The following is a 252,906-nucleotide window of genomic DNA, read 5'->3' as shown; positions in this document are numbered from 1 at the left end:
TATGTTACTTTATAATACATTTGAATTTCGTATTCACTTAGTTAGTAGCATAGTTTGCCGTTTATGTGTTCTGCATGTCAGTTTAGCTTAATGCTAGAATCCTATTTTGTTTTGCATAGAAAATTGCACAGCAAAACAGAAAACAATGTAACCAAAAGTTCAGTTGTCAGTAGTAATAAATAACTCACACACGCTCTCGTTTGCGCAGACATTTCAATATATTGTACAAGTATAAATTACGTACACAATTATTAGTTTAGCTAGACGCTGTTTATAAAAATATAACAAGTTTTAGGGGGTTCTGGTTTGCGGTTTTCGAATATCTGTTTTCAATTTATTCCTTCTGTGTCATCTTTTTAAGGAAAGTCATACAATAAATACTTACTATATATGCAACGTTTATATAGACATCTATTTATACACTCTTTATATAGTACATTATGAGCTTTGGCTCTTAATCTGTCTCCGCCACTCCTGACAATAGTTTTGGATTATAATTTAATTTTTGTTTTTTTCGGACTAGCATGGAAAATCGGCATTAAGTTCGCATGGAACAGTGGCTGCTATTTCATTTTAATTTTGTTCCAGGAATTAAACTCGCTCTTGTTGCTGGTTCTACTTGACAAATGTTCTTGAGTTTCTGGCTGCCTTTGCGAATTTGCGGGTAAATCATAAATTGGTTAGTTTCGCAAAACTGTTGCTATGTTGCTACCATTTCATGGAGTCCTTACTTATTTATACAAAGTACCTACACAAAATGCTTTGTGCGCATAATTTGCTTTATTTTCCCCATTTGCATTTCATAGTCGTGGAAGTTCTGGGGCGTTCCGGCTGGATTCTCATTGTCGTGGCATATTGAACACGGTTCACGGCTCTTTCTGCTGTACTTGGGCCGCAATTGCTGGAATCAAGTTGCTGACTTCTGAAGCAGTTCTCAAGCCTTGCCCTCACAGGCTACACAGTCAACTTAATTCCAGGAACTGCAACGCAATTGCCTTTTGTTGGTAGCACTGACACACCCATATCCACACCCACACACTTGAACACTTCGATTCGACACTAAACACGTTGGAACGGAAACGGATACGGAAATGGAAACGCACTACACATACTCGTAATTTGGTTACTCTGATATCGATGCACTTGAACTATATGCTGGTTAATTTAATTCGACTTTAGGTTTTAGACTCCGACTCCGACCGCCTCCAGAGACGTCTGGATCGTATATATATTGATTTGACTATATATTTCGCTATATACTTTGTTTAAATTTAATTTACGTTTTTGAGCATTTTTCATTTATGCGATTGTCGATCAAATAACAATTTTTTATATATTTTGGTTTTGGGTTAGCTTTGCTTTAGCATCCATGAATTGTTGTTGTATTCTTTTTGTTTCTAGGTTGCTCGGAATTTTTAATTGCCGTGTTGCAGTGTGTGCAATGCTTTTTTCGCGCTGGGAAAATCTCTATTTTTCGGGGGTATTTTCTGGTCTTCTCTCGGGGGCTTCTATAATTTGCGGTCACTTAATTGGCACAGTTTTAGCTTTAGCTCTTTTGGTTGGCTTTTCGTTTTCGTTTGTTTTGCGAATCCCTATTTACACGCATAGCTCAGTGAGTTGCAGTGATTGCCATTTTAATTATGTATATTTTTTGTTCATTTTTTTTTTCATTATTTTTTTGCTTTTTGCGATCAAAATGCTTTACAATTTTCCGCTTGGCATACATGTAGAAATGAGTTTACAACCTGTGCTTAATTTAGTCGTACAAAAATACTCAGTATTTACAACACGAAAGCATAAATAAATAATTACATTCTAGGGGCCTGTTCTTAGCTCGGCTCGAAAGCGTGAACTGAAATTAAAAACGTGAATAAAGCTTATAAAACAGAAAAACGGAAATAATAATGAAACAAAACAAGTGCAGCGGGGCACGCTCCAGCGATTGATTGATTAATGTCAACATTACGAGTAAATCAGCCGACGCATGAGCCGGCATATTAATTTTACAAATTAATGGAACATTTTAATTGCATTAAATTGATTCCCCTCCCGGCTCCCGGCTCCAGGCTCCCCGCCCACGGCTCCCTCATCCATTTACACATGACTCGAGGCCGTCGAGGCGGCGGCGTTGTTGTTCTTGTTCCATTTGTTGATGTACTCCATGGGTATTTCGATTTGTATCTCCTGCACATCGTCGCCATCGAGATTCGATTTATTGCTCTTGCCGGCTGCTGTCGTCGTTGTGGACGCCGACCCGCCTCCAGTGCCGCCTGCCTGGGAGCACCCGGTGACCCCCAGTCGGGCCGGGGTGTCTCCTCCGGCCGCCAGACGCTGCCTCTGCTGGGCAATCGGCGTCAGCAGCGCCTCGTCCCTGTATTATAAGTTGTCGACCATCTGCGACTGGCGGCGGTGCGAGGGGGTGGTCGAGTTCAGATAGCTCTCCGAGTAGACGCTCTTGGCCCGCTGGTCGTAGCGCAGGCTGGAGCGTCGGATGTCGATGTCCAGGGGCAGGTGGCGGTCCTTCCACCAGTTGCAGAACAGGCAGAGCAGCGTGTTGCGGAACGCCTCCCGGAAGTCCCTGTTGAAGTACGCGTAGATCAGGGGATTCAGCGTGGAGTTGAAGTAGCCGATCCAGAACAGGATCGAGACGACGATATCGGGCACCTGGCACACGGCGCATGTCATGGAGAGGGTGTACCTGTAAAATTTAAAAATATTATTAATATAATTAATATTAAAAAAATGCAATCTTTTATTTTAATTCTTTGTATTAGTTATGGATAATTATCGATTTAAGAAGTGATTTTTGCAATATCCTTCTTATGCATTTTATAATAGCGAATTAATTTTCATTTAAATCGGCTTACTATTTTTCTTATCTTTAAATTTTATTCATAGCTATAAGCTACCTAGAATATTTCAATTAATTTAGATTTAGAAGCAACAAAAGTGGTTCCTTAAAATCGATAACAAACTCATTTCTATTCTATCAATTAATTACTGCCTAACGCATTAAGACTCTTATCGTTGGAATCTGCCATCTCATTTTTTTTCGGTGTTGGCCAAGTTGAGAGATATCCATAAATTCTTGATGCATGAATGAGCCTGAGCCTTACATAAATGAGATTATGATCGCGGATGTGTGGAAAAACAACAACCGCCGAAACAATGCCAGGCCCGACCCGGTACCCGGTATCAGGGCCGACGGGGCCTACAGGGCGTATGAGTAATATTTAATTATGCATGCGTGACATTAGATAAATTATGCCTCAAATCCCATGTCAGCGGGACTCCGGCGATGCCAATGCCACGCCGCCAACACACTCACCAAAGAAAGAATGGCAGCCAGCAGAGGATGAAGGTGCCCATGATGATGCCCAGCGTGCGTGCGGCCTTGTGCTCCCGCTTCATTTTGATTAAGTGCTTGTCCTTAGTGGGGGTGTGCTCCTGCTCGACCTCGTGTAGTGTCAACGTTTTCGAGGACCCAGAGCCGCTCATCGCCTCGCCTGTTGGAGAGAAGATGTATATTTGATAAATGCCCAGGTTGCCAGCCCATTTTATCATTTAGAACTAAGAGAGACGTATAGTCGGTAGGTAGTTTTATAAGAACGGAAGCTACGAAGTGCATTGTCCTTGCATTGTATGGCATACTTTGGAAAAGGACTTCTTTAATGCTATAACCTAGTTGTGATGGAAGTTTTTGCTACAAGACGCAAATAATAGAAGTACTTTAATATGTACGATTTTCTGTATAATTTAAACACTTACTTTAGTTTAGAATATAGACTAGAAGCACTTTTTATTTACCATTTGTTTTAATAACATTTTACTTAAAAAGACCAGCTAATTAATTCAAGAAAGTATAGAAACTTATGCCTCATTTTTGGTTGAGATAATTTCAGAGCAATATGCAAATTTCTACACTTTGTCCTTTGTCTAAAAATTACCCAATGTTCACCCTGAGAACTGCAATTCAAGCAGAAACGCCCAATAAAATTTGAATATCAAGACATACCCGACGGCTGCATGGAAGGTCGGTGCATCAGCATGGCGTTTCCGTGGCGCATCATCAGCTGCTTCTCCTGGCGGTTGGCCTCCCGGAAGATGGCAAAGTATGTGAATATCATAATCGTGCAGGGGATCCAGAACGAAATCGAGCTCGAGATGATGGCGTAATATTGGTTGACCACGAACATGCACTGTTCCGGGTGCTGGATGACGAACACCTTGTGCTCCTCGGTGGTGTACCAGCCGATGAAGATGGGCAGGAACGAGAGCAGCGCGGGCGACACCCAGGTGTTCAGCAGCATAATGCCGACCACGCGTTTCGTCATGCTAATCGGATACTTGAGCGGCTTAACAATCGCATAGTATCTGGAATTAAAAAGCAGCGGCAAATTCCACGTTATTGGTGCTCCAAACATTGGGGTTTCGGTTTCAGGGGCATTACCTATCCACAGATATGCAGCATAAATGCAAAATGCTCGCTGTTGAGAAGTAGACGTCGAGACTGTTCCACAAATCGCACAGGAAGGGGCTGAAGTTCCAGCTGAAAGAGTCCAATGAATATAGGCATCAGCGTCGTAATATCGCAATAAGGAGGCAATCAAGTTTCGACTGCGACTATGTGAAGTCATTATATCTGATTATCGAATGCATGAATGGGCGGTTTTTATTTTGATGAATCATTTCTGGTGTGTTCTTCTTTCATTGGCTTATTTTACAATTGCCTTGCGGAAATGAGTTTTATAAAGTCATGGCGTTAAAACTTGTTTTCAGTTTTTCCTCGCAAATAAAGTGCCTTGTGAAAACGACCCATCATCGCTTTTCGCGCAAAATTCAATGGTAAGCGACAATAAAGGTCCCATACTTGTTCTAAGGATATGATAAAAATAACAGCCAGTCTTGTAAACTCATCTTTATTCGACAATTTAAGACATCTCTTCAATTTCCCCGCTGGCATTAAAAATTTCATAGCCCCGGTAAACAGCACAGGTATTTTACAACCGACCCTGAAATTTGGGCCACTTAAAACCCCACGTCTCCTATCTTGCCAAAAAAGAACCCCCTCTCCCCTCTGCTAGACTTTCTTATCAGCTTGTCTGATTTATGGGCTTATCGATTTCATCTTAGTTTCGGTTGCCAGGTGACATTGCCCCTGAACTGCCTCTGGTGAGGGCCAAATTAAAAGCTTAAATGCACTGCGAGACCAGAAAATAGGCCATCTGGCTGGTGGCTGGAAGGGCGAGGAGGCAGGACGGGCGACAGGACCAGGGGTGGGTGGGCTGCATGAAAAACTCATTAAAACTTGCGTCGCTGTTGCTGTTGCCTGTCGTCGTCGCCCTTGGTTGCCACTCCGACGAGGTGGCTCAGTGGCACGGTGGCACGCTGGCTCGGTGGTTCCCCGGCCAGGCTTTTTTGGCCAGGAGGCAGTGGAATTTATTATCGGGCGCCCCGTTTTGGCATCAGTTTCAGAAACTTTTTGACTATTCGAGTGGGCCCGAAAGCAGGCCACAAAAAAAGAGGTACTTTAAAAATATTTTAAATTAAAATATAATTTTTTTATGAACAATTGTTTGTTAGCTGTAGAACTTTCTAAAAAAAAAATATTAGGCAGAGTTTATTTTCAAAATAAATAGTAAACATATTCTAGATAATAGTATTTTCTCTCTGCGCCTTTTTTAGGCTTTCACTTTTTAAGGGGCGCCATTCTTCTTAGTGGCTGCCACGAATTGACGCTTGAGCCCTGAAACGAGTGGCAACTACTGCGACAGCGCAATTATGCAACAGCAACTGCAACTGCAACTAGTGCATCTGTAGAGGTAAAATCGCCAATGAATGCCAAGCAGCAGCGCCAATTTATATGCAACTCTTGCGCCAAGGGCCTCAATTCTGGAGTTTTATTTTTTGGCCTGGCTGTAAGTGACTGCCGCTGCTCCTGCCCTCTCATCATCGGCGTAATTGTCATTGTCAGCGTCGTTATTATGTGACATTGCCAACATTTGCTTTGGTCCCTCGGAGGGCTTAAAGCGCGGCCTTTAAATCAGCCTCCATGCATAATTAACTGGGCCGAGTCGCCAGTCTCCTGCACTTGGCACCTCACATCCTCCTACACAGCCACGTTCACATCCATATATTACATTACCCACAAAGGCGGAGTCGACCGGAGGAGGACATTCGGCGTGAAGGATGTGACCATGTCACACTCTGACGGTTTTTGTCCTTTAGAATAGCAATTCAAAGATGTCGTTTTCCCTCTCGTTATGCCTTCTAAAGGGTCTTTTCGACAATCGGGTGTTTTGGCTTTGAAGCAGACTTTAAATGACCAGTTTATGGCATTTTTGATCATGAAAAGTGGCTAATGGCATAAACTGAGTAAAGTTTGACTTTTAAACTTCAATTAAACTGATGAACAAAAGTATTTTTCAAATAAAAAATGGAAAAACTTTAAAGAGAAAATAGGAATGGAATTTAAAAGTGAAAAACAAAACCCTTTTATTTATTTCCTATAAAAAAAGTAATGAGTATCCTGTTGGCCTTTTTCCCCAAACACAACATTTTTGTTTGTCCTATTTTTACTATTTTTTACATTTTAATTCTTGAACACAAATGCACGCACACGGTCGGAGGGCGGGGGGATAACTCACACAACCGCACTGGCATCTGCATACAGAAATACATCCTTTATAGTAAGGATAGCACGCACACAGACGGGGCGACATTCACGGGAGCATAAATAAACGTTGCTTTCATTTTTCAGGGATTTTTGTTTTTGGTTGTTTGTTCTGCCACTGCCACGCCCATGCCCATGCCCACTCCCAAGCCCTGCCCAGTGCCAGTTCCAGTGCTAGGGCCAAAGTCGACCAACCGCCCTTCCACCTTGGACGTGCTGGCATTTTGTTTGGTCTTGCCTTTGGTTGCAGCTGCGATTTTTGCAACAGTTTTGCTTACTTTTGTTGCTCTGCTTAGGCCTTCGCAGGGTGTGTGGGAGGGGGGGCGTGTGCTTTGTTGCATGCATGTAGGTTTTAATAGTAGTTGTTGTTGTTGTACTTACCGCCCAGTTACTTGCACACTAAAGTTAAATGTCATGGCCATAATAGCGACCATTATATCAGCCATGGCTAAGGAAACTACAAAGTAATTCGTTATAACTCTGCAAAGAGAACGATGGGAAAACGAGATGTTAGCAATCAGAGAACAATATCCAACAATAACAGCTAAGGGATGGGCGGATGGTAGTTGGGGCTGCAAATGAAAATGGAAATGGGGATTGGGGATTGGGGAGCCCCCCGGGGTGGGCTAATCAGGATATCGTATGGGTGAATGCGTGAAAGAGCCGGCGAATTCAAGGATATGACTGCTCCATATGAGTTCTTATTGGACGTGGGAAAGGACTTCTTTTGTATGTGTGTGGGCTGACAGCCCCTCGGGTGACAATGTGGACTTTTACGTTGCACTCGCCTACCAGCGGGGGGATATAATTGAAAAGCCAGTCAAGAATCGAGAACGATGTCGAACCAGGTTCATTCCACTGGGTCTCGCACTGAAAGAGACAGAAGCCCGACACAGAGGGCGACTCTAACCGCAATCCTCTGGGTAAACGCTTCTCGGTTTATACCTATTTTGTTATTTAAATTGAATTTCAAGCCCAGTGCCAGCAAATGCGTTTGCCAATTAGAGTTTCACATTGGTTGCCGGCTAAGGACTTCCTAATCGTATGTTGGCAGCCAGCTTGTAGCTACTCCATTGAACTCCGAGCGGTGGCCCTTTCAATTGCCAATGGACCAGATGGGGAGAACTCATTTAATCGAAAGTGAGCATTAGGTGCACTTGGAAAACGAATGAGCTTCTAGGAGGTAAACACTGACATAATAAATCTCAATATTTAAGCAGAGTGGTGTTTAAATTCTGTATTTATTTAACATCTAAAAATATTGTCAAAGCCAAAAGCTATTTACGCTTTTCATCCACACCTTTTAAATGTTTTTGTGAAAATGATTTAAAACCGAACATAAAAGTTGAATCGAAAAGAGACAATTTTTCTCTCGTTTTTATGATTTTCTGTGGCGGGTTTGAATTAAATGTTTGGTATATAAATTGCCAAGATACATTGTATTCGATTTATTCTGCTCCCAAGTTTCTTTAATGGCTCTTTGGTAGTTCCTCTTGTAATTACAAAAACTGCTCCGTTTTAAAGGCTTTTCCTAACTGGAACTTCTCAGGCTATGTTGCTCGTAAGTTTCTGCCCTTGTCTTGTAATCTATTTGCCCCGGGGCCACTACTTAAATAACTTTCAACATCTTAGACGTTAATTGCAACAAATCGACGCCATTCTGCAAATGTTCGCCCATTACTCAGCTGCTCCTTCGGCCGCTCGAACATCCTTTAGCGATGAACTGCAAATAATTTGCCTGCCATTTAAATTTGAGGAAAAAATAGCAGAAAGTGCGGAAGCAGCAGCCGAGCAATAGCATCCTTCAAGTGAAGGCGCCGAGCGTTAATGAGCTTTAGCCTCCCCCGACCCAGGCCCCCTGCCGGTCCACTCTGATGGCAAACACATACAGTATCTGTATATATAGAATCTAGATGCTACGCGCTCTATAGGTATCTGCTGGGGGACTCTATCTAGCACACTCTGCGCTGCGGCTCATCTCTGCCAAATAATTTGGGCGGAGGGGCAGGAGCGGCATTTTATTGTTTGGCATAGAACATTTTAAATTTATGCTGTCATAAAAACCATAAGCTGCCTTAATTGCCAAAGTTGTTGCCACTGCTCTGGTTCTGGTTCTGGGGCTGGTGCTGGCTCCCCTTGCCGCCGCAGCTGAGATACTTTCGCTTCGGCCTGCACTTTGTTTTTGTTCCATTTCTTTTTGAGCTACACGCTCGCACTGTTTAATTGTCATTTCTTTCGCGGCTCCTCGCTCGTAGGAGTGTGTGTGTGTGGCGTGTGTAAGCGTTTTCATTTCATTCTTTTCTCGTTTTTTGTGCATTTTCTGTTTGTAAACTTTTTCCACAGTTTTATTCCCATCGCCTTGTTTCACGCTACGTATGCGTAATATTTTCCTGCACAGAACAATAGAATTTTGTGCCCGCCTGCAGCTGCATCTGACCGCGCAGATGAAGTTTTTACATTTACTTTTTGCGGAACGTTTTCCAAAATTAATTATTCCACTGTCTATTTTCGTAATATTCCCATTTTTCCGCTCTAATGATCATTAATCGGTCGCATCATTAGCGAGGCTACCTGAGAGCCCCCGACACGCAAGTCACTTAAAGCATAAAGCGGCTCTCATTAGTAGTCCGGGCAAAAAAAAGGGGGAATTAAGCCAAGTTGAACCTTAATTATGGCTCGTCCCCTCCGTTTTCTACTTTTTTGCATTGCAATATTTTTCCCGCCTCGCCGGGCGATCAAAGTTTGTTTGTTTCGCCTTTTGGCTTCATTGCCCTTTGCCAACTTCTGGCTAAGAGCATTTAAAGTTTTCCTCCTGCCGGTACAGGATAAAAAACTCCTCGGCGTTTGTCATCCCGGGAAAGGAACTTTTGATTGTGTTGGGAGGGTGAGGTGGGGCTTTATGAAGCGCCAAATTGATTTGCCTGCCAGTTATTAGGGCATAACTGAAAATATTAACGAACCAGAGCCAGCTGACGTCTCATCATTTATCACTACAAACTTTTTTTTATGATAATGTGATTTGGTCCGAAGGACACCGCCCCCAGATCCGCCCGAAGTACGGGAAGGTCGCCCCAGTGGAAAGTGGGAGGGTGTGGAAGTGCGGGGGTGTGTGTGAAAATAGACAAACAATTTAGAAAATGAGCGTTTATTTGCCCATTACTATTATTGGAGGACAGCCATCGCATTCCGAAATAAAACCAAAGCTCTGCAAAATATTTTGATTAGTTAAACAAATATTTGCTGCCACTGAATGCTCAGTTTGAAATGCCAGGCGCCCAGCAAATTGTAAAGTATTTGGCCGATGGAAAATGGATTTTCACAAATGAGTCCGTCCAATTAGGAACCTCTTAATATGCAAATTGGTTTCATGAATGAAGTCATGAAAGTTAATTTGTCATTAAAACAATGCAATTCGGATCCTTTGTTGTCGGGAATGGGCGCCCGGGAGGGAGAAGAATTGCAGTCTCATCTAGACTAAATGGAACCGGTCTGTGAAATGCTCAATTATGAGCTAAATAAATAAGGGAAAAGGACTCAGAGTCTGGCTAAGAGCGAGCATCGAACGAGGTCCTGGCACAGGACTCGCCGACTCTGGGAAAAGGCCAAAATAGGGACGTGCGGACGTGCATGAATTTTATGCAAAGTTGACGAAAATCGCGCATAGAAAGCAAAGCGCTTTGTAATTTTTTCCCTGCTCCCGGCTCCCAGCTGCCAACTCCAACTGGCTGGATGGGCGAGGAGCTCTGCAAATTGGTAATCAAGACAGCCGGAGGACAATGCCGTTTGCTGCCAGGAAACAGTTTTATGCAAATTTCGAGTGAAAAACGAAAAAAAAACGACAGAAATTACAAAGCACTAATTGCTTTTTCACTGATAATTAGAAAGAGCTGAGCCAGCGCAACATTACGTATACGCAGGGTGGGGTTCGAGTGTGAGTGGGGTGAGCTTAAATATTACGTATACGCACCTTAATTTTCTAACACGCATCACAGAAATAATAACAAGCAGATTGCCACAAATGGCTGCAATGATGATGAACAGCATGACGAAGGCCTTGAGCGCCCAAAAGATCTCGTCCAGCCAGTCCTGGCCAGCGTCCTGGCCGATGCCACCGGCGTCCAGGGAGTCGTTCGAAAGCAGTCCTGCCGCCGTCGTGCTGCTCAGCAGTGAGGCGTTTAGTTCGTGCGTAGCGGGCGTGGCGGTGGGCGTGGCAGTGCCGTGTAGAGGCAGTGCAGCGGTTGCCGAGGCTGAGGAGCCCAGGGAGCCGGTGGCCAGGGCGTTCGTTGTATGCAACATGGCCGCCGCTGTCAGGGCTGCCGCTGTGATCCGCGCCAGACTAAGACTTTGGCTTTGACTATGACTTTGGTTTTGGTTATGGTTATGGGTTTGGGTTTGGCTATGACTTTGGCTATAACTATGGCTGTGTTGTGGCTCCTCGAGGGCCACCTGCGGCCGCTTTTCGCAGCAGCATCCCTGTCTTCTGCGTATCCTTTTTGTGGCACAACGCCGTCGCGGCTCTGGGCCGAGTTCGGAGCACAACACCATGGGTCTTGAATGTCTTGGCTATTTTCTTGCTCTTATTTTTCTCTATTTTGTTCACACTCGTAACTGTGTTTCTTTTTTGTTTTGGGGCGCTCCTCTGGTTCAGAGGGAGAGCGTTAACACTCCGGACTCGCAACACTAACACCAATACCAACGACAACGACCAAGGCGACCGCCATTTGAAATTCACGACACGCGTAGCGCCGGCGACGTTGAAACCAAAACTGAAACGGCCACCGCAACGGAAATTGATTCGCGAAAGTGGCCCGTACCGTGTGGCTGCTGCTGCTGCTACTGCTGGTTCTGCTTCTGCTTCTGCCTCCGTCTCTGCCTCGGCCGACGTCAGCGTCCACGTCCACGTCCACGGCGCTGTCCTTGCCAGCGAAACGACGCCCACACTTTTCTGATGGCCTCGCCGCTGTCGCTGCTTGTCGCTGCCTCTTCTGGGGCTGTGTTGTTGTTGGTACTTCAGCGGATGGACTTTTGGCTATTTACTGGTGAGGCTTCTGTTATTTTTTGTATTTGTATCCGTAGTTCCTGTAGCTGTTCGTTGATTGGCTTTTTTTCTATTCCAGCTCCGAGCGGCTGCTTTTTAATTCTGTTCATATTTTTTACTGCGGCTGCTGCTGCTGTTGTTGCTGTTTGTGCTGCTGCGGTGGCCGCCTTGTGTTGCTGCCACCGAAAAATCGTTGATTTCTTTTGGTTTTATTTTTAACATTTCTTTGGCTTCAAATTATTTTTAGTTTTTTTTCGCTTTCGGCTCTGCGTCTCCACTAATTCATATATTGTTGTTCGATGTTATTCCTCCTGGAACTGTGCCATGAAAAAAATTCGGAAAAAAGCGAAAATTAGTTGGAGGAATGGAAAAACATGGTTCCGATTTGCTTATTGCTGCCCCGATCATAATCACTTTTGTATTTTTGTATTATCTATTGTTGCCTCCGGCGTTTATATCGATTCGAGTCAATATTTGTTTATTTACTGACGCAGAAAGTTGAGTTGTTGATGTTGTGCGTGTTTTGCGGGCTTTTATGCGAATTAAAATGGGTGTTTCTTTTTAGGATTTTTTATGCTCTAGTAGGGTGCAGGACTCAGATTAAATACATCCACAAAAAAAAATTAAATAAAATGTATTGAGATTTTTAAAAGGTGTTTTGATAGGATTAACATGACCATCCCTAAAAAGATTTTATAATTTTTCCTTAATTACAGATAAACAGATAATATATTTAAAAATTATTGAAATGTAAAACTTTCAATTAAAAACCATAACATTTATCCTTTGACACAAACACCCTGTAAGAACGCCATGATTTATATGACAACAGCTGGCCCAAAATATGTCACTCGCTTCAAATGACTTTTAGCATACAGCCGCCATATCCCCACCGAAATCAGTGTACGTGTGTGTGTTTTTCTCAGTGGTCGGTGTCTTCGGGCCCTCTCCCACAACCAACCACCCCCCAGTCGGCCAGCCCCCTCCGGTCAAGCGATGGGAAAATGTCCTATGCCATTTTTTCGGCCCGCCTCTTCAGTTCGATATAGACACATTTATTTAGAATATAGAATACGGCGATGGCTATATGTGCTAGTCCATATATTTATTCATTTCGATGTATATTTATATTTATATTTTTTCCGAATTTATTTCCTGATGATGATGTTTTATTTTGATGTTCGCACACGCTTTCAACGCTCGCTTTATGGCCGACTGTTTGATGTTGTTCTTGCTGCCGCTTCTGTTTTTGTACAACAAATTGGCCACTCGAGTTTGGTGGCCACTGGCCACGAGCTCTAAATTAGACGCTCTTCACTCGCGTAGGGGTTCTTATTTTGTTCGTTTATGTTTATTTATTGTGCACTTCCTACGACAAGTCTCCGAAGCGATATCTGCGATCTGGACCTCGGCGGTTCGACTTTCTCGGATTGCAAAACGGATAGACTGTTAATTAGAGGCCCGGAGGTGTCCACACGCTGTGGAAGTTGCCACCGCGAGTGGAACCATATGGCGAGGGGTGGCCTCTCCCCTTTTTTCCCCTTCTGGGCTGGCGGTCGTCCAAGTTGAGCAACTGCAAAGAGTCAGAGAAGAAACACACATTATAGATAAGATATTATTTAAGAAGGCATAAATATTAGAGGCAACAACAGCAAACATTGGAAAGCACATTCTGCCCGTATTTATTTTATAAATAAAATACATTTTCTTTTTATGAATGTTCTCATGAATGCTCATCAAAGTGCTGCCGCAGAGGCAGCGTTTCTCCCTTCCCGTTCTAATTTCTTTTCCATTTTTTTTCACTTTAAAATTTATATTATTTGGCCGGACTGAGGCAGCAGCACTCTGGCTTGAGGACGCGTTGGCGTATAATTAATTTTGTGGCAAAACGAATTTCGTTCAGTTTCGCGTATAAATAGATTAAAAGTTTGATTTTATTAATGAGTTCTCCAAGAGATGGGAAGGGTTCCGCACAAATAGACTGTGTGCTAGATTGAGATACATGGAAGCGAATTTCAGCAGCGAATTTGTCAGCCAAAGACGGAATTCGAAATGGCCACAAGCAGAAGGTTAACGGATGAGTGACAAGCGATGACAACGGCAACGGAAGCACCGGCTATGGAACCCCTGAACTGCGCCCGACGCAGCTGTCTTGTATCCCTGTACCCGCTGCTGTATCAGTATCTGTATCTGTATCTGGCTCTGTGTATCTGCATCTGTGCCTGTATATGTATCTTCATCCGCCTCCATCGTGCAGTAAACTCTCGAACATTAGCAGCCCCCGAATGCCAATGTTAATGTCATGAAAATCATTTTTTAAATTTGAATTCATCTCTGCGTAATATTCGAAAATTCGTACATTCTATGTAGTACGTATACCCAGTTGTATGTAGACGTTCTTGCTCTTGGCATTGGAAGGCCTCGCGAGTTTGGTTTCTGGTTGTTTGTTGCCAAATTGCTGGCAAATTACGTTGCACTACCGACGCGCCTCTTCCCAGCTGCCGCGCTGCAAGATGCTGCGGCACAAGTGCTTTGTGGGAAACATCAATAAAGTGAGTGCCCCAGTTCCCTTGGTTTCTGGGTTGTCCTGGCCCCCGGCTAATTAGCCCAAGGAATACTTTGCTTCACAAGTTTTCGGGCATGCTCTATCTTGTTTAAAGTTTTAATTAATTAACTTGCATTTATTTTTATTTAATAAACAGAACTTTTCGTTTAACACGCACTCACGAAATTCTCATTTCTGCCTGGTCCTCCCGCCCTCCCTCTTTGAGTGTGTCGCCCTCTTATTTGCTCTTGGCAATTTGCCACACCCTCTACCCCTCCACCTCCCCCACCCCAGCATCACCCTCACACCTGCCGCACCTGCCTCGACAGAAAGCACATACACCTGCGCTGCAACGAAAGGTTCCTCTCGTCTCCTTTAATTTCTTCTTTAATTTAACTTTCTTGAAATCATTTTGAAGGAAAATAAATAATTGTTGAGGGTTGTAATATCAAATATGATTTAAATTTCTAACTTAATTAAATTTTCGGCTTGTCTGAAGACATTTTTATTGATGGTTTAATATTCTTGGTAATTAAAACTAAATTAATAAAAGTTATAAGTTGAAAATAAGTCCAGAAATATCTGCTCTATAAAATATTAAATAAATAGCATTATGAGTTTTTTTTTGAAATCACAATATAATGATCATGTATTGATTTTTATTTGTAATTTGTATTTTTTTGCTCAAAAGTATCACTTATTAAACAGAAGATTGAATTAGTTTACTCAAAGAAACTTAAACTCTCACAATCAATTAAATTCTTCAATTATAGGCTATATTAAAGAAAGTTAATTGGCTTTTTTCATTTAAAATAAATATGCTTGAAATTTAACCAATAAATAATGAATAAAAGTCATACAAGTCCAATATAATTAATACTTTTAATTGGCTTTCTATAAAAACAGTGCATTGTGTTCATTTAAATAAATGAAGGACCTAAGCTTCTTAATTAGCCAGACACATTAGAAAACAATATTGTTCTGCAAAGGCTTTATTTAATTCGATGGCACTGGTAGAAGTGAATTGCTATTTAAAAAAAATATAGAATCCATTTGATTTAATTGCCCGGCCACTTTGCTGGACCACACAGCCAAATACATCGCATCCATCTATATAGAAGTGGAAATAAAAATACACCGAAGCACACATAACGATGAAATGCCCGCAATGATGCTTCTGCTTTTTCATCGGTAATGCGTAAACAATTTTAATTTCATTTAAAAATGTTATTTTGCCCTTTTTTCGGTTCGCTTTGGCTCGGCTCGGCTCAGCTTTTTTATTTCGTGAATTCATTTGTGTTGACAAGGTGCTTGACTGGCATAATAACCCGTCAAGTGTCGCCATAGACGGGAAGCATCGAAGTGCCGAAGTGCCAGAGGATTGTCCGCCGGCGGCACTTTAATGCATAAATTTTCAACCGATTAAAGGCGATTTATTTGATGGATACGTCATGATCAGCATTGTAGTCATCATGAGCACTGTAATCAGTGCAGTCGGTGACACACTCGACCTGCCAATGGAATCCCAGTCCAATTTTGTCACGAAGCCTGCAAATAAATCACACGAACAAAGCCCCACACAGTACTACGCTCCCCATGGTCCCCGGATCCGTGGCCCATTTCTCTCCGTTATGTGTGTGCACTTTTACATATTTAATTTTCGCTTTCTCCGCTGCAAATCTGCCTCACAAGCCCAGATCCGGAGAGGGGCTTTTCAATTTCGAGTTCCATAGATAAATATGCCAGCGTGTCGGCCTGGGAGGGGAGACTGTACCACCCGGCACAGATATTGTAAGCACATCGAGGGACGCCCAAGGCGTTGCGATTTTATTGGCCGTAAAGTAGGCAGCCGTGAAATGGGAGTCTCTGGGCCTGGGCCTGGGCCTGAGCAGGGCCCAAAGCGAAACACGAGCGGCCATTTAAAAGCCATTGTAGTCACATCCACAAAGTCCACACAATGAAAAACGAAACTTGGCTAAATAGACGGCAAAAAATACGCGCCGATTGATGTCCCATTGTGTTGGCTTAAAAAAGAGGAGCGAACGAGGGGACGGGACATGTGGCCTAGGCAGTGGCGGGCTGGTGGCCCGGAGGACTGTGCGAATCTGAAGGATAAGCCACACAAAACAAATGTCAAAGTCAACACCCAAACCAAGGCAAACACAAATAGAACGCCTCTTCCCTTTCTCCCAATTCTCTCCAAACCCTTCGCACACACTTAAGCTGCAGCATCGATACAATGAGCATGGGCGTCTGGACTGGGGGCTTCAGGATGGGGTGTATTCGGATCGATTGCCTTGATATTTCACGACCAGGCCACTTTAACTTTAACGTGCTCTATTCTCCTATTTCATCCAACACTCTAAGAAATACATCTATTTTTTCTTGTTACTGTGTTTGAAGTCTTTTTGATAATATTCTACGCTATTTTAGTTTTATAAACTGTCATAACGATTCTGTTTTTATCAATTGTTTTTATCAATAAAAAATTATACTCAAAATATTCATAATAATATTATATAATAATATTCACAAACAAGCCCTCCTTCAAATCAATGCCTATAGAGTACTCTAATTGAAATTCAAACCCAATTTGCTTTTATTATATTTACTTTTTTGCGTTTTGTTTGTATTACACATTGTAAATATTTTCTTAGTTACAAAAAATAACAATGTTAATAGAATTTTAGATTTTTCTGGGTGTAGGGCTACCCCTCCTGACAAGATTCCATTGTTTCTCCCCCAGCATGGAACCCCACTTGAGATTGTGGCGCCGAGCGCCTAGCGTCGAGTGGCGCAGCGATTAATGAAAATTGCTTAATAAGCATTATTGTCTTACTGGCATTAAATTATTTAGAGAAACATTCAGAGGGGATAATGGATAGACGACAGTGTCGCATTGTTTGGGAGAATAGAAAGAGTTGCCAGTCAGTGGGCATGGGCGCCCTCCTCCTCTGGGTAATCCGCCGCCCCTGACCAAGCACGGCTAATTGATTGGAGCAGATGGGGAGAAAAGCCAAGCAAAGCCAGTCAAAGGAAGGGTAACGGCTATAGTAAACGTCGAGAATCGTATCCTGGCCCGCTGGCAGCATCTTGACAATGGCGGAACGACGTTTTCCCGCCAGGACGTAGTGCTGCCTGCCTCGCTTCCGTTTGTCATTTCCAGTCTGCGCTGCCTCTGACAGCAAACTGTCAGAAGTTCGGCGAACATGGCGCTGATTGACGAACGCACGGATGTACCTCTTTTGCCAGGACCTTCCCCCAAGAACCCCCTCCACGACGGATGACGACTCAATGTGTCCGACTCCTTATCATTTCAATGCCACGGGTCAGAAGGCTTAATGAGCGCTTGTCTAACATTGACAGAACGGCTAAGTGCCGTTCAAGTGTGAGTCTTGGTCCTTGGACTCTTATCCTTGGCCGCCGTCTGGGCCGAATAGCGAGTCAGATTGTAACAGTAACTTGAGGCTGCCTCGCGGTTGTCAGTCAAGTGCCATGCAGTTGCAGGCAGCTGGCCTAAATCTGTCTATTGCCCCATCACTTGGGCCCGAAGCTATCAGTCTTTATTTGTATCTTACGGATTAATGCATTGCGAGGTATTTATGAAATACTATTTGGGTTGAGGAATATGACAGCCAGATAATCCAAAAAGTGAAACTTTTCTGGGACATGCTGCTCTATCTTTATCGAAAGAGAAACTCTCTTCCAACATCATTAGTGCTAATAAACTCAAAGTTCAGACCTCGCCCCATATATCAGGTCGTTAATTTGTCTTGGCCCAGTTCCAGTCATTTGTCAAGCCATCAGGTGAGCAAACAACGAAAAAAAAAAGCCAGAAATAGGGTGTTTACCTGCAGATATCTGCAAATTGATGATGCTGGCTTCCGGTGCAATCGAGGAGCCCCAAAAAACATTTATGTACTGCAAATTAATAGACCCTTTTGCGAGCAGAGCTTCAACTTCGCATTTTATTGGCTTGAAGGAGCAGTCCAGGGAAAAGCAAAGTATTTGGCCAGCTGTGCCTAATGGTATCTGCACCTGCAGGAGACAGCCATCGAATTTCTAAAAGGAATCCCTGCTCCTTCCGACCACAAGTACAGCCACCCATCCATGCCACCCAGCTCATGCATATTCATGCAGGCGAAACTTCCGCTTCCGTTCGCCCATCTCAACATCCTGGACGTAGCCACCAGCCACGCCCACAGTCGTGCCAGGAGCCTGGCTTTTATAAATGACTCATGGACCGCTTGGGTTCAACGCCATTTTACGAAAATTGAAACAATTTCAATTCGATTTTTGGGTGCCAGTCCGAGAATGGAATATTCTTGTTTCTGTCTGAGCAGGCAAAAAAACAGGAGCGATTTCTGTCATTTGAAGAATTGCATCTGATCTGAAGGTTATTCTATTAGTTTGATTTTAGAATGGAGGGAGCAAGTGGTTTGATTCGAAACCAATTTGCACTGATAGACCGAAACCAATAGCTGTTTCTCCCTGTGCAGACTACATATGCCTGCGAGCTCCCACTCACTTCTTGAGCTCGCACATGCGAATTGCAAAGTTTGGCTAGTTGGGCTAGATGCCAAGTAGTCGGCAAGTGAAAATGCACTTGACAAGCACCTGCACCTCTCCACACCGCACCTCCGGGGGCCAGATGGGAGGCCCAAAGCCCCGACTTACATGGGAAATTAAACCCCAAATATGAAACATCCTCCAGCTGGCTGACATTCCTGGGCCCCGACTTTGCAGCCGATGGCATCAAATTATGGGGGCCACAGCAGTTGAGGAAGGCAAATGAGGTTATCAAATGATTCGGGCCTCGCTCGACGCCAAGGAAATGCGAATTGCGGAATGGGGAATGCGAGGAATGCCGGAGATGAACAGGGAGACGTTTCGAATGTCGTGTACTTGATGGTGTATTGGGGTCGCCTGGAAGTATGCAAAGTATTTTTGGCAATGCCACCACTATGGCGGAATGGCGGTATCCAACTTTATGACTGCCACACAAAAAACAAATGCCAAAAAATGCCTAAACACAAAAAATTTCCATTGCGACGGCGACCATTACGAAGGGCCCAGAAATCCAAAGGCCCAGAAACAAACTAAACCAACTTTTGAGCCGACCATAATCCGGGCAATAAAAAACCGAAACGCAGAAATATAAAAAATGCTCCACATACATATGCTTACTTCGTGACTGTGTTGTTGTGGTGTGGGTGGTGTGGGTTTATGCTTCTCCTGATATGAAATAATCAAGAGCAATGAATTTATATTCTTTATATTATAATTTATGGCGCGTATTCCGTTAAATCTACGAGACAGCCGACGAAGGCCGCACAGCGTTCGACTGAGAATTTCCACTTGCCACTGGCTTTTCGCATTCCACGCGTGGCCGGCGATTTTCGCCGCTTTGCGTTTCTGATTATTAAAAAATTTGTGTGCGCTGGCATTTTCATTGCGTTCATTGGGTCGTGTTCTAGACGCCCACCCACTTCAATCCGATTTTCATTTAGTTTTGCGCTTTTCGGTCTGAAAACTGGTAAAAAGTACGAGTTTTTGCAGCCATCTGAGTGCTATCTGGACGGCCTTGTGTGCTCTCATCTGTGCTCTGCTGCCGTGTTGACAAATTCAAAATAAACCGCCAGCTGAGGACATTCCAGAGCTTTTATGGCAAGCGGAAGGATTTCATTTGAATGGATTAAAAAAAATGTAAAGTGACTAAGGCAAAAGCTTTAGAGAATAGGATAAAAATAAACCAAATTTACTCATCATATTTTTAGTTTCTGAATTAATTAAACAATTTTAAAAACATTACTTAAAAACAAGAAAGGAAAGCTAACTTCGGGCGGAGCCGAAGTTTATATACCCTTGCAGTTCAGTCGCAGTCCGATAGGTGGCGCCACGCATCTATATTATTAGATATACAGCGGATCGTATATAGTCGGCCGATCCTTATGAAATTTGGCATATCGAATTATTTTGACCAAAGAAGCATACATTGAAAATCCCATCCTTCTAACTTAAAAAACAACGAAGTTATGCCATTTCCGATCAATCAGTTATATGGCAGCTATAGGATATAGTCGACCGATCTTTATGAAATTTGGCAGATCGTATAAGTTGGACCAAATAAGAATCCATAGAAAGTCCCAACCTTCTAACTTGAAAAACAACGAAGTTATGCCATTTCCGATCAATCAGTTATATGGCAGCTATAGGATATAGTCGACCGATCCCGGCCGTTCCGACTTATGTACTACCTGCAAAGGAAAGAAGGGTGTGTGCAAAGTTTCAACTCGATAGCTTTAAAACTGAGAGACTAGTTTGCGTAGAAACAGACAGACAGACGGACAGACAGACAGACGGACAGACAGACAGACAGACAGACAGACAGACGGACAGACGGACAGACGGACAGACGGACATGCTTATATCGACTCAGGAGGTGATCCTGATCAAGAATATATATACTTTATAGGGTCGGAGATGTCTCCTTCACTGCGTTGCACACTTTTGACCAAAATTATAATACCCTCTGCAAGGGTATAAAGATACAATTTAAACATAATATAAATCTTCATTAGGGCTCCTTAATCTCTAAACTACAGTTTAAAAGCACCCACCGTGGACTTTATGGCGCGGTGTAATAAATTCAAGATTTAAACCGCCATTAACCGGGCTAAGATGGCTCCTCGACTGCTAATTTAACCGCACGGCCACCGCCACTGGCCGCGGAGGAGGACGAGTAGCCGGGGGTCGAAAGGGCAGGGGTCATAAAAACATTGGCACAATGGCGAGTTTACTTTCCTCTCCGCTGGCAGTTCGCGAATGAGTTTCGCAATTATGCATTGAAATGGGAATAAATATTTATGAAAGACTTGGACTCGCAGCCAATGTTGGCTGGGTGGCCGGACCTTAAAATGCATAACAATTAGATGCAAATGCCGGTTGAGGACGAATCGAAGCGCAGGAGGCCACCTTGAAGCTGTTTTTGAGAGCTGGCTACATCTTGCAGGTCGTCCTTCGGCAAAACAAATTCTTTGCTAATGGTCTGTGCTTGTCTCCCGATACGGTTGGGTGATCCCAATCGACGAAACTTTGAATTTTAAGCAGCTTATAGACAGTATTAGACTACACGGCGGAAAACTATTAGTTAAAAGCCACATTTTGTTAACAATTACGTCAATAAGCTCCTACAAAACAGCTCCAAGAATAGATCAGAGTGCTCTTAAATTTTCCCCATATCTGATTAGCACTTTGAGTTTTAAAAATAATCTTCCATCTGCAGATCCTTGGAGCGTTGGTCCTCTTCGCAAATGGGTTTGTGCATGTGTGCGTACTTAAGGCAGCTGTAGTTAAATAAAAGCGGATTTTCTGGAAACCACAAACTGGCATACAGGCATTCAGGACCAACCACAGCACACCACCCTCCACTACCCACATGTGGCGAACAAAGGCGAACACAAACAATTAGGAAAATCCTTTTTCTATGCTTGGCAAAATTTTAATTTCTGGCCATAAATACCATTATGGCTTTCGAGTTTGTGCAGCCGAATAGCCGAAAAAGCTGCCGGCCGAACTAGGCGGCCCCCATTCTATTACCCGTGGACGCACTTTGGAATCGGGTTAGCCGAGTTTTGATGGATATTAATTTGGGCACGCCAGCAGTGGCCTCCGGCGCTCGAGGCACGAGCGCCCACTTTGGAGCCAGCACATACGAGAATTAAAAGCTTAAACAATTACTTAAACAGACATGCCGCAAAATTAGTTTGGGTCCAATTTCGGAGCAAACACGTAAACCCAATAACCTGGCAGGATGTCCACCAGGCTGACACACAAAGGACAATGCAATTACAGAAAACCTACTCGCACCAACATGGCTGGCAAATTATTTTAAAAGCATTTCAGCAAATGCAGTGGAAATGGAGTTCCGAGGGAGGGCCAGGAAGGGCCTTTGTTTTGCTCGAAAAATACAAAACTCCATAGAGTGGAAAACTAACACAGCAGGTTGCTATTTGAAGATTGAATACCAGCCAGGGGCGTCCTGGGGCTTAAATTTATTAACTCGTAGCACACACACTTTGTCCGACATCAATGATTTCCATTTTCGAATGTACCACTTTATAGTTCCTGAAAGCCCAACGAGTCCTTTGTGTCCTGTTTTCGAGCAAATCCGGAAAAAGGTAACTATTCTTTAAACTGCAAGAAGAAATTCAAAAATTTAAATCTTGATTATGTTCCACTAGTTTCTACTAAGGCCTTAAGGACCTACATACCAAATCTTATAAACAAATATGATTAACTTTATTTTCTAATCATTTTCCAACTAGTTTTCAAAGCTTTTCTCTCGATGTACACGTGTTTGTTTGCAGTAATGTGTCCCTAAGCTCGCTTTGATCCAACAAACATTTACAAAAAGTGATTTCATGTATGTTGCATGAGGGGAGGGTCCTCCCCACAGGATGCCCAGCTCATCCCCAGCCAGTGATTTCCCTTTTTTGCATTTCCCTTTTAAACTCGGTCGCAATAATGAAATGAAAAGTTGGATGCAGCTGCAAACGAGCGCAACAAATTAAAGTGCATGGAAATCAAAAGGGCGACAGAATTTTGGACGAGTGCCAAACGGAAGTTACACAAGAGAATGCGATTTCCGGTGGGGGGAGCCGGTAAACACCATAAAAACCCCCATAAGCTGCGGACTCATGCTGCTGGTTTCGGGGCGGCTTACTTCGCTAATTGGCAGCAGAGTGGCGGAATCATCAAAGGAGGCACGGGCATAGAAACCAGAAAAGCAATCAGGACTCAAAGTTCGACCTGTTTGCTCGCCTAGTTGACATCAATTGCCAATTGGCAGTGACAAAGGCAGTGGGGCGGAAGCCGAGAGGCGGGCCCTGATTAGAGGCTCATTGAAAATCCATAAAAGTCATGGCTGGAGCCACTTGCATAATCAGCGTAATTTTTATGTGCCGGAACCGAGGCGGTCGGTCATAAAACCCAGCCAATCGCTGCCAGGCAGGCAGGTGCGGTGGGTGAGCTCACCAATCATCTCATGTGGGATGTGGGATGTTGGATGGGATGCTGGTGGAAATGCAATTTGGCCAAAAAGCGGGCTGACTGACTATGAATGTGGCCTGGGGGAGCAATCAGAAATGGAGCAGTTATATTGAAAAGTCGCTGCCGCAAATTGGGGCTGCCATATGCGTTGTCAGCACTTTGAAATTCATTTGGCGAAACGAGACTATCCCTGCCTTTTGCCTTTCCATGCGTCCATGTCTCGAAAATAAACAACGGAAACGCACAGCTAACAATGGATAAGCCACGCACATGAGCGCATGAGGAGCGGAAAGAGCTGTAGCATACTTACGAGCGCAATTTACCTTGTTGTTTGCCAAAAAATGTTTATTGCTCACACAGCAAAATAGAACAAAAAGCGGGCATGAACTCACCGAAAGAACTCTACTTATACCTCCCAACCACATCTAACATCCGACATACCACAGCCACCGCCACAGCAACATCCCCATCCACATACTCGTTCGTCCATATGGAATGAAGTTGCGGGGGCTACTGAATAACGAACTGAGGTCAGCGGGTCGACTTCTTTGGTCCTGTGTCTCTGTTTGCTCTTTGGCTAAAAGTTTTATTACCGTTTCGTTCCTGGCGAGAAGGACTCTTGTGTGCACCGGTCTCGTTATGTGTTTATTCAATTTGGCCGTCCGGGAAGTGGAAGCCTATGTGCCGGGTTTTATGGGAACATTGCGGCAAACTTTATCAGAATGGGCAGAGCAAAGTCATGACCCCATCCTGAACGGTGGATGATGGAAATAGTCCACAAAGAACATTATACCGAGAAGCGGTCCAAATACGAGAGTGGGCGGAGGTATTTGGCTAATACTTGCTCTCTTTTTAAGTCTATTATCACAAGTATAGATACATTTTCTTTAAAACATGTTCAAGCTTCTCGAAAATTGAATTCCACTGCCTTTCCAGGAAAATTAATCGCGAACAGACCCGTGCATTACACTGTTTCGATTCGTGGAAGCCCCTAATCCGCAGAATTCTGGCTTCCATCTTTAAGCCGCCTTTGTGGGCCACGTTCGAACCCAATCCGCCTGCTGGCCCGGCAATCGGAATGCCCGAAACCGAATCGGAATGCCCCAGCATAATGAAGGCATCGAATTAAGAGTGAGCGAGTGCCCGGGCATTACTCCGGGCCTTTATGTTTGTTAACATGGCTGGTACGCCGCTTTACGGCCAGCACAAATGTGTGCTAATAAACCGAAAGAGAAAGTGGTCGCCCCACGAAAGCTCGGGCAGATCATAAATGTTTATGCGACTACTTCATCAGAGTCCTGACACACTTGTCCGCCCACAGTTGCCAGTCACCCGTCTTCCGTCTCGCGTCACCCGTTGCCTGGAATTTTTCCCGACATCCTTTAAGCTTCAAACCCGTCTTTGTTGTGTTTTTTTTGTTGGCCCGGACTTTGCTTTTAGCGCTTTTACTCCCAACATTGCACTAGACCAGCCACGCGGTAGTGACGTGGCGACGGTGGCTTTCCATCTTCGTTGGCGAGATGACAAGGAGCCAGACAAATGTCCTGCAATGGCTCGAGGTCAGCGGCGAAGTCGTAAACCGACTTTCAATGAGCCACATTCAAGGGTGTATCTTTAAGCACAGGAAGCTGAGCTGCTGATAAAGCCAGGACTTGGGCAAGAAAGGACTGAAAATCCTCAAACATTTCAAGCTAAAAGGAATGCATTGTCAAGCTGTTTCACTTTTCATTTAATAAACGAATCGGGTTGCCTCTTGAAGTCATTAAATGGTTTTCCTGGAGTTGCCTGAAACTTCAGGGACAATGCGGGTTGACAAGTTGGAGAAGCCTTTGGAAAGCCAATTATGGAAATTTTTCCTTTGCCACAATCATGACTAAGCTGCTCCTGCCAGTCAGAAACCGAATTTCCATCCTAATCCACGCCAAGATGAGACCGAGGCCGAGTTTAAGCTCGAGTGCGAGAGGCAAGCTGGCACCTTAATTGCGCACTTTGAGCGCATTAGACGTCTTATAATCGATAAACCTCATGGCTGTCGGGTGCGGCCCAGGCCCAGGGCTTCGACTCGGGCCAAGTAGATGCCAGCCACACAGCCACTACGCTAGCCTGGCTGTGACCCAGCCAACCGAGGGGCGACACCTGCAGGCGAGCGGGCGGTGCGGCCGCAAGACACCTCTCGAACATGCAGAAAGCCACAGAATTCGGAGGCTCTGGAATGGCCAGGAGGTGTGGACTCGACGCTTACACATGTTGAGTACACACACTGCAGGGCGGTGCTGTGGGCTGCTGGGCTGGAGCATCGATGTGGCTGCAGCCCACTCGGGCATTGCGATAAACGCTCTGTTAATTATGAAAACTGCTTAGCTGTCTTGCCCGAGCCGAGCAGGCTGCCGTGTCTGTGGTTCTAATTAATGTTATTTAATTTCCAATTAAATATGTGCATACATTAAGTGACACCCACACGTGAGCTGCCACACCGGTTGAGGGCGATTTGCTTGTATTTGTGTTTAGTTCGACCAACCACAGGCCATGCCCCTGATAGACATGAGTAGTGCTGAACGCCTCGGGTTGTCTCCGAGGTATTTTTGCACCAGACGGAGTCTGACCCGGAGCTCTGAGCTGCAAACTAAGCAATTGAAAGATTCAGAAACTTTCGTTTCAAAAACTAATATTGAAGCATTCATAGTGGGCACTTCTTTAGGCTCCCTGTTCGAGAATGTTTTGTGGAATTTCCTATTTATGCCAACACCCTGCCTGGAATACCCTGCATTGGAACGTGCCACTTTAAGTGTCGGCACCTCGCACGGCACCTTCATGCTGGAGCAAACTTTTATGCTCCTGCATATGTATGAGTGTCTGTAGGACACGCACCGACACCTGCACGGAGGAGGGAAGGACCTGTGCCACGGCTATTACCATACATCATGCGTTACACGAGCCTATTCCACATGTCAGGACCCGTTCCCGATTGGCTGGCAGGCCCAAGTTGGCCGACGCCACTTGACGCAAAGTTGAATGTCTCACTCGCAAATGCACAGACACGGGACACAAAGGAGAAGACGGCCTAAAAGGTGTCCTGACAGCTGGACACGGCCGGAGCAGGCACTTTTCACTCAACCTGAAAGCGTGTTCATTTGGACGTTGATATTTTATTTGTTTCTGGCCCTGTTTTCCCCGGGCGGTGTTCGCAAGGGGAAGCGATCCCCAGCCGACTAATTCCATTTGCCGGCCCCGAAATCCCCAAAAGCTCGCATTGTTTAAGCCAACAATCAAATATGCAGCGGCATTCGTCCCGGCCAGAATTCAGTTTGCATAACATTAAGCCCTTAAAGGGGATTCAATTTTGTGAAATCCCATCCCCATCCCCGTCCCAGAGTCCTGGCTGACATGGAATATCAAATGTCGATGGCGGTTGAAAGCGAACATTTTTCGAGTATTTGAATGGGAAATTGCATTTAATATGCGATCGGAGATGGGGCCAACCTTCTGCCAATTTGAAAGCGTTTGTGTTTTTCGCAGATATTTTTCAGATCTCTCCCACCTCAATTACATTATCCGGGGACACCGAGTCCCTGGCTCTGCAGCAGCCCTTTCGCATCATTCTCCATCAGCTGCGGCCGCCCACCAGCAGGGATAGAGGGGCGGAACTACACACTTTCCTATGTACATAGTGGGGCCCACCCACTCCACTGTACATACTACACTTATATAGGCCGTGCCGACGACGGCCCATTTGACTGCTGGGTTGGAACGCCGACTGTCGGGCCCGTCGAGGAAAGCCAGAAAAGTGGATCAAGGCGAGCTACGGAAAAATGGCAAAAGCAAAAAGGCACAAAAGAGCAAGGAAGGGGAAAAGCGAAATAAAAAACAATCCGCACAACAGGCAACTGAAATCAGAGAGGCCCAACTCAAAACATTGCGAAACTTCAGCTTATGCTCATTGAACGGGCTGGGTCTGGGACTGGGGCTGGTCCTTGCCAGGAATGGCGAAGCCCTCGCATTTATTACACGAGCTGCAAAAAGTTTTCCACGTCCTGCCAAGGCAATCGGGGGCAATTTTGCAGGTTTTATGATCCGATCGCTAAAGGCCTCGATTCTCGGGGCGACTGGCCGCCCGACCTAATGGGTTAGTGGGCGGACGGGGTATCACTTCCGGTCTATCAGTGGCCAGAGCCAAGTTGACAAATATGCAAAGACTTGTGGGCCACTGGAATGCGGTCAGTGTAACGCTAACAAGACATTTAGCAATATACCCCGATGCCTGTTCTGCGGGCCTCCTTGGGCCCAACTTTGGCAATAAATTTTTGGTCTTGCCAAGGAAATACAAACTTTCTTCCGCCGGGGGAGGGCCTGGGCCTGGGCCTGGGCCGAAAGGACGCAGCCAGTCGGCTGGCATTAACAAAAGAAATTTAAAGTCGCCAACTTTAATTCGCCTGTCTGGCCTTTTTTGATTGTTTTTATGGCCCTTGGCTTGGCTCAGTATGTATTCCTGTATCCCTATCCGGCTTTGTATCTGCTGTCTATTCTATTTTTCGCCATTTATTGTCACGTTAACAGCAATTTTCGTGCATAAAGTTTTACTTTCGCTTTTGGTTCCAGTCCTGAGTCCTCAGTTCTCAGTCCTCAGTCCTCGGTTCTCAGTTTCAGTTTCAGTTTCAGTTTTGGTTTCTGTTTCAGTTTCGGTTTACATGTTTCATTGGCTCTGGCAGTTTGTTTGTTACTTTTTATTGTTCCATCAAAGTCCCGAATGGCGACTAGCGAGTGCGGCTTTACGAGCGTGTTCTGGTGTGTGCTTCTCTGTTCGTGTCACTTAACGGTAAATTCAAATTACCATTTAATTTATCGCTGTCACCGTTATGGCTGTCGCCTGTCAGTGTCCTTTCCTCCATCCTTGGTTTGGTGTTTTCGGGCTTGTGTTCTGAATTTATGGAGGAAACCCTTCCCGTTTGTCGTTTTCTGTTTGTCGTTTGCCGTTTACCGTTTACCGCTTACCATTCACCATTGCCCGTTATCCTTGCGCTCATATTTGGCCAAAAAGGACATGCTACAATGTTGACAATCGGCTAGAGCCACCTCCAGGACCTGGCGAATCTTAATTTAATTTCTGGCCCAAGCTCGGGCTCAGGAGGGAGGCAAACAGAAAATGTTGCCGCATTTTGACACGTAGACACGACAAAATGGTTACGCCGGAGTGCACGTAGCCGTAGCGGCAACGGTAACGGTAACGGTGATTTAATACCAGGCCAGATAATCTCGGCTCCGGGTGGAAAGTATTTGTTGCATCCGGACGTGCCAGGAGTCGGCAACTTTAAACTTTCCACTCACTGTTCCTGGTCTTCATTCAAAAAAGCTCTGCCCGCTCTACTTCGAAAAAACTCAACTGAATTTGAATGCATATACTCGAATGCGAATAGACTCGAATACGTATATCTGAATATTGGATCTATCGCTACGTGACGCGAATGGCTTGTTGCAGCTGCAGAGGCAATCACCGTCCATCTCCCCACAGACGCGGCGCGCCGCAGGTGTTGATCTCACGCGCCGGTGGCAACGTGACTTTGCCACTCCAGCCCTTAGCCCCTAGCCCCTAGCTCCTAGCTCCTACTGCTCGGGGGTGTGGCATGCCCCCTTTGACCGCCCGAGTGACTCTGTTTAATTTAACTGCCAACGGAGGCCTACTCGCAAAACTTTTTCATTAAAGCAGCGGAATTTTAATTTTAATTAGATCCTAACAAGGATGCGAGGCGCCTACAATGCCGGGAAGGCTCCACTGTACGCGTAGTTATGTTCTCGTCCTGCGCCTCTCTAGGCCCCGGGCCGAGTTGGTTGGTTTTTGATGGCCCTCGCCTCTACACTGGCCGAAATCGGAGGCAGAATGGGAGGCAGAAACTAATTAGTCGCAGTCGGCAAGGAATTTACGAAATTAATTCAAGCAGTCTACTAGGCGGGTGTTTAATTAGACAGTAGGAATGTCCAAGAATCGAGGAGCAAGTTAACAAATAAATAAATATTTAAAGTTAACTTTAAGATTATAATACCTATAATTTGGCTCAGTGCATGGCCGTGGGTGGATCAGGTGTTACAGGTGAGCCCGCAGCGCATAAAGCGCTGTCAAGCACGGGCGTGGCGTGTTGCATACACAGATACAGACACAGACACAGATACAGATACAGGTACAGGCCCCGCACACACCAACAAGGACAAATACAAAGGCACAAAATGGTGGCACGGGGCACAGAGTGCTCGGGCGCCACCAGCAGTGGCTACATTTCGAATTCAGCAACACCTAGCCAGCCGTTGAGATACAAACTGGGAGATTCGGAACGCAAAATGCAAAATGCGAGATGCGAGTAGCGACGAGATACATTCAGGTGCGTTCATATTTTACAGTTTTGCAGTTAGTCCTGCAATTTATACAGAACGAGGGGGCGATGCCACACAGAGAGACAGGACGAGACCATGGAGGGGAGAGGAGTGCGGGACATTCATTTTGCAGTGAAAAGCGTTGTACTTACATTGAATTGCGAGCCGGCCATTCAGGGCCGGGCCTTTAGAATGCTTTCGCCACCTGAGATTGCTGACGAATGCTTGCGGCTGGCCTCAGTTGAATTTGTTGGATTTTTTCAGCCTGGAACGGCTTTAAATTACTTTCGACGAGGACGACTCGTTCAGGGCGGATTAAAAGGGCCTTTAAGGAACAGACACTCGTGCAAATTAAATTACTGCGGCTTGCCAGACCGAACCGGGGGGCTGTGAGGGTCGGGAGGACTGCCTTTGAGGACTGCAAAAGAAATCAATTTTACGCAAAGCAAAAATTTGAAACAGTTTGCGGCCAGATCTAACAACAAATCAAAGTTTGTTCAATGGTCCAGCGACAGGACAGGCTCTCAGCTTAATTGCGCTCCTTTGTCATCATCGTTTTGGCCATATTTCTCGGTCAGTTTCACTTGGCGATTTGTGGTAACCATGACCAGGACCTGGACCAGGACCAGGACCAGAAACAGAACCATGGCCGCTGGCAACGCAATCAAATCATGAAGACGCTTGTCGAGAGTGTCATTTGCATGCAAATATAAAATTTATACACTTTCCCATTGCTTCCTCTCTGGCCTGTCGAAGCGAAGTCCGGAAGCTGCTGGATTCCCAAGCAAGCGGAAATATTTCCAGATGAGAGCATACGCGAGCTTTCAGTTGAAGTTGAAATAAAAAGCCCTTGAAGTGCTCTGCAGTCATCCCAGCGGGGAAAACGATCCGAAAATGGGGTGTACCTGGTCGGGGGGCAGCTGGATGGGTGGGTGGGGGCTGTGGGTGGCCGGAGAGTGACAGACGGGCCGACAGTTTGCTCCTGCCACGCCTGCTGCGGTGGTGTTAGTACGTGAAATTTAGTAAGTTGACGGCCCAGCAAGGACCCTCTAAGCTCGCACTCACTTTTGCGGTGTGCGTCGGTGTCGTCGCCATAAAAATAAACAAGCGCGGCAGCGTCCTCACATAATGCATACAAAAGAGCAGCCAGGACACTCACTCTGGTATTATCTCTTTGAATATGAATACCCTGGACAGGGGTATCCTTACTATAGTCGAATGTTCTATATAGAAACTATAGAAAAAAAACCCTAAGAGTACCAACTCTTTTTCTAACAAAATTTCTGCAAAAATATATGATTTATTTAGTCTAACCTTAATAGTGAGTATCTAACACTTTATAAATACTTCCATGGACCTCTTTTTACTCCCAGTTTTCTGTTCCAGCCACCACAAAATGCGGCTCATCCCAACTCACTTCAACTCAACCCGACACGTCTCGTCTCGGCTTATGACGTTAAGTGCGGCAGCGGCAGGTGATTACAACACTGCCAACCTGGCCCGACTCATATAGCTGCTAGAATAATGCTGAAAATTATTGCAAATAAACAGCTCCCGGCTGTAAAGGCAGAGCCAGCGCCAACAAACAATATATCAAGCTGATGAATGCTGACAGCGCGACACAATTTTCGCACGCAGTTGCGCCCGACGGGCAGCCGACCGACGAAAATGTCAGAAGCCATCGCTGATCGGAGACATCGTCTGGGCTGCCAAGTTACAACCGTCCAAAAAATGCTGGCACTAATTAAACGACACAAAGTCGCAAACATTGAATGATTGAATGTGGGAGCCGTGGGTGGGAATGGATGAGCGATGAAGGCGGAAATCGCTGGCGGTACAAAGTTTTCAATTTCGGATTAGGACATGGGCTCTAGGCAGCCTCTCCAGGTTTCATTTAGAATTTATTGAAAATAGATTTGAAATTTGAATGTTTTGCCAATTTATCGGCTTTGGTTGTCAGTGTTTCAGTGTCGGTGTATTTCTCATTTCACTTATCTCTGGCTGGCATGCACAATATTTTCAGCCTGTAATTGCAAAAATTAGTTGCCGCATTCGCATTTGTGTCGCACCCGCCGGCGGGGCATCGGCGGTCTGCCATCAGCGTTGCAATAAATTATGTGCGGTTTAATTTTAGCTATGTTTAAATAAAACTTTGGCTCATTTTGGCCATTCGGTTTATTTATTGATTTTGCAGCTTTGCGGTCGAAACCATGGACATGTGTTTCTCCCACAGACTGCCACCGGAGGACTCTGATTAGAGGGACTGTCAGTCCTGATTGTCGGTTGTGTGTATTTTGGCAGGAGTTTCCACAGACTAGGCAACTCCTTTGACGTTGTTGACATTGCGAATCGACAAATTCGGCATCTCCTGGCCTTTGACCCGGAATCGGAATGCAAACACCAGAGGTGTAGGACTTTTTTTGAAAATAATTTCCATTTGCCAGGCTCTGTGGCCTCGCTTGTTTGCACCAATTAACCGATTTGGGCGACAATGGTCTTTTTAATGAAATTTATTTAATGATCGACGGAATTCGCTCAACATCCAATTCCCCACAGAATCAAAATAATTAATGCCGGCTACTCGCTGCCATTCATTTAACTCATTTTTCGCATCAATTGCAGTACGAACATGGCATAATTCAATTCCACTTTCCCACTTGCCGATGCCGATGCCTTCTGCAATCTTTTCCCATAAAACTAATTGCAGCATCAGCGAGGGTCGGATGCGGTCACACGAAACTTTAATTTGATTACCGTGCCACACTCGCATAGCCACCAGCCACCAGGCACACAGTGTGGCAGTGTGGCGAGGCACCCGGGGCAAGGCCACCCACAAGTCGTCAGCTGGCGGGCCAAACATTTATTAGTTGTTACTTCTAGACAAATTTGAAAATTTACGTTCGCATTCGTCTCCTCGAGGGCAGGCGCGGCCCCAAGACATTCCGAAGCAGGCCCGAGAGTCCCAGTCCGGGCAAGTGACTCCCGACTCCGGCCCTGAGCCCGGCTCCTTAATGAGTTTTTCGTGTCGAGGGCTGCCGAGTGGATAAGGCAGCTCGTTAGACCCTGGGAATTAGTGTAAACCTTTTGCTAAACACCCGAGAAGTGCTTTCCGGAACACACACACTCGGCCCCTTCTCAATTAAGAGCCCTCAGTCTCGCCCCGACAATTGGCCAGATTCCACTTGCTTGTCGGCCAATACGGTTGCGAAGTCGTCTGAGGTGTTTTTGCATCTCCACTTAATGAAGGCAAGCTGCTGGCTGACTGCTGGAGATTGAAGCCACTTCGACACTTGCGCTGAAACTGCAGCATCAGCTTCTGGTTAATGGCCGGAGCACCATCAGCTGCTTCTAATTGCCCTCACTGCCGGCCGTAACATTAAAATTATTAATATGTATTTCATTGCACTCTGAAAGCGCTACGTGCTTTGTATGCTAATTGCACTCCCCGGCCCCAGATGACTTTTCCAACTGCCCTGCCGATCGACAGGGAAAACTGTTAGTCATCGGCCCGGGTGGGGTTGGGCTGGGCAATAGTGCCAAGCAAAAAAAAAACCTCCAAGGTCGCAGCACCCACCATGCCTAATGGCCTAAACTAAACCTTAAATCAAGGTCTGCTAGAGACAGAACTAACATCATCTTCTATCATGAATCAAAGGTTATTGGTTTTAAATTCCCATTCAGCGAGAAAAGAGTATAAATAACCAACTAACTCCATACTTTACTTTCAAACTATTCATAATTTTAAGAGCCATGAATAGAGAATTTATTGAACAACTATATTAAAATAAGTGGTTGCTTAGTATAAACTTTTATTGGTATGTTTATAATTTATATTCATTTTAATAAGATTGATATTAAATATGCATATAAGATTAATATATATCCATTAAAAAATACCTAAGCAAAGGTTTTTCGTTTCAGAATAAAAATATAATTTTCAACTTCAAGGATAAGTAAGAAGATAGCCTTTCTATTTTCCATTTATTTTGGTTATACTATCTATTGTACATACAGATACAATTTAATTATATTTTAGAATAGTAAGGAACAAACTATGAAATTTCCATAAATATTTTATTGCTTTTTCGGATGACCAATAAACAAAAAGAATGTTTGAAGTTCGACTATAGAAACGGAATAAATACGCTAGACTATTTTACTTTTACTTTTTGAATATATAGTATGGAAAATACCTTTAGTTTTCTTAGCAACTGCAAAATAATATTGAACTTCAAGCCAAACACATAAGGAAACATAGAAAAACAGAACACTTTATTTTACTTACTTTTTTTTTTAGAGATACCACCCACCTGGTGGGGTAAAAAGTGTAAGAAGCAAAGCCCATAATTTAGAACCAGCTCGACCGTCGATAGTCGGTGGAAATCCAAACAAAAACTGAGCGCTTTTCGTATAAATCAGCGCTCAATGCCAGAGTACCTGCTACCCAGTCTAATTAGAACCGGAGACATAAAAATCACTGCCTGGCTGGCCAGCTAACTGGATGGCTGACTAGCTGACTGGATGACTGGATGACTGGATGACTGGGTGGCTCAAAAGGTTTGCATGACGGCGACTGTGTAGCTCGGTTACAGAACCGTTCTGACAGATGCGAATGTTTGTTGCCGGGCTTGACTTGTTTGCAGCAGCTTAATTGATTGCTCAACTGATGGGGCCAGACAAAACGATGATTGCAGTCCATTCAGTCCCTGTCCGAGCTCATGCCCTCTACTGCCCTCCGCCCACTTTCGCCCAATTGCTTTTGACCGCCACCTCCCAGTCCCTGTCCTTATCTCCCCTCGTCGTCCTGCCCCAGTCCGCCCAGCGCTGTGTCAGTGAGCAGCTCTTTGAATTGGCACGTGGGCGTTGAATTGAGCCGGGTCCGGGTCTGAGACCCGGAGATCATTGCATCTGACCCACTCTGCCTGGGACTCGCATTAAATTTACATGAGCGGCGTTGTGTCAGCAGCAGAAGTGCACTTGAAAAAGTAATCCTCATCTTGATTTCATTCTTATTTAATTTTATACAAATTGGGTCTTAAAGAGTTTCTTAATATATCTTCCTTAAAGAAAGGAAGAGCTATATTAATAGAGACTATCAAACTATCTATAGTCTAACAATCAAAGATATATAAAATATGCCCTTTTATTTGTCACAGTGTAGAGGCAAACAGCATATAAGGTCCCTCAAATGATGCACAGTCGCCGGTCAAATGCACAGCCATAGTCATTACTGGGTCGCCATCAGTGTCAGAGACAAGGTGCAAGTAGGGGGATGCGAGGCTTCGGAAAATGTGGGAAATCACCTGAAATCGCCCCGAGGGCGGTGCTGATGCCTTTCATTGCTGTCTTGCTGCTTGGGGCCATCGATTCAGCATCGATTTGGAGCCCAATCGTGTCAGCCATCAGCCACCAGCCATAAGCCGTCGGCGGATGGGTTTATTAGCACTAAAAACTCAATGGATTTCGTCAAGAGCGGAATTAGTTTTTGGCAACCGAGAGCCGAGGCAGAAACAAAAATCGTTAATTGAAATACAACAACTGAGCTGCTGCCGTGATAATAGAATAATGCAGTCAGGGGACGGGACGGGAACAGAAGGAGGAAGCTGCTCTTTTTATTCCCAGCGTCTATGGGGTATGGGGCTATGGGGCCGTGAACTTGAACGAAACAAAATAAAACAATTTAACAAGAGCAGAGTGGCGCAGCCAGCAACAATTAAACGAATAAAAATAAAAATACCAAAATGTAGGTATATACTATAGAGATATATATATAGGCATGTGCAAGTATTTTTAAAATGAGCGTTGGCCGAAACGCCAGCGCCGAGAGGTTGCTTCTGGTTCTGGTGTTTTCAATTCGAAATTCGAACAAAAATAAATCATTGAAAATCCACCGATAAATGACATGGCCTTGTTGACTCACTTAATCGGCTGAAAAGAGTGGCGCGCAGCGGAGGGCCTCTGGAAAATCTTCAGATATCTGATGCTGATTGTGAGTTCATATTTTGATTGTGCTTTTGACAGAGTGTAGTGAGATTGTCAAAAATATTTGATCTGAAAACTGACTGACTTCCAGTCTCAACAAATCTTGAAACAATAATAATTATTTGCACTTTGATGATCAAAAATCTAAAGCTTTTTTCAAGGCCACAGTTGGGTCTATTGAACTATTACCTTCTCTTTAGATAAGACTTTGGGCTACTGTTTAGTCTAATTTTTTAGCTATTTGTTCAGCTTACGATTCTACAACTATTTGTCAGCTATAATGTCTGGTTGAAAGACAAGGAATATACCACCATATAAATGAATACTTATTGTGAAAATCATTTAGTTTAGGCATGACTTATTGCTTTTTTAAAGTTCATTTGGTGGAGACTTTTTTTGGGAACACCCCGTAATAAGAAGTTTGATCAGATTGACTTTCTTTTTTGAATCATTGCTGAATATTTTAGAATACTTTATTTAGTATACTTTACACTAGTTTTTAGCCATATTTTTTATATTAGTTTTACAATTATAACTTATTTTCACTTCCAAGAAAAAGATTCAACTAATTAGCTTTAAGCATTCCAGAAAACTCAATAGCTCAATATTTTTTTTTTTGAAAAGACCCGTAGTATTTTTATACACATTACGAGTATTTTAGCCGCAACCCCGAGGTAATACACCCTAAGGTGTATAAACATATGTTTCTGGGAATACCCCGGAATTAGAAGTAAAATGAGCTACTACAGTACCTTAGTTAGTATACTATACTATAGAATAGCGTACAGCACTTTTTTTTTACACACCGGAATAAGAAGTCACATCAGATTGAGCCTCCCATTTGTGAAAAGGTCTGTGAGTTACTAACTTTTTCGGCGCTTTTTCATATTTGTAATTCTCCATTTTAGTACACATATTTGGTGTAAAGTGTTTCTGAGAACACCCCGAAATAAGATGTCAAATCAGATTGACCCGCTTTTGATATCTGGTTCTTTCCCGTGTTCATCTCCAGCCGCCGAGCAGATCTCATTCACACTTTGGACGCCGCTGCCGGAACGCTACCGCCAGCGACTTAATGCATAATTGTTTATGGAGCGGGCACAAAAGAAATATTCTAAGTACACACTCGCACACATTGCGGCAATATAAGTGCACACACCAGTGCCAGTGGCTGTGACAGTGCCAGTGCCTGGCTAGAAACACTCGCAGTTGGAACTCGCAAACAGAGGCAGCTATGATATGAATTTCAATTTAGAGTACGTGCTCATGGAGCGCTCGCATTTGGCGTCGCTCACGTACCCGCCGTCGCCGTCGCTGTCTCAGTCGCAGTCGCAGTCTCTGCCGCAGTCGACAGCGACTGCAACTGCAACTGCAGCCATTACACATGCACTTATTAATAACGAAAATAGACGCCTCTGTCGTTAAGAGCTGACCCCAAAGTCCGCAAAGCTACCGCAACTTTTGTGAATGAACGACCGGAGAGATACTACGTACTACGGGTCACTGGGAGGCGGGATTAGTTCGGGATTCAGTGGGATCATGGGGCGGACAATCAAATCATTCACTTTCGCCGCTGGCTATGGCTGTTAATCCAATTCAATAAAAGGCCATAAATGCTGCACACTCTCGCCATATTTTTTACTGCTAATAAAAAATGGACGAGTTAACTTTAATGGCCAACTTTTGACAGCCTCCTAGTGAGTTCATTCGGGCTAAAATTAAATGGTTTTATGGAGCCGATGCGGACCGAGTCATGTGGCGAGTAAATAAAACGGAATTAATTGGCGATTGGCGAAATTCCATCATATCATAATTGCATTCGCATTCCATTTAAGAGACCGAATGGCGAAAAGGTAACATCACTCATACGCCGTGTGGTCCAGCGGAATTCGGCCTATCCCAACCATATCGAATGTCTTCGAACGCAATAGATTCCCACTATTATCTATTAGAGCGACCGTTTCCGTGTTAGCGATCGTGATATCATCAAATGAGATCAGAACACCGCCGAACAGCGTTTATCCGATACCGGAGACCCATAGAGGGCCGCCACAATGGAGTTCCCCCCATTAGCATATCGCTATTCCCAGAGTACATCGGATCCGATACGTGCGGATAAGGTAAATGCGCTGCATTAATATTTATGAAGCCGGTCAATCGAAAACAATTTTGCGGTTCGCACTTCGTAAATAAACATCCACCATCCTCAGTGTGTACGCATACAGGAATTAATAATTAATTTCGTGTTTATCGTCGCGGGTCGGCCGGAGCGAGTATTATTATCTCAGGATGGCAGCCGGAAAAAAGCTGAAAGCAAATACATTTTAGTGTCCCGGCTTTCGTTTTCACTTCGTCCCCCAGGTCCCAGGTCCGGCATTAGCATGGCCGCGACATCTGCCAATTAAATGTAATATGTTGTAGTCGTAAAGCGTCGCTCATCAAACCATAAAGAGCCCCAACAAGTGCAATCGCAATTACAAACGATAACTATTCGCATAAACACCGCATGAGTCGGGGCCGGGCATGAGGTGGGAGGCCCTCCCTCGTGGGCACACGGCACACGCCAAAAAGTATATAATAATAATAAATAAAACCCACTAAGCTGTCGTCGTGCCGTCGAATAATCTTCGCATTACAAAGCGCGGAGCCCAATTTTATTATAATCTGGCAAGCAAATCAAAACACTTCACACCCAGTAAATAAATGCCGCCCCGGCCCCCAATTCCCCTCCAGGGGGCAGCTCCACTCCCCCCTCTTAATTCGTTGAAAATTCGATTCGACCATTTGTGGGGGCCCATAGAATAGATAATTGGCCATAAAGCTCATCTGTGTCCGCCGCTGGTCAGGCATATTAAAATATTGTTTGGCAGCCAGGGACTGGGACTGGCCGGCTATTTTCGACTCTCTTGTCTAATGTACGAGACATTTGGCAGCGTCAAAGTTAATAAACACAAAAATTGATTTGTGTACAGACGTTTTGGCTTCAATTGCAGCTTAATGGAAACAAATAAAGACGATTAGACAGGCCTCTGAATGAATGAACGAGTGAATGGATGAGAGAAGCCAGCCAACTTCTAGGCTGAATAGTACGCACAAGAAATCGCCTTAACACTCAAGGTGTAGACAAAAGCCGACGTTGATTGGAAATTCAAATAATGAAATTTAATATCGCATTACTTGGCCAAGTGAGTCAGTTGGGGTTTGACTACAAAACATTCCACCAAATGCCAATATTCACTTCTTTTTTGGGAGAACTTATGCTGACCTTATTTTTATGAACATTTTTGGTTTGTTTTTAGAATCTGAAGGGGGGCAAGTACTTTATACTGTTTTATAGTGCTATATAATTCAGAGCCAGTGGAGAGGAAGGCACTTGCAACGAGTGCCTATATGGCACTCGGCTGGATGCAAATGGAAATTATAGCACTGCAAACATGGCGTATGCGTAATATTCAATTAATTTGATTTCGTTATTGCTGTTGCAGATGCCGACGCCGCTGCGCAAAGTCAATTAAGAATTTAGTGCAATTCAAATGTACATTTTGACCCTCAACCAGGACACCCCGCTCCGCAGCCTCCTGGAATAATTATTAGCGCTTTTCATTTGGCTTGTTGAACTTTGGCCAGAGAGTGTAACCAATGGCCGAGCACCCATCCACCAGCAAATAGCGAAAACTTAAATTATAAAAGGCACAGCCACGCCCCAGCTCCTTCGTCCTGGCTGCGGTTGCATGGCAAACTAATTAAAACTTGAAAGATTTCCTCAGCCCCAGACAGCTTTGCGAAAAGTTTTCGTTTCTCTATGTTTTCCCGGATATTTTTTCGTTTTAATTTCCCTCATTTGCATTTGTGACTTTGGCTGCAGCTCCGGCTTTAATTTTTAATCCATTTTCTTGCGCCAGTTCGGCCCGATCCCGATCCCGATTTGTTTTCTCTCGTTTTCATTAGCATAACACTCCATTGGAATCTGCAGGGAGTTGCTGCATAAATTATGAAATTAAGTCCGACCTTCGACACACTTGACCTGCTCTAATTGACTTCGCTCGGGGCACTGGTGAGGCGTGCTAAGCCGCTTTCTAGTTATCCCCTTTCTGTTGTGTTTTTTATTCAAGTTCGAGTTCGAGTGCGGCAGCCAGATAGGAATCTGAAAATCCATCACGCATACGCACTGTGTGCCGGCAAATCCATAGAAGCCCGGGGCTATTCCTGCCACTCGATGTGCTCGTAAGCTGGTTTTGCCAAAAATTTCACTTTCCAACTTGTGGGCCTTTTTGTTTGCTTTCCATTGCCAAATCCTTTCTGCCGAACACATTCAACTTGGCTTTTAGGCAGCCAGCTTCCCAGGCCTCCTCCCAGGCCGCCTCCCAGGCCGCCTCCCAGCCAGGCCAGCCACCTCCATCCAAGCCATCTGGCTTTTGTGTATTTTGTGTATTTTTATTGACGGGCCAAAGGCAGGCAAACGGAATGGCAGAGCAAAGCGCATTTGCTGCTCACTGTTCAGGTGTTGAGCCTGTCGTGTTGTTCTTTCCGGCCTCTTTGCAGCTCCGACAGCCTCCTGATTTGCATACTTTCTCAACTATTTTCCATTTTCCGCCTCCTGGCTTATCGCCCGCTGAGTGCCAGCCACGTCCAAAAAAAATACTAAAGGGTTCTGGCCCTGGTTCGGTCTGTGGCCCAAATAAGCAGACAATTCTGGGCTGCGAGTGCAGCCGCTCACAGCATGAGAGGAGTCTCGTGACCTTTAGAATCTGCACAGCCAAAAAAAAGGACATTCTTCTACATTTAATATTATATAGTATTTTTCTTAAACAAAGGATCATAGTCAGTTCTTAGTTCTCAAATGAAATAGAACTATACTTAACAACTAATAAAAAAAAAGGGCAAAGGGAACTTTTGTGTGTATCCCTGCGGATAGATCTCCCCGACACATCGAGTGACATTGAGGCAAGCGCAGTCACGCTGGGCCATTAATTGCGTCGCGCTGTGGCAACCGCAAAGCCGAGGCCAATACCAGAACAAAGGGTTATCTTGGCTGGCTCGGCCCAAACCGCAGCAGCGCACCCGGCGGGTGGGCAGTAACTGGATCTGAATGTGGTCATCAGATAATGTTAGTTAGTCGCAGCTAGTGGCGAACCTCTGCCATCTATCTTCGTTGCGATCAAAGTTTCTTCCGTTCTGTGCCTTCTGCCCCCTACCTCCTGTCCTTGCCACAAAAAGTGCCCCCCCTGGCGATTAACATGTGTCAAAGTTTGCGCTTCAATGAGCTTTAAATATTTGATTTGTTTCGTTTCGTTACTTTTTTATATACACACTTTTTGTTCGTTGTTCACTGGCCTGTGTGGGGGCGCCAGTGAGTGACAACTGTGTCAAGTTTCACCCACTTTTGGGTCCTTGGCTACGGCGGGGGATGTTCCGGCTCCGGGGGACTCTGGTTTTGTGGTTGCTTTCGGGCGGGGCACTTTAAACTGTCTCACCGCAGAGTGTATTTATTTACATTCAAGTCCCTGCAGGCGATGCCATAATTTGGGGCAAACAGGATGCAGCCAGGATCTGTGTATTGGCTTTGGTTTCTATTACTGAGCTTGGCACGAGCCTCTCTGGCTCTGCTTCTCCATTTGTTCATCACCTCAAGTCGAAATAAACAAACATCCGTTGACTAAACTGGTTTTCCAACTAAAATTAAATCAAAGCTGGCTCTAAAATGATTAATTAGATTCAATTAGAGTATCTTTTTCAGATGACCACTTCGTATTTAAGATATCATCAAAAGCAATACAGACTGATTTTCTTTATTTGAGTGCCCCTTTAAGATAACAACTTTTAAGTCTCAGACCCTTGCCGGAGACTCCTTTTGGATATGCTGAGCATGCTGGCCGAGGCGTGCGGAGTGACAGGCAATTAAAAACGCCGGACAAGCCGGACAAGCTGGAGCCCGAAAAGCGCAGCGCCTTCTTCTTTGGCTCCGAGGCCCAATAAATCAGTCCCGGCGACAAGACAAGGACATCAAACGGACACTTGGCTGCGGGCGGACTGCAGCGCAAGGAGTGCGAATTAAAAACAAAATGCAAAAAGGACAAAATCCATAGAGAAATAAAAAGGAAAAAGAGTGCCCAGAACAAGAATCCGGGTATATAAAATTCAATTAGAACTCTATTTTATTTTTCGCCTCTCTGGCAGGGCGTTCTTATCGCTTGCAGCTTTTCTAATCAAGCGGACAGACGGCGGGCATTTCCTTCCTTCCTCGGCCGCCTTTGTTTCCTTGTCCTGCGTCCTGGCTGCTTTTCCTTCTCCGCGTGCCTCCTGCCTCCTGCCGCTGTAATTTGAAGTTGGGCCGAAAAGCCGAGGGGGCGAGCAGGATCGGGGAGCGGAAGCAGCCCAGAGGCCATCAAATCAAGCGGAAGGAGAGCGGCCCAACACAAGATTTTCACACTGCTTCATTTGTTCCACGGGTCCCACTTTTTCGGGGGTGTATTTGTTTGGGGCTATCTGGCAGTAGTCAGAGCGTATATGCCATAGCTGGAGAATAAAACCTTACTTTCCCCTTATAAAGGGAATTATTCTCATAACAAATATCATTGACAAGTACCGGGTATCTCTAAGTCGACTATCCTCCTCACTTCCTTCTCCAGAGAGGTGTGTGAGAGCGCTGTGGGCTTTGTCGATAATTTTCTGCCTTTCTACACATCCCATGGCTGCCTTTGACACAGCACCAGCGACGAACATCCTCAACGGCGTGGGGAGTCGGCGAAGGCAGCAGCGCTTTCAAAACCACAAATTACATTGAAAATTCCTGCTTGATTGAAGTTGATTGAGCAAGAAAATGCCGACGCCGAGCCCGATGCCGCCGGAGGAAGCCAAAGACACAGCCCAGCAGCCCCGAGAAGTCGGCTTTTAAAGAAAGTTTTAAACACCCATAGTTCTGTCTCTGTTGTACAGCTTTCCCTCTCTCTGTCTCTATATCATCCCTCTTGTGTCATTAAGTATACGCCCCGTGTGTGTGTGTGCAGGGGCTTGGGTGTAGGGTGTGGGGTGTGTGGTTGATCGGCTTGCGGTTATTTGCCGCTTTAACGTGTATTTCCGATACATGCCGCAAGCCATCGCCGCCACGCGAAACTCAAAGTATCATAATTAATGAGCCAGCCCAGAAAATGTACAAAGCCGACCCAGTCCCCGCCCCAGCCCAAACTGGGCGTGGCCTCTGGCCAAAGTGTAATCGCATTTAAATAGCGTTTGCAGTGGGGCAGGGGCAAGGGTGGCAGGAATGGCTGTTAAACTACAATTGCATTAATGTTGCAGGCAGCTCTTGGCCACTCGTTCCGGCCATTTGAAACGGATTTGAATGCAAATGTTCCGCCCAATTCGCAATGATGGCCTGTGGGATGATTGCGATTCACGTTGATTTTTAATCAAATTACAGGCACAATGAAGTCAGCGGTGATAAGTGATTGAAGTAATGCTGATTACAAGCCTCAACCTGAAACTGATTGGCTCTGAGTGCTTGCAAGTAAAAGTTATATATTTATTATTTCAACAATCTGATAGCTAATTGGGCTGACAGCTGGCGTTCAGATCGTTCTTATGAGGTGAGATAATTGTGCCTCCAATCACCGAGGTAATGACGCCTCCGAGTCTCCTAATGACTCGAGTCGACAACTAGAGATTGAAAAATAATTACTGCCTTTCCATAAACGACCTGATTCAGCACGCTCTAATCACAATCTTCGAATTAGAGAAGCTGTGGAGCAGTGTCCAGCAGACCAAAAACTATACAATGTTAATTAATGGCAAATATTATTTAGTGTGATACTCACCAGTTAGTGGTTGGACGGCTGCCGAAGTGCTGAAAGCCAAGTCATCAGTAACTCCCACCAACACCCCACCTATGGCCCAGTCTCTGCAGTGCCTGGGACTAAGCTAAGCACTAGAATTTGCATTGGAAATCTTGAGGCAAGATGCTCGCCGAGTGGAAATGCAAATCGAATAAATAGAAAATAAATAGACGGCGCAAGCAAACACAATCACTCAGTGCACACAGAGCGAGAGGAACTGGCTGACTGTCTGAGAGACAGATAACCTTTAAAGAAATGACTTTGCCATCATACGCCCATTGTCATCATCATCATCATCGCCATCTCGTAGCTGGAATCCCATCCAAGATAGTTTGTGGATGCGTTTGTTGTGGCGTCAAGTGTGTGAGTGTGACCCCCGGGGGCAATGGCAGAGGGTGCACAGAGAGAAATGGCAAAGATACTTTTTAGAGAGAGTCTAATAAAAATTCTTATAATTTTGGACTTTGCTTTCTCCTTCCAAATATTAATACTTTTTTATTGAAACTATACACTATAATGGTGTAGGATTGTAAGCTTTCTCTGCCTGTTGGAAAGTCCGGGGGACACTACATAAGGAGGAGGTGCAGAAATGCTGACTACGCTGCTCAGTCATGTTGCGTGCCGAGCAGCTTAAGTCGTTCTGAGATGACAATTCCTACACCGCCCCAGCCAGGCAGCGGCGATATCAACACTTCCGTTCTGTAGCTCTCTATAGTAGTTCTGCAGTTCAGCAGCTCAGCATCTCCAGCGGCGTTCGACGCCCCCATCTGCCCCCTACCCGCTTATAGAACTGACATCCAACTTTGATTGCAGTGCCCTGGGCTTTTGGCATTACGAGTTCGGGTGTGTGTGTGTGTGTGTGTGTGTTTAGGGGGCTAGTGGCTGACTTGGCTTATAGACAGCGTTCTGGGGCTGGGGCCTGGCCCAGATGAGTGGCTCTGCCGTCGGTGATACGCTTGGCAGTTCTTATTTATGTTATCGTTATCGCAAGAGCTACTGCCACTGCATTATAGTGCTTGTGGCCTCTGGTCGAGTGGCAGCAGACTGGTCGATTGTTGCGTTCGGCCGCCGAGCACACAAATTACAAATAACTCTGGCGATTGCGATTAGCGCGTTCGGTGCAAGGGCAGTGTGTAAATAGTACATTTCTCCGATGGCCGTTTAGCATGTAAGCCTGGCGAACGTGCGGCGGGTGGCTTTTCGTTTGTTTCATATTTGCGCGACAATACTCTATGAATTGCACAAACTAATCACAGAAACGAAACTGAAAACTGTAAACTGAACAACTGAAACAGAATCGAAAGCGCAAAACACAGCTGCAACATCAACAACAACAATCATTTTTCGAAATATTTTCCGCGAAGGTTGCTGCACATTTTCCTGAAATATCTCGTTTTGTTGTAATTTCACACTAGATTCTCTTAAATTGGCGGCGAATGCATTTCACGGCCCTGCAGTCTGCAGTCTGTTTTTATTTTTCCTCGTTTCTGCGATAAGTGCAGCGGAAGCAACCAGGCAATGTCACAACGCGGCCGACGGCAACGCGGCGTATACGCAATGGCACGCGCCCGCTCCCCCACGCGATCCGATGCGATGCGATGCGATGAGGAGATTTACCGTTGTACGCTCTGCTCGCGCTGTAAGCAATCAATGCGCTTGTAATCGCGGACAATAATCATTAATCTGATGTCGCTTCTCCTGGTGTGCTCCTGGACGCCCCGTCAGGAGGCCGAATCTCACTGCTCTGCTGGGAAGCTGGGAAAACGCGCCTATTTCCTCTCAGCATGCGACTGCGAATGCCAGCAGCGAACACCTAGCATCGGGCGGTTGAGTGACTGCGACTGAGACGGTGACTGCGACGGTGACTGCTACTGCGACTGGGACTGGGATAGCGGCGGCAACGCACCCACCAGACGGTTGACAGACGAATGAACTGAATGAATGAACGAATTTCCATGAGCGCCGCCCGAAGCTCGAGCTCGCCAAGTCGCTCGAGTCAAGTCGCTTCGAGTCACTCGGCTCGGCCATTGGCACACTTACAGTTACACGGGATGAGCTCGGACTTTGAGTGGAGGCAGCCATTGCGCTGCCATGGCGAGAGCTGCGCGTATGTTGCACTCAAAATCGGACCGATACGAGTGCTCTGTCACTCGACTCAACTGAGAGTCGGGAGAGAGCCGTGATGAGCGAAAATGGCCGGCCATCTGTTAGACAGCTGTTAACAGCCCGCCGCCCTGTAAAAGTGTGTTAATGGGTTACATTACACAACCACGGATGCAGTGAGTTTTTTTCCCAGATTCTCAATCACTTTTGACTCAATGTAAGGGTGGAGGTTTAAAGGGAATTCTTTTGGAATAACTAATCGAAATACAGATTACTTTTAAATTGGTTTATTTTTATTGGAAAAATTTAAGATTAAATATTTTATAGCAAATCACATGTTATTTGTTACAAAGTTGACACAAATCTATACTTTTTTATCTTATATATATAAAAGAACATCGTGTTTTATGTTACACAACTTATAAATCAAGAACGGAAGAACAGATTTGAGTGAAAATTGGTAGGGAGGTAGCTTAGAGCCAGGAGAAGGACATAGGATACTTTTTGTCCCGTTCGACAGCGTTCCTCCCTTTCCTCCCTGGCCCATACTTTTTTATTTAGGCAGACAGCTAAGAAGAAAATGTCAAATGTCAAAATGTCAGTTACAAACGAAGTCAAATTCATAGTCAGGCTCTCAAATTTAACAACGAACCAAAAAGATTGTGTTGCGCTGAAATCAATATTAAAACTATTTCTATTAAATAAATAATTAACAAGTGGATTGAAGTGAAGTGAAGTTTAATTAATAATGCCGCGACCAAGACGGTCGAATCTTTCCCGACAAAGCCGTAATGCAAGAACAATACAAAATATTGCATATGAAAGGACTGAAGAAGAACGAGAAATTGCACGTGAACAGCGCCGCAATAGTATGGCTCGACTTCGTGCTTCTCAAATAGATTTCAATTTGCGACGCAGATATTTAGCTGATTTGAATCGAGCTGCGTTTCGATACGATTGCAGCAATGATTACAGCTTGCATCCTAGCGTTTGCATTGGGCAAATGGACGTTGTTTGCGAGTATTGTGGTGCATTAAAGTTTTCCGGAGAAACGCCTGGATTATGCTGCGTTAATGGTAAAGTGAAATTGCCAGTGTTGACTCCGCCACAAGAGCCATTGTATTCATTGCTTTGCGGCGAAACACAAGAATCACGCCACTTTCTTGCAAATACTCGAAAATACAATAGTTGTTTCCAAATGACGTCATTTGGGGCAGACATTATCGAAGAAGGAGGTTTTAATCCGACATTTAAGGTATTTATTTTTGTACTTACATAGAATGTAGTTAAAGAATCTGGTTTTTATTTTGTAGAATTCACCATCGAATTGGATCATTACTACCTTTCGAAGATACACAGAATAAATTTTTACAAATATATAAACTGTGCAACGGTACGCGTTTGGTGGTTAGTAAATTGATGAACAATGTAATTTACGCTACGATAATGATAGGAAAATTCAAAGGTGAGGAAGTTCTCATTCCGAGGATCCCGATGATCCCAACCGATATGCCGTTTGAATTTAAAAGACTTCAATTTCCGATACGTCTTGCATTTGCCATGACAATCAACAAATCACAAGGCCAATCCTTAAAAGTTTGTGGTTTAAATCTAGAACATTCATGTTTTTCCCATGGTCAATTATACGTGGCATGTTCACGGGTCGGAAGACCATCTGCGTTGTTTGTTTTTGCGCCTGATAATAAAACAAAAAATGTCGTGTATCACAAGGTGCTTAAGTGAAGAGCAACCTATGTACTAAAATACAGAAATAATAATGAATGATTAAGGAGGAGAAACAAAGAATATTGTATACCCACAAGTATTACAGAATTTAATTAATTTGAAAATTATTCTTTTTTGTTTGACTTATTTTTTATGCGTGCAACAACAATATGCCACAGCGAAACGTGGCAGGGTACTGCTAGTTGAGTTATAATCAACATTCCATTAAAGAAAGTCCATAAAACTGAAAAAGTTTCTCGATTTCAATCAAATGCGAGCCAACATATAACTTGGCATTATAATATAAGCTCTGACTGATGTAATAATCTTTATTGTCCTACCGATAGCAACTTATTTACGTTTATGGCTCTGGTCTGCTTATATCCTGGCACTGACGGCTGACGTATGACGGCTGGGATGTACATAGCGCATACGCCCCGTTGTCTTGCACGGATTGTGCGTGTAGAACAAGCGGCTCAATACCCGCGTGACGGCTCGGCGTGGCTGTCTAAGCCATTAAATGCATGACAAATTTGGCTTGTCAACAAGCGGAAGACGAGCCGAAACTTTTCCCAGCCATAAATTAGCGCCGCCCGGCCCCGTTCGCCCTCGAAAGAGTCGCAAAGTAAATTCCAATTAAAATTTCAGCGTAAATTCCGTAAAATGTAAATTATTCGAAATGAAGTCGTCGCCGGCGGTGGCAGCAACAGCAACAGCAATAGCGACAGCAGGCTCTGGTGCTGGGTTGGTGTTTTTATATTTGTGGTTGTTGCGGCGACGCCAGCCCACAAATAAGACACACACACACACACAGCTTACACACCCCAACGCATACGTGTGGGTATTCACCCCTTTTCAGCGTTCAGTTAAATTGTTTGTCTTCGCTTGACGTGCTCACAGAATCCCGTCATCGAAATCCGAACTTACGTCCGGGTTAAGGACGCCCCGCAACTTGAAATTGCTTTGTGGGGGAATCCTTTAAGTAGACTATAAATACCACCAACCCCAGTGCACACACACTAGCGCATTCTCGTATACATACAGGAAGGACTAATACGGGCACTGGAAAAATAACGCCTTGCAGCAATTTTGACATCAAACGTCTTCACCTCTCGGAACTTGCATGCACACACATTTCACATATCCTGACGCCTGTCAGGAGCGTCTGGCATCGCAGCAGATATGCGCGTACACGTGGGACTATTAGAGTTCAATAAATTCAATTTACACAAATTTCAGCTCCACCCGCCCCCAAATCCCCCAAATCCGCACCAGGGAGGCGCCCCGGGCCGAAGACGCAACCTGCAACCGCAAACAAATCAAACATAAAACACATATATAAAAACAGGATAAATATTCGAAGGACAACAGGAACTTTAAATACCCTAATCCCAACATAAATAAATAATTATAGTAGCTAGCAGAGATATCCTAGATCCATTCCATTTTATTTGTATTTTAAGTGGTTTCAAACAGGAATTAATAATTTTTTAGAACCCCTTAAGCCCAAGTCTAAGCGCTCTTTGGTTTTAGAGTATTTTTCAAGTAAGAGTCAATCTTTATGCCAAGTCACATGAGCAAGGCTCACGCTTCGCAGCCACATGACATACAGAAGCAGAATTTAAATTGGCCTCACGATTTGAGGCAAACATCAAGGGACTTCCTTTGACTCTGCCCCAACGTTATTAGGAATATTTTTGCGAGGACCCAAAGCCAAAAAGTATTGCTACAAAGCCTTCGGTTGCATCTGTCAAGCAGGGGCTCCTCGAAAGGGAAAGGCGTGGAAATAAGGGCCCTCGAGCTGGGATGCACAAAGCGGATTTGTGTGGCAGCGGACCCGCCAAATTGTCGAGCGATTGACGCGTCCTGTCACACGAGTAGTGCGCTGTCCCCAACGCCAGGACGAAGCTGAAATGCAGCTCAGCTGGCGACAACCAAACTGTTCCTATCGGGCAAAAATTACGACGCTGCGTGGCATGTGGGCAGCATAGCAAATGACTTTTGATTGACATGTTTGACATTTTGCACGACTGCCAAAAAGTGCTGGCGCGGCCCTGCCGCACGCCCACATTTATTGCATTTTAAATGCGTCAGCATAATTCCGGCGCTCCCCAGCAGCGTCGATTCTGCGGAAAATTGGAAAGCTTGCAGCTTTTCGATGGGGCCTGGAGAGCAACTATCCCAAGATTGAGGCTGCCTCAATTGTTCCGAAAAGGAATATAACTTGCGCATGCTTCTCCCTAGCGAAAAGAAAACAAAGAGGCCACCCACCCACACGCAGGATTCGATTCGGGGTCCCTATACACACAAACATTTGCACAGTTCAATGCACAATTGATGGCAACAAAGCGCAAATGGAACGCCGCTCGTGGAGCGAGCATATGAGTGGATTATGACCCGACCCAGCAGGCAGTGCCGTTCGATGCGATTCCATTTCGTTGGCCTTACCAAATTATGGCAGACATGCGGTCAGCCTTCAGCTGCCAAAGGACCACTAATGACGGCCAAAGTCCATTAAGTCAGTCCTGTCAGCAGCAGCGGCAATAGAGTCTTTAGCCAGAGACAACAACCACAAGGCTCCGTCGCAATTGGCCATCGAATGCTTCAGGAGGAGGGCTGGATGGCATCATTTGAATGCCTCGGGGTGAACGATAAAATAATGGAGAGCTTTACTTTGCATATATGTAGTACGATGTACGACATGCACGTGCAGCAAAAAACCAGCATATCATATCCTTCCATATTGATTTTGCATCGGAATAATTTCATTTGAAGAGCATAACAAATATTTGTTATGCTTTAGCTGAAATAATATGTGGCGTAAATAGAATAACTTGTTTATGAAACCTTTAATTTCTACAAAATCCATAATACCAAGATTGGAACAACAAATATCACAAATTAATTAAATTTATGCCATTACATCAGTTTCAGGCTCTTTAAAATACTTGCGTAATATTAGCGGTCGCTTTCCCATTTCAATTTAATGCAGTATACTTTCCGGAGCACCCCGAGCCGAATGCCAATAAAGTGCAACAGCTGTTTGACAATCACGGGCTACGGCAGCCACTGGAGTCCTGCCGCTGGCAAACATATTAAAATTATAATGGCATTCGCAGCCAGATTACTGGACGAAATCATAATCGAATTACGAAACAAATGGTCGCTGGCCGCAAAACCATTTAATTGACTTTTGCAGGAGAACGAAATGCAATAACAATAATCGTCATAAACATGGCCATAATGTAATATGTATTTGGTGTGTACAGGAGGTGCACACCAAGCCCCCTGTGGGTGGCCTTATGCCCACCGACTTCCTGGTCATTTGGGCACCTGGGCAGCTGGCTCAGATGGCTGGCTATCTCCGTCGTTAGGGCGGAGAAACTAACGACGAGCAGCAGAAAGCCATTTGACTAATGGATGCTGCTCCTAACCATTCAGAAGCGCCTTCTCCGGCCTCTGATGCCCCTCCGGGTGGCCCGAGCCGGAATCTCCGATGGTTTTCCCTGGCTTTGGCACGGCTTTTTGGTTTTGGCTTCTGGCCCGTATAGCCATGGGTGGTTACAGTCAAGTATTTGTCAGTATATGTACGCGTGTGTGTGGGTATCAGGCTGACTGTGTGATTTTGCGGATTTTACCAAAATTACCAACACGTGACAAAATCAACAAAATTAATTAATAAACTTTGCCAGGAATCTCCGTTGCTGTCGCCTCTGGTGACAGCTCTCATATTGCCGAAGCCACCTCTGCGGCTGAGTGTGTTTGTCTGTTAGCCACACATTCGGAGCAAATACTGTAGCACTTTAACTCAAGGTATTCTTGTCTGTATTCTCGTCCTTGGTGCCATTAGAAGATAACTCAATTTTCATTCGAGGCCCAGGAATGTTCTTCATTAAGTCCTTAGGCAATTAAATTCCAAATTCGATTAAACTTTTTCACCAGCGCGTTTTGCGAGCCAACATATTTGCGGTTTCCGTTCAGAGGCCGACATTCTGGTAACTGCCCGGATCTTTGGCCTTTGAGCCAACTTCGGCCACATTCTTATGGTCGAGCAAATGATTTGCTCAAGAGCTTTGCGCTGAAATGTACAAAATTAATAAAGGCTTTCTACTTGCCTTGTGGCACGATTACATCTGCCACTTTCAGGACACCAACTGTACGCATTACCTACTTAGCACCAACAGCGTCCTGCCCGCCGTCGTTCGTCCTGCCATCGTCCTGTTCTGCTCATCCATGGCAAAACATAATTGTGCGCTTTTTTATGTGGCGTGGCCGTCTACAACATTTTCTATGGCTGTCATGTTGATATTACATTGCTTGTAAGCTTCTGCTCCAGCTTCTGCTCCAGCTCCTGCCCCGGCTTCTGCTCCTGCTCCTCCTTTGGTGTCAGCTCGACATTTTTATTTTATTATGCTGCCTGCATAATAATGCCACGCCCCCGCGCTATCCTGCCACTTGGCCAGCTTTATCTGCTGGCTCATAAAAATAAAGCGTTGCGCATTCTTTCACGCCATTTGCAGTTACTCTGATAAGAACTAGAGAGAGCTTCTTGGGATTCTGGCTCTTACGCGCTGGCTTTGCCGGCTACTCCCCAGATGTGGGTATAATGGGGAGAAAATTTGGCCGGGGTCAAAGGTCAAACGCAAATGCCTTTTGTTTTGATATACGCCTGTCAATGTGGCAGCGATAACCGGGAACAGAGACCAGAACCAGAGACAGACCGTCCCATGCACTTGAAAAAAGAATAGGCTCTAATGGAATATCTGGCTTACAGGAGCTTTACTTTTGGTGACCTTTCAACCTTTAATATTTGCCACATGAAACCTGTTTTCCAATATTTATTTCTATTGTCTATAGAGGGCGAAAAGATGTATATATCTTAATGATTTTTGCCAATGTAATCCCGCCACTCCAGCCCCATTCCCAGCTCCTCGTATGCGTCATTATCAAGTGCAAATAATAAATCATGACAAGCTCCTGCTGCTCCTGCCGCTCCAAGCAACCAATAACAATGGCGAGGCATAGGCGTACCGAAAGGGGGCTGGGCAGCTAAGGCGAAGATACACTTTTGCTTTTGTTTGTTCATTTGTTTGCCCAGCAGATATGCGGCGGGCTGGGATGTGTGATGTGTGCGAGTGGGTGGTGTGTATTGTCTTCGTCTATTGTGCGGCGTAATTAATCATAATTTGCGTGCGTTTTGCGGCAATTAATAATTTGTATAGCATTCGCAACTGACACAGCTTGAAAGTTGATACGCTATCATGAGTGGTTTGAGCTCTAAACTCGCTGAGCAGACAATTAAGTTTAGGCGCTCCCCAGAGACTGCTGGGTTAACCCACAAAGGACCAAGGGGAGTTATTAAAACTATGGCACATTATACATATTCGGTACTTTCCGTCAATGTCATTGGGCTAGGCTCTGTTTTATTATTTTTGTTTCTGCTGGAAATAATTGAAAAAGTTCAAGTAAAAGGGGAGAAGGACCCGACTCGCAGCACCCATAACTCATACGCAACGTTGGCTAGAAAAGTTCTCCAGCCTGCTGGTTCTTTATTTTTTGCCCTGAAATGAATTGACTTTCAAGTGGAGGAGTGCGGGCCACTGTGTTTTGGCCATATTGTAGTTGTTGCAACAATGCAACCCGCTTTTTGTTTTGATTGCAGTTGGGCAACATAATTTATTGCGACGCAGTGGAAAAGTTTGTTTGCTCCGAAAGCAAAAACAAAGGACAGGAATGTTTCAACAGGAGCACAATCGCAATTCGGCGAGCAAGTAAATTGGAAATAAACAAATTCTGACTCCACCTTCTCTGGCTGCATCTCCATCTGCCCTTTGGTTATCCTGGAAATTGTGAAAATTGCGTGCAACTTTTGGCTTTTATTTCTTCCATTTTTGCACCCTCGTGTTGCGTTTTTAAGCTTCTGCTTGATTTTTCAATTTGTGGCCGTGGGGCAAAAAAGGGCAGCAGTTGATGAATTTTTTCTGGCCTGGGATGGGCGAATAATGGACTGATTATTTCAGCCAGTTGCTGGCAGCCATGGACCACTCAATTACATGTGCATCCAAACAGGACTCTGTTTATTATTGATCATGCTGCACCAGATGCGGCGTTAAATGAGCTCAAGTCAAGGACTCGGTTGGTCGGCCACTGATGGCCTGGCTTAAATCAAATGTACATACGCCAACTTATCGACAATGGCATGCGAAAACAATGGCCAATTCAATCAACAATAATTGCCACAAACCCCAAAATACGCCCACTGGCATACACATCCGCTCAACCCCACAGAAACACACATTTGAAATGTCCTGGAAATTTGTTTGAATGTCGCTGCTGGTGCTCCAGTTTGTTTGTTTACTGTGAAATTGGTCCAGCTAAGCTGAAATCAATGGAATCAGGACAATGCATTGTAATGAATATTCAACATCAAGACTATTGCACAATCAATAAAACATGAGACCGCAAACACTGAGATCGACATGGCCGGATAAGAAACGGGGGGAGCTTATAAATGGAAGCGGGAAAGATAAATTTCTCCTATCTCGTGCCATGAATATAATATTTTTTATGGTTTGGATTATTTTAAAGCCCCAAACATACAGTTTAGATTGGGCCCAGGTGACAGAGCCTCTAATGCTGATAAATGTTTTAAATTCATTTCCAAACACTGACTAACTATTTCATAAACCGAAAAATCCTCACTGTGTATCTGTTTTTTGCTTGTTTCTATTTTCATTTCATCCACATGTTTCTCGGGAAGAACAACACCACTTTGACCTTTCTGCTCCGGGAAGTGTTAACTCAATTTAAATAAATTCAACTATCAACCCGGGTCCCGGGGCCACCGCAGCCCGGAGCACTTTGACCTCATAGAGAGGCAGTGCACGTTTGCACGTTTCCATCGCAGGATGCCATAAAAAGGAGATTACCAGCGTGCCGGAGTCGCCAGTCTTGCTGCCAGCCTGTTCCCATTAAGTTGCCAAGGAACCAGCCAAAGTATCCTTGCCTGTGCCTGTGACTATGCCTGCTCCTGTCATGTGCAAATGAGTCAAATGCCGGAGCACAACAAAATGTGGCCCAGGACCTTTCCTTTTTTTATCGGGGGATCGGGGCTGCCGGCAGAATCTCTGGGCCACCTCTCGGCTTGTTTATGGCGCATTTCTATTCATTATGAGTACTTAGGTCAGACTCTGGCCCGAACATTTCTTTTATTGCCCTGGCTGATGATGATTTCCATTTCTATTTCGGCCGCCCGACGGCCAGCTGCTGCCCTGATATATCCTCGCCACTCTAATCGTCGGAGTTACACGCAATTAATTTTGCTTTGTAATTAACCAAGGCTATCTAACACCCACCCCGAATACTACTTCTTATGCATAGAAAGAAAAATTGGATACAAAAATATTATTTTATGTTGCTGGCAATGTGTCTATGTTGCACTTCCATCTTACTTTACCAGAATACATACCAGTAAAACTATACGGTTTAAAAAAAACACTTCTTCAAAAATAACAGCCTACATTTGTATAGGAGGCATATGATTCAAAGGATATTCCAATATCCCCTGGCTGGGTATATTTTCTAAGTTAGAATGTCTTTAAAGTTTTATATAATGTAACATACATAACGCCGCTGAAGGTTCTGAAAATTTTAAACATTTCTTAAGTATAAGATTTTATAAGTAAATATATATTTTACAGATATAGATCCATATGTCTTAATTTTCAATAAATAACGAATCAATGTTCGAAAGCAAATGCTAACCTTGTTTTCCATTTTATCAAAAGCAATTCTAGAAGTGTCTTAATTTGCAGTCGAATTCAAGAATAGCATCCCTTGAGACTATGGTAAGACAATTCTATTTGTTACTATTTGAAACCAAGAAGAGGACTGAAAATTTAAAGCTAAATTAAAAACATCTTAAGTCATTTTTTTCTGTGTGTACTTCATCGTGCACTCCACTGACTGCGGCTGGCTATGTGCTCTTTTTTTATGTCTCTGGTTTTTATGGACATGGCCAAAGTCCATATAATTTATTGACAAATTTGCACATTTGCCACGAGGCTTCGGCTGGCCGAGCCGGATTCCTGCAAGCCTCCTCCTCAGATCCAAAGGGAGAGTCTGGAGCAGTGGGAGGAGCCGGTGACGGGGACAGAGGATGTCGGACCGGCGTGGGTGCCGGCGTGTGAAAATGTTGATTAGTACAGTGCCCCGACAGACGCTAATGAGTCCGCCTCGGGGCGCAATGCCAACAAATTCCAATTCCAATTTGCGTCCCGAATCGCTTCGCCTCGGATGGGATCGAATCGGTCAAGTCACGCAAAAGGCAGCGGGGCCACTAATAATAGCCAACGGTAATTACGCCCTAAGAGTTTTGTTACCAATTCGGCTATTGGCTCTGCCCTGCTCCCCATCGTCAGGGGCCTTTGTTGTTGCGAATAATGAAAATTATAAGCAACTTCCGAATTTCATTATCGAAATTAGATGTTCGAGACTTGGTAGCTGGTTGGCTGGCTGGTTTCCCTGGGCTTTGGCCTGGATGAGGCTGATGGATTCTGCGGATGTTGCGCTAATTTGTCAACTGGCATAACGACGACAAACGACAAGCGACAAAGTGAAACTCATTGTGGGCGTAACCGGGCGCTTCCGAGGCTCTTGGCCTTGTCAAATTCAAATTGACTCATTAAAAATTAAGTTCCCCGGCTCCCTCTCTGCTCTCCGCCCTCAGCTTTTCCTTTGTGAGTCAGCAGCAGGAAAATCCAAAACAGGAAAATCTACAGCAACGTTAACCAAATGATAAATAGCAAAATTAGATTTGACAGTTAACTCGGGCCGCGTTTGGTTGCCAGCACAAATTGCAGCATTCATCTTGATTAAATTTCTGGTCTGCCGTTGAATCTTCATTTTTTGCCCATTCCTCAGCCGGCTTCAGCCGATTTGCTTAAGCCTGAGATTGCTTTATGATGTAGAGCCAGCAGTCTGTGTATTAAAGAGGGCTTAAAGAGGGGACTTTGAATCAAAGTGGAATCTCAAAGCCACTTGCGGGTAGCAAGCTCCAAGATAACCTGGTAGAGATGGGTAGAAAGCATTTCTAATATAATTTATTTAAAGTGCATAAGTAAAACTTAATTTAAATCAAAACTATTATTAGTGTTTATTTGACTTTGACTCGTTAGTTGCTTTTTTCATTAAGTTTTATGGTATGAAAATAAATTTCTAAAGAGGAATTATATATACTTGTGATGGATAACAAAATCTCAAAAATATGTCGAACACATTTCCATTATAACGATAGATTCCATATAACGAAGATTTAAAGTTTAAGCCAAAATTTATTAATAGTATATATTTACCTGATATATTTACCTTACTACCTGATCATCGGCCAATACAAATATGAAACTTTAATTGCAATTATATAACATAAGAGTAGTGCTAGTTTTCTTACCAACTTATACTTAACAATTTTTATTTATTATGATAATAGCTAAAACCATAAAAACGATAATTTTATTTGTCCAAATTAGTCAATACATTATACTACCAAAAGTTTTTTCAGTTTTAAACGAACCGTCGATATAAGAGCCACTACAAGCCACCTTGAAGAAGTGAATTCGACTATAACTCTTTACTATTTAACTATTTTGTGGCAGACAGTAAATATAAATAATATTAATTAGTCCCTTAAGTAGTTAAGTATAAATATATTAGATTACTGAGATAAGTATAGCAAAATAGTAAACACGAAAAATACATTTATTTCCCACCCGGTATCTACATACACTAAATCTTTAAAGAAGTTTAAAGTCGAAAGACTTTAAGAAACTTTTTAGGTGTCAATATGCCTCCTTATTAGTATCGTTCACTTCCACATTGTTAGTATTTATAACTTTGATGATATTACTTTATATTCGCGTAATTCTAAGTTAAATATTGACAGATAGATAACTTCTCTGGCCGTCTCTTGGAAAATGTTTGCCTTGAATTATATCTATTTGAATAGTCCAAGACAGTAAGCTCGCCTCGAACTTCTGGACAGGTAACTTAAAGTTCGCAAAGATGTCTTGGCAGACTGCAATTAGCCGACACTGCCACCCCCAGAGCCCCCCTAGATGACAAAGTGATTCTGTTTCTATTATTCATGCTGGGTCTGGCCTTGGCAACTCATAAATAACATCTTTGCTGCTTGAGTGGCATTGCATTTTGCTGCACACTTGTGTGTGAAATTTTTTGCGCATATTTTTCACAGAGCACATGTTGCACTTTAGCTTGCAGCTGCCACGCCACCAGCAACACCCACATCGCCCAGCTCCTGCCACAGTGTGGCACATTTCATTGTTCAGAAAAAGAGAATGGAGAAGACGGAGAGGATGGAGGCGGTGGAGGCGGTGGTGGTGGCAGCCCTCTAGGACTGGCGTGTTAAATCAATTGGGAGCTTGTTGCTGGATTACTTAGCTTCCGCTTCCGCTGGAGCTGCATGCAGCATGCCACATGCCGCATCCGCTCCAGGCGCCACATGTGCTCCGTGCGCATTTTACTCTAGCCATTTTTCATATTTCCCCTCCAAATAGCAGACTTGTTATATGGCACTTTAATGATGCCCCTGGAACATGCCAGTTTACGAGTATATTCCCCATTAAAGCACACCCGGAGGCGGGGGTCCCGGCTCTTTTTGGGTCTGTTTCGGGACTCTGACTGTCTGAGATTGGCCGGCTCCTTTTCGCTCGATTTCCTATCAAATAATGCAGAAATATGCTCAGCCAAGTGAGCAAACTGAAACAAGGTCCGTTTGTTTCTCGGCCAGTCCTTGGAATAAAATTTAAAATAAAAAGGAACAGCGACCGGAGACAGCAGAAAAGGTAACTTAAGCTGGATACCATTAAAGGCGAAGGTCATCGTGGCGTATGCGCAATATTTTATGCCATTAGCTGCGGTCGGAGGAGGCAAGTTAGCCGAAAACAGCAACCGAGGGGAAGGTGGAGCACTTGAGCTCGCTTAAGTATCAGAAATCTTTGATTTCTCCCCCGCCATCCGACCATCCATCCGCTCGGTTTCGTCCTTCCGTTTCGCTTGTACATATCCCAGGACAAATCGCTTCCTGTGTCCTACCCCCACATCCTTTGTCACTGATTGCATTTATATTCGCTGCAATTGTGTGAGTGCTTGAGTGTGAGTGTTTGTGGGACGGCAGATTCCCACAATGTCAATCAGCGCCACGCAATCAGTTTATTCTATTTATCAGCAAAGCAGCTGACTAGAAATCCGCTCTGGGATCTGGGTTCTGAGGTCCTGGAACGACAATGGCTCTGGCAAACACTGCGAATCCTTTGTGTACATAAGCAACGTCCAGGCACACACAAATGCGGAATTGTGTGCGTATTCCGCCAACACTTGTGGTCAAAACACTGGTTCAAACAAGGATATTTACGGTCTCTTTAAGGACGTTTAAGTTGGCTATTACATAGGTATGTAAGTATACACTATAGGCCTTTTTAAGGCATTTTTATATATTTTCTTTATATTTTTTGCTGTTGAGTTCTTACAAATACTTTGTATTCTTTTGAGTTAACATTTCATTCTTTCTATAAAATCCTCTCAAAAAAAATCACCACTCTTTCGGGCAATTTTGTAGAGCCACTACTTTGTTGGCAGCTGAAGGCATGTGTGCTGGAATAAGTTTTTGTGACAACCGAGCCATTCTGACGGCCAAGTGTAAATAAACAAATGCTTAGCAACAGTCGGGCACGGCGGACTGGCATCTCCGGCTGTGACGAGCACCAGAGCACTCCGGACTCCGGATTCCGGGCAGGAGGAGCCTCGCTAGGTGCCGGAGCATTCGGCATTCAACATCCGGCGAAGAGCACCTGAGTGGCGGGTAATAAAATGCGCATTTGTGCACGAAATTACGACAGTTTAGAGCTGTTGCTTCACTTGGCAGCTGGATTGGCCGTACTCGGTTGAAAAGTAATTCCCAGTTGCTCTCCACTCCACGTAGAAGTTTCCTTACGCTCTTTACCTGCGGCCACAAACCGGGCCAACAACAAGTTTTGGGGCCAAGAAAAGTTATTTTCAATAAGCTACCTGGCGGCTAAAACTGCGAAAATCAACAGCAACCGTAAAGTTGGTAACTAGTTGTTATGCCCCACTTTTCCTGGCTAGCAGCTGAATACCCTCACGGCAAAATATTGGCATTGGCCAGAAACGGGAGGGCAACTTCGCGCCCCAATAACGAGACTCGTTCCAGGGTATCTACCCAGTTTACGGGTAATAAATATGCATGAGCCGCATTAGAGCTCGCTCCCCCGTTCAAGAGTGGGCCATAATCCTGCCCTCCTCTCCTCCGACTCCATTAAATCCTCCAAACTCCCCCACAAGTCCTGGCCATTCATTTATGTGCTGGCAACTATTTTTATTGCATATTTTTCGGGGACTGCGGCGAAATTAATTGCACTTGAGCTATGTGCATTTACCGTAATGAGCTCCACAAGGCAGCCACCAGGGGTCCTGCCAACTATGGGACATGGGCGGCGAAAGGCCGAAGGAAGAAGGGTGGAGGATGGAGGGTTAAGGGGAAAACTGAAGCTGAAGCCAAAGCTCTTGGCTGCAATTAACTTTAATTACGGCTACAATTGTCGCCGAGTTAAGGGGAAGTTGCTGTTGCTGTTGTTGCTCGACTTGTTTAACAGCTACTTAAATCCTGGATGCTTTTCAATTGTTGCACACATTGCTCATACGCCCCATTGTACCCAGGCAGCTGCAACGGTTGAACGCTTAGCACCGGCAGCAGCTAATGGAGTTATTCTGTACAGGATTTGGCGCTCAACTCAAGTCAGTTGCTCTAACAGGATATATTACTAGGTGGAAGCTACATTCTAGTCCCACCTGAAAAAATAAATAAGAAAAAATTAAGTATTATTTTAAAGTTTAAGAACTCTATATCAACAGAAACCTTCTATACTCAATAAAATTATTTGAAGAAAGAAACTCTACTCAAAAAACTATTTTTATTTAGATTCTTTTCACCTTTTTCAGGTGTAATCATATACCTGAATATATACTGAATCTGCACCATGTATGTATGTGGCATGGATGGATTCTAGTTCCACCTCACAAAATAAATCAAGAAATAAGAGCTCTTCTGTACTCAGGGTTTAGGAACTCTGACAAATATTTTAGCATAGTTTGAATAATGAAACTCAACACCCAAAACCACTATTTTTTAACATGACTTGCTTTTTTTCAGGTGTAATCTCATACCTAAAATCTATATATAAGTAGCAGCATGCACATGGAAAATCAGAGCTAATGATGCTGCTTTGCTTGTGCATTGGTTCGAGCTCCAACTCCCGCTCCAGCTTCTGTTTCTGATTTTGCTTTTGCTGCACTGCGTGGCATGTCTCCTGGTGGCTCATTAAGCCATAATGCCAATTGGGAAGGGTCCTGGAACTGCAACCAAAGCCGGAGCTTTAGCCCATTGTGCGCCTGCTGTCGCTTGTTGGCTGGCAACAAGTATAAGGGCTCCGGAGGTGCACTTTCGTTCTGCATTTGCATTGTTTGCCGGCTTAATTAGCGTCATTTGTGGCAGATGTATGTAAACCAAAACTGATAACTTTTTGCATAAAAGTCTAACGAGGAAAAATAATGAAAAGCTGAAATTTAAACACATTCCGTGGTTCACTCGCGCAAATGGCATGCAACATTGGACAATTAGTCAGATCGCGAATTGTTTCCGCTCTCACAGCAATTTATTTCTTGATGCCTTAATGTTTGTGAAGCGCGGCAATAAAGCGCGAGCCGGAATGCATTTGCATCTTGGACCTCAGCCGTCAGATCAGAGAGAAATTTTAATTGCTCGAAAATGCGAAAATGCCCGCAATCAGCGGCTGATGACTGCCGGCTTTTGGTTTCGCGGACAACTATATATTCCCGCTGGGCCTGCTGATTGAAAGGCAGCACTTTCACACTGAGAACAAACACATAGCTTTCAAGTCAAGCCTGTATAACAATATGAAGAGTTTATGGACTCGAGTCTTTGAAATGCAACTCAAACTCCAATAACTTTTTGCAACCAAAATCCCTTGAACTTTATCTAACTCTTCAGGATGTTTTTATGTGTTCTTAACTTAAATGTGGTTATATTCAAATATATCTGAATATGATATGACGACTGCAGTCTGAATTCCTCGTCCAAACTTCTCGTTTATTGCTTTAAATTGTGCGCGTTTTAATTTGATTTTACTCGTAATTTTAATTTCAATTTCGTCGCACATCTCATCCACGTTTGCGATATTTATTTTTTCCCTTTTTGAAGAGTGAGTGGAGAGCTGAACAAACATCTACACAAAATTAAAAACAAATTAAATTCCTCCTCGCTACATTTCACTTCCGTGCACACGCGGTGGACACACAAAGGCCAGAGACGACGACCAAGTCTGAATCCGAGTCTGGGTCTGGGTCTGAGGTCCGGCCCGGTATGGGGGACCAGCTCGCATAGTTTCCAAATTAAAGTTTTCCACCAACACCAACACAAAAATCTATAGAAAATAAATAGAACAGTTGGCCAAGTTTAGAGAAGAAAACCTTTAGCCGGCGGCAACGTCATTAAAGCGATGCTACGCATAGTTTGCCAAACTGGAACCGGAGCTCCGCCGGAGATGGCGGAGATGGCTGAGATGGACCCGGAGATGGAGACGCACCACGTCCAAAGCCAAGCCCTATGGCTGCCAAGAGGTCAGCAAGGCGATGGTGGTGGCCAGGATTTTATGAGCGCCATAGCAAAATTGAAACTTTTGATTGAATACAAACTACAATCTCGGCACCGAGCAAAGCCGGACGAACTTTCATTCAACTCGGTCTGCGACTCGAACGGGATGCTACAGGATGGGGTTGGGGGCCAGTTTGATTGCCGGGCAAGCTCCTGGTTTACCGTTACCTGAACCCGACCCACCCGAACCACCTTCCTGCTCTGCCATAGCTCTTGGAAAGAGCTTTCATGCTGCCTTGCCTCTGGCTGCAAACTTAGTTTTCTAAAATTAAAATAATACAATAAAGATTATATAACAGCCAGATCCGAGAACAGGAAAGACTGTATGTGGTGCACGGAAAAAACTAGTTTCAAATTGGGAGTAATATTTATTTTGCATTAAAAATATAGTATTTTCTATTTAAAAATGTCAAGCCATTTTCATTTATTTCTCTGAATAACAGCTATTGCTGTAGATTATATTTTCATATATTTTTATATTGAAGGGTTATGAATAAAATATTCAAAAAATCTTTTAAAATAAATTAAGGATAAAGACATATATTCTTTTGCTTGGGAGTCCACATTTTAACACCATGCCTTCAATTTCAATTTTCCCTAAAATTTTCTATAAATCTTCCTAACGTAAAAACAATAAATTTTCAATGTATTTTTAGCAAAATCACTTTTTGCTCAAATCTCCAAAAAGTTTCCATTCATACATATATATAGTTATACAACAGTTTTCCTTGCATTTAACCAATAAATAATAATTTCACTTTAGATAATCGTTTGGGGCCTAGGATTATCCTCCAGAGATGTCTCCTCTCCCCGATCAACTTCTCAGAAGTCTGATTCTCAGTAAAATAAAATAAAATAAAAATAAAGAGGAATTGTCAGCTGCTCCAGCAATATTCCCAATATCCCAAAAAGCAAAAATATGGCTCAATTCGGGGTCCTTTATTTTTTTGGGTAAGACGGGCAGAGATGGAGGAGGGCGATGGAGGACGAGTCTAAGGCGATAATCAGGATAATGAAGACAGGGAAAAGTTATGAAATCGTTGTCAAAAAGAAGACGAGTGAGAAGCAGAGGACACGGGAAGAGAACAAAGAAAATGTCTGGCGGGAAATTCGTGCTGATGAAAAATGCTTTTCATGCGCCCTGCCATTTACCACGAATGTCGATGTGTCTGGCTTTGTGAGTTCCTCTGTTTCTGTTTCTGCTTCTGCTGGTGTGTCTGTGAGTGTGTGTTTCTTAAGCGCTGGCAGCATATTCATGACATGGCCAAAATTTGAAATAGGCCTAAATAAAAACAGCTGAAGGCCCAACCGCACAAACACAGGCACTCGGGCACCCCCACTCGAGCAGGCCATCTCTGGGGAGGAGCGTTGAGTGCTTTCCCCATAAAGCTGGCCCCTTCCGAAAAGGGGCTCAGGCCCTGACTCACTCAACCGCACCCACATCTCAAATGGCTGCCGTTCGAGTGGAGCGGAAAATGTGTCAAGCAATGACCTTGAATATAGCCGCTTGAGTGAGTTGCCACCAGCTCGAGTGAAGTGAGTTACATTGCCAGCTTCGAGTGAGTGAAATGGGGAGTATTTTTATTCATTCTGTTATTCATTGAGAAAACTCCGGTCCAAATTAGGAATTATAAATACTTAGGCATCATGTGTGTATGAATCTGTAATTACTAGAGGTCTTTACGCTGTCGAATGGAATTCCAAGCGACTCCCCTCCGTCAGCCATCCATCATCGGATGGGGGAAACATAATACACCTCAAACTGAAACTGAAACTGAAACTGAAACTGTGTGCGGATTCCAGATTTTGGTGACATTATTCAGGTATCAGGTACAGGAATTGCTTAGCACGTTGTTAACATGGCCTTTGACAGTTGTCTTTGCCTTCTGCCGCCGGCATAATTCTCATTAAAGTTGATTGAGCGAAAAACTTCATTACAAGGTCCTTGGAATCTGCTTCCTTCATCGCACGATTTTTTTTGCCAACTTTTTGTGTGTGAGAGTGCTGAGGAAATTAAATTTTGTGCCCCATAAGACACACAGAAGCAGGTTAACGAAGATTGGAGGCTCTTGGGGGACGAGGGTGGAAGAAACAAGACATTTTGCAAGTGCTTACAATTCATTTGGCTCTTATTAAAATGCTTAACTAACCTTTGACAACTTTTAGCTGCATCCACAGATGAGGCATCAGCAGCTGTCAGCGTCGCACGCCCGCTGCAAGGGATTATGTTAATCAGGGACCCTTACACAGCGCCAGCACTTTGCACTTTAACAACTTTCATCGGCGGAATCGGGGGTGCACTGGGAAAAACTACTAATTTTCTACATTTAAGGATAGACTGGTAGACAACTCCTGGCAACGCGTATATTGTTCTACATCTTCTCACTTAAAGTCTCTAGTTTAAAGCCCCATCCAGTCTAGTTTTCGCTCAGTGTTGCTAAGAACGGTGGCTGTGGGTGTGGCCAAAGTCACAAGGACAGCGTTGTCGCGCGACTTTCTGTTACTTTTCTAAAGAACTTTTGCCAGCGACTGTAAGCTGGCACTATAAAAGATGACTTCCTTCCTGCCGTCTCCTTTTCGTTCCCCTTTGTCCTTGTGGCCCGGTCGATGTGTATTTGTGCTCGAATTTCAATGCAATCTGTTGCCAGAAGGGCCAGAAAGCCAGTGCCCACTGTCCAGTAGCGAGAGTAACATTTAATATAAATTTCATAGCATAACTTTGCGCGCGTAACAAGTTGCCTATTAGCGATGGGAATTTTTCATTTTTGTCTTCAAGCCGAGGCCGGGGCATCATCTGGTCAGCGAATTAAGCTGATGCGGCAGCTGCAATTCCGTTAACGAGTACGTAGCTATACGGAGCTGGGGGGGTGGGGCGAAACAAATCTCGAATATGGCCAAGAGTGGGGCCACGGCCTCGGAGCAGCCAATTTGCACCACCGAAGTCATCTAGTACGCACACGCACGCCTCAATAAATTCAATTTACACGAATTTCCAAAGGAACGTAGTCGTCGAGTCGACGTATAGCAGAAATTCTGTTTCGTGGAGAAGTTTTGCAGGTGTAAACAGCAAGATAAACACCAAACAGGTGTGCGAAGGATTGAGGGGTGCAGGCGGCGGAAACCAAGGGGCAACCTTATTGGCATCGACATGCATTAGCCGGGCCGCAAATGCGAAGTACATACGGGGGCGAAAGTCAAATACAACCGCACACCAACCACCGACAGCCCTGACGCAGGCCACGTCTGACGCATATACAACAACAACAACAACAATAATACCTGCAACAAAAACTTCAATTACAACAACAGGCACAACAATGGCGGAAAAAAGAGCAACAAGCTAAATTGCAAAAGAAAACTTTTTGTGCACTGCGGGCGCTGTTGCGGTTTCTGCGAGCTTGCCACAGCCGCTGGCATAAAAGCAGATTGCACAGAAAGAAATACTCGACAGGATTAAAAATTTTTTAGTAATTAACAAAAATTTTTATTAAATTGATATACTATTTTTTTCATCAATCTATATACCTTAATAGTAATACTCTTTATATATTATTTTTTTTAATGAAAAACTGTATATTTTTGTGTCTCAGTGAGATTTTTATTAAATACACTTCGTTTAAATTGATAAAAAAGGCTTACAGATCAATTAGCACATAAATTAAGCCACCACATAATAACAAACAACAAAAATATATATATTTTAATTGGATTTCGCTGTTAATCCACAAATACATTTTTCGCAGTGATAAAAAATCAGCTACTGGATGAAATGAAAGTAGAGAACGGAAGGAAGAAGCCACCGACTTATTGCGGGCACCAGGACCACTGATTGCCAGGACCCCATCAGGATCAAAATGTGGGTGTCAGGCCGTATTTATGTGTATGTATGGGTGGTGCTTTAGACGCACACTCACACACACCTGGGTACGTGCAGAGGTGTAAATTAAATTTCGACACCATCACGAGCACTGCATGCCAATGCTGAGCCAAAACAGACCATCATCTCACATGCCGATTTATTTTATTTAAGTTAAGGAAAGCTTACTCCAAATCGTTGGTTTTTAATAATCTCTAAACCCCATTACTCTTACAGCAAGACTCTTTCTAGAGGATAGTTTTTTAACCTTTAGAGAGAAACCTAAACAAAACATGTTTTGGAAAGCCTCGGCATTCTTTGAAACAAATCCTTTTTCTTGAGCTTCGAAACTTTAGTTTTATTTTTGGTTATTAAACTTTAGTTGTGAGCACTTTCCGTGGGCTCTCGATACCGCCAAAAACTTAAATTTGGCTCATTTTACAAAGTTCCTGGCTGGTAACTAAAGGATCCAACCATCCCTCCGGTGGCGGCATGGCGGTTGCCAATCTCCGCTCTTGTTCGCGGGCTTAATATGAAAATAATGACACAAGAGCAAAGCCAAAGGGTTTACGCCGAAAGTGTTTCCTGGCAAAGAAACCGATCCACCTGAAGGACACTTTTCCATGCGGATGCTGGTGGATGTGAGTGGAAAGTGTCCATTTCGTGAGAGGACTCGAACAACGGCATGGCGAATCCCACACTTTGCATTCTGAGCCTTTGAAAAATTCAGGAGCGTGACAGAACCCATTGATACGGCCAATGGAGCCAGAGATGGCCAATGGTGCCCCCATTAAATCGATTGGACAGGTGCCGCAACGGCTGATTAACATCGAGGAGATGCTGCCACATAATCGATGGCCAAGGGCCACCCACACTGCACCACCCAGCGCCACACGACTCCACTGATGAATGGGCCCACTGGGGCGGAGGCGGCAGCTCCGGAGTCCAGACCGTTAAAGCCTCTTAAATATGTTTTAATTGAAATGCATTTGGGCGGAGCGAACAATCGGGCAAACGAGGCAGCAGGAATGCGACACAAAGGTCCTGCCGATGCGATGGGCAGGTCCTGTCAGTGCTGCCTGCCTTGTGGAGTTCTCGTTCTTCGGCTCAGGAAATTGCTAAAGATTAAGTCGCTTGGGTGAATTCTTTGGACTTTAGACTTAAGAATGTAGTTGTAATATGGAAGATTTTATTCATAATTAAATACATTTATTTTTTAAAATTACTTAATATACATTTTTAATATTTTTACATCGTTTTAACGTCGTTTCACTTTAAAAAAAAATTATTTTACATAAGATATCTACACATGAACCTTTCCTCAGTTTAAATTAAAAGAAATCTAATATTTCATCACTCTCAATAAATAGACCTATGAAGACTAAAATAAGGTAGTATGTATTTAAAAGTCTCAATATACTTACCAAGGCACGGATTTGTGAATAAAACGAGTGGAAAAAAATCGTTCACTAAAGCTACATGATTAAAATCATTTTATTTATATCCTTTGATGATGTTTATTCACTCAATTTTAATCACAAGTATCTGGAATCTGAATTTATTTATGCCAAGCTGTAGCCACTCAGTTACTCTCTACAGAGGTTTAAAAATGTTCTTGTATTCTTTATGAGATCTGTATCATAAAGTCGTCTTTACGATTTCTTTAATTAATTTCTGGCATTTTTCATCCGAGCCATAAATATGTAGGGCCCATTCGCAATCGGGTTAATTCTGATTTTTCGCACGTTATCCCCTCTGAGCATAACTTACCACGTTCATCACTATTTCATTATGGCGGGATGCTCTCCACCTGGCCCACAAATGAAAATGATTTCAGCGAATTGATCCGGACGGGCTGGCGAGCTCACGAACAATTGCCGGCCATATACAATGCATTGCGTTAATTGGCTTAAACGGCTGCGCTCTGCGCCCGTTTTCCACAGCCAGATGCCCGGAGCAGGCGAAGCATGCCAGATTCGAAGCCAAGGCCCCAGGATGTGCATCAATGCAGCAACATATGCTTCGCTCTGCCCGATGCAATTCAGGCTCGGGGCATACCGCAAGGCAGAAATGCCCGTGCACTCTCCGGAGGAATGGCAGAAAAACGGGCAAGAGACCGGCGAAAAAAAATGGGACTCTTAAATTGGTTAGGAAGCTTGCCAGACAGTGTCTTAATTTTCCGCAGGATGTGCGCAATGTCAAAAGCAAGGTTTGATATATGGCCCTCGGGTCAGGAGCGAACCGCCAAAGTCGGTTTTAGTATCCTGGATGTGCATGTGTGTGCGTGAGTGTGTTGCACGAAGACACCTAGAGAAATCAAGTACCTAAAATATCAATATTTTTGGGGATAAACGATTTACTTTACAAGACTCAGACTAGTAAAGAAGATGGAATAATATTTTGTTCAGTGCATTTAAACACACTCCATATAGCTAGTTTATGTGTGTGTGGATGCCAGAGTCTAAACTTGAATATTTATGCGATGCTCCTTGTAAAGTGCAGAAAAAAATTGCTTGCACAAGTTCGAAGGTTAACTGCTGGACAGTCTCACATATTTTGCGATTTATTTTTGCAGCTGCTTCCGGATGACTTTTTTCTTCAATTTTTTTTTTTTAGGAAGAGCCAGCTCCATGATAGAAGCACGCGCCGAACCGGATATAAAGTACTCGTATGTTGAGGGAATATTCTGCATTGTGCCAGAGATGGAAATAAGTGAATTCGGCCCATAAATCTCATCCAAATGGGATTTAAATACTTGGTTGAGAAATCCTTTTTCCAGGCGGAGGAAGGGCTTGGGGCCTGAGGTTGGGGACTCCCACACAACAGGACCGCACAGGCCAACCATTAAACTGTATCCCTTGTTAATTAGTCGCAAAACTTTTGCATTAATTAATATTTATGAGCGGCTTTAGTGAAGTGGCAAGCAAAACCGACACTCAAAGTGCCATGAAGATGAAATAAAATGGAATCGCATTCGCATTCGCTGGCGCGCAATTTGCATTTCGCTTCATTGAGGTCTCTGTGAACGGAAAGCGCGGCCTAATACGATTAGCTCGTCAGCCCGGACCCGGCAGCCCCTGGCAACCCCGTGGCACGCTTCTCAGCTTTGGAGACATTTCAATTAATTGCGCATTTGTGGTTAAATTCGAAATTCAATTAAATTGCGAACGAGATTAAAATGGGCAAACACCGCAGGACTTTAATGTGTATGCTGCCATATTTTTTGTATTTTTAATAATAATGATAATCCCCAGCTGCACACGCTCCCCAGCTCCACAATCCCAGTGCCAATCCCGTCCAATCAGCATTAAACTGCCATCAATATGGGTTGCCAGTTTTCGGGGAAAAACTCATGCCATTTCTCAGAGAAACGAGAAAGTTTTCGTCGGAAAACTTTGACGCCGTACAACAGTTAATGAAATTGGCAGCATTTGGTAGAAGAACTTGCCGCCGCCTCCGCATCTGCTTCCCCGGCAGCTCCTGCCTCTCCCGCCTCTGCTGCCACTTGGTGCCAAAATGACAATTGAACTAATTGCTCTGCTACCTCGAACGTGCCTGAGAGGAGCCGCCAGGAGTCCTTGAGGCCTCCATTAGCAGAAATGTCAGAAATATCTATTGTCATAATGATAAAAGTTACTTGTGCCAAACGAAAACTTTTCGATTTTTTCGTCCCAAAAACGGAACACAGCAAAAAATATATACAGAAATAAATCAGGCTGAGAGGCAGATATTTATCTTAATTTGCGGCAGTCATCCCAACAACCGGCCAACAGCCACGTAAAGAGTTAAGAGTCAAGTTTAGACTCCTCAAGGAGCCCTCCTCCTCCTCCTCCACTCCCCTCTCCGACTTTGACTGCGTACTAAATGCGAAAATAAAAGTACTTTCCTGTGCCCTTTATTGTGTTTCGGTCTGGTTTGGTTTTTTGGTCCCAGCGAAACATAAATAAATAAATAAACCGCTTTTCGGCAAACAAGCGCACAACACACACCCCACACACACACACACACACAACACACAATAAACGAGAAGCTGCCAAGGGACTAACGGCGCGCCGGCCAAATTCCAAGTAGCAAGTGCCGGGGCTCGAAACAAAATGCGAAAGCAAAACAGAAACTTGGCCAAATGCTGTTCCGAGTTGGCCTGAAACTGGGCCCGGACTCCGGAGTAGAATAAAGCGCAAAGACAAAGCGAAAGCAAAATATAAATAACGCAAAAGAACAAGAAAAAAGGTTGGCCGAAAAACACAGAAAAAAGGGAAAGTGGCAGAGTAGCGGGAGGCAGTGCCACTTGACGCCCTCAAGTCGAAATGAAATTGCGGCGGTGTGGGAAAAAGCAGCATGCCAATAATAAATCAGATCCCTGCTCTCCTAGCGACCGGGGAGTGGGATGCAAAGGCCCGGGTGCGGAAGTGTGGCATGCCCCAGCCGCCGACATCATTAACGCACGTCCTGGGCTCGCAGGACACTCGAACGGAGCAGGCCTGCGTTTAATGCAAAATGTAAATGGCGGAGAACCAGGCCAGGCTGCAAATCAATTTCCCAGTTAACTCGCCGTATGAATGATGGAAACTGGAGTGAAAATGGGGCACACCCAAAAAAATAGGCTTATACGGAATTCTAAGAAATTGTTCCACATGGCGTATGAGTTATATTAGTGTACAAAAATTATATATAATAAATATAGGAATCTTAAAGGGACTTGAGTAAAAGTTTTCTAAATTAATTTTATCTATTTTATCCAGAAGTATAAAGTCCCACACTGCGTATGAGGAATATAAGTTCAGGAAGTTAAAGGTATTGGTCTGCAAAGTCTTGAATTAAAGTCTCTCTATAATAAAAGGTATTAGTTAGTTAGTAGCTGCGTATGTTTAAAGATGTTTGAATTAAAATACCCTTAATCCTTTTTGCAACTAAGAATTTAGCCATTTTTTTTTGTAGTGCAAACCAAAGTCCTGACCATTGGCGGACCCGGTTGAGTGGCGACATATTTCATGCAGCACGCGGCCTTTGAAGGCCGCTGTCAGACCCGCAATTGTTCAAGGGAGAGGGCAAGAAGAAGGAAGAAGGGTTCACCAGGATGTTTGACTAACTTGGACATTTATACGGCCCGGTGAAAAAATGTCTTTATTGCTTGGCTTGGGAACAGAACGAAAAAAGAAAGCCCGCCGAAAATAAAAAGGGAAATAAAAGAGGACCTGGCAAACAATAGGAAAAGGATCATTGCTGGGCACTCTGGCAGGACTTCAAAAATAAAAAAAGCAAGGAAATGTGAAAATATAAAACAATAAATAAGGGAAGGCTTCATAAATATGCCAATAGCCAGCCATTAAAGCCGCCAGGCCGCTTTTACGAGCCCACAGGCTCAGGGATTCCGGGGAGCTACTCGCTCCCACGTGAACGTTTCCATTGGCGCCTGGTTTTCATTTATGTATTTATGTGCATACTTAATGAATTTAATGTTTTATTAATGCGAGCACCTCGTTGTTGTTGTTTCTACTGCTGTTCTTATTGCTGTTGCTGTCGCCGCATGTGTCGTGCTCTTAAGTGACAAATAATTAACAACACTTGTGCCGACGGAGGAGTCCGGGGGAATGCCACTTCGCGAGGAGACAGCCTGGTGCCGGGTGCCTCGTGCCTCGTGCCTGGTGCCTGAGTCCTGGCGAAGAAGCCTCCGCTGTCTATCTGAGTGTTCTATAATCTGTTTAATGTAATTTGCAATTTATATTAACCTATTGAAATTTCAATGAAAGAGAGTGATGGAAAAATCCCCAATGCCGGCAACTTCCGTTTCCGCTGCTGTCGCGGAAGTAATTTCAACTCGCGCACCTTTCATATTTATATATATACATTTTTTTTCTTCCGATTATTTAATATGTTTAATGGAAGGCGTGGTTGCCATATGGCATCTCCGCATCTTCCGTATCCGGGAATCTTGTGGATGCAGAATCGGAAGCGGCTGGAGATGCGGATGAGCGAGTGCCTCGACAGCATCGATTTCTCCTGTGTATCAAATGCATTATGAACGTGATTTATTCATAACAGTGCGCGGCGAATGCAAATTTTCGACATGTAACTGCAATTTGCATACATTCTTGCCACTGCCAATATGCAGATATGTATAGAGAACGCGCTGCATCGAGCCCCTTACCGGGCCAAGTCAAGCCAGTCAGCAGCCAACTCGGCCGAGTCAGCCAAGATGGCAAAGTCAGCTAAGCAAGAGCACAGCGCACTTATGGGGGCGTTCGTAAAATATTGTTGTATATGAAAATGGCTGCTCTTCGGCACACATGTGAGGAAATACGTGGCAGGGCTCTCACTCCTCACTCCCCCGGCGGACTGTCGCATAAACGAGTTTATGTTGCAAGTTAGTACGCGCAATTTGCAATTTGATGTACCCTTCCGACCGAGAAGACGCCCCTTTGCAGCCTCCTGCAGTCTGCCTCTCAAGGGTGTGTCTATGTGTGGATGTGTGGGTGCAAAGTAACTTGGCAATCCAAATTATGGTAATTTGCCAAGCTCGACTGCGTGTTTTTGAACGAGCACTTAATCTACTTTATGAGCGGGGGCGTCTCCACTCTCGCTTTGATTTCCCCCTTCGATTGCCACAACTCTTTGGGGCCGAAAAGGATTTAATTCGGAAACTGTCGAAGAAAGTCGCGAATAGTAAACCATGTTTTTCACTTTTTTTGTCTTTTCTCACACAATGAGAAATAATATCAAATAATAATATAGAATGCAATGCTTTACCAAAATCTAGCTCAATTTATTCTATTGAAAACTAAAGCTATAGTTATTTTTTGCAGATTATATTTATATTTTTATAAAATATTAATGAATATCTGTACCAGTCTGTTTCATGTCTGTTTCACTACATAAATTTCTTAAGCTTCTAGATAGAGCTTCTGTGTGCAATGCCCAAGAAGCTCTTAAGAAAACGATCAGAAATCACTCGCCATTCTGTTTTTGGCAGGAATCGGTTTCAATAGCTCGAAGAGGTTCATGTGGTTTGTGGGGCTCCTTTGTAAATATTTAAGGAAAACCTTTGCCTTTACCTTCCCACTGAAAAACATCGGTAGCTGTCGATATTTTGTTCACTGCACTCATCTAAAGTGCGCTGTGTTTTCCCGGAAACCCCAGCCAGTTTCCATTTGCAGCACACAATCAAACTGTCAGTGGGTCATTGGGGCAACTGTAAGCGATGCAGGCGTTGAAAACTCAATTGCAACTACCGAAATGCATTTAGCCTGCTCTGGCAGTCGCATTCGGGACGCGGCACTCTTCAGTCTGCACTCTGCACACATCACGTATACGCCGCATGGGGCTGGGCGGAAAATGATTCTGAATCTGAAACAGAAACAGCCGAAACATGTCCAGGCAAAAAACAAGCACATTATAGGCAAAACAAAGGCCAAATGACAAAACGAGTGCGACATGGTTCAGGACAAAAGCCAAAAATTGCATGTCCTGAGCGGAGAGCAGTTGGAACAGAAAAAACAGAGATCCTGATTGACGTGACAATCCGCTACGCATACACCCCAAAGCCCCGGACAGCAAATGGAAAACAAAATTGTTAAATAAATATTCATGAACTGTACACGTATTCTGGGTTGGCTATTTGTACTTATTTTTTACGAACTTTTGCGATTGTTTGCCTTGGGCATCCAGTGCTTTTTTCCATTTTAATATACTTTCAACCTGGTAATTGAATTGAGCGCCTTCCGACAAAGTAGGGCACGAGCCGTGATTAGCCAAACAAATGCGGGGCTTTAAAGGCCAAGTTAATACCTAGGCGGATCCTTTTCCTTCTTATGAGGCGGCTTATCAGGCAACCCTTTTTTGTGTCCGTGCCAGGATACGATGAATGATAAGCAAAAGGGTCGCAATTAGTAGGTGTCCTGCTGCCTGATGTCTGTTAATATCGATCTCGTCCGTCCGCTTTGATATTGGAGCACGTTCGGGATCCGGTAATCTGGGCATGCCATTAAATGCCATGGGACATCAACAATTGGCATAGTTTCGGATTGGTTTGTTCCCAGAAGTTTGTCCATTCCCATTCCCATGCCAGAGCATTCGATACGCCTGAAAATCAAACTACAATTAGGCGCAGAGTTCGAAGACGGAAATCTGATTCGGAGGAAAAGCGAAAAGAAGTCGGATTTGGCGGGGGAGGCCGGAGTATTAGGCTTCACCCACTGAGGCATTAAATGTCAGGCAGTGTTTTTCTTGAGAGGAAGGGGATTGGGTAGGGGAAGAAAGAGAAGGACATGCCCTCCATTTGTTTTTATGCTTATGCGGCAGAACTAGTCGCCGGTCCAATTTTCCAGATTCCGCCGCTTCCCAGCCGTGACGCATCGAATTATCTGCTATCCGGGCTTAACTAGCAGCAGGATAAATATCCTGCCGGGCAGCCCCATCAAACTGCTTTCGGCAGTCGGTGGCGATTTGTTTAATATTTAATACACAACAACAGGGCTGCCCCGAAGAGGCGTCCGCCACTGGGCAATGGACATTTTATAAAATATCGCCCCGGGGTCAGGCCAGACAAGTTTGTGGGCTTTTCTCGGCCAGCTCCTTTGTGTGATTTATTTAGTTAAGCTGTCCCAAATCCGAGCCATGCACAAATCCCTGGCACACAAATTATGGAAACGCTTTTCGGGATGGGGACGGACGGACTCTGTTTTGGCCAACTATTTCAAATAAGGAGCAGGGCGACAGGAGGGTGTCGGTTCGATTGTCCGTCTGTCCGGCGGAATCTCATTCTTTGACTCTTTGTCAGCCGAACTGTATCGAATGAGACGCACGAGCGAGCAGTCCGGACGCCGGACCCGGATCGACCTGGGTGACAGTCACTTGACACATGGGGGTCCTGGACCTTTGCCAAAAGTGTTAAATCGGTTGCCACTCGGCCGGAAGGTGTGGACTCCGTGTCCACGGCAACCCCTGAGCCCATCAATTTTCTCCAGTATGAATCAGGAGCAGGAGTATTGGTAGTCGATACAGCAGGAAGCGAAGCCGGAGTTTGGCACTCACGGCTAATGAGTTAATTAGATGATTTAGATGCCGCATTTTCGGCGCCACAAGGGCACATTAATTATAAACCCGGGCCGGAGAAGACGCTTATGAATTCCACATATTTACACACGCATTTAATCCCAAAGCTGAGCGCACAGGTCGCGGAAGGAACGAGTCCTTGGCATTGCGACTGATTGCTGGCTTCATGGTTTCCGACACTCCAAGTTCAGGAGCGACACTGAAAGAAAAGTGTGCAAGAAGACTTTAAAAGGCTTTCATAGGTCATTAAACAAGGAGTAAGGAGTCTTTAAAATGTATGCTCCCTAGGGATTCTGAAACTCTTATCCGTTAAAAACACATACGGATATTATTAAATTTTTCATTTGAATACCCATATTGACGTGTATCTGAGGGCTCATTAAAAGCCACATTGAAACGCTTTGCAAATCCGTTGCGTGAGTTCATTAATCGCACCGATTTTATGGCCACAACCGCATCCTGGCCGCAAAGGCGACATCTTGGGACCCTGCCAGCTGGCTGAGTGTTTTGGGCTTTGGGGCTGCCGCATAAATCGAGCGGAAACGAGGCTCTGGGAAAACGGAGGGGACTGGGAAGGACGGCCGACTTGCATTGACCGTGAACTTTGACGAGCCGACCGGACGTCCTAATGACGCCCAGACAAACGTCTCGAAATGAGCCTGCACCGGGTTGAGTCCTATCCACCCAACCTTTATTTTCGTTCGCCCCACTTGAGCCAGTGCCTCTGACATGGCCCATCAGTAGCCTTGTCATAAGCCCGCTGTGCTGCAGTCTAGGAAACAGATAAGAATCCTTTGCGCAGTGGGCGGCCAATTGTCCCAGATAGCCTTGCCACGCCCCTTGTCTTTTGCCTGTCTCTGTTTCTGCATTCCGTTTTCCAACCTAAGCTTCTTAAATTGCAGCGAGCTTAGCCGCTAGCCATTTTTCAACGAAAGCCAGTCAGCCGAGCGTCGGTTTGATTACAGAAATTAAACCAAAAAAAAAATTAAATAAAAATAGGGGGAAGAAAAAACCAAGTATAATGAAAATGAAAACTGTGAAGAAACCCAAAGAGGTCCAAACAATTGGCTAAAAGTTTCGGTCTGGCCATTTTTGTTGTTTCAGGGGATGCAGGAAAAGTTTTGTTTGCTCTCCCGCCCCAGATAGCCAGCCAGTGGGTGTATTTTACACCATCAACCGCCAGCGTCAACCGAATTTTTAACTTCATTTAGAACTCATTAAAAACTTTAGCATAATTGCATAAATTTGCAAAGTCAATGGCAAACTTGTCCAAGGCAGCGGCCAAAGATGAGCTTGTCCCAGGTCCCTTAAGTGGTGGGCGTTGTTAGGTGGCTTTTGGTGACGCCTACAAGCACCTATTGGAATCACTTTGAACCCGCCAGTTGGTCCAGTGAAGTGCCCACTTTCCTCTAATAAGCGCGGCCCAGCTGTTGGTGAATGCAAAAGCGCCCTAATTTGCCACGAAGACCAGTGTTCCAATAAATTCAGATTTAATATATTTGAGAAAATCAATCAATTTTTTCAAGAAGCTTAAACGTAAAAAAAATAAAATTGGGGTTTAACTAAGAAATGAGGAGGTAGGAGGCCAAATTTAAATTTTATACATTTTAGATCTATCTTCTATCCATTTAATTCCATAACCCGTATAAACTCTTAAGGAGTAAATTAAATAAAAACAAGAAAGGAAAGCTAACTTCGGGCGGAGCCGAAGTTGATATACCCTTGCAGTTCAGTCGCAGTCCGCTAGGTGGCGCCACGCATCTTAAATTATTAGATATGTAGCGGATCGTATATAGTCGGCCGATCCTTATGAAATTTGGCATATTGAATTATTTTTCCCAAAATAGAATCTGTACCAAATCCCATCTTTCTAACTTAAAAAACACCAAAGTTATGCCAATTTCGATCGTTCTATGACAGCTATAGGATATAGTCGGCCGATCCTTATGAAATTTTGTACACAAGATATTATCAAATATAACATGTGTGGAAAGTCCCAACCCTCTAACTTAAAAAACACCAAAGTTATGGCATTTCCGATCAATCAGTTATATGGCAGCTATAGGATATAGTCGACCGATCCCGGCCGTTCCGACTTATATACTGCCTGCAAAGGAAAGAAGGGTGTGTGCAAAGTTTCAACTCGATAGCTTTAAAACTGAGAGACTAGTTTGCGTAGAAACGGACAGACGGACAGACGGACATGCTCATATCGACTCAGGAGGTGATCCTGATCAAGAATATATATACTTTATAGGGTCGGAGATGTCTCCTTCACTGCGTTGCACACTTTTGACCAAAATTATAATACCCTCTGCAAGGGTATAATAACAATTATTCTTGAACCTTACTTCCATATACCGAAAACTAGATTATTGTACTGTGACCTAAGAGTTTGTGCTTTTAAATTAATCGTCACATTCCGCTGATTTTCTCCCATCCCGGAAATATCCCAGAAAAATCTTTAACTATTATTAACAAAATTTTACAATTTAAAATATCTTTCGAAGAATATTATTAAAGATATAGACGTTTTAATCGATACACTTTTTTCTAAAACGGCCAGCAGTATAACTCCAACAACTCGCATAAAATCCATGCCAAATTTTGACCATATCTTTAAACTTTCATACTTACGTCCATAATTAAAATATATATATTATCGTTATTTATGGTTATTATTTATTTTAGACTTTTCCACAGGTGTGACCTGTTAATATTGCCATACAATTCCACCCCAAAATGTGAAGCTTTTAACCACTGTGCAAAAGTAACTACTGTGAACAAAAGCTCTTTGCAAAAAAAAACAAATGTACTAAAAGGCAAAGCTTTTAGTTTTAAAACCACCAAACATGTTCAACGACAACTTAAATATGAAATTGAAGTAACTCATGACTTGGAAATCCAATAAGAATAATGACAATTTTTTTTTAATCATACTTTATTTTTTAAAACTCGAGAAATAAAAAGAACTTTAAAGATTGATTTAACATGATTTGGTGTGTAGTTTATTCATCATTTAAATGTTCTATAATTTATACATACATATACATGAACTATTTACTTTCATTAAATACACATTAGTTCAACGTTTATTGTTATACTGTGTTCATGATAATTAAGTTGTCGTTGCTGAAATGATTGGGCCGCATCATATCATAGAACATGGAGCCCCTCTCACTCTTGTGACCAGAGACAACAAACAAATATATATATTAATTATGCAACTTTGTGTAATATCCATTAATTTAGAGACAAGGGAAACAATTATAGATCTTTATACTTTTTAGGTTCTTCTTTCATCTATCGTTTTAAAAATGTTTGTTAAAGCATTGATTTTGCACTTAATATTCCACTGTTTAGTTGAGTTGCTGTACAAATTGTTCACAAGGATCGGTGCAGGGACATGGGGAAAACGGAAAACAGGGGCTTTGTAGGGGAGTTGTAATACTTGTGCGAACTGGTGTAACGTCTAACGTAAGAACAAACGAAAAATAAACGATCGGGGGATCGGGGGATCTGGGGATCGGGGGAGAGCAAACACAAAGAGGCAATTGATTAATTTTTTGTTGGAATGCTACGATTCTTTATGCGAAAATGATTAGATAGATAATTTATAAACAATTCAAAGAGCTCACACTTAAAACCTAACAAAAATTGTAAACTTTAACAAAATGAAATTAAAGGACAGTGTGTTGGCGGGAATAATTAACGACAATACGACAATTAAGAAGCAATTCAATTTATGTACAATTGCAAGACGGTAATCTGACCACGATTTCAATACTAAAACACGCACATTAATTAGAGTAGGTTTGCTCGCTTGGACAATATTCAACTAGGTATTTTTCCTTTTATGCTACGTGGCGGGCCCTGCGATACACAAATCCAGGATCTCGACGCAGGTAAGATATTTTGTGTTTGTATTGTGGTTTATGTATATATAGACGCATACACAGCGGATATTGCAGGTGGTGGTGACGCGCCGCACGATGCGCCGCCGCCAGCTTAAATTATGAATGAAACAAAATTTTGGACAAAAATCAAAAACAAAACAATAAACAGGATCTAATGGCGCGAGTCCCTAGGGTAGAATTCGGCCAGGATGGAGGCCGGAATACGCTTCAGCATCTCCTTGGGGAAGATACGCAGCAGCTGCCAGCCGATGTCCAGGGATTCAAAGACAGTGCGGTTCTCGTAGTTACCCTGTGAAATGAAAGTAAATTCAAGATTATATAGTGACACTCGGGAAATGCAAACTTTATGTTCAACCCACCTGCGAGATGAAGTTCTTCTCGAACTTGGTCAAGAACTCCAAGTACAGAAGATCATCGGGCGTCAGAGCCTCCTCACCCACCACAGCCTTCATGGCCTGCACGTCCTTGCCGATGGCGTAGCAAGCGTACAGCTGGTTGGACACATCAGAGTGATCCTTGCGGGTCATGCCCTCGCCAATGGCGGACTTCATCAGACGAGACAGCGATGGCAGCACGTTGACTGGGGGATAGATCTGTCTGTTGTGCAGCTGACGATCGACGTAGATCTGACCCTCGGTAATATAACCGGTCAAATCGGGAATGGGATGGGTAATATCGTCGTTGGGCATAGTCAGAATGGGGATCTGGGTGATGGAGCCGTTGCGACCCTCCACACGACCGGCACGCTCGTAGATGGTGGCCAAATCGGTGTACATGTAACCGGGGAAACCACGTCGGCCGGGCACCTCCTCACGGGCAGCGGACACCTCACGCAGGGCCTCGGCGTAGGAGGACATGTCGGTAAGGATGACCAGCACGTGCTTCTCGCACTGGTAGGCCAAGAACTCGGCGGCGGTCAGAGCCAGACGCGGAGTAATGATACGCTCGATGGTTGGATCGTTGGCCAAGTTCAAGAACAGGCACACGTTCTCCATGGAACCGTTCTCCTCGAAATCCTGCTTGAAGAAACGAGCAGTCTCCATGTTGACACCCATAGCAGCGAACACGATGGCGAAGTTGTCGGTGTGGTCATCCAGCACCGACTTTCCGGGCAGCTTGACGAGACCGGCCTGACGACAGATCTGGGCAGCGATTTCGTTGTGGGGCAGACCAGCGGCGGAGAAGATGGGGATCTTCTGACCACGGGCAATGGAGTTCATCACATCAATGGCCGAGATACCGGTTTGGATCATTTCCTCGGGGTAAATACGGGACCAGGGGTTGATGGGCTGGCCCTGGATGTCCAAGAAGTCCTCGGCGAGAATTGGGGGTCCCTTGTCGATGGGCTTTCCGGAGCCGTTGAACACACGGCCCAACATGTCCTCGGACACGGGGGTGCGCAGAATATCGCCGGTGAACTCGCAGAGCGTGTTCTTGGCATCAATGCCAGAGGTGCCCTCGAACACCTGGACGACAGCCTTGGAGCCGCTCACCTCAAGAACCTGGCCAGAGCGCACGGTTCCATCGGCCAGACGCAGCTGGACGATCTCGGCGAACTTGGGGAACTTGACCTCATCGAGGATGACCAGAGGTCCGTTGACACCGGACACAGTTTTGTAGGCTGCAGGCGATATTTAAAATGGAAAGGGTATTATTAGGGGAAAATTAATAAATTAATTAAAGGTCATTAATTTTATAAAACTTTAAAATATTCTCTAAAATGTAAAATTAATATTTTTGAATTAGAAATCAAATCCTAAGGATGATATTATTTTTTTTTTACACCCTTTCATTACAACAAAAACACTAGTCGCGCAACGCTCACATGAAAGTAAGAAGTTGATAAGAAAGCAACTGTCGGAGGAGAAGAAGCATGGGTGGGTGCGCGGGGGAGCGGGGCAAATTATGTCAGCTGACTCTCCGACTTGGCCCCAGCCACGAGAAGCAACGGGAATCCAATAAGAAATAGATAACAATAAAGGGAATGCAAAAGGGAATCTTATTGGCGGTAGATAGCAATAAAAAGAATATGAAAAATACACACATGACAAACACAAATCACTCCCACTGCAATTTTTCCATCATCTTTTTATGCAACTACCATGGGACCCAAAATTACATTACTATTTCTACTGCTAACTTTTTCTTTTCTCAGTGGAGTCATGTAAAAAACCCTTAGTTTTTATAGTGAATAATAATAAATCATTTAGTCTATTTTATGCACATATTTTTAGAATTATTAATCTTGTTTTTGGATAAAAAATAGTTAAATTGCCGACCTCTATACAGTTATCGCCCATCGCCACCCACCCCGTTCGCAGTCAGGTGCCTCGAACTGTGTGAATGGCAAAAGCAAAAGCAAACAGCTGAGAGAGTAGCGGTCATGTGACGATGAAAATTTTCAATCACTAACTGGTTAATGAGGGGGTGCTCCCCACTGTCACTATATAGTCTTACGATCCTCTATATATCACTAAACTGCATTTATGTGCACTGATACCATGCCTTCAAGGGAATTTTTTCTTGTTTTTGTGGTTCTGGGAGGTTTTATTGATTTTTCTGTATTCCGCCTCACACCCAGATTCTTAAAACATGGCGGACCCCGAGACTTTCGTTACGGGGCATCTTTGCATTTTTTCACTCGATTAAATGGAACTTTTATTTGATAATTCGTAGCGTGGAGATACTCACTCAGGCGAGGCTGGGAGATAAAGTCCCGGGAGACGGCGAGGACATGTTCCCGCTGAGCTTGCTGGGCGTTCATTCTGAATTTTTTTTACGCCTCTCTACCTTGAAAAACCACGGCAAATTTCGAGCTGCAATTGGACGAAAAACGAACGTCAGTCTAAATTCTTTACAGTTTGCGTTGCGACAACCACACGTACAATTTTTCGACTACGAACAGTACTGGCGACACACGCAAATTTGGCCTGCGAAGTCGTTGAGAGTGCGAGGAAAAATCGCTGGGGCTGCAAAAAAAACAGTGGGGCTCGAGTGGAGCTGGTTGTGACGTCACGTGCCGTCACATGACACAGGCGACAGGGATTTTTCCAAAGTTTTTGGTATTTTTATAGTCGAACGGTATTTTCTTATGTAAATATGGTCACTCTTCTAAAGTTGGCAGGTTTTTCGAAGAGTATGGCAACTCCTTTTAAAAATACAAAAATACAAGTTGTTTTTCTGCCGGGAAAAATAATAAACAAGAATGGAATCTGTTATGTTTCGCGTGCACTGCAACAAGTGCTACCAGAGACCAGATGCAGAAAGCACAGTGCCATTTTATCTGTCTCGTTGCCACCACATTCTGTGCAACTTCTGCCTGAACGAAACTGCTCCGGACAAAAAGTGCGCGGTGTGTGAGCAGCCCTTCCGTGGAGTCCTCCTAACCCAGGACATGCCCACTAACGTGGCTAACTACTTCGAGGATCCTAAGCGGTTCCTTAATTTATATAGAAGTATCTGCAAGTTCCAGGCCGATCAGCGAGCATCAGATGACCGAGGGTTTCTACTGACCATAAAAAAGTTCGAGGAGATGCAACGGCAACATGCAGCCTACCACAAAATGGAAGCTCAGTTCAAGGACCAAATAACGCTGGAGAAAGGTCGCCTGGAACACATCCGCAACTACAATGCATACTATGAGCAGGTTACTGCGGATTTAGAGCGATCGATTGCAGAGGACTCCTTTTTCAGCTTAGACGATTTGGAAGACCGTCCCACCACTCCCCCTACCGACAGCTCTTCGGATAGCAACGAGTCAGAAAACACGCAGGACACCTTCGATCTGGATATGGAGATGAAATTGGCTTATAAGAAAAACGGAAGGGAATCGCCTCTTACTATCGTTAGACCTCGAACTCCTAGCATAGACCATGAAGACTTGAATTTTTAAATGAATTTTTTTAAAGAATGTAATTTATTCAATTAAAGTACTTTTATCTGTGTCGTGATTTTTAAAAGCAATTTGGTTTTACTTCTTTTTTTTTTTGAGTGTAGGATATGCGATAGCAAACTATTCCTCATTTTTAGAATTTGGTCACACTATTCAAATAGCAAATATTGTTCGTGGCACAGTACGTAAATATTGTTATTAAATTTAATTGACGACCTCAGCAATGCATGACACCGCCATCAAGCCGGTTCACCTACCTGGCTCCACCAGCACCGCCGAAAAGTTGTGCTTTGACAAGAATGAGTTCATGAAGGTGAGAAATCTTGTAAAGAAAATTATGCCTCACTTATCTCGCTTTCTTCAAACAGGCAAATTTTTCGGTGGACGAATTCCTACACAAGAATCGCAATGCTCCCAGTCTGGAGCAGCTGCGGGACAACCTGGGGCTCTACCTAAAGGGATTGCGGGCGGCGATGATCGACCTGATTAATGAGGATTACGCGGACTTTGTGAATCTGAGCGCTAATCTGGTTGGGTTGGACCAGTCCATAGAAACGATACAGCGCCCACTGGAGCAATTCCGTACCGACATCGAGAGCATCCACAGCCTGATTGACGAGAACGTGGCGGATCTGCGGGCCCAGCTGGAGGAGAAGCGACGGCTGCGGGAGTTCAAGCGCAGCCTGCAAAGCCTCAAAAGAGTGTACGAGACGACCAGCAAGCTGCAGGATCTTATTGACCGAAAACTGAGCGACGAACAGAAAACGATTGAAGCTGTTGACTTGGAGCGTGCTGCTTTGGATCTAATTCAGCTAAAGTTCCATGAGAAGCACTGCTCCCAGCATCTTAATGCCGAACAGGAATCGAAAATCAAGCACCTGGAAAGACAGCTGCATCAGCATTTGCGACGGTTCTTCAACGAAGCGTTGGGCCACGCCCGCAACTCGAATGCGGAGCACCTGGAGCGCTGCTTGCGGGTCTATATAACCCTTAATGCGTGTTCCCAGGCAGAAATAGCTTTCCGCGAGGACGTGGTGGCCCCGTATATGAGCAGTGTGATTGGGGAGCAGCAGCTGCAGAACTCGCCACAGGGCTTGGCCGGCATTTACAGCAAGATACTAAATTTCATATCCCTGCACATGACGGACCTGCTCCGGCTCACTCTCTACTCGGATAAGTTTCCCGGATTCAATTTTGTGGTGAACAGCTACTGGTCTGATGTGGAAACACGACTCGAGCTGCATATGAATTCCATATTTGCACCTGGAAACTCGGAGGTGTTCTATGTGAAATACAAATGCACTCGCGACTTTCTCGGAAAGATAGAGGAGATCCTGGCAAGCAGCGGAGAAAAGGCAGTGACTTACTATCGTCAGCACAAGCAAACAAAGAGTTTTGAAGCGCGCTGGAACCTTCCCGTATACTTTCAAATATGCTTCCAGGTATCTAAATCACTGAACATGTTAAATATATTTTTTAAACTTATTTATCTTCTAGGAAATCGCTGGAAAATTTGAGGGAAAGTTGGAACCTGTCCTGCAGGACGACACACTCGTCGCAAATCCCGACGAAAAATCATACAGACTGTCATCCTTTAATGCCGCAAATGAGGCAATGTCGCGCTGCTGGGCGGAGGGGGTTTACCTGCCAGAGGTTTTCCCCAAATTTTACAAACTGAATGTGCAAATCGTGCTGCGTCTGTCCCGCTGGATCACAGATGCCATAGCTGTTTCAAAGGGAGACAGTTTTGCAAAGTCCTATTCGCGTCACCAACTGCTGATTGCTCTGCACGCAGACATCCGTAAATTGGACGCCCATCTGCCAGATCTCCAGCGGTCGATTGCCCACACTGTGCCTACAGAGCTGCGCACAAAAATCTTTAGCGATGTGCTGGGAAAGTCGATGGGAGCTCTTGCCGACACCCTGAGCGCACATTTGGCCAGCATCCAAAAAACGCTGGTGGAGCTATTGATCGGGGAGTGCGAAACGGAGAACGTGCGTCAAGTGAATGACTTGCCTCGCCTGTATCGGAAGACCAACCGGGAAGTACCCACCCGCTGTTCCGCCTATGTGGATCAGATGCTTCGTCCCCTGAAAACCTTTTCGCAGCAACATGAATCGCAGCTGGGAACTCTAGTGGTGGAGCAAATCCTGTCAGAGGTTGCGAGTCATATCACAAAGGCGTAAGATTCCTAAAGTTCAGTTCGAGGCTGGGTTCTTAATCGTTTCTACTTTGCAGGTACTTCGCCGTGGTAAGTGACGTTCTGACCTCCGTTCAGAAAACCGAAGAGTCCCTGCGGCGACTACGAAATGTGAAGAGTGGCGGTTCTGCTCCAGTTTCAAACTCGGCCGTAATGTCCGACGATGATAAGATACGTGTCCAATTGCGAGTAGATGTCTCCTCCTGGAAGCAGGAACTCTCAAAACTGAACTTCCAAGCCACTCAGATTGAAAAACTGGTGGAACTGACTAATATGGTGGAGGATAGCATCAAGCTAAAGGACACTAGTGCGTAGAGCTTCCCAAAGAGGTCACTAAACATATACACTTCACTTTATTTTTGTTAAACGATTTCTAATCGATTTAGGCACAATTACAGATTGTATTAGGACTACGAATTGTAAATAATATTTATATCATATATAAATGCATTAAATTTCACGATCGTTATTGGTAAATACGGGCGATTGCCAGGAATTCTCTCCAGAGTTAGTCGCTGTTGGAATGAAAAGAGATTGCGGATATTTAGCGACAGTGCTTGTCAAACCCCGGCCGTTATGCAGTGCAAGTACAGATAGAGAATACTTTAAAACGGCAGGCAAGGGACCATGCAAAACTCAAGCAAAACTCGCAAAAAAGTATATACAAGGCATTAAAGGTGCGTGGATATTAAGATAGAACGGAGGTCAAACAAAAGGAGCAGGCGTCTGTGCAAAATGAAGCTCAGCCTCGCTACGTTACAGTTTAAGTTCCTCGGTGTCGGGCAGCTTGCGGAAGAACCATTGCACATGCTCCTCGGTGACCTCAGACAGCTGGGACGGCTGCCACTGGGGCTTCTGATCCTTGTCGATGAGCAGGGCTCGCACTCCCTCTTTGAAGTCGCTGCGCTCCAGGTGACGCACGGCCAGGCGGTACTCCATGATCAGGCACTGGGCCAGGGATAGCTGGGAGCCGAGCTCCAGCTGGCGGAACGTGACCTTCATTGACGTAGGCGACATCTTGCACAGAGTCTGAAATAGCATGGAACGTGTGATAATTGAAGTGTGCTCAAGTTTTGTGCGAAATCGTGCCAGAGCTGAAGCAGACGCTAATTGCCTGAGAACAGGCCAAATATTGTGCGCTAAAAGCGCGCCAATCTTTGATTGGCCCATTCAATTAACATCTGATTCTGCTCTTATCACTGAACCGCAAACTACCGGCTGCTCACCTCAAGGGTCTTCTTCGCCCATTCGCTGCCGTCGTTCTGCAAATTCTCCAGAATGCCCTCCACCGAATCCGCCGCAAAGTTCTTGTTGATTTGCTCCAAAAAGGGTTCCAATGAGAAGGGCTTCTCCGGCTTCGAGTGGAACTTTTGCAGCAGCTCCGGCACATCGTCCGCATCTGGACAGTTGAGCAGGGCGGTTTCCAGTTCTGGGATCTTGCAGCTTTCGCAATAATGCGAGGCAATGCCCGAATAGAACACATCGCCGCCCTTTAGCCGATAGCCTGTAAGCCCCAGGTAGAGCCCCAGTTTGCCCTGAAGGCGCGGCAGGAAGTAGGAGCCGCCCACATCCGGGAACAGGCCGATAGCCGTTTCGGGCATAGCGAACAGAGTGCGGTCCGTTGCCACACGATATTTGCCGTGAACGCTCAGTCCCACACCACCGCCCATGGTAATTCCATCGATGATGGCAATGTAAGGTATCTTGTAGTTTCCAATCAGGGCGTTGGTAGTGTACTCCTCCCGGAAGAAGCTCTTTGATTCATCGGTGGGTCCCGCCTCGACGAGGGCACGCACGTCCCCGCCGGCGCAGAAGGCCTTGTCTCCGGTGCCCTTGATTATCAGCAGAGATTTGGACTTCTCGCATTTCTTCAGGTGCTTGTATATCTTTCGCACCATCTCCAGGTTGATGGCATTCAGCGCCTTAGGACGGTTGAGTATGATCATACCCTTGTTGGACGACTCCGTGGCCAGCACGGAGGAGGAGGATTGGCGGGCTGAGAAGGCCATTGGGGCTCTTGTTATTCTTGTTGATACCGAGACTCCGCCGATTAGCGGCAATTGGCTGCAGGTGCGATGACCGAATGTGTACACGAACCTTTGAATGGGCCTCTGCTGTACACGCGGATTAGTTTGATTTGCTAAGTAGCCTCATTTTGGGGTATTTTGATTAGCATTACTTACCATTTTTAAATGTGCTTTGCGTCTGTTCTCACTGTTCCAAGTTCACTTGAGTTGCGCAATAAGAAACCAGCTGATCCAGAAGCTGCCAGACCCGGAAGTCATTTTAGGGTGGCCCCAACCGTTGTTTACAGAACTAAACAATTACAAAATTATTTAAAAAATAGTAACTCATTTAATGATAGACCAAAAGGATTTTCAAATTAATTTTTCTAATACGTTTATTCTCGTTGATTGGACTTTTCATAAAAGAAATAAGTTTTTAGAACATTCTTGATCCACCATTGGAACGTCTGGCATCTCTGCGTTCGAAAATTCTGCAGCCCTCACACTTATCGCGAATAAGAAAAAGGAAAACAAGCAATTTTTTTGGTGTAGTTAACTTTATCTTTATCTGTCAACAAATAAACGGTGAGTAAACACTTGTAATTAGCACGCACGGCAGTGTCAGTTCAGTTCAGTTCGGCCACGGCCAGCAAGACGCTCGTTCTGCCACTGCCATGCCCCAGTTCTTTAAATTTTCTAAGCTTCGAACAAAGCGTCGTTGCTCATCTTCCGCTTCCGCTTCCTCTGTTTTCGTGCCCAAGCAGATGAACTATGATGGCCTGCTATCGAAGTTAACCGACGAGAAACTGATGATCTTTGACACCGGCGAGGGAGCCATTGTGGAAGGCAGCCGGATGGGAGCCCAGGACTTGCCACTTGTGGAGGATGGTGCCGTCGAGGAGGAGCAGGCTGCTCCCATACAGACGATACCGAGAAATGTCTTTGCAGTTCCCCGTGTTCCCTCTCCCACGCCCTGTCCCTCCCCATCCCCAGCACCCGCTCCCGTTCCCGTGACCATGTCAGGTGCGAATTTCAACCTCAAGTCGGAAAGTGCTGCTACAGCAACGCCGCAACGCAAAATATCGACGTCATCACGTTTCATGAATGCCTTCAGTCAGCTATATAGTGGCGGTAACAGTAGCGGAGCCAGCTGTGGTCACGTGGAGCCAGCCCACAGTGAAGACCCCAATCGAACGCCCACCAAAGGAATGGAGTCCAAGCTGGTGGCGATGTGGCACAACGTCAAGTACGGCTGGAGCGGAAAAATGCGGCAGACAAGCTTCTCAAAGGAGCAGCCGGTGTGGTTGCTGGGACGATGTTACCATCGACGCTTTACGCCGCCAGTGAGCATGGAGAGCTCCACCACAGAAATGGACTCCGCGCCCGACAATGCTACCTCTGCCTTCGACAGCATACAAGCCACAGCAACATCCACATCTCTGTACCCGACTCTAAATCCGCAAACCATTGACGAAATTGTTGTGCCGCAGGAGCTAGGAATGGATGCGGTGGAGAACCAAGTAGGCGAGCATCCTTGGGAAGAGGGAATCGAGGGCTTTCGGCGTGACTTTTATAGTCGAATCTGGATGACGTACAGAAGGGAGTTTCCAACGATGAACGGTTCCAACTACACCTCGGACTGCGGATGGGGCTGCATGCTGCGGAGTGGCCAGATGCTGCTGGCCCAAGGACTCATCTGTCACTTCATGGGACGCAGTGAGTTCGCAAATTCTTTATCCAAATTGAAAATAACATGATTCTCGTTCTAGCTTGGCGCTACGATTCGGAGTCGCAGTTGCACTCGACCTACGAGGATAACATGCACAAAAAGATCGTCAAGTGGTTCGGGGACAGCTCCTCGAAGAGCAGCCCCTTCTCTATCCACGCCCTGGTTCGGTTGGGTGAGAATCTGGGCAAGAAGCCCGGCGACTGGTACGGTCCTGCCTCGGTCTCCTATTTATTGAAGTAGGTATTCGATTAGGAGTCTTTATCGCACTCTTTTATAAAACTTTATTAATTTATATTTCCGAATGCAGACACGCCTTAGAGCATGCCGCTCAGGAAAATGCAGACTTTGATAATATAAGCATCTATGTGGCCAAAGATTGCACAAGTAAGTAGAAGCATACAGGAAAAATAAGATTAGGTTTACAATCAATAACAGCCCTTTGTGGTTCCAGTTTTCCTTATCGGGTTGTCTTTTTGCGCATTAGAATATTTTTGTTTTCGAAGGTTATTTTGTTTTTACAAACTTTATTAATTATTTGAAGAAGTTAAAACTGTTCTGATTAGAACTTAGACTTGGAGGAATTCCCATCCATTACCTTTTAAGTTTAGAGTCCAGATAGCGGTCGTGACAAATCGTCACCGTAGTGAGTAATCGGACCCCCCTTTTATTACTCACCTGAATTACTTGATAAGGTCGACTAAGGTGATAACCGTGTTTCCCTGTTTCAGTTTACCTTCAAGATATAGAGGATCAGTGCAGTGTTCCGGAACCGGCCCCCAAACCGAATGTGCCTTGGCAACAGGCGAAGCGACCGCAGGCGGAAGTGTCCAAAACAGAGCATCAGCAGCACTGGAAGGCTCTCATTGTGCTCATACCGCTGCGGCTGGGAAGCGATAAGCTGAACTTGGCCTATGCCCACTGTCTGAAGCTGCTCCTGAGCACGGAGCACTGCCTGGGGATCATCGGCGGGAAGCCCAAGCACTCTCTCTACTTCGTTGGCTTCCAGGAGGACAGACTCATCCACCTGGACCCGCACTACTGCCAGGAGATGGTGGATGTGAATCAGGAAAACTTCTCACTGAACTCGTTTCATTGCAAGTCGCCCCGCAAACTCAAGTCTAGTAAAATGGATCCCAGCTGCTGCATCGGGTTCTATTGCGCCACAAAGAGTGATTTTGACAACTTCATGGAGAGTGTTCAACTGGTGAGTTAGCTTTTCCAGTTTCCCCATAATCCTCATAATTGAACAAATTCTCGTTTTAGTATTTGCATCCAATGCGTTGTGCATCGGGAGCCACAGTGGATAAGATGGCCGGATCTCAGCAGGTGCCTCCTCAATCCCTGCAGCAACAATCCGAGCAAATGGACATGAACTACCCCCTGTTTTCGTTTTCGAGAGGTCGTTGTTTGGACCACGAGCGCGATGAGATGAGCGATTCTCTCTACAAACCGCTCATAAAACAGGTGGCGAACTTGGCGCAAGAACAAGGTCTCCAACTGATGCCTCCGCAGGCACACGACGACACTGAACAAGACGACAGTGAAAGCGAGGAGTTTGTGCTGTTGTAGATCGTTCTCGTGTCCGTTCTTCTTCCCGTACCCGTTCCTGTTCCCGTTCCCTACGTGATCATTATTAGCTGTGTTATTTGCTCAATATTATTTGATTTAGTTGCTAACCGCCGTTGCTCGCTTGCTCGCCTAGGAAAGAAAACCCCAACAGACCCGTATCTCAAACACAAAGACTTTGTTATAATTTTACGCATACCCCCGTAGTACATAGACCCGTTCATATATCTTGAATATTTACCGATGTCCACGTTAATCTCTCTTTTATCCAACTTTTTGTCGCATTCTGCCAAAGTTTCCCCGTTCAGCAGTGCCCCACAGACGCGTCTGTAGATTACATAGGCTTATGTAATTAGAGGTATTATTATTTTTAAATTCGAATCATGAATCTTTAATGGAATTGAATCATTTTACAAAACGGTGCCACAACTCTGTCACTGTTCTCGCAAGTATTTCGTGTAGTCCTTACGTTCTAGAACTTAGCTAATTTATATAAGCCGTCTTGTAATTGTTTGATCATTAATTAGTTTTAACACAAATTGTATATACCCTCGATTAAATTAATAAATAAATTAATTATCCTAAACATACGAAATAAGTTATAAATTACACGATTTGAGGACGGGACATAGTAGTTACAGGGAGGTCTACAGGACGAGATTACAATAACTACAGTAAGTTGGTTTCGGATTGCTAGACTAGTGACTTATCCTTACAACCTTATGTGATCCAGAGATCCACTCCTTGCTCTCCAAAATGAAATGCCACTTGAGTTTGCACCAAAATCATTTGGTTATTCAACAACCCTTTTAGAGGTGGGCTATTTAGGCTATCCTAACACAAGGTAGCTCGGTGGAGTACCTGTCGCTTACCCATTTCTGACTTGGGCCTCCCGTTCCAGGCGCTTCAGAAGCTTGCCGAGATTCTCTCTCGCCGTACTTGCCCTTGCCGCATTGATGCTTATGGCCGCCTGGTAGGCCCTGATTGCCTCCTCTGCCCTGTCCCATCGGTGGTACAGCACGCCCAGGTTTGTGTGGTACAGCATGTTGCGCGGATCAAGCTCGATAACACGCTTATAGACACTCTCGGCCTCAAGGTACTGTTTCATCTTTCCCAGGACGTTGGCGCGAATGAACAAGATGCTCACCTCATTGGGCAGGTGCGTCAGAGCCTGGGTGGAGAGGCGCAGAGCATCCTCGTGAAGACCCTTATTGTCCAGCATTGTTAGAATGTTTGCCCAGGCCTTAGGCTGCCGGGGATTAAGGGCCACCGCATGCTGCCAATGGTGCAGAGCCTTGGTGAACCGCTTCTGCTCGAGGAACAAGTTTCCCATGTTGTAGTAGCAGACGGCAAAGTTGGGTCGGTGCTTCAGGGCCTTCTCATAACTGCCCAAGGCCTGGTCATATTTTTGCCGCGCCGCTTGAACTATTCCCAGATTCATCCAGGCCGCGGGAAACGTGGGGAATGCCTGCAGAGCCTGTCGAATGTACTCCTCGGCGGTGTCCAACTGCCCATGCTCCCGGTACAGGTTCCCCAGATTCATTAAAGCTGACTCGTAACTGGGATAAAGGTCGATGGCCTTGTGGTAATGGACGAAGGCCTTTGTATTATTGCCCGAATCGGTAGCCAGACGCGCGATATTGTAATGGACCTTAGCGTTGTCGGGACACACCTTCAGGGCGGATGCAAACAAGTTCTCCTCGTTCAGCCAGTCGGAAGCCCGTTGCCGCGTTCTAAGTATCATCACCGTAAACAGGAACATCAGTAGAATCCTCAGACTCGTCCTCCAAATGGGTTTGTCAGCATAGCCCTCGTACCAGTGCAAAAACCCGTAGATGGACAAGAGACAGAAGCCGATAGAGGGAACGTATAGGGTTCTCTCGGCGATCACGAATCCCACTCGAATGATTCCCGAGGCTGGCAGAAAGGGGACGATCATCAGACCCAGCGCCAGCATCATTCCCGGCAAGCGGCGAAAGTTCATCAGGGCCACCAACATAACGGAGTAGAAGCCGATAACTCCCTGGAGTCTCAGATCCCAGATGCTGGTCACCAACTTCACACAACCCAGGGCCCAGTCGTAACAGAGCCAATGGGGACAGAGCATCAGCCAGATATTCATAACCAGCAGAAACTGTTGCGACAGTCCCCGGGTCAGTATGTTTGCATTGTGGGCCACTGGATTATCCACTTCCTTGAATGTAGGCGAGTCGAAGTCCTGCCACCATAGGCGCGCCGTCAAGAGGCCAACAGATCCCACGGCGTACGCAAAGTAGCTCACCCTGGATTGAATGAGCTTCCACTGGTTCCGGAACTGCAAAAGGTAATACCCATTCTGAAAGTAGTCGAGGAGCACGCATGACATGGGAATGGTGACGGCCGATTCCTTGAAGAGCATCCCCACGGCGGAGAGCAGCAAGACGAGACCGACACTTTGGGGACTGCTCCTGCCGCAATTGGCCGCGGTAAGCAGAAGGCATAGCAGGTGAATCAAACCAAACATGAGCTCTGCTCGTCCCACTACTCCGGAGACAGCTTCCGTGTGGATCGGATGGGCAGCAAACAACGCGGCCGAGATAATGGCCCAACGCTCCGCGTTGATCTCCGTAACATTGAGTGATCGCACTAGACGCCACATGAGCAGAGTGTTCACGCAGTGAAGTATGAGGTTCAGGAACTTCATGTGGCCGGCGCTCAACCCCAGCATGGCGTATTCGTAGTGGAACATGAGCGTAGTCAGCGGCCGGAAGGACTTGTGGGAATCGGAGCTGAGCAGGGAGGCGCCCCAGAAGTCGTGGGTGAATATAGCCGTCCAGTTGGTGGGTAACGTATTGACGTCCTTGTTCTTCACGATGGCCACCGTGTCATCGAAGACGAAGGTGGCACCACTTAGACCGCCGCATCCGTAGCAAACCAGGCATATCAAGACCAGAATCGCCTGGCAGGCCATGCTGTGCAAGGCAGCACTCTGGACAGGGCCCAGCATCCTGGTGGGGGTTTCAGTCCGATTCAAGTCACAAATTTAATTGATTTCACACCTGCCGATTGTTTGTATACATTTTTTGTTGTGGTTGTTCTTTAGCAAACCCCCAGTGGTGATTTTGGCAAGAACCAAGCTAGAGCGAGCAGCACCACTAGCCGTAAAAATGCCAAATCGCCATTTGCGGTTTGCCATTCACATTTTTAGGCCACAATCAGCTGTTTTTTTCATTTATTAAAAACAAATCACTGAAAACCTAAGAAAACAGAAAAACAGAATTTTTCACGAACATGTCCGAGGAAATCCTTTTCGACTGTCTGCACGCAGAGATTGTCAACTACTGCCTGGACGGCAACAAGGTGGGCGAGCATTACTTTCCAATAAACTTTTAAAACGACTAAACATCGGTTCCGCCTCCCAGGAGCACGATCTCGCCACATTGGAGTACATAGGCTTCACCACAGGCTACCGGTTGATTGAACGACTCACTCGCGAAAGTCCGCGGTTCAAGGACGAGCTAGAGACCATGAAGTTCATATGCACCGACTTTTGGACACTGATCTACAAGAAACAGGTGGATAACTTGCGGACCAACAACCATGGCATGTACGTGGTTCAGGACAAAGCATTCCGATTCCTCACCCGAATCTCGCCGGGCACCAAGCAACTCGAGCACGCACCGAAGTTTGTAGCCTTTACATGCGGACTGGTGCGAGGAGCCCTTAGCAACCTCGGCATCAACAGCACGGTGACAGCCGAGGTTCAAAGCATACCGGCCTGCAAGTTCCACATAGAAGTGAATAGGAACTAACTAGGAATTAAGACAAGAGTTTATTGCTACAATTATAGATACTAAACGCTACCCTAAACTATTTTTTGGTAAAACGCTACTACATTTCGATCAGTCCAATTGAGGCGTTCCCTTAAAATCCACTCCTCGTTGGGAAATTGCGGCTGGAGAGGATTCGGGTCTGTATGTATCCCGAGGCTGGGCTGTGGTCCAATCAATATTAGCCACTTGCCTTGAAATACTCGTAGATATTCCAAAAAAGCACCGCGGTTGTTGAAGTAACAAAACAACAAGGCACAAGGCGAGAAACCTTTACAGCAGGCCTTCAGAAAATCTTGGCTTACATTATTCGCATCCTCAAAAAAGTTTAATGGTATGAAGCTTCGCACGGAGTACTTGCTGTGCCACCAATTGCGATCGACTTCGAGGCCAAATATCGAGACCTTCCGACCGCCTACCGTGGAAATTAGCCATTCCAGTAGACCACTGCCGCAGCCCACGCTAAGGATGCACTGGATACCGCTGGTGGTCAGGACCTGATTGAAAATGTCCAAGTTCGATGATGTAGGCCACACCCAAAGCAGTTTCCGCTTAAGCTGCTGGTCCAGACAATCGCCCAATGCCAGCAGCTTCCGCCAGTTTCCAACGTCACCATCGGTTAGGTAATAAATTTCACGCAGGGTATCGACTTCCGATCGCTCGTCCAACATATTGAAAACTGAAGAGGTAGTCGCGGCAAAATATGTCTCTTTTTCTAATGCCCGGCGGAACTTGGCATTGACGTCGATCGGCACGCGGAAATATGGCGAGCGGCCAACAAGATGGTGTCGCTGGTTCGCTTGGGCTTTTAACGCTTTACTTGTCGTTAATAAATCAGCAGTCCCTGCCAAGAAGGGACATCATAACTAGTTTGTCAGTTCGTGTGCTCATTTTCGTAGAAGCATTTGAAATTCTTTCGCCAGTGCATTTCGCTAAAATTAGCATCCCTGGGCTGCCGATGGTGCAAAGGCGAGTCTTGCACATTTTGTGCAGCGTCCGACTCATCCAAACTCAGCTCGTTTGAGTACTCCTCGTTATCCAAGTCCAGGATTATTTTCCGATACAGCTGGACATTCTCCTTTGGCATTGTATCTGGCAGTGGCAAGGGCACTTGCGCAGGGATATTTTGTTCCAGGGGCATGGGTTGGGGAAGATGGACCGCTACGGGCTCAACATTTCCCACGCTCTTGATCACGCTATTGTATCTAAGGTTCGGAGCAGGTTGTTCGCTTTCTTCCACAGCGGCAGTGCTGGATGTTATTTCCACACTGCTTTCGAAAGTGGAGCCGGGATGCATGGAACGAAGGTGGCGGAGCATGTTGTCCTTTCGACTCACTGTAATGTCGCACAGATTGCATCGATACCGCTCGCCAGTCTTATGCTGCTTCAGATGCCGCGCCAGCGCATCTGCATCGTTGTAGCTCTTGTCGCAGAGTGGACAGGATTGTCGCTCGCGCGCCAAGTGTCGCTTCATATGCAAACGTAGTGTGGTCTGGCGGAGGAAGGACTTCTGGCAATCTTTGCACTTGTGCCGGGTACTTTTTTGGTCGTGCTTCCTTGAATGCTGCTTCAGGTTGGCCTTGTTCTGGAAGGATTTCAAGCAGACATCGCACTTGAACGGCAATCCAAGGTCGCTGTGGACTACCAAATGAGACTTCAAAGAGCTCTCACTGCGAAACGCCTTCGGGCAGTGCTGGCACTCATGGCGCTCCTGGTTGTGGGTGCGCAAGTGGCGCTGCAAGACCACCAGTTGCTGGAATGTCTTTCCGCAGATGTGACAATTGTGTTTAGATGACTTTTCGTGGTTGTTCATGTGATACTTCAAGTGTGATCGGGTGGCAAATCGCTGGAAAGCGGAAAGATCATTGTGAAATATGGATAATTGTGGATTTCTGGTACTCACGCGACCGCACTCTTTGCAGCTAAACTTCTTGAGAAGATCATCGCCACAGGATAAGTGGTAATATTGGTGTGTCCGACTTCTGAAGTCTTTCTTACACACCGTGCAGTGGTAGCCATTATCAGTGACTATGATCTTCTGGTCCAAGGATGTTCTGTGTGTCGCATCTTTCTCCTCTGCAGCTGGGTCCTTTTTCTGCTTCGACACTTTGCACTCCAGGCAATCCGCCACATCCGCGACCAGACAGAGCCGGCATTTAAGGTGGCCGCAACTTTCAGTGACCAAGCGATTCTCTCCAGTGGCCTCGCAGCCGCATCGCGGGCACTTATCCATTCTTTGTGAGAAAAACAAGTTAATGCAACATGCAACTGCAACGTTTCTTCTTCTTCATTGAATCAGCTGTGGCAGACATTCACGGCGAAACGTAAACACAACTCTGTTAACCCTAGGGCGGTACTCTTTTAACGGAAAATCGAAAAATTTCAAAAAAAATTGTTTTTATGATTTCTAATTTTTTATTTACTTTTTAAATGTATCATTGTACTTGTCTTGTAGCTTGATAACTTTTCTCTTAAGCATAATGGTAAAGAAAATTCTTATATACGAGTATAATACGAGCTGAGCATTATTCACACATATTTTCCAGTTCCAGGCCGGCGACATGGCCAGGAAACAGGTGCGCCTTCTGCATAGGCACCTGTACAAAGTAGCGATCGCAAAACTTTGGATTCTGTCGGGAAAGGACCTCCGTCAGGATGGTACTGTAGCTGACCTTCTTTGTGATCAGCAGTCTTCGGGTCTCTCCTGTGCCGTAGCTACTGGAACGCAATCCCAATCGGCTAGCCATCCTAAAAAGATAAATTTCTTTAAAAAAAGAGAATATAAAAGCGGTTTAAAGCTCATTACTGGTGGAACGAGGCGCGTTCTTCCTTCGAAAACGTTGGCTCAAACTGCATGTCGCGCATGTCGTCTGAATTAACGTAGTTTTCTATTAGTTTGCGGTAATCGGCCAGATTCCCATGCTGATTTTTCGATCCCAAGCCAGTGCGATTGTTCTTCAGTAAGTATCTGTAAAATATTTTGTTTCAATCAGAGGCTTCAGAGGATATTCATGCAGGGCCGTTGAGAGGGGGGGTCAGCCGGGTAATTTTCCCGGGGCCCGCAATGGACAGGGGCCCGGCAGCGGGGTCTAATGGCCGGGGGGCAGCGGGACGAAAACGAAAAAGGGCCCGTGAGGAATCCATGCCCCGGGGCCCGACATGTCTTCTCGACGGCCCTGTATTCATGTAGACTTACCCCACAGGCTCCTCGCGTCCTTGCTTTTCGCTTCCCAAGCCGCCACCTGTCCAGCCCATCAGGCGCATCATGCGATATCCCTTGTTACTGGCATCCAACTTGGGATCTCCAAGACTGTCGGCCGACTCTTTGGTAACGTTTATGTTCAGGCCGGTCTGACTCTTCTCCACCTTAATAGTTTGGCGCGAGGCGTTAAGCTGGAAGGGTACGAGGACAAATATTAGCATCATATTTAGACAGTTTCTTCCCTACTTACCTTTATGCTGTAACAGTGTGTCTGCAGAAGGAGAAGCGCTTGCTTAAAGGCCGCTTGCTTGGCCACCTTCAGATTCTCGCCCTGGCCAGTGGCTATCACCTGGTCGTTAACCAATACTTCGGCGTTCTTTGTGGTGTCTGTTGCCTGGTGCTCTAGACTGGCGCGTTCGTCGTATTTCAGGTTGCTGGCTGTGCAGGAGTTACGGAGACAACTGCGGCCCCCGGCCAGGAACAAAACGAGTTGGCCGAAGCGCAGACCCTCGAAAAGATTGATTGGCTCGCCACCGCCAAAGCACAGGCGGGAATCTTGGTTGGACCTTCTTGAGGGTTGTGCTTCGAGTGGCGGCTTTGCGGATGCGCCCCTGCGCCCTAATTGTTGGAATTATGCATTAGGCAGGCTGTGTGGTCTCTGGCTCGTATAGTTACTAGTAATATAAATAATTTTCTCCCGGACTAGTCTAACTAATTGTTCTTCCGTCTACCTTTGGCGCGCTGCTCCGCCGCGTCCGAGGCCGATACAAATGTGCGCTTCAGGCGCTGGTCCCGCTTCCGCCGGAACTCCTCGGCGATCTCCTTAGACATTTCAGCCACGAGGTGCATGGTCTCGGAGGGGTACTTGCAACCCAGAAACTCCATGTTAATAAACGTTTGGGCCAAGCACACTAGGCGATCCTCGTCGTAGGTGTCCTTGTGGGCCAACATGAAGTTGCGGCGCAGCTCCCAGTGCTCCTCGCTCTCGTAGTCCGTGCGGTAGCTATCCACATCCCAGCCCCCCGAGAAATCACCGGAGCCATAGCCGGCGTCGGACTGCTTCTTGCCCTTCACTTTCTTCTGCTTCGCTGTTTCTGTGCCTGCAGCCTGGTCAGTCCTTTGCCGCTTCGACTTGCTCGACATGGTTTATGGTTTTTAGATATTTTTTTTATTTAGAAAAACAAGCGCACGCCGACTAACTGCTGGACTCCCGTTATCGGCACTCACAACGAACGGCGACAGACAAGCCGACTGTGATAGCGAGTTGCCCATCCCTATTCATCGTGCGTGTACGACCAGCTCTAGTGCCGTGTGTGTTTTTAAGTTCCTGGTTTTAATTCATGATTTTTTGGTAACTTGATTATAATTAGTGGAGCAACTAACGCACGCCAGAAACTAATTGTCCAAGTGTCTCCGTAGCTGCCAGCTGAGAGCTTAAACTTGCGAGAAGCTAGCCAGCAGCCGAAACTGAACTGAACTGAAACTGCCAACATGAGCATACCCAACGAATACATTGCCAAAACGGAGGATGTGGCGGAGCAGGTAATAAAAATTTTGGCTATCAGTGAGCGGGACATCCGTCCGGACCTGTTGAGGCTACAGAAACGCCACTGTGGCGTCTACACTTCCCGCACATAGGCGCTGTACGGGAGAAGCTCTGGCAGCTGCGCTGTCACGAAACTGCCAACGTCACCCAAACGCGGCAAAGTTCGCGGAGCTCGATAGGCTACGTTTTAATGTAATCTGTGTTGGCTGGTTACGTGCAGTGATTAGATTCCAATGGGAGGCGGGAGCACCCCCTGGTTCTATCCCGTTCTCCGACTCCAGAAACCCAATTGTCAATTGTTGCGTCTACAGCTAGCAGAACGCACACACAGCCACCGTCTGTGGCCATGTCTGTGGGTGTGTGTGAGAGGCGAGAGCTATCCCCGCCAGTGAAAGTGCTGCGAGAGAAAGAGTGTTCAGGGGGGCAGACGGCGGGGAGCTTAGCGGGGCAGCTGGACGCCACCGGCCAGGTCGAGTTCCGTAATAGTCTTCGAGAAAGCGGCGGCGTGTGTTGTGGTGCAGTGGTGTGCGTGCTCGCTATTTTAGTTGCTATTCAAATTACATGGAGCTAGCAAAACCCGTTAGCGGGCAGATAGCGATCGGGTAGATAGAGAGAGTCCCAGAGAGAGACACGTCACTGCACCGATTTCCGAAAGCCTCGCTCGTACGCTTCGATCTGTTATCACTGTACTGAAGTCAGGGTACATCTTATCGCCCCCACCATCACGATGGCACTAAATTTAACAGTCGATGCCACTCCACCACTGTTTTGCAGGTTATCAAGCGGGGAAAGAATGTGCTGCCGACGGTGGCACGGCTCTGCCTCATCGCCACCTTCTTCGAGGACGGCCTCCGCATGTACTTCCAGTGGAACGAGCAGCGCGAGTACATGGACATGAGCTGGGGATGCGGCAAGTTCCTGGCCACAGTCTTCGTGCTTGTCAACCTGCTGGGCCAGTTGGGCGGTTGCGGTATGGTGATGGCCAGATTTAAGGTCGACATCGCTGTGGGTCTGCTCTTCTTCATTGTCGTGCTTCAGGTAAGTTTCCAACTCTCCTGTGGAATATCATTACTCACTTACTCGTCTCTGCAGACAATAGCCTACTCCATTCTGTGGGACTTCCAGTTCTTGCTTCGGAACTTTGCCTTAATAGGCGCTCTGCTCCTCGTGTTGGCCGAAGCCAGAATCGAGGGCCGTAGCCTGTTTGCCGGCGTGCCATCCATGGGCGACAACAAGCCCAAGAACTTCATGCAGCTGGCCGGTCGCATCCTGTTGGCTTTCATGTTCATCACCCTGATCCGATTCGAGCTGAGTGTGTGGCAGGTGATCCAGGACATCATCGGATCTATTCTGATGGTGTTGGTCGTGCTCGGCTACAAGACTAAGCTGTCGGCCCTCATCCTGGTGGCCCTGTTGACGGTGCTGAACCTTTACCACAATGCCTGGTGGACAATTCCGTCCTACAAACCACTCAGGGATTTCTTGAAATATGATTTCTTCCAGGTCAGTCGATGCTACAACTGCATGTCTTTGTATCTTGTTTAACTCTAATTATTCTTCCAGACACTCTCGGTTATCGGCGGTCTGCTTATGATTGTGTCCTTGGGCCCTGGAGGCGTCTCCATGGACGAACACAAGAAGAAGTGGTAGAAGAGGGGTCAACAAGCTGGAGCTCCTTTAACGAAACACTTGCAACAATTGACTTTTACCGTGTTTTACTCTTTCCGAGAAATATTAGTTAGGATTTACCATAAAATGGAACAACAACAGAAGCAGCATCAGCAGCAGCACAACGCCGGCACGTATAAGAACTTGACAAATTTCAATGAAGGGACTTCCACAATAATACCCTCTCCCTGGCTTACTCATAGGACACACCCGCCACTCCCACCATCATTCGCGCACATTCAACTACAGACTTCGACTACATTTAAGACATTTTCTTTTTGTACATAACGAAAAAAAGCAAAAGAAAACAAAACAAAACAAAAAGCGTGGCCCGTTCTGTGCCCCCCAAAAAATGAGAGACGTAACTGATTTTTGTATATTTTGCCAAGATCCATATAATTTTCGCTGTTTATTTTTTTATGATTTGTACGCCCTTATAAGTAAGTTGTAATCCTTGGTGTTTGCGTTTTGTTGTTTGATAGAGGTTCGAAATGAAAATAATGTATAAAACATGATGTGTGTACCAATTGACAATGATTTGTTTCTTTCGTTTATAAGCAAAAGTGTAATAGAATTAAATTGTAACGTTTTAATAAACCTAAAGAAGAAAACTCCGCCTTGGCCAATTTCAAATCTGCGCGCTCTCTTCCGTTCGAATGGCAACCACGGGCTGAAGAAGTTTCTCAACACTGACTGCTAGCTGATACAAATGAAAAAAGAAAGAAAATAACTTATCAATGAGCCAGCAGCTGCTCGGCTTTAAATGAGTATGACGTCCAAACATAACAGACATTGCGAGTTTGGGCTTCCAAGCGGACGGACGGACGAGACTAGCTCTTCCAGGAAAAGGATTAGTGGCCAGTTCGCGAGAACCATAAGCTCTTGTATAGCCTATTCTAATCAACAACTATAGCGTGTGGGCGGTAATGTATCAATCAAATCAAAACACTGCCAACGTTACACTATCCAAGCCATTATGGAAGAATTGCGCGATATGTGTAACGTAAGCAAAAGGCCGACCGAAAAGAGTGAGCGGGAATTTGGTTAAAAACTAGTTTTCACTTTCAACGGCACAGTGAATACAAACAAAGTATATGAGAGATCTAACTGCTGGATACTTAAAAAAACGATGTGAAGTGTCCTTTTAAATGTCCTTCAACTCAAACTAATTTTTTTGAATCTTAACAGTTGATTAACAATAATTATAAATAATAATAATAAAATTAATAAACTGTTTTAGCAGTAAAAGCCAGAATTCAAAACTCTGTTATTGTGTTAAAATTTCTTTCCCGAAGGACAAAAGTATATTTTCCAAAAAAAAAAAACAAGAAAGAAAAACACCAGCTAGACCCCCCAAGGGTCAGAATTGCACTCTTCGCGCGCATGCACCTCTTGCTGTGTTGCCTATTTTGGGCTTCCATTTCATAGTATTTTTCCCCTTAGGTCAGCAGTTACCTGCCCGTTTTTATTCAAAAATTTGGCAGTAGAAATTCAAAATTTTTTTTTATACTTTTTATAGATTTGGCTTTAATCTTAAAAGATTATTCTTTGGAATATTACTTTTACTTCTACCATAATGTACAATGATTTTTTAACAACTTGATTTGGTTTCACCCCTTTGCCAAATGTTATTTGTGGGCTTACGAAACCCGATAAGATTGTTGGACTAACAACCTGTTGGGGAGGTACTACGAACAATTAATCGTGCATTGTTTTATATTGTTTAATTGCGCTTGTTTTATTGCAGGATTTTAATCGCATTCACCAGCAACCAGCAGCCACATTCCAGTCGGAGCAGCTCAAACAGTGCACTAAACAAACCAGAATGAAATATTTCGGCGGAGTCGAGGGGTACGTACTAATCTAATTTTGTAATTCAATATCTTCAGCCCGGCGGTGATTAATGAGTGTGATTCAAACGGGCGCCCGTTATCCACAACATCTGCCAGACAGGGAGTGCTTCAAAAGATTCCCATGCTCGGTGATAAGCTCAGAGCTTTAGCAATGATAACAGAGTGGAGCTGAATGTGTTGGGCTAGGCCTTGATGAACTTGACCAGCTTGGTCTCCGGTATCCGCTTGTTTCGTGTGATCAGCTCCTGGCCATCCATGAAGGGCCTGAGTACGGTGGGTATCTCGACGGCATCTCCCCGCTGATATGATTCCAGCAGGGCGATCAGCAGGCGGGGGATGGCCGTCGCCGTTCCGTTGATAGTGTGCGCGTCGACGACCTGTCCGTCGCTGGATCGACGATATCGGATCCCCAACCGCTTGGCCTGGTAGTCCGTGCAGTTGCTACAGCTGGATATCTCGCCCCACATTTTCCGGCCCGGCATCCAGGCTTCGATGTCGTACTTTTGGTACGCCGGTGCCCCTAACTCGCAGGGCGGCATGTCCAGCAGCCGGAAGTTAAGACCCAGCCGCCGGAAGAGGTCCACCTCGGTGTCCTTAAACTCCTCCAGTTCGGCCTCCGACTGCTCCGCCGTGCAGATGGCAAACATTTCCACCTTGTTAAACTGGTGTACACGGTATATGCCCTTCTCCTCTTGCAGTCCCGATGTCTCGGCCCGATAGCACCGACTCACGGCCGTTACTTTGAGCGGCAGTTGCTCTTCCGTCAATAGTTTATTCGCGAAAAACCCGGCCAAGGCCATTTCGGAGGTGCCCGATAAGCATTCTCCGGTGTCCAGCTTGTACACTTGAGTTCGTTCCCCTTCGGTGCGCATGCCACACGACTCGATTACTTCCCGCGGCAGAATGTCCGGCACGGAGATCAGCTTGAAGCCATGCGAAGTGACGGCTTGCAGCGCATACTGAATAATGGCCTGTTCCAGGGTGGCCAGTTGCCCCATTAGGTAATAGCTCTTGTGCCCGGTGTAGTTGCCGAGGTGGTCCATCCTGTAAAGGTTCAGGGCGCGGGCTATTTCAGAGAACTCCTTGATGGTGGTGTCGGCAGGAAGTTCCCGATGCTTATACTGCGCCAGTTCCCGAGGCTCCTCGCCATAATCCAGAACCCGGGGATGTGTTTCATTGGGCAACTGTTCCAACTCCAGTTGTAATCTTTTCAGAATGTCCGGACTCCCATTGGCAGCTTCGTTGGCGAGGGAACGTATGAGGGGTATGTTGTTTTTGTGGTGGCGCAGCTTCACATTCCGCTCCAGCTCATCCAGCTGGGCACTAGTTGGAACCGGTTGCCTTGGCGGATCCAACGCCCGGGCGGTTTTTGTGTCATGCGACCTTTGGCGGCGCAGCAGCAGCAGTGGCCGCAGCCGCACAGCGTTTGTCAGCAATTTCATTTCAATTAACGCGTCGCGTGCTTTGGTCTTAGGTCACTTCGGAGCAAAAACATTCAATGTTTTCGTAGTTTGTTAATAATTCTGCCGGCTGTTTGGTAACCCACTGCCACAAGTTGGCAGCTCCCCTTATCTGGGGGGAGAAAGCTGCCAACTCGCTTCATGTTTTTACGTCATAACTAGAGCGCCAATCAAATTTAAACTTTTTACGACTTGAATAAATTGGACGGTAGTTTAAAATAGTTTAAGTTGTGTGCCATTAGCTAGCGCTTTTCCTGTGCCTGCGTAGTCCGGCAAGTGATTGCCACAATTGAGCGTAATAAGCGAGTGAATTTTCCGACACAGCTTTTCTTTCGTTAAGTGCCTTGTGCAATGTAACGGACCTGCTGGAAAATCTCAATTATACATTTTAATATAATTTTCATGATTAAAAATAACCAAATATGTTGTTAAATTTTATTGCATTTCCTCTAAAATTTAATTTATTTTTCAATTGTAAGGTTTATGCATGGCACGTTCGATTACCTATCAAAATAGATACAAAAATTAACATTTAGATTTAATTGGATAGTTTTGGGTTGAGCTTTTATTGAGTTTTGTATTTATTTTTGTATTGCAATAGGAATTAAAAAAAGAAATAGTAAACAAAATTTACAATTTCATTTTTATTATTCTATTCCACCCTATTTGAAAGTTATTTAACCTACACATTTAACCTAACGTTTATAAAATCAAAAGCAGCTAAGTTTTAATTCGACGGATAGTAGTAGCCTACAGGCGCCCACTAGGTCGTAAGGTTCGTCACCTACAGGACGGCTGTTAACAGTGATAAGAATCAGGACATATTACGTTATTTGAGTTTTAAACATTTTTTCAGGAACTATTATTTCTTTCGAAAATATTCTTTGGATTCAAAAGACTTTAATTTCGTGCCCCTATGGCCTGGTATCAGTTTTCTAGGAATCGGTATAGAAACCAAAATTTGAAGATATTGTATCTTTTACCATACGCCCGCATGGAATATGTATCTTCTATGGGAATCCGCGGGCTGCCATGCCTTGTCGAATCCAATTTGTGCGTGTGACACGTTTTCTTTAAGTGACTGACAATTGGTCCGGTGGTTCGGTCCTCTTCAATTTCTCAATTTGCAGACGCCAGATCGGTTAATTTAATTTGATTCAATTGCGTAATTGTTTGCGGTCACGGCCCCGAGTCACAACACAGCACCTATTGTGTAACAATTATGAGAATCCGGAAACCGATGCGAAGAAATGGTTCCCGCTTCTCAAGAAACTTCTTTGTCAGATAAAAAATATGCAAATCTATTTCTACCTATTCTATTTTACGATCTTTGAAACTATATAAGAATACCCTCTTATTCCGCAGCGGTGCCACGCACTCCCGGCTGGTAATCTGCGATGAGAGCGGCCAGTCTGTGGGTTCCACCAGCGGCTTGGGAACCAACCATTGGGGAATCGGTATACCAGAGTGCGCCCGACGCATCGCCGACATGGTGGAGCGCGCCAAGGAGGAGGCGGGTATTTCAAAGACAACACCACTGACCAGCTTGGGCCTCAGCCTGAGTGGTTGCGAGCAGGTATGTCAACAATGATCCATAAAAATATCCTTTTACTTAACTTGAACCCACAGGAGGCCACCAATCTCGAGCTGGAACAAGAACTTCGCACCACATTCCCTGAGCTGGCTCTGAGCTATGCTGTTTCCAGCGACACTATGGGCAGCATGTTCACCGCGTCTGCCATTGGCGGAATGGTCCTCATCTCGGGCACCGGGTCCAATTGCCTGCTGCGTAATCCCGACGGCACCACAGCCAATTGTGGTGGTTGGGGAAACTTTCTAGGGGACGAGGGCAGCGGTGAGTACGCCAACTAATCATTATCAGCTAACTATATGTTAATGCCAGGCCAATGCCGAGATTAACAGCAGTGGCGATTAGGATTTTCCGATAGCGTTGATTGCCACTGACTCATTGCCACCATTGTTGTTCATTTTATAATTTATGAATGCAAACTCCGTCCTTTCTCCGCAGCCTGGTTTATTTCGTATCGGGCCGTAAAGGTGGTGTTTGACGACATGGACAACTTTGAGAAGTCGCCGGCTCCCGTGGACAAAACCTGGGCCCTGATCAAGGACCATTTCAACATCGAAACGCGCTACGACATGTTGCCCCACTGCTACGCCAAGTTCGACAAGCCCTTCTTCGCCAATCTATGCAAGAAGCTCGCCCAGAATGCTGACAGCGGTGATGAGCTGGCCCGCGGACTCTTCCGGGAGGCTGGAGTGCACTTGGCCCGTATGATCGTGGCTTTGTTGCCGCAAGTATCCAAGGAGCTGGTGAAGTCTGGCAGTCTGAGTGTGGTGTGCGTGGGGTCTGTCTGGTCCAGCTGGAACCTGTTGCAAGATGCCTTTACCGCCGAGCTGGCCAAGACGCATATAAAGTACAATCTCAAATTGGTTCGCATCACCAAGAGCAGCGCCTACGGAGCATGTTACTTGGGAGCTGATAGTGCTAAATTCGACTTGCCCCGAAACTATGCGGATAACATCACAGTCCTGCATACCTACACAGGTCCTGAAAAGGCGACGAAAGCGACCAATGGAGTGCAACCGCTGGGATGCTGTAAATGTAATAAGTAATTTTATTATAAAATCATTTCCAAATACACATCATAATTGCCAAAAGAACCCGAAACCGGATTAACCCATTTGTTTAGAAAGCGTAAAAGACAGTCCATTGGGTTTGTTAGAAATACGTATGAAAATTTTATTCGATAATGTTCATTGTATTAAGTGTATGTGTCTCAATGCTGGCTGTCTGCTGTCTTCCATCGTAGCTCCATATACGTAAGCATACATTGTTCTTCATATATTTTTTTAATACTTTGATTGTATTTAAAGCCAATTCGTTTTATTTTGCCGTGCTGTCGATCAATTCTTTGGCTAATTTGATTCTCAAATCGGGGAGCAAAACAAGAATATTTTCTAAAAATTGTAGTGAGGGGTACAGGCGGCCGAACCTAATATCTTAGGGAGCTTACAGTAGAGTATTTGGGATTTATAAGAGTAGCTTAATCGAATTCCATAGCTTGGGAAATCAATATATCTATATATAATTGCTTGGATAATACATTTTACGTTCTGTTCGAATGAATGTTAATTGCCAAAAAAGGTTTGCAATAAAATCGAATTCAATAAAAACCAATTTTACCCCTCATTCCCGAAGAACTCGTCTGAAGTGGGCAGGACATAGCCGATGCTGTGGCTTTTATCTGCTTCGCGCCCTCTTCTCGCCCGGGGACTTAATTGTAACTGCGATTAAGTATAACCTAGTTATATGCGATTGGCTTAAATGCGTTTCCCGGCATTCAATTGTTCATGCTCTGGCGCAACTTCTGGGGATCCTGGTAGTGCGACGACGACGATATGACCGAGGGATGCTGCGGTGGAGGGAAACACCGCACGTGCTCCACGTTTGAGCCCTCGCCATCCCCTCCCTTAAGATACTTATTCAGAATGGAAAAGATTTGTGAGTTTAATACTTGGAATCGCCGAATTCGATCCACCATGCGCTTCAGTTGCTATAATGTAAACGGAAATAATTGGAAAAATGTCATGAAAGTTGTTCCTACATGGATAACTTACGATTCCCTTGACATCCTCATCTTTTCCATCGACGCGTTGCACTCTCAGAATGTGGTAGCAAAAATCAAGAGCCTCAAAACGTCGCTGTTGACCCAACAACACGATCATAACGCATCCGGCCCAGTTGAGTCCTTCGCCGAACAGCTCCTCTATGGTATATTCCGTCCCACGTACAGGAATGCAATAGACAAACTGCAATGCGGACCAGAGCCGGTGAAACTCGGAGCACTCATCCACATGGATTATCCCATTTGCTGGTGGAGGTCCGCTCCAGACTGGGTCGTCTAGGTAGCTCTTCACCCGGTTAAGGATCACCTCGAAGATGCTCAGGCCACAGCAGAGTCGTTCACGTGTCAGCAAATCACCTTCACGTGCGATCATAGCTTGCTGTAATGGAATTTTTATTAATAACTATCATGGTAGTCTTATTTGGAATATTACCTTGGCTGTGCCGATCTTTTCTACATTCGAGACGATCTGTAGATTAGCAAATTGAGCTTCCAGTCGCTTTTGCTTGGCTTCGGGCTTCTCGTTTTCTAAAGAATTCAAAATAAAATTTATTAAAGTCGTTATGTATTTAAAATCTACGCCTACCTTTGCAAAACGGTCTGGGGAAGATGTTCTGGAAGAGGGCCGCGTGTAAAAGATCGCAGACTTCCTCTTGGGATAAGGCTTGCTCAATCAGCAGACAGAAAATGATGCTGTTGCCGAACTCCCTAAACGATTGAAACAGCTCTGTCTTGGCGTCTGGGTATTGCACTATGTCCGTTAAATGGGCCTGGTAGTAGCTAAGTACACCTGGCGAGCCGTATTCGCAACGGGGAAGCTTGCAAGATTTTGGCATAGCGATCATCAGGGTCTTGGTGAATTGCAGCAACGAGCCCTGGATCAACGGCTTAACAATGTCCTTTAATATAATGTCCATGACAACGGCAATGCCCTGATAGCCGAGCAGGCGGCACATGGCATGGAAGTGCGGCGCTCCCACGAAACCAGTGTATTGGCCATACTGGGTGGAGTAGGCGGCGTTCAACTGTTTAGAGCCCCAAAGATAATAATGTGACATTTGTGGGGGTTTCTCCCGTTGAATGGCCTGCGAGGAGGAGAGGTTGACCTTGGTGCGAATGAACCTAAAATTAAGACAGCTGTCAGCGAAAAAAACTCATTTGAAAGGATGAAAGAAGCTCACCGATTTGTGGCTGCGTTGTAGCAATAATTGACCAGGAAATCATAATTTAATTCCACAAAGACATGCAGGGTAATCCTTCCATAAGGAGCCAGAACATTGTGATTGGCCTCCTTAACCATCCCGTCAAAGTTGTCGAGCGCTAGATATTTGCTAAGCAGCTTGTGACAAATGCGATTTGCCTCCAAAAGGCCTTCAAGCTCCTACAAGCAAAAGTTAAAAAAGTTGTTTATTTTTAGATATTTATTTACTTACCACAATGCCAGTTATGTCATTGCCTTCGAATCGGCTGATGGCCAGCTCAATGCTTTTGTGCATATTGGCGTTTATCCTTTGAGTGATCAGCTTGTTCAGGTCAATGGAACGGCCTACAAAGTACAGAAGGCTGGTTGAGAAAGGTGAAACAACAATCATTCGGTGTGGTCTTACCCAACAACTGGACATGTCGTTGTTTTAACAGGGTTTCATAGCGATTGTTGCGCGGGTACGACTGGAAGTTAAAGCCGAGCACTTCACACTCTAGTCGGAATCGCTTGTCCAGGAAAATGCTTCCCGCCAACTGCTTGTAGTGGGCGAAGATCTGCTCGCTCAGCTTGTAGACAAACTGATCGAAGCACAGGTTCACCTCGGCCTCCACCTCGTCGTAGAGGAACTGCTTGCGGAAGACGGTGAGAGCATAGTGAGCCGAGTCGTTGTACAGATCCAACGGGTATAAAACAAACCTGAGAAACAGACATATAAATATAAATCTTAAAACCATAAAATGTATTGCACTGCTTACTCCATCATAGAAGGTTCCTTCGTTTGCAAAATGTGATCGGTGAGGATCCAGGGCATGGACATTTCAATGGGGAACTGAATGCGCTTCTCCATGGTGATCAGATCCTTGCACTCCTCATTATGCTGATGACGTACCATGCACTTGTTGACCTTGCGGCCCATTGTCATCTCCAAATAGAACTCTCGGTACCACAGCTGCGAGAGGTCGCAGCACTTCTGCAAAGTGTCACTGAAGTTGAGTAAGTAACTCCAGTAGAACGAGTTCTTGTGGAACGTGTCTATTTGCCCGAGGCAGTTTCCATCAATATCCTTCCGCAAGGTTCGCTTTCCGCCGCTCTTATCCGCCGTAAGGGACTCCAACATTGTGCGCACCATGTACAGTTGCGTGGAGGAGGGTCCCACGTTTAGGCGCGGCACCATAATACGAAAGCCCCCGTCGGGATCCTTTTTGCCCTTAGACACTGGGTCATCCGTGGGCTCGTATCCCTTTTGCCAATCCGCCGACGTCTCCCGCACTGACATTATGATACTCCGAATCAAGTCCTTCTTGTTCTTCACCGCCTTGCGAAGAGGTTCGCGTAGCGTCAGTTGCACAAAGTCCTGGAGCTCGGAGTAAATGTTCCTTCGAATGGCTTCGCACAATACGGTTTCGATGCGAGCCATCAGCACTTGCAGGCCCTTTATCATAGCAATGACTTCAATAAGAGCGAACTTTTCCTCCGAACTGTAGTTATACCGCGTTGCCCGCTCGTACTCCTCAGCTTCTACCGGGCACTCCTTGTTCTGGTGGTGGTCTGTGGGGTGCAGCAGCTTCCAAGAGTACAGTTCAGTCACCACGCTGGTCCATTCCGACAACAATTGCAGACCTCGCAGTGCTAAGTCGGATGTGTTCCGGTTCTCCTTATCTGAAGGGTTCTCTTTGACCGTCGTGGTCACCTCATTGGTGTAGCGAGCCAGCTCTGATATGTACATCACATGATCTTCGCGGATCTTCGGTAAGTGAACCATCAAATCAGCCTGTGGGCTGATGGCGGTGGAGCTGGACAACGGCCACTTGCTGGAGTCGAAGTGCTTGCTGCGTTTGATGTAGTTGAAAGGAGCGATCTGCATGTCGCCGAACAGCGGCACCACCTCGAGGTGCTTAAAAATACGATCAATGCGCTCCAGGCGAATCTTCTTCTTTTGATCCAATTTGTTGATGTTGCAGGCATCGCTGTCCATGAGAAACAGACCAAAGCCCATGACCTTTACCAGCATGTGCTTCTCCTCCGGGGTCAAGTACATTTTCGTCTCAAACATATGCACGCAGATGTTGACGACGTCGGACAACAGATCCTCGTAGCCCACAATCTTCTCCAGAGTGTCCTTAACCGTGTCGCGAATCTTGTTTTGAGTAGCCAGAAACATGGAAAGGTTCTGTGACTCCTGCAGGGTGTGAGAGTCGGACATCACCTTCAGAAACTGAGCTGCCCGCCGGTACGTCGAGTAGTCGTTCTTCACGCTTGACTTCATGTTCTTCAGCTCGTCTAGAACGGCGAACATGTTGATGAACTTGCCCAGTGTTAGCAAATATGCCTCCGAGACAAAATCCTTTCGCTTCTCTGCGTGGCACAGGCGCTTTACCTCGCCCGAAAAGGCCTCAATCGCCTTGCGTTGAAAGTACATGAAGTTGAGGAGCTTGTTCACCTCCGGAGCCAGAACCTCAACAGTCTTCTCGTAAATCTCCACCCGGTTCGGCTGCTCGTTGGACTTCGGCTGGGGAATGGCGCGAGAGCAGCAGCGCCAGGTATACAACATGACGGCATGTTTCTGCCCCTCTTCCAGCAAAACATTCTGCAAGGGGGAGAGGGACCGGGGAGGAAGTGTTAGTAATTGATTAGGTCCGTGCGTTTCTAGCTTGTTTATCTTACCAAGTTTGCGTGCGTTGTCGCCTCTTCGATGTACTTGGCAATTCCAGTAACGAATCCATTTCGATCCTCGAAATTTGTGTCGAAGTTCGCCTTGTAGATAATGGAACAGGGCTGGGCCTCGATGCAGGGCTGCTCGTCGGGCAGGGAAAGCTCGTCCAGCACCTCCACATTGGACAGCGCATCGGCTAACGTTATCTTCTCCGTCATACTGCCTTGTTTATCATGCCTCCGGAAGCTCAAGAGAAATTCAATTTAACAAAGGCGGGGCTCCAATCCCCGACACCGAATATTTTTTTTCACCGTGGTTGCCACAAATACACAAACATTAACAATGATGCCAGACTTTTTGGAGTGCTGATAATTGGCAAGAGTGAGTCCAGTGTTGTAACTAAAGCCTTTTTTTGGCAAATAACATTAAAAAAAATTATAAACAAATATTATAATAATTTCTAATCCCATGTCTATCTCCCTTATTTTATTCCCATGTTGTTTTTTTAATATAAAACTAATATTAGCTGTAAAATCTTTTTGGACAAGTGTGTCATTAAATGAAACATATTCAGTTAAATAATTTATTTAGAAGAACTATATTTTTATAAGAGTAATATTTGAAAATAAAATTTTGGCATGTATACATAGATTTAAATTTTTTAATTTTTATGCAAAATAAATAAATGTTTACAATTTTTTTAGCGGGAAAAGGTGTGACCGTTACCCAAAGTGGCTACCCTATGAAAGAAACTTTTGGCAGAATCGATACACGATTCGATTTCGTTTAATTTGCAGCTCTACAGTTTTTCTTTCTTTTCGCCTATCGTTTCCGGCAAGGTATGTAGAATTGCTCCGCGTGGTTTTTTTTATATTAATTTAATTTTATTATTTTAGCGTTGGTGATTTTTCAATTAGGTAGGTGTCGGGGCTGCGCTTTCGCGTGCGCCCATGCACTTGTCGCCGTTTGCAAATACGGGGAAATTGGATAATACATGTGTATACTAATGAATGGATTTTGTTTCGCCAATTTCAGCTCCAAAATGACCATCCGCCCAGCGTACAGGCCCAAGATCGTTAAGAAGCGCACCAAGCACTTCATCCGCCACCAGTCCGATCGCTATGCGAAGTTGTCGGTGAGTTTTGAATTCTATTGCCGAATCACAAGAAAGTGCCACTAAAGGAATTATCTGGTTGCAGCACAAATGGCGCAAGCCCAAGGGTATCGACAACAGAGTGCGTCGTCGCTTCAAGGGTCAGTACCTGATGCCCAACATCGGTTACGGTTCCAACAAGCGCACCCGCCACATGCTGCCCACGGGATTCAAGAAGTTCCTGGTGCACAACGTGCGCGAGCTGGAGGTCCTGCTGATGCAGAACCGTGTCTACTGCGGTGAGATCGCCCACGGAGTGTCTTCGAAGAAGCGCAAGGAGATCGTTGAGCGCGCCAAGCAGCTGTCGATCCGCCTTACCAATCCCAACGGTCGCGTGCGTTCGCAAGAGAACGAGTAAGCTTAAGATTCAGTTCGCAACGTCGAGTTTTTGTAACGTCGGAATACAAATTTGAAACGTTAAAAGTGAAATTTTTTGTGGAATTGATGTGTGTATTCTGTTGAGGTTGAATGGGAGCCATCAAAGGATAGTTAGCAATCGGTAGGACCAATAATAAAAGTATATTTAATTTAGTTAGATATATTGCGACCTGAGTAGGCTTGCAATGTAAAATAGTAAATGTTGGCTTTCTTGTCAAAACTTCATAGAAATTTGATGACAGATATGTATGCTGATACTGTTTTGTAATCGTCAATAGGATATTCGAATCGAATTTATTTGCTGTATGCTTATGTGGCTTAATGTATACAAAGTTTACGTCAATAGTTTTTTGGGTATTTTTGAAACAATGATAATTCTAAAGAAAATTTTAGTTTTAATACAATTAAATTATATTTGTAGACGGGTCCTACATTTTGACGTACAAAGGAAAGGAAATATATACTAGACTAAAATAGCTTAGTATCTGAATTAGTTTACTTCAAAACGACGTCGTGGTCAAACTGCAAGTGGTGCTCCAGTTCCTTCTTACTTTCGAAATTGGTGCTGCATATCAGGCAAAAGCCGCTGTTTTCATCGTTATCAGACATAATCACTGTCACCGCCTGCTCGGACTCGTCCACGTCCACGTGCAGCTCTTCGACGACCTGCTGCTCATCGGCTGGAGCTTCTTCTCTCACCCCATACACCACGTCCCCTTCATGGGTTTTCATGTGCATCTTGAGGGTATAGCGTTCGGTAAAAGATTTTGGGCAAACGGTACAGTAATGCCTGGGCCGATTCTCTTTATGGATAAGCGTGTGATGGTTGAATGTTTTGCGTGATTTGAAGGATACATTGCAAATGCTACAGATTATGGGGTTTTCTTCGGCTTCGTGGCGCAGTCGATGATTGTAGAGTAGGTTGTCTTGGGAGAAGCGCAGCCCGCACTTCTCGCATTGGTACTTCTTCTTGTCCCAGTGCATGCGCATGTGACGCAGGGTATTTACGGGCCTGGAGAAACTCTTGTCGCAGTAACGGCACTGCTTTTCTGTTTTCCCCTCGTGCAGATTCATGTGCAGCTCCAAGTACTCCTCATCTCGGCGAATCACTCCACAAATCGGGCAGATATGGTTGGGCTGCTTGGAATGATCCTCGCTGACGTGTTTTTGTAGCTGGTACCAGGAATTGAACACCTTTCCGCAGGTGCTGCACTCCTGCTTGATTCGCTTTCTCATAGGTTTATCGTCGCCGTCGGACTCTCGTTTTTGGACAGCTCCTTCAGAGTCGCCCACTTCTACTTCGCAGATGAATTCTTCATCTTCACCATCGCCTTCGCCCTCTCCATCGTCGTCGTAGTCTCGCTTGATGTCTACATCAGAGTCTTCTTGATCTTTGACCAGCTCTACAAACAAAGCCTCTGCTTCGGCGTCTGTGTCAGCGTCATCCTGCGGCATCTCCACCTCCTCCAATAGAACCTCTTCGCCGTTTTCCGTACCATCGAAGTCGGAATTAAGGGCAGCCTTAAGTTGAGTCGTAAGACGCTTCTGGGTTGTCATCAGATTAACCATGATGCTGTCGTAGTCTGCGAGTTCGTTAAAGCAGCGCTTACAAAGGCGGCTGCTTGGCGAAAGGTCTAACGTTGTGCCGATACAGTTGGCCAGATGCGTCAGTACCAGCGAGACAGTTTTCTGCGAGGAGGGCACCTTGGCGGATAGCTTTTCGTAGCGACTAGAGCTAGTTCCGGCGTCACCCAGCTCTACGGCGCCGCAAAAGAAGCATTGGTCCATTGCGGCCGGTAGTTATTGTTTACTTGCAACGGATGGGGAAATTGTGTACGGAATTTACTAGAGTTGGCAAAACGAGGAATATCGGAAGCTATACAAAAATGCTCAAAATACAACTCTGCGTTGGCACAATAGAGGTGGAGACACATCGTTGCTTCGATGTTTTCGAAAGATCGATACTTCGTGGGCGCTATCGCTGTTTTTGTCACCTCAATTTCAAAGTCAATGCATATTTTACAACACTAAAAATTTAGAATTGAAATTTTTATTGTAGAAGCAGTTTTTATAGAAATTGAACCCTGCCTTGGATATTTATTACTTAATATTTTTGCATAAATTCTGACTGTAATTTGCTTTCTTAATCTTAATCTTCCAGAAAAAACATTGTTGATTCATTTATTTTTATTGTTTTGTTTTATTGGATCCAATACATATAAGAATTTAATTAATAGTTTTTTTTTTTTAATGACATGCTAATTTTTAATGTATTCTGCCATTCTTAGTTTAGTTTTAAAATTTCAGTTATTTGAAAACTTATTAGATCGCTTTCATTCCATTTGGAGTCCGCTAAGCTTTCCTCTTGAATAAAAGTTTCTGTTTTCTGTTTTATAGACGTTCTTTGCCTTCTTGAGTTCGATCGACTGTTTCGAGCAATGGTTCTGGTGGCATTGCAGGCAATCGGTTTTGGAGATAGGAATGATTCGTCCGCTTCCTGATTATCCTTGTTTATTATGTCCCGAAGCTTTGCCAATATGGAATATAAAATTTTTAGGCGTTTTACTATTCGTTTTGGATCCACGGGAATTTTCAGGTTAATTATGGCATGACATTCTCGCAGAATAACGATAAAGTCGTTGTAAACCCGCTTTCCATCTTTACTTAGTCCCCCGTAATTAACGGGCAATCGAAAGTGCTCTACCAAAACATTGCCCATTTGTATTATCAATTTTAAATGACTCTTCTCCTGAATATGGACACTTTCGCCCAACATATCCAAGAAGTTATTGATCAACGAGCTACTGTCAATAATTTCGTGAATTACGTTTTTGAATATCAGAAGCTCCTCGTTGAAATGCTGTTCCAGTATATCGGCGTATTTTTCGGAGGCAGGGGAATGTTGCACCTGTAGGGCAGGAACAATGCAGGCATCCAGGGACTCCAGGGAAGCCAAACAACTCCTGACGATGGTCTTGGTCTTAATATCCTGCGAGAATGCTATGGCCAGTACTCCAATCTGCTGAATACGATCCATGTTAGTATCGAAAGCAGAGATAAGCTCTTGAGCATCATCAGAATCAGTTTTTAATACATCTTTTAGTTTTTTAACCGGATTGTTTTCCAGTTCATTCCAACTGACAAAAAGTAGGTGCAGAAGGGCCTCGTTAAGAAAAGATTCCAGTGAGTAGAGAGCACGTTCCAAGGAAAGGGCTTCCAGCTTGCGATGACCATTGTTGGGATCTCCTGCGTCCTCGTGGAAGATGGCACATTCACTAAGTAAGGTCTCACAAAGTGCGGACAGAGCCTTCTTGTCCGATTTAATAGCAACGTTTGCAAAGGCTAAGGCATGGCGAACAATGTGGTTCACAATGCTGGCCAGTTGGTAACCCTCTTCATCTTCTTCGATGCCCAAACAGTTGTTATCCTTTTCATTGAGTTTTTCCAAGTAATTCTCCAGGTGATCCAGGGCCAGGTCCAATAACTCCACAAACGACTGATCCTCGAGTTTTTTTGCCTCGTCCTGATGCAGCGAAAGCTGCGTCAACGAGTCTAGTAACCGGCGGAGACACCAATCCATTCGATCGAGAAAATGATGGTGCGACATCTGCGAAGCCTCAACATTGATGGCTCTTTCCAAGTGGGTGATGCAGGTTACCACTTGGGTAAGGCATAGGAAAATAGTCTCTACTTCGAGACTGTCTCCGCTTTCCAACGGCCATCGCGGAGAAATATCTGGCAATTTCCCTTTGAGTTCGCTGGCAAAGTCCAGAAAAGTGGCGCAGAATTCGTTCAACCAGCCCATGTTGCACGTTCCTTCTGCAATCAGCTCACTGCACATATTCAATTGAGTCAGCAAAGAATCCATCTTCTGTAATATGCACTATACTGTTGAATCGTAGTTTATCGACTAACATTTGCTGCGAAAAATATTCCGTTTATATAGGAAAGCGCAGGTAGGCATGGACACATACGGATCAAACATCTGCTACTTTTATGACCCACGGGTTCCATATCCGCGAAACATTTACCGATGAGCTACTCTTAAATCCGCGGTGTTACCTGATTTAATTCCGGGAAACTATATTGATATACGTACAGTTTTTCCAAAAGAAATGTTAAAATATTTCAATTTACCTGTAGTAAATTGTTTTTTTCTGAAAACTGTTTTAAACTAGAATTTATCTGAAAATTCCCAAAAAATTTTTACGACAAACAATCTGTTGATATTTTAGTAATGCATAGTATAGGTATTATTAATTTAATGATACATATGTTTGCATATGATTAGATACTTAGATTAAACTATATAAACAATACCCTACTGTAGGCTCAGTGAATGTTCTGAGACTAGGATGTCTGTTCCTCCTTAGCCTGTTCATGAACTCGCTTATGAACTTTAAGAGTATATTTGTCTACAAAGGACTTCTCGCATTCAGTGCAGGGATATCGCGGTCTATCGGTTTGATGAGTACGCAGGTGGTGTTTATAGGTGCGCTTGGTTTTGAATTGCTGGTGGCAAATTTCGCAAATAAGTGCATTCTCTTCGGCATCGTGACGCATTAGATGGTTGTACATAAGCCACGACAATGAGAATCGCTCTCCACACTTATCACACTGGTATTTCTTCTTATCCCAGTGCACCTCCATGTGGCGAAGAACGTTCCTTTTGTGTGAAAACTTTTTATCGCAGTAGCGGCATTCCAGCTCTGTCTTTCCTTCATGAAGATTCATATGGAGATCTAAGACTTCGTCATCTTTAAACTTCAGACCGCAGACATTACAAGTTGCATCATCGCTTTTCTGGCAGTTGTCCGTTCTGATGTGCCGTTCTAGGATTTCTTGGCTGGAAAACATTTCGCCACATATGTGACAAGGATAATCTATGGTTTCCAAGTAGTCGTCTTCGGAAGACGTCATGCTTTCCTCGACTTCACTAAATTGGAAGTCATCCATCACTTCCTCCGTAAGAAATTCCTCCTCCTTGATTTCTTCGCTTTGGTCATTTTCAATTATAAAAGACGAAGTGTTTGGGCTATTTAAATTCTTTGCCGTCGGATGAACGATCTTGAAGGCTGGAACCTGTACCCGAGCCTTGGTGACATCTGGCTTTACCACCAGCTTTCCGGCGGCCTTTCCCCCTTTTCCCAGACGGCATCCTAGGAGGGCATCCGCAATCTGGCGCTGCACCTGCACAAGATTCCTAACAAGTCGGTCATAATTGAACAAATACTCCAGGCAATCCCTGCACGCGGCGGAGTTGGGCTGCAGATCCAACCGCTGATTGATGATCTTTTCAAAATATTTCAATATATCTTTGATGGGCTTGAAAGTCCCTGGCACAATGCATCCTGAAAAGTTCCCACACATTAGTTTTGCGCATGGTATTCTTCGATTAACCCACCTTCGATGAGCTGGCAGACTCCGACAGATTTTACTTTACCGCAAACGAAACAAAACGGACGTGTTGAGCTCATCTCGTCGCTTTGAGATCGAAAACTTGCTTTTAACAATTTAAATTGTGTATATTTTCTGTAAATATTCACTCAATTGTTTTGCGGTGTGACCAACATAGTACAACGCAGAATACTTCCATCGGTGACGGCACAAAATAGCTAAGATTAATAAAATGTTTTACATACGTAATAAGTGATTCTTTAGTTAATTCGGAATCCATAAATTTTTTTTTAAATTAAAAAATATGTATATTAATTAATAATTTAAAATAAAAAAATATACGTCAACTTAAGTATGGAATTTTAGCAGCATTTGTGTTTTATTTCAGAGATGATTTAAATTGTTTTCCATTTATTTTTTCATTTAAAATTTTGGAATTTTATGTTTCTTACACTAACTTAATGTTATTTACCTAAAATAAATACTCTTAGCTTGAAAATATCTGACTTGTGCAGCAACTGTACTCGTATGTTGTGCTAAAAATCTGGGCACACTGACATGATAAAATCTGCGTTATTTGGGAAACTGCCGGTCGGTAAGGAATTAAGCGACTTTTAAGGACTTAAACCCCAAATAAATAGTTGATTTCGCTACTAAACCTTTCAAAGGGCTACACATAATAAGAAAAATGTCCGAGGAAGCTCTAGCAGCCGTGCCACTGGTTAATATCAGCGATCAGGGAATATTTAAGTATATTCAGATCGTCGTAATAAATGGTGGAAAGACTTCTAAAACGGTAGTAAGAGGCTTTGACGACTGCACATGGCACGGTATTTATAAAAGTTTCTTAATCAGTATCGATTTAACTGATTAAAAAAACATACTTACAGCTGACATCTTTGAACGAGAAGAGGCGATTTTTGCTAAATCAGGACTGAAGGCCGAGTGCCCCGGTGGCGGACGTATAGAGCACAACCCTGAAAAGAAATACCTGAAAGTCTATGGCTACTCCCAGGTAAAACTCAAATCAAAAAAAATTTAAATTGGCATAACTCATTTCTTCTCATATATTTTAGGGCTTCGGAAAAGCGGATCATGCCCAAACCAAAAAGATCCTGGAAACCCAATACCCAGATTACACGATCGAAATCTCTGATGACGGTTTCAACTGTTTTAATAAAGAATTTTGAAAATGAAAATTGGCCTTCTGATCGAATGTGCCATGACATTTAACAAAAAACGAAAATATATATTTATCATTCTGGAATAATCATTCCAGTAGTGACTGTGAACCTGTTCAGACTAATCCTTTCGGCTCTAAATTGTCTAAATTATTCGAAATTGTATTTCAAGTCCAACATGCAATATTATAGTACTCTAAACCGACTTCCTCGATGTCTAAAATCTTTTAGTAAGCATTGTGCTCAACTGGAAAGAAGAATACTGGAACTGTATACCGTTTTTTTGGATCATTTTAGGTAGATACTTTTCGATAGATAGGAACTTGAAGGAAGTTCCTCGGGTTAGGATTTCTGAGGGCCGTATACGCTATTTGTTAATGTTGGCCCATAATCATGGTCACATGGGTTTTGGGATGTCAATCATTCGGGGGGGCGATGTTGAGGACCATTGTAAGTTAAGTAGTTTTACTCACATTGGCATGTCATTTAACAGGTTAATTTCAGTGGATATTTTTGACCAAACACTGGCAGAATTGGAGCCGATGGGTATCTGTGCCAAATGTCTGGGCGGTGGGTTGATCAACATGGATAAAGCAAAGAAAAAAATTACTATATATGGCAAAAGCAGAGTAAGTATAGGTCATTGCAGAACGTTAAACTGTTTTCCTTATTGGTATTATTATCACAGACCTTTGGCGAGGCCGACCATTCCAGGACGAGGAGTATTCTACAATCTTCAACCAATTATAAGGATTTTAAAATTGTTGTTGGCTGAAATTTCTTAAATTTTTTTTGGTTATATATTATATTAATAAACTAATTAATCAACTAAAAACTGCAATTGCTTTTTTCACCCGGTATCTATAGAGTAAGAGGGTATATTGTATTCGTGTGAAGATATGAGAAATGGAGGAAGGAATCATCATTCTCTTATATTTCGGGGACTATAAGAGATATCAGATTTGGCACGTAAACTTTTTTTGCACCCACGCATATTAAGTGGGTGCAACATTTTTCCACATCCTCACGCCCCAAAAAATGAAATATATCAATGCTTAATTTAAATCTTGTGGTTGTTTCTGTAATCGTTATTGTTCGGTCGATCCGGTGATTAGCCGAGTGCAACCTATCTCAGAAGTGGGCTTGCCACCTAACGACATCTGGGAATGCCATTTAAATTTAAATCTACGAAAAAAAATTAAGCCATGTCTGACCAATTTGTATAGGTCTTATAGACGTCTTGTTCTGCTACCCTGCTGGATTCTTTCAGTTCTCAGTTCCATACAAAGAGAATCTACCCTGCAGTACTAGTCACCAATGAATCCACCATGCATTCCCCTGATCACCCATGAATCAGTCCTGACATCTGGAACAAGCTGCCAAGAATTTTGTTCTGAAATTTTTGAAAATGTCCTCTCGGCCCTGAATTCGATTTCACGCATGAATCAGCCCATAATCAGCCCTGAATCCGAATCCGTATATAAAAATCAACTCATAATACAGATTTTTCTGCTGGGAATCGAACCAACGACCTTAAGATTAACAGGCACATATCTTAATCATTGAACCATGGGGTTAAAGTTTTTCGGAGGAATGAGCTCCGGGAATCTTGTAGTTGGGAGACTCGACTATAGCGTCCTTTCTTGGTTTATTTTTTAAGTTATTAATTATACTTATAGGACCAAGACCAATATATAAATTTGAAAAGATCAAATGTGCCTTGAAATTTGTGCCAAAATTGATGTCTAGGTTTGAGTTGATTTTCTGAAATAGCTTCAGTTGCCTTCAAGCTGTGCTTGTGTAAGCATACATTTTTTTTTTTTCGGAAATTTAAGTCAAAATTGTACATTTAAAAATGAAATTGGCAATGCAACATTTCAAAATTATAAATCCACTTTCCAAAATCATAGTACCCACCGTGAAGCAGCTAAGCACTGCAAGGGTTAACGCTCTACTTTTGAATGTGCCAAGAGTACAGATCTCGTCTGGAAAAAATAACTACCTTTTAATGATGATACATTTGCATGGTAAAACTCGCTATGGCAGGACAATTGTTCGTGGAACAGACTCTAAATCCCATGGTTCGTACGATTCTTTTACATTATACTATATTAAGATATTCTTATACCCTAATTTACTTTCAGAGGAAATTTACGCCGAAGTGTTGGATGAAATGGATGCCATTGGCATATGCACAAAAGCCTTGGGGGGTGGATTTATAGAAAACAATGAATCCAAGAAAAAAATGAAAATCTATGGTTGTTGCAAAGTGAGTCTAAATTATTTTTTGAATTCGATTTTAATAAAATAAACTTGTATCTAGACATACGGCGAGGCACCACATGGTAGAACCAAGGATATTTTACTTGCATGGACTAAATATAAAGACTTTGACATAACCGTTGCAAAATATAGAACCTAATGTAATAAAATAAAAAACTGTTAAAATAAAGCAACCATAACAGTAACGACTAAAAAATGTACAAAATTTGAGTTTTAATGAAACTGGAATGTATTATTGGAATGCATGAAACGGTACTGGTTTCCTTATACTTCATATCTACGTTCTCTTGAACTCTCCCATACTATCCTAAAGGTGTTTTATCTTTTAAAACAGTAGGCTATACATTTAAATTTAAAGAATAAAATATTGCGTTGTCATCCCACTCTCAAATTGACGCGCCGTTGCTCTATAAACCTATCGAATTTGTCACATCCCTAATCGATAAACACTCGCATGTTGTAAATAAAATTTGTCAAAAGATGAACTGCTGCATTTGCCAATTTTCTGTGCGAGTCCCAAAGAATATTCATACGGAAACGGTGGGCCAGCCGCCGGTGCCCATCAGCGAGCTGGTCCTGCAATGCACCAAGGGCACAGGCTACGTGCTCACCGAGGAGGCCTCGACCATTTGCAAGAAATGCTGCGAGAAGCTGGCCAGGTACCACAAGTCCATTCAGATCGCACGAAAGCTGCGTCAGGAGATCCTGGAGCTCATCCACAGTCCGTTCATAACGAAGCAGTCGCCGCTGAAGGATGAAGCAAAGGGGGATCGAATTCCCAAGTTCGATGGGAATATTGAAGTAGCCGAAGCCGAAGTCGAGGAGGATGAGGAGGAGGATGTGGTCACTGTGGTGGATCCGGGAAACCTTGAGCAGGTGGACGAGGAGGAGCACACCTTTATTGTCAAGGAATCGGAGAGCGCTGGTGAAGAAGTGGAACTCCACTCTGTGGATCTAGAATTAGATATAGATAACGAGATCATTATAAACGAGGAGATGGAGGAGCAGGAAGCTGAGCTGGATGAGCCTCAAGAGAAGGACATTGAACAGGAAGACTTTTTCAAGGAGGACACCATGAGCGACTTCGACGATCAGATAGACGGTACAATAGAATACATTATATCGGACGGTGACGGGGATGGTGATGACCAAGATAACGATCCTGATAGCTCGGGCGAGTACACCGTTAATATCCAGTGCCCCAGCTGTCCAGAAAAGTTCACCAGCCGGCGTGGATATAATGCTCATACAAAACGCGAACACTTTCCCGGCTATGTCTGTGATCAGTGCGGAAAGACGCTTCAGTCCTATTCCGGATTTATTGGACATCTGCAGAACCACGAGCCTGTCAAACAGTTCGCCTGCCCCGTGTGCCCGGAACGCTTTAGCCGCAAGTTCCGTCTGAAACACCACATGGCCTGGCACACCGGCGAGACGCCATATCAGTGCGATGTCTGTTCTAAACGATTCGTCCACAAGGTGGCCCTCTACAAGCACAAGATGATCCACGACAACGAGACCAAGCGATTGGAGTGCCAGGTGTGCGGCTTCAAGACCCGAACCAAGGCTCATCTCGAGCGCCATACGCGTTCCCATACAGGCGATAAACCCTTCGCCTGTCCCGTGTGTAATAAGCGCTTTTCGCAAATGTACAACATGAAGGCCCACTTGAGGGAGCACGAGAGTCCCGGCACGAATCGCCATCGACGCTTTCACTGTCCGAAATGCACACACACCTTTATCAACGAGCAGAACTACGTAAGCCACGTTCAGCGCGACGACTGCACGGCGACCTAACCGTCGCATAATTGTAATGTTTAGATTAATTATTTTCCGGAGCTTTAAAGCACCTTCGAAAATTGACAGCATCATCAGCACGATATCATGTTCACCATCAATCGCAATAAGAGAGTACATTACATTATTACGTTCTATCCATGTACTTTTTTTTATTAAATCTATATGCATTTTGCTCACAAATAAAATATGTTTGATATAATAAATTTATCCGTTATTTGCATATTTCTGCGGTTATTTCAGTTTTCTTAAAAAAATATGTATAGTATGTATGTATTAACTTATTTGAATAAATCAATCGATCGATCAATTGGACTGATCTGATCTCTCCCAGAAATGAAATGTGCCTAATGGTAGATCGGTAGATGCAATTGACGCAATTACAATACATTGTATAAATACATAAATGTTAAGTGTGTGTTTTGTGTATGCTGTGTTATAGATTATACAAAAATAAAACAGATTATCTTTTGATTTTTGTCGAGTTGAATAGAACTTTGTTAATATCATCATATCATCATAAAATGCACATTACAAAAATATTAACAAAATTTATTGCAGGCAGTCCGTAGTTAGTATAAAGTAACAAACAAATCCCAATCGAGGAAAACCCATAAATCTTCTTAATAAATTTGATTTTTTTTTTGTTTTGTGCCGTTTCTAATAATCTCTGCCCCACTCTGAAACACTTCCACGGGACTAAAATGCATATCGGACGCTCAATTTATGGCTTTCAACACAAAGGGGATACTATCTTTTGCTTGAGTTTGCTTGAGTTTCTAGTAGCTCCAAATTGTCTGCCTGGATTTACGATTTTCCTTTCGAATCGATCAGTTTGTTGTACAGAAAAATACATTGTTATCGCCGCAGAGAGTAGTATTTGATGCTGACAAAAGCCCTAACTGCTTTTGATTTTCGGATATAGCTTCTCCTGTTATTAGCTCTAATATGCATACACTTGGTGCCTATGCTTTCGCCTTCGCCTTCCCACTCCCTCTCTACATTTTGTATTAGCGCGTGCATCAGTGCACCAAGTCACTCACGATTGGCCTTAATACAAAATCTACACTAAATGCTTAAATATTAATCGGATGGCTTGACAAGACCCATCGCTTTGTCTCCGAATAGGGGCAGTATGTCGGAGTCGTTAACAATCTCTTCCTGAATCACTGGACTGTCCGGATCCTCGCAGTGCGTCTTGAAGAAGAACCTGAAAGTGCCACATTGGGTTAGGTTTTTTATTCTCGAAATGTACAAATTAGAAGATACTCACCTAAAGTGACCTCTTCTAGGCAGATAGTCCTTGAACTGACGCAGGGTTGGCTGAGTACCGGGTATTTTTATTCTGTACGGAACGGGCTCGTCGCAGAACGAGAACACCACTATCGTCTCCGGCGGCTTGGCCGGCAGAGGCGGTGGCGCCGCCATAGACTGCAGCTGCTGCTGGTGTTGGTGGGGCAAACTTATGCTTCCGCCACTGCTGCTGCTGCTGAAGGAAGCCAGAGGCTGTTGCATCGGCGTTTGGGCGTATCGACGAGAGCGCCGCGGCTCGTCTTCCAGTCTTCGTTTCGCTTCCTCCAGTTTTGAGGCCGTGCTTGAGCTGGATCGGGAGCTATAAAGGAAATAGGTCAATAATTTTTTTGGAAATCAAACTATTTAAATGTCGACCTACCTCGTATCTTTGTACTTGGTAACAGTGTCGGCCGAGAACATGCTAATCCCACTATCTGTGTTCATGGAGGGCCATTTGTTTGTCAATTTCCTCGAGCAGGAACTGTGATCAGGCATAGATTTCGAGTGCTTCATAGAGTGTCCACCTGTTAACCAATTAACCAATATGTTAAAAAACTCACTCATTAATGCTTTTTTTGGGAAACATACTCAAGCTCATAGCGCCATCGCTGACCATTCCAGAGTCGTGAGTGGCTGTGCGCCTTCGTGATGGGATGGGCGGGCAGGGCGACATTGTGCCTGGAGACCGGTGCGGTGTTTGGTCTTTCCACACCCGCGACACATGCTGGTCCAGAATGTCTTGGTCGTTGTCCTCGTCCAGAGCAAACTTCTCCCGTATTGCCTCGGCAAAGGCACGATCACTGGCGCTGGATCTTTCGTTGGTCAGTATGGCAGCTCCAGGGTTTCTCTATAAAACGGAATGTTTTTTGTAATAAATGCACTTTAAAATATTTCACCTCTTCACTCACTTCGCGGGCACGTTCCTCCAGGTCTCGCTTTCGCTTCACCTCCTCTAGCTTGGGTATCAGCAGAGCCACCAGCTCATCCTCTTTCAATGGCCTGTGCTCGTTCGAATGTAGTCGTTGTGTGCGAGGTATTACCTAAAAAGGAGCAAACATTGAATTAAATGGGAAAAGATTTTGTTGGCTCGTTGCACTACCTGAAAGGTATTGGTCTCCTTATTCGCCATTGCACTTTGGCGTATCGCCTTGCTCTCCGTGGAGCTGTGTCTGCGTTGTATGTAAGGGCGACCGTCCCTGGAAAGAGAAAATAGTTAGTCACGCCGGCTGTTTCCTCCGATTCGTGTTTCCGCTGCTGAATCAGGTACTGTCCTTGCGGGCCACAATCCCCCTTGGGCATCGCTACTCACATGGAACAACTGGAGAGCGACATGGTGTCGGAGTCGGTGCGGCCGCCGGAGCTAACGCTGGCCCTTTCCGAATCGACCCGCGAATTGGGCACATAGGAGGTGTTGGTGCTCGCAGTGTATACATAACCGTGGGCACTAATCGCATGCAGATCGTTTCGTTTTCGGTTTTGGGTTCAGGAAATAGAGTGTCCATGCAATTTAGCCCCAAGGTGAATGTGTGTGAGGGAGAATCGTCAAGATCCACAAACAAAAGTGTTTAAACAAACAAGGAAAACGCAATGTATATTCATCGAGTCAGTGGCGTATCATATGTACAGTGGTCCAAATGGATGTTGTTTGTGGCATTGTGGGGGTGGCATGTGGTTGTATGTATTATATGCGGGTGGGTTCGTATTTTGACGTGCGTGTGGTTGTGAGCGTTCATGTACAAAATATGTAAAAAAAGTAAAAGAAACAAAAGTAACAAATTAGGAGTTAATCACAGAAATCATCGATAATTTGAAAAACTTTAAATTAAAAACTTAAGACAGCAAAACAAAATGGATCATCTGATTTACAACTAAGGGTCTTGGTATCAGGGAGGAAACAATAGAACTCCTACGGCCTTTACAAATCTTAATCACAGAATCTACAACTAATGAGTATTCTAGAGTGCTATTATTTCGACCGCATTTATTCTTAAATACACTATTGTACGCTAGTCTTGGCCTTCTATTTGTTAATAACGTTCTGAGGATAAAATATTCAATGAAAGTTGTGGACATACCCGGGAGGTCGAATTTCCAGTCTTCTTTTCTGAGTTGCTATTAGTAGGTCCCGCGTTAGTCGCATCGGGTAGTCGGGCGCACGAGCCCCACCTGCAGAGCCGCCGCCTCCGTCCTGCACCTGCACCTTCTCGAAGTCGTCGCAGAGCGACAGCACCGAGTCCTCGTGCAGCGTGGGCAGCGTGGAGCTGCGGGGCAGTGTGTCGGTGGCGCTGATGGACCCGCTAGAGCTGGCCGAGGTCGAGGGACCGTACACACTGCCGCTGGCACTACACGTGCCAGCTGGCGGCCCGCTCACGCTGCTCACCGGCAGGTTAATAAAGGCACCCGGCGGCACCAGCTGCTGCTGCTGCTGCTTGACAGTAGTCGCCGCTGGAATGGCACAAGCTCCCGCTCCTGCGAGACTACTGCCACAACTTCCGCCACTCCCGCTGCTGCCGGCACTTCCCGAACCCGTTGCGCCACTGCTGTTGCATCGCTCCTGCAGCGCCGACATTTGCTGGATGTACAGGATGTACATCTCCGAGCAGAGAAATGTGGGGTAGATGTTGTCGCGAATCGTAACCTCCACATGGTGCTGCATAGGATCGAAGATGTGCGGACTAAGTGGCAAATCGGGGTTCGACTTGATCGCCTTGATCTGGGCACGCAGGTCATCGGAGATGGACAGCTGGCTCTTGCGCAGGAATCTAAGGAGAAATGATTGAACTATTGGATTTTCCGATCCCAAAAGCAAAAGCTCATCACTCACCTGTAGATGGCACCGATTATCTGCTTCACCTTCTCGGGATCCGTCTGCTGCTTGAGGCCCTCGCAGGCAAAGTAGAAGTTGAGGTGGTCGTTGTAGGCGGGCGCCTCCTCCTCGACATACTTCTTGAAGAGCTCGACCCCATCACGATCCTCCAGCAGGTGGTTTAGTGTACGGGCCCAGTTCAGGTAGGATGGCGGTGAATTTTTCGAGGTCTCTGTTACCCCTTCGGTCATCTAATGAAGGCCAGAATAATAATACAATGTAAAAATTTTAAATATAAATCGATATAGTACTACCTTTTTAACACGGCTCTCTTCTCCGGGTACTGGTGGTCGTGGCCCACTACACTCATTATCATCATGTTTCCGGAGTCCCGATGGATGGCCACTCATGCCACTCTAAATTGGCTTCCCAGGACGAGCGATTGCTGCCGAATATTTACCTATTCCTATGCTTAAGTTACCAATTACGATTAACGAACGTGTTTCCTCGGTTTCAAATCACAAACGCCCTTATTTTACAAATATGTGGGACATGGAAGATGCGCTCGTTTGCGAATTTGGAAGGCAATTAGACAAGGCCTGCAATGAAATGGTTAGACCGTAAGTATATGGCTTCAAAATTATGTTTTTAACTTAGGAAATGGTGGAACATAATCTAAGCACCAGCAATCAGATAAAATGTGTGAGAACTAGATCTTAAAGTGGATAAATTGATGAAGAAATTGAAATATTTTAACCAAAAATAAGTAATAAGTGGAGTGCTTCCTTCCTAACTTTTAACTAAAAGCTATTCATTTTCGGCCACACAAATGGCCTAGTAATTGCAGTTCCAATTTGCATTTGCAGTCCATATCAAGCAATCGCAATTGAAATTTTAATAGGAATCCTCTCAAGGATACTGACGCTGAATGACCACTTAGCGCCGCTTCGATGGCAGGCCAGCGGCAGTTCCTTTTCATCCTTATCCTTTCTTATCAACTAGAAGGGTCGGGTCGGGTCGGGTCGGGCGTACGCAAAACCCAAAACACAATGCGGAATCGAACGGCGGCCATTTTGAGGGCGCTTTTGATTGGTTGACGATATCGACCAATGCAGGAGCGAGAGTTCGGGGCGCATGGCAGGGGAAAGGACAATAATCCATTATGTACAAAATTTGAACACGAAATACGCTGGCACACACACTGGCACACTCACACTCACACACACACAGACCAACACTCGCACATCCTCTTGAACGTCCTTACGTCCTTATGGCGAGGATGGTGGTGAGGACGCCTCTGGAGCTGTCTGACGCGTTCGAGAGCGGGCACAAACTAGAAAGTAAGCTCACATCGCGCTTTTTGGTAAATCAAAAATATTCCTTCCCTTTTCTCTTTTTTTTTTCATTTGGGCGTCCCTTTTCGTTTAGCCGCAGCCCAAAATAGCGATGCCAAGTTGGCCTTGAATCTAGGAAGGATTTCCTATCCTTCTTCCTTTATAAATTTTAAGTTTTTGAGCATAGGTGTAAAATATTAATTTAAAACTCTAGTACTATCTAATACTAGCTATATAAATTAAATATAAATGTTCACAAATGTGTTGCCTACAGGATTTCCATAGGATTCTACAGGATTCTTAATAAAAAGAATTTTTTTTACTTCTAAAAATATATTTTACAGAAATACTCATACAAATTGTAAGCTTTGTTCTATAGCAAGTTTAAGTTATTATATTATTACTTTATATGAACTCAATAATTTTGATCATTAATAAATAATTTTTTTTTGTTTTTTCTAAATTCACTAGAATAGAAGAAACCTTTCCTGAATCCTTTAGGGATACTTCCTTTGAGGATAGTTTTTATAATCATAAATATTTCATTTTGTTTAAAATTTGTTGAAATAGTTCAAATTAAAAGGTTTTTTTTCCAATGATTCCACTTTTTCAGATTCTAAACTACTCTAAGAGTAACCAACTTTAAGGACATTCCTCACTAAATAAATATTTTATAAATAATGATTTCTTTTGGGACAACTTTTTATATCACAGTAAATATTTATGTTTCGGTTTCTTTAGGTGTACTTTTTTAAAATCTCAGTAATTACTTAATAACTTATTATTTAAGTAAGTAAATTTTTAAATATTGAAAATACGATTTGGCCTTTATTCCGATGACTCTTTTTGGCTTCTGAATTGCGGGCAACACTAAGTCAGACGAATGCCGACAACAGAGCAGCGACAGCTACACCAACAATAAGGCACAAAGGACATGAACAACAGGCGGGGACGACAAAAAGAAGGGGGTCGCGGAGCACCGGGCTCGAGCTGGGCCCGGCCTGAACAGCACTTCCCTGCCAGCCATGACTTACAAACTCGCACACACAGGCGTACATTCTGGCGCAATGATAAAAGGGGATGAACGCTCCGGCTATGGCTCTTGTTGGTATTTGTTGTTTTAGTTTGCGGGGCCAGGACACAAAACGAAAGCGATAGCGCCGCCGGAGAGCCAAGGAAATTCATCAAAACGCCATTTGCATAGCACTCCATTACGGCGAAAAGAACAAAGAAAGGCACAATTAAAAAGCTCGTAACGTCAAAGGAACCTAGAAGCAGCTAAAAAAGGACATGCTAGCTCGCGAGGACAAGCCTCTCCCAACACTTGACGTCCAAATCTCTCCCACGGCTGTGAAGAAATATAAAGACGCAGACAAAGGCCGGGACGAGTGCAAAGGGAAATCAGCGGCTCCCCAGTGCATCTCAGCGCCTTGGAATCCTGCGCATCTCAGGATTAATAAGTGCCAGCGAAGGCCCCTTGGTGCAACATCAAAGATCTGTCCCGAACCTAAAGGCCCAATTGCTACTAAAAGGGACTACTTTTAATGCGTATACAAAGAGTTATTAAAAAAGCAAAATTGTGACAATTATATAAGTAAATTAATAAAAAAATATATATAAAACATGGCCTTCTGCAAAGCTTAAAAACTTAAGAAATAAGAACAATGGCTCAGGATTCCTATGTCCCTACTTTACTAACAAATTAATTAAATACAATTACTTCCTTTATATTTAGTTTAGGCTCTTTTAAGTGTTGCTTCGTTTGTATTAATTAAAACAAATACAGAATATACACTTTTTAGTGTATAACTAAAATATCCTGTTCATTTTTTCAAATAGTTTCAACATTATCTGTTCAAATAGTTCCATTCATGACTTAGTTATTAGAATACAATTAAAACTACACGAATCATTGCATCCTAGGACAATCATACTCTTTAAAACTGCAAAAAAAATCTTAGAAATGTTGCTAACAATTTAACTAATTTAGCAATGCATGACTTATTTAACAAATAAGAAATAAAATAAATAATAGCCATAAGGAGCCTTTCAATAACTAAATGTTACATTTAGACAAGGCTTTAGACCATTTCCTGAATGCTTCAAAGGATAACCAAAAATGTTACAAAAATGTTGCAACTATTATATAATATTATGCAACTATCCTTTTCCGCAGGGGAAAAACTTTTGTATAACGAAATAATGTATCCTTTCATTCAGATCATGCCTATTTGTGACTATTATTGGGTATCCTAAAAAAGTATGAGAATTGCCACAATAAGACCATAAGGAAATATTTTTGAAAAAACTATATGAAAAACTATTTCCTAAATAAAAGTTGAGGGGGAATTTGTTTATTTTAAGGATAGTAACCCTTTCGCGTTTTAAAAACTACTCTTGAAGTGCCGTCGGTTCTTTACTAATCCCACAAACATGCATTTTTCACAAAACAACATAAATCCGGCTGTTAAGAGCTTTTGTTTTCAAAGTAATCCCATGAGTTCCCAGACAATAATTGATTTTCCAACCGGAGAAAGAAATTCTGAATTAAAGCTAAATGGCGGACTATTTATTTCATTGCTGCTGAAGAGCAGTTGAGCAGGATTTATGAAATAATTAAAGATATCCTTATTGATTTTGGATGTGAGCGTTGAGCGATGAGCGCTGAGGCGAATACCGAAAAACAACAATAGGACGGGAGCAGACCCTCTCGAGGGCAGATTATTATTATTTTTCTATCCCTATTGGATTGCGCACGCATCGCAGGATAATGCCCATTCTTTTCAAGTTATGAGTTCTGATGATTGACAGGTAAGTCTAGCGTAAGATGAGGGCTTTGCGTGAGCTGCCGGAGGCAACTGCAGCTACTGTTTCCCTGAACACGGTTGCCAGGTACTCGCGATGCCAGAAGGTCCTTCGTCGGAGCAGTTGCGGCATCCAAAGACGGGCTAATCCCCAGCCAGGTGACACACAGGACTCACATTCACAACAGGTTGTTCACTTGGAGAACACGCCGCCGACTTTTCAGATTACTGTCGCCACTAATTGTTGACAAAATCTCTGCCACGAGCTGCGGAACACAAACGATGCGGGGACAATGCGTTGACGAGTGGAAAGTCAAACTGAACGAAAACGCCGAGTCCTCGATCCTGCGTTGACAGCGATTTTTCACTGATTTTTCACCCTGCCTGTATGCCGTATGTATGTCCTTATGTGCGCCCATGCCGAAGCAGCAGAGTATATAAATGTTTTCGGGGTTGCCCTCCCGGCCCTTTCCCGCACCCTTAGCAATTATCCGCATCTTCACCGGATCTGTAACTGGAACTGGCAATTTCACCCACACCCGTATCAGTGTCCTCGTCCATTCACAATTGTTGCATGCGGACATCCCGCCTGGCGCTTACGTCGTTTATATACGGATATCGAACTTAATTGACGAGCTTCAAGAGCTGGGAGCCGGGCCGGAATGGGGCGGCACAGAAAGAAAAACTCACATTTTATCTCTCGAATTTTATACAGCATAGAGTACTAGATTGTACTAAACTTTAATATGAATTTATAATTCTATTGATTGGGAGTATAATTTCCAAATTTAAAGAAAACATGAAATGAAAATCAGATAAATTGAGAATCTATTCAATTGTTTTTTTAACAGCAGTTGTTGTTGTAAATCTATTAGATTTATGAAGTACTCGTTTTAAAGGTACTTACATTAAGGATAAGTTTCAAGTCGGCCCTAACACGTATAAATAACGCGCCCATTTCTGTTATGCTATAATATTCCTATAAATATAAGACTCCTACAATCGAAAAGTTATTTTCTTAAATTTAAGTGCAGATTAAAAGACAATTGGCATAACCATCTTTTAAGCCTTAATATTTAAGGTAACCTGGTCAAAGATGAAATTCTAGATCGGATAAGATATACACGTCTTTGATGATCTAAGATGATGTGATAGATGCCCTACTCATATGTACATTTCCCAATTTTCCAAAGGAGAGTATCATAAACATATTTTAGGAAGCACTGTTTCAAAAGAGTTCGCTGAAGGCTTAAGATGTATGTATGTAAGATATATGTATAAATAAAAACATTTTTAAAGAATCTAGAATCTCTCTAGAATTTTTGAAGTAACTTGATTTAACTCCTTTTGTATTGTATATAAACTGGGACGTTCTTGCCTTTTTGAAGGCAAGTTATTTCAGAATAACTAAAACACCATTATAAAATTAACTTTTGAATTTGAATATTTTTGCACCTTTTATAATATCTACAAGAAAAAAAAAACATTTGAAGAATATTTCTGTCTGTGCTGACCCACCGAGCACCGATACCAGCTGTTGAGGGACTGCCCCACAAGCCAGGAGGAGCAGGATGAGACGTAGAAGCCGCAACAGGGACGACCTCCAAACATAATGATGCTTCATGTACATTGTACAACAACTCGTACAAGAGATGTTCTTTTCAAAGTGTCCGTAAGTCTGGCGGAGCAAGCGAGACGGCATCCGGCGAATAGGAGTCATTGTGTGTGCAACCAATATGCGCAGGTCCAGACCCAGTCCTCAGTCCGCAAACTTCGGTCCATATCCTGCTCCCATACCCCCTCCTCAATCAGATGCCCATCACACTCTCATTGTACATAAACGGAGCAAAACATCGTTCGCTTTTTTTTTTAATTTTAATTCCAACATGGAGGGGAGGAGTAAGGGTTGTGCCTGAGTACTCACACTCCGGCAGAATTGCAACCCCACGGAACACTGATTTCCTCCCCTTTCGAAGAGCCACCACCAACTAAAAACAAATGTGGAAATTATTTTCGAATAAGTTTGAAAACAATACTCGGAAGGAGGGGCAACAAACAACAACCAGGACCGGCGGCAGCCTCATTTGTTTCTAATGAGGTTAAGACCGCCATTGCTGCCACCTGAAATGAACTGAACTGGCGTCTGATGCCGGTCTAGACTGGCAGCCAACTGGGGGAAACTGCCATTGCCATTGCTACTGCTACTGCCGCCAGAGCTGCTGGTTATTGCCGAAGGTCAATAGTGGCACTTTGTCTACGGAAAAGTTGCCGGCAAAGTTCAGCACGGAAACACTCACTTTTCAGGTGCAAAGCCCACTGCAATGCCATCGGAGGAGGCTCTGCGAAATCGGTATGGAACGGAAATACCTTTATCTGGCAGTATAAATGAATTCGGATTTTTATCCTCATAGATGGATCAAACTTTGGATGCACCTCTTTTATGTAAGTATTGTTCAAAAGAACCCTTTTGAATCAAAAAAGGTGTATTTTTCGGACAAAATACACCAGGCTAAATAGTTTACGTTTTTTGTGGGAATGGGAAACATTTAGTTTTAACATCTTTTTTAAAGAAAAGTTTAATAAATCGGTAGTTTTTGTTTAAAATATTTCTTGTCTGAAACAGAATCTGCCAAAAATCATATATCGAGATAGAACTAAATCAAGAATTACGTTTAACGTCTGAGTGCGAAATAAAATTATATTAAAAATACATTAGAATTTAGATTAAATGCAATGGAAAGAGAATATAATTCTTGTTTAGAAATTAGCCCGGATTTTGATTTATGAAAAGTTGATTTTAAAGTAAATTCTTTTCAAGGGTACAGCCAATTGTTGCGTTTTATGATTTAGCGGCCTATAAATTATAGGAATTTCACTGTATACTAATAATTAATTGAAGTAATAATGAGTTACAAATCGAGATTCTTAAGGAAATTCATTTTCACGGTAAAGATTAAAGGAATTTTGTCTTAGATTCTGATTTTAAGGTTTTATTCCTCTGATTTTCGATACCACTAATAAAAGCTGAAATCAAGTGCTAATAACATAAAATTAATATATAATATATAGATATATATTGTACATATTATGTACATTTGTCGCTTTTGTTTTTCATTGTTATATATTGGCAACTTATTTATTAGACTGAAAGTGTCCTTTTCTACTGAATTAAAACACATACCCCGCAATGATTTCTTTACTATGTATTTACTTTACTTTACTTTCTAGGAAATCGAACTTGTCCCCAGGTTTCGTTCAAAACCATATTCATAAATATTAAAAATGTTATTCAGTAGCGTAGATCAGGGGATCAGGGGGATCAATCCCCCCCTTGGGTCTGAGAATTATAATCTGATATAATCTCAAAATTGAAAAAGAAACACATTTTTACGCGATGACTGTGCAGTACAGCATTATTATTATTATTATTATCGCAGATTGCGGATTATTATCGCAGTGTAAAATAAAACTTACAAAAAAACAGGATATTATTCTGAGTCATATCCCCCCCATATCAAAAAGCTATCTACGCCACTGATGTTATTGTATTTTTAGTAATTATAACACTTCACTTCAAAAAATATGAAAATTTCCTAAAAAATATTAAAAATTAGGTAATTTGTGAATTTTAATTGAATGAAAAATCTCCCAACTGGGAGACAATAAGAGTAATTACATTTTCAGTCTTTTAATTTGATAGTTTTTTGTTTAATAAATTTAAAATAAAGAAAATTTGAATATTTATTACATTCAAAGAGAGAATACTCACATATGTAATTTTCATAAAAACTCAACGAGAAAATCAATGAAAGTTAATATTCCAGTAGTTTCTGAAAAAGGTAAAAGGCAAGTAAAATTAGCAATTGGTTTTACTCATATGATAGATAAAAAAATTAATCATTAATTAATTATTCATGTAAATTATAAATAAATTATACACTTGTATATTTTACATAGTATACATAAATGAACACAATATTTTAGAGCAAATTCAAGATGAAAAATTTTCATATACGGTTGCAGAAAATCCAATCTAAATAAATATAATAGAAATTCCAAAAAATTTGCGAAAATAATTTGATTTCAAATGGTATGTGTACTTTTAAGAGGATTCAATCAGTTCCTCAGCCACAAAACCATTTTCAATAACCCCTTACATTTCGAGTCGGGGGAGACAAATATTTTTCGCACGAGTGCATCCAGTTTACGCCAAATAAATACAAAGAATGCGATTATGGTGAGATGAAAGGATACACTAACCGAAATAACTCAATTGAGAAATGGCCAAGGCTTGGTGGTACATATAACCAAATCGTTCTGAACCCTTTCAGATTGGGTTGGAGTCCAATGTTTAGAATCTTTTAGCTCATCGGTCCTCTTATTGACGTGTAACTCACTTTAATTCCTAATATTTAAACTTATATTACAGGTGATGTAGTACATGCAGTATCTGAAATAAGAATCAAGACGGGGGAACATTAGTATCTTTGTAAAATATTACAAGTAATAGTTACAACAAGGTAGTCAATTAGATTATAAGCAATTAGTCACAGTATTTTTTTCAAAAATTAATATTCACTTTACTAATCTTTTTCTAAGTATTATAAACAGTAATAATAAGTGATATGATACCTATACCTATTAATCCCATTCATAAATATTATGAAAATCATTTTTAATGAACTTTAAAAACAAAATTATTCTACAGACTTCTCATAGTTATTAGTTAATCCCTAGTCCACATAATGTATAGGTTATAGGATTGTATATTCCATATAATCAAGAAACTAACTATTCGTATGCTGTTTCTCTAAATGATTTACAAAAACAATAATTTTTTAGGGATTCTAAACGAGAACATTCTGCGACAGAGCTCGTAGAGGTTACTGATTATAGTCCTGTGGTATGTAGTCCTATAGTGCTATATTTGTGACATGTCAAATCAGCGGATTCCGATTTATCAATAAGAATAAGGCAGACGGCAAACTGTATGAAGAAAAGAGCTGATTATACATTTGACATAAAAAAGTCAATTTCAATACTCACCCTTAGATTCGTGTATCCTTTGCTCCGATCAACTTAACCTGAATGATAGACAGGTCCTGGCGAAATCCTGGCGGCCTGAACACTGGTCATAAACGGCGGTGACGAGGTGGGTTTGGACGGGAGTAATTTGATTGTAGCTTTAACGGCTGGACGCTTCGATTCTGACTCTGATTCTAGTTCTGATTCCGACAACGAACGTGACGAGGATGCTTTCATTTTGATTTGTATGCTCAACGAGGGATTCGTAACTAACAATTAATGGCAAATTGCACAAATTGTGGAAGGACGACGAGACGATACGAGACGAGAGAGTTCAATCAACAAACAAACGCAAACGTAAACGTAAACGTAAACAACAAAATGCGGTTAACAAGGCGCAGGCACAGCGATTGGGGAGGCGGATATTGGGCACCGAATTAAATGCTAAACAACGCCGAAGTCGGGCAGCACCGGTTCCTAATCCCAATCCTTTGGTCGGATACGGGCCAGGAGGTTACTCCAGCATAACTCCGGCGATTCGGACGATAGGCGTTCTATACAGGCGTTTGGTAGGAGTCATCCTCGTCTTTTGGCAACTCTGGTCTCTGCATTCCCTTCCCTGGCCAGAAATGCACGCAAGCCCAGCCTCCTACAGCATCTTAGCCCAGCTTCGACGTCGCAAACTGGTTAATTTGACTCCAATCAACACTTTATCCACTTTCGGGCATTTAAACACAAATTCTTTTCCGTCTGCTGCTTCTTTTATTTTGTGTATTTTATGCCTCCGCCGTGACCCTCTGCCGTTTGATTTTAATGGACGTAACGTTGCGATTTCGTTGTGCTAATCGATGGGGGCGACTTCCTCGAACGCGGACACTTTCAGTGCACCCCGGCACTGCTAATTTTGTGATAAATAATACGTTTATTTAATGGCAAAACAAAATGTACATAGTTCACAAATGTTCACGGCGAGACGAACGATTACACGCTAGAGTTGCAAGCTAGATTATCGGATGCCCGAAATCTGGTAACACTGCCGTTGAGACGACACTAAAAGACTAGCGTGTGGGTTTATCAATTAAATTATTTATTTTATATATTTGAACAGGACAAACTAGTAAGACCAATTAAATAAAACATCTCACTTAAATACAATTTTTTTATATACAAATTTATTTATATAAACGTTGGTTAAAAAATTTCCCTGGTTGTAAAAAAGGCTAAATTCAAATTGAATGGTTGGGGAAATTTAACAAAATAGTAATGGGTTACATTGACTTAAAATGAAAATAAAGACTTATTAAACCATTTAAGAAATACATTTTTTTTTTTGTTTTAGAAATAAATATTTTATAATTATTGGTTGTAAAATAGGCTACAGTGGTGAAAAGCAAGAAATCCACCAAATTTCCTTCGAGGCTATGGCTACGATTTATACATCAACTGGTCACACTTCATTATTCCCGCCTCTTCTAGCATCGTCCCCGCAAATCGCAATTTATTACTGCTGGTGAAATTATTAATATTTGCAAAAATAATATTCAAAATGGGCTACTCATCTTTGTCTACGGGAGTGATTGCTGTGAGTATCTGAATCTTGGTGTCAAAGATGGCCACAATTACGTTGTCCATTCCGTACAGCGCATCATGCACGGCGAGGATGTGTCGAAGCCGGTGCTCCAGATCTTGGCTATCAAGAAGATTAACAGCAATGCCGACTCCGAGCGCTATCGCATTCTGATCTCCGATGGCAAGTACTTCAATAGTTATGCCATGTTGGCCAGCCAGCTGAACGAGATGCAGCACAAGGGCCAGCTTGAAGAGTTCACAATTGTGCAGCTGGACAAGTATGTGACTTCCATGGTTGGCAAGGACGGAGCCGGCAAGTAAGTGGTGCAAACTCTCTACCCCAGTGTCTACCAGAACTAAATAACTGTTTTTCAGACGCGTCCTTATAATTTCCGAGCTCACTGTACTAAACCCTGGAGCCGATGTAAAAGCCAAAATCGGTGAGCCTGTTACTTATGAGAACGCTTCCAAGCAAGACCTGGCTGCCAAGCCGGCGCCTCCTCCAGTAGCTGCTGCCAAAAAGGAACCCGCACACAACAATAACAACAACAATAACATAACCATGAATTCCTCAATGAACGCAGGAATGACTCATCCCATTTCTAGTCTCAGTCCTTACCAGAACAAATGGGTGATCAAGGCTCGTGTGACTTCCAAGACGGCAATCCGCACTTGGAGCAATGCCCGAGGCGAGGGCAAGCTCTTTAGCATGGACCTAATGGACGAATCGGGCGAAATTCGAGCCACAGCCTTCAAAGAGCAGTGCGATAAGTTTTACGACTTGATCCAAGTGGACAGCGTCTACTTTTTTTCCAAATGCCAACTCAAACCGGCGAACAAACAATATTCACAGCTGGACAATGCCTACGAAATGACTTTCACGGGCGAAACCATCGTCCAGCTGTGCGAAGATGCAGACGATGGTGCCATTCCGGACATCAAGTATAACCTGGTGCCCATTTCCGAGGTCTCTGGTATGGAGAACAAGGCGGCGGTGGATACAATTGGAATCTGCAAGGAGGTCGGCGAACTGCAGTCCTTCGTTTCGCGCACCACCAACAAGGAGTTCAAGAAGCGAGACCTTACCCTGGTGGACATGAGCAACTCGGCCATAAATTTGACTCTTTGGGGCGATGATGCCGTCAACTTTGACGGTCATGTTCAGCCCGTGATTCTGGTCAAGGGAACACGCATCAACGAGTTCAATGGAGGCAAAAGCCTGAGTCTTGGAGGCGGTTCCATTATGAAGATAAACCCAGACATCCCGGAGGCCCATAAGCTGCGCGGTTGGTTCGACAACGGTGGTGGCGATAACATTGCCAACATGGTGTCCGCTCGGACGGGCGGTGGAAACTTCTCCACCGATTGGATGACATTCAAGGATGCACGAGAACGCAACCTCGGCAGTGGGGATAAACCAGACTACTTCCAATGCAAGGCTGTGGTTCACATTGTTAAGCAGGAGAACGCATTCTATCGCGCCTGCCCGCAGACCGACTGCAACAAGAAGGTGGTCGATGAGGGCAACGACCAGTACCGCTGCGAGCGCTGCAACGCCCTTTATCCCAACTTCAAGTACCGCCTGCTGGTTAATGTAAGTATTATTACTCAGCGGATTTAACTCCATGTATTCATACAATTTTTACGCTTAGATGAGCATTGGCGACTGGACCTCTAATCGCTGGGTGACCTGCTTCAATGAGATCGGCGAGCAACTGCTTGGTCACACATCGCAGGAAGTGGGCGAGGCTCTGGAGAATGACGCCGCCAAGGCGGAGCAAATATTCTCTTCCCTAAACTTTACTTCCCACATCTTCAAGTTGCGCTGCAAGAACGAGTCCTATGGCGACACGACCCGCAACAAACTAACCGTGCAGTCCGCTGCCCCCATCAACCACAAGGAGTATAACAAGTATCTGCTCAAGGAGCTAAAGGAGCTGACCGGAATCGGCTCTTCCAACTAATTCCCGTGTGCAGCGCACATACACATACCTATATTCTATGAATTACGTGAATGATAAGTTACGCATTAAATTATATTATGTTATATTTTTCCATTTGTAATTGTAAATCTAATAATCGCCCGCGCAGAATACAAAATGCAAAATCATAAAAAATACTTTAATTTTTATTTAATTAAAAAAGATAAGGCCTGGAGATCAAGAAGGGCTTCTAGCTTGAAACCACAATTCTTCAATAAAAAAGATCTTTTAATTGATTTTGTTATACCTAAATGAGAAGTAATAAGTCAGTTTAGGTTCCACAGAAATTAAACTGTAAGAACAACTGGAAATGGCAAAAAAAGTGCATTGCATTTCCCATCAATAAAAATTTACCTTTGTATACAATAAAGGGTTTTTTTTCATAATCTTATCCACTATATAATCTAATTCCTTTACAGGTTGATAACTCCGAATTATTAAAAAACGTATTACTAGTTCTTAAAACGAATTTATCTATTTTTAATAGGAAATATCTTTACATTTCATTTTGAAAAACAAACTAAAAAGTAAACAACTCATAAAGATAGATTCGGGACACATTTACTTTTGTAAGCCAGATCAAAAGCTTTTGAATCACACGCTAATACTTACTAATACTCTCTTAGTTTCCTGTTTCTGTGTAAACAAGAAAGGAAAGCTATCTTCTGGCGGAGCCAAAGTTTATATACCCTTGCATTAAGTTAGCAGCTTAAATTATTATATATATATATCGGATCGTATATAGTTGGCCAATCCTTATATGAATTTCACTATCAAAACAATTTTCTAATAAAAATGTTGGAAACAGCCCCAAGCAACTTAAAAAATAGCAAAAATAGCTCAGTTATTTGGCAGCTATAGGGTATAGTCTTCCGATCCTTATGAAATTTGGCAGATCGGATTACAAAATGGAATTTGTACCAAGTCCCATATTTCTAACTTAAAAAACACCAAAGTTATGGCATTTCCGATCAATCAGTTATATGCCAGCTATACGATATAGTCGACCGATCCCGCCCGTTCCGACAAATATTTCCAAAGTTTCAACAGATAGCTTTAAAACTGAGAGATTCGTTTGCGTAGAAACAGACAGACGGACAAACGGACATGCTCATATCGACTCAGGAGGTGATCCTGATCAAGAATATATATACTTTAGGGTCGGAGGTGTCTCCTTCACTGCGTTTCACTCTTTTGACCAAAATTAGAATACCCTCTGCAAGAGTATAAAAATTTGTGTTGATGTTTGCACTCAACACAAAGCTCAACACAAAGCTTTCAATAATAATCAGTCTTTACTTGATCTCTATCGAAAGCTGTATTGTTAATTTTATTGTCGCCGGAAAATACGTTTCTAAAAATTAAAAGTGAGTTAAATGTTTAAAAAGCCTAATCTTTGAAAAAAGTATTGAAAATAAAAAAGTATTTTGTATTTTTCTACCAGTTTTATTGCGTATTTAATATGCACTTTGTATTTCTCAGACAGATTTTGGCCAAAAGTGTGCAACGCAGTGAAGGAGACATCTCCGACCCTATAAAGTATATATGTTCTTGATCAGGATCAGCTCCTGAGTTGATATGAGCATGTCCGCCTGTCCGTCTATTTCTACGCAAACTAGTCTCTCAGTCTTAAAGCTATCGAGTTGAAACTTTCCTGACATCATTCTTTTACGTGCAGGCAGTAAATAAGTCACAACGTCCGGGATCGGTCGACTATATCCTATAGCTGCCGTGTAATTGGACGATCGAAAATGGCACAACCTTGCTATTTTAATAAATGCTTGGGGCTGTTTCTAACATTTTTGTTAGAAAATTTATTTATTGGTGGATCGGTCATAAGGATCTCATAAGGATCTATATACGATCCGATATATATAATAATAAAAGCTGCTATTCCCGAAGATAGCTTTCAAATCTTGCTCTACCACATTTTTGCGTATTAAACTTGCACTATGTATTTCTCAGATACATAGAGCTTTTTACTATTTTGTAGGGTATTATAATTTTGGACAAAAGTTTGCAACATTTTTATTAGAAAATTGATTCGATGGTGAAGTTCTCATAAGGATCGGCCAACTAATACGATCCGATATATATGTATTTATAAAGACTGCTACCTAACTGCAAATAATAGTTGTACTCTACGAGCTCTCGGATATAAGCACTAAATAGCCCTAATTTTAGACAAAACCACCTGTTAATTCTGCGCCAAAAGATGAGTTCTTTAAATGTATGTAGCAATTTATTTATTTCAAAATTCAGATTTGTTAAATTTTCTCCATTTCAGAAAAGGAAATTGATTTGTGACCTGTCCCACCCGTGGGATTCGACCTCCTTTATAATTGCGCGAGTTGTACACAAAACTGAAATAACTTCCTACGAAAATGAAACTAGCGGAAATATTTTCCTTATCTACTTGCGCGATGAATCTGGTGAAATCATTGCCACTGTTCACAACGAATTGTGCAATACTTTCTTCAAACAAATTGAAACTGATCAAGTCTGCTTCTTCGCAGATTTTGAGGTCAACTGGGCAACAAAGAAATACGTTTTAATGCCTCATTCCTTCAATATAAACTTTACGCAAAGTACCAAGGTGTTACCTATTGGATCACTGAACCAAAATATAACTGCTATTCCAGGAATAAGGTACAACCTGCAACCCATTGAGGTGATTCATAAAATGTGTGACGGAGAACCCGTAGACACCATTGGAATTTGCGGCAAGGTGGACGAATTGGCTAAACGAGGGGGTTATTATATCCGTGAAATTGAACTAATGGACTATGACGACTATGATGGAGTGATAACGTTGAACTTGTGGAATGATGCGGCCATCAACTTCGACGGAAAGGAGGATGATATCATTTTGGTTAAAGGAGCGCGGGTTAGGGAGCACAATCTGAAAAATAAAATTAATTTTGATTGGTTCTCCAAAATGGAAATCAATCCAAACATAAAAGAAGCAAAGAGCCTTAGAGAATGGCTCGAAAACCTGTTTATATCCAATTAAAAATGAAATACAAGTTACACAAATATATTTTTGTTGAAACAAACGATATTTAATTGTCGAGAAATACTTGTAAAATAAACAATAAATAAATAGTAAAAAGAATTAAGTTTAATCGCCCAAAACCAATAGCACTTGGCGGAGGGGCTTAACTAGAAAATATCCACTTGCGGGCTAGGAAGGACTATAACTAAAGGGCACTCGCCAGCAAAGGAGCTGCCACAGGATGTGATAAGTCTGCACAGAGACAAAAATAATACGATTCCCACTTTACATTTAATAATTATTTCTTCTCTCATATTGAGGATTATGTGTATAAAATAATAGTAGTGCCTCAGCTTTCGTTTTAAAATCTTTTAAATTTAAGTCATTCTGGTCTTAAAATTTTCTAGCACCTTCATCTTTATAAATATTATTCCAAATTCTCCTATCCCATTTAATATTTTCTTTGTCACAGTTTTATAACTTTTAACACAAAATTTGACTCTTGTTGGCAGTAAATTCGGAAAAATTATATACGTTTTTGATATTTTTCTCTCTGTGCAGGAGACTACAGACTGAAACCCATTGGCTTGAGCAAGGGACTTGACTACGTACGGCTAACCGACCAGAGACGCTCGATCGTGAACACTTAACCTAGATCTCAGATAGCGTTGGGATGGGCTCTGCGGCCTAGTTGGACAGCTGCTGCTCCCCCTCCGCAGGTACCACGTGCTCGTGGTCTTCCTTGGGGGCCAGACTCAGGCTGCGCTCCTCCTCCTCCCGCTGTTCCGCCCGCTTGGCCTGCTCGTGGCGCCGGATCACGCCCTCCATCGACTCCCGCAATGTGTCCACATCCAGGGCGTTTTCGTCCTTGTCGCCGTCCTGCTCCTTTCTCTGGCCGCCGGCAAACTTGGAGAAGTAGGTGAGCGACTTCATCAGCTGGTAGCTCTTCGAGATGGGTATGTTGGAGTCGTAGACACTGGTGCTGGAGCTGCAGTCGACGTAGAACCACCAGTTGCACTTCAGGATCGTCTGGTCGAAGAGTGTGTTCTCCGGGCAGAGGAAGGACTTGCGCACCATTCCATCGTCGGTGAGGGCGCACACATGGAAGACCTAAGGAAAGGATTGCGATTACAATCTTCTTGGTTGTGTTTTGGTTATTCAATCGTACCATACACCCGAGATCTGTGTCGGCATAAAGACCCGGAAAATGTTTTTGTTTGGCGCAGGAGAAGCTCGTAGGTGGAAGGTCTACTTTTGACTTGAAGTTGTCATCGAAATTCTTGTCGTAGCCAACAGGGTAGTACTCCTTAGGAGCGTTCATCACCTTAAAGGGAAAATAACCATTGAGTTTTAGGCAATTTTTATAATTTGGCAAAAACAAAACAATTAAATTTCTACGGCTTTCAATGCTGCACCCACCTTGGACACCTTGTGTTCAGCCATAGACTTGGGGGGACGTGGCGTGGTGGTTGTAGTGGTGGTGGTCGTCGTCGTGGTCGTTGTCTTCACGGTGGAGGTGCGCATGAACTCCTCCCTCAGCTTGGCCGCCAGCTGGGCCCGGTGCTCCGCCTTCAGTTGCTGCTCCCGCACGTAAATTGCATGCTTGATGGTCTCCACGCTGACATTTGCTGCGGCGGCCAGTTCATCAACGGTTACGTCCTTCAGGTCGAACTTTGGCTCTTCGAACTGCAGATAGTTGGGATGGCTGGCCACAGTTCGGTGCTCCTTGCCCACGTTGGCGATCCGGGCAATAGACTCCGGCATTGCCTGGAAAACGGGAACTGCCGCGGGCTGAGAGACAACAGGATTCGCGACATGGAAGGTGCGATTCGAGTGCTACATAGAACGAGACATAAAAATATAGATAAAAGATAATTATCGATTAAGGTATATTGATCAGTGAGATTTTTACATTCGGTCTTACCGGTTTATCGATTGCTGCGACAAGCTTGTTGTTGACACTGACCCTGGGCTCTGTGGTGTCCACGGCCACTCGCCTCTCTGCCGTGGTTGGAGCCGGAGCCGGGGCTGCGGCTGAGGCGGCCGCCTGCTTCTGGGGAATGGGCCGGAAAGCGGGAACTCCCAGTGGCAATGGACGCGCTTCGGTCATAAGCTGGGCCTGCTGTTGCTGCTGCTGCTGCTGCTGCAGAAGCAACAACTGTTTAAGCTTCAGTTGCTGTTGCAGCTGTTTTTGCTGTAACTGCTGCTGCAACTGTTGCTGCTGCTGCAGTTGCTGCTGTTGCACTTGCTGCAGATTGTAGGGCGCCGCTCCGGTAGAGCGTGAACTGATGCGTTTCTCCGGCAAAGGGTGCTGAACTGGGGGACTTGCCTATCGAGTAACATTCATAATCCATTAACCTTAAAGTGTGTGAGCAATATCTCTGTAATCTCACTCACCTGCTGCTGGTTGGAGGGCAGCACGCCCACCATTTCGGGCGGAGCTCCGTTCTTGTAGCTGATGGCTCGCCGGCGATCGGGCTCCACATTACCCAGAGACTCCGGGAAGCCCAGTTCATCGCCGAGACTGAAACCTGCAAATGGGAAAAGGTTTCTGGTCAGCGCAGGCCCACAACGGCCCATCAATCACTTAAAACGTGGCCAAGGGTTGGGCAATGATGTGTTAATTAATGGCTTTTGTTTTTTTTTTTTTGTTGTTTTGTTCCCTTCACGTGGCCGAGGTAAGTTACTCCACCGCACAAGGGTCTTATCAAAGGCTTATGATCTATTCGGTTTGTATTTACAGATGACCTAGTAGGATATTTCAGACCAAAAACGAGGGTCAACGGGTAAGGTTTTTGCATAAGTTTAAGTTAATTGTTCAACTATTGGGTAATTTTTGCTCACTTAAGAGCTTTCTGAATCGATTAAATCTACATAGGGGTGCAGTGGCTCCATTATTATAAAGTGCTATTAAAAATAAATTTAAAACTGGTAGGTTGAGAAATCTTCTAAATAGTAAACATATTTCCCTCCTCAATGCTTTTTCAACACACTAGCTATTCGAGGTTTGAATACTAATCCTAACAACCTGCTTTCCGCGCCCCTGATATGTGAACTGCAGGTCAGTCTCGCAGTCGGACTCAGACTCCGCGGTCTGCTTCTCCGTTCAGGTGCTCTAGTTTGGGCTTGTTGTTACCACTGACATTGGCATTATTGCATTAATGAATTACTTAATCGCCGTTCGCGGTACGGCTCAGATTAGGGTTCAGCTGGAGTTCGATTACTCGACCAATTAGTCGCACTTGAAATTGAAAATCATAGGGCCTTGGCTTGACCTCAGCCTGTTTCGATGGACTATTTACAGTGAGAGGGTGAAGATGAAACGGTGATGATGGTACGGGATGATAGAATAGTTGGGGGATTTACCTAAACCGAAATGGGCCTTGAGGCCACCCAAGTTTCGGACACGAAACAGTCCAGACTTTTTGAAGTTACAATCGAGTATGAAACCAAAATCGGAGTTTAAAACACACGTCCCGCAAGCCAATCCTATAAATAAAGAATGGAAAAAGCAAACACAGAATAGGATAGTTCGATCATATAGTACAAAAGTAATGTTTAAAATTAGTACAAAAAGGGGCTCATATTAGGGATGGTTTTTGGGTTTTTGGGGAGCGACAGGAGGTGCTTCTGTGTTGTTTTTTCTCTAGATCCAATCCACAACCAAATAAGCTTATTATCTATACTTAGGATAGTCTGCAAACTAAAGTATTATTAATGGGTTACAGTGGGCGGGGCACCAGCTCTTTTCGCTTGTGTTAGATCACACTTTGGCGTGGCCATAAATTAATCAAAATTTTATCACTGTCAAGCAACGAGTTTTATTTGTTTTTCATTGAAGATCGGCGCAAATCTTAGCCCGCACCGCATCGAATGGCGTGGCGGATGTCTTGATTAATGTGGCGATGGCCCGGTTATATATCGCGCATGTATATCTGATCTGATGGAATGTGTATTTTAATATCCTCCATCTGTCAGACGGAGGTGGCACCGCAGAATGACCCACATTCGATTGGAGCTAAGAAGATGGCCCCAGCCGACCGCAGCGGCAATAAAACCAAGTCCCAAGCATTCTCTCTGCCAAAATCGATTAACCCTGCCGTGAGCAGACCCATTATGGAACCACACACATTACTTCCTTGTGAACCCAGATCAGGCCATGGACCGTGGGCTTACAGACAGCCCGGGTTGGTTAACACTTATTGGGAGCAACTTTGGTGACCTGAACAAAGTTGAAACTCCAATTCAAATTGCGCGCGTCTTGGGTTCAAATTAAATTGTTAGCAAGTCAAGTGGGACATGTAATACGAGTTTCAAATGGATTCTTTCAAAATGCCCCCTCGGAGGCCCCCGTCCCCTGTGATCTGTGTATGGTCTATCCGGCCGGCGTGCCGCACATCCATAATCATGGAGCCGCGTTCGAAACCGATTCTAAGGCGGCTAATGGCAGGCCATTATGGGCCAGTGGCGCATGTGGCCAATTGTGGTAATCGGTTTAGCCGTACACTGTGAAAACTGAGTGCTTCGTCTAACTTTAGACTTAATAATTTATAGCTTTTCATTAAAGTCTTCTCATAAGACTGACTGTAGCATAATTTTTTTAAGTGCTTAGTCGCCACGGGTCAGATCGGAGTAGGGTCCAACTGTTTGGCTTATGAGTTCAAGGAAAATGGAGCTGGTTTTATAACCGCCCGCCTAATGGAGTGTCAGCATGGCAAGGCAGTGTTTGGCCATCTCCCTCGGATCAGAGTGCTCACCACTCTGACCACTCTGACCACATCGGCCACTTCCTCCTCATCATCCTACTAATTGCTTAGCCCACCTCTAGCCGCAATCTCTCCGCATAATTTCAAATTGCAATTGGAGTCAGCAGATATTTAATTGAACTTTTACTCCGTTGCTTGGCTGCCAGGCTGCGTCGGCGATGAATTTGCATTACGCATTCGCAGGGTGGGCGAGCAGTTATTTTAATTACGCCTGCAAATGGACGGTTCGGTGACAAATTGGACAAGGGAAACCGGCAATTAGGTAGGGAAAAGTCTACGCAAACAGCCAGGCGAACGCCGAGGAGCAATATGGGGGTAATACTATATCCAACGACATTTGCAGTTAGTCAGAGGCGATCGACGAGCGCTTTCTCTCATCTCATCTCGCGTATGAAATGCGAGTTGCTGCGGCTTTACGACCATATTTTTTTTTCCTTATACTTTTTGTATTTTTATTTTAACTGGCATCCGCAGCAAGCAAGTGGTCAAATAGAAATTCAAACTAAACAAATAATGAGGCATAAATATGCACGTGGGGCAGTGCCGGTATAGACAAGTCATCGACATCGACCACTGGCCGTCACTGGCCATCAATGTTTAGTTACTTTACTTTCCTCAAAGCTGGCATCTTTCTCCGCAGCCAAAGCCCAAAGTCTAGTTAGCACCTTTTGGCCGGGAAAGTGGGTCATCTTGTCTCAAAAACATTGATATTAATTGCTCCATGCGGAGGCTGGTGGAACAGAAACAGAGACCGAAATAAAAACCGAAAACTGAAACTGAAACTGAAACTGGCTTGCCATGCTCAGTGTTAATTGAATTTGATGATCTCCCATGGCAGCAGCAACAGAAGAAGCGGCAAATGCAAATATCTTGTATACATTATCAGACATCATATCGCCTAGGCCGTCCAACCGACCCTCCATTCCATTCATTGCGGCCAAACCTTAACCCAAACCTCTAAAACCAACGCCTCTCTAAGCGGTTTCCCTTTTTATATTCTGCACTCATATTTAAAGGCTTGGGCATTCCATTGTTGGCAAAATGTTTTACGGCCAATCTTTTTATCTCGTTTTCAATGATTTTTGCACGGAGACGAGCACGAAGGCCCTTTGGGCGACAACCTTTCGCTTTTTTTCGATTCCGAGACCGATTCCGAGAAACTTTCCATTTCTTTTTAAGACTAACGTCAATGCATTCATTTGCATAAAGTTCTCATTACTTTTTTGAATCCGAGCTTAAAATAAATATTTATAAAATGAGACATCGATGGCCATCGAGAGTTCTTGTGCCATTAAAAGCCATGTGCGATAAAAAGCATACTTGGGACCTTTGACCTTGCCCTGTGAGGTAAGTAGACAATCCAAAATGAAACCATTATCGCACAGCTTCAGGGGAGATCGCTTGGATCGGCTTAGATTGTCAAAACGGACCCCGAAGTGTCGGCCACAAAAGCGCGGCTTGTCTCACTCCGCTCGCCGGTTAATTATGTTAATTGAACGATGGTCTTGACAGTGAGCGATAGGCCCAACAAAAGAGCCCAACTGACAAAAATGTTTGACAAAGCCACTTCAAGCCATCGAATTAAATTGCAATTTGACACACACCGAGTGTGTGTGTGTCTGGCGGTGCGTGTGGGTAAAATAATCAGACTGCCACAACAACAGAGGTGTGGAATGGAATGCAAGGCACCGAGAGATGGCACCCAAAAGCGGTGCAGCATCTTTCAGCCCCCCTTTGAACTGGCGAACCGAAGGTCTTACGTGAGCGGGTTGCGTGCTCGGAAATGATGAACCAAACACTTGACAAGAGCAACAAAATAGTCACACATGGTATGTGAAGATGATCTCAGACAAAAGGGGCGATAATAACGCCTTAATTTATTCCTAATTGCAAGCAAAACGAGTCAGCTGCGGCAGCTGCGAAAGGGAAAGGACAGGACTCTGGTGTGGTGTGGGAAAAAGCCTCACCGGAAATCTCTATATGCACTGAGCATATTTTGGTTAATATATTTAGTAATGCATAAGTTTAAAACTCTTTGCTTAGTTAAATGATTACCACACACATATATTTTTAAGCCTTACTTTAAAGTAAATATTTAAGCTGATTTGCTGACTATTCTTCCATGCAACAGACGTCAACAACAACTAGAATTAATAAACAAATATTTATGTTTTTCCAAGTGCATCGCTGCCTGGGCGCCTTTCACTTTGCGAAATTCCGGCCCGAAGAGCCTTTTACTTATTGACCAATTGTATGACAATGCAGTTTCTTTCACTCATTATTTTTAGTACTTTTTGACCCCATAGCAGTTGCAGTCACCCAGCACTTGGCCGGGTCTCTAACATGTGCCCAGCTAATGGCCGCTGAAGGCAAACTTTTTGCCGGACCAGACCGCACAAACATTTAATAACAATGTTTATTTGACACAGGGACCATATACATATTTCCAGTGTTTAACTATTAGCTGTCACTTTTGACCAGGAAGGGCTGAGCGAGCATAGCGCCGGCCCAGAAGTATTGCATAAAGCCCCGAAAAAAACATCGGCCCCGGAATGTGGGTTATATAAAACAGCAGACACAGAAACAGAAACCGCTGAAGATGCTGCGTCATTGACCACAAAACTGAAATCGAGGCTCCAATACAGAAGAGGCGAGCGAAAAGAAAAGAAAAAACAAAGGGCAGAAACATCGACGCATCTCAATGTTTTCGGATACAAATCGGCCTGGTATTGATGAATCATGGCCCCCGATTGCCGGACACTGCTTTTATGAAGCCATCAATGGGAACATGCGAGAGCTGGGCAGGGCAGCATCTGTACATATTTGGACAATGCGGTGTGCCTCAGTAGTTCCTTCTGGGCTCATGGTCCACTCTTTTGGGGCTGGCAAAGGTCAGCAAACATGGGTTAAATATTATGCAAATTAGGCGGCGCAAATTGCCGAAATTAACACCAATCTGGTTGGTTTTAGACCAGCAGTTAGCTGAACTTGACCGATATTCTGACACATCCGGCCGCAGCCGTAGATCGTAACACTCAATCATCCCCAGCACGAGCGAAGGTCGGACGGGCTAATTTATGGCTGGCCTGGCCTGGCCAATTGGCGAATTAATTGAGTGGTGAACGGACTGTAAATGGGCAAAGTAGTCCCCCCGAAAAAGAGTCTGCCTTCAACTCTAATTGTGCGCCGCATAAACTCCATTTTTGTTCTTAATGAGTTGCACTCCACTTCAGGTCAAGAATGCTCCATGGGCACCGTGACTAATCCAAAATCAATCCGGTTTCCTCGGCAAGGTTTTGCCAAAGCACAAGTACAATAAAAAAATCCGAGACCCAATCCAAATGTGAATCCGTATAAAAAGCGATGCCAATAAACTGCAGGCACAGGTCGGCAGCATAATGGCTATAAAAACATGTACGGATAAGATAGTGGTGCTTTTATTCTTCTTTTGGCTTTGGCGCACTTTTCGCAGCGATTTGAATAGTTTTCCAATTAATATGGAGAACATATAAAAATCCACTTGTCTGCGTTTTAACATTAAAGTGAATAGACATCTTGCAATCGTTTGAATTGAGGTGACCAATTGGCCAATTGTTGGCCACTAGCCTCGATTGCATTTGGCCAACTGCCGAGAGAATCATCTTAGCCCGGTTGCAACCTGTTTCGCTTTTGAGGCCTACTATTACGGCACATCCAGGTGCCAAATGACACAAGCCGTAAAAGACTTAAGACACAAACTCGAATTCAGGAAAGTTCGTCGCTTAAGTCATTTGATTTACATTTCATTTTTTCGCCAGCTGACAGCCCGAATCAATTGAACATTAGCCCGACACCCGTGAAAAGCAATTAAACTCAAGCCCCAACAAAAACATAATAATAATTTCTTAAGAAAATGGCAACATTTGGAAAAGTGCATCCGTTTACTCACTTGAAGCCTGCATGATGAGAAAACCAATCACAAAAAAGTTCATTTTCGCCACTTTTTCCTCGCACGAATTTTGGTTTTCGGAAGTTTTCCCTCGATTTTTTGAATTGGTTTTTTTTTTGAGTCGAAAATAGAGGTGATTTGTTGTTTTCGTCGGAAGCGAAGAGCGTGTAATTTTGTTTCTTTCCGATTTTCTTCGCTCACACACACACAATCAAGCTCACTCAAACGGCTGCAAAAGAAAACTGAGGAAAACACAATAAACTTTTATTATCGTTGTGTTCGAGACTCGTGCCGCAGATCGGAAGCGGATAGTTGATTTAATTAAATTTAATGAACTTATTATTTTTATCAATTATTTTTACTCGGCGGCCGGAGGAAAGCGGCGAAGAAAACACTCAAAGCACAATGATAAATAAAACCGGTAAGCACAAGAAACGCAAATGAGCGGGGTAAACACTCTCACTCTCTCTTTCCGCGGTAAAAGTGAAGATCGGAGGCGGCGACGCGACTGAGATGCGCCGATAATCGTGCCAGGTGTGCGTAGGCGCCGGCAGAGGCAGCAGCAGAGGCAGCGGTAGTGGCAGCGGCAGTGGCAGAAGCGGCCAAGCCAACTATTATATTTTCATATCGACCAATAACGGCAAAAAAAATAATAATGGGAGCGAAATTATTATGAAACTCTGACTCAATCATAATTGAAAAGGTTGCCCCAAAATCTAACATTAAAAATATTTATTTTCTTACTGATTTTTTTCTAATAAAAATTTTTAATTTTTTATCAATTTTTATTTAATATAAGCATAATGAGTCTGATAAATTATAAATTACCTCACGTTTTGTCTAAGAATCGCATTTTCCCATTTAATGATACCCCTGCGTATACGTAATTTTTTCAAAAATATTTAATTTAATGCTCTTATGCACATTTCCTGAGTAATTCTGTTATAAATCGGTCTTGATACCATGCCATTATTTAATTGATCAATATTTCTGTATATTTTGCTACGCCTGCGCACAATTTTGTTCAATTTAAAATTTTTAATATGAAGCTTTCCAATTTGAATTATATTGCAACATGTAATTTTTGTCTATTCATTTAAAATTTAATTCATTTTTTATGTATAATTTATGATTCATTTTAACGCATTTGCAATTTGCAATAACAATTTCCTCAAAAGTATTGCTTCAAAAGTGTGCAATTTAGTATTTATAGGCTTCAAATAAGAAATAACTATATAAACTATTATTCTCAATAAAATTTTGGTTAAAGTATTTCATAATACTTCTTGAAAATACTCTATTCTAAGAGAAAATATGATCACATTTCTATATCACTCTATTTCACAGAGCTCTTCTATGCGTATACGTAATATATGGGCATTTATCTCGATCTTGGCCATCTGTACAGGGATTAAGTTAACGACAGATCCGCCAACAGCCCAGTCTGGCACACGGCCTGCCAAACTCCTTCGCTGCTCTCTTGAGCATAACAACCACTTTCCAATTGCCCCAGCGCTTTGGTTTGTTGGCCAGCGCTCCATAATTTCCTCGGCTGTCTCTCGCTTGTGTCTATTGTCACTGTCAACCGTTACTGTAGTTGACTATATGACTATATAGCTATTGGCGGCGGCGAAGGCGGCTGCGCACATGCCAACTACCAGCCACGCCCCCACACCAAAACGAAACGACAGCGCTGCCATGGCACGTTTAAGACAACAATAACAACAACAGTTCTGGTTCGTTTTGAAACTGGCAGCATAGGTAAAAGTTGTTTTCGATACGGTTTAATTTCGTTAGCTCTTATGGACGCCTTAATTTTTCGCCCGAAATTAGCGCGAATTCGATATTTAAACACACGAGCATGTACCAACACTCTAAGACAATTAACACTGCCTTAAATCAATGTTAACCAAATTAAGCACTCGATTTAATTTTGTAATTTTACACTGCTCACTGGCCGTTAATATGTTCGAATATCGCCTTGGCTTGAGTGGCTCTATTGCATCGCCAAAGCGAAACGCCACCGACTTACAATCTGCTGCGATCGCGATCACCTGGCCAGGTGCGAAACTTAACTTGTTGCTCGGGCGCGCGGCCAACGACTGAATCGGATTTTGAATTGGAGTTGCTATCGCGGCAAGCCGAAGAAACCACAACAAAAAGTAAAAGAGCTCGCTCGAGCGCCACTAAATCAGCCGTGGAGCCATGGAGCCTCTCTCTTTCGCTTGGCAACACTGGCCCCACTGCTGATAACTGTAAATGATATGGCGCTACATTGAGGTGATATGGGGGGAATTTTCTCCAAGACAGGATATTAAAGAACAGGAATTTTTCACTATTATTTTTATTTCATCAACCTTTTTATCTCATCAAACCTTATTTTTAAATTTTGTACATAAACTATATTTATTTTTTAAATAAGAAATAATAACTGTAACCACTTTTTTTCTATCTGTTTCCTCAACTAATCCTATTAGACCTTGACAAATTTAAAATCCTCAATACAGTTGCCGATCAAATATTCCACATTTGCCTCTAGTTTCTTAAAGAGACATGTTTATAATTAAGTTTTTCACATTTATAGTCCTTTTATTTCCTGTACAAGTTTGGTGCAATGAGTTTGCAAACACAGTTCCAGATAAAGCCTATGCCGCCTCCACTTCACGTCTAATGAAACTCCTTGAAGTTGAGGATGAGCTCGCCGAGAACCTAAGTGGCTACGTGGAAAAACTGAAAAGGAAGCTAAGCATTGTAGAAAAGTAAGTTGGGAATGAGTATAAATGACAAAATTATTAATGAAACGTGTGTTTCAGATCCCTATGTAACCTGAAAGCTAAGCACATCCAGATGAAGATGGATTATGAAACGTACTTTGGAAATCCTTTAAACAGCTTTAGTTTAATTTATCGACTTAGTTCAAGCTGGAAAATGTGGTTGAAATATACCTCAGAATCACAGAAAGAAGAATTGGGTAAGTAAAATGAATATATTTTAATGCGTATTCGGGAGTACTATAATTTTTAAAATTTTCCCTTAAATTATATATATTTTTGATCTGGATCACATTAATATGCGGGCCATATAATCTGCTTATAGTAAGTAAGGTTAGCAAGATCCAGTTGTAGAAAAACAGTGTTTTATACGAAAAAACATTTATACGCATTGTCTATCATCTGCATCAGACCAAGAAATTTTATAAATATTATTTTTTCAAATTTTCTGGTAATCTCTAATACACGAAAGATACATTTTCAACCCAAAATCCATCCGATTCTTAACAGGAATACCTTTAAATTTTTCTAGTTTATAAAAGCTTAATTGATAAAATTTATTATCAAATCAAACTTAACTTTTTAGTTAGTTTTTCACATTTTCTGGAGGGTTGAAAATCTGTTGCAGAATGCATTGGAGGGACAATAGCAAAGTGCAGTGAAGGCTATTACATCGCCATGATTTCCTTTCTTGGCCTAATTAAAATATTTCCCCAATTATTGTAGAACATATCGATGAGGCCCACCGGATGCGAACTCAGCTACCGACTTCCTCCGATTTACAAATGGCGTCCCGTGGCATCGACGAGCTAATGGCCTATTATAAGCTAACGCCGGAAGAGCTCGGAGTCGGCAACTTATCAGGATACACACGTCCAGAGTAAGTTGAAAAGTTGGTAACATGAATAGATAATTATTTTTGCCTTTCAGAACAGCTCTTTCATCTCTGGATTGTTATGCTCTTGGGGAGTTTTGTATACAAATTCGAAAGGATGCACTAGCTGAAGCGTGGTTCAATGCCTCCCTTAGACTATTTAAGGAAAATAACTCCGTTTACAATGTTTATGATTTTAGTAGAACCACCATTGATACGTCCTGGGGAGCACTGCTGATAAAAAATAACCAATATGACGCCGCCTTTAATCACTTCGGGCAGAGTTCGCTATCAAATATTAGCCGTGAAGTGCAAAATCAATTTGAAGAAGACTTGGGCGCAAAGAGAAACTGTAGTGCCAAGTTTCGACTGCCCAATCACCTTCACTGCCGCTACAATAGCTCCACATCACCCTTCCTGCACATTGCACCACTCAAGATGGAGGAGATTAGCACAGATCCCTACATGGTGGTCTACCATGATGTGATCTACGAGAACGAGATAAATTGGTTGCTGGACAACAGCGATTTCAGAACGTCCCTGGTGGGCGAAAGTCAGATCTCAACACTAAGAACTTCTCAGGACATGCCCTTTGGCGCGAACAGTGGAGAGGTGATGAGAAACATTGAAAAACGGATAAAAGATATGACGGGGCTGAGCATGGACCTTTCCGAGGATTTTATGCTTATAAATTATGGAATAGGAGGAACCTATAAGATGCACTACGACTTTTATGTCTATTCTGAACCGGTATGGGTCCACGGAAATAATAAGGCTTCCTTACTTAAAAATCTTCTTTCAGCTTCGATTCCTAAGAGGCGAACGTATAGTCACAGTTCTGTTTTATGTAAGTCAAATAGTTGTTTGGGTTTTTTTTACTACTTCCTAACTTACAGCTAGGCGATGTGGAGTTAAGTGGATCAACTGTCTTTCCTTTTCTGAACATATCCATAACGCCCAAGAAGGGATCGGCTGTCATGTGGTATAACCTCCACAATTCCGGGGACGTCCACCAAAAAACACAGCATTGTGCCTGCCCGGTGGTAGTTGGTTCCAAATACGGTAATTTTATAAGTTAAAGGACCATGCCTTGTTTATTGTTCTCCATTATTATACTGCAGTGCTAACCAAGTGGATAAACGAGCTTCATCAAACATTCATCACTCCATGTATGAAGGATTCCAACATACACAGTTAATGAGAATCTTTTTCCCCTCAATTAAAACCTTAAAAACTTAAATCAGTATGACAGTCTATTGAAAAGTATAGAAATAAAGCGGATTCATTTAATATCACGCAAACTGTTCGCTTAAAGCCATTTAATCCATCTATTAGCCGGAACCCACCGCGGTTGCCCGGGTGAGTCGGTATTTCTGCACTGCATAGTGCGCCCCCTCCTCAGAGGTTAGCTGAGCCTTAAACTTCTCCATAACGAAACGGTTTTGTACCGCGTTCAGATTATCCTTCAGAAATCCAAAGTGCACAACGGCATTTGGAACAAAGTTTAGCTCCAGCAGCGTCTCTTCCGAAGGCAGTACTTTTTTCGGCGGGATTGTGAAAAGGTGGAATTTCTCGCCGGGATTTGCCAGGAACTCACGAACAAAATCCTCCACCTTGGACAATGACTCGTGCGGCTTAAACATGCCCTGAAGTACAAACCGATCTGGAAACTGAATTCGCAGAACGCAGTCCTTGTACTGATTCAGTTTGGCCAGCATAGTTTTTTGGCGCTCCAGCTCCCGGAGCTTGGCTGTCAGCAGAGGGGCATCGTCGTCGCCGTTTGAGGTTCGTTTCAAATCCCGCAGCACCATCTTCAAGTCGTTTACAGTTAGATCGAAGAACGAGTCCGGCAGATCTTCTGGCAGCTTCTTCGACTCATCCAGCGAGAAAAGCACCGCTTGACGTGGACCAATTACATTAACCACTGGCGGAGGCCGACCGGCATTTTCGTCGACCTCGTTCTCCTGCTTCTTCCGGCCCGCAGGATTATGAAGCGAGTATCCAGAGCCACTACCCCAGTCGTATTTTGGTGCTTCAGGCTGTTGCTCTTGCTGTTGATCGGGTTTCTCAGACGAACTGGCTTTTTCGTCTTCGGCAGTGGTTTTGTCGTCGGGGGCAGTGCGTTTTAGATTTTTAATCATGTTACTTGTAATGGAAAAGCCACCGCCTCCCCCACTGGCAGCCATCGCCGAACGGGAAGTGCTAGGTTGGTCGTCATCCACTGTGGACTTGGCTTTGGCCTCTGGCGGCTTGTATACGTTAGCCTGTGTCTTTAAATCCTCCGGCTTCTTGTCTATTAGACGCATCATGGCACGGCCCTCGAGAATGCCCAGGGACTTGAGCGTAGTCTGCTTCATCTGCTCCTCACCAATGACCTCGCTTCGCATGTAGACAATAACCGGGCTCTCGTAACCTTTGACCTGCGACTCACAGAGCTTTTGCACCACCGCCCAGACGGTGTCGTTAGGCGTAAACTCGCCCTGATCTCGCGAGCCGTCACCCAGCTGGACACAGACGACCACGTTGCTCAATGTTCGCCGCTTCTCCGTGGGCTCCATCTCCAGGACACAGTTGTTGGGCAAGCCGCTGAACCGGAACTGCTGCGTCAGGCTAACCGCCTTGTTGTGGAACTTGAGGCAGTGCTCCTCGCTGTCGTAGCCATGTTTAGCACATGCCGTTTCCAAGATCTCCAGCAACGTCATGTTCGCCGTCACACTCACATTCTGTCGCCGGCCATTTGGAAGCAGCACTGTGACGCGCTTATCCATCGAATCGGATTGGCCCCTGCGATGTTTAGTGTCAGTATTTAAAATACAAAACAGTGGCCGCTGCCAATATCACCTTGTTTGACGTTTAATAATATGCTAAGCTGAGTCCAGGACTCCAATTGGGGTTTGTTGCTATTGATAAGCTTAAAGTTCCAGCAGCGTATTGTTTACTGCGTGACTTTTAATTTTTTTTATCGATGTTTCTAGAGATGGGCGCGATAACAAACTTTTGAAGGGAAATGAGAAAAATACGTTACTTTTGCAGTTTACAACTATAATAGGGATATTAAATTAATTAAGGCCTTAAATTGTAAATAAATGCCCTAATTACATACAGAAAAGAAAAGATATATCATTTGGATAATCGTATTGAACACGTGCGCATCACTCATCGTGAGCGATGCTTCGACACAAATCGAGAATCGACATCTCTAAAGTTGCGCCTGATAACAGAAGATCGCACATTCGCAACATCTAATAATCTTCACATTTTACAGATTATTGCATTTATTAGACGATAGACGATGTATGCGAGACTGCTGCGCAGCTTTGGAGCAAATGCCAGGTAATAACACGACTCTAAAATCCAAAAGAACCAACAGGTTGAACAGTCTACCGATTACATAAACACATTCACTTTGTTTTTGTTTTCGACAGGTGCTTTGCCACAGAAGCCACACCGAAGGTGCGGCCGATTAACAAGATCCTCATATCCAACCGAGGCGAAATTGCCTGCAGAGTGATCCGCACTGCCAGGAAATTAGGAGTCCGCACGGTAGCCGTATTCTCAGATCCGGACGAGAAGAGCCTACACACGCAACTGGCCGATGAGGCTTACCGCGTAGGTGAGGCCGCCTCTTCTGCGTCGTACCTACGAGGAGAACACATCCTGCAAATCGCCAAGCAGTCAGGTGCCCAAGCCATTCATCCGGGCTATGGATTCCTTTCGGAGTCAGTGGAATTTGCGGAGCTTTGCCAGCGTGAAGGAGTCATCTTTATGGGACCCCCTAGCTCCGCCATCCGCGACATGGGTATAAAGAGCACAAGCAAGGCCATTATGGCCGCTGCCGGAGTACCTATCATCAATGGCTACCACGGAGATGATCAGTCCGACGAATGCCTCCAGAGGGAAGCAAAGGCAATTGGTTTTCCTTTGATGATCAAGGCAGTGCGCGGAGGCGGTGGCAAGGGCATGCGTATTGCCGAGAAGCCAGAAGACTTTCTGACAGCTCTTAACTCCGCACGCACCGAATCGCAGAAGTCTTTCGGAGACAGCTCAGTACTTTTAGAGCGCTACGTCCGATCGCCGCGCCATGTCGAAGTGCAGGTCTTTGCGGATCAGTATGGCGATGCTGTTTATCTTTGGGAGCGCGACTGTTCCGTGCAGCGCCGCCATCAGAAGATCATTGAAGAGGCGCCCGCGGTATGGAATAGTAATCGTTATAAAAGGCTTCTTAATTAAAACATTCTCTCTTTATAGCCTGGTCTATCGGAGGAACTGCGTCGTGAGCTGGGGGAAGCCGCTGTCCGCGCTGCCAAGGCTGTGGGCTACGTTGGAGCCGGTACAGTGGAGTTTATTCTTGACAAGGAGGATCTTTCCTTCCACTTCATGGAAATGAACACCCGTCTGCAGGTTGAGCATCCCATTTCCGAGATGATTACGGGCACCGACCTGGTCGAGTGGCAGATCCGCATAGCTGCCGGCGAGCGTTTGCCCCTGAAACAGGAGCAGATCACCCGAAATGGCCATGCATTTGAGGCCCGCATCTATGCGGAAAATCCTCGAGGAGGCTTTCTGCCAGGAGCGGGCCCATTGCGTTACCTATCAACCCCGCAGCCTAGTGCCGACGTGCGTGTCGAAACAGGAGTTCGCGAGGGAGATGAGGTGTCTGTGCACTATGATCCCATGATTGCTAAACTGGTCGTGTGGGGCGAAAACCGGTCGCAGGCTCTTAACTCCCTGATCGCTCGCTTGCGCGAGTATCATGTAAGTTTTTCTAATACAGAACAGTTGGTATTTTATTAAACCATCAAAAACCCATTGCAGATCTCTGGACTGGACACAAACATCAACTTTCTTATAGATCTGGCTTCTCACCCCGAGTTCCAGTTGGCCAATGTCCACACTGGCTTCATCGACGAGCACTTCGACAGTCTTTTCCCGCCAATCGAGATCAGTCAGCAACAGGTGAGCCAGGCTGCTCTGGCCCTGGTGTTCAATGAGTTACAAGCATCCTTCAGCAATGGCAACGGCCGCCAAGATCCATTTGCCGCTGCCGCTAACGCGCGTCTCAACTATGCCTTAATCCGGACATATAACTTGAGGGCCAACGATAAAGGTATAGATAGTTTAGAAAAAAGTTGAGAAAAATGTGTTAATTGTTCTGTTCTTAGTTTATTCCGTGGCAGTCAAATATGATGGCGAAGATGTCCAAGTCCAGGTGGACAGCGGCAGCTGGCAGGTGATTAAAGCCCAGAGAGTGGAGGATGGCGTGCGTCTAAAGATACGTGCGAATATCGACAACAACATTTCAACGTACAATGCCAATATAGATGGAGCTAGGATTAGTCTGTTCCTCGAGGTAAGCTTAATCGCCAAGATATGTTATATTTTTAATACGAATCCCCCTGCTATTTGTTTAGAGCGGCAAGGTGGACTTCGAGTTGGTGCAACCAAAGTTCTTGAGCGCCCAAGTTGATCAGTTGGGCGGTAGTGGCTCCCGCGTCGTTGCCCCCATGCCAGGAGTACTCGAGAAGGTTCTGGTAAAGCCTGGTGACCAGGTTAAGAAGGGCGATAGCCTGGCTGTGCTCATTGGTAAGCTGAAAGAACCAAGAAATAATTTAATTGTAAATCAAAAAATTCCCTAATTTCTTAGCCATGAAAATGGAGCACATATTGAAGGCACCAAAGGATGCCACTGTGAAGTCTATTGGCGGAGCCGAGGGCGATAACGTGGCCAAGGGGGCTGCAGTGATCACTTTCGTTGACGAGGAAGCTGCCAACTAGAGAGTGTTAACCCCCCATTCCGTACCAGGGATTCTGTTGCATTTATCTAAAAAAAAATTATTTCAGGGATTACCTTGTGCATTTATTAGAGTTAAGCTTAAGGACCTGTCCATATAATGGAGTCTTGTTGTGTTTTGTCCCTTTGCATTAAAAATGTTTTAAATTGTTGAACACAGATGTGAAACACTGAGTTATAATAGAACCAGCGCTGGTGGTTTTAAAAAAATCTTTTATTCGTTTAAGTTCTTTGTTTTTTGTTTTTTGAATTTTAATGGATGTATAAGATTTATTCAGTTTCTCGAAAACACATTTCCTAAATGTGATTTATCTTTATGAATACATAATTTTGTTAAATTGAGTTCCGTACATGGGTGTACATGAGTCTGCGATTTATGAGTTGACTGAGATTTTTTGTCGAATGCTTGCTTGAAATCATAACCGGAAACTGAGTCGATTTAAATGACGTTGCGATGCTTGCTTACAATTCGCTTTTATTTTGCAACTTAAAACATAATAATTTAATAAATGTTTAACAAATTTCACTTAATACAAAACACTAATCAATTAAAAATATATTTATATATACTTAGTATAAACATAATCAAGTTTCCTTTATGCTCGTTTCGATTTGCTTTAGTCCATTTTGCTTTTGAGTTTATACTTGTTCTGTTGTTTTGATTTAGCATCCCTCTAACTTGATTAACGCAATTGAAATATGATTATGGAAACAGTTTCAGGCGAGTACTGAGTACTGAAGATGCAATTTGGTTTCTTGCCCTAATTCTTACATTCAGCCGATCGTTTCGTTTCGATTAGTTGTTTCCCTAGAATCGTATCTATATTTTCTTTTTTTGTTTTTTGTTTTGATTTTTTTTTTTATTATAATTTTGTTTATCGGTTAGTATTAGTAAATGTTGCTCGGCTTCAATACGTAATACATCATTTATATACTATATAAATACAATTATATGGTACTTTAAACGTGCAACTTAACGCATCTTAGTATTTATGAGTGTGTTTCTTTGTTTGCGTTCATGTATGATGCAAGTGGGGTGTTGGTTTCTTGTTTTTTTCTTTTTTTTTTATTTTGTTATAAGTTTTTTTTGTAGTGGGTAATTTGTGTTTTTAAGGTGTCTGTATTTGTATCTGTATATGATGTTTTTAAGGTAATTGTAAAGTTCGATATCTATTAAACACCTTGGTTGGTACTCGTACATACCCTCCTCTCGACTCTCGATACTTGACTTGCGACTCTTCACTATCAGACCGCTTTTAATATATATATATATGTATGTATGTTCTCCATTTTTTTTTATATCTACGGATTCTTCTCTACGATCGCACTTTAACTCATTAAGTCTCTTTTTCGACGGCGGGAGCCCCACTAGTAAAACACCGGCCCACGCCGCTCTCATTGTCAGGCTGCTTATGTGATTCACTTATCGCTATGGATGCTCATAAGTTGCTGCTCTTGTTAGGTTGCGATTACATTTTATTGCAAAGAACTGTTCGTTTCCGGTCACTCTTTTGCGACCTACTTTCTTTCCGCTTTCCCCGTTCTAAATTAAGTTCTTCTCTATTCTCGTTGTGAGCTCGCCCGCTCCAGTGGGTGCTGCTGTGGTTGTTCCGGATGTCGGTGCTGACGTTGTTGGGGGATTTGTCGTTGTCAACTCCGTGGTTGCCTCCGACGAATCGGGCGCCGCCTCCTCAGCACTCCTCTCCTTACTTTCTAGCTTTTTTGCCGTCATACTGAAGTTTTTGGGATATATCTGGGAACAAAAAACAGGGCAATTAGTCATACTTTTTCTACAAATTGGCCATAAAGTGCCAATTGTGAGTGCTATGTCAGCGTCTGCGTGCCAGGTAAGCAGTAATCGCAATCTTGCAATTTAGTTTTATCAAATAGGTCGTATATGAACCGCATTATTTGAATTACTAACAGGCCGATCTTAAATTTGACTTTGAAAAGGTCTATATAGGACCTATTTGATCAAGTTCGAGTGTGAATGGGTGTTGTGGATAGGAATCTTTGTTTTTTCGAGTGTGGTGAGCAGAGAAAGCTTGCTGTTGAAGGTAAAAGGATAACAAATTGGGACACAAACAAATACAGGCGTGGCGTGTGCAACTCGTGCCGGGGACTGTGCCTGCAGAACTCATGGACGCAACAAACACAAATTAATGCTAAGCTGACGCTCGGGGCTCAAATGAAACAACGCTAACTAACTTGGCGGCAAATCAAATCAAGCGGCTTGAGGAACTCTTGCTAGTATCACCACGTTGTTGCTGCTGTTGTTCGTGCGGCTGCTTGGGCTGCAGTTGCAGGCTGAGCTGATGCTGGTGAGCCTGCAGTTGTTGTTGCTTCAGCTTGAGTTGCTGCTCCGGCGGCAGCTGGTGCTGGTGAAAGAGTACTGGCGGCAGTTTGCCTCCCTTTGACCGACTTCGCACGCCCTGCACATGTATTCAAAAGTATTTGTTTGGAAAATAGGAAACAAAAATCGAAATTCCGCAAAAGAAAACGCAATATATACGAGTCGAAAATCAAGAAATATATAGAAGAGTTAGAAGGAAACCATAATGTCGGTATCTCAGCTTCGGGAACCGAAGCTTGAATACCTTTGCAGAGTGTTTATTTAAAGTCAGAGCTAGGTACAATGTACAATGAGGCTATAAAGACATCACTAAAATTTAGAATTCTTATACTCTGCAAAAGTATAACCACCACACGGGATGTAATAGATAGATAATATTGGATCTGGAGTGTAGAGTGTGGTGTGTATCTTGTGTGTACTGTTTTGTTTTTGGAGGAGGACTGCTTGGCAGGCGACTGGAAGGATCCCTCGGCTGTGGACACACTTAACTGCCCTAGGGAATAGCTGCCCTAGGCATCCGAGTTCTTAGTTACCTTTTTGGCCTTGATTTCCATATGGTCCAATCGATTGGTCAGCCCATTTAACGTCGTCTCTCCGGTTGTCGTCTCCTGAGCGCTGCTCTCAGTCTCGCTATTTGCCCCACTGCCCGCCGTTGCTGCTGGCGTCGTTGTCGTTGCGGGTGTTGTTGCTGTATACACTCCAAAGAGCTGTCGCGAGAGCCGTGGGATGGCATTATTATCCCCTCGAGCCAGCCAGGCGCCAGTTGAGGGACTACTGGTGGTGGCAGGCTTGGCATCGCCCACCAATTCCGTGCCTCCAGTTAAGCCTTCCTGCGTTTCTGCAGTCTGTGCTGCCGGGTCCGCTTTGTTTTCGTCTAGATTGGACTCCAAATCAGACTCGTTGTTCTCGTCCTGATCCTGGAAGGAATATGAATATGAATATGATTGTTTGATGTTTAAAATTATTTTATGATATATTGAGTTTTCTGTTTTAATTTAATTAATTACGAACCGGTTTCTCGGTTATCTCATCTGGACAGAGCTCATAGGCCATGGTCCATGTGTTTCTAGCCGACTGCGACCGCTCCAGCATGTACCCATTGGTGTTGTCGTTGCTTTGAGCCGGCGGCGACCAAGAGTAGGAGTTGTACTGACAGCCGATGCCCCGCTGCCGCTCCAGCTCGTCCTGCAGCCACTCGACGGCAACGCTCCAGTGCCGGCTGATGGTGGCGTTGGTGTTGAGCATCTGCAGAGCAATCTCGGACTTGTGGAACAGCTGCGTCAGGCATTTGATTATCTGGTATGCCCGTTTCTGATAGTGCGTTTTGGCCCGCTGAATTGTGTCCAACAGTCCCTCGCGCTCCTCGGCCACTCCATTCAGCGCATTGTGGATGCGGTGGTGCTGCCACGAGTCCTCAATAAGCAGGATGTTCAGCAGCAGGTCCGTGTGGTGGCGCATGTCGTGGCAGTAGGCAAAGCCGCACTGCCACAACAACTCTGTGAGTACAGCCCGTGAGAAGTGAGGGTTCTCCCAGCTGCAATACTGCAGCAGCTTCAGGCCTTCGTCGCCCACGTTTGTGTCCTCAATGACCTTCTTGATGTAGCTGCAATTGCACCAAAGCATGAAATGAGATTGTTTTTCTCAACCAATCGTTTAAAATTTACCCAGTGCGGTTGAACAGGAGGTCCATGCACTCGGTGGACAGGGGTGTGAGCTCCTCTTGCGATACCGTTGCATCCTTGAACGGATTGGGAAGGGGTCGGGCGTTCTGGTTCGAGCTCTGACACTTCTCGCTCACATCACTGCAACGCACCAAGTGGGAAACCACTTGGTGGAGTTTGCTGAACTCCGGGTACTGGTACTTGATGGCCGGACCTGGGCCATCGTCGAGGGCTACTTGAATGAACTGCAGCGGGACGTTTAGCTGCAGGTAGAGATAATTATTAATTGCCTCTTGAAACTTGGTAAAATAATTTCTTACTTTTAACAGCTGCTGCTTCTCGCGAGTTCCGAGCCCCACATACATGCTGAAAAGGCTGAAGTAGTGCGGCAGATGTTTACCGTAGTCGGCTGCCTCTGACTTCAACAGACGCAGCACACTGATGAGCACTTGCTCGCAGAGATTGGCGCCATCGAACCCGGGCAATGGCTCATCGTGGATGGCGAAGTGACAGAAGAACACTACCAGCTTCACGAACACCGTGCGCACTTCCGGCGAGGGCGCCATTAGGATGTATTCACCCAGGCGAGAGGGAGGCGACAGCAGGGCGTGGTTGGCAAACCACTTCCGCACCAGTGCCGAGGAGCGTATATGATGGGAAAGCGTATCGTACCTAAAAGAGCAGTACACATATGATTAGTTTGTGTAAGCCGCCAGATATAGAAACACTCACCAATCAATGACGGGACCGCGCAGTGATTTCTTCGTACGGAAACCAGTGTGGAACAGGAACTGTGATGCCAATTGTACGCCCAACAGGGAAAGCTCCTCGGCGGCGGGTGTCTGAAAAAAAAGGAACATCTTACAGGATGCCTTACAAAATAAACACCAACCACTTACGATCTTATCGCTCCGGACAGATGGGATATTGCAGCTGACCAGCTTCTTTATGAAGTTGAAGAACTCCACGGAGAAGATGCTACGTGAATGCAGAAACCTTATATTTTGATGGCTGCAATGGGTTCAAAAATTAGTTTTAAATGAAAAGAAAGTGAGGAGTCTACTACTCACCGTACGCTACGCTCGATGGGCTTAGGCAGGGGCAGGACCATGTTTCGGCTTTCCGTTAGCGACAGTTGCTCCACACTTGGCTCGAACTGTACGGGATTCTGGTCGCAGCGCGTATAGAACAGCATGTAGGCGTTCCACCAACGCTTCTGGCGGCGGTACTGCATCCGTTTCAGATTGTTATCGTAAATTTCGCCCATGTAGTCGCCACCGAAGCACTGTGCCTTCATTTCCTCGTCCTCGTGCATTTTGCACTCGGTTACCTCGCCATCGTCAAACTTGTACCACTGGCACTTACCATTCGCTGGGTTTCTGCGAAAAAATTCAACGATACTTAAGTCTGTTAGAACTGCAAGGGTAGTGGAGGACTCACTTGGATAGTATGTAGCTGAAGTAGTGGCCCCCGGAGGCCTGTCCACTGTGCACCACAATGCCGGTCAGTTCGTACTTTGTTGTTTCAACGTTTGTTTGACAATTATCACCCACCTCCACCACTTCGCCCTCTAGCTTAGCTAGGCCAGACACTGCAAATACGATTTGGCACTATTGATAGTCTGTCCTGGGCATGATTAGCACTCACCTGTGTAGGGCTCCATATCCAGAATACGCGGAAATTCAAAATAATCATTAAATTTAATCGCACAGACGCGCTCGTAGTCGTATTCGAAGCGCTTCAGTTGTATGGCTAACACGGGTGGCAGCTTCTTCACGCATAGCCGCTTAACGGTAACTACCTGCAGATCATGGAGAGCGGTTAGCATGGAACTGGAAGTCTCTAACCATTCTCAAGGAATACATTACTTTTTTATCACATTTATCACAATGGTATGCATCCGCTCCCTCGAGCAGCTCCCCTTTGACGTACTGCTCTAGAGATTCGGTTAATGAGCTATGATTCCTAATATCGACACTAAATACACTAAATGGTTCCTCTTTGGAGTAGCGATGGGGGCACTCTTGGCAGATCTTCTGGTCACTGAAAGAGCCGCCCAGCGTGGCGTTCATCAGCTGCGGATGGCCGAGTGCCTTCAGTCCCTCGTCGAGGCTCTCGAACAGGGACATGAAGAACTCCACAGCATCCTGCTGCTCCCGCAGATTCACAGGTTCTCCTTGCAGTCTGTGGGGACAGTAAGGTTAATTGCCGGGTGTTCCGGGAGTAAAAAGCTGACAGTACTCACTTGAAATGCGTCCATAGTCCGCGGGGCACATAGAACTGCAGAGCGCTGTGACCCAGGTGGGCAAATATGGCCTGAACGTGCTTCAGAATAACCACGTGGTAGTTTTTCCGGACATCCTGGGCCCCATCCTCGCCAGCGCCCGACGATGACGACGACGACGAGGAGAAGGAGACTAGGGCAGCGGAGGGACCCGAGAAGAGAGCTGGTCCCAGACCGCCGCCCGTCAAATCAGAATCGCCGCTGAAGTCCTCGCCATCGTTGGTGGCAGCACCGTGGGCCCGCAGAATGCCCACCCGCACCGCCGGCACCATATATAGCTGCTGCAGAACCGAATTCATGTAGCAGGTGGCCCCGGCATTTTTAAGTCCGCAGAAACCCTTTGTGGGCCTGGCGCCAACCGGCGGCAGATAATCCCACTCGCGCAACGGATCCGTGTCTGGAGAGGAGAAGAGAATACCCATTAATTTGATCCTCAAACTGAGCGAGGCGACTTACCCGTGCAAACAAAGTCGATTAGTGTATTGGTGAGTAGCTTCATATTAGGAACACAGAGCTGGCACAAGGCAATTAGAAGGTCGCAGGCGGCGGCAATCGTGTGCGGACTGCGGCAAACGGGAGGCGGCACTGTGTCCTGCCGAAGGCTGCCGTGCCGCCGTAAATGCAGGAATTCGCGCGAGGCCGTAAACAGGAAGTCATCGATGAGCTCGTGGATGAGCTCATTGAGCTGTGCCTTCGAGTCCGGGACGAGGAAGAACATAAGCTCCTTGGCCAGGCACAAATGCCCCTCCAGCAGCTCCTCGTGCACCTGGGTGTCACCGGTAGCCCGAACGTTCTCCCGGATGCGTTGCAGCCACTTGATCTCATCGCCCAAAAGTCCCTCGCCGATCTGCAGCGGCCAGTTGTAGATGCAACCATAGGACAGTGTGCGACAGAGCATGGAGAAGAACTCTGCACAAGTGGCCTCGTATTGGGGAACCAGGGTTTTCAGAGCTCCCACCAACAAGTTGACCATGTAGACGAATGGCCGCCGGTCGCCGGCACAGTAGGTGGAGGCCAGAAACAGCTGCTCCGAGGCCACCTGCCGCACATGCCGCAACGGATTCTTGAGCACGATCGATGTGATGAACTTCGGCCAGTTGGCGTCGCTGCTTAGGGCCTCGTTGGCACTCGGATTTAGTATGAACGAAATGGTTAGCACTTCCAACGCCTCTTTGCACATGCTAAAGTCCTGGCCATCGGGCACGATCACCTCGTCCTCAAAGTCTCCGCCAGCGTTGCTGCTGCTGCCCAGGGCCTGGAGATTCCCGCAGGACGAGGCCCACGCCAGCTGCACCACCGCCTTGATGGTGGAGATGTCCGGACACGACCACTGCAATGTGGAGCTGAACAGTGTGCGGCAGCGCTCACCCTCCGGAGTGGCCGACAGCATCTCGCGTGCCAGCATCACCGCCAACTTGGCGGAGATGGCCCGCAAGGTGCCTTGCGAGCTGTTTGGCATCGTCGAGAAGTTCTGCTTCAGGATGTCCACTTGGGAACGGGCTCCATTGTCCAGGTCGCAGATCATGGGCTCGTCCCCAACACGGGACAACACACTGCCCACGATGTACAGGAACAGCTTCGCCAAGCGCAGCACACACTGGAACGACGCCCGTTTCGTGTGCATGTCAGCGCTGGGCAGGAAATTATTCTTTGTCAGCAGTTCCAGTACAAAGTGGGCGCAGCCCGAGTGCATCCAAGCGGATTGAACCTGCAGGGCTGCCTCGCCCAGAGGGTCCAGGGCAGGAATCAGCAGCCCGTGCAGAACGCTCAAGTTGTACAGAACCTGGGCTGGTGTCGGGTGGAGGAACATCTGTTCCGGCGTGCAGTGTTCCTGGAGAAATAAATTTTAGTTCAAGCTATGGGACTTAATCCGAAAATGACTATCAGTTACCTCCTCGGGATCGCTCGATGACTGGTCACTTGAATTCTGCTTCTCCTCGTCCTCCTTGGCAGCCTTCTCTCCCACAGCCACAGCAGCAATGGCCGCCTTGGGCACCCGGCACATGAGCTGAAGCTGTCGCGTCGTCTGGCGATCGCAGGGCAGCAAGTGGAGCAGCACTTTGGCGCTGTCCCTCAGACGGCCGTGCTCCAGGTCGCTGCCCAGCTGATAGAGCTTCAGGAAGAACTCGGTGTACTGGTAGTTCTGCGATATGATTACCCCGGGCAAGGTGCTCTCAGACTCAATGCGCTGCATGTCGGGGCAGGGGCGAGGCGGTGAACCGGTGCTGGAGTCACTCGAGGAGTCGGGGCTGCTGGCCAAGCCGGTGCCCACTGGCGTTAGCTTGGCCGTGAGAACCATCTTGTCCCGGATAGTGTACTGGTACAACGGATTAATCTCGTCAGAGACCTCGATCATCTCGCCGTTCGTGTAGAAGAGATCAACCTTGATGTTGGCCGTGGAGGTGCCCTTGATCCGTTTGAGGAGGCTCCTCTTGAACGCGGCCATCGTTTCGTTGCTGTGCGTCACAATCTCCAGGTCGTCGATGGGCCGCCCCGGAGTCTGGAAGCGTATGTACAGAATAGTGTTCTTGCCCCGCGTAACCCGACTGAGGGGCAGGTGGACGCGGTCGCCACTATAGGAGCGGTCGCACTCCTTCACGTACTCCTGCAGCACCTTGAGTATGCGACACATCTTCTCCGCCTCGATGAAGCGCATCTTGGCGTCCTTCGACTCGTCATTGGCGTTGTCCGACTGATCGGGCGCCTCGAGCTCGTCCTGCAGCTGAGTCTTGCCCAGGATCATTATATTTCCATAATGGTTGCGCAGGCGGGAACAACACTCGCCGATGAACATCTCATGGAACTCGGCAACGTTCTCTTGCAGCCTGGGACTCAACGCCGTCGACACCTCCTTCAACAGATCGATCGCCTTACCGGCTATGTCCTCGCCTCCCGTCGTAATCACCCGCCACAGGTAGTCCTTGCCAATGAGATCTTCGTTGTCCAGAATATAACCTCTGTGTATCGCTTTCAGCTTGTCCTCCTTGGAGTTCACCGCCTTGAAGAAGCGCTCAAAGCACTTGATTCCGCTCTCGGTGAGCAGGTGCGGATCCAGCTGAAGGATGTTGTTCTCGAAGAAGTCCTTGTTGATGCCGGGATCCAGGTCGGGTTCCTCGCCCATCAGCTTGCCGAACCAGCGGAAGCACTCCTCACGATCCGCCGGAAAGACGGCACTCACCGCCAGGCAGTGCCAGATCTGTTTGGCTTGATCGGCGCACAGCCACAACTGCCCGTCCTTTAGGAGAAACTTGAGGAACTCCAGTCTCTCGGCGATCTGGGCATGGTGCGGAAATCGCTGATCGATCAAAATGGTAGCTGGATCCAGTCCGGGCGTCTCGGCCACCATTTGACGCACCTTTTCCATGTACGCTGTCAGACTGTTCGTCACGAGAATAACCAGTGTGTAATCGTTTTGCAAACGCTCGATCACTTGCTGCCGATTCGTTCCCGTCTGCGTGCGCGGAGCATGATTCGGAGTGGTGTCGTACAGGCAGCAAATGTCCCGGATAAGACGCAAGGCCGGCAGCACCCAGCTGTCTCCAGATTTCAGCTCGCCCACGCACTTATCCAGCCAGATGGTCTTCTGGGCGTCTCGCTCCTGCGAACAGCTGTAGTCCAAAATCTTGACGTGGGCGCCCAGCGCTTGATCCAGCACCTCCGGCGGCACCTCCTGACTATGGGCCAAGGTCCAGAAGAGTTTCAGCACCTTCTGGGCCATCACTCCGTTCTTGTCGTCCTCGGCCAGTCGTCGAATCAGTTCCAGGAGCCGCTCCCTTTGCCTCTTGTTGGCGGTGGTCATGCTGGCCTGAAAATTATTCAAAAATAAGTAAATGAATTTAAATACCTTCATTTTTAAAGACAATTAGGTACGTTCTCACCTGGAACGCTTCGAAGAGATGGTCCAGCTGCTCGGGGGTAAAATCCCAAGCCAGCTTCGCCAGCAGATCGTGGACGTTCTTCACAATCGCTTCGTGTTTTCCCGCCTGGGCTCGCCACACCGCGTCCAGATCGTCGAGCGTAAGAGCCTGCTCCTTGATAAGGAAGCGGATGATCTTCTCCAGCTTTTCCACGTATTGGGGCTGGTGCAACGAGTCCTTAAGCACAATGCCCAGCACGTCCGAGGACTTTATCCACTGCGCCATTCGCTCAGCCGTCAGCCAGTCCATCTCGTCCTCCGGCATGCAATGGGGGAGCGGCTGCGAGCGGTGCGAGTAGTAGGCCACAGAGGAGAGCACCTTGTTAATCTCGTTGAGAGCGTTCATTTTGCCATTAAAGCTAGACACCTGAAGTAGCCGCAGGATCATCTTCAGCCGAAACATCTCCAGATCGCGGATCAGCTCTTCCTGGCCGGTCAAGCGGCTGGCCAGAAAGCGTGCCGATTTCACGATTCCATTAATGTAGTCGTTCCGGCCCTCAGGCTTCACTTCGCGCTTCAATTCCTCGTCTGTGAAGCTGTCCAGCAGGTCCAGCACAACATTCCAGGTCGGCATGAAGTACTTGGCGATGGTGGCGGGAGTCAGCAGCTCATAGCACTGGCCAAATGGCCGCAGCAGACTGTGGATGAGGGCGAGCGTTAGACGGTTGTCCTGGCCATCGCTAGCTTCCTTGGCAGTGGGCTTGTTCTGATTTCGCTTCAGCAGCTCCAGCCCACTGTTGAACCGTTCCAGAAGATTGTCGAAGCCGCCGAGTTGGCCGAAACGATTAATGAGATCTACCAGCCACCCACGCGCATTCTTCGGTTCTGGCGGCGGTTTGGCGAACATTTTGTTGCTGTCCAGCGGGCCCCAGATAGCGTCTGGAGTGGCGAAGCACACCGGATGGCGGGCTGCATTGAAGGTGTTGAACTTGTTCTCCGGATCGAAGACTATCGCCAGAAGATCCAGCAGGTAGGGATTATCGCGTTGCATGTGAATGGCTATCAAGTGAAGTAGCTTGCCGCAGGACACCAGGATGCAATGATGGATGTTGTACTTCCACGAGTTCACCGCCTCGTCGGTGAGGATTTTGGCGAAAGATGTTGTCAGCCCGTTGCGGTAGAACTCCACGCACGGCTCGCAGTTGTGGTCGACACCTGGGTTCAGAAAGGGCTTAGCATTTAGTTCGCTAAACGATTTTGAGCCTCTTACCAGCCTGAGTCAGTTCAATGGCCGCGTTCAACAGCACTTCCAGCTCCTGCTCCGGCAGCACAGGCACCACCCAGCGCGGATTGGAAATCTTCTGGGTCAGCATGCGTAGCTTGGTCGTGGGAAACGAGGATATCAGCTTCTCTGGAGGCCTACAAATGGGAAATACAATTTATCGAGTTCGAGTTCATTTTGAGGGTAATCAAGGGTGTAGAAAGAAGGTGTCTACACACACACGTATGTATAAGAGGGGATAATGAATGATAACATGTTATTGCCTCACTGTTGGACCCCGCTATCACGTTTTTGCTCACACATAAACAATGATATTCTCGGTTTGCATGTAATTGAATTTAGTTGGCTACGGGGAACTCAGGTGACGACACCTCCCGAATTAGCGTGGCCAAAATCAGCTGGCTGCATAGCTCGCCTTGCAAACTATACTCTGCAGCTAGCATATTCTAATAAGTCTATTGCGGCTACTTGCGGGCCTAGCCCAGCCCTGGAGCCCTGGACAAACAAGGAATGCAAGTAGAAGAGGCAACTGCGCAAAAGTAAACACAGCAATGCCGGAGGTTGGGGTTCGTGAGGGTATATAGAAGGTAGCTAGGTGGTTGGGCGTCCAGAAGGGGGGTGGTGAACACACACACACACACCCCGAAAAATCGGCAAACAGCTGCTAATTAAGTGCAATAAACTACGCACTAAAGCTGCGCTAATTGGGGCTCGTCATGCAACCGTCGTATGCGCCGCCAAGGAGTACGACTCTGGGACTACTTACACTAGTGTCACGGTGCTGTCTACGCTACTCGCCGAAGACGAGGCCACCACGTCGGTGACTTCGGCACTTCTGTTGCCCACCGATGGCGTCTGTTGCTCCTGGGTGTTGCTCGTCACTTGGCCCCCGCCAACGCCACCTCCGATGATCGATGTGGTGGTGACTGTGCCAGCGCCACTGCCACTGCCACTGCCAGTGCCAGTGCCTGTCCCCGTGACTGATCCCATGCTCTGCGCCGGACTGGTCGTGGTGGTAGTCGCTGTCGTGCTGCTGCTGCTGGTCGATGTGCTGCCCGGCTGGCCGCCGGCTTGCCTGCGCGTGTCGAACGTCATTGTGACAATAGGTGCTCCTCCCAAGCTAACGCAGCTTCCTCGTTGTCGTGATCCTGCACAGCAGCGGAAGCAAAATTGGTTTAATCCAGAGGAGATATGGAGACGGACTTGGAGGCGGCGAAGTTGTAGTAGGAGCCCTACTTCTATGTGTCTTAGTAATCCTACTGCAGTCTACACTGGGCGGTATTTTCTTGTTTTTTTTTAACAATAAATGTATATATTTTTGTTTTGGCTTTGGGTTGTTCCTGGATTATGGCAGTTGTGAAGTGTCCGGTGTCCAAGTTGCGAGATGCGGGGAGTTGCCAGTTGTCTGTTCGTCGTTTTGTTGTTGTTGTTGTTGCTGGTTTGAGGCACTGTTGGTCGGCGACTCCTGGCGCTCCCTGTCACCCTGACTGTCCGTCTCACTCTCTCGATCTTATTGTCCTTTTTCCAATAAGAACTGGCTCCTTTAAGTTTACATATTCTTGCTCAGCGGGCACAGTTGCAAAAATCTATAAACTGCAACGAACAGCGAAAGAAGGAAAGAAGCAAATAAATACAGGCGCACAAGGGAGACCGAAAAAAGCACTCACACACACACACTCACATACACATACAGATATGCACGCACCGTCGGGAACAAAAAGTTTTGAGAGAGTATGTGTAAGAGTGTGCGAGTATGTGTTGGGTAGCTTCTGGGTTGGAATATGAAAAATCAATATTATTTAATAGACGGGGGCAGGCAAGCGCCAAATAATGCTCCAAAAGCACACACACACACACGTACGCACCACCCTCTCTCTCTCTCTTTACCACTCACCCACATTCTCGCAAACGGGACGTGTGCATGAATTTAATTTTATGTTGTTTTTGTTTTACTCTACGCTCTCCGTTCTTATTTATTTATTGTTATTTTTTTCTTTTAGTCAAACAAAGAACATTTTTCTCCCCAAAATTACATCACGTAGCTATCCTGCTCTCTCTCTCTCCTCCCGGGTCCCGTCTCTGGCTCTCTCCACCCGGCAACATCCTTTTTCGGAATGCGGTCGGTGGGTGGAGCAAGTGGCGGGGCGGGCAATGGGGCGTGTTACGGTTAGGAGATTTTCTTTTTCAAAATAACTACGCATCAAAGTATTTTACAACTGTCGGACTCTTCCCCAAAGAGCCTAGCTAGCATAAACCTTAAATATTATCTTCTGATTTCATTTTGGGTCTCTCTCGATGGTTATTTTTTTGAGCGGAGCTTGTACTATTCTGGGACTTCCCTTTTCGAGTTCTGGAACCTAACGGAAGTTACTCAAGGACGGGGAGTCGGTGCGGCTTTTTATTATTTTTCCGTCGCTCTTCTGTTTTTCACGTTCCACGACCACACACTCATACACGATCAGAAACAGTCGCACACACACTAACACACACACGCATATATTTATTTGCGAATCAAATGAGCGACACACACAACTCACCAAAAATTTTCACTTTATCTGTCCCGTTGCTCGAAATTTTCGATTTGGGCTTACTTTTAAGCTGCAGACTCACAGTTTCATAGTTGCGAACCCCAAACTCGTCGGCAACTATTATTTCGCAAAGTTTTTCCTGCCCAGAACAAAATTTTCGCAAAAAAAATTTGCGAAATGGCGTCTGAATTTGGCCGAGTAACTGCCTGGCCGCCGGGGGGCGTGTTGTGTACTGCGTGGCGGGGGCGGCGGGGTGAGGCTGCCACGGCTGGATTAAGTTCGCTTTTAGTGCAATATTTCGTTAATTAATTATATTTTAGTTATTTCTTTTGGGTTGTGCAGCAGTGTGACCGCTTATGACCCGATAAAAATTGCTTCCCGGCTGCAGTGTGACAGCATATCCTGGCAAATTTTCAATGGGCTTTTTATACTGCCAAAGAATAATTAGTAACTGATGAAGCACAAGAATTATGTTAATAATATAAGTTTAATAATTATGTAAAGCTGAATCTAAAAGGTATTACCATTAAAACCGTTTGAAACTGCTATGGAGATATTTTAAGATTGAAACTATTACTTTTACCGGCAAAAATAAGACCGGTTATTGGTATCCTTAGATTTATTTTTGTCAGAGCCGCTTATCAAATCAATAAAGAATTAAAACAAAGCCTACATATTAATTGCAATGTAATTTATCCCTGTTTTAGCACTGAATAGTTTTAGCTTCTTTTTTATGTTTACAAGCTTTAGTTTGGGCCGCCACCTATTCTTATTCTGCTGGTGAGACCAGCTGTTGTATGTAGTTTTTGGTCATATCTGGTCCCTCTACTGATAGCTAAAAACAACAGACCCATCCGCGACGCTCTTGCAGCGTAAAAGCAATACAAAATAAAATTCAATAAATGTACGACGCTCTGGAACGATGCCCGGGCGCCTACTGTGGACGTTCGCTGCTGGAGAATGACACCTGGAGCAGCTGTGGTGTTTGCCCCCGAGGGTCGCGGGTAATGTGACTTCGTTTTTAATGGCTTATGTTTTTGATGTCCCTAATATTATTTTATCCACAGGTAAACGAAAGTTTTGCTTGTTCGCCTTGCCGCGACGAGTTGACCACTTACTCCTGGCTGTACTTGGGTTTTATGACCATGCTGCCCCTGATGATGCATTGTTTCTTCATCGACATGGATGCCAAAGATCGCAAGTAAGCCAGGTCTCTTCTTGATCCTTGGATCCTCCTCTAAAAAAATGTACTATTTTGTAGGTTTTCCCGGAAGCAGCTCATATTAACCGCCAGCGCTTTCATTGAGGTGGCCTTGTCCGCAATTCTTGCGACTTTGTTCATGGAGCCTATGTGGGAGCTCCGGTTGTACGCCTGTGAGGTGCGCAAGCTCACCGACTGGTATACGTTGTTTTACAATCCCAGTCCCAACTACGAGACAAGGGTCTACTGCACACAGGAAGCAGTTTATCCACTGTATGTTCCCTCTAAACACCTCATTTGGCATTGTATTTATGTTTAATATTGTTTTAGACAAACCATAGTGTTGGTATTCTATTTTCTGTGCCTGTTGAACATGTTTCTCATCCGCCCCGTGGTCAGCAAGTTGACGGATGTGGGCGGCAAAAGCAAGGCACCTATCTACTCCGCTCTCTATTTTTTACCGCTGCTAACTTTTATTCATGCCATAGGCTGCGGTTTAATTTGTGAGTAATTAATATTATATTAATCATTGTAATGTCTCACTTGAAGAAATCTGGTGGTAATATTTTCCAGATTACACCTTTCCATACCTAAGCGTGGCCATTTCTATGGTGGCCAATGCCATTCACTATTCCCTTAAGCTTGACCAAACCTTGAAGAGTCTCGTTTGCTCATCCGTATGGGAATTGAAGAATGTGGTCATCATAAGTAAGTTTAAATCCCTAAAAGATAAAACAGTTTCATAAACAATTACTTTTATTATCTAGCTGTTCATTGGCTGCTGTTGGCGTATGGCATCGCATCGCTGAACTATCATTATGCGTTTCTGTGTCTGGTGCCCTTTCCAACGCTCTTCTACATTCTTACAGTTCGCTTTACAGATCCAGTTGAGTTCCGGGAACTAGAGAGGAGTTGATGCGGCGACATTCAAATGCAGATCTTCCATGCCCGGGGCACTAGGCGATCGACTGTTGTTATCTATGTGTAGTGTACGCGTCATTTAATTTATTAATACTTCGTGCGTAGCTGATATGCCGGCCTAATCCGATTCAACATAAATATTTTCCAATTAAAATTTTGTCTCATAGTGATCATAAACGTCCTCTTTCAACCATACAAAATGTAACCAATTGTGTTAAGTATTGGAAAAGATAATCGAATGTAGCCGTTGACATCAACAAACATCATTCACTCATCGTTCTTTTTGTTTTAATTATATTTCACATTATATTTCAATTATACACATATAGTAATATTAAATACAAATCATCAGTTTCCCATCTCTAAAATAGTTTTTACACAATATATATTGCTACATATTGAATTTGGATGCCGCTCTACGTTCACATTCAGATCCTTCGTACCACACGACGTATTATTACGTTCGTGTTTCAGTGTGTGTGAGAGTTGAGGCCGCATCTTAGTCGTCTTTGTGGTCATCGTCGTTATATTTGCGTATAGTAAAATAGAAAATAACAAAATCAAGGGTAGAAGCCAGCGGAGAAAGAGCCAGTTTAAATTAAAATCTATACCATCCAGACAGTAAAAAATGTGATGAACGCAAGGAATTTTGGTTTCATTTTCGTTTTTTTTTTTCTTTTTTTGTTTGGAGGGATGGAGGATTTTTGCTGCTGTTGTATGGAGTGACATTCAATTCCTGGGGACATCTATTCAACTGTCGTTCGCAGCTCGCTACCGCTCGATGACTTATTGCGTTCTTCAAGGAACTTCAATCGGCGCTTCCTTAGCTCGCTAAGCTCTGAAGAGTTTTCATCGATGTCCGCATCGGAAATGGCCAGACTCACTGTTTCTGTGGCCGTCGAGGGCTCATCATCCTCGTCCGCCCCTAAATCCTCAATGGTTACCTTCTCTGCTCCAGCTACTGTGGCTACAGGCGTGGAATTGATTTGATGAGTCTCGAGCTGCGCTCTAGCTGTAGCCGATGTGCTCGGCTTGTCATAAACGGCTGGTCCAGCAGCAGCTTGCTCACGGCTTGAATTAGCCCCCGAATTCACGGGTATTTGCGGTGCGACAGAAAGTTGCAAACGCGCTGCCAAATTCTGGTACTGAGTCATCATAACTCCCGCCGAATCCAACATGAGATTAATGTTGTTCAGCAACTAAAAAGTTAAAATTTTGAAATTGAAATCGTTGAGCTTGTAGAATTCACCACAACCTACCTTCAGACGCTGCTCAATGTTCTCACGCTGGTGTCCTTCCATGGCGCGTAGTTCTTCATCGGTGAACTTGGCCAGGTCCAGGGGCATAGGCGGTGGCGGAAGAAACGGGGGCGTAAAGTAGGCAAAAGCAGTAGGTGGCATCATAAAGGGTGACATCATGGGCATGACCGGTGCCATTGGAGGTGGCACCATTGGGAGTCCACCCATGTTTGGCAGGCCATTGGGTAGCCCATCTGTAAAAGCATCAAATATCAATTTCGCTTTAAAAATATGTTACTTTCTACTTACTGGCTTCTCCGAAGATTTCCGCAAATGTAGGCGGAGGTCCATTTACCCCAGCGGCTGGGCCATTACCGCGTCCCTGGTTGGTATCGGCGGCTGGCGTCTGAGAAGTTGGAGCAGGCGCTGGTTGAGCACCACCGGCGGCAGGTGCTGGATTTCCCGCGGCAGCAGCGGCGGCATCTTCCCCAGCTCTTGGCATGGCTGTGGAATTGACGGCCGGTGTGCGCAGGATGTTAAGGCGACATGTGGGACAGGTCTGCTGGCGCTGAAACCAAGAGCGGAGGCAAGTGGTATGGAAGATGTGGCCGCAAGGCAGCTTCTTTGAGTGATTTATCATATCCTCGCGGCAGATGATGCAGATGTTGTCAGATTGGCGTAATTCCTCGGGAGTGGCGTCCGGATACAAGGTATTCATATTGCGGATGGCGCGCCGCGACATGATGACATCATTCAGTGCCTTACGGAAGTTACGTATGGTAAAGAACATGGGTCGGAATACGAACATGGGTAGGGCATAGATCTTTGCCATAATTACTACGAAAAACAGATACAGCACAACCTTAATCAGACCAATTACAAGCTCTGTATATAGCAGGAAAACTGCTTTGTTTTCCCACGGTGTGTCGGTACGCATCTCGGCAGCATGCAGGACATACTTAATGGCCGTGCTGGCGATCACGGTCAGCAAGATGGCATATTCAAAGCCAAACACTAGCTGTACACTGGGCCCGCGAACAAGGGTCGAATTGTAAGCGTGCATTAGAAGAACGTAGTCCAAGATGCCCAGCATCGTAAGGAGGCTTCCCACGCGGATGTGGAAGAGCCAACCAAGTACAGGAGAACGTTCCATCTGCGTAAATACGATTGGACATTAAAAAAGAAGTGGGCATGGAAATAGGATAATAAATGCTTACAAAATCCACACGTTCCTCCGCTAGCCAATGGAATGATTTGAGAAATAGCAACACTGTAAACAGAGCCACAAATCGCGGATTGAAGTCATCCCGGAATACAGTGAACGCCAGACAGGTCTCTGTGAGAGCATACCAAAAGCGCTCCAACAAATGCTCGAATTCAGCGGCGCGCAGTGTTCCCAAAAAAATCTGTAATACGAGCTAAGTAAATAATCGTTTTGGGAAACAGGTTTAGAATGTTGCACCTTGCGCAGTAGCTTTCCAAACATGAAGACAATCACAAAGAACTGTATGTAGATGACCTGAAAGTTCGGAAATGTTTACACTTAGATAACACCATACAACATATCTAAATACTCACCGCCATGGAGGCGTTCGACTTGGTAATGTAGACAACAGCCGGATAGAACTGCTGCTTTTGGTAGTAGGCATTTCCGATCACCGCGCTGGTCAGCGCCATGCAAACGGACGAAATGAGCAGCTGCATCGTGGCGCTGCTGGTCGCAAGGGCCACCAGCTGGCTGATGGACTCAAGGAAGATGTTAATGTTGGCCGGGTGGTACGCTTGTGCCCCCCCCGTCCGTCTACATATGCCTTGGAGAGTTCAAGTGCGGGTTCGCTTTCCAGTTTCGGGCTCTTGAGACAGCGGGCAGAACAAAATTAACTGGGGGGCAGTTTCTAGGAAACTCTCAAAATGTAGCCTATTCTCTCGATGATACTAGAATTTAGGAGAGTTTTGTAAGCCGAACAAGCTTTGTTTGCTTTGCCATCGATATTTGCTACGCTAGAAATGAAATAGCCTTTGAGTTGCGTTCGTATTCGGGCGTATTAATATTTTTATTTTTAATTAATTACACGTAGTACGTACCTACGGTTCAGAGTTGTCATTGGCAGATCCCTGACCAGAGTTGGCAGCTCTAATTTCTTGCCAGTTTTCAATAGGTACAAAATATTGGTACAAATGAAACATGTTTTGGGTGAAGAATTTGACTAAAATTATATCTCATTATTTAATTATTTATCAAAAATTATATATAGTTCCATAATTGAAGCTGTATACTGGTTATGCTGTTAAAGTAACAATGTTTTATTGATTTAAAAATTCTAGCACTTTTTGGGTACTTTAGCTACAGTTGGCAGCTCTGACGGTTTCGTGTTTTCCAACACTGAACAAGTTAAGAAAAAAAATTTTTTTTTTTTACCTTCTTTATTATTTAAAAAGAATGAAATCGTATACAATAATTTAATAAATGTAATGTATGTATATTTCCATTCCAAACTCTGTAAGAAATATGCCTAAACAGCACAAAAGTATGCAACATATACTTTTTAGTAGGAGTGTATCATCAAAACTGATAACGGTATTAAATTCCATTAAAATGATTCTCATATTCAAAATAAATTAAAATATGCTTTTATTTATGTTGATTTCAGGTTTTCAGATTTTAGATTTTATTTATGTTGATTTTAATGTTTAATAGTTAAAATAGTTGACCTTGTTTTGTGCATTAAAACAATTGTTTTTCGTAAAAATTATAGAAGCGGATTCATTAAACTTATAGCATTGGTTTACTTAACCTAAGCATGCACCAACCTTTTCCGTCTTCTCCTGATCTCTTCATTGGCTCTGCCATGGCCAACTCGTGTTGTTAAGACCTCTCCACAGCAAACCTAATTAACTCATTTAGACCCTCTCGTAAAATCATTTATATTTTCTGCTTTGCCACTTTACGCATTTGGCACAAGAGAAGCAGAAAAAAAAGAAAAATAACTTAACAAAATGAGACACACAATGGGGCATCTCCATGGCCAGAAACAAGATGAGCTGGCCGTGCAAAATCGTGGCATAATTACGGTGGCTAAATCGAGCCCCCCACCGGCACCTTCTTCGCCCCTATCCTCGATCTCTGATTGGCTATTCTCCCCCCGCTGGTTGTGCATTTGAACTTTTACTTTCGGCTCGGCTCGGCTCGAGAATGGATCCATCCTCATGCTGGCTGGCGGCTGGATCCAGTAGATGAACTGGTCAGTCCGTCTGGAGATGTTGCACAAGCCCCCGCGGATCAGCTGAGCAGGATGGAAGCTTGGTTTTGCATAAGCTATAAGTTTGGTTAGCACCCAAAGGCTAAAGTTGGCTAGCAGAATGGCCAACATGGATATACTCATGGATGTGTGTTGGTTTGGATGTCTTTTTTTGCGGAAAACAAACTTGGACTTGCATAGACACAGACACGGCAACGTCATCGACACCAGGGTACGGCAGATCCCCACCAGACTCTGGTGAAAACGTGTCGCAGCAATTTTCCATTCAACGGCAGCTTTTCCATGCACGCGGTTTCATCTTTTGAATGCACTTGTAACAATTTTTTAAAAATTAAATGAACATAGTATAACATTTTTAATAAAATATATAAAATTATACAATGAATTTCCATAAGTCAAAAATAATAAACAAATATTTATATTTTTATTTTTTCTTTTCTTAAACTGTAAACTTCAGATATGGTAAAATATACCTTATAATTTCTTTCCCATTTTCGTAGTATTATGCTTTTGCCCATTTTTATCGGCATGCATTGCACATGCACTGCATTTGCTCCACCACCTCCTCGGGCCCCACCCGCCGGCATGTCTGCTCATCTGCCCACTTGCCGGTTGGACCCACTGCATGCTCCATGGAAGTTCCTCGGCCAGTTCCCAGCGCCGATCCCGCGTCACCCGTTGCGGGTTGCGTTGGGCTGCCTGGTCTCGGCCTCCGCGCTTGACTTACATAAAGCTGGGAGCACCTCGTCGGACTCGCACTCCACAAACCCGTTTTGTCCGATTCGAGGAAACGAAAGAAGCGTCACTTTGGCCCAGGCGGAGATGTAAAGACTTCGGAGGGATTGCTGGTAGATTGGCTACTTTATGGCTAATAATTTAAAAATAAAACCCTTACTACTAGGTGGATGATCAAAAACTGATCAAATTTTAACTGGTATATGGGTCGTAAAAGTAATATTTCATAATAAATATTATTTTTTTTAATTAAATAGCAATTCTATCTTTTTTTTGTGTTCATAGTTTCAGGCACATAATATAAAGAAGTCAGAAATATCCGCTTTATATTTTCAAGTAATGTTTCTGAAAGAAATATTTCATTTAAATTAAAAAAGTATTAAGTACAAAATAATAATAATTTAATGCCCCAAAGTTGGCATTACTGATCAGTGGCTCAGCTATATGAGGTTGTGGTTTGGCTATTGCTGGCGTTGGTTTTGGGTACGAGTGCATGTACTACCAATTGCTACTACAGGGGGCTTGCTCGCCGCCCGACTCTTCTGCGTCGGCGCCTTATGTAACCTGCCACTCCGCCCGCCGCGGCGGCTTGGAGCCGGGAGTTTGTCGGTACGAGGTGGCTCTGAGCCTGCGCTCCGGGCATTAAACCAACAAACCAGCAAACCATCCAAAAATTTAGCGGACTCATCTTCATCAGCGCAGCAATTATCATTTTTGTCGTTCGAGTGGCGCGATATTCTCCCTCTGTCATCAATAGGCCGGAATGATCAGCTTTTTGTCGCGACACCAGCCTCATATTCAACTGTGAAAAATGGCCACCTCTTTATCATTAATCATGTAGGCATTTTTTATTGCACATCCCAGCTGCAGAGGCCTCCATGTCGATTAGCATGTTGCACCTGAAGCGATCCGACGATTGGGGTACCAAAAAAAGAAGGTTGTTAATGTTGCGTATACGCCATGGATATCGAAACCGAGAATACGAGAAAGGGGCTCGAAAAATCCAAAACACGTATAATTTAGTCTAAACCCTAAAACACAATAAAATCGAATTAAAATTCGCGAATCGCAGTGGCTTGTAATTTCAATTGACTTTTGAGGCGGGGGCGTTGTCCGCTTCTACAAAACATAGAAATAAAAATAAATAAATGAAACAAGGCATTGCAAAATTCAAATCGAAGACGTCTCGAACTTAATCTCGATAGCGAACGAGGCTTTGCGAATTCGATTTGAAAATTTACGCGCGTCTGCCCGTTGGCAGCTTTTTTACTTTTCGAGGGGGATTTTATTTTTGTTTCGTGTGCTTTGTTTTGCCATTGCTGGCCCAATTATAGTGTCATAACAATTACGCACGCACACTGGGGCAGTCGCCGCCAGATGCATAATGAGTTTCTTGAAAAGACTGAGAAAAAACACGAGACCCAAACCCAAAAACCGCGAAACCAAGAGCCGAAGCCGTCACTGTCCAAAAGTTGACCTAGTGGCAGACGTGTTAATGATGGATCTGTTCAGATAGGCCACGGTATATAATAAAGCGGGGCATTAAGATTGCAAAAAAAGCGACTAAAAATAGCATATAGGCCCCGGGGCAGGCATGAACCCAAAAACAATAGCAGTAAGTTTGAAATTAAAGTCGTACTCCCACGATAGGGTTAATAAAATATTCTAGTTTAAAAAAATGCAAGACACAATCCTGCTTATGAATTATTTTATTCATCAAAGATGAATTTTGTAAACCAATTTTAAATTCCAGTATAAAGTAAAACTATTTCTTTTTTTTAAACCTTTAAAAGTTTACTTTTTGAGCTTTTTGAGTATCTGGAATAAAAATGTTTAAAATCAGGTCCAACGCTTGGTGAGGAAGTCTTAATTTAATTTACAAGGATTGCCTTTCGTACGAGTATCTTAGCCCAATTTTTTTTTTAGCCCGTCTTGCATGTGACCTTTTCCTGTTACTCCAATTACATGGCTGAAAGTGAAGTCCGACAAAAAGTGAATTACGCCATCAATGGGTGAGAGACCTTCGCCGACCGTCTCTAGGGTACAGACACAGATACAGATACAAGTACAGCTACAGATACAGATACAGATACAACGAGAGTGACCACAATAAACCAAATTAACAGTTCCAGCGACAGTGGCAGCCACAGCCGATCAAAACAATTCCGAGCCACGAAAAATGATTTAGCGCACTGTCATTGAGGCAAAGCTGCTGTTTCTGTTGCCGTTGTCGGTGCTGCTGCCTCCACCACCGTGGAGTGTTAAGTGTTGACTTTCATCTCATCGCTGCCTCCCGCCCCTCAAGACCCAAAGCCCTCGAAAGCCAGCAAAGAGCCAAAACTCCAATTGCAGATCGTGCCCCAACGCAGGGAAGCACGCAACAACGCAACGCAGGCCAAGCAAAACACCCAAGTCCAAGTCCTTCACTTTGGAGCGTGAAGGTTTCCGATGCTCAGAGGCGCCCTTAGTGCACTCTAAAAAAAGAATATATATTTCAAAAATAATTTCTAATCCAAAAACAACATAAAATTTAATAATAAATTAAACAAATGTTCCTGAAAGTTTAAGGATTTATTTGTTCAAATGTATTTGTTTTTTCCAGTTATTGCTTCTAATTTAGTCGAAATTATGAATTAATATGAATGTATGTTATGAATTTATTATTATTATTTTCTTCTCTGTAAGCGTAACTGCCAGTTTTGGAACTGCAATTGGAAAACAACTCCGCGAAAGTGTGTGTGCTGGGATGTAAATAAACCTCATTTACTCCAATTTACTGCCAGTCGGATTCAGTTTCATTTTCTGTCGATTGTGGTCGTCTTCCCTTTCATTGTGTATATTTTTTATTTAATGACACCTTTCCAGCCATATAGCCACAGGTGCTGTTCAGGTGAAGAGCCGATCGAAATCCGCTGACATAATGGGCACAGCATGGCTCCCGGGCGGGACTTCTTTCACTTTGGCCAGAATAGGGGCAGATCTCTGGTTTCTGGTCAGTTCTTTCGAGGTCAGAAGGTCTTATGCAACCGCAAATTGTGACTCCCTTGGTGACTCATGTCCTTCCTTCTTGCCAGTTGCGAATGTGAATTCCATTTAAATTGGCAGTTTAATTTTAACCCTGAAATAAGCAGTTTTTATATTAAAAGAAAAAAACAATAATTAGTACTGAAATTTCTGCATTTAAGGAGGCTTCTTTATGGTATCTGATGTCTGATCTGATTATTTATAAGGAACTAAGAACATTTTTGTAAACTAAATACTACTATTATACTACTACTATTTTGTATAGTTTAGTAAATAGTTTAGTAAATTTTTGATAATGGGATACGATTTTAAATACATTATTCATGATATATGAGTTTGTTTTTATATTTTTATCAATATAAAGTGAAAAAGTATTAAGTTCTTCATTATTTTAAAGTCATCAACTTGGCATAATTGGCCTATCTGATTTAATTTGATAAACTCGTCGTCTCAAAGGTGTTAAAAATTAATATGCTTTTCACATTCGTTTGCATATTAAAATTTAATTTCGTTACTTGGGAAACCGTAATTATACGCCCCCTACGTACTAGAGCCCTACTGCTCCACTTCGAGATCATGGGTAGTATTTTGCGAGCCGCCTTCGCCCGCCTCCTGCCTTCCCTGACGTCTGCCTGTTTTTCCCAGCCCATTTCGTAATCTTCGTGCCCCATGTGACGCGCCGGGCTGAGCTGATGTTGATGAATGTACCATAGCTGGGCCCGGGCTGCGATTTACCCACAATTGAAAATGCAACTGCAACGTTGGGCAACGGGAAATGCGAAACGCGAAATCCAAAATGCAGTTTCGTCATGCCAGCGAAAAGGAACCATCCCTCATGGCCAAAACAAATATATATATGCAGTCTATATGTCTGTGGATTGGGAAACCTATGATTGTCCTGGGCTGTCCAAAATCTTTTTCGGATAAGTTCATTTTTTTTTTTTGGTTTTACCTTTGAAATCAATCGCGATGGTGGCGGTGGGAAAATTGACTTCCTGGTCCATGTCGCGAATCGAAGGAAAGTGCCAAAGAAAATTTCAAATACCAAAATCGTTAGCGACATTTTATTTTTTTTCGGCCTTTTCTTTTAGTTTTTCTTTTTTTGTTTTTGGTTTTAGTTTTGTCTTCTTCTTTTTGTGTTTTTCATTTGGAAATTTTTGTTTTATTGTGAGAAGCGAAGAAAAAACAAATGCAAGTCGCCTCGAAACAAGTTGAAGACGAAGTTTTGGCCATAATGATGTTGTTTTGGGCCCGAATGTACCCGAAGACCAGCACACCGCGCGGGTATAAAGAGTGGCTCTGCTGGCCAGGGAGATGCATTCAGTCGCTGGTTCCCCACTCGAAAGCAACCACATTCACTACTCCACTCTACTCTACTCAACTTTCCCCCCAAACAACACTCTCACACACAACTCGTCGCTATGAACTCCTTCTCAGTGGTAAGTGCTGATCCAAAAATCGGATAGGATTAAATATAAATTGCTGGCCAGAGGATCACCAAAGAAAAGGACATTTTTGGATATTAAATCGGATTTAAAAGCAACTCCTTGTTGAAAAGTTGGAAAGGAATTCCGATTTTTACACAACTTGAGAGTTTTTAAAGATTTTATTTGATCATAAGGCATTCGGAATTCGCAATACTTTTTGGTTTTTTCAAAAACGATAAGCAAAAAGTAGTTGAAGCCACTGCTTCCAAAATTATTCCAGAATTCTCAATAATTTTTTTTGTTTAAATGTAAATTAAAAACTTTGAATTATGGCTCTTACATCTATCTAAATTAAATAATAAATTTCATTTACAGTTCTTAGTGTTCGCTCTGGCCGCCTTGGCTGCGGCTGAGCCGCCATCTGGCTACAACTATCCCCGCGGAGGAGGCGGTGGCGGCGGATTCGGAGGCGGCTTCGGCGGCGGATTCGGTGGCGGCTCCTCCTTCGGAGGCGGCGGCGGTGGTGGTGGCGGTGGCTACCAGGCCGTCAGCGGAGGATTCCAGACCTCAGAGGGCCAGAACGTGGACCCCCAGCTGCTGGAGCAGGTGCGTCAGATCCTGCTGAACGAGGAGAGCAAGCAGGGAGGCGGCGGTGGAGGTGGCGGCGGCGGCGGCGGTGGATACCCCAGCGGACCCTCGTCCAGCTACGGACCCCCATCCACCAGCTACGGAGCCCCCGGAATCGGAGGTGGCGGCCGTGTGGTCGGCATTGATCTGGAGGGAGTCCGCCAGGCCATCCAGGTGGCCCAGTTCGCCCAGCAGAGCACCCAGGCCGGCGGTGGTGGCGGTGGATACCCCAGCGCCCCCTCGGGATCCTACGGTGCCCCGTCCAGGCCCAGCGGCAGCTACGGAGCGCCCTTCTAGATCCACAAAACAGGTCTCACATCCGCTAGAATCAAACACACTTTGCTGCCAAAAATGAACACCGACGAAGAAAGAACATAAAAATGGACGCAACCGACAGAAAACAAAGGACGACGACAACACTAACCAATCCCGAGAGCAATTTGGGTATCCTGGACCTAGAAACGAGAGATCCGGAGTGAACTTATGTGATGTGATCGTTTCTCCTCTCAACATCCCATCCAAAACTCAGCGACTGTAAACCCAAAATCACTCCAAACTCCACCAACCTCTCCCCCCAAGAAAACCATACTCTGTCTCGAATTTCGGCTCGTACCCTCAATGCAAATTCGAATCGAATTCGGGTAATTCGTTTTTGGATTCTTTTTGTAATCTTTGTAAATAGTTTTCTCCACACTACACACAAATACAAGAACAAACCGAAAACGAAAGCCACAACACACAGAAACCACAACATCCACATGGAAAAAAAACACCCCAGACAGTGTTATAACGCATTATTAGCTCGTAAGTGTTTTTATTTTATATGAAACAAACAAAGAAACAACAAAAAAATATGAAAATAATAAAAAAAATAGTAAATTTTGTCACCGTTAAATGATTCTATTGTTTTTACTTACCATTCGGGTTCATAAGAAGAAGAGGGTTACTTGTAACTTGTAATATTTTATGTGTGATCTAATGACCCAAATTTCTTATTGTTTACCTCTAAAATACTCGACAATCGCCTAATGACAATCCGCCATCAGGTGTCTGAGACCCATTCCAATTAAACGAGTTCGTAGCACTCCAAAAATCGAGTTGTCACTTGGCCTTATGTGAGTTTATTAAATACCAACTCAAGCATCTTCAAAAATCCTTTCACTTTTCAACATCGATGATGTGGTAGCAGTAACCCCCAACCCCTACACAGAAAGAAAACAAGTGACTTCTATGGCATACCATTTTTAAAGTCTCTTTCAGTGAGTCTCTTGTTTAAAAGAGGATATTTATTTGTCGGTCTAAAGGAGCTTTAATTACTTACATTATATTCACATTATCTTAGTATAAAACATAAATCAATTCAAATAATTATCCAATATCAAAAAAGCAATTAAAACTTTATTTCCCAGTGCTCAGAGCTAACTCTCATCATCAATGACTGTCGTGCAAGTGCCCGAAATGGATGACGATGATGAAGATGGAGATGAAAATGGGGATGGTGGACTGGAGCCGGAGGGGTGCTCATTACGCCGAGATTGCGACAGATGCTGTTGCAGATTCAACATACCTTCGGGTCAGGGGTGAGGGCTGCAGGGGAATGATGAGCCGACGGACATCTCAGCTGTGGCCACCGTTGCAGCTCCACGTTGGAAGTTGGAGCTGAAGCTGCAGCCACTTAACCAACATTCGGCATCATTAACATTACCCATTGCCCAATTGAATGCGTGCCGAAGTAGCCATCCATGTGGCCACATTTGGAGGTGCACCCGAATAGACTAAGATGCTCCATCGGAAAGATTACAGCATGGCGACCACCGCAAACTCATCATAGATTGTGGTAGTACTGTTTGAAATATATCATTTATATAATGATTTACAATGTTATGTTTTTATAAAAAAATAGTAAAACAATCATAAAGAGCACATTTCGAAGTTAAATTGGGTAAATTTATTAAAAATTTGGTTAAAGTCATAAGCCCCTAAAGAAATAAGTTCACTACAATGATTTTCAATAAAGTTTGGCGAGTTATTAAATTTAAATTTGATTTGATTTGATTATAAAAGATTGTTTCGGTTTATCCTATGTTCCTACATGAGAATTGATCGAGAGTCCCCTTTAGGGAACTACTAAAATTAACCTAAATTAACCTTTGAACTTTCAGTTGTTTTCAAAATAATAGGAGTGCCCATTACGAATGTGAAAATCGGTGAAAAAACTATGTCAATACGAATTAAATTTTTTTAATTTATTTTTTTTAACAAATATGACTTGTATTAAAGAAATTAAAACTAAAAAAAAGTTACTTCACTAAATACGTATTTAAAAAAATATATAAAAAAGGGAATAACACCCAATATGGGTTTCTCAAAATAATAGGAGTGTTCAAGTAAATTCTCTCAGAACTTATAAAAATAATATGTTACGATAAACTATGGTTATATAATATATATGGTGATTTAATGTTAAATGTAATAAAAAAAAACTATAATTAATACTTCGTATTAATTACCAATACATATATTTCTAGAAACCTTTACTATAAAAATCCTTAATTTTGTAAAATGCTTAGTTAAAACGATATGTTTGGGTAAACTTTGTGGCCCATCAAATTTTAGATAGCATTTTTAATTAAAGTATGCATGTACGTGTATAGAATCCTAATAATTATCAAGATTTCGCTTCATGATGAAATAAATAATTTTATAGTAGCAAAGACTAAAAACAGATCCCTTTGATATGCATAAAGTAATATAAAATAATTATGAAAAACTGAAATGTCATTGCCAGGAGATTCCCTAGATAACTAAACGCTTTGCGTTGCAAGACATACAGATCCTAGGAGATAGCAGCGGCCAATTCAGATAAAGTCTGGGTGTGCCCTAAATAATTATTAGATAAGGGGGCGATAAAGTGCCGTCTTAGAAATTAATATAAAAATTTAAACGGTAGCACGCTGCTCTCATTCGCGATTCTCCGCCGCAGCAGCCGGAAAGTGGAAAACTCGTGGACCGTAGAAGATTCTCCCAGAAATGACGTCCTCTTTAAACGCATCCTTACTGGCCACTGTGGCTACTTCGATTCCGGAATCCCAGTTCATATTTAACTCCACACACTACTTTGTACTGGCCCTGATGCTGAGCATCTCGGCCGCAATTGGAGTATACTTTGGATTCTTTGCCAAGGGGGAGGACACCACCGAGGAGTATCTGATGGGTGGCAAGCGGATGAAGACCATTCCCATTGCCATTTCCCTGGTGGCCAGTCAACTATCGGCCATATCCATAATGACTATTCCGGCGGAGATGTACGCCTACGGAATAAATTGGGTTTTCAACGTAGTCTGTATGTTGTTTGTGGTGCCGATTTTAAACTACGTGGTGATCCCAGTTTTCTACAACAATAACATTACCAACTGCTACGAGGTTAGCTGATGAAAAGTATTTTTCACCTAGAATATTCTATTATAATTTATGTTCTATATTTTTAGTATCTGGAGATGCGATTTAGCCGTAAAGTTCGGGGCCTGCAGACGTTTATATTCATTGCGACTTTATTTTTCATGCTGCCCATTTTTATTTTTGTTCCTTCGTTGGCATTTTCCCAAGGTAATTTAAAGTTAACTCTACATGCTCTTTATAATTTATATTTATAAAGAGTATATATATAAAAATATAACATAATATATAATATTATTTTGCATTTTCAGTTACTGGATTCAATGTTCATATCATAAACATAATTGTCTGCGGCATCTGTGTTTTCTATACAATGTTTGTAAGTACCTGAAAGGTTTTATAAAAAAAGAAATATTGTCTTTAATTATTATAATTTATATTCCTGTTCAGGGAGGCATAAAGGCCGTGGTATGGACGGATGTTATTCAAGCCGCTATAATGGTAATCTCTGTGATTTTGGTGGGAGTTTTGGGTGCCCATCGAGTTGGTGGCCTCTCCGAAGTTCTTCGGATTGCTGGAGAGGGTGGCCGCTTGGATGTAAAGTGAGATTTGGCACATATTTCATTGAGAACTTTTTTGAACTTTCTTGCATTTCAGCTATAATTTTGATTTGTCAACACGAGCCACCTTCTGGAATATTTTTTCTTCAGCCACAATTCTCTGGGCGGGAAATGCTGGACTAAATCAAAGCTGTGTCCAGCGAATCGTGTCTCTTCCTTCGTTGTCCCATGCCAGAAGGTCAGTTGGTTATCTTTTAATTGTCCAGTAACTAAAATATTTTATTTTTAGATCCTTGGTCATCTTTGGATTCGGCTTCATTGTCATTATGTTCTTCAATTGCTTTACGGGCATCGTGATGTATTCCCGTTTCCACGACTGTGATCCCATCGCAATTGGGCAAGTGTCCAAACTGGACAAAATGGTTCCCTATTTCGTACAGGACACAGTGGGACACATCTGGGGCATGCCGGGTGTCTTTATATCCTGCGTGTTCAGTGCTGCTCTGAGCACTCTCTCCGCCAGCATTAATTCCCTCGGCGGGGTGGTGTACTTTGATTACATAAAGCCACATATCAACCACACCGAGCACAAGGCCAACGTGATCATGAAAATCTTTGTGCTCATCGCGGGAATCCACTGTGTATTTGGCGGCATGGTGGTTGACAAGTTCAGTTCCATCTTCCAGGTAGTCTACTCCATTGTTGGAGTTAGCTTCGGAGCCAACTGTGGGGTGTTCCTGCTGGGCATGTTGATTCCCAAGGCTCATGAAAAGGTAATTTTGATTAAATTTAATATTCGTAAAAACTTGAAATAATTTTTACATCTGGATTAGGCTGCCCTGAGTGGAGTAGCGGCCAGTATAGCCTCCATCCTCTCCATCGTAATTCTCAGCTGGGGACGTAACCAGTATGATCCTATAAGCCAAAGCACCGAGGGATGTCCAGCTAACATGCTGAATACAACGTTCTCGGCGGATTCGATCCTTCATACTCAGAAGGAACAGGAGTCTAGCATCCTAGATCTCTCCTTCAATTGGTACGTGGCCGTGGGATTTCTCATCACTTGGCTAGTGGCCCTTCCTCTCAGTTTTATCCTCAAGGAAAAATCGGATGCTAAACGGAATCCCAAGCTGCTTTCGCCGGTGATTCGTCCATTTGTCAACTATGAGCTGACTCAAATGGAGGAGCCTCGCGAAATAAAACTGGAAATTTTAGAAAAGAATTATGGATAAAAATTTAAATTAGACCTGAATATATTAATACAATCGATTAAATGTAGTATATAAATATAATTATTATTAAAACAAAATTGATTTGATTGATGATTTGGCGAAATTGGACGGAGTAGGACAGTGACGACGATATCAATAAGTCAACAACTCAGGAGACTAGCGGATGACAATGAAAACAATGAATGAGAGGAGTCCGTATAGTTTGCGGATCACGTAATCTCGGCTAAGCCGGGGCAATGTCAGGAGTTCTTATCGGACTTCAAAACGGCGAGAGCTGCGAGTCCGGAGGAGAATTGACAGTGGGGTCTTAAGATCCTAGCAGATAATGGATAATAGCCTGTCATCCAGATAAGATTTCGGGCGTGAGAGCGCCGTCAATAGATAATATTTAGAGGCGGTAATCCCGGAGATATATTCGCGTGCAATAACAGGTATGTATATATAAAGGCTGAAAGACCGTAGAATCGCTCTTAGTAGTTATTCTCCGCCGACGGAGCCTCGACCGGAAAGTGATTGTGAATGTGAAAGTGGACTGTGCTTAAATCCTTGACTCGTGAAACGCGCTAATCCCTAGAGGATCCTTGCGAAAATGGCATCCCTTTCGAATACCTCCTTACTGGCGGCCAATGCCACCGTTGTTCCGGATTCCCAGTTCATATTCAATTCCACGGATTACGTTGTTTTTTCTCTGATGCTGAGCATCTCCGCCGCGATTGGAGTGTACTTTGGATTCTTTGCAAAGGGCGCGGACACCACCGAGGAGTATCTGATGGGTGGCAAGCGGATGAAGACCATTCCCATTGCCATTTCGCTGGTGGCCAGCCAACTGTCCGCCATCTCCATAATGACCATTCCGGCGGAGATGTACGCCTACGGAGTAAACTGGTTCTTCAACGTGGTTTGCATGCTGGTTGTGGTGCCGCTGCTGAACTACGTGGTTATACCCGTTTTCTACAACAACAACATCACCAACTGCCTCGAGGTAACCTATCGGAAATGGATTTTACTCGGAATATTTTGGTCATAACTATATTGCGAATTTGTAGTACCTGGAGATGAGATTCAACCGGAAGGTGCGCGTTCTGATGACTTTCATCTTCATCTCGACCATGTTCTTTATGCTGCCCATCTTCATATTCCTGCCTTCATTGGCCTTTTCGCAGGGTACGTTTTAGATTAGATTATCTGTATCTATATATATCTATTGTATATATCTGTATATATTTTTAGTCACTGGATACAATGTACACATTATAAATACGGTTGTGTGTGGAATCTGTGTCTTTTATACCATGTTTGTAAGTACAATAAATGGAGGAAAGTACAAAGAGATTACATTTCTGATTACCTAAAATTGCAATCTTCTATAGGGCGGCATCAAGGCCGTTGTCTGGACGGACGTCATTCAAGCAGCCATCATGATGTTCTCCGTGATTTTGGTGGGAGTGATGGGCGCTATTCGAGTGGGTGGCTTTTCCGAGGTCTTTCGAATTGCTGGGGAAGGAGGTCGCCTGGATGTGAAGTATTCTACCCTCTAATTTTCTTTTAATTCAAAGCTCATTGTATATGATTTTTGTAGCTTCAACTTCGATCCGACCACAAGGTCTACCATTTGGAATATCTTCACTTCTGCCACCCTCATGTGGTCAGGATACGTCGGCTTGAATCAGAGTTGCGTTCAGAGAATTGTATCCCTGCCCTCGCTGGGACATGCCAGAAGGTACATTGCTTTAATTGTTATTAGTTATTGTTTCCACTAACCATTTTTATTCCTAGATCGCTTTTCCTCTTTGGAATGGGATTTATTATCATCATGTTCTTCAACTGCTTCACTGGCGTTGTCATGTACGCTCGATTCCACGCCTGCGATCCTATGGAAGCCGGCCATGTTTCGAAAGTGGATAAAATGGTTCCCTACTTCGTGCAGGACACTGTGGGACACTTGTCGGGCATGCCGGGTGTCTTTATATCCTGCGTGTTCAGTGCGGCTCTGAGCACTCTCTCCGCCAGCATTAATTCCCTCGGCGGAGTGGTGTACTTCGATTACATCAAGCCACATATCAACCACACCGAGCACAAGGCCAATGTGATCATGAAACTCTTTGTACTTTTCGCTGGAACCTACTGCATCTTTGGAGGCATGGCGGTGGAGAAATTCACGTCCATTCTCCAGGTGATACTCGATTGGTGGCGTCAGCTTTGGCGCCAACTGTGCCGTCTTCTTCTTGGGCATGCTCGTCCCCAAAGCTCATGGAAAGGTAAGGTTACATTCCTCTTATTTTTCTATAAGTATTTTGATTAAAATTGTATTATTGTTCAGGCTGCTCTAAGTGGAGTACTTGCCAGTATTGCGTGCATGGCCTCCGTCGTAATCTTCAGCTGGGGTCGCAACCACTACGAACCATTGCCCAAGTCCACAGATGGATGTCCTGCTGGCCTATTTAATGAAACACTGTCGACGCAATCGTCTTTACTGCTAAGCTCAACGGCAGAGACGCCGTTAAAGGATGAGGGATTCAGCATTTTAGACCTATCCTTCAACTGGTATGTGGTCGTGGGCTTCATCATCACCTGGCTAGTGGCCCTACCCCTAAGCTATGTACTGAAGGATAGATCCAAGCTGGACCCCAAGCTCCTCTCCCCAGTAATCCATCCATTTGTTGGCTACCAACCTGCGCAACTGGAGGAGCCCTACGAACTAAAATTGGAGAAACCCGAAAAGGCCTGAGGATGGAAAGGAGACCAGGGGGCTATTAACCATAAGATATGCTTTATAAGCATTGTGGGTGGTATAAAGATATTTCTAAGATACGACAGTCTTACCTCTGTAAATGAAATTAAAAACAATTACATGGTATAAAGTAAAACAAAGTCTAAAAATTTATTTTAAAAATATTTAAATTTTATAATGTCTTCTAGAAATAAAATGCAATTAAAATGAACATAAAAGCCATCAGTTTCAACGAATTACCACTGAAAATAATACGCGGTTCTATCCAGAAAAACCTGAAGTGTACTAGACTGATGATCAGACAGATTGGTGCTGTCTGCAGAGATCTTGGAAATCATCTTATCTATATAATAATTAAAAAAGTGCAAACACTATTAGCCACAATCTAGTTGCGTCAAGATAGACGAACTAAAAACTTTATTGTCCGATCTAAAAAATAAGCAGAGATGCTCTGATATGAAACATCAGAGACAGAATCGTATATTGAAAAACTGGCTAAAAAAAAATAATAAATTCCTATCTCTGACATTGGCAAATATTTGGACCGTAATCAGTGTTAAGATCTTTCCACACTCCGGCGAGAGATCGTATAAATGTTGCCACGCCCCCAGGAACGAACCCTAGAACTCGGAGCTATTTACCTGTGTCCAAAAATGGTAAATTATCGAAAAACAAACACTGAAAATGGAAAGTTTCAACAGAAGCGAGAAAAGCAAATAGACATTTTCGAAGAAATAACACCATGTGATGGATGATCCGACATTTGGGCATGATTATAATATAACGCCAAAAAAGCCACCGGAAGAACAATGCAATGAGGTCTCCACTTTGGCTGTCACCGTGAGTGATTCAAAAAATCGTACAAGTTTTTGGGCACACGGCTAAAATAAATTATTTTAATACTATAAGATATGTTAGATCCAGCAGATTACTTTCCGGATTAATGAAATTAACTTTTTACGGACTTTAAACCTTTTTTTAAAACAGAAACTTAACCCTTTGCAGCGACATGGAAAATCATTATTTATTTAATACAAATTAATAGTTTATGGATAATATATACTTTTTGAGATTTTTCAAATTTAATTTACAATATTTATATTATTATTATTTAAAATTAACGAAAATGGCCTTGATGGTATTGCCCAATTTTTAACTATCATAAGATATGGGATATATCAATATCCGAAATCCAGAAAAAACATTTATATTATTGTCTGTTTGGAAACTTATTTCCATATATTTTTAAACATCATGAAGAAAATGATTAAGTTTTGTAAACTAAATGTACTAAATGTATCTGTTGAGCTATTAATAGTTTTTAATAGCAACCGAATAACTATGCGCGTTTCAAATTATAGTTTCAATATATTTATTTTGGGCTCAATTTAACCCTAATACAAGCGGCTCCAATAAACTCCAAATCACAACAAAACGCCAAAACAAGAGCTTGCGCAGAAGCTCAACTAAAGCTCCCCAAAGCGCATACGCTACAAATGCCAATAAAGCGCATGCGAAACTGGGGACAAAACAGAGACGAAACATGCTGATAACAACAGCTGCAGCTTAGCATATTATAATTATTTTAGATGAATTCTTTGGTGGCTGCTTGGCCCAACAGTATCTAATACATATTTGGTAAATAATTATTTTTATATGATCTGTATCCAAATACAGAAATACCAGTAATCGTATTCTAACTCTTTTTTTTAACCTTTCAAATTTACAAAGCTAGAAAGTGTATAAATCAAGTCGCCTATCTTTTAGTTAAATGTTTCCATACAAAGTTGGTTTAGCAAACCTAGTTATACGGAGTTATAGTTCAAGTTCCTCGTCTAGCAGCCATATAGTATCCCCCCAGCCCCTTATGAAACTGTGGGCCATGTGGGGGCGCGAGAACCAGAGGCCAGGTAAACAAATAATACAATATAAGAGCGGCATGCAGGACAGATAAGTGAAGCGCTAAGCCCACGGGTGATATACGGGGGCAACACCAAGTTCAGATAAGGAGGCGCCTCCGAGGAGAGGCGCAGTGATATTTAAGTACAAACCAGGCCAGGGTGGCCTTAAGTGTTAGCCCAGCATCCGTGCCATATGCACACGCCAAGGAAGAATTTGTGAAAAATTATTATCGTAAAATCCCTGCAAGGATGTCCACTGCCGCCACAATGGCCACCGCCGCTGCGGCCACATCGCAGGATCTAAGATTCGCTATCACGGACTATGTGGTTTTTATTGTGATGCTGTGTGCCTCGGCGGGAATAGGCGTCTACTTTGGATTCTTCTCCAAGTCCAAGAACACCACCGAGGAGTATCTGCGCGGCGGAAAAAAGATGCAGACCCTGCCCATTGCCATATCTTTGGTGGCCAGGTGAGAATATCCATTTGCAAGTGGATTTTACCAGATTCCGTCATTCCTTATCTTTATCATTCAATTGTAAAAAAGATTTACGTCAACCGTGTTCTTAGAATAACTCAAGGATTTCCTCAAATAGTCATAACGATGGTTACGTAACAAAATAGAAACTAATTCATAATTAATAATGCTTTTTTATATCTTACAGTCAGTTGTCTGGCATTGCCATTATGTCCATTCCCGCCGAGAGCTATACCTACGGATTTAATTACTTATTTGTGGTCCTATCTATGGTGGTTGTGGTTCCCATTTTAATCTATATTATAGTGCCTGTATTCTACGAAAATAATGTCTCCAATTGCTATGAGGTTAGTATGCCCTCTGTATAAGAGATTATTTATTTACTAATATATATTTTTTAATTTGCAGTACCTGGAAATGAGATTTAATAAGCGTACTCGCCAATTAGTGACAGCCACCTTTGTGATGAACTCATTTTTGATGTTACCTGTTTACATGTTTATACCATCTTTAGCCTTTTCCCAGGGTAAGTGGGTTTTTATACACTCTTTCCTAACATTTTTAGTCAAAACTTGCTTTTTAGTGACCGGCATTAACATCCATCTGATCAACATAATGGTCTCCTCCATTTGCATCTTCTACACCATGTTGGGTGGGATCAAGGCGGTGGTATGGACCGATGTGGTCCAGGGCAGCATTATGCTACTTTCCGTTGTATCCGTGGGAGTGTTGGGCACGATCCGTACTGGAGGTGTCTCCACCGTTATAGATTACGCCTCCCAAGGCGGCAGGCTCAACTTTGAGTAAGATTTTTACTCATTATTTGAGTGGATTTATATTTATAAAAAGATTACGTTCTTTAGCTTCCGTTTGGATCCACGTATCCGTATGACGTTCTGGAGTGCCACCATGGGAGGCATCTTCATGTGGACAGGTCATATTGGACTGAATCAAAGTTGTGTCCAACGAATTGTTTCACTGCCATCGTATTTCCATGCCAAGAAGTATGTATTCTATACACATATACTTCTGAACTCTTAGTAATTACTAATCTATTAAACTATTATTTGAAGGTCGCTGATTATTGCTGGCATTGGTTTTCTTATCATCTGTTTACTGAACACAGTATCGGGTATTATTATGTTCGCGAGGTACTTCGGATGCGATCCCCTCTTGGCCGGTGTAAGTATTACTTTAATATTAATTTTCAAAATATACTCATTCTATTTTAATCCTGATAGCTGGTCAGCAAACCGGATAAAATGATGCCCTTCTTTGTCCAGGACATCATGGGTCATCTGGCAGGAATGCCTGGAATTTTCATCTCCTGCGTCTTCAGCGCTGCCCTGAGTTCCCTGTCGGCTACCCTCAACTCTCTGGCCGGAGTGATGTACTTCGATTATATCAAGCCCTGGATCAAGCACACAGAGGCCAAAGCCAACTGGTCCATGAAGATCATAGTGGTGGTGATGGGTGGCTACTGCATCCTCGGAGGCTTCATGGTGCAGAACTTCAACTCCATCCTGCAGACGGTGGTCACCATTACGGGCATCAACACGGGAGCTGTTGTGGGGGTGTTCCTTCTGGGAATGTTTGTGCCGCGATGCAATTCCAAGACAGCTGTGACCAGTATTATTTTCAGCGTAATCGCTATGGTGTGGATCATTGTCAACGGCCAGATAAACTTCAAGACCGGGCTCATCAAGTACGACGTATTGCCAAACAGTTTAGACCAGTGCGAAGCCCGTGGACTGGACATTATTTCAGCCGTCATGTAAGTGCTGAAAGTTTTTTAAATAAATTTTATATCTAACCTGAATATTTTCCTTAGAAACCACACCGACTTTACACCAGTCACAGCAAAGCCCCCGTCAGGACTACCAGTCACCACTGCCTTTGACAGCAACAGGGACTTCTCGCTCTACGACATCTCATTCTACTGGTACAAAGTACTAGGAACCTTTCTGATTTTCTTCTGGGCCGTGCCCATGAGTTATATCTGGCGACCGGATGAAACCGAGAAACAGAATCCCAAGCTATACTCGCCGTTTGTGAGAAAGTACCTGACCCATCCAAAGGCAGGACAGGAACAGGAGGAAGTTCCCCTGCGAGGGACACAAGTCAACGAAATCCCAGATCTCCGGATAGATCCCAATGGAAAATAAACAGAAGCTGGACTCGAACACTAATTTCTTGTATTAATTTTAATGGAAGGCTGAAATATAACAGGAGTATTAATTTAACAAATTAACCTAAAGTTTTTTTTTACTGTTGCAGAGGGGGTACTATTCTTTATGTATTAGTAATAGTACTTTAATTTGAAGCGAGAAGTTTATCAGAATTTAGAAAGAAACAAAAAAAATATGCAGAAAAACTATGCCCAAAGAATAGGCTCGATGATTTCAATTGAAAATGATAGAAGCGATCAACGAATCGACAGGGCAGTCGCTTAAAGATTCCTTTTTAAAGAAGATAATCCTACCCTTAACTTAAAAAGATTGTATCATACACATATCAATTATAATCTATGCAAACGATCGAAATCATATAACTTAAATAGCATCCAACGGATGCCCTAAAATGTAGGCAGCAGTATTTTTCTTTATATCTGATCTCTTCTATCTGATAATTCAGATTGCCAAACAAAGTTTATTTAACATTTAAGAATACTTTTGGAATATAAGATACGACTCAAGAATGTAAGAGCAAAAATTAATCCCCAACTGTGATGCGAAATTAACCTTAAAATTCCTCTTGATTTATGGATTTCGAGATATTGTTCGCACTTTCTTGGTGGCCATTTTCCTGACCTCGAGGTGAGTGTACCGGGAGCCAATTTGATTAAATTATCGTGTCGTCACCACCAATCCCAGGCAACGGCAGGCAGACACCCGCCACAGGCCCATAAAGATTATTCCCCATAGCGATAATATCCATTTCCAGCGCATCTATCTATTTGCCTACTACGTCTGTCCATTTAATCTATCTTATCAAAATGAGCCCGCAAGTTCGTAAATCCATAAACCTGAGGTGCGCTTACATGAATTGGCATTTTGGCCCAAACCTTGTGAAATTAATCAAATCATGTTCGAGCCCCCTTTTTTGCGGAAATCATTAACAGAACCTAGTGATAATATTTAATTAAAAGTATATTAATGCTCCGGGTAGCGTTGTGGGTGCATTGTTCCTCTCTACGGATAAAATCTTCCATGATCCTGACCGTTCCAGTTCTTATCTATGTGGTAGTGGTGGTGTTTTAAGAAAAATATGTATTCTACTGCTCCAAAGGTAGTGGAAAAATTCCTAATGAGTCAGCTTTAATTTGGGGAGCTTTATGTTAATACTGATAAAAAAATACGTGAATTATGTAGAGAAGCAGAAATTATATTTGATGAATTAAAATGATATTTTAAGGATTTTTACAGGAATATATAAAAAATAATTAACCAAAAGGACTACTTTAAGTAATGGTAAGTTTATTCTATAGTCTATAAATTTCAAAACAGAATTAAAGTGCTGTATAATTTGTTAATTGTTGAAAATGTTAACCGAAATAACCAATAAAATATCGTATAATCCTACCTATAGCACCTTTCGTCACCGTATCCAAGTTGAACGTCCCAGAGGGCAACTGAAGGTCCAACTTCAATTTGTATTATTTTTAGACTCGCAGATGCGTACGACAACCGTATAACTCTGAGATCCCCGTTTATGACTTTTATTATCAACGTCAGAAGACAGAAGATAAAAAAACGATTCAAAAGAAACTTTAATTGGAAAAGGAGTTCTCCCACTTCAGATGATAGATGAAGATCATCACACTCGTTGTAAAAAATACTATGAGTCGAAGGTATACGCCCACTTTAGAGGATGAAAATTAGATGGACTATTGAAATTTCAGATGAAACTGGTTAAGTTAGTCTCTTCCTCTGTGTTCTGTAAGACAGATAAGGAGCACTCCTGATTTACGAGGTGGCTGCTCCATTTACGACTCACCTAGACAGGTGCAGATATCGTCACAAGATAACGTGGAGATCGCTACTTAAGACGAGGTGTTCCACACCGAGCTTCACAAGTGTGCTCCCAGCATCCGGACGTGCAACTACCGCTTTTCCGTTTTTTTAGTTTTTTACGGAGTCTAGAATCCGGAAAGGATATTTCAAGGATGGCGAGCACAGCCAGCGTCTTGGCAAGTACGGTAGCCACTGCCGCAGCGGAGACCATTGAGGATCTGCGGTTCAGCATTACGGATTATGTGGTTTTCACCATAATGCTGAGTGCCTCTGCGGGAATAGGAGTTTACTTTGGTTTCTTCTCGAAGGCCAAGAACACCACCGAGGAGTATCTGCAGGGTGGCAAAAAGATGCCCACTTTTCCGGTGGCCGTTTCCCTAGTCTCGAGGTGAGTCTTCTGTCATTTTTCGATAAATTTCCATGTCGTCACTAAAGATAAAGATACAACCTGCCCATCTGGTAGTCCATCTTATCTATCCAGTAAAACCAGCACACGCCAGTTAGTGAGTCCATAAACCAGGAGACTCAGCTTAGTTGTCACATTCCTATTTAACCTTTTCAAGTGTATTTAACATCGAGCCCCCTTTTCAGAGGCAAAATAATAATATTTGTCCATCATATTTCAGCCAGCTTTCCGGAGTAGCCATGATGTCCATTCCGGCGGATAGTTACGCATTCGGATTTAACATCATATTTGTGATGCTTGCTATGATCTTCGCCATACCCATCCTAGTCTATGTAATTGTTCCTGTTTTTTATGAAAATGGAGTTTCCAACTGCTACGAGGTAAGTGTAACAGGGTATATCTTAGACTTTAACTGACTTTTTTAAATGATTCCAGTACCTTGAAATGCGATTCAACAAGCGCACCCGCCAACTGGTGACCATCACCTTCGTCTTGAACCAATTCCTGATGCTGCCCGTTTATATGTTCGTCCCTGCACTGGCATTCTCCCAAGGTATAATGAAAATTGATTTTAATCACACGGATCGGAGTGGCAAAATTAAAATTCATTTTCATTTGCAGTCACGGGATACAATGTTCACCTCATCAATACGGTGGCCTGCTCGGTTTGTGTCTTCTATACGATGCTGGGCGGGATTAAGGCCGTCGTTTGGACAGATGTGGTTCAAGGTGCTGTTATGCTGATCTCCGTGATTTTAGTGGCCATTCTGGGTACCATAAACACTGGTGGCTTAGGCACTGTCCTTGAAAATGCCTCCGCTGGTGGACGTCTTGATTTCAAGTAAGTTTATTAAAATTAAATAATACATGAGGTAATTATTTCACTTCTTGGTTAGCTTCTCGCTGGATCCCCGCCTGCGAATCACTTTCTGGAGTGGCACTTTCAGTGGCCTGCTTATGTGGACGGGCAAAGTGGGGTTGGATCAATGCTGTGTCCAGAGAATCGTGTCGCTGCCTTCGTACAACCACGCCAAAAGGTTAGCAATGGACTAAGGTGCCTCGAGAATTTCCTAACACTTCGTATCTTTATTGCAGATGCCTGGTTATGGCTGGAATTGGCTTCCTGCTTATTATGACTTTCACCTGCTTTGCGGGCATCATCATGTTTGCCTACTATTACGGGTGCGATCCCATTCAGGCCGGGGTAAGACACTTATCAAATACTTATCTCAATTTTGAAGAGCTCGTTAAGACTGACAAGTAGTAGAATTAACTAGTAACGCAGTTACATCTTCATGACTTTTATGGAACTAAGGTTAAAGTCCTCAAACTATACTAACACCCGCGGGTTTATTTTCAGCTGGTCAGTAAACCCGACAAGCTGATGCCTTTCTTCATCCAGGACATCATGGGCCATCTCATGGGCATGCCTGGTGTATTCATCTCCTGCGTATTCAGCGCCTCCCTCAGCTCCCTCTCCGCCAATCTGAACTCATTCGCCGGAGTGGTGTACTTTGATTACGTAAAGCCCCACATCAGGCACACAGACGCCCGGGCAAATGGCATCATGAAGATGGTGATCGTGGTGATGGGTGTCTATTGCGTTGGCGCCGGATTAGTGGTGCAGAACTTCAACTCCATCATCCAGACCATGTGGACAATAACGGGCATCAATACGGGAGCTGTTGTCGGAGTATTCCTGCTCGGAATGTTTGTGCCGCGCTGCAATGCCAAGGTAGCGGTAACAGGCATCGCCTTCAGTGTCCTGACCATGTTGTGGATCATCTTCAACGGACAGCTGAACTTCAAGGAGGGGCTCATCCGTTACGATACACTGCCAAATGGTCTGGACAAGTGCGAAGCCCGTAACTTCCAGGTCATCTTGCGAGCTATGTAAGTAAAAATTTCATTACAAAGGTTTGCAATTGGATTATTTATTTAATGTCATTCGCAGAAACAACAACCTCACCCAGGTTGTGACCACTCCTGTCCCGTCACTAGATGCGCCCAAAGCTGTAACCACGGCTTTTAGCAGTGACCGTGATTTCTCCATCTACGACATCTCCTTCTACTGGTACAAAGTGCTGGGTGCCATTCTGGTATTTGGCTGGGCCATTCCCATGAGCTATGTGTGGCCCACGAGCAAGGACGAGAAGCAGAACCCCAAACTGTATTCACCTTTTGTCAGGAACTTACTAAACCAACCGGGTCCGACCCTTGAACTGGAGGAGCTGCCCCTCAAGGCACCTCTGCCCGAAGACGAAAACAAGAATAAGCCGAACGGCATAGAGATCGATGCCTAAGAATCATCACATTTGTAAAATACATTTCATTAGAATAGAATAGACTTAGGAATAATCCTTATATAGAAATAAAGAGCTCCAAGAGCCTATGAGAATCTAAATAAAAAGTCCAATCCATTATTTATGAAGCAAAAAAAAAAGACAAACACTTTTGGGTTCTCTTGTATTTTTTTAAGATTTATTTACAAAAGAATATTTAAATGAAGAATGCCTTATACAGAAGAAAAGCTACATACAAAAACGGTCTGACTGATCATTTCAGTTGCAACAGCTTCCAAAACTAATTTACGCTTTTGCTGTATTTATATATATTTTATATTATACGAATTTGTGTGTTTCTCCTTTAAATTTTTCATTGAAAAAGTTTGCGCTTTAGTCTAGCATGTATTTACGAATTCAGTTAGGAGTAACCGCCTGGAAGGACATTTTAGCTAGAACAACAAATTCCAATGAGCTCATCCGTAATTACCGATTGCAAATCGGATCCTGGTTATACGTTAAAACTAAATGCTTCAAATAAAACATGTTTGAAATACAAAAATATATTCAAAAAGGGTGTAAGGTAAGGTATGCATAAAGACGTATCCTTAATAGCCGCGGAGCTTTCATATTGCATTACGATGGGTATAAATCTTTCCGCTTTTTAGTTTTTTTAGTTTACTTATTTTGTTTTTGAGTTTTGTCCAATTGCGTTTAAGAATTAGAGATATTAGTGTCTTACAATTTAAAAACATCTATTTTACATACATTCCGACAATGTATAATTTGTTTGATTCCGATTTGATTAATTATACACATACTTTTTATATTTAGATGCAATTTCACAATCTGTCTGCTGTGTATATTTCGGGAAAAGGGGCGGGTGGGATGGGTGGGTGTGTGTGTGTGTTAATAATCGAAACTACTCTATTCTGTTTTGAATGTCTGTTTAGTTGACGCGCACAGTGCAACATTGAAAGTCCAGCATCGATTGCGGCCTATGTCGTCCCTCGTGTCAACCAAAAACCGGAAGACACGGACTATCATCAAATTGAAGTTATTATTGAGTACGAAATAAAGTAGTCAATTGTAAAAAAAATCATAACAGTATGTGGGTGTTGGATTAAAGACGGGGGGAACTCTTAAATATTTGCGTATCGTTAGCCACATCCTCACCGACCCGGCGGGCGAGCTGAAGATATTTTTGTACACATCCTCAAACGCATTACAGTTGTTGGTTGTCCATCGGTGGATCGGTCGGCCTAGTTACAGACCTTTGGCGCTGCGTTCTCTGCCACTTCGGCCGAACTGTTGACGATCTTGGGCTCTCCTATAATAGAGTAATGCATTAATAACATAGATCTAGTGGTTTATTCGGCTCTCATACCATTAACATTGGGTTCTTTCACTTCACTTATGATCGTCGCTTCCTTCAGGGGACTTTCCGCAACTACAGCACTGGCATCATCTGCCACCGTTACTACGGGCTTGCTGACATCATTAATGGCGGGGGCGGCTGGAACCTCAGCGGCAATAGGCGTGGCATTCTCATCCGTTGTACTTTCAGGTTCCTTGGACTCGGCCACGGAAGTCTCGACAACCTTGGGCTCTTCACTGCTATCCGCTTCCTTGATCTCGGCAGCGGGTGGGCTCACTTCCTTGGGCTCCGCCGATTCGACTGTGCTCTCGGCTTCCTTGGTTTCTACAGCGGGCACTTCTGGCACAACTTCCTTGGCCTCTGTGGCCACCTCATCCACCTTTTCACTGGCATCTGTGGACTCCGCCGCGACAGCCGACTCGGTCACTGGTTCAGCAACAGCTTCCTCTGTAGCTGGCGTGTCCACTTGGGCGGTGTCCGAACTACCCTTTGAACTCGCATCCACTTCCATGGGTTCTGGAGTGGGCTCCTTAGCAGGTTCCACTGGGTCTTTAGGCTTTTCCGCAACAGGTACGACCGGTTCTGCCTTCTCCTCCGTTTTTTCTTCAACCACTGCAGGTGCGTCGGCAGGTTCAGAAGGTGTAGCAGCGGGAGACTCCTCGTCCACGTCCATGGCGGCGGGTTCGGAATCTACAGCAGCAGGAGTGTCTTTCGCAGCACCGTTCTCTGCAGCATCGTTGGTTTTCGGCGCGTCTTCCGCCTTCGCAACCTCAGCCTCAGCTTTTTCTGGCTCTTCGGTGCTTTGTTTGGCTTCATCAATGTGGTTTTGCTTCTCCTCTGCCACCGCTGGTAACTCTCCAACAGCATCCGGTTGATCAGCGGCTGTTGTGGCATCTGTTTCCTTGGTTTCCTTGATCTCCTCCACCTTGTCTACCTTTTCAACCTCCTCAACCACTGCTTTTTCTTCTTTAGCCGGCACTTCAGCTTTTTTCACCTCTTTCTTTTCCTTTTTGGCTGGTGTCTGAAAAGATTGTTTACTCTTTAGTTGAAACAAATTCAAAGAAATCAGTGGTGTATTTACCTTTGCCTTTGCTGGTGTTTGTACCTTCTCCGGCTCCGGCTCAGGCTCCTCGGCGCCCACGTCCAGCTTGCGTGCCCCGCGACCCTTCCCGCCGCCACCACTAGCCTTGGTAGTCGATGCCGGTGAGGTGCGTGCTTTCTTGCTTGGTGGCGGCGTCACTGTATCGGCGGCCCGTGTCGGAGTCCCGCGAGTACTGGATCGCGTGCGCCGTCCGCCCTCGAGCTCTAAACTGCCACCCATTGTTCGTACCAGCTCCTCGCTTTCCCGCTGTGCCCGCTCAATGAACGACCGGCGTTTGGGAGTGCGCTTCTGCAAAAATAAAAATTATATTAAAATTTAGTTTCAAGAGTATTGGAAAAAAAAATAATGCAGTTTAATTAACTAATTTTAAATCTAGTAGGGGGTTTCTAAAGTACAGTTATTACAAAAAAAAAAATATATTTTTTAAAGTTTAATCTATACATCAAGTTATTAAACCCATATTTAATTTTACCTCATAAAACTCTCACTTGACGTCCGCCATAGCCAATACGCACTGTATTCCTGCTTCCGTCCCTCTCCAACACACTTTCCCGATTCAACTTTTATCCCAATTTCCAGACGTAAACAATTGTGAACTAACACAAAGCTGTTACAGCCTATTTAATCCAAGTAAACCCTAACTGAACCCGCACTAATTACTGTCGATCGGAAGAGCTGCTGCTGGGTCTATCAATAGTCAGCATCTAAAAATTTTAAATCGAATTTGGAGCGCAACGTATACATATGTAGCATACACACACACACACAGAGGCTGTAACAAAAAAAAAAAAAAACAAAAAGCAAACGCAAACACAGTGTTTGTGCCAGTGTATGACAAAGTACAGCAAACAACAAAAAGTCGAAAAGAGAACAAGCAAAAATAAAAACAAACGAGACGCGGCAGCGGCAACGGCAGCGGCAAAACGTAAGCCCAAAAGAGAAACCCCGATTGCCTCTTTATTCGAGCGAGTAATACACACGTATACAGACACACACACACACACGACCATGGCTTCAGGGGGGGAAGTTGGAAATGGACATGAAAAAGCGCGCGCACACGAGGGTGGCGCGGAAATGGAAAAAAATAAACGTAAATAGAAAACTGGCGATAAAACAAAATTGGATATGCACTAAAATTGTACTCCATATGCAGGCAGAAAATTGTATGGGGCATTTTGGAAAAACACCGCAGACAATTCAGCCTGTATAGTTAGGCTTGTGTGGGTTATCGCTGTGCTGTTAATTGTCACTAAATATGTACGCTACTTACGGGTGTTTTTTTCTCATCCAATGACGTTGGAGTCTCCTCTGCGGACGCCGGCACGGCCTCCGGCTTTTGATCTATGCTTGCCTCCGACATTTTTCGGTTGCAGTTGCTAATTATGCTGGTCCACTGATTGCGAAATATCTGAATTTAAAAAGCTATCGACTGGCGCTGGCGAGTTTATTCCACTCTGCGTTCCACGCTTCGCTCCTCTCCACGCACACAATTACAGGTAACTCGACACACACGCCACGCAGGGCATACCGTGAACGCGCAACTTTTACAAATGCCGTTTGCGAGCACTTGCCTTAAAAGGTACCGGTTTTTTTTAGTTGCTTGAGAGGGGCAATACACTTAGTCGAGTATTGCTTATTTTTATTGGCGTTAGTAGGCTTGATTTTCGCAGTTTTTTCTTGTTTCTTTATCGCGCCTGGCCGTTGGTAAACGTAACTCAACTGCTTCTTCCTATGTAGTGCTGCGCAATGCCGTTTGTGGCGGTGCGGCCTTTTTGTCAGTGCTGGTAACGTCCTGTGAGCGTTCGCTGTGAATGGTAGTGTGTAAAATTGGACAATCCCTAATATTAAATATTATATTTTTAACGTTATTTGTTAATGTTAAGAAGAATATATTTTTTAATTTTCTTTATAAGTTGGGGCGAATTTTCTCCCTTAAGTCTATCGACTCTTGAAGACCCATCTCAAAATCAGTGCTGGAAAACGTCAGCACAAGGTTCCCACGCGGCTTTGTAAATTTACTTTATTTACAAAGTACATTCATTGCTCAGATTCAAAATGGTCTCCCAAGAGCAGATTCGAGCCATTGGAGGAGTCCTGAATAATAAGGAGAGACCCCTTAAGGAACGTTTCCGAGCCCTATTCACCCTCAAGAACATTGGAGGAGGAACGGCTATCGAGGCAATAAGCAAAGCTTTTGACGATGATTCGGCTCTGCTTAAACACGAATTGGCGTACTGTTTGGGCCAAATGCAGGACACCCAGGCCCTCGACATACTCACCAAAGTGCTAAAGGACACTAACCAAGAGCCAATGGTGCGACACGAGGCGGCAGAGGCCATGGGAGCCATTGGACACCCAGATGTGCTGCCCATTCTGGAGGAGTACAAAAAGGATCCTGTTGTGGAAGTGGCCGAGACATGTGCGATTGCTCTTGATCGTGTGCGTTGGCTTCAGAGCGGTCAGAAGGTGGATGACAACAATCCGTATGCCTCCGTTGACCCTTCGCCTCCAACTTCAGGAGAAAAAACAGTTGCTGAACTGAAAGCCATTTATTTGGATGCCAAGCAGAGCTTATTCGATCGCTACAGAGCTATGTTTAGCTTAAGGAACCTGCGTACCGAGGAGAGCGTTCTTGCTCTAGCTGAGGGATTGAAGGACTCGTCTGCCCTCTTCCGCCATGAGGTGGCTTTTGTACTTGGACAACTACAGGAACCCTGCAGCATTCCCTATCTGCAGGAGAACCTCGAAGACCGTTTGGAGAACGAAATGGTGCGTCATGAGTGCGCGGAAGCTTTGGGAGCCATTGCCACCGAGGACTGCATTCAGATCCTCAATCGTTACGCGGAGGACGACAAGCGAGTGGTCAAGGAAAGTTGCATCATCGCCTTGGACATGTGCGAATATGAGAACAGTCCTGAGTTCCAGTACGCTGATGGGTTGACGAAATTGGATGGGACGAAATGATTCACATAGAGCATTTGCATATTTAAACTGTATATATTATTTGTAAATTCTTGTTTTTGTCACGTAGTTTGATAACGCTGATCTAATCTAATCGGCATATAAAAGAGATCGGACCGTGACTGCAGGTACTTTTTATTCTGGTGTTTAAGTCGGGATATTAAAACTAATATTTTTTTTATTATCAACGGATAAAATGTCAATATATAGTATGTATGAAATTAATTATATATTAAATAAAGGGCAAACCACTTGATCCACTACGATATCGAAAACCCGCCATAAATTGAATCTTTGTAGTGAATACCGAGGCGGCAATATTTCAAATTAACGTCTTGCAACGGTTCACTTAATTTCGGGTTTTTTGAGAGGTGGTGGCTACCCTATCTCTGAGTCACAGGCGGCCTTTGTAAAAACAACAAATCGCAAGAATCTCTACCGGCTGTTCGCTTTTCCATAAAATACCTGTGATTCATACTATATACTCCCCTGTTGGGCATAATTAACTTTAGTCGAGATATCAATAGACAAGCAGAAGCACAGAAATGGCCGACCCACGTATTCGCCAATTGACAATTAAGACAGGAGTCGTCAAACGCTTAGCCAAGGAGAAGACCGTCTATGAAAAGGAGGTCCGCACGGAGAGATCCCGTTTAGAAAAGTTCAGGAATGATGGAGCTGACGAACATGTGCTGCGCAAGCAGGAGGAGGTCATTATGGAATGCGAGATGATGGTTCCAGACTCAAAGAAAAGGTATTTCACAGAAAAACAATATGTTTAAAACAAGGTTAACGTCTTTTCAATGACATTGCAGACTCATAAGGGAGTTCGAGACATTGAAGAAGTTTCTGGAAGACGAGGAGGATCTCAAAGAAACGGAGGCTTACACCAAGGCCGCGGAAGTTATAAGTGATGCCAAAACTGTCCTAGGATTGTAAATTCAACCGACAGCCGCACATTCCCTCTTATAGCATTTAAACCCAATTAATTTTGTACCTCATTTCGTGCCCCACCAGCTGCGGGACAGTCTTAAATTTCAAGTATTTGATACAATCTTTAAAATATAAAATCTTAATCCTTAAAATCTTTGTGTTGAATTTTAAAAATAAAAAAACTAACCAAAACACAACCAGCTGTGTCCTAAATCGTTTTCACAACACTGGTCATAAGAAATGGCAACAATTAGGAAGAAAGGACCGAAATTAAGCGAAATTAAAGAGAGTATAACGAATATTCTTGATAATTTAGCTCAACTAGAGGACCTTAGTAATGCCAAACCATCGGATTTTGATTTGGGACAGGCGGAAGAGCTACAGCGACGCACGACAACCCTGTTGGATGCACTTGACCAAGTAGATGCCCGTAAAGTAGCCGGCATAACAAAACATAAAAAACGCCGGCATCGCTTGGGGAAACAAAGAAACAAGAAACGGAGATTGAAAGCCAAAAAATCAGAAGATGTGAAGATTATAGATCCAATTAAAATCGAACCTGGCACTGCTCCCAGCAATAACAAACCGGCTGAACATATTTACCTGAAAAAGCGACAGGATGCAGCTTCCATTTTACAGACCTTTGATCTTCTCGAGAAATTGTGTGAATCCCGAGGCGGGGACACGGTCGCCTTGAGCCAGAAACTATCCCGCATGCGAAACGTATGGAAACAAGTTGAAAATGAATGCGAAAGTGACAACATCCATAGTTCTAAGAAGGAATCCAGCATAGAAGCCCAATGGGACATGGTATTATTTGGAGCAGGTATCCAACAGGGCAGAGAAAACAAGAATACATTCCTGAAGAATCGGTAAGGTTATATTTAACATTTCAAAGTAAATAATGTTAAGTACTTGGATTTTTTAGAACCATATGGGACTCTTATATAAGCCAAAGGAAAGGAGCGTCCTGTATACCCCGTGGATGGGTGCTACCGCCGGCAAATCCTACGCATCCGTGGATGCAATACAAAACTGATTCAAAGGCGAATATCAAAGTAGAAAATCTAGACACACATATCAAAATTAAAACCGAACCTCCGGAAAACTAACAAAAATAAGTGCCGGGTTTTTGTTTCTGGTCTAATAAATGACTTAATAATTGTATGTTGTGAATGTATTTTTAAAATCCAACATACATACATATATGTAGCTGCCGATGCAAGGTACAGATGTAGACGGCCTCGTAAAAGCAAAGGTCTTGGAGGGGGTAAGAAGCTACTTCCCGGATCGATTTTCAGAGTCCTCCATGTTTACTATACCCGTTACATAAGTAATAACTAAAAACCATTATTTTTCTCTCTAATAAGTATATGTATGTGTGTTGTGGAATTTTATTTCTTTTGAAGAATCTCTGTATTTAAATTAGGCTGAGAGACTGAGTAATGCGAACTCTATGCATTTATTCGTAGACCCAGTTGGTGGCAGCTGGAGTCCAGCTGACCAGCTCCTTCTCAGTGAACCACAGAGCGATCTCCTTCTCGGCAGACTCGACGGCGTCGGATCCGTGGATGATGTTGCGTCCGACCTGGATGCAGAAGTCGCCACGGATGGTACCAGGCAGAGAGTCGGCGGGGTTGGTGGCACCGAGCATCTGGCGGCCGGTCTTGACCACATTCAGACCCTCCCAAACCATGGGGACGACTGGGCCGGAGTTCATGTAGTTGACCAATCCGGGGAAGAAGGGGCGGCTGGACAGATCAGCATAGTGCTTCTCCAGCAGCTCCTTGGAGGCCTGTAGTGATTACAAAATAAAAACGGGTTGCAATGTTATCTCTTAATTGCTTCTATGACCTCCACAAGACACATGTCAAATCTGATGACGCCTGCACCGCCATTTGAGGTTAGATCCGAAGATAACCTCTCGTGCACCGGTGTCCGCTATTGATTTTATCTTAATCGAATTAGTTGCTTACCCAGGTGAACTTCAGGGCGACCAGTTTGAAGCCCTTCTGCTCGAAGCGCTCGATGATCTTGCCGACGAGTCCACGCTGGACGCCGTCAGGCTTGACCATGATGAAAGTACGCTCCTTGTTGGCCATCGCTACGGAAATAATGGAGAAGAGTGCCAAGATGGTGCCTAACATTTGCAAGCCAGGGGTGGACGATGTTTAAAAATAAGTGTTACCATTTTTCGGCAATTCACGTTAGTTGGCAGCACTAATTAATCTTTTGCACGTCATGGGTAACACTTTTCACAGCCAGGGCTACCAATTTGAGCTTTTTTTTGGCAGAATTCTGTCATTTTTTAAATGATTTTCAAAATGTTTGGATAAAATGTATAAAATAATGGAACATGCAGGCACCAACTATTTAAAATTTTGGTTTAATTTTATATTCGAATGAAAACTAAGTTTTTTTAATACTCTATAATTTAGAACGTCAGCTTATTAAAGTTCCTTATTAAATCATAATTCCATAATTTTATATTAGTTAAAAAATGTTTACTTTAAATATGAAGTCCCTCTGTTCGAAACGATCGATAACCAAGGGTGAAAAATGTTTCAGAATTTTAGTCAATTTCAAAAGTGAATTTAAAGTTTAGGTATTAAATTTGATTACTCCAAAAAAACATAAACTAGGTGTATAAATGTAAAAAAAAAAATGCACTAAAATAAATATTTTAAGTTTAGCACTATCTAGCGTTAGATTAGCTGCTAGCTAATGCGAAAACTGAATTATGTTATTTAATCAGACTAAAAAAATTATTTTAAATTTAAAATAAAGTATAGCCCTTTAAATATCTCTGATTTTTTTAAAACAATTTTTAAGTATTTTTCCAAATATCTTGTTATAAAAGGCGATAAAAATCCCATAGTTTGCTGTATAATTTGTAAAAAATGGAAACAGTCATAGGATTGTTTAAAATCTTTGCATAAAACTTAGTATTCCTTCCGCATTAAATAACAAAAAAATAAAAGAGTTTTGTGTATTTTGTATTTTACGGTTAAGCTTCCTTTATTTTTCTCATCATTTAAAAGATCTTTGTATTAAGCAACATGTTCTGTATCCATGAGTTGTTCTGGTGTCGGTTACAATTGTTTACGATTCATATAAATTCAGATTGTGAAAATGTAACGTGTTTATGACGGTTATGGGGCAATGACAAGTGGTTAACGTATGTATGTGATGTGTGGTATGAGTGGCATGCAAATGCAAAATGAGGCTGGATCGAACATTTTAAAAATGTTTTCAAAAACCGCATGATTATGTGTGTAATTGTTGATTTTTTTTAATACTTCTTAAGCATTTGTCTTTTGGTTTCAAGAGAAATTTTGAATTCATCGCGAATGTAGTCTTTTTTTTTTTGTTTATTTTCATATATTTTAAGGGAGAGTAGTGTATGGGCATGGTTTAAAACTAAATTCGGAAATTACATCGTGTAATAGATTTTAAATCGAATGCCTCGACCTGACTTATCAAAAAAGTATAAAAAGTGTTTAAAATCCATTCGAGACTGGTGGATGATCACGACAGGATGTGTGTGTGTGTTGTGGCTGCTAATCAAGTGTAAAGTTAGTTAGATGAGTATATTATATATAATATCGAAGGGGCAGGCGGCTACAGCACGGACTGTGCTCCAGCGAACGCTAATCCTGTCGACAATTCCCACGACATTGCCTGCCTGGGTTTCCTGCGGAAGGACTTGCGATGGCGATACAAGTTAAGATAGATGCAGTAGACTACCAGAGAGAAGGCGGCGACTAAAACTGATCCTGGGAGGAGCTGGACAGATTCCGGCTGTATTCTACCGCCCTTAACTTCGCTAATTGTATATTTGGTTATTATGTATCGTAGTATCTGCTCGATTGTGTATAATATCTGTATCTGCCGGCAGCAGTTAATAGTAGTAATTGGTGTATTAGTTGCCAGAGAGCAGGGGTTTGCTTTTGATCGTCGAGTGGATATTATAAATTTGACATGTGTGAGTACAACTTGCTGTTCCTGTTGCTGTTGCTGTTTCTGTTGCTGCTGGGATCGGGTGGTGTTGATGGTTATGTTGCCATTGCTGTTGCTGTTGCTGTTGCTTAAGTTCTGCTGGCACCCTAGTTATTTCTTCTTCTGTGCCTTCTCAGCGGCTTTTGTTACCTTGCCCGAGGTAGTCTCTTTAAAGTTAACAGACTTGATAACGCCAACGGCCACGGTCTGACGCATGTCGCGCACAGCGAAGCGTCCCAGCGGTGGGAACTCCTGGAAGCTCTCGACGCACAGCGGCTTACTCGGCACCAACAGGATAATGGCCGCGTCGCCCGACTTGATGGCCTTCGGCTCCGTCTCGGTGGTCTTGCCGGTACGACGGTCGCACTTCTCCTTGATCTCGGCAAACTTGCAGGCAATGTGAGCCGTGTGGCAATCCAAGACCGGAGTATAGCCATTGGCAATCTGGCCAGGATGGTTCAGCACAATAACCTACGACGTAAATAAATAAAACGTAATTATTTTATTATTTTAGTTCTCTGGTCAAAAGGGAAAGACCCACCTGAGCAGTAAAATCAGCAGCCCCCCGTGGTGGATTGTTCTTGGAATCTCCGGCCACATAGCCGCGGCGCAGTTCCTTAACCGAGACGTTCTTGACGTTGAAGCCGACATTGTCGCCGGGCATTGCCTCGGTTAGAGCCTCATGATGCATCTCGACCGACTTCACCTCGGTGACCAGGTTGACCGGAGCAAAGTTGACCACCATGCCTGTATTGGAAGCAAGAGGTTATATTTAGGTAAGTAAGTTTATCCCCCTTCAAGATAATCGACGTATATCGACGAAAATAAGCCAATTCCTTTGTGTGGTGTAGGCTGCCTATTCAACCGAATGGCTTTGTGGTGGGAGTGTTCCGCTCTCGTGTCGGAGACGTTCGTTTAATAATGCATACATGCGCAAGGACTCGTCGAGCGAGCCTCGGTTGGAGACGACACCCACTCACCACTCACCACTGACTGTCACCCACCGGCGACCCAAATTCAAAGGGATACATGAATGAAATAATCGAAGGAGCACCCCCAACCCACACGAAAGAAAATAGCCTGGCCTGACTTACCTGGCTTCAGGATGCCAGTCTCCACTCGGCCAACGGGTACCGTTCCAATACCGCCAATCTTGTAGACATCCTGCAGGGGCAGGCGCAGCGGCTTGTCGGTGGGGCGCTGTGGCGGCAAGATCGCGTCCAGCGCATCGATCAGGCACTTGCCCTCGGCCTTGCCCTCCTTGCGCTCCACGGTCCAGCCCTTGAACCAGGGCATCTTCTCGGAGGCCTCCAGCATGTTGTCGCCGTGCCAGCCGGAAATCGGAACGAAGGCGACCGAAGCCGGGTTGTAGCCAATCTTCTTGATGTAGGAGGACACTTCCTTCTTGATTTCCTCATAGCGGGCCTCGCTGTAGGGCGGCTCGGTCGAGTCCATCTTGTTGACGCCGACAATCAGCTGCTTCACACCCAGCGTGAAGGCCAGCAGAGCGTGCTCTCGGGTCTGGCCGTTCTTGGAGATGCCGGCCTCGAACTCACCGGTGCCGGCGGCGACAATCAGCACCGCACAATCGGCCTGCGAGGTGCCGGTGATCATGTTCTTGATGAAATCCCTGTGGCCGGGGGCATCGATGATGGTCACATAGTATTTGGCCGTCTCGAACTTCCATAGGGCAATGTCGATGGTGATGCCGCGCTCACGCTCGGCCTTCAGCTTGTCGAGCACCCAGGCATACTTGAACGAGCCCTTGCCCATCTCCTGGGCCTCCTTCTCGAACTTCTCGATCGTACGCTTGTCGATGCCACCGCATTTGTAGATCAAGTGGCCGGTGGTGGTCGACTTTCCGGAGTCCACATGGCCAATGACCACAATGTTGATATGGATCTTCTCCTTTCCCATCTTTAACTGCCGCGATTAGGTTGTTCTCAACAAGAGATTTATATTTTCAGTGAATTCTAAAAGGGGGCAAAGGTAAAAGGGTGTAGATTCGTTCAATATTTCAAATGAAAATTTAAAGGGAGCAGTTGTATGTGTGACGTACAAGTGTATGCTGTGGGTGTGGGTGGTCATGTCATTGTGGTGTACACACCAAATCCATTTTATATACATCGATGGACATGCATATATGTATAGAAAGTATACACCCCAAAAATATACATTATTAAGTAATATATTAACTTTTTAGTACTAATTTCTTCAAGTATATTGTCTTATAATTGTATATAAAATATGAGTAATTTTTTTAATTATTTTTATGCCGGTAAAAAGCTTGATTTCCCCCCTTTCATGTCGCTTAAATTATGGAGTAAAGACTCACCTGTTTTTTAGGATTCTCTAAAAGCTGAACGAGCTGATTTTCTATCAAAAACCTCACAAGTCCACTAGACGCAATCACCTGCAATGTGAAAGGGTTTCAAAGAAAAAAAATGAAAATTACACCCACAGAATTGATTTTCTTAATGCTGAGCCCGTACTCTAGACCCGGACAATGAGAAAGTCGGCTGAAGACTACCAGTCTCCGGTATATCTCCGGTTTTTGGTTGCCCTGCACCGGCCGAAAAATCAATATACGACGAGCCCCAGACGGGAAACGAACAGAACGCGCACAGTCACCGGCACAGTCCGCGAATCGGAGAAAATGCACTCTCCGGGCAGAGACGATTAACCCCACAAGCCCGGGGAAATGCGGAAAACATTGTGTCAGTCCAGGAGGGAGAGTGCTGCCGGCCGGCTTCCCACAAGAGATTAAATCTTTTCCCACAAAAAGTACGTGCAATTTTTTTTTAATTAGAGATTTTTAATATTTTTATGAAGGCAGTTATGCTAAAAATGGCCAAGTCTGGCTTAATATCAGATGGGATTAGATGGGATAGCACTTGCAATTTTGTGAAGAAATGGTGAAAGAATCAATGGAATGATGACGCCTTGAAAGCACCAGAACCAGCATCGGCATGCGCCAGAAAATTCGCGATTCCAAAGGGTGAAAACTGCAAAACACTCACACACACACACACACAGAGAGACCCAAAAGAGCAGGACAAGGAGAACAGACAGGAGAGCCCAATGTGTAGAAATGGCCGCGTACTGCACTGGGGGGGCTCTTCTGCATCAACGGGAGGAAATGAGAGGCAAGAGAAAGCCTCACACACACAGCCGAAGGGCGTAGTGATTTATTTTTTACCCCAGTGACAAATTTTACTTGCAGAATTTTCCCCGCATGTTATTTTTAAATCTCTGCTTGCATCGAAGTGCAAATTGAAAGAAAAGACTCATGTACAATGTGTAAAAATACTTTGGCAGGCAAATCGCTCATGTGTACATGAAAAAATAAAAAAAAAAACACCAAAATCTGACAGGGGATCTGCACAGCATGTGTGCAATAATCTTAATATTTTTAAGCAAAAATTCCAATAAAGTTGTACGCAAGAGCGTGGGAAAGGAAGCAACATGAATAATCAAGTCCACTCTCATGGAAGCACTCGCACACATGTATGCACTTTTTGCACGCCGCCATTTTGAAATTTTCCGCCGCGTTCCTAAAGTTGTTTAATTTACCCGAAACTGGAGGCTCCCCGAGACACACAGGAGCTCCGATTTCTGAAATTGTGGCTTACATGTGTCCACTTACGCAGTGGAGGCCAATATTTTCACTTGTCTATTATGCAAAACCTCATGAGACACCGGCCGGCATTGCAATTGCACTCACACAGCCTCACACCAAACAGCCGCGTTCAGTTTCGCAATAAAATTCGAATTTCACTTTTCTACGAAAGGAAAATGTCCCTAAATGAGGCAAAATACTTGCTGGTTTACTATTTCCTTACTAATTATCACTTGGAAAATCAATCGATGGCTTTAATTATTTTTTTTAGAATTTTGCAGGAGCCTTTCGGGGGAATTGGTAGGAGCTTGCGTCCACTTACCTGGAAACCAGAAACGGAAAAGACCGAAAAAAGGCGGAAAAGCTAAAGTGTTGCAAGCTAGCGGTCGTGAAATGCACTTCGTGAAAAAGCACGAATCAGTGTTGCAAAAATGTTAATTAACATTTAGACTGTTATGCGAATCAGTCTGTTCTGCAAAATGGCAAACTAAAATTTAATGTATAATTTCCGGTCCTTTCTTTCTATTAATTGGAAAATTCTTTATAATTTTATTATATAAAAAAATTATGATTACCTAGTAAAATTATTAATTGTATTTATATCCTTTACCTTTTTTTCAAACATAATAGAGTTGCCATTTTCAAGCGAAAATTCGCGCGCCAATTTCATGAATTCCTTTACAATAAATTATCGAATAATTTTTATTTTCCTAATTTTAATTTTAAATTTAAATCGAATTCTCATAAATATATTCCAATAACAAAATTACGACTGAAAATTTAAGTATTTAATGGTTTGATTTTTTTACCAACATCAAAAATAAAAATAAGCCTTTATTTTGTTTTTTCATGGAGGATTTATTTGAAAAACTAAAATTTGGCTTAACTTTGGGTTCATTGGCTTAAAAATTTGTATTCAGAAGTAAGTTCAAGTAGCTCCTGCAGATCCTGTAGTACCAAACCATCCGGATCTACATTAAAAATTGCTAAACGTATATTAATAGCTTATAAAAACTATTCTGTGGGGAAATGTAGAATAAGAGGTAGTTCCCCTATCTTGACTAGCCAAGATTGACTAGTGCCCAGGTTGACTAGCCAAGATTTAAAGAACCAGTACAGTTCACATCATCATCATTAAAATAAAATCAAATCTTTTGATCTTAGAATTACAATTTTTTTATTAAAGGCATTTAATAAAATCTATTCCTTATACTTAGTGTTTGAATATGAATCAAACTCAAATGACATATACGATTAAATATTTATTTCCATTCACTGTCCGACTCATACTCCTCCCAGTTTGGCTTCACACCTTTAGGCAGTTTGTTTTGCTCCAAATATACGTTAAACTGCTCCGGAATGGCCATAAATCTGCGAATCTTAAGCCGGAACTGTCGCCAGGTCGATTGATTGTAGTTGCGACGATCCGTGACCATAGCTTTGTAGTTGAATTTGTGTTTGTTGAGGAAGTAAGTGAGCTCCTTAACGACACCCTTGGGTAGTCTGAAAATATACAGGATTGGTTAGCCAAGTTTTATGGAAGTACGAAACCTGCTTACCTAAACTCCGGGTCAGCCCGTTCGCTGGCCAGTTGCTCCAGCTCCTGGACTACGTGTCCGCGCTTGGGTCCCTCTTCCACAGGTGCCTTCTTGATGCCTAGAGCCCTTAGCTCGTCCTCGTCCAGTTCTTCCTCGACGAACCCATTCACAATTTTGGCCGCGTGCAGACGATTCTGTCTGTAGCTTGGAATCGCAATGGTCTTATTAGGGTCCTTGGCCAAGCCCATTTCATTAAAGTTGGTGCCGACACGTTGGCCCTCTTCCCACATTTTCTTAAGTTTGGGGCTGAAATATTGAGAAGATTTAGTTAGCAATAGACTATGAGTATAATTCTTACAAGAATTTAAATTAAACTTATTAATATTATTTAACTAAATGAACAGGAATAAGAACTTGTTTAGTTTTTTGGTCCTGACTCCCCAAAACTAGTTTCCTTGTTAAGTTGCAAAACTTACTCCTTTATTTTGCCAGTGGAACTGCGAGTTTTGTTGAGTGTCTTGCGGTTAACACTGTACCGGTAGCGCTTACGAGCATGGTTCTTGCGAATCTTCATTGTTAAACTATAAAATTACTTTTTCGAAAACTGCAAAAAACCAAAACAATCGCACGTGTTGCCAGCTGTCAGCGTTGCCAGATGGTTTATCAATAAACCGATAACATGTAGCTACCATACTTTTAAGCTGTTTCGATAACGACCAGACCTGAAGAGATTCTTGTTAATTTTGTTTGGATAGTAAAATTTATTATAAAATAAGGCTTTTAAATAGGATATTTCATTAAGCAATGAAATATTGGCAGTCAAAATTAAATAAAAAATGGAAATTATTTAAAAATCCAAATCCCGCCCATGTTACAGTTCCATCGTTCCATTTTATCGTCGATAAGTCGATGCTGGGTTAGCCAACACACAGAAACTGCGGCAACCATCCAAAACCATCAACTAGACTGAAAACTTTTTATTAAAACTACAAAAATCAGGTCATAAAAGCCACTAGAAGAAACCTTCGAGTTAAGAAGCTCATTCCAGACGCCTGAGAAATCATTTTTGGCCAGCAAGGAATCGAAAAAGTGGTAAGACCAACGACACCCTACCCGGCATTCGGTTGCTTTTGTTTTGGGTCGCTAAAATAATATTTTTCGTGTATTAGGCCGCCAATTAATATATAACCAAGATGCGCGACGAGATATTGGACCCCAGCAACCTGGTGAAGAACCGGGAGATCCTCTACCGCCTGATGATCAGGTAAGTGGTTGCAGATACTACAGGTTCCCCTCTTAACTCGCATAATTATTCCCCAGCCAACTGATGTACGATGGCTTGGAAAAGTTTGCCATGGAACTGTCCATGTTGGTCAAGGCGGATCAGTGTGCGCCAAGCGAGCGGCTACTGCACGTGATGATCGCTGGAATGCAGACCCTCGGCGATAAGGACAAAACACAAGCCGATGATGTTCTCCCTGGAATCGATCTTGAGTTCGAGCCAGAAGCGTCGGCCTTGGCCCCAGAACCGCATTCCTACGAAACCGCCTACGTGACATCGCACAAGCAGGCTTGTCGGGCAGGAGCTTTCAGCTTCGATGGTTCGCTGGTGGCCACCGGCAGTGTGGATGCCAGTATCAAGATTCTTGACGTGGAACGAATGTTGGCCAAATCTGCGCCCGAGGACATTGAACCAGGACGCGAGCAGCAGGGACACCCAGTTATCCGAACTCTGTACGATCACACCGATGAGGTGTCCTACTTGGAATTCCATCCCAAGGAGCACATCCTCGCCTCAGCCTCGCGGGACGGAACTGTGAAGCTTTTCGACATTGCCAAGCCATCTGTTAAGAAGGCCCACAAGGTGTTTACCGATTGCGAGCCAGTTTTGTGTCTGTCCTTCCATCCCACTGGTGACTACGTGGCCATTGGCACGGAACACAATGTTCTCCGGGTGTATGACGTCCATACTGCCCAGTGCTTCGTGAGCGCCATTCCGTCGCAGCAGCACAAGGCCGGCGTCACGTGCGTGAAGTATTCCCCAACAGCCAAGCTGTACGCCACGGGAAGCTACGATGGAGACATCAAGGTGTGGGACGGTGTCAGCGGCAGGTGCATAAATACTATTGCTGAAGCCCATGGGGGAGCGGCCATTTGTTCCCTGGAGTTTACTCGAAATGGAAAGGTGGGAACAACATCTTCAGTAACCATCTACCGACGTCTAACGATCTTATTTTTCAGTACCTTCTCTCTTCGGGTATGGACTCGCTGGTCTACTTGTGGGAACTATGTACCAGTCGACCCATTCAGACGTATACTGGAGCCGGAACAACGGGGAAGCAGGAGCACCACACGGAAGCTGTGTTTAATCACACGGAGGACTATGTTCTCTTCCCTGATGAGGCGACCACGTCCCTGTGCTCGTGGAACTCGCGCAACGGCTGCCGGTTGACGCTGAACTCCCTGGGCCACAACGGGCCAGTTCGGTACATCACCCACTCGCCGAACGCCCCAGCTTTTCTCACCTGCTCAGATGACTTTCGCGCCCGGTTTTGGTATCGTCGTGCCAATAACCAGTAACCTTAAGATTAGCCAGCTTAAGATATTACCATTTTTAAGAGAAAACTTCTTAAAGTTATTATTAAAAACGAAAGATCTGTGTATTTCACTAAAATTCTCTTTATTTTTATTTATCGCTAGTCTAGATTTCGCAACAAGTGTGTGTATAATTGAGCGCAGTGTGTGTTGTGTGTGTTTAAGTAAGAATTAAGTTGTTGCGTTAAGTAAACTGTTGAAATCGTAATACATAATACCAGATTGGGATTCCGTATAAATATCAGTTAGTTTCTTCACTGGAAGTCCGTTGCGCGTCGTGTTGTACGTTGGAACATTCGTCGATTGCCTTAGGAGTACGCCTTACAGCTAGTTAAGTAGTCGTTAATTAAGTTTACAACATATCGTTGGGCCGCAGTCGGATCCTTGGTGTCGGATCTGTGACCGCTGGGCCGCCAACTCATTTTGATGATTGCACAAATAGCCAATGCGTTTGTTTTCAGCTTGTTGCCAAGGAAATGAACAAAAATTATACTACAGACTGTGATGAGTATTAAACAAACCTATTCTCAATACACATATATGTATATATCTATATATATATAATTCCATAGCTATATACAACAAAAACAAAAATGCTAGGTTTAAACGAGGATCTAAATAAAAAGGTTCAACAAAATCACAAAAAGAAATGAAAGTTCCCCGCCGATCCAGGAGATGTATTAGTTAATTGGGGATCAGTGGGTGGCCAGTCTTGGCCAAAATTGTATAAAATTAAAGCCGAATTAAAGTTAAAGTTCACTGAACTGTCTGCGTTTCCTTAAAACTCAATTCTTAAAACTTAGGGCTCTGGATAAAAAATAATTAAGTATAAATATTAGTTTCGCTTATGAAGAGGCTTTCTGGACGGAGCACGGGCTAAACACTAATATTGCTTACGTGAGTACAATTTAACTAACAAAGATTGAGTCTGGCGACGATTGCTTATCGAGTAGTTATATCCCTAAAGTGAAGTATTCTACAGTTCAGACCTCGAGTTAAGGTATAATGTTGTTGTGCGCTACTCTAGTTTCCTTCCAAGTCTTTACGTTGCTGTTTGTGCGGTGGTGGCCAGTGCCAAGGACGTGCCCTCCGCCACCGCGCAGGATGCCGGCGGCGGCGGCGTGGGTGAGGGCGATGGCGATGGTGAGATCTGTATCTCGTTCTTGATAATAACGTCGTGCTGCAGACTCAGCATGGCGGCTGCGGCAGCCGCCGGATTGGAGGCATCATAGCCACCATCGCTCAGTTCTGCCTCCTGGTCGGGCTCCTCGATCTCGCCCTGCTCCAGCTTCACATCGGACAGCAGAAGCGAGTTCTCCTGGCTGTCGAAGGAGGCATTGTGCCGGTCCAGCTGCTCCTGCCGTTCCTGCTGCTCCAGATGCTCCGCCAACTGGCGCTGATACTGAGCCTGCTCCTGCTGCTGCTGCTGATAGATGGTGGCGTGCATGTCCCCGGCAGCCGCGGCGCTAATCAAATACTTCAGTGGACTAAAGGCACCCAGATCCTTGGGTGGCGTGAAGTTCTCGTGCGTCATCTTCAGGTGGTTCTTCATCTTGTCCGGCCGGGAGAACTCCTTGGAGCACACGGGGCACGGGAACACCTTGCGGTGCTTGCCTTCGTGGTACAGGAAGGCGTGTCGCTGGAAGCTGTACTTGTTCTTGAAGGTCTTCTGCATGTTCTCCTTGGCGCACTCGGTGCACCGGTAGACCCCCTCCACCACACTGGCATACCGAAACAGGTCCAGGCCCCGCACGGACATCTCCGTGAGGTGCTCGGCCTGGTCGTCAATGGTGGACTGGGCCTTGCGACGCACCCTTCTGCGCTGAATGGGCCGCTTGGCTCCCTTTTTACCGCTCCTGGGCGTCGAAGTGGCCGGTGGCGGTGCCTGCGGCTCCGGGACTGGAGCTTCCTCTGCTGGAGACTTCATCTCCGAGTCGGTGCACTCGAAGCCTGGCAGACCAGCGTTTTCATCGGCCAGGGTCAACAGTTCGTGATCGGGTTCGTCGCTATTGTCCTGCTGTTCCTTGAGGGCCATGAAGCTCATTTCGTCGTCCAGAAACTGGCCAGCACCCGAGGGCGACACTTGTTGCTGCTGCTGCTGCTGGATGTAGGGATTGTTGGCTGCCAAGTGGAGTTGGTGGAGGAGCTGGTGGTGCAGGCTGCCACTGGTGTTGGCCGCTTGGGCGGCCTGTTGCTCGGCAGCCGCCGTGGCCAGGGACTGCAGGCCACTGCAGGCGTTCACATCCTCCTGACTCTTCTTCGGAGCCTCGACGGGGGGGATCTCCTCAATGTTTAGGGCCGGAATGGGTGCCACGGCCACTGTGATTCTGCTGGGCGGCGGGACCTCGGGATCCTTGGCCCCACCACGCAGCTGCTGCTTCAGAAGCGAGTTGCTGTTGGCCCCGCTTCCCTGCTTGACTTTCAGCTTCGACTTGGAATGGGTCTGGGTCTGGGTGGGAGTGGATGGAGTGGTGGTGTTGATGGCGCGTATCTTGAGGCCCAGAATGGTGGGTAGGTGGATGGGGGCAGTGTCCCGATTGTCGCTGGCTTCTGGCAGGGGGGAAGACTCCGGAGCCGAGGTGTTGGGGCTGCTGTTTGCTGTGGTGGTGTTGGCAGTGACGGTGGTGGTGGAGATGAAGGTGGAGGAGGAGCCGAACAGCCGTTGGGATAGCTCCGAAGTAGCCACTGTAGAGAAATAAATTTTAAATTTATTTAAGTTAATTTATTAATTAAAATTATTGTTCTAAAAGCCACATAGATTTAAAGAAAAAGAATCTCAAGTTTGTGTTCCAGAACTGATTTTGTTTTTTATTTGCATCGTGTATTTTATTCTCCTTCTGTTGGTCAGTTTTAAACGATAATATATAATGTTCTGCTTGATTAATATTGCGTGTGATTCACTAATTTGTAATTACTATATATTTAAAGTATATCATATATCGTAGTGTATCTAATTAGCTAATTTAGCTCCTTAGCTAGTTTTTTAACGGAAACCATGTTTACCAACAATTCCAGACAATTTTCTCATTTCTCATCTTGCATTTTGGATAGATCTGATCTGGTATCTGATGAAATATATATATATCTCGTACATATATCTCTTATTTCTTTGGGCATCAAAGCATGACTCTCACTATATAAATATATGAATATATAACTCGATACAGTATATATGCATATTTGAAGATTTTTCCTCGTAAAGATTTCGAGATTTGGATTTCTGGTGTGTGTTTGTTTTGTGTGTTTTTTTTGAAAGCGAGAAAATTGCTGAAGGCTCTAGAGTTTAGTTCTTTGAATGCAAAAATATATGTAAACATATTTTATATAAAAAGTAGACTAAAAATAAAGTAAATATATAGTACAAACAACGTGTTGATTGTTTTTAAATTAACGCCAAAAAGAGAGTGGTTTGGGTGGATGGTGGTTTATAGGATTTATAGGGTTAGGGGGTGGTGTGTGTGGTTTTGGGCGGCTTACTCACTAAATTGCACTAGCTACCACTAAATAAAGAATTAAAAACAAAAATTATTTAATAAATTAGCGTACGCAGCTTGTTTATTATTTGATTGCGCTTAATTTTGTTTCACTTTGTTTTCTCTGCAGTTTTCAGTTTTTAATATTTTTTACTTTCAATTCCTTTGCTCTCGAATTGCAACATGACTTGAGGAATAATTAGTTAATTAAATTGCGTATTTTTAACCCTTTTTTGTATGGTTTTTTTCGTATTTCTTTTTATTGGAGATCGTTTTGCTTCAACAACAATGTTCTTCTGATTTCTATTGGCTGCTGCTTCTGCTGCTGCTGCTGTGTTGGATTTAAACTGCTTCTGTTTTTAGTTTTTTGTTTTTCATTTTCTTTGGCGATAATTTAAGCCTCCGATATACAACATAAATCGTTTAATAGATTGATAAATTAGGTTTACTTTATGCTCGTTAATATTACTTTCGTTATCATTACAATTATTATTGTTGCGGTTACTATCTGTAGTTACAAAAATATATTTATGATCCTGCCCCCCGACTTCAGTTCGACGAAACATTTGCAATCTTTCGTTGAAAATCCGAGGAGGAGTTGCGATCAAATGGGGAGGAGGTGTGTAGGAGTGAGTGTGTAGGGATGTGCGGGTAGAACACGGGTACTGGGGGTCCTTCGACCTCGTCCCAGACTCGGATTTAACTTTTAACTAGCTTCATTTGAAGGCAACAAGGTAGATTTGCGCTCCCTCTCGCATGATTAACAATTAATTGGTTCCTCATTCCGATTCCGATTCCGATTCCGATACCGATTCCGTTCTTAGATTCTTAGATCTCTGTTAGATCCTAATATTAGACAGTATTTTAAATTTTAGCGTATAGAACATAGCGATAATGATAAATTAATTAGTACAACTACGGCCTAGACATACCATTCAATGTTTATAGATATAATTATATATATAACATATGCATCGGCGTGTATATATAGTTTAATTATCTAAAAGTGCAGGTTTCGGTTTAGTTTCGGTTGTTTTTTTTTTTTTAGTGTATCGGATCGGACAGATCCAAATACACTTCACCTAATTAATAAGGCCGCTCTGGTGTCCAATAATATGCTTAAATGGATAGTTATTTTTATTTTTTTGTTTTGTTTTTTTTTTTTTTGAAATGTCAGCCACGAGTACCTCTTTTGTTTGTACTCTTGATTTTGCGTCTTGGAGGACACTACCGAGTAGTGGGTAGTTGGATTTGAAAAGCATTGTGTTCTGATCGGGTTCAGAAAACAAAAATTCAGGTCGAAATATGATTGGTAATCAATTGTTATTGTAATTGAAATAATTGCACAACATAAAAATGGGGTGGAGGCCACCACTTAACTGGCTGGCTCTGGAGATTTCCATGTTGCCGGCGGGCATGTTCATATAAAAAAATTAAATAATAGTCAAAGCCAAGTAAAAAACTAAAAAACAAAATCAACAAAAAAATCTACTTTAACTGCTTAAGCTCCCGAATGGCGCCTGGCGCTACTATGCTTATTCTGGACTCTCATCTCATCTCATCTCCTGATTGCTATTTTTTTTTTGTTTGTTTTTTTTTTGTATCAAGCTCCTCCGGCGAGGAGATTACTGCGCCGCTGCGGCGGGTGCGGCTGGTGTGGTGGCCGCCGTCAGCGGTCCCAGCGACCCGCTCGACGAGGACGTTGATGAGGAGGAGGAGGTGGACAGAGCATTGCTGGTGGCGGGCAGCGACTGATTCGAATTCTGGCCACTCAGATCCGGTGGCGGTGGCGTCGATCCCGCCGATACGGTCAGTGCTTGGCCGCCCAGGTTCGCCGTCACGCTGGCCAGTGCGGTGGAGGGATTCTCGATTTTGTGGATGATCTTTACGTGCGCCGTCATGTTGTCTTTGCGGGTAAACTCCTTAAGGCAGAACGGGCACGGGTAGACCTTCACGTTCCGCTTGTGCGAGGTCACATAGTGCCGGCAGAAGTTGCTGATGTGCGTGTAGACACGCGAACAGACCTTGCACCGGTACGTGTGCTCGCCCTCTTTGGTGCAGTAATCGCGCACGGAGCCCTCCGCCTCGCCCTCGCCGACATTGCTGCTCAGGTTCAGCTTGGTCTTCACCGACGGTGTGCCGCCAACACCCACTCCGGAGCTCAGGTTCGGCGTACTGCCGCTCAGCGAACCGGCCTTGAACTTGAAGCCATCGTTGCTGTTGTACAGATCGAGGTAATCGGTGCCCGGGAACACCGGCTTAACATCACCATTCTGCTTGCTCAGCTTGGCACGCTTTTGGACGCGCGCCTTGGGTGTCCCTGTCACCGAGGAGGAGGCGGGTGACACCAGCGGCGTTGAGGCGGCATTGGCCTTTCCGATCGGCGTCAGTTTGGGTATGCTGACCATGCTCTTCACCTGTGCCCCGCCAGCCGCCATTCCCAGAATGTTCAGCTTGATGCCGCCACTCGCCGCAGCTGCGGCTTCCGCCTGATGCTTCCGCTGGGCGGCGATGAGGAAGGCCTGTTGGCGCGCCTGTTCGTTGAGGTGCTGGATTCCGTCGGTCTGGTCTTGCGTTGGTGAGCTGTTTTCCGTCAGCGGGTTGTACTTGAATTCCACGGGCTCGTCGTACTCGTCCAGCATCAGCTGGGGCTCCATGTACGAGGTGTCCATAGCGTCGCCATCGCTGTCGTTGCCATCTAAAAATTGTTTTAAAAATAGGTTAATTGGATTGGACTTTCATTTAAAGTTATTACTTTGTTTATAGGCCGAGATTGTAAAGGTTTTGGATGATTTTAAACATGTTTTGTTTTGAAATTTAATAAATATTTTATTTTTTACATATATCTGGCGTATAAACTTAGTAATGCTTTGTAATGTGTTGGAATGTGTGCAGGATGTATGCAAGAAAAAGGCAAAACACATGACGCGGAGCGAGTGAGAACGAGTTTCAAATCGGATCGGAAAAGCTATAGGGATTTCAAGCCATTTTTCAACGCGTTGCGAGTTCGAAACAGTTTCCTTTCCTTTTTTTTTTTTTTTTGTAACTTATTCAACAGTTTTCAGTTCAACGTTGGCGGTTTTATTGCTTTTTTTAGTTTGTTTTTTTTTTTTGGTCGAGTATAGTGGTTTCGAGAAGGAGATGAACGGAAATGGACAACAGAGAGATCAGCATTTCATTGCGGGTTATAATGATGGTCATGAGAGAGGTGGCGGATTTTTATTTTATTTTTTGCATTTTTTGCTTGACATTTTTCTGGAGTCTGTCGCGGTAAATTTTGGAAAAAAGTTTAATTAGATAACGTCGGCCATGAATCCCTGTGAGCTCAACCCGATTCTCATTTTCACAATTAATCTCTTCGTCAGCTTGTGGATTTGCATTTCTTGGGCATCAAACTGCTTAGCTGCTTAGCTGGTTGTTGGGGACACTCACCTGCCGACGGTGGAAGCTCAACTGACTGGATGCCTCAAAACAATCACTTTACTTTTCTTCTTTTTTTAACTTTAATTTCTCACTTGGAAAATAGAGCACTACCGACGCGCGATTTTTTTTAACAAAAAAATAATCTAACATTTTGAAATGCGTAAAATCCCTTTTAGCTTTTCCGATATTCGCAGATTCACAGATTCGCAGATGAGATTCGAATGTCGAATGTGGTTATGTACTTCTCTCTGCACTGGCTCTGTACTGGATTGAGTTGCTATTGGCTGGGTGCACATGATGGACTTGGTAATGAGGTATCGATACTGGTTGATGGTGCATTGTCTTACGACTAGGCAAGTGATCTTAAACCTAAGTCCCTTCCGGGACCTCAAAGTGGCAGTGAGAGGCTTCGACTTACCGGAAGTGCTGTTGTCCTCTTGCTGGGCGGCCATTCGGTGATCCTTGGCGCTCTTTGATCGCTTCGTGGGCAGAGAGTCGTGGCTTTCCTGTAAGATGAGGATATCGGATTAGATTGAAGCTAGATAGTCACAGAATCCGATTGGAAACTCACATTAAGATCGTCGTTGTGGCCCGCATCCTGCTGGTTGTCGTCGGAGCCGTCGTCGTTGCCGGAGTAGGATTCGTTGCCCAGTTTGCCGTTGCCTAGGTCGGAGTCATTCATCATGTTCTCGCGCTCGAAGTCGTCGTAGTCGTTTCCAGTGCCGTTCGAGCTGCCCGACAGCTTGCGGGGCCGGCCGCGCTTCCGCTTGGGCATCAGGGCTGAGCTGAGCAGCGACGGCTGCACCGGCAGGGCGGGAGTGTTTCCGGCAGTGGCGGCGCTGGCCAGCAGACCGCCGCCTTGCGCCCGGCTGCGCTGTGGCACCAGGTACGGCTGGATGCGCTGCAGCTGTGGGGGAGTGGGCGTGTTCTCGGAGCCGGCGGCTCCAGCTCCGGCGCCTGCTGCCGCTCCAGCTGCCCCCGGCGAGGGTTTGTCGTCATTGACCTCGGTGAGGCCCTTGATGCGCAGGCTCTCGGCCACGCGCAGGAATGCAGTGAGTCGCTCCTGGTCCACGGACACCTCGCCCCTGTACATGAAGTCCAGCAGGGATTTCATGTCCGAGTAGGGCACGTCTTTCAGAATGACAATCGGATGCTTTTCCGGATGGTTTACGAAGAGGGCGTTGAAGTAGGGACTGCATGCAGATAGCACCATCTGGAAGATTAAAGTCACAATTTGATAAAGATTATATTTATAGGCTATTTATAGGTTCACCCACCTTGTGTGCCTTTAGGTATTGCCCCTCGACGGCCAGCGTCACATCTGTGAAGGTCTCTGCGTGGAGCAGCTGATCGAAGACGGACAGCAAGTTGCTCTGATGGTTGTTCCACCGCAGGCAGAATCGTTGGGATGCCATCTTCATTTGGAGGCCGTGGTTGTGTCACTAAGCGTGGTCTGTGAGAGTGTGCGACGTTGTGGTCTTCTATGTCCTCATGCAATTGGATGGTGGTCTCGATTGGCAATTCGGTTCATCTAAGGTCCTGCGAATATCCTGCTCTGGGACTCTCCTTGCTGCCTGACAGTCGTTGGGAGCCGTCACAACATATATTCCAGGGCGTGCTGCAATCGAAGGAAACCCCAAGATTAGTATGATTTAGTTTTTTTTTTTGTCGCAGTAGTTGACAATTTTCAACACTCCTTCAAGGGGAAAAAAAATCCCTTCTGTACAATCTATTTTTTAATAGTCGTCTTATCAAGTGATTACTGTATCCCCCGAAATCCTGGCAAGCGGACTGCGCTGCCGCCGTCCAATTAAACGCGCAGTCGGAATTCAATTTGAGAGGCGACCCAAAGGGTCAACTGTGCAGCCGCATTATGCAGGCCGTCGAGGAAAATAAATGAGGAAATCTAAATGAAAATTTCAAATGTGTTTCAAATGGGTAGAAAGCAACAACAACAATGGCTGCAAGGGGCACACGCACTACGGCTAATGGGGAAAAAGAGAGAGTCCGAGAGAGTACTTAACTGGGACCTCTGTATGCCTGTGTGTGTGTGTGAGCGGGTGACTTGAAAACTTGCCAAAGGGTGTGGAATTAGAAGGAGAGAAAACCAATTAAAACGAAAAAGGCAACAGGCACGTAGCGAAACGGAATGAAAAACTTCCAACACGCCTTCCAATACCGACACACTGGAAACTGGAACACTCTGAATATCAATGTATGGGAATTCCAAGTCCCAGTTCCAGGAAATCATAACGAAAAGTCACGAAATTCGTGGTGCGTTATCACTATTTCGTCGTGAAAGATCCCATGTACACTTTTTCGAGAATCCCAACAAATAAATCCTTGTCTCGTAGACTTGTAGAGTTTCGAAACCGCGCTTCCTCTTGCCTCCTCCACTTGCTAAATATTTGCGCTCGCTTTCTTATCTTATCGCCGCCCGCCACCGCCGCCGCCGCTGCTGCTGCTTTGTACACTTAATTGAAAATCATTCCCGATTCCCGATTCCCGTCTTCCTGGCACAGTCTCCACTTTGTGTTTCTTCAGCAGCGTCTTCTGCTTTTCAGTTTCTGTTTTTTCCACGCTTCCATTTTTGTTTTCTATGCTTTGCAGTTTTCGTTTGTTTGCAATTGTTTTTGTTTTTATGCACTTGTTCAAATCAATTGAGGAGGCGCACCATTCAATCGGTGGAGAAAGAGAGAGAGAGCGTGATCTCTCCTCCACACGCACACACACTGGCGCGGCAAACAGTTATTAGAAAAGCTCCGCGAAAAAGCTTTTTTTTCGCCTGCCAAAAGAGCACGATCGCACAAAAAAGGCAAATATACATATATTGTTGCCTTTCGTTTCAATAAAAACGGCAATTTCTTTTTTTTTTTTTTTTCAAAGTACACTTTTTGTTTTGTTATTACTACAAAAATATATATATTTTTTTTACCGATGGATGTGTATTTTTTTTTTCAAACTGCGGTTAGCCGAAGAGGAGCGGAGCGCTGACACGTCCTCACTCGGGAAACACTGTTACTGTTGTAGTGTGAAACACAAATGTGATAAGAATTTATTCGAAAGTCCCTGAGCTCTCTCTCTTCTCCTTCGCAGAGGAGCGGCAGCGGCGAGAGAGCGCGCAGAGAGAGAGTGAGAGAGAAGTCAAAGTCCTCGGCGCAGGAAGCCGACTGCGCAGTCACACACACACACCCTTGCGCTCACACAAACAGCCACACACTGCGCCTGATAAGAGTGGATGTTTTTTTTTTTTAGGGGTGGGCGGCAATCGTTCCGAAGATCACTTTACAGCACACAGCACACATGCGCTTATTTTTACACCCCCTTCAGTTGTGCCTGTGCCTGTGCGAGGAAACGGGACAGGAAGGTCGAGTGCGAGCGAGAGGGCAGCTTCTTGGGGCTGATTTCATGGCAAGTCCTAAATTACTAGCCACAAGTTTCTTTTTTTTAACTTGTTGCCAGGGCATTCTTTATGACTATGTTCCTTTATTTGCTAGAAACGCTAGTATTGGTACTTCCGTCTCGTTCTTGACACACTCTGTTCGAATCCCGGCACTTTGAAACCATTTGTTTCAATATCACTTTCGGGGGATTTTATTTTCGGCCAATAATACCCGCTGTAGTTAAATCGAAATTACTAGGCACCTTTTTCGTCCGCTGATCGATCGCCGCCTGCTTCCTTTGCACTTTTTTTTTTTCTTATTTTATTTTAAACTTGTGGAAATTTTCACAACTCGGCAGAAGAAGAGAGGTGCGCGCGCGTAGGGCGGAGGAGAGAGAGAGAGAGGGGTCCGCACGAACGAAGCGAAGAGCTCTCTTTTGCGTCCGTCTCTTTTGACACCAAATTCTCGATTGAATGACTGACTGGGGCCGATCCTCGGGCGATCGGGCTCCCCAGTTCCAAGCTCCGTCGACGTCGCTGCCGACGCTGCTTCTTCTTTCCCACACACCTCACACAGGCACACACACACACACGCTCGCAGCAGTCCTACATCCGTTGCTCTCCCAAAAGGAACGGCCGCTCACAGCCACACGGCACACACACGGACACGAACAGGCGACTTTGGAGACTTTTTCGCCGAGTCCCCAAGTCTACACTGATGCGAGTCAGAGCGGGAGAGCAGGAAAGAGCGAGAGGGAACGAGCGAAAAGAGAGCCCGCTGCTTTGCTCTCAGCGCCGCTGCTTGTGCCTTTGACTTTTTGAATTTTTAATTTCCTTTGCACGCGACGAAGAGGTGGGGGCGGGACGGGGCGTGGCGCTGCGGGCCGGGCCGGGAAACGAAACGGGGTTAAAAAGAAAAACGCGCTGGTAAAAAAAAAAAAAAGCTAGGAACAACCACTACTAACAACAATAGGCAACAGTTGATGATTTGTTTTTCTCTCCGCGTTTTTTTTTTCTCGACAACTTTTGTGGTTGTTGTAAGGGCAACAGGCGGTGGCTTTTTGGGTTGGGCTGGTTTTTATTGGGGTTTGGCCCCAGCACCAGCACTAGCCCCAGTCCCAGTCCCAACCCTAGTCTTGGCTTTCCAGCTCTTTGGTTTTTCCAGGGGCCGCTGGAATTGGAAAAACATGTGGAAACTCGAGCCAGCAACGCAGGCGTGCTGGGATACACAGTGGAACTCGTCCAACTTGAACCTTGCATGTAAAAAAAAACTAATGATTATAGATTTGATTAAGATTTGAAGCAAAATATATCCTTTTTGGATTAAGGATTCTTAAAAAAATACTGGGTGGAAGGACTTATACTTTAAAGATAGTTAAAAATAGATAGGAACTCTCCAACATCCCCACAGTAACTGTTCATTTTGTGGAGCCAAGGAGCCCCTGTTTTTTCCCAGAGGCTAGGGATTACGTAAGCGGGCTGTAAATTCTACAAGTGGAGTGGCTCAAGTTGATTGGGAATCCTAAGCAGCGAGCTTTGTGCAAAGTTCCCTCTCTCCCTCTCTCTCACTCTCTTGCTCTGTCGCTTCATTGTTGTTTTTAGTTTTATCCTACACACCTTGGTTATTTTTTTTTATGTTGTTGTTGTCTATTATTAACTGGCTGAAGGCGTAACGGCAACAACAACAACAACAAGCAGCCCGTCCACCCCGCACCCCTGCAACGGAAACGATCGTTTCGCCTAATAGGCTCTCACACACACACACCAACACACTCACACACAGGCACATGCAAGCCTAGAGCTCCCCAGCCCAGGTGAAATAGCAACAAACATACAATAAGGTAGTCACTGAATCGTAAATTCCTGTTGCTGACGCTGACGCCGACGTCGACGTCGCTGCCTCTGCCTCTGCCTCTGCCGCTGTTGTTGTTTGCCTTGCCCTATTGCGTGTTGTTGTTTTTTTTTTCAGTCTGCTTAATTTTTTTTTCTCCACTTTTGAGTGGCTTTTGTGGAGCTTTGCCTGGGATCGGAACTCTGACTCTAACTCTGAATCTGAATCTGACTCTGAATCCGACGTAGGTTTAAAGATCAGACTTGGGTTTGTCTATTATGGAATAGATTGGATCAAAATATTCTTTGATTTATAAAATTGGGGATGGGAGAGGTTGCCAAGAAATATTATTCACTGACTTTTCACTGAAAATGCCATGATCCATAGGGTATTTTTGAAATATTCTAGGATTCCTTATCGTAATTACATATATTTCGAGCTCTGGAGCTCCAATGGGGGTTCTACTTAGTCGCTGGTCTAAAATACATATTAGTATGTGTGTGTATGTATGTATGTGTGTTTGTGTAGACCTTTGTATCTACGCTCTATGACTTCCTCTCTCCACTCTACAACAAAGACTGCGGGGGGAGTTTGTTGGGGGGCGGGAGGCTGCTCTCCTGTTTGGGTTTTATCAGCAAAAAAAAAAAAAAAAGAAAAACAACAAAAAAAAGTTACAACAAGCAGCCGGAGGTTGGCTGGGAAGTATAATCGGTGACAGGGCTCACAAATTAACGACGTTTCTTCCTCTTCTTCTTCCTCTGCCACCGACAATGATGATTTCGAAATTTTCGGGCCGGGAGTGAAACGGAATTTAAACATTAGACGGAGCGAAGACGGAAGGGGGATGGGGATGGGGATGGGGATGGGCAATTATAATGAATGATTTTCTCATAACTTATATGGGAATAGAAACTATGTATTCAGAGGAGATACTGTATCCTAGGGATACAATATCTTTTGGCCTGACTTTATTAGTTGGAGCAGCTAGCTAGCCATCATGGCTATTTTTAGGCCACCCTTTATCAGTTGCCAAGTCTATGCCTCAGTGGCCAATTGTTACTTAATATCTTTGGCTCAAAGTGGGTTTCTGGCTCTGGCCGAGTTGGTTATTGATGTTGTTTCAGTGGCTGTGGATGTGGATGTGGTTGGTGTGTCGTCTGGCGGTGGACATGTTTTCAGAGCCATGGTGTGTGTGTGCGTGACACTTGGCACATGTGGCCCACTCAATCAGCGCCCCCGCATTCAAAAAAAAAACAGCCAAGCCGAGCCACCAGAGCCTGTGATTGTGATGCGTGAGTCTAGGGGGCTCGGAGGGGGTGGCTGATGATCAGGAGTGTAGATCAGGCGGGTGGGGGGTGATGCTCTCTTTCGTTTCCTCTAACTCTGTTTGGTGTGTAAACACCGCAAGCCACTGAATGAGTTGGCCCAAAGAGAGAGAGCGAGAGAGAGGCGTCTGAGTGTGTGTGTGTGTGCGTGTGAGTATCTGTGTTGATGACTGACTAACTGAGTAACTGCTGCTAGCTGCTAGCTATGTGGCCGGATTCTGGTGTTCCGTCGCCGTCAACAGCGGAACAGGTATCGCAGGTTGGCACCAAACACATGTGTCGGCCGCCTGCCTCCCCTCCGCTCCCGCACCGCTCCCTCGACCCTGGCCCCCTTTTCACCCTCTTTCCTGCCGTCGATCGCCTGGTCTATAAATTGAAACCTCCCAAGTCCCTCCTTGTTCTACACTGGAAATAAAATTTAAAAAATATATGTATATTTTACAGATTTTTTCCTTTGGAAGGACTATCTATAAAGGATAAAGGATAATTAACCATTAATATCTATGAAAGTCCTATTAAGAGAGAGGGATTTTCTCTCAGTGGCCTCTCAGTTCTTCTAATGCTTCCCCCCCATTTCCGCCCTTCGCCTCACCGCCCGGCTCCTCTCTCCTTCGCTCACGAAGCTCGGCTCTTTGTACTTTGCTTACATGCATAACTTTTCTCCTCGGCTTCCCTCGGCCTTTGCTCCACTCCACTCCACTCCACACCTCCCTTTCCCCACCCATTCTTCTCGCTTCGTTTTCTAGCGACGGACGTCTGGTTGTCATAAAGTCCCGTTGTTGTTTTTGTTGCCTCTTGCCGCCGCTTCTCTCGTTGTTTCTCTAGCTCTTTCTCTGTCTAACTTTTGCGCCTTTGTTCGCCAAGTGTAAAATTCCTTTGCACGTAGGCACCCAAAAGAAAAAGCTTGGCTTGAAAGCATAACAAAAAAAAAACAACAACAACAACAGAAAAAAAATGGAAACGCAAACGTACAACAACAAAAAAAAAAAAAGGTTAGCAGCCAAGCACGTAAGCTTCCAAAGAGAAGGGGGTTTTCTGTGTTAGGAGGATAAGGGGGCCAAAGGGGTTCAAGGGAAGTAGGAGGGGAAGGGGCCGTGGGCCGCCGTCAATGCCACACACACACATTCAGGAATAAAAAAAAAAGAAACACACACACTAGGACTCTACGCTCGAGCCCCATAAGTCCCCCCATAAGTTTTCAAAATTGTCATTCAAGTGTAACCGGGGCTGGCTTTGGACTTTTTCAACCCACACCCTCCAAAGTTGGCCAATGCATACATATACATATATAGATAGTACAAATGTATGTGTATAATTTGTGAATAATTTCATTCATAGAGAAATTTAATAATAGACACGCGATGGGACATATTTCCGATCATTACCGTGATTTTTCAAAAACATTTCACAGATAAAGTGAAACAGATCCTACGGAAACAGAAACCTTAGTTTATAATTTAAAATATGTTAGGGATTTTATCTTCAACCATTAATGGTTATTAATTGTTTGTTTGCATACCTCATTGCGGTTATCTTCGAAAGAATAAATAATCTATTGATTGGTGAACCCATATATTGCCATTTAGATTTAGTGTTTCGGGATTAAAACCTGAATTTTATTTATAATTTTAGCATTTATTTGTGAAGTTTATTCCAATGATCACTCCAAGGATTAATGACAGAATAAGTCCTAAAAGATGTCTAGTGCCTCAGCTATCCATCAGATACATATATGTAATACTTGAAGTAGTTGCCGATCGTATAAGGCAAACATTTGCGGAGGAGGAGGAACCAAACAGCGCTCAGATCTTCAGCTGGTCGGGGGAGGCGCAGCTGGAAGGGATCGGAGGCTGTCGGGGCTTCACTGTATTCTAGAAAACTAGTTGCCCTCGCTGGGTGAGCTCATCCGACGATCGGCGGCGACGGGACTTGGAGGCTGACTGATTTGTGGCCATTGTTAGATGAAACTAAATTTGTTTCCATTATTTTCCCACCAAAGGGTATAGTTTTTTTGTCAGGCGAAAAAAAAAATAGCTTCAGCTCTCAGTCTCACCACCAGAAGGGCGTCTCCTCTTCGCGGCTGTTGGTGTTGCAACACCCCTTCGCCCCCCTCTGCGCGGATGTCAGCATTATTGATCTATGCAGTTGTTTTTGCCGCCGCGGCTGCTTCACGCCTCGACCCACACAAAGCGGCCCCCTAGCCGTTGCGGAGAGCTTTTTATGGCGGTGTCCTTAATTTAGACATTCGAAATGCGGGTCAGCGGCGGACGGGGAAAGTTCCAAAGCATTCGAGTTCTCCGGCGAGCTGACACACTTGGTTGGCCACTCGACAGAGCAGCCAGCCAGCCATCCATCTATCCATCCGTTCTCCAGATGGTCATCACACCACCACCACAGACCCTCCAAAAGGTCAAAAAAATATATAATTTTCAAACTAATTTTTAAACTTGGTCCAAGTCTAACTAGTAGGTAATGATTTGGTTTTTTTTATTAATAATTATTACAAATTAAAATCTATAATATATGTTTATTTTATTATTCTAGAGATTACATTTTCATTTAAAAATTAGTAATTTTTACTAGCAGATTAGAGTTGTGGGAATACAAGACTTTGCTAAAAGCAATATAAGACTAAAAGAAGGAAATATAAGGACATTTATTAAGTGCCGCCATTACGAAGGAGCCAATGATTTGCTAGTTTAATATTGATTTATAATTAATTTCAAGGATAATCTTTATCATATAATTATTTTTATAATTTTAGATCAATTACAATACCACAACTACTAAAGATGTGGGAATATAATAGGCTTTGCAAAAAATAATATAAGACTAAAGGAAGGCAATATAAGGACATTTATTAAGTGCCGCTATCACAAAATAAAGAGTGGTATTTGATTATCCTTTTATTCTAAATTCTTTATCCTTGTATCCTAAAAATTCAAATATCCCCAGTTTCAAGTCATAGTTATTCATAAAATTTATAATTATTTTTTTCTTAGTGCACTCTCCTGCCATACCCCTGTCTATTTGTAGTTCTCTTAACCGCATTTCGCTGATAAGACGGCCGAAGGAAGTTTCCAAATGATAGCTGTGTGTACACTTTGTACATTGGGACATGCCAGATAAAAGACACTAGCTGCGAGGCCTTGCGGCTCGTGAGTCAAGTGTGTCCCATTTGCCCTACGAGAAATTCGGAATCTGGCTCTCCCCGAAAGCTTTCTCCCTCCTTGTTAGCGATAAGACCGTGAGAGAGAGAGAGCGAGTAGCCGAAATAGTGAGAATGAGTGTTGAGTGAAATGCCGGCATTCTCAGAGAGGAACCGAAAAACACCTTGGCACATGTGTTTCTTGGCAGCCCTCCCAACAAGAACAATGGTTTTGAAATCAGGAATATGTTTCTGGAAACTTGAAGAAGTGATATCTTTAATTACAATTTTAATTCCTAGCGAATTCTTCCTGGCGCCGCTCTTAATGGAATTTAGATATTTGGTGCGGATATTTTTAAACTGACCCAGTTGCCGAATCCAGCCAGCGATCCTCTGACGAAACTTTTCAGAAACAGCTGCGCCCGTCCATGCGGCATATCCCCACACAAGTCCCCACCCAAGAGCACCCCCCACCCCACCAGCACCCTCGCCTAGGTGGTGCACTATCTAAATCGAACCACCCAAAAGAGGAATAAAGAGAGAGAGGAAAAGAAAGAAGGAGAATGCCTGCCGAGGATCGCTCGGATCTCCTCGGTCTTCCTCGGCTGGCAGCAGCAACAAACAAAGGAAACGATAGCCGAAAGCTGAAGAAGAAAACAAGAGAAATTGGAGAGTGTCGGGGGTTTACCCTATAACTGTATTTTTGGGGTTCTAAAACGGATAATTTTTATTTATTTGCTAAGAAAGAGAATCAAGGATAAGGAATTTTACTAAAATATGTCATATTTAAGATGAGCTTAAAATAAATATGAAATTTGGTTTTAACTGCCTTAAACTGCCTTATCCTATCCTCGATTTCAATCAAGGGGTATTCCAAGAAAAAGCACGCAGTGTGTGTGCTGCTTTCTCCTCGTGCGTTTTGGGGCCTCTGCCCAAGGCATTCTGTCGCTGCTGGCGTTGACGTCGACGCTGACGTTGGCGTCACAACTGCGTGCATATTTCAGTTTACATTTTTTCATCGTTTTCCTTGCTGCTCTCCTGGCATTCTATTAGTGTGCGTGTTGCGTTGTTGATAATGTTGTGTGTGTCATCTCCACGTCCGCCTCCGCCTCCGCCTCCGCCTCCTTCTGCCCACCGCCCCCAACCCCCTCATCTCCTACCACTGCGCGCTCAATTAAGCTTATCGCGCACGGTCCGGTCCGGTCCGTCCATGTGCGTGAGTGGCTCTGTGTATTGGTGTTTGTGTACTTGTATCCGTGCGTTGGGGATATTTGTTTGTTTGCTTTTTAGAGGTGACTTTTCTCGTCGCGCTCCTTGGAGGCTACGAGGAAAATATCTCTGCCTCTGCCTGCTTATGCCCTCCCCACCACTGGCCAGTGCTTGTGAGTGCCTTGTGTTGGGGCCGTGTGCAAATGGCCCAACAGCAGCAACAGCCGCAATCGAAAAATCCTCTTTGAGAGGATTAAAATATACACACAGCTTTTTTCTTATTGTCATGTGCTCTTTACTCGCCTGCGGCACAGTGGAGCAAATAAGACAAATGGCAGGTAAAAAGGATTACGGTTAAATTGGAAATTATTATTTATTATAAATTAATTTGAATTTTTATTTAGGTTTTTTTTCAAGGATCTTATATGTTTTTTACTTCCGAAGAATTTAGGATGCAATTTCTAGAATATCCCACCGTGCCATCGGCAAATCGCCTATCGGGGTCCCACAAACGGACAATGTCCCCTGCCAAAGCTTAAGGGTAGCAGCGGCAGCGGCAGCGTCTAAAACTGCGACGTCGGCAGCGCCGCTTTCAATTACATTTCATTTGCATTTCGTAGTTGCTTATTTCTGTGTGTTTATTTCATTTTGCTTATGTTGCCTTTTTCCTCACACACACACACATAAGCATATTTGCAGCCTTAAGTCGGATGCCTGGCCATCCGCTCTCCTTTTTGTTTTTTTTTTTTGCCCCCCGTTTCTTTCCCATTTCACTTAGCCCCTTTGCCGGAGAATGGAAAATAGGAAGCAGCAGGCGGATAGGTGTGTGTGTGTGTGTGTGTGTGCGGGGACGAGTGTTCTTTTTTAGGCAGGCCGCCACAGGGCGTATACTTGACGCGGACATTGAGCTGCGTCGGCAGCGACGCAGCGTCGTTAATTGAATTAAAGTGTCAATATGTGTCCATGCCTGCATGTAATTTCCACACATACTACATATATTAGTGAGTATGATTGTTTTCAGAGTTAAAAAGGCTTAAACCAGCAGCCGGAAATTGTGAAATCAACTGAGCACGTGCAAACGGCTTGAAAATCCTTTTGGCGAGGAGGAAGGAGGAAGTGGCTTTCATTTAAATACAATCCTAACTTTCACTAACTCAGCTAAACGGGGAAATGGTCCAAATAATGATAACTTCGGCCCAACGGGAACTACTGTGTGTGCATATATCCGGGGTACAAAGGGTCACTAGTGGCTTCTGGGTTCTGGGTTCTGGGTTCTGGCATTCGGTCTGTCTTGGCCCGTTCTCTTTCGCGATGGTTTCTGCATGAGTTACAAAACATATTTTGGTCACTGACCTCTTCTGTTTTTTACTTTCTGTTGATTCCTCTTTTTTTTTCTGCTGACTTCTGAGCCGTTTTTGTTTGTGTTCCACTTTTGAATTTAGGTTTTTGCAGTAGTCGGACGTTTTTTCTGCAGATTGCTAATTAAAAAAGGAGATATATGGCCAGAACACAAGCGGGTTGTGCATTATCAGGATGGGGAATCGGAGCAGAAGATATCCGCCGGGCAGGGCCCAGCGAGATACCGCGAATTCCTCGAGAGCCGATCGATAAAATCAGAAATATGCACTCCAGAAAAGTTTCAAAATCGCCGTGAGCTCAAAAGGCAGGAGTACGGGGCGTATGAATACATTAAGGAAAATACCAGACAAAACAGGCATTTCTTTAGTCGCGGAGCTGACATTTGCAAATTAAATGAGTAAATAAAAAATCATTTTAAATAACAATAATTATTAAGAGTATTGTGAACAAAAACAGCACCTTGTTCTGTTCTGTGCCAGGAACTTCCAAAGAAATTAATTTTGTAAATAAAGGAAATTTCATTTTATAAATCAGTCATTTATTTGCAAAAACTATTATATTGGAGAGATAAAATAGTATTCGTATCAGGCATCAGTGGAGAGAAAGAAATGTCCAGAGAGGGAGCACTCTCCAATAATGCGTATACGCCGCGTGGACTTTTGTTTGATTTTGTTGCGGGTTTTTTTCCCAAAAACAACAACAACAACACATAGTCCGATCTGATCTGAGAGTGTTAGTCATTTCTCTTTTCTCCTTTACCATTGGCGGCTCTGGTGCTTTAACTGTTTCGATCGCCGGCTGAACAACAGTTATAATTTGAGCATAATTTCAGCTGAGCGCAAGGTGCCAGTGTGTGCAATCAAACAAACAAAAAAGCTCTCAGCAATATAAGAGAGCACTAGCTGGATGGTGGGCTGGTGTTGTTTCTCTTGTCGTTTCATTAACAAAACAACCGCAAAATTTATGTGTGATCAGAGACTTGGCATTCGTTTCCTTTTTGCGCCAATGCAAAATAATAATTCATGATTTTTGTTGTTGTTGCCGCTCTATGTGAAGTGGGTTAACACAAAAAAAAAAGCGAAGAAACAAATAACAAATAACACACCAAAAAAAAAACAAATGCAGATCAAAGACGGAGATCGGGTTGGGGCTTTCTGATCTTAAATGGGATTTGCATAATTGAATTTGTGGCTTGGGCACAGGTGCAAGCCGGTGTGCTTGATTCGCCAGGGTTGCCCCACCACCCCAAGGAAGTATTATAGAGTTGGCACTACCACTTACAAGGGATTTTAGTGTTGCAAAATACTTATCATTACCACTCTCTTGCACTCATTCATTCATTCACTTACTCAATCTTACACTCACTCAATGATTTCATTCAGAAAATTGCTTGGGGGATCGCATGTGGACACCGCATGGAACGATCGAAATGTTCCAGCCACTGGAGGCGTCTCTGGAAGCCACTGGAAGGCTAGCCGAAAGGGGTGCGGCGCAATGGCGGCTGGATATGGATGTGGATATGTGGATGTGGATGTGGAAGTGGGGGATAAAAAAAGGAAATGGGCGACTGAAAATGACAGAGATCACTGAAGCACGACCGACAAATAAGCGGCGGACGTATCTATGTATCTAGTATCTGGTATCTAGTGCGGTGGCGCATTACTCCCCATGAGCCGTACCAGCGAGTGCGAGTGTCTGGTCTGTCTGTGTGAGCTTGTGTATCTGTCGGATACAAAATGTGCCTGGCTGCCTAGCTGCCCTCGCTAGCCTTTCTAATAAGCGTAAACTTTGCACGCGTATATGTACGTCAGTGTAGTCACACAGATACTCACAGATACTACTGGAGATTGTTAGAAGAAATCTATCTGCGCGGCACCACAGATGTAGTTGACTATTTTGGATTAAAAATAAAATTTCCCTTAATTCCTTATCTGGTTCTATGGCCTGCTATTTGTGACTCCTGTTGTGACCTCTTCTGAAATCAAATTCCACGAGAAACTGAAACTTACCGAAGATTCTTAGAAGATTCTTAGTAATCCGTTTTTTGAGGTTTATTCGGCGGAAAGCTTGCAACACTTGAGCACTGTTTTTTGTAGTTGTAGTTGTGTGTGGTTTTTGTTTTACCGATTGCTGGTGGTGGTGGTGGTGGTGGTGGTTACACGTAATTGGCAAAAGAAACGAAGCACGAAGCAAAAAGGCAAAAATAGGGGCAACAAAACAGCTGAGGAAACGCCGCGCACGAACCTCCAATCAGAACTGAATCGGCAGGGATGTTGACGGCGACGCAGAAGCCGTACGGCGTATACGTATTTTGTCCCTGAGCTGAGGCGCCAACGCTCTGCCACGAGAAGAGCCAAAAAGCCGAAGCGGAGCCGAAGTCGAGCTATCCGACTGAGAGCTATGATCACGAAACACGAACTGAGCTGGGAATACGGAATATGTGGGAATGGTGGTGCTGGCAATGGCTGATGGTAATGGAAATGGGATTGAGACCAGTGGGCGGTGTGGGTTTTTTATTTTTTTTTTCGCTTTTTGTTTTGTTTTTTTTTTGTTGTTTTGCGTTTCACATGGCCTCTCTCTCGCTTGCACTGGCAGGGGCGCAAAAAACGCAAGTGGATGTGGACGGACGAGCGGATGAAATGGAATGGCACGTAGCCGCCGTTCGAGTTGCTCCAAATGGCAAGCCCCAAGCAGCGCAGTCGCCGCCGGCAGCACGAGAGAGACAGAGAGAGAGAGAGAGAGCCCCAACTTGACATTTCGACTGCGCAGCGCCGCTGCGTTGGCGCTCTGCCCTTACGCGAGAAGCCTCTCGCTGATAAGCTTGTGTTGAAACCAAGTCTCCTTTTCTCTCATTGGCTCTCTCTGCTCGCTGTGACCTGGCTGCTGTTGCGCTGCTGCACTGCTGCACTGCTGCACCTCTGCCCCCAGCACCGCCCACCACCCCCCCACACTGGCTTGCTGCATCAGCGTATTACGAAATATGACAACAATGCAGTTTCGTCGTCCTCGTTTTCGTTCTGCCGACGAAGCGGCTTCTTTTTCTTCCTCTGCTGCTGCTTTTGGTGGAGCCACAAGCGCTTCATTTTTTTTTTGTGTTTTGGGTAGAAGGGTGGCTGCCGCTTGTTTATTTCTCTTTGCAGCACTTGCAAATTGATTGCACTTTAGTCTAAAAATAGTTGCTCTCCCAACGGGGGAAGGTGGGAGGTGGGCGATGGGCGGTGGTGGCCTGCTACCGAGAGGCGTGGCGGGGAATTTCTAACGCTCGGCGCATTCCAGTGCAGCAGAATCAGCGGTAACTAATTCCAAATGCCATCCATTACGGAAAACTGGTTTGATCAGAAAAGCGTGCCGGCTCTGCTCGACTCTGCCACTTCCACCTTCTCTCCCTCCCTCTCTCTCTCTCTTTCCATGAATCGCCCTCTCCCGCCCCACGCCCTTTCTAGCTTCTAACTGAAACCGAAATGATTCGATATTTTCCCCAATGGCATCTACTAGGTCTTGAGTAATTGTTACTGGGGTTACCCTGTGCACGGAAAATAATTGTCATAAAGAGCTTAATTTTGTAATATATTTACAGATTAAAAATATTTTTTTTTAACACTATTTAAAAAATAAATAAAAAGAAAACTTTAGTGAGTTAAGTAATATAGAATAAAATATAGAATATTAATTAATTTATTTTTATTTTTTTCAGTGCATCATATGCAACCCACTGGCCGACCGCCCTTTTGGAACTGAAGCGGTGGGAGTGGGTCGCACTCTGGGTAACCCCAAGTGGAGGGGCGTTACCCGAACTCTCGGAGGCCTGGTCTGATTATTTGAAGCAATTTAAAGGATCATTAGCGTTGCCTGGGAAAGATCGTCAATCAAAGCGGACAGGGGGGATATACATATGGGAACAGTTCCCAACTCACGATACCATCTTTGGACGCTATAGAGTTCTTTTACTTTGTAACTGAGAATGTAAAAGGATAAGGCATTTCCGAGGAAATTATCCGCTTATCTGGAGGTCTGGTGTTGAAAAATCTTCAAAAATTAAATAGGGATGGAGAGAGAACTCCCCTTCTATTGCCTACTTTTGAACAAAATAAAAGTATACCATTTTATGAAATAAAAGTTTGAAAACATTTAGAAAACAAATATCATTTAAAGCGCTAGATAATAAAAATGATTCTCGGGGTGAGTCATCCGAGAAGTGAATCAGCAGGGCGATCGCAGTGCATCCCTCCGAGCTGCCGAGCTCTGCCTCCCTCGGCCCAAAAGTCCCAAAGCCATTTGCATCGCCTTGCGAAACCCGGCTAGTCCCCCAAAGGGGTAATTTGCACACATATGCATCCACACGAAATCGTGTAGTAGTACTTGTATCTGTTAGATACTCGGTTAGCTAAGCCCTCTCGCGGGCTCTCCGGCCGTGGGTACTGCCCGAAGTTCGGATCCGGGGCCTCGAGACTCGCGATCAACAGGTTTGATCTCCCGATCTGGCCGGCTGCCAGGCCAGGCCAGGCCACTTACCACTTACCACTTGGCTCGGATTTTTTTCCGCTATTCAAAGTGCCACAGCTAAAATAAATTAATTGCTTAATTGTTGACAGAGTTGCCTCAAAGGCAGTGTGTGAGATTAAATTGACTTTTAATTAAGAAAACTCTCCTGAGGAGAAAAAAAAAACCAGATGGTTATGGGTATTTTCATAAAATCTTAAGGGTTAAGGGTTAATAGTTCTAGTTGGTAATTAAAATAATTTTATTGTCTAAAGGAATCAGGCTGCAAGCGAGTGACTAAATATAGTTTTCTGTGCACTTTTGTTATGATATCTTTTCAACCTTCAAAGTTGCCTGTGCGTGGGTGGTTTTCCTCTCAAAGACAGTGTGTGTTGTTGTGTGTGTGTTATCTTTAAGGTGTATGGGTTATTTGGCTCTATTAGACCAAGTCGTGCACTTTGTTAGCCAAAGCCTGAGCGAGTGAAACGCGTTCTGCGTGGGATTCTCTAATGCGATGATGTTTTTGTTTTTGCTCGGTTGTTATTTGGGTTTTGGCCGATTCTAAAACTGGTTTTCCACCAACTCGGCCAACTTGCCCATCAAGGAGTCGCCACGCCACGAAATGAAACGAAATCGAATGGCAGTTGAATAATACGAGCCGTAAAAAAAGTAAACAACCAACAAATAACTAAATTGCGCATAACATTTGAATAATCAAGCTTAGTGATTCGGAGTCACAGGTATCCGTAGAACGCTTATTGGTTTATCAAGTCAGGGATTCTCCGGCATTAGACATTCCTAAGCTCGCTTGACCTCAATTCCTAGTCCGTTATTTCCCAGGGAAAGAGCCAAAAGCAACCAAGGAAATCATCATCCATTTCCCGCCTTTATGTGAAGCCAACTCATCTTCCCACTCGGCGTCGGCGCTCGGCGGTCGGTCTTGATTTCATAATCGAAACGAAAGTTGAGCTGACGGTGTTTCGAAATCTGTTACTCGGATTTCTAGTTTGGTCTAGTCTTTTCCCTCCAAAGGGATCCATCCTCCAGATACAAATACAAATACATCTTCAGCCGATACAGATACAAATGTAGTTGGGGAGCTGGCTCCCCGTCGAATTCAGATTTCATTGAAATATGTATTGCCCTTTTCCAAGCTCCAACGCTCCAACGCTCTAACGGGATCCGGGCCCAGACGGAACCACTTACCGAGCGAGTTGGCGCTATCTCCTTCTCCCTTGCTCGCTTCAAGTGTATCTGTATCTGAACCTTGATGTATTTTCTCACACTCCGATCTGGAAAACGAGGAACGCCAGCGGGCTGGAGCCATAAAGAAAAGCTGACTCCAATAAGGGGAAGTTGGTCAGAAGAAGACTGGAATAGGGAGTATAGGGCGAGCTGAAAAATAAGATTTTCCTGCGGCAGCATCTTCACTTTTTGAAGCTCAGTCTCTTTAATTTATTTGTATCTAATGGGTTAACGAATAGGGTTTTAAGTTGGGGATCTCAGGGATTTTAAATCAATTTTAAACACCATATATTACTGTATGGATTTGAAGTATCTTTAATGACAAATATTGCTCAACTCCTTTTTGGTGATCAACTCAACACGCCTCCTCCTATCCACTCATAATTGGGGGATTGGACGAGAATAGAACTTGAGACAACTGAAGACACCAGCGGCAGCAATCATAATTACGAGGTTAACCTTAAGAGTTGACACAAATCCGGGCCAGAGCTGAAACAGTCGAGGTACAGCGGCCTCTGTCACTCGTTCCCAGCAATTAACTTCGAATGACACCAAATGCCACCGAGGCACGCCACCAACCTACCAACCCACCAACTAACCAACCAAACCATCCACTGGGCGAATATATAGACATACGAAGATACATATGTATTATATATACATATATCCACCAGAAAGTCGGTCCAAGCAAAGCCTCACCACGCCGCCCACCAGCGGATCGCAATTGCAAGTGAACGGCAACTTTGATGCCGCCCACAAGGCGACAAAGTTTCTATACTCTTTGAAAAGGGTAGCTATCTTATTTAAGGGTTTAGATATTTGAAATAATCTTAAGGGATTTGGTAAGAGAAATAATAACATAATGATATTTTTGAGGGAAAATATGACTTTTCCTAGGCTTTAAATCATTATAATTCATCTTAAATCGATTAATTGTTTAAGAGTTTAGTCTATGTAAAGTATAATAAAGGGCATTTCGGTTTTCGTATTCAGATATATGTTTTTCCCATTTGTTGCGGCAGTTGTTGTTTTGTTGCCTTTGACGATGTTTATGTTGTTGATGATGCCTGTGGATGGATGTTGATGGTCGGGTCTGGCTCGGGGCATGGGCAGTGTGCGGTGTATTTGATCAGTGTTCGACTAGCATTCCATTGATTTGTACGTAGGACTACTACTAGCCAGGCGAAAATTGGACAGATAGGAATATAAAGAGACGGGGTACTCTCGACCCTCGCATCTGTACCGTTGGAGAGAGGTATCTGTGAGATATCTCACTCTCATAGATACTTCAAAGTTCCCAGGCGAAGTGCAATCATAATACTGTGCGAAATTTTTCATCAGCAGCTCTTTCAAAAAGTTCCTGAGAATACAGCTGAAATAAAAGATTTTATATTTTGATTTATTAAAATAATTATTTTAGAAGGGATAGGTAATTATATAAGAAATATCATAGGAGAATCTGAGACTTGAGCTAAACCTTTAGATTTCCTAAGAAATTGAGTACATATTTTGTTGAGTGCATCAGCCTGGTATCTCCTCCGACACCCCCCAACCGCCACCATCCACTCTAAGCCTCTACGATCTTTGTGGCTCATTCAATTCAAATAGCTCGTGATTTCGTAAGCCCGCTTTTGTTGTTGCCTGTTGGGAGCTGATGTTGCTGTTGTTGTAGCTGTTGGTGGTGGTGGTGGTGGTGGTGGTGCTGCCGCGGATTCGAGGCCATTGAGAGACAACTGCAAGTGCGACTTTGGCTGCAGTTAGACGCCATCGTTAAGAGATTTTCAGCATTTTTCTCCATCTCCATCTCGAAGCCGTCTCCGTCTCCGTCTCCGACTCCGTCGCCATCGTTTCTTTTTGTATGGCGTGATGACCTTGAGCCGCTCATTTCAGCCAAGTGCTTCTGTGTTGGCCAAGTTGCTGGCCAAGCATGTGTATGTATGTAGATGTTTGTTTGTTTGTTAGTGGTTACCCAGTTCCAGTTACTTTTGGCCAGGTTACTACCACGTTACTTCACTCTCAGGCCATTCAACATGGTTATATCTTAAAGGTATCTAACAACAAAATCCACTAACTAACCACTAATCCTTGTAATATCCTTTCTTATACTACACTTTAATTTAGAGAGTAAAACGGATTTAATTAAATGTTTTTTATGACGCTTTTGTGTTCTAGCCATAATTAAATATAATTTGCAATTCAGGACAAGGAGGATCTGTCAGATGATAAGGAAGAATATCCTTTCAAAATCAGATCCTTGTAAGCCATTTGAACAAAATGGCATTAATATGAAATATATTTTCATCCCAATTCAGGATGTTTTATAATTTTTATTGTTGCAGGCTTCGAAAATAAATAACATTTTTATCATCATATACACATTTCTCTAAATTTCACAAATTTTTCGAAAACTAATATTCAAAATTTCCTTTTATCCTTGATCATGATGATTGGAACCTATAGAAAATGGATTCTCTTGACTTGCCTATTAGTCGTGAGTTAAAAGGACTTTTCAAAAGGAAGAACTATTTTTTGAATTGAAAGTTTTAGCTAATTGACACGAGTCGAGTCTGGACGGTCCCTATGCCTGCTCTTAATGACTACAATTTGATAACAAATTCGGATTCTTTAACGAGCAGGCACACTGAGCCGTCTTTGCCATTTCGTCAAAAAGCATATGAATTTTACCACGGAAGCTCTTCAGACAACCCTAGAATAATTTCACCGGGGGGTTTTCCGCAAACAACACAATGCTACGGCGCAAAATCAGGAAGTGGACGCCTAACGTATCCTTTGCAAGGAATTCTACACAAATTTTTGCATTAAAAATTATTTGTAAGCCTGTACTTGCAAACTATTCAAAAAAAGATTTGTATTTTACTTTAAATAAAAAAATAATCATTAAATCCAAAGGCTTGAACTTTTAAAAATTTGATAGTTTTGAAAAGATAGAAATAAATTTCAAATAAATAAATTTCAGAACGAATTATTAAATATTAAGTGTCAGAAATGTACTACTAATATAAATATGAATGGATGATTTTTAAAAAAATTCAATTTAATTGTAATCTGAATTTAAGTTACTTAGAAACTTTCGATCAAGTACACTTTTCCTAATGCCTCAAACCTGATTAGAATTTTTAACATGTTGCTGAGAGCTTATGATTTGGGTTTCTTTTGTTGCCTTTTAATTGTGAGTTAAGTTCATTTTCTTTTGTAGGAAAAGTATATCCTATAATCGACATTTCAGCTTCTTTACATGAATGAAATCCCTGCGGATCCTCTGCCTGTTTATGAGGAATCCGATTTACTCCCTAGATCGGATTCCTTAATGAGCAGGCAGAGGGAACCGCCTATCCTTCCAGAATATCCACAAGAAGTGAAACTAAAAATAGATCCAGGACTCGATGACAACAGTGGCGGAAACAAGTTCTACGCCGAGGAGTCTATGGTTGAGGAGGAACAACATTGTGATGATCACGAACACACAACCGCATCAGGAACTGGTCGGATAACTCCTAGTTTCCGTAGCCTAGTAGTCTTCTAAATCATGGTTGTACAATTGAATAACTAAAAAAAATAATAGTTATTTTTTAAAAATGTAGTTTTAATAATTTTCTTAAAGAATCGAAAGAATAAACCCCTGCCACAGAAGTCTTTTGGTATTTTAATTTTTCTGCTGGCTCAGTTGGTTTTTTGTGCGTTTCGCGAAATTGTCACAACCGATGACCCAATTACCTGGCAGGGTGTTCTTGGTTCTTGGTTCTTGGGTCTTGGGTCTCAAACACACACATCCCATTCCCCTTGGAGGGAGACATCAATGGGGGGTACGGCTATGCTGGGGGCCTGGTCTTGGTTTCGCCCGGTTTACGTTTACTGAGTTAGCAAGAAATGCCTTCAATGTTGCAACTGCAGCGCTTCGTGCACTCACATTATTTTCATATACATATATGTGAAGTATATATACATAGGTATATATGGCTAAGCGAATTTCGCAAATAATTGGAGCAGTTTGCCAACGCTCACGTTTTGGGCAAGGTAACACTTTGCCAAGGTAAAGACAGCTCTGATAATGCCATTTTCCATCTGGTTTCCATACAAAAGCAAAAAAAACAAAGAACCCACAGACCGAAAGATACATATGCAGACAGGCAGTGTCATGCTGATTCTAGAGGCAAAAACCACCAAATCGATACTTGATACGTTCGTCTTATCGGGAAGGACGGGAGGATGGGAATGAGTCCTGTTGCCGATTAGTGGAGGTCGATAAGGCAAATCAATAGTTGATAAGCGTCCTGGGCCTGGGCCTGGGCCTGGGACAGAGTCCCCATGCAATTGTTATCGCCACAAAGGAGTTCAGACCTTATCTGCACTGAAAAAAGTCAGATGACACTCTTAAATAAAATTCTTAAGGATCAAACACCATGTAAGTACACATTAGTATCCTTTTTTTATAACTAAATTGTTTAATAAAAATAATTTATTTTAAATAATGATTCTAAGAAACTAAAATGTCAAAATATATTTGCTTTTAATATTAAATCGCGTTGTAATAATTCTGAAAAATTCCATAAACTGTGAAATTATATATTCCATACCATAATAACTTCCCAGAATTACTATTTTCAGTGTAAGCCCAAAAACTGTTTACTTTATTCGCACATCCTGGCCCTTTTTCGATCGCTGATATGTGACTCACGATACGATTAAATCATAAACAGAAAACAACAACAGCAAGAAAATAAACATTGTGTGTATCTTTTAATATTTGTATCGATATCTGCGACTGGCTGAGGTCCTAAAAGGGACGCACAGAAGTATGTAGCACATTATCAGTGCATTTTCTGGGGGCGTTGACCAGACTGGCTCAAGGTTTCTTATCAGTGGCAGTGGAAAACGGGGAGGGATGGATCGGGGTCGGGCTGGATGGGAAGCTAAACGACCGCCACAAGTCTGGGACATTGTCCGATGATGACTTTAAAATCCTACCGGACCGGGCCGTCGAGGGGCGGAAGACCCGCAGAGGCTTATCACAAGACCGGCCGACGAGCGTAAA

The 252,906-nt window shown here is 44.1% G+C and overlaps 48 protein-coding genes and 2 long non-coding RNA genes across 68 annotated transcripts; 28 read left to right on the top strand and 22 right to left on the bottom strand.

Moving 5' to 3' along the window:
* Positions 1–1,626: 1,626 nt before the first annotated feature.
* LOC6505650 (octopamine receptor beta-2R) lies at positions 1,627–45,429 on the bottom strand. The gene is made up of 7 exons (XM_044714074.1): positions 45,096–45,429; positions 10,641–12,028; positions 7,055–7,153; positions 4,451–4,549; positions 4,016–4,374; positions 3,329–3,506; positions 1,627–2,698 (listed from the first exon to the last, which is right to left on the bottom strand). The coding sequence occupies exons 2-7, from the start codon at positions 11,216–11,218 to the stop codon at positions 2,377–2,379; spliced, it is 1,635 nt and encodes a 544-aa protein (XP_044570009.1). The 5' UTR covers positions 11,219–12,028; positions 45,096–45,429; the 3' UTR covers positions 1,627–2,376.
* A 32,529-nt stretch (positions 45,430–77,958) lies between these two features.
* On the bottom strand, positions 77,959–81,926 carry LOC6505649 (V-type proton ATPase subunit B). The gene is made up of 4 exons (XM_001964495.4): positions 81,780–81,926; positions 81,586–81,710; positions 79,254–80,515; positions 77,959–79,183 (listed from the first exon to the last, which is right to left on the bottom strand). The coding sequence occupies exons 2-4, from the start codon at positions 81,656–81,658 to the stop codon at positions 79,046–79,048; spliced, it is 1,473 nt and encodes a 490-aa protein (XP_001964531.1). The 5' UTR covers positions 81,659–81,710; positions 81,780–81,926; the 3' UTR covers positions 77,959–79,045.
* Positions 81,927–82,099: 173 nt separating this feature from the next.
* LOC6505876 (RING finger protein narya) lies at positions 82,100–82,786 on the top strand. The gene has a single exon (XM_001964496.3). The coding sequence runs from the start codon at positions 82,100–82,102 to the stop codon at positions 82,784–82,786; it is 687 nt and encodes a 228-aa protein (XP_001964532.1).
* Positions 82,787–82,923: 137 nt separating this feature from the next.
* On the top strand, positions 82,924–85,447 carry LOC6505877 (conserved oligomeric Golgi complex subunit 2). Its single transcript, XM_001964497.4, has 4 exons — positions 82,924–83,099; positions 83,155–84,228; positions 84,284–84,969; positions 85,026–85,447. The coding sequence occupies exons 1-4, from the start codon at positions 83,010–83,012 to the stop codon at positions 85,300–85,302; spliced, it is 2,127 nt and encodes a 708-aa protein (XP_001964533.1). The 5' UTR covers positions 82,924–83,009; the 3' UTR covers positions 85,303–85,447.
* On the bottom strand, positions 85,322–87,279 carry LOC6505648 (3-hydroxyisobutyryl-CoA hydrolase, mitochondrial). Of its 3 annotated transcripts, none has more exons than XM_032449621.1 (4): positions 87,171–87,279; positions 86,214–87,101; positions 85,748–86,016; positions 85,322–85,502 (listed from the first exon to the last, which is right to left on the bottom strand). In XM_032449621.1, exons 1-4 carry the CDS (start codon positions 87,171–87,173, stop codon positions 85,496–85,498), a joined length of 1,167 nt encoding a protein of 388 aa, XP_032305512.1. In that variant the 5' UTR covers positions 87,174–87,279; the 3' UTR covers positions 85,322–85,495. The 3 variants fall into 3 exon arrangements, with proteins under 3 accessions (XP_032305512.1, XP_032305513.1, XP_014760742.1); XM_032449622.2 differs by having other exon boundaries at positions 86,214–87,098; positions 87,171–87,259; XM_014905256.1 differs by having other exon boundaries at positions 85,322–86,016.
* A 168-nt stretch (positions 87,280–87,447) lies between these two features.
* LOC6505878 (cysteine protease ATG4D) lies at positions 87,448–90,398 on the top strand. Its single transcript, XM_014905344.3, has 6 exons — positions 87,448–87,578; positions 87,758–88,709; positions 88,763–88,958; positions 89,030–89,106; positions 89,451–89,926; positions 89,986–90,398. Exons 2-6 carry the CDS (start codon positions 87,758–87,760, stop codon positions 90,289–90,291), a joined length of 2,007 nt encoding a protein of 668 aa, XP_014760830.1. The 5' UTR covers positions 87,448–87,578; the 3' UTR covers positions 90,292–90,398.
* A 254-nt stretch (positions 90,399–90,652) lies between these two features.
* On the bottom strand, positions 90,653–93,390 carry LOC6505647 (protein O-mannosyl-transferase TMTC4). The gene has a single exon (XM_001964500.4). The coding sequence runs from the start codon at positions 93,272–93,274 to the stop codon at positions 91,157–91,159; it is 2,118 nt and encodes a 705-aa protein (XP_001964536.1). The 5' UTR covers positions 93,275–93,390; the 3' UTR covers positions 90,653–91,156.
* A 70-nt stretch (positions 93,391–93,460) lies between these two features.
* Positions 93,461–94,137, top strand: LOC6505879 (trafficking protein particle complex subunit 6b). Its single transcript, XM_001964501.4, has 2 exons — positions 93,461–93,627; positions 93,690–94,137. The coding sequence occupies exons 1-2, from the start codon at positions 93,559–93,561 to the stop codon at positions 94,077–94,079; spliced, it is 459 nt and encodes a 152-aa protein (XP_001964537.1). The 5' UTR covers positions 93,461–93,558; the 3' UTR covers positions 94,080–94,137.
* On the bottom strand, positions 94,081–94,768 carry LOC26514816. The gene has a single exon (XM_014905443.3). The coding sequence runs from the start codon at positions 94,766–94,768 to the stop codon at positions 94,133–94,135; it is 636 nt and encodes a 211-aa protein (XP_014760929.1). The 3' UTR covers positions 94,081–94,132.
* Positions 94,081–96,443, bottom strand: LOC6505646 (zinc finger protein 782). Its single transcript, XM_001964502.4, has 2 exons — positions 96,001–96,443; positions 94,081–95,943 (listed from the first exon to the last, which is right to left on the bottom strand). The coding sequence occupies exons 1-2, from the start codon at positions 96,328–96,330 to the stop codon at positions 94,972–94,974; spliced, it is 1,302 nt and encodes a 433-aa protein (XP_001964538.2). The 5' UTR covers positions 96,331–96,443; the 3' UTR covers positions 94,081–94,971.
* A 46-nt stretch (positions 96,444–96,489) lies between these two features.
* Positions 96,490–98,568, bottom strand: LOC6505645 (NF-kappa-B-repressing factor). The gene is made up of 5 exons (XM_001964503.4): positions 98,031–98,568; positions 97,550–97,917; positions 97,294–97,490; positions 96,904–97,065; positions 96,490–96,845 (listed from the first exon to the last, which is right to left on the bottom strand). The coding sequence occupies exons 1-5, from the start codon at positions 98,440–98,442 to the stop codon at positions 96,623–96,625; spliced, it is 1,362 nt and encodes a 453-aa protein (XP_001964539.1). The 5' UTR covers positions 98,443–98,568; the 3' UTR covers positions 96,490–96,622.
* Positions 98,569–98,572: 4 nt separating this feature from the next.
* Positions 98,573–101,129, top strand: LOC6505880 (surfeit locus protein 4 homolog). The gene is made up of 4 exons (XM_001964504.4): positions 98,573–98,841; positions 99,620–99,883; positions 99,938–100,348; positions 100,409–101,129. Exons 1-4 carry the CDS (start codon positions 98,791–98,793, stop codon positions 100,493–100,495), a joined length of 813 nt encoding a protein of 270 aa, XP_001964540.1. The 5' UTR covers positions 98,573–98,790; the 3' UTR covers positions 100,496–101,129.
* A 114-nt stretch (positions 101,130–101,243) lies between these two features.
* LOC6505881 (N-acetyl-D-glucosamine kinase) lies at positions 101,244–106,511 on the top strand. 3 transcript variants are annotated; one of them, XM_044714075.1, is made up of 6 exons: positions 101,261–101,436; positions 102,033–102,198; positions 102,261–102,364; positions 105,192–105,402; positions 105,456–105,681; positions 105,856–106,511. In XM_044714075.1, the coding sequence occupies exons 3-6, from the start codon at positions 102,339–102,341 to the stop codon at positions 106,461–106,463; spliced, it is 1,071 nt and encodes a 356-aa protein (XP_044570010.1). In that variant the 5' UTR covers positions 101,261–101,436; positions 102,033–102,198; positions 102,261–102,338; the 3' UTR covers positions 106,464–106,511. The 3 variants fall into 3 exon arrangements, with proteins under 3 accessions (XP_014760832.1, XP_044570010.1, XP_001964541.1); XM_014905346.1 differs by lacking the exon at positions 102,033–102,198 and having other exon boundaries at positions 101,244–101,436; XM_001964505.4 differs by lacking the exon at positions 101,261–101,436 and having other exon boundaries at positions 101,969–102,198.
* Positions 102,083–103,922, bottom strand: LOC6505644 (serine--tRNA ligase, chloroplastic/mitochondrial). Its single transcript, XM_001964506.4, has one exon. The coding sequence runs from the start codon at positions 103,806–103,808 to the stop codon at positions 102,549–102,551; it is 1,260 nt and encodes a 419-aa protein (XP_001964542.1). The 5' UTR covers positions 103,809–103,922; the 3' UTR covers positions 102,083–102,548.
* A 49-nt stretch (positions 106,512–106,560) lies between the features above and the next one.
* LOC6505642 (cytoplasmic FMR1-interacting protein) lies at positions 106,561–111,700 on the bottom strand. Its single transcript, XM_001964507.4, has 9 exons — positions 111,345–111,700; positions 109,436–111,267; positions 109,084–109,376; positions 108,910–109,022; positions 108,658–108,857; positions 108,063–108,598; positions 107,910–108,004; positions 107,469–107,855; positions 106,561–107,404 (listed from the first exon to the last, which is right to left on the bottom strand). Exons 1-9 carry the CDS (start codon positions 111,549–111,551, stop codon positions 107,192–107,194), a joined length of 3,876 nt encoding a protein of 1,291 aa, XP_001964543.1. The 5' UTR covers positions 111,552–111,700; the 3' UTR covers positions 106,561–107,191.
* A 345-nt stretch (positions 111,701–112,045) lies between these two features.
* Positions 112,046–112,927, top strand: LOC6505882 (60S ribosomal protein L32). 2 transcript variants are annotated; one of them, XM_001964508.4, is made up of 4 exons: positions 112,046–112,172; positions 112,230–112,250; positions 112,369–112,468; positions 112,533–112,927. In XM_001964508.4, exons 3-4 carry the CDS (start codon positions 112,376–112,378, stop codon positions 112,842–112,844), a joined length of 405 nt encoding a protein of 134 aa, XP_001964544.1. In that variant the 5' UTR covers positions 112,046–112,172; positions 112,230–112,250; positions 112,369–112,375; the 3' UTR covers positions 112,845–112,927. The 2 variants fall into 2 exon arrangements, with proteins under 2 accessions (XP_001964544.1, XP_032305510.1); XM_032449619.2 differs by lacking the exon at positions 112,230–112,250 and having other exon boundaries at positions 112,112–112,172.
* Positions 112,928–113,141: 214 nt separating this feature from the next.
* On the bottom strand, positions 113,142–114,778 carry LOC6505641 (serendipity locus protein delta). The gene has a single exon (XM_001964509.4). The coding sequence runs from the start codon at positions 114,650–114,652 to the stop codon at positions 113,360–113,362; it is 1,293 nt and encodes a 430-aa protein (XP_001964545.1). The 5' UTR covers positions 114,653–114,778; the 3' UTR covers positions 113,142–113,359.
* Positions 114,779–115,054: 276 nt separating this feature from the next.
* LOC6502718 (serendipity locus protein alpha) lies at positions 115,055–116,798 on the bottom strand. Its single transcript, XM_001964510.3, has one exon. It carries the CDS (start codon positions 116,730–116,732, stop codon positions 115,149–115,151), a length of 1,584 nt encoding a protein of 527 aa, XP_001964546.1. The 5' UTR covers positions 116,733–116,798; the 3' UTR covers positions 115,055–115,148.
* Positions 116,799–117,093: 295 nt separating this feature from the next.
* Positions 117,094–118,476, bottom strand: LOC6505640 (serendipity locus protein beta). Its single transcript, XM_001964511.4, has 2 exons — positions 118,269–118,476; positions 117,094–118,215 (listed from the first exon to the last, which is right to left on the bottom strand). Exons 1-2 carry the CDS (start codon positions 118,339–118,341, stop codon positions 117,215–117,217), a joined length of 1,074 nt encoding a protein of 357 aa, XP_001964547.1. The 5' UTR covers positions 118,342–118,476; the 3' UTR covers positions 117,094–117,214.
* A 228-nt stretch (positions 118,477–118,704) lies between these two features.
* LOC6505884 (sex-regulated protein janus-A) lies at positions 118,705–119,553 on the top strand. 2 transcript variants are annotated; one of them, XM_014905347.3, is made up of 4 exons: positions 118,705–118,856; positions 118,930–119,091; positions 119,152–119,276; positions 119,338–119,553. In XM_014905347.3, exons 1-4 carry the CDS (start codon positions 118,820–118,822, stop codon positions 119,449–119,451), a joined length of 438 nt encoding a protein of 145 aa, XP_014760833.1. In that variant the 5' UTR covers positions 118,705–118,819; the 3' UTR covers positions 119,452–119,553. The 2 variants fall into 2 exon arrangements, with proteins under 2 accessions (XP_014760833.1, XP_032305509.1); XM_032449618.2 differs by having other exon boundaries at positions 118,794–118,852.
* Positions 119,542–120,277, top strand: LOC6502728 (sex-regulated protein janus-B). The gene is made up of 4 exons (XM_001964513.4): positions 119,542–119,672; positions 119,740–119,892; positions 119,947–120,071; positions 120,131–120,277. Exons 1-4 carry the CDS (start codon positions 119,621–119,623, stop codon positions 120,215–120,217), a joined length of 417 nt encoding a protein of 138 aa, XP_001964549.2. The 5' UTR covers positions 119,542–119,620; the 3' UTR covers positions 120,218–120,277.
* A 938-nt stretch (positions 120,278–121,215) lies between these two features.
* LOC6505885 (sex-regulated protein janus-B) lies at positions 121,216–121,917 on the top strand. The gene is made up of 3 exons (XM_001964514.4): positions 121,216–121,523; positions 121,587–121,711; positions 121,766–121,917. The coding sequence occupies exons 1-3, from the start codon at positions 121,298–121,300 to the stop codon at positions 121,862–121,864; spliced, it is 450 nt and encodes a 149-aa protein (XP_001964550.2). The 5' UTR covers positions 121,216–121,297; the 3' UTR covers positions 121,865–121,917.
* A 205-nt stretch (positions 121,918–122,122) lies between these two features.
* Positions 122,123–124,521, top strand: LOC6505886 (zinc finger protein 771). Its single transcript, XM_001964515.4, has one exon. It carries the CDS (start codon positions 122,206–122,208, stop codon positions 123,520–123,522), a length of 1,317 nt encoding a protein of 438 aa, XP_001964551.1. The 5' UTR covers positions 122,123–122,205; the 3' UTR covers positions 123,523–124,521.
* On the bottom strand, positions 123,991–136,209 carry LOC6505639 (axin). 2 transcript variants are annotated; one of them, XM_032449616.2, is made up of 12 exons: positions 136,020–136,209; positions 135,529–135,589; positions 127,936–128,220; positions 127,640–127,872; positions 126,891–127,577; positions 126,125–126,259; positions 125,915–126,011; positions 125,724–125,855; positions 125,404–125,662; positions 125,195–125,339; positions 124,796–125,134; positions 123,991–124,732 (listed from the first exon to the last, which is right to left on the bottom strand). In XM_032449616.2, exons 3-12 carry the CDS (start codon positions 128,029–128,031, stop codon positions 124,606–124,608), a joined length of 2,250 nt encoding a protein of 749 aa, XP_032305507.1. In that variant the 5' UTR covers positions 128,032–128,220; positions 135,529–135,589; positions 136,020–136,209; the 3' UTR covers positions 123,991–124,605. The 2 variants fall into 2 exon arrangements, with proteins under 2 accessions (XP_032305507.1, XP_032305508.1); XM_032449617.2 differs by lacking the exon at positions 126,125–126,259.
* Positions 133,785–135,148, top strand: LOC123256989. The gene is made up of 3 exons (XR_006506874.1): positions 133,785–134,109; positions 134,171–134,201; positions 134,988–135,148. It is a non-coding gene; the product is annotated as an uncharacterized LOC123256989 (long non-coding RNA).
* Positions 136,210–138,206: 1,997 nt separating the features above from the next.
* LOC6505887 (replication protein A 70 kDa DNA-binding subunit) lies at positions 138,207–140,472 on the top strand. Its single transcript, XM_001964517.4, has 4 exons — positions 138,207–138,366; positions 138,426–138,670; positions 138,729–139,947; positions 140,006–140,472. Exons 1-4 carry the CDS (start codon positions 138,331–138,333, stop codon positions 140,315–140,317), a joined length of 1,812 nt encoding a protein of 603 aa, XP_001964553.1. The 5' UTR covers positions 138,207–138,330; the 3' UTR covers positions 140,318–140,472.
* A 1,137-nt stretch (positions 140,473–141,609) lies between these two features.
* LOC6502729 (replication protein A 70 kDa DNA-binding subunit) lies at positions 141,610–143,460 on the top strand. Of its 5 annotated transcripts, none has more exons than XM_001964518.4 (3): positions 141,610–141,702; positions 142,520–142,565; positions 142,623–143,460. In XM_001964518.4, the coding sequence occupies exons 2-3, from the start codon at positions 142,551–142,553 to the stop codon at positions 143,346–143,348; spliced, it is 741 nt and encodes a 246-aa protein (XP_001964554.2). In that variant the 5' UTR covers positions 141,610–141,702; positions 142,520–142,550; the 3' UTR covers positions 143,349–143,460. The 5 variants fall into 5 exon arrangements, with proteins under 5 accessions (XP_001964554.2, XP_014760692.1, XP_044571146.1 ...); XM_014905206.3 differs by having other exon boundaries at positions 142,470–142,565; XM_044715211.1 differs by having other exon boundaries at positions 141,818–142,565.
* Positions 143,372–154,154, bottom strand: LOC6505638. 2 transcript variants are annotated; one of them, XM_014905254.3, is made up of 8 exons: positions 154,057–154,154; positions 152,025–152,266; positions 146,697–146,819; positions 145,728–145,861; positions 145,255–145,659; positions 144,750–145,166; positions 144,499–144,654; positions 143,372–144,440 (listed from the first exon to the last, which is right to left on the bottom strand). In XM_014905254.3, the coding sequence occupies exons 2-8, from the start codon at positions 152,065–152,067 to the stop codon at positions 144,018–144,020; spliced, it is 1,701 nt and encodes a 566-aa protein (XP_014760740.1). In that variant the 5' UTR covers positions 152,068–152,266; positions 154,057–154,154; the 3' UTR covers positions 143,372–144,017. The 2 variants fall into 2 exon arrangements, with proteins under 2 accessions (XP_014760740.1, XP_001964555.2); XM_001964519.4 differs by lacking the exon at positions 146,697–146,819 and having other exon boundaries at positions 154,057–154,153.
* A 465-nt stretch (positions 154,155–154,619) lies between these two features.
* LOC6505888 (prolyl 4-hydroxylase subunit alpha-2) lies at positions 154,620–156,964 on the top strand. The gene is made up of 7 exons (XM_001964520.4): positions 154,620–154,783; positions 154,838–154,995; positions 155,522–155,675; positions 155,726–156,419; positions 156,472–156,516; positions 156,566–156,731; positions 156,791–156,964. Exons 1-7 carry the CDS (start codon positions 154,695–154,697, stop codon positions 156,865–156,867), a joined length of 1,383 nt encoding a protein of 460 aa, XP_001964556.3. The 5' UTR covers positions 154,620–154,694; the 3' UTR covers positions 156,868–156,964.
* Positions 156,905–158,632, bottom strand: LOC6505637 (tether containing UBX domain for GLUT4). The gene is made up of 2 exons (XM_001964521.4): positions 158,511–158,632; positions 156,905–158,453 (listed from the first exon to the last, which is right to left on the bottom strand). Exon 2 carries the CDS (start codon positions 158,435–158,437, stop codon positions 157,001–157,003), a length of 1,437 nt encoding a protein of 478 aa, XP_001964557.1. The 5' UTR covers positions 158,438–158,453; positions 158,511–158,632; the 3' UTR covers positions 156,905–157,000.
* Positions 158,633–158,841: 209 nt separating this feature from the next.
* Positions 158,842–161,621, top strand: LOC6505889 (methylcrotonoyl-CoA carboxylase subunit alpha, mitochondrial). The gene is made up of 7 exons (XM_001964522.4): positions 158,842–159,002; positions 159,095–159,860; positions 159,918–160,424; positions 160,485–160,776; positions 160,832–161,019; positions 161,081–161,252; positions 161,314–161,621. Exons 1-7 carry the CDS (start codon positions 158,962–158,964, stop codon positions 161,442–161,444), a joined length of 2,097 nt encoding a protein of 698 aa, XP_001964558.1. The 5' UTR covers positions 158,842–158,961; the 3' UTR covers positions 161,445–161,621.
* A 296-nt stretch (positions 161,622–161,917) lies between these two features.
* On the bottom strand, positions 161,918–176,091 carry LOC6505635 (probable ubiquitin carboxyl-terminal hydrolase FAF). 2 transcript variants are annotated; one of them, XM_001964524.4, is made up of 19 exons: positions 175,434–176,091; positions 173,663–174,489; positions 172,885–173,033; positions 171,637–172,829; positions 169,650–171,563; positions 168,215–169,589; positions 167,720–168,155; positions 167,343–167,658; positions 167,122–167,275; positions 166,915–167,065; positions 166,545–166,853; positions 166,374–166,485; positions 166,207–166,316; positions 165,795–166,146; positions 165,478–165,737; positions 164,825–165,416; positions 164,347–164,730; positions 163,669–163,892; positions 163,186–163,213 (listed from the first exon to the last, which is right to left on the bottom strand). In XM_001964524.4, the coding sequence occupies exons 2-18, from the start codon at positions 173,989–173,991 to the stop codon at positions 163,680–163,682; spliced, it is 8,349 nt and encodes a 2,782-aa protein (XP_001964560.1). In that variant the 5' UTR covers positions 173,992–174,489; positions 175,434–176,091; the 3' UTR covers positions 163,186–163,213; positions 163,669–163,679. The 2 variants fall into 2 exon arrangements, with proteins under 2 accessions (XP_014760739.1, XP_001964560.1); XM_014905253.3 differs by lacking the exon at positions 163,669–163,892 and having other exon boundaries at positions 161,918–163,213; positions 175,434–175,844.
* Positions 176,092–176,211: 120 nt separating this feature from the next.
* Positions 176,212–178,189, top strand: LOC6505890 (JNK1/MAPK8-associated membrane protein). Its single transcript, XM_001964525.4, has 6 exons — positions 176,212–176,428; positions 176,492–176,625; positions 176,686–176,898; positions 176,956–177,128; positions 177,199–177,333; positions 177,393–178,189. Exons 1-6 carry the CDS (start codon positions 176,327–176,329, stop codon positions 177,539–177,541), a joined length of 906 nt encoding a protein of 301 aa, XP_001964561.3. The 5' UTR covers positions 176,212–176,326; the 3' UTR covers positions 177,542–178,189.
* Positions 177,756–180,961, bottom strand: LOC6505634 (E3 ubiquitin-protein ligase HRD1). Of its 3 annotated transcripts, none has more exons than XM_001964526.4 (7): positions 180,870–180,961; positions 180,363–180,785; positions 180,247–180,303; positions 180,002–180,190; positions 179,094–179,937; positions 178,806–179,038; positions 177,756–178,745 (listed from the first exon to the last, which is right to left on the bottom strand). In XM_001964526.4, exons 2-7 carry the CDS (start codon positions 180,486–180,488, stop codon positions 178,293–178,295), a joined length of 1,902 nt encoding a protein of 633 aa, XP_001964562.1. In that variant the 5' UTR covers positions 180,489–180,785; positions 180,870–180,961; the 3' UTR covers positions 177,756–178,292. The 3 variants fall into 3 exon arrangements, with proteins under 3 accessions (XP_001964562.1, XP_032305505.1, XP_032305506.1); XM_032449614.2 differs by having other exon boundaries at positions 180,363–180,801; positions 180,870–180,958; XM_032449615.2 differs by having other exon boundaries at positions 180,363–180,780; positions 180,870–180,938.
* A 6,133-nt stretch (positions 180,962–187,094) lies between these two features.
* Positions 187,095–188,752, top strand: LOC6505891 (keratin, type II cytoskeletal 1). Its single transcript, XM_001964527.4, has 2 exons — positions 187,095–187,242; positions 187,606–188,752. Exons 1-2 carry the CDS (start codon positions 187,225–187,227, stop codon positions 188,152–188,154), a joined length of 567 nt encoding a protein of 188 aa, XP_001964563.1. The 5' UTR covers positions 187,095–187,224; the 3' UTR covers positions 188,155–188,752.
* Positions 188,753–190,811: 2,059 nt separating this feature from the next.
* Positions 190,812–193,126, top strand: LOC6505892 (sodium-coupled monocarboxylate transporter 2). The gene is made up of 7 exons (XM_001964528.4): positions 190,812–191,280; positions 191,346–191,463; positions 191,565–191,632; positions 191,704–191,855; positions 191,911–192,051; positions 192,103–192,586; positions 192,647–193,126. The coding sequence occupies exons 1-7, from the start codon at positions 190,888–190,890 to the stop codon at positions 193,043–193,045; spliced, it is 1,755 nt and encodes a 584-aa protein (XP_001964564.2). The 5' UTR covers positions 190,812–190,887; the 3' UTR covers positions 193,046–193,126.
* A 13-nt stretch (positions 193,127–193,139) lies between these two features.
* Positions 193,140–195,912, top strand: LOC26513989 (sodium-coupled monocarboxylate transporter 2). Its single transcript, XM_032449612.2, is given in 8 exon segments — positions 193,140–194,027; positions 194,092–194,209; positions 194,276–194,343; positions 194,416–194,567; positions 194,625–194,765; positions 194,822–195,220; positions 195,222–195,303; positions 195,366–195,912. Coding segments are annotated over 8 exon segments (1,761 nt in total). The 5' UTR covers positions 193,140–193,634; the 3' UTR covers positions 195,774–195,912.
* A 1,671-nt stretch (positions 195,913–197,583) lies between these two features.
* LOC6505893 (sodium-coupled monocarboxylate transporter 1) lies at positions 197,584–200,404 on the top strand. The gene is made up of 8 exons (XM_001964529.4): positions 197,584–198,147; positions 198,341–198,500; positions 198,562–198,679; positions 198,737–198,956; positions 199,017–199,157; positions 199,227–199,335; positions 199,395–199,927; positions 199,985–200,404. Exons 1-8 carry the CDS (start codon positions 197,927–197,929, stop codon positions 200,316–200,318), a joined length of 1,836 nt encoding a protein of 611 aa, XP_001964565.1. The 5' UTR covers positions 197,584–197,926; the 3' UTR covers positions 200,319–200,404.
* A 1,812-nt stretch (positions 200,405–202,216) lies between these two features.
* LOC6505895 (sodium-coupled monocarboxylate transporter 2) lies at positions 202,217–204,976 on the top strand. The gene is made up of 8 exons (XM_001964530.4): positions 202,217–202,554; positions 202,793–202,952; positions 203,008–203,125; positions 203,194–203,413; positions 203,469–203,609; positions 203,668–203,776; positions 203,933–204,465; positions 204,527–204,976. Exons 1-8 carry the CDS (start codon positions 202,319–202,321, stop codon positions 204,873–204,875), a joined length of 1,866 nt encoding a protein of 621 aa, XP_001964566.1. The 5' UTR covers positions 202,217–202,318; the 3' UTR covers positions 204,876–204,976.
* Positions 204,977–205,730: 754 nt separating this feature from the next.
* LOC6505633 (neurofilament heavy polypeptide) lies at positions 205,731–209,108 on the bottom strand. The gene is made up of 4 exons (XM_001964531.4): positions 208,605–209,108; positions 207,314–207,622; positions 206,242–207,253; positions 205,731–206,184 (listed from the first exon to the last, which is right to left on the bottom strand). The coding sequence occupies exons 1-4, from the start codon at positions 208,692–208,694 to the stop codon at positions 206,117–206,119; spliced, it is 1,479 nt and encodes a 492-aa protein (XP_001964567.1). The 5' UTR covers positions 208,695–209,108; the 3' UTR covers positions 205,731–206,116.
* Positions 209,109–209,294: 186 nt separating this feature from the next.
* LOC6505896 (deoxyhypusine hydroxylase) lies at positions 209,295–210,417 on the top strand. The gene has a single exon (XM_001964532.4). It carries the CDS (start codon positions 209,390–209,392, stop codon positions 210,296–210,298), a length of 909 nt encoding a protein of 302 aa, XP_001964568.1. The 5' UTR covers positions 209,295–209,389; the 3' UTR covers positions 210,299–210,417.
* A 291-nt stretch (positions 210,418–210,708) lies between these two features.
* Positions 210,709–211,425, top strand: LOC6505897 (tubulin-specific chaperone A). The gene is made up of 2 exons (XM_001964533.4): positions 210,709–211,049; positions 211,111–211,425. Exons 1-2 carry the CDS (start codon positions 210,841–210,843, stop codon positions 211,232–211,234), a joined length of 333 nt encoding a protein of 110 aa, XP_001964569.1. The 5' UTR covers positions 210,709–210,840; the 3' UTR covers positions 211,235–211,425.
* On the top strand, positions 211,425–212,395 carry LOC6505898. Its single transcript, XM_001964534.3, has 2 exons — positions 211,425–212,100; positions 212,157–212,395. The coding sequence occupies exons 1-2, from the start codon at positions 211,469–211,471 to the stop codon at positions 212,338–212,340; spliced, it is 816 nt and encodes a 271-aa protein (XP_001964570.1). The 5' UTR covers positions 211,425–211,468; the 3' UTR covers positions 212,341–212,395.
* Positions 212,396–212,604: 209 nt separating this feature from the next.
* On the bottom strand, positions 212,605–213,397 carry LOC6505631 (nucleoside diphosphate kinase). The gene is made up of 2 exons (XM_001964535.4): positions 213,205–213,397; positions 212,605–213,023 (listed from the first exon to the last, which is right to left on the bottom strand). Exons 1-2 carry the CDS (start codon positions 213,373–213,375, stop codon positions 212,691–212,693), a joined length of 504 nt encoding a protein of 167 aa, XP_001964571.2. The 5' UTR covers positions 213,376–213,397; the 3' UTR covers positions 212,605–212,690.
* An 823-nt stretch (positions 213,398–214,220) lies between these two features.
* On the bottom strand, positions 214,221–217,646 carry LOC6505630 (elongation factor 1-alpha 2). Its single transcript, XM_014905252.1, has 4 exons — positions 217,563–217,646; positions 216,322–217,200; positions 215,769–215,974; positions 214,221–215,698 (listed from the first exon to the last, which is right to left on the bottom strand). Exons 2-4 carry the CDS (start codon positions 217,142–217,144, stop codon positions 215,339–215,341), a joined length of 1,389 nt encoding a protein of 462 aa, XP_014760738.1. The 5' UTR covers positions 217,145–217,200; positions 217,563–217,646; the 3' UTR covers positions 214,221–215,338.
* A 2,360-nt stretch (positions 217,647–220,006) lies between these two features.
* Positions 220,007–221,070, bottom strand: LOC6505629 (nucleolar protein 16). The gene is made up of 3 exons (XM_001964537.4): positions 220,861–221,070; positions 220,406–220,690; positions 220,007–220,349 (listed from the first exon to the last, which is right to left on the bottom strand). The coding sequence occupies exons 1-3, from the start codon at positions 220,956–220,958 to the stop codon at positions 220,109–220,111; spliced, it is 624 nt and encodes a 207-aa protein (XP_001964573.1). The 5' UTR covers positions 220,959–221,070; the 3' UTR covers positions 220,007–220,108.
* Positions 221,071–221,269: 199 nt separating this feature from the next.
* On the top strand, positions 221,270–223,058 carry LOC6505899 (cleavage stimulation factor subunit 1). The gene is made up of 4 exons (XM_001964538.4): positions 221,270–221,476; positions 221,554–221,648; positions 221,705–222,569; positions 222,626–223,058. The coding sequence occupies exons 2-4, from the start codon at positions 221,578–221,580 to the stop codon at positions 222,962–222,964; spliced, it is 1,275 nt and encodes a 424-aa protein (XP_001964574.1). The 5' UTR covers positions 221,270–221,476; positions 221,554–221,577; the 3' UTR covers positions 222,965–223,058.
* LOC6505627 (protein tramtrack, beta isoform) lies at positions 223,042–244,814 on the bottom strand. Of its 4 annotated transcripts, none has more exons than XM_014905249.3 (5): positions 244,139–244,814; positions 231,153–231,493; positions 230,447–231,088; positions 230,294–230,381; positions 223,042–225,664 (listed from the first exon to the last, which is right to left on the bottom strand). In XM_014905249.3, exons 2-5 carry the CDS (start codon positions 231,294–231,296, stop codon positions 224,022–224,024), a joined length of 2,517 nt encoding a protein of 838 aa, XP_014760735.1. In that variant the 5' UTR covers positions 231,297–231,493; positions 244,139–244,814; the 3' UTR covers positions 223,042–224,021. The 4 variants fall into 4 exon arrangements, with proteins under 4 accessions (XP_014760735.1, XP_014760736.1, XP_014760737.1 ...); XM_014905250.3 differs by lacking the exon at positions 244,139–244,814 and adding an exon at positions 233,521–233,761; XM_014905251.2 differs by lacking the exon at positions 244,139–244,814 and adding an exon at positions 232,811–233,514.
* Positions 244,815–250,194: 5,380 nt separating this feature from the next.
* Positions 250,195–250,762, top strand: LOC116655894. The gene is made up of 2 exons (XR_004310981.2): positions 250,195–250,344; positions 250,401–250,762. It is a non-coding gene; the product is annotated as an uncharacterized LOC116655894 (long non-coding RNA).
* A 161-nt stretch (positions 250,763–250,923) lies between these two features.
* LOC26515140 lies at positions 250,924–251,486 on the top strand. The gene is made up of 2 exons (XM_014905451.3): positions 250,924–251,043; positions 251,101–251,486. Exons 1-2 carry the CDS (start codon positions 250,996–250,998, stop codon positions 251,395–251,397), a joined length of 345 nt encoding a protein of 114 aa, XP_014760937.1. The 5' UTR covers positions 250,924–250,995; the 3' UTR covers positions 251,398–251,486.
* Positions 251,487–252,906: the final 1,420 nt, after the last annotated feature.

The sequence above is a fragment of the Drosophila ananassae genome, chromosome 2L (genome assembly GCF_017639315.1).
Source record: "Drosophila ananassae strain 14024-0371.13 chromosome 2L, ASM1763931v2, whole genome shotgun sequence".
In the NCBI taxonomy this organism is placed as follows: domain Eukaryota; kingdom Metazoa; phylum Arthropoda; class Insecta; order Diptera; family Drosophilidae; genus Drosophila; species Drosophila ananassae.
This window is presented reverse-complemented; position numbering and strand designations above follow the sequence as displayed.

What these genes read in the sequence shown, in the direction of transcription:
- LOC6505650 (XM_044714074.1), bottom strand. Translation starts at nt 11,218, where the DNA reads ATGGTGTTGTGCTCCGAACTCGGCCCAGAGCCGCGACGGCGTTGTGCC. An exon ending in TGCTGCATATCTGTGGATAG is followed by an intron (nt 4,375 to 4,450) that starts GTAATGCCCCTG and finishes TTTTAATTCCAG; the next exon opens with ATACTATGCGATTGTTAAGC. An exon ending in ACCTTCCATGCAGCCGTCGG is followed by an intron (nt 3,507 to 4,015) that starts GTATGTCTTGAT and finishes TCTCTCCAACAG; the next exon opens with GCGAGGCGATGAGCGGCTCT.
- LOC6505649 (XM_001964495.4), bottom strand. Translation starts at nt 81,658, where the DNA reads ATGAACGCCCAGCAAGCTCAGCGGGAACATGTCCTCGCCGTCTCCCGG. An exon ending in TATCTCCCAGCCTCGCCTGA is followed by an intron (nt 80,516 to 81,585) that starts GTGAGTATCTCC and finishes TATCGCCTGCAG; the next exon opens with CCTACAAAACTGTGTCCGGT. An exon ending in AGAAGAACTTCATCTCGCAG is followed by an intron (nt 79,184 to 79,253) that starts GTGGGTTGAACA and finishes TTCATTTCACAG; the next exon opens with GGTAACTACGAGAACCGCAC.
- LOC6505876 (XM_001964496.3), top strand. Translation starts at nt 82,100, where the DNA reads ATGGAATCTGTTATGTTTCGCGTGCACTGCAACAAGTGCTACCAGAGA.
- LOC6505877 (XM_001964497.4), top strand. Translation starts at nt 83,010, where the DNA reads ATGCATGACACCGCCATCAAGCCGGTTCACCTACCTGGCTCCACCAGC. An exon ending in ACAAGAATGAGTTCATGAAG is followed by an intron (nt 83,100 to 83,154) that starts GTGAGAAATCTT and finishes TTCTTCAAACAG; the next exon opens with GCAAATTTTTCGGTGGACGA. An exon ending in GCGAGTCATATCACAAAGGC is followed by an intron (nt 84,970 to 85,025) that starts GTAAGATTCCTA and finishes TCTACTTTGCAG; the next exon opens with GTACTTCGCCGTGGTAAGTG.
- LOC6505648 (XM_032449621.1), bottom strand. An exon ending in GGGCGAAGAAGACCCTTGAG is followed by an intron (nt 86,017 to 86,213) that starts GTGAGCAGCCGG and finishes ATGCTATTTCAG; the next exon opens with ACTCTGTGCAAGATGTCGCC.
- LOC6505878 (XM_014905344.3), top strand. Translation starts at nt 87,758, where the DNA reads ATGAACTATGATGGCCTGCTATCGAAGTTAACCGACGAGAAACTGATG. An exon ending in TCGGTCTCCTATTTATTGAA is followed by an intron (nt 88,959 to 89,029) that starts GTAGGTATTCGA and finishes TTCCGAATGCAG; the next exon opens with ACACGCCTTAGAGCATGCCG. An exon ending in TCATGGAGAGTGTTCAACTG is followed by an intron (nt 89,927 to 89,985) that starts GTGAGTTAGCTT and finishes TTCTCGTTTTAG; the next exon opens with TATTTGCATCCAATGCGTTG.
- LOC6505647 (XM_001964500.4), bottom strand. Translation starts at nt 93,274, where the DNA reads ATGCTGGGCCCTGTCCAGAGTGCTGCCTTGCACAGCATGGCCTGCCAG.
- LOC6505879 (XM_001964501.4), top strand. Translation starts at nt 93,559, where the DNA reads ATGTCCGAGGAAATCCTTTTCGACTGTCTGCACGCAGAGATTGTCAAC. An exon ending in ACTGCCTGGACGGCAACAAG is followed by an intron (nt 93,628 to 93,689) that starts GTGGGCGAGCAT and finishes TCCGCCTCCCAG; the next exon opens with GAGCACGATCTCGCCACATT.
- LOC26514816 (XM_014905443.3), bottom strand. Translation starts at nt 94,768, where the DNA reads ATGTTGGACGAGCGATCGGAAGTCGATACCCTGCGTGAAATTTATTAC.
- LOC6505646 (XM_001964502.4), bottom strand. Translation starts at nt 96,330, where the DNA reads ATGGATAAGTGCCCGCGATGCGGCTGCGAGGCCACTGGAGAGAATCGC. An exon ending in GCTGCAAAGAGTGCGGTCGC is followed by an intron (nt 95,944 to 96,000) that starts GTGAGTACCAGA and finishes TCCGCTTTCCAG; the next exon opens with CGATTTGCCACCCGATCACA.
- LOC6505645 (XM_001964503.4), bottom strand. Translation starts at nt 98,442, where the DNA reads ATGTCGAGCAAGTCGAAGCGGCAAAGGACTGACCAGGCTGCAGGCACA. An exon ending in GGCGGAGCAGCGCGCCAAAG is followed by an intron (nt 97,918 to 98,030) that starts GTAGACGGAAGA and finishes TCCAACAATTAG; the next exon opens with GGCGCAGGGGCGCATCCGCA. An exon ending in GAACGCGCCTCGTTCCACCA is followed by an intron (nt 96,846 to 96,903) that starts GTAATGAGCTTT and finishes TTATCTTTTTAG; the next exon opens with GATGGCTAGCCGATTGGGAT.
- LOC6505880 (XM_001964504.4), top strand. Translation starts at nt 98,791, where the DNA reads ATGAGCATACCCAACGAATACATTGCCAAAACGGAGGATGTGGCGGAG. An exon ending in CGGAGGATGTGGCGGAGCAG is followed by an intron (nt 98,842 to 99,619) that starts GTAATAAAAATT and finishes ACTGTTTTGCAG; the next exon opens with GTTATCAAGCGGGGAAAGAA. An exon ending in TCTTCATTGTCGTGCTTCAG is followed by an intron (nt 99,884 to 99,937) that starts GTAAGTTTCCAA and finishes TCGTCTCTGCAG; the next exon opens with ACAATAGCCTACTCCATTCT.
- LOC6505881 (XM_014905346.1), top strand. Translation starts at nt 102,339, where the DNA reads ATGAAATATTTCGGCGGAGTCGAGGG. An exon ending in TATTTCGGCGGAGTCGAGGG is followed by an intron (nt 102,365 to 105,191) that starts GTACGTACTAAT and finishes CTTATTCCGCAG; the next exon opens with CGGTGCCACGCACTCCCGGC. An exon ending in TCTAGGGGACGAGGGCAGCG is followed by an intron (nt 105,682 to 105,855) that starts GTGAGTACGCCA and finishes CTTTCTCCGCAG; the next exon opens with CCTGGTTTATTTCGTATCGG.
- LOC6505644 (XM_001964506.4), bottom strand. Translation starts at nt 103,808, where the DNA reads ATGAAATTGCTGACAAACGCTGTGCGGCTGCGGCCACTGCTGCTGCTG.
- LOC6505642 (XM_001964507.4), bottom strand. Translation starts at nt 111,551, where the DNA reads ATGACGGAGAAGATAACGTTAGCCGATGCGCTGTCCAATGTGGAGGTG. An exon ending in AAGGAACCTTCTATGATGGA is followed by an intron (nt 109,377 to 109,435) that starts GTAAGCAGTGCA and finishes TCTGTTTCTCAG; the next exon opens with GTTTGTTTTATACCCGTTGG. An exon ending in CCCCAGACCGTTTTGCAAAG is followed by an intron (nt 108,005 to 108,062) that starts GTAGGCGTAGAT and finishes TGAATTCTTTAG; the next exon opens with AAAACGAGAAGCCCGAAGCC.
- LOC6505882 (XM_001964508.4), top strand. Translation starts at nt 112,376, where the DNA reads ATGACCATCCGCCCAGCGTACAGGCCCAAGATCGTTAAGAAGCGCACC. An exon ending in ATCGCTATGCGAAGTTGTCG is followed by an intron (nt 112,469 to 112,532) that starts GTGAGTTTTGAA and finishes ATCTGGTTGCAG; the next exon opens with CACAAATGGCGCAAGCCCAA.
- LOC6505641 (XM_001964509.4), bottom strand. Translation starts at nt 114,652, where the DNA reads ATGGACCAATGCTTCTTTTGCGGCGCCGTAGAGCTGGGTGACGCCGGA.
- LOC6502718 (XM_001964510.3), bottom strand. Translation starts at nt 116,732, where the DNA reads ATGGATTCTTTGCTGACTCAATTGAATATGTGCAGTGAGCTGATTGCA.
- LOC6505640 (XM_001964511.4), bottom strand. Translation starts at nt 118,341, where the DNA reads ATGAGCTCAACACGTCCGTTTTGTTTCGTTTGCGGTAAAGTAAAATCT. An exon ending in AGTCTGCCAGCTCATCGAAG is followed by an intron (nt 118,216 to 118,268) that starts GTGGGTTAATCG and finishes GGAACTTTTCAG; the next exon opens with GATGCATTGTGCCAGGGACT.
- LOC6505884 (XM_014905347.3), top strand. Translation starts at nt 118,820, where the DNA reads ATGATAAAATCTGCGTTATTTGGGAAACTGCCGGTCG. An exon ending in TGACGACTGCACATGGCACG is followed by an intron (nt 119,092 to 119,151) that starts GTATTTATAAAA and finishes ACATACTTACAG; the next exon opens with CTGACATCTTTGAACGAGAA. An exon ending in AAGTCTATGGCTACTCCCAG is followed by an intron (nt 119,277 to 119,337) that starts GTAAAACTCAAA and finishes CATATATTTTAG; the next exon opens with GGCTTCGGAAAAGCGGATCA.
- LOC6502728 (XM_001964513.4), top strand. Translation starts at nt 119,621, where the DNA reads ATGCAATATTATAGTACTCTAAACCGACTTCCTCGATGTCTAAAATCT. An exon ending in GGGCGATGTTGAGGACCATT is followed by an intron (nt 119,893 to 119,946) that starts GTAAGTTAAGTA and finishes GGTTAATTTCAG; the next exon opens with TGGATATTTTTGACCAAACA. An exon ending in CTATATATGGCAAAAGCAGA is followed by an intron (nt 120,072 to 120,130) that starts GTAAGTATAGGT and finishes TTATTATCACAG; the next exon opens with ACCTTTGGCGAGGCCGACCA.
- LOC6505885 (XM_001964514.4), top strand. Translation starts at nt 121,298, where the DNA reads ATGAAATTGGCAATGCAACATTTCAAAATTATAAATCCACTTTCCAAA. An exon ending in AACAGACTCTAAATCCCATG is followed by an intron (nt 121,524 to 121,586) that starts GTTCGTACGATT and finishes ATTTACTTTCAG; the next exon opens with AGGAAATTTACGCCGAAGTG. An exon ending in AAATCTATGGTTGTTGCAAA is followed by an intron (nt 121,712 to 121,765) that starts GTGAGTCTAAAT and finishes ACTTGTATCTAG; the next exon opens with ACATACGGCGAGGCACCACA.
- LOC6505886 (XM_001964515.4), top strand. Translation starts at nt 122,206, where the DNA reads ATGAACTGCTGCATTTGCCAATTTTCTGTGCGAGTCCCAAAGAATATT.
- LOC6505639 (XM_032449616.2), bottom strand. Translation starts at nt 128,031, where the DNA reads ATGAGTGGCCATCCATCGGGACTCCGGAAACATGATGATAATGAGTGT. An exon ending in ATAATCGGTGCCATCTACAG is followed by an intron (nt 127,578 to 127,639) that starts GTGAGTGATGAG and finishes ATTTCTCCTTAG; the next exon opens with ATTCCTGCGCAAGAGCCAGC. An exon ending in ACCAAGTACAAAGATACGAG is followed by an intron (nt 125,135 to 125,194) that starts GTAGGTCGACAT and finishes TTTCCTTTATAG; the next exon opens with CTCCCGATCCAGCTCAAGCA.
- LOC6505887 (XM_001964517.4), top strand. Translation starts at nt 138,331, where the DNA reads ATGGGCTACTCATCTTTGTCTACGGGAGTGATTGCT. An exon ending in TGTCTACGGGAGTGATTGCT is followed by an intron (nt 138,367 to 138,425) that starts GTGAGTATCTGA and finishes CATTCCGTACAG; the next exon opens with CGCATCATGCACGGCGAGGA. An exon ending in GGCAAGGACGGAGCCGGCAA is followed by an intron (nt 138,671 to 138,728) that starts GTAAGTGGTGCA and finishes ACTGTTTTTCAG; the next exon opens with ACGCGTCCTTATAATTTCCG.
- LOC6505638 (XM_014905254.3), bottom strand. Translation starts at nt 152,067, where the DNA reads ATGAACTTTTTTGTGATTGGTTTTCTCATCATGCAGGCTTCAA. An exon ending in TCTCATCATGCAGGCTTCAA is followed by an intron (nt 146,820 to 152,024) that starts GTGAGTAAACGG and finishes CTTTATTTATAG; the next exon opens with GATTGGCTTGCGGGACGTGT. An exon ending in CTGAACACAAGGTGTCCAAG is followed by an intron (nt 144,655 to 144,749) that starts GTGGGTGCAGCA and finishes TTTCCCTTTAAG; the next exon opens with GTGATGAACGCTCCTAAGGA.
- LOC6505888 (XM_001964520.4), top strand. Translation starts at nt 154,695, where the DNA reads ATGAAACTCCTTGAAGTTGAGGATGAGCTCGCCGAGAACCTAAGTGGC. An exon ending in AAGCTAAGCATTGTAGAAAA is followed by an intron (nt 154,784 to 154,837) that starts GTAAGTTGGGAA and finishes CGTGTGTTTCAG; the next exon opens with ATCCCTATGTAACCTGAAAG. An exon ending in ATCACAGAAAGAAGAATTGG is followed by an intron (nt 154,996 to 155,521) that starts GTAAGTAAAATG and finishes CAATTATTGTAG; the next exon opens with AACATATCGATGAGGCCCAC.
- LOC6505637 (XM_001964521.4), bottom strand. Translation starts at nt 158,437, where the DNA reads ATGGATAAGCGCGTCACAGTGCTGCTTCCAAATGGCCGGCGACAGAAT.
- LOC6505889 (XM_001964522.4), top strand. Translation starts at nt 158,962, where the DNA reads ATGTATGCGAGACTGCTGCGCAGCTTTGGAGCAAATGCCAG. An exon ending in AGCTTTGGAGCAAATGCCAG is followed by an intron (nt 159,003 to 159,094) that starts GTAATAACACGA and finishes TGTTTTCGACAG; the next exon opens with GTGCTTTGCCACAGAAGCCA. An exon ending in GGATTAGTCTGTTCCTCGAG is followed by an intron (nt 161,020 to 161,080) that starts GTAAGCTTAATC and finishes CTATTTGTTTAG; the next exon opens with AGCGGCAAGGTGGACTTCGA.
- LOC6505635 (XM_001964524.4), bottom strand. Translation starts at nt 173,991, where the DNA reads ATGACGTTCGACACGCGCAGGCAAGCCGGCGGCCAGCCGGGCAGCACA. An exon ending in ATCTCTTCGAAGCGTTCCAG is followed by an intron (nt 171,564 to 171,636) that starts GTGAGAACGTAC and finishes AATAATTTTCAG; the next exon opens with GCCAGCATGACCACCGCCAA. An exon ending in CGCGGTCCCGTCATTGATTG is followed by an intron (nt 166,147 to 166,206) that starts GTGAGTGTTTCT and finishes CTGCTCTTTTAG; the next exon opens with GTACGATACGCTTTCCCATC.
- LOC6505890 (XM_001964525.4), top strand. Translation starts at nt 176,327, where the DNA reads ATGTACGACGCTCTGGAACGATGCCCGGGCGCCTACTGTGGACGTTCG. An exon ending in TTTGCCCCCGAGGGTCGCGG is followed by an intron (nt 176,429 to 176,491) that starts GTAATGTGACTT and finishes TTTTATCCACAG; the next exon opens with GTAAACGAAAGTTTTGCTTG. An exon ending in GAAGAATGTGGTCATCATAA is followed by an intron (nt 177,334 to 177,392) that starts GTAAGTTTAAAT and finishes TTTATTATCTAG; the next exon opens with CTGTTCATTGGCTGCTGTTG.
- LOC6505634 (XM_001964526.4), bottom strand. Translation starts at nt 180,488, where the DNA reads ATGCAGCTGCTCATTTCGTCCGTTTGCATGGCGCTGACCAGCGCGGTG. An exon ending in CGGAGGAACGTGTGGATTTT is followed by an intron (nt 179,938 to 180,001) that starts GTAAGCATTTAT and finishes GTATTTACGCAG; the next exon opens with ATGGAACGTTCTCCTGTACT. An exon ending in GGAAATCTTCGGAGAAGCCA is followed by an intron (nt 179,039 to 179,093) that starts GTAAGTAGAAAG and finishes ATGCTTTTACAG; the next exon opens with ATGGGCTACCCAATGGCCTG.
- LOC6505892 (XM_001964528.4), top strand. Translation starts at nt 190,888, where the DNA reads ATGACGTCCTCTTTAAACGCATCCTTACTGGCCACTGTGGCTACTTCG. An exon ending in ACATTACCAACTGCTACGAG is followed by an intron (nt 191,281 to 191,345) that starts GTTAGCTGATGA and finishes CTATATTTTTAG; the next exon opens with TATCTGGAGATGCGATTTAG. An exon ending in TTCGTTGGCATTTTCCCAAG is followed by an intron (nt 191,464 to 191,564) that starts GTAATTTAAAGT and finishes TTGCATTTTCAG; the next exon opens with TTACTGGATTCAATGTTCAT.
- LOC6505893 (XM_001964529.4), top strand. Translation starts at nt 197,927, where the DNA reads ATGTCCACTGCCGCCACAATGGCCACCGCCGCTGCGGCCACATCGCAG. An exon ending in GGCGGCAGGCTCAACTTTGA is followed by an intron (nt 198,957 to 199,016) that starts GTAAGATTTTTA and finishes TACGTTCTTTAG; the next exon opens with CTTCCGTTTGGATCCACGTA. An exon ending in GACATTATTTCAGCCGTCAT is followed by an intron (nt 199,928 to 199,984) that starts GTAAGTGCTGAA and finishes TATTTTCCTTAG; the next exon opens with AAACCACACCGACTTTACAC.
- LOC6505895 (XM_001964530.4), top strand. Translation starts at nt 202,319, where the DNA reads ATGGCGAGCACAGCCAGCGTCTTGGCAAGTACGGTAGCCACTGCCGCA. An exon ending in GAGTTTCCAACTGCTACGAG is followed by an intron (nt 202,953 to 203,007) that starts GTAAGTGTAACA and finishes AAATGATTCCAG; the next exon opens with TACCTTGAAATGCGATTCAA. An exon ending in CAGGTCATCTTGCGAGCTAT is followed by an intron (nt 204,466 to 204,526) that starts GTAAGTAAAAAT and finishes TGTCATTCGCAG; the next exon opens with AAACAACAACCTCACCCAGG.
- LOC6505633 (XM_001964531.4), bottom strand. Translation starts at nt 208,694, where the DNA reads ATGTCGGAGGCAAGCATAGATCAAAAGCCGGAGGCCGTGCCGGCGTCC. An exon ending in AAACACCAGCAAAGGCAAAG is followed by an intron (nt 207,254 to 207,313) that starts GTAAATACACCA and finishes CAATCTTTTCAG; the next exon opens with ACACCAGCCAAAAAGGAAAA. An exon ending in GAAAGAACCCAATGTTAATG is followed by an intron (nt 206,185 to 206,241) that starts GTATGAGAGCCG and finishes ACTCTATTATAG; the next exon opens with GAGAGCCCAAGATCGTCAAC.
- LOC6505896 (XM_001964532.4), top strand. Translation starts at nt 209,390, where the DNA reads ATGGTCTCCCAAGAGCAGATTCGAGCCATTGGAGGAGTCCTGAATAAT.
- LOC6505897 (XM_001964533.4), top strand. Translation starts at nt 210,841, where the DNA reads ATGGCCGACCCACGTATTCGCCAATTGACAATTAAGACAGGAGTCGTC. An exon ending in GTTCCAGACTCAAAGAAAAG is followed by an intron (nt 211,050 to 211,110) that starts GTATTTCACAGA and finishes ATGACATTGCAG; the next exon opens with ACTCATAAGGGAGTTCGAGA.
- LOC6505898 (XM_001964534.3), top strand. Translation starts at nt 211,469, where the DNA reads ATGGCAACAATTAGGAAGAAAGGACCGAAATTAAGCGAAATTAAAGAG. An exon ending in AATACATTCCTGAAGAATCG is followed by an intron (nt 212,101 to 212,156) that starts GTAAGGTTATAT and finishes TGGATTTTTTAG; the next exon opens with AACCATATGGGACTCTTATA.
- LOC6505631 (XM_001964535.4), bottom strand. Translation starts at nt 213,375, where the DNA reads ATGTTAGGCACCATCTTGGCACTCTTCTCCATTATTTCCGTAGCGATG. An exon ending in TCGCCCTGAAGTTCACCTGG is followed by an intron (nt 213,024 to 213,204) that starts GTAAGCAACTAA and finishes TAATCACTACAG; the next exon opens with GCCTCCAAGGAGCTGCTGGA.
- LOC6505630 (XM_014905252.1), bottom strand. Translation starts at nt 217,144, where the DNA reads ATGGGAAAGGAGAAGATCCATATCAACATTGTGGTCATTGGCCATGTG. An exon ending in GACTGGCATCCTGAAGCCAG is followed by an intron (nt 215,975 to 216,321) that starts GTAAGTCAGGCC and finishes CTTCCAATACAG; the next exon opens with GCATGGTGGTCAACTTTGCT. An exon ending in CTGCTGATTTTACTGCTCAG is followed by an intron (nt 215,699 to 215,768) that starts GTGGGTCTTTCC and finishes TTTACGTCGTAG; the next exon opens with GTTATTGTGCTGAACCATCC.
- LOC6505629 (XM_001964537.4), bottom strand. Translation starts at nt 220,958, where the DNA reads ATGAAGATTCGCAAGAACCATGCTCGTAAGCGCTACCGGTACAGTGTT. An exon ending in TCCACTGGCAAAATAAAGGA is followed by an intron (nt 220,691 to 220,860) that starts GTAAGTTTTGCA and finishes TCAATATTTCAG; the next exon opens with CCCCAAACTTAAGAAAATGT. An exon ending in CGGGCTGACCCGGAGTTTAG is followed by an intron (nt 220,350 to 220,405) that starts GTAAGCAGGTTT and finishes GTATATTTTCAG; the next exon opens with ACTACCCAAGGGTGTCGTTA.
- LOC6505899 (XM_001964538.4), top strand. Translation starts at nt 221,578, where the DNA reads ATGCGCGACGAGATATTGGACCCCAGCAACCTGGTGAAGAACCGGGAG. An exon ending in CTCTACCGCCTGATGATCAG is followed by an intron (nt 221,649 to 221,704) that starts GTAAGTGGTTGC and finishes ATTATTCCCCAG; the next exon opens with CCAACTGATGTACGATGGCT. An exon ending in AGTTTACTCGAAATGGAAAG is followed by an intron (nt 222,570 to 222,625) that starts GTGGGAACAACA and finishes CTTATTTTTCAG; the next exon opens with TACCTTCTCTCTTCGGGTAT.
- LOC6505627 (XM_014905249.3), bottom strand. Translation starts at nt 231,296, where the DNA reads ATGAAGATGGCATCCCAACGATTCTGCCTGCGGTGGAACAACCATCAG. An exon ending in GCCACAACGACGATCTTAAT is followed by an intron (nt 230,382 to 230,446) that starts GTGAGTTTCCAA and finishes CTCATCTTACAG; the next exon opens with GAAAGCCACGACTCTCTGCC. An exon ending in AGAGGACAACAGCACTTCCG is followed by an intron (nt 225,665 to 230,293) that starts GTAAGTCGAAGC and finishes ATTTCTCTACAG; the next exon opens with TGGCTACTTCGGAGCTATCC.
- LOC26515140 (XM_014905451.3), top strand. Translation starts at nt 250,996, where the DNA reads ATGTTGCTGAGAGCTTATGATTTGGGTTTCTTTTGTTGCCTTTTAATT. An exon ending in TCTTTTGTTGCCTTTTAATT is followed by an intron (nt 251,044 to 251,100) that starts GTGAGTTAAGTT and finishes TCGACATTTCAG; the next exon opens with CTTCTTTACATGAATGAAAT.